This window comes from Artibeus jamaicensis, unplaced genomic scaffold (assembly GCF_021234435.1).
Source record: "Artibeus jamaicensis isolate MK-2021 breed Jamaican fruit bat unplaced genomic scaffold, CSHL_Jam_final contig_2259, whole genome shotgun sequence".
Taxonomy (NCBI): domain Eukaryota; kingdom Metazoa; phylum Chordata; class Mammalia; order Chiroptera; family Phyllostomidae; genus Artibeus; species Artibeus jamaicensis.
In genome coordinates, this window is record NW_026521468.1 from 2,691,008 (window position 1) to 2,971,304 (window position 280,297).

Genomic DNA, 280,297 nt, shown 5'->3' on the forward strand with positions numbered 1-280,297 from the left:
TCAACATTTTTCTGATTCGTTTATACTGCGGAGAGAGCGGAAGCTAAGGGAGGAAAAATGACTGGCCTCAGGCCACTCAGCAGGTGTGGGCGGAGCCAAGGCTGCAGCCTCCACGTTCTGAGCCCCTGACCAGGTTTCTTTTTGTTTCGCCCCTGCGGACCCTCTCGTGGAGTCTGTGGCGTCTTTACAGTGGGATCTGTAAGCCCAGAGGTGACAGGAGCATCCCAGGATTTGGGGGAGAAGTGACGTTGGCCCTGTGCACTGGGGACACCCAGGCTCCCAGCCTGCAGCGGGAGCCCAAGACCAATCAGAAGTGTTTCTCAGGGAGGAGCAGCTGCCTGAGTCGCCAGAAAACTGTTGCTCCCGCTACACTCTAAGCTCCCGGAAGCTGGAGCCCAGGTCTCTGCTGACTTTGTCTGCTCTGCATGTAGTAGGTGCTCAATAATTTACTGGATGAGATAATAGCTATTATTTACCAAACTTTCAGCTTAGGATCAGATCAAGTGAGCACTATACACTGTATCATTTAATTCTCACAACTGAAACAAGGTAAGTAAAAATTCTGACTTGAGGCTCGCAGACCAGGAATAACAAGCCTTGTGACATTCTATTCTGGCCCTACCGTTCCATTTATTTCACCCACCGTGCCCTCGCACACGCTGTTCCCTCTGTCCAGAATGCCTTTCCCTGTCCTGAGATGATGGGTTCATGTTTCTATACCTAGTGCCTTATGCATAGGATCTGATACTTGCTGGCCTCTCTCTCCCTCATCCTGCTCTACCTTTCCAACCACACAGGCCTCTGCTACCCTCCCCCACTCAGAGTCCCACCCCCACGATGCTTTTCTAGCACCATGGCCTTTCTCTCTCTCTCTTTTTAAAGATTTTATTTATTTTTAGAGAGAAGGGAAGGGAAGGAGAAAGGGATAGAAACATCAATGTGTGGTTGCCTCTCACATGCCCCCTCACTGGGGACCTGGCCTAGAACCTAGGCATGTGCCCTGACTGGGAATTGAACCCGCCACCCTCTGATTCACAGGCCCGTGCTCAATTCACTGAGCTATGCCAGCCAGGGCACAGCCTTTCTCTTCATAGCACAAGAACCTGTGGCAACTTTATATCCATTTAATAAATGATCAGTGATTGTGTGATGAATGTTTCTCCCATTAGAATATAAGCTCCACAGCACAGGGGTGGGATCTGGCGGTCAACATGTATTTGTTAAGTGCTAAAAGCACACAATTCTCATAGACATTCGGGGGGGTGTGGTGCACAGGATAGACACAGGTTTAAGAGCCAAGCAGGCCTGGCTTTAAATCTTAGTTCTGCCACTTACTATGTGACCTCAAGAAAGTGGTCAAATTCCACCTCAGGTCAAATTCTATACCCAGAGCCCTGACTGGTGTGGCTCAGTGGGTTGGGCGTCCTCCCACAAACGGAAAGGTCATCGGTTTGATTCCAGTCAGGGCAGATGCCTGGGTTGTGGGCCAGGTGCCCTCTTGGGGGGCAGTGATGGAGAGGAAACCCATCGATGTTTCTCTCCCTCTCTTCCTCCCTTCCCCTTACTCTATAAAAATAAATCAATAAAATCTTTAAAAAATTCCTCATCCATAAACAAAGTGCCATAACTATTTTGTAGACACACACATAATGAATGTGTGGTAATTGGTAGGAGTTCAAGAAACGGTAGCAGTTACCCTAGGTACCAAGGATGCTTGTTGATTGACTAGTAATTTATGTAACTTGTTCTGAAAGGCGCTTATTGATTATTATGACATTTATCTTTTTCATTCAGAAATTATGTTGGATGTGTAGTCTCCTGTTTTGAAAATCTGTTGGGTTATTCCCACTTCACAGATGGGGAACCTTCGAAGAAGTGAAGTGACTGTCCCACGGCTAGAGATAGTGGTGGGACAGTCACTGCTACCTGCTGGGATAGTTAGGGAGCAGGTCCAGGTCCAGGCTCCAGCTGATTAAAAAGGAGAAATCAGAGCTAAGTGATATATCTACCAAATGACATCACGGAGCATTTCGATAGAGAGTCCATTTGTTTCCTTCCATTGCAGATTTGCTGTAATTGAAGGGCAGGTAGATGGGATGGCGAGAGCTGTGGGGAGGTCTGTAGTCTGAAGATTCGGGTTCTGGTCCTGTTCCCCCTCAGTCCCCTCACATGGAGGATAAGAGTAACCACGAGAGCCCTGGCTGGTGTAGCTCAGTGGATTGAGCACGGGCCTGCGAACCAGACAATCGCGGTTCGATTCCCAGTCAGGGCACATGCCTGGGTTGCAGGCAGGTTCCCTGCAGGCCAATTCCCAGCAGGGGATGCACGAAAGGCCACCATACATTGACGTTTCTCTCCCTCTCTCCTTTCCTTCCCCTCTAAAGATAAATAAACAAAATCTTAAAAAAAAAGTCATGAAGAGTAACCACAAGATGTCTTGGTTCCTTATTTCATGTAAAAATGCCAGATAAATGTGAGATCTTCATAGAATCACTCTCAAACACTTGAAGGGCAGGGATGCTACCATTTTTTCTCTGGATTCCCTACAACCTACCACTGTGGTTTGAAATCAGAAAGCCCCATAAAAGTGTGCTGAAGGAATAAAAGGGCAGACTGAGTGAATGAAATGTCTTATTTCTTTTTTTCCAGCTCCAGCTCCCCCTGTACCTTGGGAGTGGCTGGGGAACGATGTCACTCAAGCCCGGCCTTAGGGCAGGAAAACAAGTCTGTTGTGGAAGGAAATTGAAGATGCTGCATTTCCATTGGAGATTTGCTCTCAATTTCCTACTTGGAGTATAGGAGCTAGCTTATTCATTTCTGTTTTCACCCCTCAGCGCTGAGGCTTGGCACCAGCTCTCAAGATGCCTTGGAGGAGGTAAAGCAGGAGAGGAGGTCTGAAGGAGCCGCACCTCGGGCTTGGCCAGGGCCACGTGGAGCGGGAGAGCACAACTTTCCCATCCCCAGATGGCTCCCGAACAAAACAGTCCTGGTTTTGAAGGAAAACTTTTTTCCTAAAGTAACAAAAAGGCAACTTCTCCAGGACAGATAAGGAGCATTGTCACACTGTAAAGAACCTGAAAAATCTGTACTGCGTATTATTCAATCAGGGGGAAAAAAAAAATCAAATCCTGTTAAATCTGGATCCATTGTACGTATCCACTCAGAATTTTCTTTCTTTCTCCCTACTCTTCCCTTACTTTTTTCCCTTACCTTTTTTGTTGTTTTATTTTTAAGTCATTCTTTTTCTAGATTGGTGCACGAAACAGCTCACCAAGCTGGGAGGATCTGGCCCATACTGAGAAGCAAAGGGGTTTTCTAAACTCAATTTTCTTTCTTCTTTTTAAGTGCCCCCCCCTTCCCTTGGGAGAGACAATAGAAATAATTGATCCATCATCCAGTATCAGGCCCCAGAGATTTACATGCAAATCCCCCCTCTCCTCCCCAGACCCCCCACCCCTCATATTTAAAATCCAAGAAGGGAAAAAAAAAAAGAAGAAAGCCCTTTTAAACTAGCAGGAACCCTGCTGGCCACTCACCCCAAACCAGGTGAGAGATAGCAGGGGGTTATAATCCACAACCCCCAGCCTCTTCCCTCGCCACTCACACTACCCCTCTGTGGTGTGGAATCACTTAAGATTTGGGTAAAACGCTCCTCTCTCCCAGGAGACGATATCTGGAAGCTTTTTAGGGGGCGGAGGCAGAGCTGGGGAGAGAAGAGGAAAATTCCCCCAAACGGCCTAAGAAAGTCATCTCTTTACTCAAAACTGCCCGTCATCCTCCACCCCCCACCATTAACCTTCGATTAAGACCTCCTCGTTATGGCAACTAAACTTTACTTTGCATAATTAAGATTTGCCTCGGAAGAAGGGGGAGGGAGAAGCCGTAGCTCCCGGCCATTCTCCTTCACCTCACCTCCTCCCACCCCCCGCCCCAACCCTCTAGCTCTGGGCCTCTAAGTTCCTGAGTTTTCTCACTTTGAGGTGCCACCAAACACAAAGAACCATAATGGGCTCCTTTGTGCTCGCTACGGGGCAATTACGCCCCGGAGTCCAGGCCCCTTTAAGAGCCTCTTAAAGAGACAGGCTCTCACTTTTCAGAGGGTTATTTAGGAGTGTGTGTAGGGGAGGGGCGAAGCAAACTCCTAGAGATCTATATACAGAGTGAAGTGAAACTTTTGTCTGGAGTACATGAGAAAGAGCTAAGATAAAAAGTCTGTTACCACTTAGCTTTTTAAAAATGTCTCTTTCAAAAAAATTTTTTTGACTTGAGATTTTTCACTTGATCTGAAAAAGTGGACTGAAATAGGTGGGGTTCGAGGAGCTGGGGCGGAGGCACGGATTTAAAGAGGCCCTGCCCTGGAGAGCGCCTTGGGCCCCCGGTAGAAAAGGGATCCAGGTCTTAGCAGTGTGGGTCCGCCGCAGTGCTGGGGGATGAGTGCCTACGATTTCGTCTCCAGGACTCGGGAGAAATCCCGAACCGGGCAAACAGCCCTTAATACAATATAAAGCGTGTCCCTTTAAAAAGCAAAAGGAGGGAGGGAAAGTTTTGTTGGCATCTGGTTTCTGATCTCATTATGTTGTGGTCCACCAATCCAGCCCTCGGGGCTGGTCCTCGGGTTTAAATCTGATTGGCCGAGAGCACATTTTGGGATGGTGCTTAGAGCTCGACGGGGCGGTTTCAAGGTTCCCTTTTTTGGGGGGCTGAGGAGAGGGCGGGGCCGCCTGCGGGGGCCCCCTTGAAACCGACTAATTGGGATCGGAGAGGCCGAGGTGAGGGCTGGAGGAAGGCACAAAGGAGTCGCTGGGCGGAGAAGGGAGGGGAGAGGCGAGAGGAGGAGGAAGAAGAGGAGTGGGAGCAAGCAGCGCGCGGTGTCTTCGGCTGCTCAGTCCGATTGAGACGAGCTAGCGGGCAGGCGCGCCGCCCCCTCCCCCGCCCGGCCTCCCCAACTCGGCGGCCGCGAGCAAAGTTTGCAAAGAGGCGCAGGAGGCGGCAGCCGCGGTGAGGCGGCGGCGGGGAAGGCGCGCGGTCTCCGGACTGGGGGCGGGGGCGGGGGGCCGCCCGGGAGCTGAGTGGGGGGCGGCGGCCAGCATGCGGCCCCGCAGCGCCCTGCCCCGCCTGCTGCTGCCGCTGCTGCTGCTGCCCGCCGCGGGGCCGGCCCAGTTCCACGGAGAGAAGGGTATCTCCATTCCGGACCACGGCTTCTGCCAGCCCATCTCCATCCCGCTGTGCACGGACATCGCCTACAATCAGACCATTATGCCCAACCTTCTGGGCCATACGAACCAGGAGGACGCGGGCCTGGAGGTGCACCAGTTCTACCCGTTGGTGAAAGTGCAGTGCTCGCCCGAACTGCGCTTTTTCTTGTGCTCCATGTACGCACCCGTGTGCACGGTGCTGGAGCAGGCCATCCCGCCGTGCCGCTCCATTTGCGAGCGCGCACGTCAGGGCTGCGAGGCGCTCATGAACAAGTTCGGTTTCCAGTGGCCAGAACGTCTGCGCTGCGAGCACTTCCCGCGCCACGGTGCGGAGCAGATCTGCGTGGGCCAGAACCACTCGGAGGACGGCGCACCGGCGCTACTCACCACTGCGCCGCCACCCGGCCTGCAGCCCGGTGCTGGGGGCACCCCCGGCGGCCCGGGCGGCGGAGGCTCGCCCCCGCGCTACGCCACGCTGGAGCACCCGTTTCACTGCCCGCGCGTGCTCAAGGTGCCGTCCTATCTCAGCTACAAGTTCCTGGGCGAGCGCGACTGCGCGGCGCCGTGCGAGCCGGCGCGGCCCGACGGCTCCATGTTCTTCTCACAGGAGGAGACGCGTTTCGCGCGTCTCTGGATCCTCACCTGGTCGGTGCTGTGCTGCGCCTCCACTTTCTTCACCGTCACTACATACCTGGTGGACATGCAGCGCTTCCGCTACCCCGAGCGGCCCATCATCTTTCTGTCCGGCTGCTACACGATGGTGTCCGTGGCTTACATCGCGGGCTTCGTGCTCCAGGAACGCGTGGTGTGCAACGAGCGCTTCTCCGAGGACGGCTACCGCACGGTGGTTCAGGGCACCAAGAAGGAGGGCTGCACCATCCTCTTCATGATGCTCTACTTCTTCAGCATGGCCAGCTCCATCTGGTGGGTCATCCTGTCGCTCACCTGGTTCCTGGCGGCGGGCATGAAGTGGGGCCACGAGGCCATCGAGGCCAACTCGCAGTACTTCCACCTGGCCGCGTGGGCCGTGCCGGCCGTCAAGACGATCACTATCCTGGCCATGGGCCAGATTGACGGCGACCTGCTGAGCGGCGTGTGCTTCGTGGGCCTCAACAGCCTGGACCCGCTGCGGGGCTTCGTGCTGGCGCCGCTCTTCGTGTACCTGTTCATTGGCACGTCGTTCCTTCTGGCCGGTTTCGTGTCGCTGTTCCGCATCCGCACCATCATGAAGCACGACGGCACCAAGACGGAGAAGCTGGAGCGGCTCATGGTGCGCATCGGCGTCTTTTCGGTGCTCTACACGGTGCCCGCCACCATCGTCATCGCCTGCTACTTCTACGAGCAGGCCTTCCGAGAGCACTGGGAGCGCTCGTGGGTGAGCCAGCACTGTAAGAGCCTGGCCATCCCGTGCCCAGCGCACTACACGCCGCGCATGTCCCCCGACTTCACCGTCTACATGATCAAATACCTCATGACGCTCATCGTGGGCATCACGTCGGGCTTCTGGATCTGGTCCGGCAAGACGCTGCACTCGTGGAGGAAGTTCTACACGCGCCTCACCAACAGCCGGCACGGGGAGACCACCGTGTGAGGGGGTGTCTGTCCCCAGACCCCGGACCGCACCGCGCTTTCCCCCGCCCCGGGTGGGGGGGGCTCCTACAGACTCCTTATTTTATTTTTTTAAATAAAGAACAATCGAAACCATTTCTTTTTTTAGGTCGCTTTTTAAAAATAACTCTGCCCAACACCCCCACCAGGTTTGTAATTAAAACTGTAAATAGTCTTTGTAAATTTAATTATATATTTTCTATTTAAAAGAAAAAAAAGGGGGGGGGGAAGCGACGGGCCCCAGGGCTGAGGCCTGGGGGGAGGAGGAGTTGAGGGGGTTCTTGCCTTTTTTCAGCGCCCTTTCAAACACCATGCCCCACTTTGGTTAGGAGTTTTTGGTGATTTGGCAGGGCTGAACCCGGAGGAGGTGTTGGCTGGTTTGTTACATGTAACCTCTAAAGCCAAGTTGGTGAGCCTTTTCTCTGACGCTGGGCCTGAGGAAGCTGGTGGATATTTTTGAACAAGACTTGGATTCTTGTTTTATTTCCCTTCCCCCCTTTCTCTCCGCACTTGTCTTGTCTCCTTCCCTCGACCTTTGTTAGAGCCTTCCCCGCGGAGATGAAGACGGGGAAAAAAACACCAAACCAACGGGTGGGCTGGTGAGGAGCGGGCGGAGAGCGTAGGCCCACGTTGGCCCACTCGGAAGCCAGGAAGACCTTTCTCCTAACTTTTCTTCTATTCAGCTCGCCGCCCCCAAGCGCTAGGAGTGGGCCGAAAGTGCTTTGTGAAGTGTTTTGAAAGTAACCTCCCTCCCCCACACACTACCTTGAATACGGATCCCGACCCCTTACCGCATTTTTAGGGGAGTGTTACTAGCTTGCAAATGTTGGCGTTTGGTGATGCCCTGTATCCTTCCCCCGGTTTCCTCCGAAGCTTGCCTCCCAATCCCACCTCCTCAACCGAGTATCTTCTCTGGCATTCATTCAGGTTAGCAGTTTGTGGGGTGGTTTTGTGTCTTACCTGCGGGTTTTTGTTGTTGTTTAGGGCTTTTTTTTTTCTCGAAAAACAATAAAAAAATGGGTTGGGTTGGAGCGGGGATGGGGTGGGGGGGACAGATGGGTTGGTGGGGATTTTAGTTTTCCTTTGACAAAAGACTGGTTTATTTTCAAACTTGTCCAGAAAAGGGGGGTGGGGTGGGGAAAGGTGGGTTTGTTGCTTTGGAAGAAGGCTCTGGGCCGGCTCTTTGTGACTGTGGGGGCGGGGTTGGGTGTTTACATGACATTCTATATCACAAGATTGATAGGATGTTTATAACAGCTGTTTCTTGTCTTCCTCCTACCCCCCACAAATAAAAGTCAAGACTTTTTCTTAAAGTATCTCTGACACTGGTATGAGAATTGCAGTATCCAATACACATCATCTCCCTCAACTATTTGGGATATTTTAAAATGTTAACCCTAAAGAATTGATTTGAGGACCAGGGGGGTGGGTGGGACAACTATGCCACAGAACTCAGTTTTTCACCATTTCCTGTTTCTTGATAATAGCGCAAATTAAAAGCTAATAATCATAATAATAAAGTACATTTAATTATCTTCTAGAGGTCTAGGCCTTTAATTGTATTTAACAGGGTTGTAACATTTTATTAGTTTAACCAAACCACATCCCCCCCCTTCACTCTCCCCCAGTTGTTCCTGTGGGGATGGGGGAGAGGAGAGGAGACCTTGCTTTTTTTTTTTTTAGCTCAGTGGTGATGGGGAAATCGTGCCTTGCCACCCTTTGTTGGCAGCCTTTGGGACAAAGGAGAAAGTAAGTCAGAACCCCTACTTCCAAGTGTTTGCGTGTGTTAGTTTATGTTGGGGGAGGGGATCTGGAAATGTTTGGTGGTAATTGAAGTCGTATGTGGGGCTTTGTTTGGGATTGTATGAAGTCTGAGGGTTTCGGCAGAGCCCCTTTCCCAAAATATATATAACCTTCCCCCAGACCGTTTGTGCTGGTGGCCAAAATTAGCCGTTAACACTCGCTTTTCCTCAAATGATGATATGTGTGCAGTCCCAACCTAAGATTCCCCTCAACTGTCAAAAGTAGGCGTGTAAAGTGTCACAAGGCTTAGGCTCCATTTGTTGCAGGATTCTGTTAGAAAGGAACCCTGCAAGGGCTGCAGGAGAGAGTTAAATAACAAATTGTGAGTGTCTCCCCTGGAAAGAAAGGGGCAAGCCTGTGAACGGGTGTGTTGGGGGGGGTGTGGGGCACAGATTTTCCAGGGGCTGGATGGAACCCAGTGGGAGGGGGAGTGCTGGTCCCTGTTCAAGATTTGGGGAGGCCCCCCTACCCCTAAGGGCCCAGCACCCCAGCTCTGTGCTTTGAGGGACACTTGTCAGTGGCACCCAAGCTGTCAGCAGGAGGAGATGGTAGAGGAGCAGCAAATGACCTCTTCCTTCCTCGAGTGGTGGTGGGAGGGAGAGAATTTTGGTGAAGATCGTTCTACTCAACCCCCTCCCTTAAAGTCTCTGACCACCAGAGGGAAAGTGGGCCCAAGAAAACTGAGGGGGGGAAGCTTTGTGGTGGCAGAAGGATAGATGATAATTGCCTCTGGGACAGGAGAGGCCTTCTCCATGTCCTCCCCCTCTCAAAGGGTGGCCTAGGGCCGAATGGCCTTATGGAAGACAGTAGGGAGCCCTCTCTGTGGCTGCTTTCACTGCGCTGATGAAACAGCTCTTGGAGGAGGGGGAGGTAGGTGTTAGTTAGCCCATGGCGTGGGGGGATTTAGGGGAGAAAGTGCCTGGAGCTCACCCACCGGAGCTCAGTGCCACCCCTGGAGATGGGTCGCTCCTCTCTTGTATGGGAAACTCAGTTAAACATATGGGCTTGGAGGTCTGCTTCTGCAGATCTCCAGGTTGCCCTAAGGGTAGTTGTAAGTACATTGGTACCTCCCTTTGGAAGAGGGAGGCTTTGGTGGAGGGCCAAGGGCCCAGAAGGAAAACCCTTCATCTGAGGCCTCGGGCCTGGGACAGGTCTCAGACCAAAGCCGCTCTCCACCTGACCTCCCATCCTCACCCCATCCACACAGGGGCAAGGGTACTGGTTCCCAAGATTCAGGACATCTCTCTTCCAGACTCCTCCCTCACTGATCAGACTTTGGCTTTTCCTCCCGCCCTCCTCCGACTCCCCTCCTGAAGAGCCAATCCCAGAAATGGACAGTAAAGTTTTCCAAAACAAAATTCTGACCGTCCCCAAAGAGTGAGGATCAGTTGGGTCGGGAGCTGCTGACGTCTGGATTATTTCAAAAGCCCCTCCAGGAGGGTGCTGGGGAACCCAGATCTGGGCTGGCTTCTGGAAGCGGGGTCGTCCCCAGGGTGCACGAGGCCTGTGTCTGGCTAGGGGAGACCAACCCAAGCCCAGGCCGCCTCCTGGGCATCGCCACTCAGGTAATCTAGCATCTCATTGTAGTAGGGCCCTTTCCTATTCTGGACTCACCTGCCTCTCCTCTAAATGGGTTTTAGACTGGGGACCCCTGACTCCTCTGAAAACCTGAAAGATCTTCGGACCTCCTGGGAGAAAATGGTCAGACGCCAATAAACATATGATTTTGCATTAAACTTTCAGGGGTTTATGGGCCCTCTAGTTGCACCCCCCATTCCATGCCCTGCCCCCCAAGCTAGTTTTCCAATGCCTGGTTTAGAGATAGTTTCCAGTCCTGATTGCTGGGTATCTTCACTTCTCCAAGGGGCAGCTTTCATTTTCTCTGACTCTAGCATCCCCAGTCTTGAATCACCTCTGCCATGGAAACGGTGTGGCCAAGGGAAAACTGCTCAGTCTATAAAACCAGGAACATCCCACACCAGATTCTTCACTCAGTCCTGTTTCTCTTGCAGGGAACAAGTTCTCTAGATGCAGCAGGAGAATGGATGTGTAATACCTTTGCAGTGGAGAGAAAACAGGAGGAGAAAGACAGAAACATACAGACCGGCCATGTGCAGGGCACGGGCTTTGACAGAGCACAGGGCCCAGCTCTGAGCCCCAGCTGTCACCTGTAAAAAAGCCACAGGTACTGTCCTGCCAGGTGGCTGTGAGGATGAGATCAGATGGTGCGTGCACAGAGCCAGCACGTAGTAGGAGCTCAACAAATGGTAGCCCTCTTCCAGTTACTTAGGACACATTCCTAAAAACACAGTAGAATCCTTGGATCAAAGGATGTGCATTTCTTGAGGATTTTTTAACCTATTGTTACTGGCAGTTTTAGCAGAATAGAATGATGTCTTGTGCTCGCAGTTTTCCTCCCTAACGCAGGGTGTCAGCTCACAGCCCTGAGGCTCCTCAGGGTGGTGGTGGACAGTGATTTTTCTCCCTCTCTCCCCTGATTAGGACAGAAATGTCTTACCCGCCTGAGTGAGCAGGGCACGCAGGTGGGCGGGCTCTCTCTCCAGCTGGCTTTGAAGCTGGCTAATTAGGGCTAGGAGTGTCACAGCTGGCTTCCCCGGTGCCTCCCCCTCCCCCTGCTCTGCCCCGGCCTCAGACTCACAGCCGGAGTGCCCCTCCCTGGCTGCCTAGCCTTCCACTGCAGACTCGCTGCTTTTCCAGGACACATGGGAAAGGCTGAGATTTGAGGCCTGGGGAAAGGACAAGATGGGACTTGGGACATGAAACAAGCTCTGAAACCATTGACTGGTTTAGAGACGACCGCCCGTGGCCCTGGGCCCCCTCCTTATTCCTAATGAAGCCTGGAGAGGAGCCGGCCCGGGCCAGGGGCTGAGCCCTGGGTCCTTTGTTTGAAAGCCAAGCTTTCTGAAGGCTCCAGCCTCCCAACCTGGCCCTTGTAATTAGCCCCAATCAGAGTGTTTACGTCGGGGCCTCGTGCGGAACTCAGAGCCCCATGATTTCATTCCAGACCTGGGGGGAGAGGGGAGGGGAAGGGATTTGTGCGGGGACATGAAAAAAGGAGGATGGGGACGAGGAGGAAGACCTCAGTGAAGGGAGGGGTGGGGGTCGGGAGGTGGGGAGGGAAGCAGGACAGCCACTCTCCATTTGTCCATTGCAGGGGTCAGGACCCCTTCCAGGTTAGCTGGTGCCCTGGCATCCTGACCCTGGCCCGGCCTGCATGCCTTCTGGACAGGCTCTGTGGGTGGGTGGGCTTGTGCCAATCGGAAATGGCTTGGATATAATTAACCCAGCTAATCACCAGCCTTCGCCCGGTGCAGGGGAGGGGAGAGCCCCGAGCCAGGGCTCCCCCAGAAAGCTCCAGTGTCTCTATTCTTCTTTCTCTGACTGGGGCCTAGGACGTGCCAGGCTCTGCAGCTGATTAAAATGGTGGAGTCAGAGGGCGGGCAGGGAAGTAAGGGTGCTTCATCTTCAGCTCTGGCATCACCTCCGAGAGGAATTGTGGCAGGAGGGAGTGGGCCCGAAGTGGCCATGCTGGGGTCAAGGGTGGGAGGTGACAACAGGAATTGTGGGAGGGAGGAAGAGGATTCCCAGCCACTGCTCCCAGGTGGCAATGGGTGTGTCCTAGACTCAAAGGGCATTTCCCTCTGGGTCTAGGCTTTCCAGGGAAGTCTGGGGAGGAAGGGGGCTTTGGAGGAATTCTGAATGTTGGGTTTAGTGTCCTGTGGGTAGGGAGGGGGGCAGAGGGTGGGGTCTAAGCTTCTAACACTCTTGCTTAAAATGCTGCAAGGCTTCCAAGGAGTGTTCCTCCTCACTCAGCACTTACAGCTCTCCAAGATCTGGGTCTGGCTTCTAGCTCTCTAGACTCACTTCTCCGGGTCCTTCCCCACACTCCCGTGGGCCAGCCTCCGGAACTAACGTTTCCAAAGCAACCACGCTCCATGACTTGGTGCCACTTCCCCCGCGGCCCTAATGTCCTTTCCTTCCCCTAGCCTGGATACTAGCTACTATCATCGCAGAACTCACCCAAGGCCGGGTGGCCCCTCTGTAGACAGCCATACCCTAGGCCAATCTTGTTCCCACACTGTGTCCTGTCTGGTCACAGCATACCCCACTATTTGTTAGTTAGCCACCTTCTTTCTTAACTGTGAGTCTGTACTTGGTCTTTTATCTCTCTCCCCGAGCCCAGCCATATGCCTGGCACATAGTAGGTACCCAAGATCTCAGGCTCTGGAGCCAGACCACCAGGCTTGAATCCTGTCTCAGCCCCTTGCTAGCTATTGACTTTGGGCAAGTTAATGAACCCGTCTGCATTATCTGTAAATGGGAAAAGTAATTATATTTACCTTGCAAGACTGGTTTAAGGATTAAACAAATTTAAGTAAAATGTTTTAAAGTGGCTGGTGCATAATAAGTGCTTAATAAATGCTAGTTAAGCTTATTCGTTTATATGTTGGATCTGTAGATGTATATTTAGTGCTTACCACAACTCAGGAACTTGCAAAGTTGTGGAGGTGCACAAATTCAACCCCTGCCCACAATCAATCGCATCTAGTTTGTGGAATGAATGAATGGATGAGTGTTAAGTGTGGTGCCTTCTGAGTTTGTTTGGCATGTGTTTTGTTAAACAAGTTTGCTATGTAAGTGTTCGAGAATGTGTCCAGGCTCAAACAGGGAGTCACGATGTATTTATTTGGATAGTGTAAAACAGGGAATGAAATTGGGGATGATCCCTTATAAATTTGAAATGTAATCTGGTGTTTGGAGCATGTGGGGGAAATTGTCCTGGAAGCCACCTGCTCAATCTTCCCTGCTAGTGAGAATGTTAAAGAATTTTTTCTACAAGGCAGAATAATTACCCCCATGCAAATACACAATGAACACATCACACTTTTTCATTTAACTCCTTCATTAATGTAGAAACCAGTAAGAAGTTCAAAGGCACACAAAGAATAGAAACGTAGCTAGGTCATGGAGAACGCTGCAGTAAATGTGCTTAATGTAAAACCAGATAATATCCACTGGGCAGTAATCAACTGCATCTCCACCAGGTGCAATTTATATTTTTATGAGCAAAAATCGTTTCGATTGTCAGTTGTCTGGGTTTTAAAATAACTGATCAATAATGAAACTCAGAGATAACCTGCAAGGGCACACAGTCTTCTTTTTGACCTTTTTAAATTCTTGAAAAGTTTTTCTTGATAAATTCTGAACTCAGATACCTCGAGATGAGAAGCGTCATCCACCCCTTCTGATCTAAGAGCTTGAGCACCAATGGGAAGTTCTGTTCTATCCAGAGAAAGCTGGACACCTTCCAGCCCTCCCCCCACCACCGTAGGCTGGCACCGCCTTGGTCCCTCCATTCTTCCCCATCCTTAACTCTCTGGCTCCTTTCTCCCTTGTCTTCCTCTTTCCTTTCTTTGATTTTTTAAAAAGATTTTTATTTACTTATTTTTAGAGAGGGGAAGAGAGAAAGAAAGAGAGGGAGAGAAACATCGATGTGCTGTTCCCTCTCCCGTGCCCCCAACTGGGGACCCGTCCTGCAACCCAGGCATGTGCCCTGACTGGGAATGGAGCCACAGACCCTTTGGTTTGCAGGCCGGCACTCAATCCACCGAGCTGCACCAGCCAGGGCTGTCTCCCTCTTTTCCATCCCACCACTTACATTCCTTCTAATTGTGCAGCCAGCCCATTCACCCCCTACACAGCAACGATAATTTATCGATACTTTCTACATGCTAGACACTGTGCTAAGCACTGTGCATTCCTACTAGCATTTAACGTTGAGAAGAACGATGAAATGAGTTCTATCTCTACCTCAGGTTACAGCATGTGAAAGTAACTGAAGTTCACGGAGACAGCTGTTCCAAGGGCGTCTAGCTCACTAGGCAGAGAGGAATGAAAGCGACCAGATTCTTAACCACAATACCAGAACTTCATATGGCGTCATTTCTCAGGCCAACTGTAATAAGTGGTAGTGGCTTTCTGGAGAACTGTGTTCAGATGGATTCTGAGGCATCCTCTTGGTTTAGGGAGAGCTAGCGCTAGAATCCCCTAGTGATGTCTGCCATGGTCACAGAATCAAAAAGAATGTGAAGGTTGGCAAGCACACTAGATATTGGTCAGCTGACTTTATTTTATATTGTCTCCTGCACCATTTCCTGGACATTTTTTACATTCTTTTTTTAAAAGATGTTATTTATTTTTAGAGAGAGAGGAAGGAAGGGAGAAAGAGAGAAACATCAATGTGTGGTTGCCTCTCGCGAACCCTTACTGGGGACCTGGCCCACAACCCAGGCCTGTGCCCTGACTGGGAATCAAACTGGTGACCCTTTGCTTCACAGTCTGGCATTTAATCCACTGAGCCACACCAGCAAGGGCTTTTTTTACATTCTTGTTGGCAGCCTCTCCCTTTAAGGTCTGAGCCCGGAGCCCTCAGTGTCTGAATCCTAATGCCAGTTTTAGAGGATTTTGCTACTCACAGTGTGATTCCATCTGCTTCCTGCCCTGCCCCACCCACCCCAACAGTCCCATCACCTTCTGCTCATTAGAAAAGCAGAATCTTGGGTCTGACCCCATACCTACTGAATCAGAAGCTGCATTTTAACAAGATTCCCAGAGGATCTGCCTGTATATTCCAGTGTGAGAAGCACCGGTCCAGGGGGCTTCTTTCTCATCGGTATCCGTCCCTACCCCAGCAGCCAGAATCATCTTCTTCCTGAGAGGGTGCTGGCTTGAGCCCAGGTCTGAATATTCCCAATAGGCCCTAACACTTAACCGGGCAGGACCAGGTGGGTTTACAGAATATTTCAGTTGAGACATGAAGTCTTTAAGACATCCTCCCCAACACTGACATAACCTTGCAGGATTCTCTGACTTTCCCCACTAGGAGTGTGAGCGCCTCTCGGGCTGCTGGCCACGTTGCTATAGCTCAGCACCACGTCTTTTTCTGTTTTCTGAGTCTCTACAGTGTCCCCACCACCACCGGGGCCTTGAGAATCCAGCCCAAACTATCCACCCTAGCCTTTGAGACCCCTGCCCTTCTCACAGGGGCCTGGGGGGGTTGGGGTGGGGTTGGGGTGGAGCTAGACAACAGAGAGATGTGAAGGAGAAACCGTTGATGTCGATTCTGGGAGTAATAGCTTCTCAGTTAATCACTGATTCGCTCTGGTATTGTTGAGAACTGTTCTGTGCCAGGCCCTGGGGATACAGCAATGAATAGGCCATGGTCTCTGCTCTTGAAGAAAGGGGACATGTAAGCAGATAATTGCAATATTGTGTGATACAAGAGGCAGACACTGGGATTGTCGGAGACAAGACAAGGGCATTCTATACAGAGGGAACCCCATGGACAAACCCGTGGAAGAAGGTGGTACGACCAGAGAACAGTGAGGAGAGTGCGCTTGAGATGTGGAATGAGTGTGAAGGAGGGTGGCAGGGCTGATCTAAGTGAGGATTTGGGCTGATCCCCAGCAAAAATTAAATCTCACGCCGGCTTGGCCCTGCAGCACATGTCTGAGCCAGACCTGCCTGCTTTCAACACCAGATCTCATTTCTTCAGTGGCTTGAGCCAATCAGAATCAGGAGACATTTACACACACGCACACACACACACACACACACACACACCCCAAAGGACATGTTAAAGCCAAGCGTTAGTGGGTTTTGGAGCTATGCCCTCTCTCCAATCAACGACTGACTGGATTCCATTCCTACCACCACCTCCTTCCCGTTCACACCAATAGGAGCAGGAATGGTTAGTGAAGTTTAACTTCCTGGGAAATAGTTCTAGGGCAGGACTTTGGGTCTCCCTAACCTGAGACCTGCCTAGGGATGGGGGGAGCTTGGCGACATGTATGCACCAGATCTGACTGTGCCTCTGTGTGTGTGGGATGGACAGACGTGTGCAAGCCCATGCGTTGCTCCGGAGACGTGTGTGAATTGGTTGCCTTGAAGTCTCAGGAGGCAGAACCCCAGTTCCTTGCCAGAGAAAGAGGGATAGACTGTCCCATGAAGCCTCTCTGGGATTCATATGAGAAACCTCCTCGAGGCTCAGACAATGAGGTGGCTTTAATACATTACTTCCAGTTCTTTGACATTTCCTATGGAGAGGTAGGTCTGTGTCATCGCCCCTTGAATCTGGGCCACTCTGACCAGTAGAATATGGCGGGAGTGATGCTCAGTGACTTCCATGTCTGGGTCATGAAAGCTCGTGCACTCCAACCTTGTTCGGTGGAACCCTTGCCCTTCGAGCTGCCTCAGCCGCCATATAGAAGGTCAGACTCCCCTGAGGCCACCATGCTAGAGAGGCTGTGATATGGTAAGGTTCGTGTTGTAGAAAGAGAGCTCTGGAGGCAATATGGAGGTTCGCTGGGGAGAGGGGGCAGAAGCCAGAGAGTTTGGGTGGGATGCTAAATCTGATCCAAGGAAGAATAATAAGGCCTGGACCAAGCATTCGTCTGTCAAATCAGAAAGAAAGTGAAGGGAGAGGGAGTTTGAGGGAGTTTCCAGCTGGGGTGACTGGGTGGATGAGAAGCATTTACCAGTGGAAGAATTATTTTTTTAATGCAGATATTGGAATGAATAATCTATTAGTCAGTATCATGTGGCTTAAGCCACAGTAACAGGTAATCTCAAAATCTCATCGGCTTAACAAAACAATGCTTTGTGTTCTCAATCATATTACAAATCCCATTCGGTCAAGAGGGGTCTCTACTTCATGCCACCACCCAGGGATCCAAGCTTATAGAGGCCGCACCATCTGGGAGCTGTGCCATTTAGAACACATGACTACTTCAGTCCCCTCCTAACTACTAGGGGGTTGGCAAGTGCGAGGTGCCAAGGCCTGCTTAGTGGACAGGATGGTCTCTGCCACAAGGAGGTAATAAACTCAGTCCTGAACACATTTACTTTGAGGAGGAAACATCCGGTGGGCCGTTGGAAACGTTCAGATGAGAGTTGGGAACTTGAGATGTAGGTCAGAACGTGAGCACTCATCTGGTCCTTGCTTTCTGGAGGACTTACCCTCCAGACAGGGAGAGAAACAAACAGCTGTTATCTACAAGACGTCAAGTCATGTGCTATTTGGTTGCGAGCAAAGTGCCATAAAAAGAAAGATGGAGGAGCAGTGAATCCCATGAGCACGGGTGGAAGTCCCATTGGCAAAGAGCAGTGACAGCCACCTCTCAGTGGAGTGGTGCCCCTGTACAGGTGCAGACAACATGGGAGCAGCGAAGGATGCTGGATGTGGGCAGAGGACACAAGGCAAAGGAGGAAAGTCTAGAAGGGCAGGTGGGCCGGGGGCCGATAGTGGGAAATCAGCACAGGCTTCGGGAGGGGACAGGTCGATGTGTAAAGAATGCATGGGCAAATTTTTTCCACTATTTTCCTACCAGATTCCATGCACATATGTGTATACACACACACACGTTCCTGCCCAGATTCCAGTTCTATACCTCAGTCCTAGACTATATGTGATTTACCGCTGTTACCAACTAGGCAATTTACCTAAATTTCCGACCACACATAATTCCTTCCTTTCTTCCTTCCTCCCTTTCTTTCTTTCTTCCTTTTTTCTTTCTCCTTTCTTATTGAGATATACCATAGAGCAAAATGCATGAAGTGTATTTTAAATACAGATTAGTGAATTTTTTACAGGTGTCTACGTTCATGTAAACACTACTTAGATGAAGATGCAGGACCCTGCCTTCCTGCCATCTTCCAGTGCATGCCGCCCTCGAGGTAGTCACTCTTCTGACTTCTGTCACTACCGGTTACATTTGCCTGTTCTAGAACTTCTGGAAATGTGATAGTAGAATACACCATCTTTTGTATCTAATGTCTGGGAGACCTGTCCACATGGGTGAATCCTGGCCACATCCTGACCTGCTCCACTTTTAAACCAACTTATCTTCCTTCTCTTCCTCTCCCTTTCTTTCCTCCACCAGGCACAGGTGCTCGGGAAGCAACGGTGAGCAAGTGGGCCAAACCCCAGCCTTACGGACCACGGAAGACTTCCTGGAGGACACATCTAAGCTGAGCTCTGAAAAATAGTGTTGTGAGAGGTCGCCCATGCAAGAACTGCAAGGCAAGAGAGAAAACGATGCTTTCAAGGAATTGCAAGAAGTTCCAAGTTCCGCTCCGCTGGAGCACAGAGTGCAAAGTGGGAAGAGACGAGGCTGCCGGGCCGGGCAGGGCAGATGGTAAAAGACTTCGCAAACCCCATTAAGGCGCTCGAACTTCATCCTGGGGGCCCTGGGCCATCACGGAGGGGTTTCCGGTAGAAAAGTGACTCAGGGAGGATTTGGTTTACTTTATATATCATTCCATTTGATTTTGAGTCCATTTTAAGAGACGTTTTAGTTTTTAGGAAGGTGCACACGTGGTACGAAGGGGCACATAATGAATCCCAGTCTCCCTGGTCCTCCTGTCCCCACCCACCAGCTCCCTGTGCATGGGGCCTTTAGAATGATGACTCCGGGGCTTGCGTCAGCAGCTTCGAGACTTAAAAAAAAAAAGATGGCAGCAAAGAACGATCACTCAGGCCGCAGCGTGGAAAGCAGCATTATAGTGAAGCAAGAGTGGAAATAGGAGACTGGTTAGAAAGCCAGTGAGCACTGCAGGTGAGAGAGGACTGCAGCCGCCCATGGGGGAGGATCTCAGAGTCATCAAGGAAGCAGAAACAGTAGAACCTGGGCACCGATTAGACCTGGGGTACGAAAGAAAAAGGGGTTAAGGATGATCTCTCAGGGAGGGCAGTGCCCTTCGGTGAGCCAGGGGGGAACCAGAGTGGAGAGAACGTGGCGGATGGTCTGCAGAACTAGCCACCAGCAAAGCCTTCCCTGGCCTTTTCATCTGTTTCTCTCTCTCTTTGAATCTGGGTGGCCTTGTGATTGGCTTTAACGCATAGAACACAACAAAATCGATGTCCTACAGTTCAGGTCTGGGCCTTAAGAGGCCTGGCACAGCGTCCACTTTTGCCCTCTTGGAAGCCAGCCCCCAAGTAGAGAAGCCAGAGAGGCAACATAGAAAGAGAGGACGAGAGACTCTGACCAGAAAGTCAGGGCCGGCCAGCCCCCAGCTCTTCCAGCCGTGCCCTGGGAGGCGCCAGACGTGTTAATAGAGCGTCTTGAATGATCCAGGACCCGTGGAGCTGCCCAAGCTTCAGCCAACACCGCGGGGAGCGGAGGCGAGCTGTCCACACCAAACACTGCCCGAACTGCAGAATCATGAGCCAGTAAAAGACTGTTCTTATTTTAGGCCACTCAGGTTTGGGGTGGATTTTTTCTCAACACACAAGCGAAAGAGATAGGGAGAAGGGGAGCGGAGATGCTGGAAGTTCCGTTCCTTGCCCGTCTCTGCCTTAGAGATCCACACCATGAGCTGCTGCTTTTCGGTTTTTCAATTCTAAAATCCCCACTATCTCTGCTAAACGCATCTCCGTAATCCAGAGCTTCCTCCGTCGGGGAAGTTCAGGTGTCGTCCTTGTCTGTTGTGTTTCCAGTGCCCACATCAAGCTCCAAAATCCAATTGCAAGTCGATTTCTGTTCCTTGAGTTGGCCTAGGCTTGGCTGGTGCCTGTTCTACCTTCTGTCTCAGGAGAGGGATTTTAAAAATTTCTTTCTGACCTCATACCCCTGGGGGAAATGTTATTTCTTTGAATTCCTCAGTTTCTAATTCAGGGCTAAAGATAAAGTAGCTGTTCGCTAAGTGCTAAATGAATAACTAATAAGGTTCACTTGGAGAAAATCCTAAACTGAGCCCAATTCCCAAATTCCTGCTGCAGCCAAACCCTTCAGTTTCTCCATTGATGCCAGAAGGTCTCACTTCACCCTCTCTCTCCAGCTCCTGAACTGATCCCGTAGCTGGGGGTGGAGCATAGGGTGCAGTTGGTGGTAGAGTTAAAGGGCCCACATGCCAGCAGAGAGCCACCCCCCCCCCCCAGCCTCCATGGAGAAATGGCAGGGCCCACGAGGAAGTGAGTGATGTGACGGGCAGGGGCTGGAGGAGGACGAGGACCAGAAAGGTCTGTCTGTATTCTTCCGCAGGGGCCTGAGGGTCGGGGCCCGAGTGTGTCTTTGCTACGTGTGCATGAAGGAACTGGGCTGATGACCCCGTGCTTGCTGTCTCAGTGACCCTCTTCTTCCCTAACACGGGACTGCCGTCGAGGACTCAGCCAGTTGGGAGAATCTGCTGTTCTCTGATTTATGTCTAGTGTTCTCGGCCTCCCCACAAAATGGGGTTCCCTAGGGCAGGGACCACCCCCCTTCCTCAGAATTGTCCTTCCAGCCCTGGCTAGTGTAGCTCAGTGGATTGAGCGCGGGCCTGTGAAGCAAAGGGTCACTGGTTCGATTCCCAGTCAGGACATATGCCTGGGTTGCAGGCCAGGTCCCCAGTGGGGAATATGTGAGAGGCAACCACACACTGATGTTTCTCTTCCACTCTTTCTCCTTCCCTTCCCCTCTCTCTCAAAATAAATAAATGAAATATTAAGAAAAAAGAAAAAAGAATTGTCCTTCCAGAGCCAGGAGACCTAGGGACGCTCCTCACAGTTCCTGTTGACCACCGCTTGTGACCTGCCCAGAGTCCACTTCTCCCCTGTGCCCCCAAAGCAGCTCTACTCACCATGATGGAATCTAAGAAGGGGCTCAGGGGAGACTAGCCCAACTTTCTCACTTCAAGAGAAGGAAACCAAGGCCCAGGTCAGGGAAGTCACTTGTCCAAAGTGCCCAGCTGGTTCATGAAGCCAGAACCCACATTTCTAAACTCCCAAGTAGGTGCCCTCTGCTGCCCGCACAGCCTAGTGCGGGGCTCAGCCTCACCCACCTCCACGTGCTCTTCCCGGTGCCTCTCTAACATGTGGCCATAGTAGGGGCGCTGCCGTGGGGGGGCGGGGACAGGCCACCAGCAGGCAGCCTTTCCTGGTGAGTGTGGGACTTTCAGAATTTCTGAACCCCAGAGGCTGGTGTGTGTGTGTTCACACACATTCACCCACTTCCCAACACCATCAAGAGGTGCCCCTTAACACAACTGACCACGCTGGGGCTCTGAGACACACAGACAGCCACACGACTCCACTAGAGTCACCTACACGCCCCACCAGTCCCCACTCAGAGGGACCCTGGCACACACCCAGGCCCCAGGACTCCTCACCTGGCCTCAGCCTTCGGTGTCCCGCAAAACTAGCCTAACTGGTGGCGCCTGCGCAAACACATCTGAGTGACCCGTGCTGGCCCCTGATCCAGAGTTGGGAAGGAAGACAGGTCGGAGCTGTCAACCCCACAGCGCAGCTTTGTCCACTTAGGGCTCCTGCCACTGGGCCCCCAGGGTCTCTCCCTGAGTGGGTAGTGGGAGGGCGAGGACCCCACTCAACGTTCTTCCTGTTCTGTTGCTACCCCCTCCCCCTTCTTGATGAGAATCTGTGTGAATGGAGCTCCTGCCAGGCTGTAGATTCCCACCGAGACACAGCCGGGTTTCTTAAAACACAAGGGGAGATGTTTATCTTTCCTCCCACTTCTGTCCTGTCACCTCCTCCCAGGCACTGCCAGCCAAGGGCACTGCCTGGTGAGACAGATTAGGTAAGACGGAACCGGGCCCCTGGTTCCTCTCTCTAAGAGTGTGAGCAGTGCTGGTGGAGAGCAGGGCAGCGGGGCAGCGGGGGGGAGCAGGTAGGGCAGGAACTGAGATGTCCCTCCAGAGTTTGATCACCTTTTTCCTTCTACTCTCCTCCCCTCCCCACACTACCCCCAGCCCCAGCCCCAGCCATTCCAATGCCCCCCACCTCTGGAAAAGCCGAATTGGGATTCGATCCCCAGGCAGTTGCCCCGGTTCCAGGAGTTCCGGAGCAGCTGTCCCGGGCTTGGGGGGGAGGGGGTCAGGAATGCTGGGGCTGAGGCCTGGGCCGCCCCAGACAGAGCCGGCTCTGAATTCTGGGAATGTTTGTGCAGCTGGAGCCCATTAGGGGAGGGAGCCGGGGCCGCTTATTAATCCCAGCCTTGTTCCCCGGGAGGGGCCAGGGCCCTGCACAGGAGTGGAGGGGGCCGGGGCTCTGCTACAGGAGGCCAGGCCGCAGCCCTCAGCCCCCTGCTTGGTTGACGCTCAGACAGGAGCTTGGAGATCTTGGGGCCCTGCACCTTACTTGCATGGCGCATGCATGTGTGGAGAGGCGGAGGTGTGGGCACATGTTAGGGGCCCGTAGGGGCATGGTGAGGTTTGACAGAAGTGCTCCTACCTGGGGAGACAGGAGGTGCACAGTGGGTCTGACAGGGGATGCTGGGTACCGCTAGGGGACCCTCACCTGTCTCCGCCCCCACCCCTGCCGGCACCCCTGCTGGCAGGAGAAGAGAAGGAGGGGGTGGGTTCCTGTTGCCTGGAGTGTTTGAATACGGGCACGGAGAGGACCGGAGGAGTGAGTGTGGAGGCCACCGCATTGGTCACATCCTGCGGCAACAACAAGGGACACCATTAGCAGAGACTGTCACGTGAGGAGCATGCTCTGAGCTAGTGCAGTGCATGGCCTGCTCGGCCACACACAGTGCCCCGGGGTGCAGAGAGTTCGGCAGCCTGAGTGGGCTCCCAGCTAGCACTGCTCTAGGCTACGATACCAAGGGCGGTGCACTGAAGCCAAAAAAAAGGCCCCGCATGGTGTTTCCGCTCCACCCACTAGCTGTGGGCCTTGGAACCATTTCTTAACCTTTCTGAGCCTTGCTTCCTTTACCCACAGATCGGATGGGGTCTGTCCCATGCCCCTTACAGGGTTATTGTTGGTACAGATCATGTTCCTTTATCTGTGTGTCCATCCATCTATCCATCCATCCCACAGACTTGAATGGCTACTGTATGCCATCAGCTCTGCTGGGTACTGGGTCCACGAAAGTGAATAAGGACCCTGACCATCGGGATGTGATTCGTAACAGGAGAGGGTGGGGGAGGGCAGGGTGGGGTTAGTCCCGTGCACAGATACAGTATAAGCATGGAAAGTGCTCTCACTCTGTGTCATGGAGAGTGGAGGAGGAAACGCTGCCGGGCGTCCTGTTACACATGTGTTCTTGGGGTGACCTCCGCAGAGGCGTCCAGTATCCTGTGAGGCCCAGAACAGTGTGGGAGGAGGCTGCAGGGGGTCCTCAGGGACAGAGAGGTCCCCTCGTTTTTACTGTGCTCACTCAGACCCTGCCTGCCACATCTCCGGCTGGGGGCTGGGGCTGCTGGATGCTCAGGGTGATAATACCAAAGAGGGTCCAGAATGAACTTCACTAGGACTTTGGGAGCTTGGGAGCTGTGACAAAAATCCCAACGCCATCTCTGGGGGACCAGAAGGCTCTACTAGTCGAATTCCTTAGAGAGGGAGAGAGAGAGCTTTGATGCCTCTACAGAACTACAGTCTCAACCCTTCAGGGAGATGGTGAGGGGGGGTAGAGCAAGGGAGAGAGTGAAGGTCAGTGAGGGGCAGGAGCCTGAGGAACTCTGGACAGGGGTCACCTGCCCCAGCCCTTCCCAGAGGCCTCGGCTAAGGGAGGGCAGAAAGGCCTCTTCTCCCATCCTCATTCCCCATGAGACTCCCTCACTCCACACTTAGGGTCTCCCACCTAGGTGGGGTGAGCTCCCTTCAAAACTTCAGAGAATTCCCTAGGATGACAGGGACTACAGAACAACACCACGGCTGGTGATGAAAAAGTCCGGAATCTCGGGGTGGGCAAGGCACGGGAGCAGCTGTCCGAGGAGTCTCAAGTCCCACAGTGCCACCGGCCATTTTGGGCATAGTCTCCAGACTGAGTGCTCCTTGTCCAGGGGCCTTGCCGCTCTCCGGTCCTTGACCCCCTGGCTCAGGGACTAACACCTGTGCTGTCTCTGTTGAAGAGAATTGTGCAGGTGAGAAGGGGGCCCGTAAAAGTTCTGGAGGCTCAGGTTCTGCTTAAAGGGAACCCCAGTCTGATAAGGGAGATGGCCCCTGCCCCCCAGGGAGCCCCCATTCTTGTGGAAGGGAGACATCATTGGTCCCCTAGAAATGCCTCATCTGATGGTAAAGAGATTGCTTCTGTCACTGGGAGACCCTCCATCTCATGGTAGATGCAGGCCTCCTAAGCCATAAAAAAGCGTTACCACGGAGTGAGCACGGGATGCCCTAGTGATGGAGTATCGAGAGTGGCAGAATGAGCGATGGGGGAAGACGTGGGGAGTTCACTGGAGAAAGCTCCTGGAGGAAGACCCCAGGTAGCCAAGTGGACTCCCGCCGTGAGGTCGGGGGAGAGCACTGTGCTGTGCACAGATGTCCTGACTCTCTACCCCTCTGGGAAAAGGTTGTAAAATGTCCAGACTACACTAGCCGACCACAAAGATCCCTTCCAGCTCTAACGGCCTAGACTTCCTGGCCCCAGCCCTCTCACCCCTGCTTCCTCTCCCTCAGAGCCTCCCCCACCCCTGCCCTTCCTCCGGCCTTCCATTTGGTCTCTCCTGGGGCAGGTGGTCCAGCCAGCTGCTTGGCCTCTGTGGCGAGGAGATCCCACCCACGGTGCGGAATGGTGTTCTGTGGGGATGGGCTGTGACCCGAGGAGCTGACAGCTGGGTTTGGGGCTCAGGCTGGGGGACGTGGAGTGATAACATGGCCTGTGGCAGCTTTCCCCAATACCCTCAGGAAGGAGAGGTTTGTGCGGGAGGAGAGGAGGGTTCAGTGGGTGTCATGGGTTCGAGCTGCGGTGGGTCTGGGTCCCTCATGGAGGTCTGGGAGGGGCCGTCAGGGAAGAACGGGTTGAACTCCACTTCCCCTGCGCTGGGGGATACTGGGGCTAGAGGTAGGCCAGGCTGGACAGTGCCTGCAGCTGCTGGGTGTGCTTGTCGTGAGGGAGCCGTGTGTGTGTGTGTGTGTGGGGGGGGGTGCGGGTGCAGGAGGGGGTGTGTGGATTGGACAGGACAGCTGGGTCTGCCAGGAAGCCTCGCCTGACACCCCTCTGGAGACACTTCCCCTCCTCCACCCCACACACATGGGCTGAGATGGGGGGGGTGATACGGGGGTACGCTCCACCCACCCAGAACGAGAGGCCAGACAGAGACTGGGAAGAGATCAGAGAGAGGGTTGGGCCTCAGGAGCCATGTTATTTTCATCTCTGTGCCCTTTCATGCTTCCGTGGAAGACACTAGGTCACGTGGAACAGCCGGCCATGGGTGATGGCCGTGTGACAGCATAGAGGGCTCAGCTCCTGTCGTCCCTGATTCAGCCTGGAGCACTCCCCACCAACTTTTGCCCTCGGTACTCTGGTTCTGAAACTTTAGCAGGGCCTGAGACTCACCTGGCGGGCTTGTTAAAAGCATATTGCCATGAAGGCCACCGCACTTCAGAGACTGTGATTCAGTAGGTCAAGGGCCAAGGTTGAGAACTTGAATTTCCAAATGCCTAGGTGGTGCAGATGCACCTGGTCCACGGCCACAGTCTAAGTTGCACCCTATCCCTTCTTTCTCCTCTTCTCGCTCAGCTGTCTCATCCCTCTCCCAGGCCCTGCCCAGCCCCCACCCCCCACCCCACAGCACAGGGCACCCCAGCTGTTGGGGCCTGAACACATGGCTGGGTAGCAGAAGGCCAGGGTCAGATTCTCCAGGAGGGAAGGGTGTGAGGCTGGGCTCAGCCTGGCTTTTTGTCTGGCCCAGGCCCTGGCAACCTACTGAGGTGATTTTTCTATCTTCTCTTTTCCCAGCCTCCCCACTGCAATGACCTTCAACCTGTGGGGACCCTGGGAATTCATAAGTGGACTAAACATCATCAGTAGAAATTTCCCACTATCTCCTAGGTCTGCGTGCTGTTGTTCTTCAAATATGTGTACATAGCATCATGGTGAAAAAAAAACCCAACATAAAATTCTTTAAAAGTATTAATAAAGTTATGCTTTCTTTACTTTAAAAATTATAAAATATATCGGCATTTTGTCAAGCTGAATGATCCTTAATGCAGCCTGCGAGAGTGAGAGTGTGTGTGGCTTGGTCCGAGCTACCGCTCCAGCCTCATCTCAGCTCCCTCTCTGTCCTCGCCACAGAGGCCTTATTTCAAATCCACAAATGGACTTCACTCCCTCTGGCCTCAGGGCCTTTGCATGTGCTGTTCTCTCTGCCTGCAACAATCCAGTAACCTGTCTGTATTCACACCCATCCCCTCTAGTCTTTGGCCTGGGAAACTATTATTTTTCCCTCAGACCTAAGCTAATCTCTTTCCTAGCAAATGTTTCCTGCCTCTCTGACCACAATAATTCTGCCATATATATTCTTCTCTCTGCTGCCCTCAATGTTTTTAAAAAATATTTGTTTATTTATTTATTTATTTTTTAGAGAGAGAGGAAGGGAGGGAGAAAGAGAGGGAGAGAAACATTAATGTGTGGTTGCCTCTCATGTGTCCCCTACTGGGGACCTGGCCTCCAATCCAGGCATATGCTCTGATTGGGAATTGAACTGGTGACCCTTTGCTTCACAGGCCTGTGCTCAATCCACTGAGCTACACCAGCCAGGGCCCCTCAATGTTGTTTTAATTGTACATTATATATGTGGCTTTGATCGATTCTGATTCCCCATCAGTCTGAAATTTCAACGAGGCACAGCCCATTTCTTTCTCCCACTTATTGCCCATCTTTTAAAAAAAGATTTTATTTATTTATTTTTAGAGAGAGGGGAAGGGAGGGAGAAAGAGAGAGAGAAACATCAATGTATGATTGCCTCTCATGTGTCCCCACTGTGGAACTGGCCTGCAACCCAGGCATGTGCCCTGACTGGGAATCAAACCAGTGACCCTTTGCTTCACAGGCCGTGCTCAATCCACTGAGCTACACCGGCCAGGACCCCACCTTAAAAAAAAAAAAAAGGTAGTTCATTTGTTATTGTATTTTTTCCATTAACATTCATCCCCCATACCTTCTTCCATCTCCACCCACCCAGCCCTCGGCGATCACCGCATTGTAATTGCCCACCTTTGCCCCTCTAGACCCGGCCTCAGTGCTGCTAACCGCTGCAGTCAGTCAGCCAATGGACACACAGAAGATCCAGGGGTTCGCGGCCAATCTGGCACCGAAAGACGAAAGTGAAGAACCACCCGTGCACAGAGTTAGCTGCTCGCCGGGGTCTCTGCCCTCCTGTTCTCATAGGCAGACCCTGGCTTGGGCTCTTACAGTGCAGGGGAGAGAGAAGCAGGTTCCTTGCAGGCAGCCACCGTCATAGAAGTGGGGAGGAAGAGAGAAAACTGGGGGGAGAAGGGCAGATGAAAGAGAAGGGAGGGGAGAAAGCGAGGAGAAGAGATGGAAAGGAGGAAAAAGGGTCTGAAGACGAGAAAGGGGACAAAGCCCCCTCAGGACAAAGTGAAAGGAAGAGAATTTACAGAGATCGGGATGGGGTCATAGGGCGAGGTCAAAGGGTGTTATTTGACTGCTTGGCTTGTGACCTCCTCCAGCAGCTCAGCCACCTTCTTCTCTCTTCCCCCGGCCCCAGCTCCCGCCCCCTCCGCCCCAGGAACTGGGCTCGTTTATTTTCCTTGGGCAGGCTTCCTGAAAGGGGAGCCTGGTTTTCCTGACACATGAAAAGTGCCTCAGACTGCCGTCTGACCCTTCCTGCGGAGCCCCAGCCCCAGGGAGTTGGTCTGACACGCAGTCACACACGTGGACACATGCACATATCCTGGCACATGGCACACATATGCACCCAGGGGCCTCAGGGGGAGTCTGGGAGCTGTGTGACCACGACTGTGTCTGCCTACGGGCACCCCTTGCATGTAGATAAGATGTAAGGCACGTACACCCAGAGCGTACCCCCACATGAGAACCTGGTACCCGTGCTTGTGTGCTCAACACATAACCTCACTCGTTTATACATGAAACATTATTTCAAGCACTCAGCGGTGCCCCTTTCCACTCTTTGCTGTACCATTGGTGGCAAGAAGAGTTCGATTGATGGACACATGGTGGTGTGAGTGGCTGGCAGTGTGAGTGGCTGGTGTGGCCCAGAGCCAGCCACAGCTTCTTCCTGAGTCAGAAGAGGATCTGGCCAGAGAGACCACCCACTGTGTTGGCGTGGGTCCTCCCCCTGCCTGTGGGTGGGAGGTGGGATGTCTGTGTCCTCACGGCCCCCCATGGGTACTTCCAATTGGAAGGGGGCTCTCTCCTGTACACACTCTTCCTTTGCCTACCCTCATTACCCAGCTTCCAAACTCACCCTGCTGGACCCAGGCTTTCCGCCCTCTCGGACCAGGCTTCCCAGGCAGTGCAAAGCTAGGGAGTGCTCTGCCCCCTCCCCAGTGCAAAGACAGTAAACTTAGCCTCTGCTACAACCGCTTGCCAGGTATTTCCTGCACAATATTTTATTGAACGCTTCCTGCAAACCTTTGCAGAGACTTCCACTCTTCTGTTAGGGACAGGGAAATTGAGGCATTAGGGGGTAAAGAAACTTGCCTCATTCACAGAGCTACTGAGGTCAAGAGCTGAAATTTGGTCTGAGGTCTATCTCCCACCCAAGTCCATGGTCTTAAACACTACACCACACCACCCCAACTTCCCTTGCTGTAGAAATGCCCACCTCAAAAGCTTTCTGGGAAGAAATTGAATTAAATTTTGTAAAATGACCTAGCACAGTGCCTGGAACACAGGGGGCATTTGAAAACTCAGGTTTCTCTTCTCTGGGTTCCTGTGTGGAGAAAAGGGGGGCACACAGCACTCCCCTGACCAGCAGGTGGGGGGCCTCAGCATCAAGGAGTGAGGTGGGAAGGGTGTGAGCAAAGAGGCAAAAGTTGAACATCTCCCCCCGACCCCACCTGGGCCCCAACTGACACCACTTTAACCTCTGGAGCCGGGTCCTAATGGGAAGCCAAAGGGAGAACGATCATCACTCAGACCCCCAACACTCACCCACGCCAACCCACCCATTCTCGGGGTGCTGAGGCTGGGAAGGACGAGGAACCTCCCCACCCACTGCCTGTCCTCCTTCTCTCTGACACCCCCCAGAAAAAGGAGGCATTCCCAGACTCCCAGACAGAAGGAAGAAGGGGAGGGGTGGGGTGGAAGGGGAGGAGGGACCGCCACACACTGAAGCCTTTGTGGGACTCCCAAGCATGGAGGTGGAAACACTTCATATATCAAGTATGTTTGTCCCTCCCTGGGGAAGGTGGGGCAAGAGGGAGGGAGGACAGGGTGGAGGCTGGGCCATCGGCAAGGGCCTGAAATAGGAAACGCCAGCGTGTAACCTGAGTCAGTGGAGAGGGGCTGCCCAGAGCCCTGCCTGGGGAGCTGACCTGTTCTGGGTCTGGGATTCCCACTCACAGGCGTCGACTTCCCTTCTCCGGGCCTCTGTTCACTTTGCAGAAACACACACCCCAGTCACTTCTTGCAGATGGACACCGTGCTCTTCCCACCAGTTCCCTTCCCGGCACCCCTCCCCTGCTCATGCCCTAGCCTGCCCCTTGGTCTTCTTCCCCCCACGCCCAACTCTAAGTCCTGGCCCCTTCCAAACCTGTCCTTTTGAGCCTATGAGACCCCTGGCTGCCATCCCTCCTGGAACTCCCATTCTCTTCAACCTTGGCCTTGCCTCCTTCTCCTAAAATCCTTCAGGGTCCCAGCTCAGCCTTCTCTAAGTCTTAACGGGTACCCTGCATCTGTTCCTGACTCATGGTCTGACCCAGCCAATGCAGTAACAGGGCTGCTGGGGCTGTGCTGAGAACCACTGTCTCAGTAACCTTCTAAAGAATAGGACTGTGACAGTTTTGCAACAGTTACTGGTATTCATTTGCTTATTCAAGAGGCATTTACGAAGGGCTTACTGAGTGCCAAATTCTCTGCTAGATGCTGGCCAACTTCATGGAGCTCATAGTTGGTAAGTATCAGCCTTAGGCTCTAGGCAGGAGGGCCCCCTGTTCTGGGAGCCCCCAGATGCTCCCTGCCCGACACAGCAAAGAGTCCATGGGAAGTTCCTACCCAGAGCCCACACGGTCCCCTCCACCCTCCCTTCCAGCACCACACTCTGGGGTCCTGGCCGAGGCTGGTGTGGGGCCATAGTGGAGTCTGAGCAAAAGAGAAATCAGTAATATGGATCCTGGCCTCCTGACAAATGTTGATATTTTGCTTATTATGAATCTTTTGCATTAATTATTTTACTCTTAAATTATTGCATTAAAATATGTTTATCTATATTTCTAAGTTTTTGGCAACCCTAAAATTTTACACCGGACTTGAGGGTCTCACTGGTCCCCAGGTGCCCTATCTAAAGTGTCCCCACGCCGTGTCCAAGGACTGCAGAGCTCTCCCCCCATCCGTCCTCCCGAGGGCAGGCCAAGTGCAAGCATGCAACCCTCAGGGCTGAGGGGTAGTGGTCAGGGGGTGGCCATTTTTCGCGTAGGCAGGGGCTTACACACGTGGGCTGGGGAGCTGGCCTCACCTGAGCAGAGCAGAAAGGAACGGTTGGTGGCAAGAGAAAGGGGGTAGCTGAGAAGATGGGGCAGCGCCGCCTCACTCCAGGGTGAAACTCCCAAGTCACGATGAAAGTAGATGCGTCAACATAAGAGACTAGGATATATCTTTACTTAACATTTCTTCACTTGATTTATAACTTTTAAATATTTAGACATTTTGTCTGCGGCCTCCTATTTGTATTCTTGCCCCGAGCCCCACAAATGTTCAGGGCAGGCCTGCTCGCAGGGATGGTGAGCGGGAAGGCAGAAGGTACCAGGAGTGAGAAGGCGGGTCTGATCTGCTCACTGCCGTTGAATCCCCACCGGGTGCCTTTGCTCCTGCTCTTCCACCGCCAGTCCCTACCTATCCCTGCGTGCCCTTCTTCTCCCCACATAAAGTCTCCGGGGGTCCCTGCTGCCCTTGGTGGCCTCTCCTTTCCCCCAAAGGCGACGTGACCGCCGGCACCGCTCCCTGGTCCTCACCCACACTGCCTGGCGCCAGCCCTCCAGAAACCGTTTTCTGCTGTTTTCTAACTTGTAGTGTGTGTGTGTCTGTGTGTGCTGCCACGCCCAGGGAACTGCATTATCGGTGTTTTAATAGCACTGATGATGTATTACTTTATTCTTTACGTTTCCTGCAGTGCTAGGCTTAGAAAAGAATGGGTTTGAAACTAGCCAGAGACCTGGGGTTGGCGCGGGCCCTGCCCCTTGTTAGTTATAGGATCTCGAGCACGTTAACCTCTCTGAGTCTCAGATTTCTCATATATAAAACAGGATAATAAGGCCTACTTGGCAGGCTGTTATGAACATGAGAGGTAAACCATATAAAGGGCCGGACAAAGTAAGCAGTCAATAAAACGTTAACTATAATAATTACATTATCACACATACTATATTAATACAGAGTTTACATTTATGATGTGCCTGCTATTATATTGTTAATATAACAGTTATAATTATGTATCATTAAAGGCATTCCATAAATTAAACGACTGAATGGGACAATCAGGAGGCCCGAGGAACCTCAGGGAAGGAAAACGCAGCCTTTCCGACTTGAGGCTTCTCTGCCCGGGAGAGTTGGAGGGGGCCCCACACTGCACTGCTCCGGTAAGCGGACCCTTGGAACCCGTGCTTCCTCCCTCAGCATTTGGCACAGGAGTGAGCAGTCCAGGGCTCAGCATTAATCCTTCCACGTGGCTGAAGCCACTTGACCCTGGGTACTTCATTTAGCCGCACCAGCCGTACCCTTGGCACAACCCTGTCCCTGCCTCACTAGCAGAGGCAGCTGTGCACCAGGCACCCCCTCCATCTGCTGCAGAGCTGGCCAACATTCCCAAGTGGTTCCCCTGACCCGGCATACCCCTGCCGTGCCTGTCTCGGAGAAACCACGGAACCAGAACCGAGCGCTGGGGGGACAGGCAGCACTAGATCCCAGCTCCCAGGACCACCCACCCTGACCTCCTCCCCTATGATTATTAAAAACATATTCCTAGGGATTAGCAACTATGCCAGGGATGTTGATCACCGCCCCTCATCCCAATCAATGGTTTTAATCACTAGCTGCAGCCACATTAACATTACTAACTAATGAGCAGCCTGCTAAGGCAGGGAGGACTTTGGGTGAGGGTTTGGGGTGGAGAGGGAGGCACCGCCCACAGGACCGAGCCAAGGGGCCGCCCTGGGAGAGAGTGACTTAAAACTACAACCCCCTTAATCAGGAGACCAGCTTCTTAGGGCAGTGAAGACCCGGGCCTGAGGAGGGGGAGTTTGCGTCCAGGCATTCTGAATTAGCACACCCTGGGGGAACCCTCAGTTAAGTTCCCTGTGCGAGAGTCTACGGAGCAGGGCGCTCACCTGTGCCTGGCCAAGTTTCTAAACCATAGCCCCCTCTAACAACCTAGCTTCTGGCTCCGCGTGTGCGAGAGAGTGGAGGAGATTCAGACTCAGAGCCTTGCCCACTGTCCCACGGCAGGGAGGACGGCTCACGTCCACTCCTAGTCTTACCTCCGTCTCTCCCAGCTGAGCTCCTGCCTTCAGCAAGCAACTAACGGTAAAGTGCCAGCCCATGAAGGGATGGCCGTTTTTCGGGTAGGCAGGGGCTCACACCTGCCTATGAAGGAGGCTAAACGGTGGCCACCGGGGCCTGCAAGTTCCTTTTGTCTGGGAACTTGAGAGAGCAGGGGAACTCAAGAAGGCAGGAGGGGCATAGCTCAGGAAGATAACAGGAGGAAAAAACAGAGGCAGATGAGTTGGTGGAGGGAGGGGTGAAGGGTTGAGGACCCTTCTGGCTCTTAGGAACCCCTAGGAAAGAAGGAAGTCAGCCCAGAGGGGACTCCGGGCTTTGAAGAGCATTGCTGGCATCTGTTGCATTCAACAGCTGATTACCAAAGGCCTGACTCTATTACCTATGCTTTCTCTTTCTATCTTTTTTAAAAAATGTTATTAATTATTTATTATTGAGGGGAAGGGAAGGAGAGAGGGAGAGAAATGTCAACGTATGGTTGCCTCTCGTGCGTCCCCTGCTGGGAACTGGTCTGCAGCCCAGGCATGTGCCCTGACTGGGAATCGATCCTCTGGTACGCAGGCCTGCGCTCAATCCGCTGAGCCACACCAGCCAGGGCTCTTTCAAACTTTCTTTCACTCTATTCCTCCCTCCCCATTTCTATTTCTCCCTCTATTTCTCCCATTATCTCTATTTCTCTCTATTCCTCTCTCTCTCCCACACCCATCCCTGCGTCTCTTTCCTTCCTTGGTTCTGGCTCTAGCAAACGACTAAGGCCTGAAGTTGTCTTTCTCTTCACCCGGTGCAGATTCCCCCTACACCCAGAGACTCCTGGGAGCTCTGCCCCCACCCAAGCCAACAGCTCTGCATTGTTACTATCTGTCCCCACGAAAGCAGCTTCTCCATCCACCTCGCCTGGACAGGACATTTCTTCTCAACGTGCGCACACCCGTGCTAGGCGCTGGAGAATGCGTCAGAGGAGGAGAAGAACCCACTAGAACTCGCAGGATCAGAAGTAAGAAAAGTACATTTCCAGAGTAAAAACAGCCTGAATGTGAGTGGGAATAGCTGAGTACACATTCAGCCAATCAGATTTCAGAAAGGAAGGAAAGGCTGTCCTGAAGAAGGGGTGTGGGGTGTAGAAGGAGCTGGGGTCCAGCCCAGCAGAGGGGGGCCGAGACTGGGAGCTGAAGAGCGGAGCGCTGTCTGCCTGGACTGAGCCCGTGGGCTCTGAGATGAGGACTGGTGTCGGGGAAGGGAGAGGCGGCGAGAGCTTGACCCCTGAAGCCAAACTGAAGTGCGTGGCATAAATTTGCAGGGAATGGATGCTCCTTTCTGGGGTCCGGGGCAAAGGAAAAGGCGGTCTCCCTTTTTGTGCCCCTGTGTACCAGGTAGAAGCAGGCTTGAGAGAGATGATGTCCTGGGGCAGTTGCCATGGAAACTGTCCTGTCACCTTCCCCCCCAGGCCAATTTGATGTCCCTAAGACCCAAGGGCCTCAGCAGCTCCTCCTGCCTCACCCTGCACAGCCGGTGACAGCAGAACTGTCTCTGAAATAAACACCATATAAGAACAACAACCCCCAGAAACTCCAAAGGGGCTTTGATGTCGGGGCCAAGGGTTTTGACTAAACAAACTGGAAGCGATTTAGGCCAGAGAATGCTGGCGGCGGAGCGCCGAGGCGGCTGCACCGGGGAATTGAGTCGGGAGCTAGTGGAGGACTGTATCCTCCCCACCCCTCAACCAGCCACCCTGGGACTTCAGACACCAGACCAGAGAGGAGCGGGTGTGTGCATCTCCCCGGCTTCCCTCCTTCCTTCTGCCAGAGGGGCTGGGCCATTTGAGGACACCGCATCCACCCAGAGAAGGCTGGGCTGTGAAGCCAACTGGTGGGCAAACCCTGTCTTCCCCTTCTCCCTGCATTTAAGCCTACAGAACACACATCCACTGCCTTCCACTTCTGCCAAGTGCTCCACCCCAGCTGGTCCTTATTTCGAATGTCTTTACAAATAGGCCAGGCTGAATAGCTCAATTGGTTAGAACACTGTCCCAATACACCAAGGCCATGGGTTTGATTCCCGGTCAGGGCTCTTTCATTTAAAAAAGATGTTACTTATTTATTTTTAGAGAGAGGGGAAGGGAAAGAGAAAGAGAGGGAGAGAAACATCAACGTGTGGTTGCCTCTCATGTGTCCCCTACTGGGGACCTGGCCTGCAACCCAGGCATGTGCCCTGACTGGGAATCAAACCAGCAACCCTTTGGTTCACAGGCCCATGCTCAACGCACCGAGCCACACCAGCCAGGGCTGATGTTTTTCTCTCTCCCCCTTTAAATCAACTTTTTAAAGAAAGAAAAACAAACAACTTTGGGAGTGCATCTCCCAGTGTGGAATATTCTCACCGCCCCCCGCCACCTGACTCCAGCACCGAGAGTGAAGGTTTAATCCTTGGAACATCATTAACTGCCCCCCTGGAGGGAGGCTTCCGAGGGGGCAGGGACTGCGTCGTGTTCTTCCACCGCCCAGCACAGTGCCCGATGCAGGAGGGTGTCACTTGGGGGACCCATGGAGGGTTAAAGTCCTTACTTTATCATAAACCTCAGTTTCCTCTGCAGAAAGCTAATACCCACTCGTAAGTGGTGTTATATACGCACATGGACATGCATACGTTGATACACAACGTACGTAAAGTGAGCCTGGAGCCCATGGTGGGCCAGGCTGCAGGTCCGCAAAGGCTGGCTTGAGTGTTGTCATGACTTAGGCTACTTCCCAGCTGGTCTGTATCTTATTTGTAGCAAAAAAAAAAAAAAGATCCTACATTTGGAAACATGCACCAAGGGGCTTAGAAGAAAGGGGCCTGACTCTCCTTCCAGGGAGGCCATTCAGGCAGGAAGGCAGCAGCGGCTCCGTCCCTGCCTGGCCTCAGGAGGGTGGAGAAAGCCGAACCCCTCAGGAAGTGCGTGGCGCCTCTCTCCGCTAGAGAGGTGGGGAGACCCCCTCAAAGAGACCCTTGCCCTATAAGAAGGTCCCCCTTTGCTCTCCTTCTGACTGTGTGCTCTGGCTTTTTCTATCCCTCAAATCCTCTCCGTGAAGGCATCTGCCTTCCTGTCTTTTATTTTTTAAATCTTAATTATTGTTTTACATGTAATCACCAACTCTTGAGTAATAAGATCCTGAAAGAGCTGGTGAGCTCTCCCCGGCTGGATTGCCTCTCACAAAGGAACAAAACAAAAAACAAAACAAGGGAGCCACTCCCGGTGGCCCAGACACGTGCTCACACACTTTCTTACACACACACACACACACACACACATGCACGCACGCACGAGTTCCATACACTAACAGAGAAGTACCAGGAACATGGCGTGCCACACGCACACACTCAGACACGCACACTCAGGACTAACAAAGAAAGCGGGCGCACACAGACCCACAGGAGGCCCGACGACTGCACTTCCAGCTTCACCTCCCAACCCAAGCCCAGAAATCTGTCTCCAATTATCTGGCCCGTGTTGGGAGCAACAGGAAATCCAGAGCTGCCTCTGTCTTCTGGGGGAGATGCCAGGATTTCAGCCATTTCTCCATCATTGGAAAACAAAAGCCTCTGGCCTTGCCTCCTTCTCCCTGCTTCCAAGTCAGCTGGGACTAGCAGGGTGGGGGTGGGGGTGGGCGGCCCGTGTAAACCTGGCCTAAGAACAGCTTGACGGGACTGGGAAAGGGGCCAGGGGGTCTCCGCGCCCAGAGCATGTGCCTTTTCCACTTTCCCCCAAGCACTGAACAGGGCAGTCGCTTAGGCCGAGGACAGAGGCCTACATCGGGGACCTCAGAATCAATATTGACCCTAGACATCAGCCTCATGGGGTGACAGTACAGCATAGTAGGACAACCACCAGACTTATAATCAGAAGACCTGGGCTGGGGTCCCCAGTCTGCAGTGAGCCAGCTGCCAGGGTTCACTTCTCAGTGAGAACCTCACCTAGGCAAGGGGAGCAATACCAACAGCAGGCCTTATGGGACAGTGCTGAGCGGTGAGCTGGTCCATGTACCTATGTCACTGGGAAAGACGACCACACAGGTGTTATTATTGACTGTGGGATAGTGTCCCAAGCTGTGTAAGTGGCTAATGTCCCCACAAAATAGGAACCTCTCCTCTTTCCTCCAGATGCACCTGGCTATTCTCACAGAAGAGAAAATACTACTTTAAGAAACCTAGGCCCACTTCTTCATCCCTCTTCCCTTATTAGATGGAGCAGTTCCACCCTCTTGCAGGCTCCCCACTTGCCTGCACAGCCCACCCACCACCACACCCACTGCCTGTGTTCCTCCTGTTATCTGAAGACCACGGAAGTGGCTTGGGGTAGCAGGCAGACCGCTGGACTCAGCGTTTTTGTGTGTGTGTGTTTTTAAGGATATTCAACCCAGAGGCAGCTTCCCTGAACTAAGCCCAACCATAACTTCCCTAGACAATGGACACCCTCTGCTTGGCTTCGTTTGGAGAGTGCTAGGAATCGTGACCAAATACATGTGACGGCTCCCACAAGGGCTTGAAGGGATGAGCTTCTGAAGGAATCGTGGGCCACAATCCCAGTCAATCTCAAAGTCCTTTGGCACTTTGTAGGCTGTGCAGTTGGGCACGTATTGCCCCGAGAAATAGTCCTTCATTGTTTTAGTGTAAGTCCCTCCCACAGACTGGGAGTTCCCGGAGACCACACTCTGCGGCCCCCACTAGACAGGGAGATCTGGGTCACTCTCTCAACACTCCAGGCAGGCCCTGGCCAACACACCAGGGGAGAGTGGGCTGGGCTGGGCTGGAGCTGCTCGGGGGAAACCGTTCCACAGCCTCTCGGGCCTCCGGATGGAGAAGCCTGTTGGAGATCTGAGCTTCAGTGAGCACTCGAAACAGAGGGAACCCTGGCCAACTGAGTGAGATGGGAAAGGAAGATTCTGCCCCACCCTACTGTCTCCCTTATGTTATGAAAGATCCGATGGAGTAACGCCCTGGATGGGAGATAGAGTGATAGGGAAAAACCAGAGGGAGCAGGAGGAGAGGGGAACGAGAAGAAAGAGGTATGTGAGTGAGTGCCACAGCACCAAGGAACAGCCTTGAATAGGGGAAGAGAATAAAGAGAGGGCCCCTTAGGGGGCCTGCTTGACTGTCACTAACTCCAGAACCGGGCAGCTGGGTCCTGGAGGCTGGTCCGCAGAGCCCAGCTCCCTGGCGGGGTCAGGAGCTGAGCCGGCTCCCTCTTGGAAAGCACAGAGAGGATACCTTTTCTCCTCCCTTCCGGCTCCCAACACCTGACCTTTTAACATGTGGGATTCTCATATGGGGTCAAGGGGCGAGAAACAGTCCAGTTCAGCAGGTAAGAGGTCCCAGCTTGGCTTGCCCGCCCTGGCCCTCGGAGGATTGCTCAGAAGGTCCACCCACAGCCCGAGTGGCCCTCCTTTGAAGGCCGAGCCGAGAGGTTCAGCTTTCCAGACTGCCGCGCAGTGAGTCACGGTCTAACAATGTGATCGGGCCAGCGCTGCAGCTCTGGGCGGGCCTGCCCGCCGCCTCCTGCCGCCTGGGCCCTCCCTGGGCGTTCCGCAGCGCCTCCAAAACGTGGAGATCCAGCCGGTGGCTTTTCTGGGCACTCGCCACCGTCCTCAGATCCTGCCATTACTTTCAGTGTAGCTGATCTAACGGGGACACCCAGCCAAAGAGATGGGTCAGATGCGGAAAATGCTGGAAATGGGGGGCAATGTTTCCAGCACTCGAGTCCAGACTCTCAGGGAGTTAAGAACTGGGGCAGGGGGAAAGAGGGGGGTCTCTGTGGCCAAGAAGGCTGGATGGATATGGTGCTCAGTAATAAAGGTTAAGGGTATATACTAAAAACCATTGAATGGTACAGTTTAAAAGAGTGAACTTTATGGTATGTATTATATATATAGATAATAAAGCTGGCTTTTATTTTTAATGAGTGCCTGAGTGGGAGGTAGGTGAGTCTGCCCCCGGAGGGAGGTAATTAATGTGTCTGCCTCTAGGTTCAAGGGGATCTGAATTTGTCAGCCCTACTATGAGCCTTCGGTTTGCACGCTGGATGCCCTGCAACACCACCACTCCAGGGACCCCTCCTGCCAACTCAGCTTGCCAACCACCTCGAGATCCGCCCACGGCCAACGTAACCTCATTTTGGGCGCACTGTGTTCTCATTTTTCTGTTCTGCTCTTCCTCTCACTTTTAATTTATGCCGTGTTACGTCTTGTATATTCTTTTAAGCCTCTGTAAACCCATTGCACAACAGACGGGATGTAAACAACATTTTAAAAATGCAACTTGCAAAACACTCTGATGTACGTTTTGTTTTTCATTTGGTACTCTGAACAGCCTACATGGGAGGTGGAAACGGTGAAGCTATTTCTATTTTTAGGCTGAGAAAGATTAAGGGACTCAGTCAAGGTCATATGGCTTTTGAATGGTGGAGTAAGAACTAAAACCCGGGTGTTTGAATTCCAAGGTATCATTCTTGCCTCTGCAGAAGGCACCTAAAGAAAGCCCTGAGGAAGGAGCGGGTTGTCTTCCTCCAGCCTTGCCAGTGTGCACGTCACCGCCCAGTAATGCAGACAGGCCTTTCAACAGAGCAGTGTCTGTGCCCATCTGCTGGTGCAGAAAAACCAGGGTTGTGGGGGAAGGAGAGAAAGGGCTTCCCATATCCCCTCCCAAGAAGGCAAAGCAAATAAGCACTCCTCTCGTCAGTCAGTTAGATACACAACCAAGTCACTTTCCCTCAGCAAAGGGGCAAACAGGTCCCTTTTCTCCACAGCCTGAGGCACAGGTTCCCACTGTTCTCTGCAGGGTTTGTATAGGGGTAGAGGGTGCAGTTATCTCCTGACTTTGTAGCGGGGGTGACTCTGAGTTGAGAGAAGACCTCTGAAGAGATGGCTACAGCCATCTTGGTGACAAGGCCCCAACTTTTTCTCATACTCAGAGTGGGAAAGGCGGCAGCAAGGAGAAGCTCCTCAGACTTCAGAGCGCCCCGTAAACAAACATGGACCAACCGGAGGTGACACAAAGATGGGTCTCGCCCAGCTCCGCTTTCAAGAGCGCGGTCTGGGCGGGCGCTGGGCATGAGGATGAGCAGACAGAGCAGACCCGGGCCACAGAGAAGCAAAAGCCGAGTCTGGGGAGCGAGGAAAGGTCATATCCTGCTGGGGGGTCTGACCAGGAGTCTTTGGGAGCTATTGCATTTGAGAAGGACCCAGAAAGACATGTAAACTTTATTTTCTTTCTTCTTTTTATGAATGGATTATCCTAGTTTTTAAACAAAGGGCACAGTGGGAAGAGGGAGAGTAGAAGACATCAGTGAGGGAAGGGCTGAGGGAAGGGGAGCGAAGATGAAGGTGTTCCAGGCCCTGGAAGCCCAGCACCAACAAAGGCGTGGGGTGGCGGGTGGGCGCCCTTGAGAAGCGTTGAGTGATTCAGTTTCGCTGGAGCATGAGGTAGTGGAAGAAAGAACCGAAAAGGTAGACGGGAGCCGTACCACCACAGTGGCCCTTAAATTCCAAGCTAAGGAATCTGCACTTCATTTAGTGGGCCACAGGGAACCTCTGCAGCGACGGTTCGAAGTGCGAGTCAGGAGGAAAACTCAGGCAGCCCTGCATGGGATAGACTGGAGGTCCCATTACAAGTTTCTACGGAGCGATAGAGGTCTTCCCGAGGATGCTGTCTTGGGAACTGTTAGGCAGGAACATGTTCAAAATTCCCATAAGATGATTCCCCCCTCTCTTCTGAGGAGATACACAAGCATGAACAAAGAGGAAAGCCGTGAGCTCTAGATGGGTCTAGATGGGCACAGAGAGAAAGCTGGTGAAGGAGCAGTCAGCCCACCATGATGGGGTCAAGGGCTCTGGGACTGCCAAGGAAGGGGGCTTTGAGGAGTGGCTCAGAGGGTTTCCACATAGGAGAGAACTTAAATGCTAACTCATGTCTTCCCTACTTGAATCGAATTGTACTGCATTTTCCATTTAGCTGGCACCCAATCTGAGGAAGCTTCGGCCAGACAGTCAGGAAGCAAACGGCATCCACTGAACACGAACAAGGTCCCCGGTTCCGCTCTGCATCTGCCTTCCTAACCCCCTCGAGGGGTTAGGACAGGAACACGGAAGCACGACTGACTCACTGGGCCGGGTGCGTCTGAGGAGCCCAACCCTTGGGGGTAACTCTGACCTCAACACATGTACCCCACCTGTCAGCTTTACTTAACTGGGTTACAGGAATTAGTCTGGAGAAACAGAGGAAAGGCAAGAAACCACATTCTCCTCGCTCCTAAGCCTTTAAAGAAGAGGTCAAGCGAGGTCGCCCCTGCTTGACCTGGTGAGGCTGGCCAAACAAGGATAATGGCTTCTTGGGGGAATGATAAGGCTAGGGCGTACAGGGCGGGCAAGAAGTCAGTGAAAGTCAGACCAGGGAGGGATGGAGGAGGATGCCCCAACATGGTGCCTGGCACCTGGGGGACACCCACTAATGAATGGCTTACAGATAGCCGAAGTGAGTCTCAGAGGTCAGGGGCACTCAAATGAAGAGAAATACAGTGAAAACTGCAGGGAAAAATCATCTTTCAGCTACGGGATAGGCAAAGATGAAAAAGCTTGATAAGATCCTGTGTCGGTGAGGACACAGGAAGCAGACCTTAGCACGCCCTGTATGGGCGGCCTCTGTGCCAGGCGACTGAGCAATATCGATCAGCACGACAAATGTGTGTGATTTGCAGGCAGGAGATTTCACTCCTGGAAATTTATTCTGCAGATGCGCACATGTGTGCAGCGGCCTATGTACAGTGTTTTTATTTGCAGATTTGCTTGTAATTGTTCAATGTGAAAAAGAGTAGGGGACTGGTAAATTGATTGTGATTTAACCATTTGATTAAATATTTATGAACGATGATATGGACTGATCAGCAAGCAAGATAAATGACCTGAAAGAACTAGAGGGAGACAAACAATGTGTTTAGTACAGTACCATTTGTGTGAACAATAGAAATGTGTGTGTGTGTGTGTGCTGCCGTTTTTTTTGTGTGTGGGGGGGTGGGAAATAACATGCTTGCTGATATAAGCAGAGAATATCTCTAGAATGAAACACTATAAAGCCTTTTGGGTTTGTCCCTGCGCTGGCAAACTGGGTAGCTGGGGAGCAGGTACATTGTGTACTCATTTGTACCTTTAAAGTTTTATTCCGTATACAAGTAGTATTGACTAACACTTTTTTAATACAAATTAAAGAGAAATGTCAGGAAGGAGAGCCCAGTTCCTGTGTGCTGGTCTGCAGCACCCCCTGCTGTTTGTGAGCCCACACTGCACAAAGTGGGTGCAGACTGACAAAGCGGGAGATTCTTTGAGGGAAACCCTGGGGCCTCTTAAAGAAAGAGAGGAAAGAAGAGCCAACGATGTCGGAGCTGGAGGAGACTTAGAAAGAACAGGATGTGTCCTGTGGCATCTGAGGTGTAACAGAAAGGGCACCGGGAACGAGCAGCCTGGGGTTGGAGTCTTGACTCTGACCTTGCGGACTGTGTGCTCTTGGACACATGATCCTCTTAATAAGTCTCAGTTCTTGCCCTGTAAATTGGGCTAATAATGTCTACCCTTAGGGTTGTTGTGAAGATCAAATAAGGTACGAAATGTGAACAGTGCTTTCGAATTGGAAAAGAGCAGTAAAAATGCTAGGGGATTATTTTTAACTAGCTTCCCTCGTTTTATGAGGTAATAGGTGGAATAGGACAGTGGTTAAGGCAGGGACTCCGCAGCCGGAGCTGCCAGAGGCTGAAGCCCAGCTCCACAACCCCCGGGCTGGAGTAATCCAGGGTAAAGTACTTAATTTGGAAATTTTGGGTTTTCGTCTGTGAGATAGGGTTAATAACATTTTCATTGGGTTCTGGTGACAGTTAAGTGCATAAGTACACGTAAAACCTTTGGCACAGTGACTGGCACACTTTAAATGCTATGTAAACATCTGCTAGTATTGATTTCTTGTAATACAACCGACGCTTATGTACCTTATGTAGATGCTTGATAAATGTTAACAAGCCTTACCACTTTATAGGTGAATAAATTGAGGCTTGGACAGGCGTGTGACTTGCCTGAGCCACCCAACTGAGTAGTGATCATTCCACTTGCTAAGCACCCGAGGCACCTCCTGGACACAAGCACTCTGGCGTAGATGGCACTCCCAGGTGAGGGTGTAGGTCTTTGTTCCTGAGACCGGAATTAAAGCTGGACTGGACGGGGGATGGAGGAAGGGGAGGCCCCGAGGAAGAGAAGCTCCAGTGGAAGGAAGATGTGGAGAAGAACAGGGCTTGTGGGAAGACAAAGGGCATGCTGTGTCAGGGTCTATGAGAATTTAGCAAGGAGATGAGTTCGGCACTAATAGGAAACTGAGTGGGAATTAGGAGTACAGGACACTAGAAAAACTTTAGGGGAGAGAATGGGAGATTTGCAGCCAAGTTTTGGGGAGAGTAGAAATGGAGAAGATGATGATAATGACCATCCTCACTCTGAGCACATATTCTGTTTCCTGAGAAAGGCGATATGGTGCAGTGAAAAGAGCACGAACAAGTACATACTGAGCATTTACTATGTGCCAGGCTGGCAAACAGAGAGTTTTAAAAGACTGCTGTTTGCTAAGTGGGTGCCTTTAGACAGACGGCTGACCCTTCGGAGTCTCTGTTTTTACAACAGGCATAGCAACACTTACCTGGCAGGATTCTCATGAAAATTGAAGTTAGGCCATAATAAGTGTGAAATATGCATACACTCAGGGGTGTCCAACCCGCGGCCCTCGGGTTGCACAGGGCCCAGGATGGCTATGAATGGAGCCCAACACAAAATCATAAATTTACTTAAAACCCTTTTTTTTTGCTCATCAGTTTTGCTGGTGTTTGTGTATTTAACGTGTGGCCCAAGACAACTCTTCTTCTTCCAGTGTGGCCCAGAGACGCCAGAAGGTTGGCCACCCGTGGCCGGCAACTGGTATCCTGTGGGCACTCACGCATCTTAGCCGAGCCAGGTGCCGTGAGAGATACAAGGTGCCTGAGAGGGGAACCCTGTTGCCAAAAGGCTTGGTGTCTGATTAGAGAAACAGGAGAGATGGGTAAAAGGTTTTGAAAACAAAACAATGTGAGAAATGTTGAGAATCAAAGAGGCAAAAGAACTTGCTAATGGTCACACTTAGCAAGTGGAAGAATCAAAATTCAAACCTAGGACTCTGACCACGAAATCCACATGAACGGACTAACGTTAGAAATATCAAGCTAGGGAAATCTGTGTTTTACTCACACGCATTTGTTCATTCAATTAGTATTTATTGAGTGTTTACTATGTACTAGGCATTGTGCCAAGTGCTACCTGGGCTACTGTGAACAAAACAGACATGATCCCTGCCCTAATGGAGTTTTATGGCTTGGAAGGCCACACAATTTTAAAATAAATCACAGCCAAATAAATTCTATGAAGGAAACAAAAAGAGAGGGTGCTATGGCAGAGAATAATGCAGGACCTAAGTAGATGGGGAGGTATCAAAATTCTCTCTGAGAGAGTCACATGCTAAGCCTGGCCTTCCAGTCAAGATGGCGGCACAGGCAGACATGGCTCACCTCTTTGCTCAACCACATCAAAATTACAACTAAAATATAGAACAAGCATCACTCAGAATCGCCAGAAATCAAGTTGAATGGAGTCTGACAAATACGGAATTAAAGAAACCACATCCATCCAGACTGGTCGGAGGGGCGCAGACTCGGAAAAGTCTGGTCTCTCAGCCATGTGTGGTGGCTAAAAATTCTGAAGGGATATCCTGGGAGAGAGGAGTCCTAGCCCCACACCAAGCCCCCCAGCCCAGGGTGCCAGTGCCAGGAAGATAAGTCCCCACAACTTCTGGCTGCAAAAACCAGGGGTGATTGAGTCAGTGAAAGAAACTTCTGGAGCCCCAAGCAGTGCCTCTTAGAGAACCCACACACGACTCACCTACTCAGACTCACTCCCTCTGAGCTCCAGCACAGGTAGCAGCTTGAAGGCACCAGTGTATGCAAGGAGAAATGGAAGTGTCTGGCATCAGGGCGAGCAGAGGCCATTGTCTTTTTTCCAAACTCTCTCCCTCACAGAGCTGGCAGGCTGGTGCCATATCTGAGTCTCCACCAACCTGGCTAACACTGTTTGACCTGCCTTGGAGATACCCAGTGACTCCGCCCCACCCAATTTATAGGCCCACCCAAGCTGCTTTTCCATATAAATGGCTGGTCTTGGCTCATGCTTCACAGCTTCCTAAATCCTCTCAAACTCCCAACAGCTGGCCTCAGTGAGCCCCAGGCCCAGCACTAGAAGCAGCCAGTCTAGGTTCACAGCTTGGCTTCACCTGGGAATCTCCAACCCCAGCACAAATAGCAGCCTTCTCAATTGCTTTATAGCTCAGGCAGGGTAGCCCCAGGCAAAACACAAGTTGGGGGCTGACCTTGGTCTGCACCACCAAGGAAACCCCAGGACCATCACACCTAGTGGACAGCTACAGACCACACTGGAGCAGCACCACCTTGCCCCTGCACAGCAGATCCTCCACAGAGGGCAGAGGTTGGTGGTCAGTGGTCACAGCCAATCCTTGCAGCTGACTGGCCTGGGTAAATCTCTCCCACTGATCTGCCAATAGCAAGCAAGTCTTAACCAGAAGAGGAAGGTGTATTCAGCCTGTATGCAGGGCATACCTAGGGTGATGTAGAGAAGGCTGTGCACCTGGACCATGCAGGACACCTACTACATTAGAGCACGCTACCAAGACATAAAGTCAAAGCAGCTCTACCTAACACATAGAAACAAATACAGGGAGACTGCCAAAACGAGGAGGCAAAGAAACACGGCCCAAGTGAAAGAACAGCTCAAAACTCTAGAAAAAGAGCTAAATGAAATGGAGATAAGCAATCTATTAGATGCAGAGTTCGAAACACTCATTATAAGGATGCTCAAGGAACTTAGTGAGGACCTTAACAGCTTAAAAAAGATCCAGTCAGAAATGAAGGATTCACTAATTGAAATAAAGAACAGTTTGTAAGGAAACAACAGTAAGAGTGGATAAAGCTGAGAATCAAATCAATGATAGGAAACATAAAGAAGCAAAAAAAAATCAGAACAACAACAAAAAAGAATCCCCCCAAAATGAGGGTCATATAATCGGCCTTTACAACAACTTCAAGAAGCCCATATTCGAATCGCAAGGGTATCAGAAGGAGAAGAGAAAGAGCAAGAAATCGGAAATGTATCTGAATAAATAATAAAAGAAGACTTCCCTAATTTGGTAAAGGAAATAGATATGCAAGTCCAGAAAGCACAGAGATTCCCAAACAAGATGGATGCAAAGAGGCCCACTCCAAGACACATCAAAGTTAAAATGCCAAAGTTTAAAGATAAAGAGAGAATCTAAAAGCAGCAAGAGAAAAGTAATTAGTTACCTACAGGGGAGTTCCCATAAGACTGTCAGCTGATTTCTCAAGAGAAACTTTGCAGGCTAGAGGGATTGGCAAGAAATATTCAAAGTCATGAAAGGCAGGGACCTACAGCCAAGATTGCTCTATCCAGCAAAGCTATTATTTAGAATCGAAGGGCAGATAAAGAGCTTCCCAGACATGAAAAAACTAAAAGGAGTTCATCATCACCAAACCAGTATTATATGAAATGTTAAAGGGGCTTATTTAAGAAAATAAAAAAGGAAGATCCAAACCATGAACAATAAAATGGCAAAAATACATATCTATCAACAATTGAATCTAAAAAACAAACCAAGCAAACGAGAAGAACAAAGAATCATGGATATGGAGAGTGTTTTGATGGTTGCCCAGACTGGGGTTGGGGGGAATGGGTGAAGAGGCGAGAGGATTAAGTACAAACAGGTAGTTACAGAATAGTCATAGGGATGTAAAGTACAGTAGAGGAAATGGAGTGGCCAAAAAACTTATACACGTGACCCATGGACATGAACAATGGTGGGGGAATTGCCGGAGGGAGAGGGGATTGCTGGGTGGAGAGGGGGGCAAACGGGGAAAAACCAGGGCAACTGTAATAGCATAATCAATCAAATATAAATAATAAGTAAAATAGTGAATCGTTAATAAATAGGTTTTTTTTTAAAGCTGAAGCTTGAAGAATGAGGAGGATTGGTGTGTGTACAAAGGAGACAGAATCCTGAGCGAGGAGAATATTCCAGGTAAGAGAAATAAAAGCTTTAATGAAGAAACTAAAGATCACGTGAAGGCACCTTATGAAGGTGAAAGGTCCTGAGGTCAGGCTGGAGCAGGCCGCACCACGCAGACCCACATTCACCACCTTAAACACTTCAGATTTGATCCTAAGCTCAACAAGAAACCACTGAAGGGTTTTTAAGAAGGGAAGTGGCCTGATCCCACAGATGCTTGAGAAAGGTCATTCTGGGATGCTGTATGGACCAGGGGAGAGGTGGCAATGGCAGCAAACTGCAGTCATCCCAGAAGGCTGATGACGACTTGGACTGGGGTAGATGGAAGTAAGTACAGCGTGGGGCAAAAGTAGGTTTACAGTTGTGAATACGCAAGACACAGAGTTTATTCTTGTATTGTTATTTATTCATTATTGAGTTACTTTCCCTATGAACAACTGTAAACCTACTTTTGTCCTACCCTGTACTTCTTCAGAGTAGCAGTGTGAGGTCTTGATGCCATAGTGGGATGTAAGGAGGATAAGGAGAGTTCGTTGTCAAGGTTGACTCTGAGGCCAGGAAATGCCATTTCTACGATGAGACAGATTGAAGAAAGAGCAGATTGCGGGCAGCAGGGGGTAGGTCACACATTAATAGCAATGGGAGCAAAGAGAGGCTGTAATGTAAATTTACTTTGAGAATATTCCATTCTATTATAAAAGATAAATAAGATTGTAGTTTGTAAAACATGAGTGAAACTTTTTAAGGTGTACATTAGCCGGCATGGCTCAGTGGACTGAGCATCAGCCTGCAGACCAGGTCGCTGGTTCAATTCTTGGTCAGGGCACATGCCTGGGTTGCAGGCCAGGTCCCCAGTTGGGGACGTGTAGGATGTAACCCATTGATGTTTCCCTCTTTTTCTCTCTCCCTCCTTCCCCTCTCTCTAAAAATAAATAAATAAAATATCTTTTAAAAAAGAAACTTTTAAAGATGTTTGCATTATAGATCAGTAGCTAGTAAGCAAAATGTTTGTTTCACAGGGGCAGAGGTCACAGGATGTGTTAAGTAAGTAGAGCACGTGTGTGTTGAATACAGATAGGAAGAACCCAGAGATGCCTAATTTCACAAGGTACCTGGGGACCATAGTCATGGTGCACTAAATACAAGAAAGATACAAAATATTCATGATATCCTGACCATGCATAAGATACACGAGGCGCTAAATATACCAAAGGCACTGATATTCAGGATAAATTAAATATGTATAAGCACTCAATATTCCTGAGTTTTTACTTTGATTCTTTGGCAATACCTATTCCGGCCCCCTGTATACTCCATCGAAGATGCATAAATATACTCAGGGCTATTCAGCAGGCTAACTAGTGAGTTACAGCAGTGGCCCAGCAAACGTGTTCTTACGCCTGTCTGAAAAAGCAAATGTGTGTCACCTTCCATCTAGGGGTCCCCTTGCTTGAGTGTCACCTCTGGTCCTTGCAATGTCATCAGCAGGAAAGGCTGATGCAGCAGAGACAGACACAGAACATATGAACATCACGTACCCCAAATTCAGGCAGTGGGGCCCTTGACCTGCTTGCACCCTAGCTTAGGCGGGGAAGTAGTCCCATCCCTTTTCCCTTGTTTCCTGCCATATTGAATTGATTGTAATAAACCATGTAATTTGAGCATTTCCCAATTAGCACCACACCCATCTCGGGGTGTGGGTTCCTTATACTTTGACAGTGGTTTTATTAACATCTTATCTTTTGCCTGGTCAGGGGTGTCTTCAGGGCTCACAGAAATAACCATGAGAACACGTTCCTGGTATTTATCCCCATGCCAATCTGAGTCCAAGGATCATTGATGTGGTCAATCCTTCGGGAATAGAATCAGCTTGTGTACCTCCTAGGGTAAGGAGGCAGGGAGGAGGATGGGGAAGAGACAACATTTGGAGATACCCAGGTTCATGGGTTAACTGAAAGGTATTCCGAATGACCAGTTCAAACCCCTTGTTTCTCGGGCCTGAGGCATCCCTCCATTCAAGTAAGGCAACATGAGGCTTCAAAGGGGGCTAATGAGGACTTTGCGGGAGCCAAGTCTTCTCCCATCTACTCCCCACCAATCAGGCATTGAGCTATCTCTGCATTTCCCCAAGAGGAGAAGAAAAACAATGCAAACTGACCTACTTCGCAATGTTTTCAAAGGGTTCTTCAATTCATTCATATTCATTTGTTCTTTTATTGAATCATGAGAGTATAAGAACCTGAGGACAGAGTAGATGTCCCTTTAGAGTGTTTTTAGACTTTTAAAAGCCATAACCCATAGCAAGAAGTGCATTTTACATATGGGTCAGGTCACATACAGTTATGTAAATATGTAAGTGAAACAGTACTAACCCTTCCTCCCAGTCATGCCCTCTGATCTTTTCTGTTCCATTCTGTACTTCTTTTTTTTTTTTAAATGATGATTACATCTCACTAACTGATTTCACAATTACCAACGGGTTACAGCTTGCAGTTTGAAAACTGTTAATGAGCATGGGAAAGGCATAAGGATGAAAAGCTGGGTTGGAGTCCCAGCTCAGCTATTTGCTGCGTGGCCTCAGGCAAATTACATACGTGGTCTCACTGAGCCTCGTTTTTTAAAATATTTTATTTATTTATTTTTTAGAGAGGGGAAAGGAAGGAAAAGAGAGGGAGAGAAACATCAGTGTGTGGTTGCCTCTCGTGCTCCCCTGATTGGGGACCCGTTCTGCAACCCAGGCATATGCCCTGACTGAGAATCGAACCAGCAACCCTTTGGTTTTCAGGACCATGCTCAATACACTGAGCTACACCAGCCAGGGGCACTGGGACTCATTTTAAAAAATTTATCTGGAAAATGAGAAAATTGGACTTACCAATTCCTAAACTTCCTTCCAGGATTAAGATATGTATTTTTAGCCCTGGCTGGTGTGGCTCGGTGGATTGAGCGCAGGCCTGCGAACCAAAGGATCTCGGTTAAATTCCCAGTCAGGGCACATGCCTGGGTTGCAGGCCAGCTCCCAGCAGGGGATGCACGAGAGGCAACCATACATTGATATTTCTCTCCCTCTCTCCTTCCCTTCCCCTCTAAAGATAAATAAATAAAATCTCTTTTAAAAAAGATACGTATTTTTAAGAATTAGAAAAGATCCCCAAGAACGAAGATGTTATAAGAGACAGAGGCTAAGATCATCTACACCCTCATATTCCCAGTTACTATGCATGGATGTAAAAGTTGGACAGTGAAGAAAATGGATAGGAAAAAAATGGATTCACTTGCATAAGTTGCTGGAGTAATTCCCTGCACCACCAGAAAGACAAACAAGTGGGCCGTAGAGCAAAGTAAGACTGAAACATCCTGGAGGCAAAAATGACTAAACAAAAGCTTATCCTCGTTCAGGCACATGTAAGAAGGCAGGTTCTGTAGAAAAGGCAATAATGTTGGGAAAATCAAAGGCAGCAGGAAACAAGGAAGAAAATATGGGATGGATTCACTCCATAAAAGAAGCCACAAACGTGAGTCCCAGGAGCTGAGCAGGGCTGTTGAGGACAGGACACTGTGGACGTCACTCATTCAAAGGGTTGCCAGGAGTCAGTCAGAGCTGACTCAGTAGCAGGTAAGGAAACACAGCCAACGCTGCCATGCGCACCTCCCAGAGTGCTCTCTTACAGAGCACCCAGGGCTGGGTTCCTGTTCCTATTGGCTGAACGACTCTGCCATCTAGGAGGCCGGGCTGTTACAGGGTCATCTAATAAAAATAGTTATTGATGTTAGTTATTTTAATACTCCCTTGAAGGAAAAGTCTTATAGACATTTTACAAAGTGTCAGCCCATTTGACCATATTTTGGTCATTATCATCACTTATTACCTCTTGAAATTCTTTATTATACAGTTAAATGATGATAATGACTTAATAGTTTATGACAAACTCTCACCATGGCATCACAAAAACTTCATAAGCAGGTAGGAAAGATGCTATCATATTCTTAGAAAAAAATTAAAAAAACATTTTTAACAGATGAGGAAGTTTATTTATCTACTTATTTATTTTTTTATTTCAGAGAGAGGGAAATGGAAGAAGAAAGAAAGAGAGGGAAATATTGATCAGTTTTCTCTCACACACCTGGACTGGGAACAGAACCCACAACCTAGGCATGCAACCTAAGCATAGGCCGGTAATGGATCCAGCAACCTTTTGCATTGTGGGATGACGCCCAACCAGATGAGCCACACCAGTCAGGGCAAGACGAGGAAATTTAGTAGGACTAAATGTCTTGTCCAGTCACAAAGGTCGTAAGAGCTGCTAATTGGCATTGCTGCACCACAAACCCATGCCTTCCACTTCTACATCCAGGGCCTCTGTCCTATGAGAACACAGACCCGGGACTAGGCCATCCCAGAGGTCACCTGTTTTTCTGCAGCTGTGAGGGCAAGTTGGGCTGGGTGTGACCAATGGGGTCAGATTTGCTGAAATCCCCCAGCCCCGCCATGCTACACTTAAAAGCTCATCTGGTCTTTGTCCTGCTCTAAAATGTGAATCTCTTCTGAGGAAAAGCCAATCCATGTGATTCTGATTTGCTTACACTTAATTTCCCCAAATAGCGCTCTCTGACATCTTTGAGATTCATAACTTTTCTAGAAAACAGGAAATGTCTTTTACACGCCAATGGGAAGAGGTGGAGCTCCCAGGCACCCACTGGGATCCTCCCCATTAGGAAAATAATGTCTCCCATCTTTACAGCGGAGCCGACGCCCAGCTTCCACTCCATTTACCAGCTCCAGCTCCAGCCAAGGTGACAGTTGTAATACCCAGGCCAGCCATCATGGGACTCCCTCCAGAACATAGGACATAATAAAGCAAAGAATGAACTTGATCCTTAATAGCTTGACCAGGGCATAATGTGAGGTCGCGTGTGAGAGAAGCAATGCTTCTTTGTTGCTTCGTGACTATCCTAAGCATATACCTCAGCATGAGACCTCAGATGTTCCCTCTAAGCAAACATATAATAATGAAAGTAAAAATATGAACTGGAGTTCATATTAAGGGATACCCCTTAACGGAAAGAATATATGAAGAAAATACAGCACAGTGGAACTGCTGTGTAGTCAGGCAAACCTGACTACACAAAGCTTTGGTCTGACATTCAGCCTAGGGACTTTATGCAAGTTACTTAACCTCTGTGAATATCACCAGTAAACCCCAACCCCCCAAAATTATTTCAAGAATTAAGCAAGATAATGTGTATGGCAGGACAATTAATAGGCACTTCATAAATGGCAGCTAGTAGTATTATAGTATCGGAAAGTAACATGCCATATGTTGAATTCCCTCTTTATTCCCATTTAAATTGCGCTCTAGGCACTCCTGACACCCTGCTGTGTTCAATATGGAAGTTTTGGTAACAATCAATCAAAAATAATTTAATGAGAATGTGCCGGTGTAAAGCCAGTGCCAGATGCTATTAAGGGTGGACTGAAGAAAAAAAAAGTAGGTTTACAAGGTTGTTGAAGAGAAATAACACAAGTCACAGATACTTGAGAAAAATCACAAAGCAACTTAGCATCAGATTAACAACAGAATCCAAGTCGAGTCTTGGGCCACTGGGGATACAGAATGGAGCTTGGGGGATATGGAGGAATGCTGGCACATCAATGGCCTTAATCAGGTAAGCCTTCTCTATGATTTTTTTTAAGATTTTATTTATTTATTTTTTAGAGAGGAGGAAGGGAGGGAGAAAGAAGGACAGAAACATCAATGTGTGGTTGCCTCTTGTGCGCCCTCAACTGGGGACCCGGCCTGTAACCCAGGCATGTGCCCTGACAGGGAATTGAACCAGTGACCTTTTGGTTCACAGGCTGGCAATCCTCTGAGCCACAAACAGCAGGGCTATATCTAATTTTGTGAGAAAGAAAAATTATTTTAAAAGTTTTCAGGAAACAATTTTAATTATATATTGTTATTTGAGCCCAGTCTCATCTCATCTACAGCCCCAGTGCTATGTAATAATTCTAAGAGTTCAGAATCTATTCTGAGAGCACGGTAAGAGGCTGAAGCAAAACATTTATGTTATGACTATCATAATTCTACTATTGGGTGTTTTATTCTGTTCTAATTACATAAATATTTGCTAATGCATATATGGTATATAACAACTTCCATTTAACCAACATATGGAATACATTGGAATACTTCATTTCTTGTTCATCCTGATTAAGTGAGAGTTCAATGAATGGCTCTCTCTTCTGAGGAATTCAACAAGTTTTTATTTCTGGCAGTTCATTAACATTACTCAGTCTTTGAGTGATGAGGCTAGAGATTATCGTCTCTAGGTGATAGACGGAGAGGTGGAATCGGAACAGTGCAGACTTGGAAGGAGCTTTAAAGGTTGACTAATCAGACCCTTTATAAATGAGAAATGTAAAACCCAGAGAAGACGAGGGCCAGAAATTTAGAGATTATCTGGACAAGAGCTGGAATAAAACACAAAGCCGCTTGATCCTCAGTTTATTTTCCAATGGAAACCTCCCAACTGATTTCCCTCTTGGTGCCCAATATTTAAGATGAGCAAGATGGACCACATATGAAAAGCTAGGCTTGTTTAGGGTTTACCGGTGTGATACGTGGTTCCTGTCTCTTCCCAACCCCAGCCTAAGGCCTAAATTCAATGCAACTATAGACTCTAATGACAGTGGTCCGGAGGAGAGAGTTCTTAAATGAATAGAGATGCAAGACCGCCCCTCAGCGTTGCCAATGAAGTGCGGTCGAATTGGGGAGCAACTGATCTCAGTGAGGCCAGTTTTAGTCATTAAAATTTGTATCATCACAATGTTCAAGGAGCTTGCCTACAAACTACTCATATTAGAAAGTCAAAGAGCCCTAAGTGTCATCAGTAGAGCAAGGAAGAAAGGGATGAAAAACGTGATGCGTATGGTGTGAGGGTGGGTGTGGGGTGGTTGGGACTGGGAACTGCAGACCGGTGAGATCTCTTTAAAGAATGATATAGGTAGAAGGAGCAGGTTAAGGAAGGAAAGCCAGAAAGAGCACTGTTGCCAAGAACTGTTATCAATTAACATTCTGGAAACCACAGCCATACTTCTCTTCTTTGGGGAACCTATAAAATGAGACCATAAAGATTCATTGAGCCAAGGAGGCTGTGGCCGCATAGTGGTGCGGTGGTCGGGAATAAGGATCACGAGGCTCACAAAGGGATCCAGATGTCTGCTTCGCTGAAGTGGAAAAACCATCATAGTGGTTTTCACAAGATATCTGGCAGGACAAGTTGCTGCAGAAGCCAACTAAACTAGCTGAGAGTAGGCATAAGGTGCACAGAGAGAGAGAGAGAGGAAGAGAGAGTTTTAATTCAAGAGGTGTTGCTGAGTTGTGAAAGAAACGGCCAGCCCTAAATCGTAGGCTCACCTCTGAATCTGATGGAAATGTCAGTCCTGGGTTCTCTTGTTCTTTGAGAATGGAGGCCCTACCTTCAGAGAAGGAAGCTATTAAACATCTCCGTTCCTTTTTTCTGGATCTGTAAGTTTCTTGTGCAGTTGTAGGAAGGCAAGAACATTTTGGTCTGCCTCTTTGTAGCTTAAATAATGCATAGGTCAAATTTTGTAACCCAAAAATTCTACTGATAGAATTGGGGCAAGCAATTGGACCTAAAAGCTAAGCAAAGGTTAAGGACAAAGATCAGGGCAAGTTAAAAGCAGGGTCCTCTCCCAGGGAGTGTGTGGTAGCTGACAGTCTAGAACTTTCTGTGTAAAGGGCCAGATAGTAAATATTCCTGACTTGTAGGCCATGGAGTCCTTGTCACAGACACTACTCTGCCATTGTGGAGCAAAAGCAACCACAGACAATACATAAATGAATGAGTGATCTCAACGTCCCAATAAAAATGTACTTATGGACAATGAAGCTTGAATTTCATGTAATTTTCACATATTACATAATATCATTTTTGTGTATATATGTTTTATTGATTATGCGATTACAGTTGTCCTGATTTTTCCCCCTTTGCCCCCCCACCCAGCAATCCTTACTCCCTCAGGCCCCCCACCATTGTTCATGTCCATGGGTCATATGTATAAATTTTTTGGCCACTCTGTTTCCTCTACTGTACTTTACATCCCCATGGCCATTCTGTAACTACCTGTTTGTACTTCTTAATCCCCTCTCCTTTCACCCATTCCCCCACCACCCCACCTCCCATCTGGCAACCATCAAAACGCTCTCCATATCCATGATTCTGTCTCTGTTCTTCTCGTTCGCTTAGTTTGTCTTTTAGATTCAATTGTTGATAGATATGTATTTTTGCCATTTTATTGTTCATAGTTTTGATCTTCTTTTTCTTAAGTAAGTCCCTTTATTATTTTTTTAAAGGAGGTTTTATATACTAAGGGGGTTGTGTATCAAGTCTGAATTTTTCGGTGGTGGTTCTTTTTTTTTTTTTAGATTTTATTTATTTATCCTTAGAGGGGAAGGGAAGGAGAGAGCGAGAGAAACATCAATGTATGGTTGCCTTTCATGCGTCCCCTGCTGGGAATTGGCCTGCAGGGAACTGGGCTGCAACCCAGGCATGTGCCCTGGCTGGGAATCTATCCGTGATTGTCTGGTTCGCAGGCCCGCGATCAATCCACTGAGCTACACCAGCCAGGACTTAAGTAAATCCCTTTAAAATTTCATATAATAATGGTTTGGTGATGATGAACTCCTTTTAGTTTTTTCATGTATGGGAAGCTTTTTATCTGCCCTTTGATTCTAAACAATAGCTTTGCTTGGCAGAGCAGTCTTGGCTGTAGGTCCCCGCTTTTCATGACTTTGAATATTCCTTGCCAATCCCTTCTAGCCTACAAAGTTTCTTTTGAGAAATCAGCTGTTGAACATCATTCTTTCGTAAAAATTATTTTCAACCATTTAAAAATTTAAACTATTCTGAGTTCATGGGCCATAAAAAAACAGTAGGCCAGATCTGGCCTGCAGACTGTAGCTCGCAGACTCATGGTCTAGAATAATGTTGTCCAACAGAACTATAATGAGAGCCATATATGTGACTTAACATTTTTCTAGTAACCTCTTATAAAAGATAAAAAGAAACAGGTGACATTAATGTTAATGAGATATTTTATTTAACCCAATATATCCAAAATATTATAATTTCAATATGTTTCAATATAAAAATTACTAATGAGACATTTCATCCTATTTTTTTATACTAAGTCTTCGAAATCCAGAGTGTATTTTACCTGGAGAGCACATCTCAATTCATTCTGGCCATATTCCAGGGGCTCAATTGTGACAGATGGCTAGAGGCTACCATGCTGGAGAGTGCGGGTCTAGAACACTTTAGCTTGCATCAGAATCACCTGGAGGGCTGTTAAAACACAGATTATTGGGCTCCACCCCCAGAGCTTCTCACTTAGTAAGTTTGGGCAAGGCCCCAAAATTTGCATTTCCAACAAGTGCCTGGGTGGTATTGGTGCTGTTGGTCTGGGGACTGGGCTCTGAGGAACACTTATCTATAAGGTGGGGTAGAAAGAAAAGTAGAGAAGCAGGAATATGTAAAACCAAGAGTTAGAAGACTGAATACTAGACACTGAGATACCCTTATACACCTAATAGAATGGCCAAAATTAAAAGCACTGACAACACCAAATGCTGGCGAGGATGTGGAGCAAAGGGAACTCTCATTCATCACTGGTGGGAAGTACAAAATGACATTGGCACTTTGAAAGACAGGTTAGCAGATCCTTACAAAACTAAACATACTTTTACCATACAATCCAGTAATCACACTCCTGGGTATTTACCCAATGGAGTTGAAGACATGTTTACACAAAAAGCTGCACATGGGTGTTTATAGCAGCTTTATTTTAGAAGCAACCAAGTTGTCCTTCAGTAGGTGAACAGAAAAATAAACCAGTATATCCAGCCATGAAATATTATTCAGTCCTAAAAAGAAATGAGCTGTGAAACCATGAAAAGACATAGAGAGACCTTAAGTGTATATTACTAAGTGCAAGAAGCCAATATGACAAGACTACAACTACATGACCTGCTGAAAAAGGCAAAATATGGACACAGTCAAAAGACCAGTGATCACCAGGAGTTAGGAGGGAGGGAGGGATAAATAGATGGAGCACAGAGGGTTTTTAGGACAGTGAAACTACTCTGTGTGGGATACATGTCATTACATATTTGTCAAAACCCACGGAATGTACAGCACCAGGAGTTGACCCTTGTGTAAACGATGGGTTTTGGGTGATAAAGATGTGTGAATGCAGGTTCATTGATTGTAACAAATACACCACTCTGGTGCAGGATGCTAATATTGAGGTAGGCTGTGCATTTTGGGGAGCAGGGAATAAGGGGAACTCTGCATTTTAGCACTTTCCAGTTAATTTTGCTGTGAACCTAAAACTGCTCTGAAAAACAGTCTACTAGAAAGAGAGAGAGAGACATAGACAGAGACAGAGAGAGAACCAGGTTATTCAGAAAAACAGTAGGACTCCAGAGGTAAAGACCTTGAAACAGAGGTGGGGCCTTGCAGTTGGGGAAACCTCCCTGGTGCTGCCTTCCAAAGCAAGAGTCAAAGAAATAGCTTCTCTTTTCCTCTTCAAGGAAAGACTCAAGCTTCTCCAGATTTCAATTTTGCAGGTGTCCTGAGGAAAGACGGCTAGAGAACCTTCCCTAAGTAGGGGCCAGCTCAGAACGTGAGCAGTTTTTAAAAGTATTAGCAATGGAACAACTATCTCCTAGCTCTGACACACTCCAGTAAAGATGCCCAAGCCTCTTCTTATTCAACACAATGATCTCCAAAAAAACCCAATTTCCAGGTAAACCCATAAATATGTCTTCTCATAGTACCTTAGACTGCTGATGTAGGAAACGAGACAGATAAAATAATATCAAATTGGGGCTACTCAAAGATTGCAATAATTCTGTGGGCTGTGCATTTTCAGGAATATTCTATAAATCCAGACTCTATTTCCTACCTTAAGGGTATATAATTAACCAATTTGGAGACCACATCTTTCATGAATGTCCTTTGATTGCCCTTTGGAAGAAAGCTTGTTGGAAGAAGCTTTCTTTCTTTGGAAGTAAACATGCAAAGCTTGAATGGATCTTTACAAACAGGTGCCCTCATAAGTTCTTGAACTTTGTGACCTAAAGTAAAACTCTGGATCTTAATTTTTTTAAAGAAATTGTTTTCTGGTCTATTGGTGTCAGAAGATCCTTCATTATATAGTTTGGGGATCTCTCAAATTCAGGAGAAACTTAAAGGTCTAAAGAAAATCTGCCTGGCTGGTGTAGCTCAGTGGATTGAGTGCGGGCCTGTGAACCAGAGTATCGCAGTTCAATTCCCAGTCAGGGCACATGACTGGGTTGCAGGCCAGTTCCCAGGAGGGGACGCATGAGAGGCAACCATACATTGATATTTCTCTCCCTCTCTCTTTCCCTTCCCCTCTAAAGATAAATAAATAAAAAATTTAAAAAAAAGAAAATCTGTAAACACATCTTTTTAAAGGTGTCTTTTTCTGGTGGTACTCTTCTATGAACCTTTTCTAACATCTGGTTCCAATCAAACACTGAGAAATAGAAAACTCAGTTTTAGAGGGCAATGAAACAGAGATATTCAGAACTCTTCACTTTACAAAGCAAACACTAGTTCAATGTCTAATTCATCTATTTAAATATCAAATATAATCCCAGGAAAATCAATTCTAGAAATGTTATACTTAGAAAAATATCAAAATGTGAAAAGATGAGAAAGAACATTAATTCTGACCTTTGCAGAGATAGAAGGGCTTGCCATAGGAAAAGCATAATATTGTCTTTAATAAATGATTAACTCAAGTATGTCCCCCCACCCCACTCCAAGCAGAAACATTTACTCAGCAAAGGTAAGTGCATAAATCTTTCAGGATTTCATCTCAAACTAAGTAGACACCTACAAGTTTCCTAGAGCACAGATGAAGATACAGTGACCTGGAACCCCATCCAACCAGAAAGGGAAAAGCAGAAACAAGTACGAGAAACCAGGCCTGGTAGCCAAGTTAATTTCAGAAAGAATAATGAAAGGAATTTAGTCCCTCAAGTCAGAGAAGCCTGTGAAGAACTGCAAATTTGAATCACAGAGGTGTGCAGCCCATTAAAGTCATCGGACTACTAGTCCTTTAGGAAACTGGAAAAATAATTTGTTTAGTACAGATGTGAGCATGTATATAACAGTCCTGCAACAATTTAATTATATATTGACTTGGAATGATATGATTGCTTTCTGTGGAGAGTTAATTCAGAATTCTCTCTTTGGCACTGAGGATGTGTCCATAATACACCTTAACCCTAAACAACTTTCAAAAGTAAGTGCTTTATTTAAATTTAAGTTTAACTTGGGAGAAAAATGAAATACTATTTATCACTCAAAACTGTAAAAGTGTAAAAAATAATGTAACTTTATGAAGCTACCATATTGTACATTGTCTTCCAGAGCTGGAAAAAAAAAAAAGAATGAGAGAAAGGGAAAAAAGAAAGAAAGAAGATAAAGAATTTAGCCTTTATAAATATACTTTGGAGGAGAAAGTCTGCATTCTGCACTAAGTTTTCAGGATGAAATAGGTTTAAATTGCTCCCATTTCCATCAAAGAAAGTTCTTACATGAATATCACTCTTTAAAAATTCAATCATAAGTTTAGATTTATTTAAATATCCCCAAAATAGCAAGAAAAAAAGAGTTTATTACTTAAGGGCACCATCATTCTGAGTTGAGTTGAGGTTACCGAAATGTGATCAACCTTATATAAAAATCTTTCATGGTCGCTCCTATAGAGGGACATTCAATAAGTAGAAAAATAAGGTCAAGCCCTGGCTAGTGTAGCTCAGTGGACTGAGTGCGGGCCTGCGAACCAGACAATTGCAGTTCGATTCCCAGTCAGGGCACATGCCTGGGTTGCAAGCCAGTTCCCTGTAGGCCAGTTCCCAGCAGGGGATGCACGAAAGGCAACAATACATTGATGTTTCTCTCCCTTTCTCCTTCCCTTCCCCTCTAAAGATAAATAAACTTTTAAAAATATTTAAAAATTAAAAAAAATAAGGTCATTTCCCCAAAAAAACTTTAAAATCAGAAAAACGCAAAGAAGACATAAAAGAATTATTTGAGTATTTAGAGCTCCTTCTCACTTTAATCGGAGGTTTGTATATATCTCTGGATAAGATTGTGAAACCCATCCCACTCATCTTTCAACATACATGTTCGACAAGAGATATATTCCAAAAAAGAAATACAGGAGCTGAAAGAAAAACTATGTATTAAATACTTTCTCCATAATCAAAAATGTTACCTTTATTACTGTATTCACATGAGTTCAATGTTGTGTTAAATTTTCCTATAATCTTCATTTCCAAAACACACCATGCCAATACCAAATGAGACAGTATGATCTCAAAACAATGAATAGAAGACTTGAATAGTTCTCCAACATCATTAGCCATAAGAAAATACAAAACAAAACCACGAGGAGGTACTGCATCACACCTTCTAGAATGGCTGTTTTGTCTTCAAAAAATGAAATAACAAATGTTGGTGAGGATATGGAAAAATTGAAACCCTGAGGCTTTGCTGGTTGTATTGTAAAATGGTGCAATGCTGTGAAAAATAGTTTGGCATTCCTCAAAATGTCAAGCAGAATTACCATATAACCCAACAATTCCATTCCTATATGGAATATGTCCAAGAGAATTGGAAGAAGAAAAAAAAAGAAAAGAAAACCAAACAGATAGTTGTATATAACGTTCATAGCAGTGGTATTCACAATATTGAAAAGGTGAAAACAATCCAAATTTCCGTCAATTGATGAATGGATAACCAAATGTGGTATATACATACAGTGGAATATTATTCAACCATAAAAAGGAATGAAGTTCTCACACATGCAACAGCATGGATGAAACTTGATATTATGTAAATGAAATAAGACAGCCACAAAAGAACAAATATTGTATGATTCCTCTTACATGAGGTGCCTAGAATAGACAAGTTCATAGAGGTTACCAGGGGTTGAGGATAGGGGAAATGGGGAAGTATTGTTCATTGGGTACAGAGTTTCTCTTTGGGATAGTAAAAATTATGGAAATGGATAGTGATGATAGTTGTACAACACTGTGAATCTACTAGATGCCAATGAACTCTACTAGATGCCAATCATTTGAAAATGATTAAAATGGTAAATCTTATGTATATCTTACAATAAAAAATACATAAAGAGATTCATAGTGTTTCAAATTGTTCTGGGTACTATGAGAGAGAGAGAGAGAGAGAGAGAGAGAGGCATAGAAAACAGTAAGTTCTCAATGAAACAAGGGGAAATGAGCTCCATCTCTGCAATTTGAAGGGTGAGATAGAAAAAGCCGTGTCACTAGGTCCACTTTCTAAAATCCAAACTGAGATCTGAAATAACTATCGGGATGATATGGTCCAACACTTGTCCCCCCTACCCTATTTCTAATTTGTGCCTGAGTTAGAACCTCTTCCACCTAAAAGAGTGCTTCTCAAGGTTTTTTTGTTTGTTTGTTTGTTTGTTTACTTTTAGAAAGAGGAGAAGGAGAGAGGGAGCGAGAGAGACACCAATTTGTTGTTTCACTTATTTATGCATTCACTGGTTGGTTCTTACACGTGCCCTGACCAGGGATGGAACCCACAACCTTAACATATGGGGACAATGTTCCAACCAACTGAGCTACCCAGCCAAATATAAACACCCTAAAAGGTGCTTATTATGTTTCTTTTATCATCTTCAATATTTCAACCCACAATTTTTTCAGCATTATCTGGAGACAAAACCTTGCATTTTTCTGAAATACCACATCCCAAAATGGGACTGCCAGTGTAAATGGCTTGTTCTGTGCAAATCAAAGTGAACTTTGTTGAATTAGTTACATTGACACCCAAATGCCTTCACCCCCACTGCCGCCCCGGACCGAGGACGGATGTCCCTCGGAAGGGAGGTTCCCAACAACACCGAACTCTACAAACGGGCATGAGTCTATTATTCTCCAGGAGGTTCCAAAGAATTCCAGGATTTGGGGTCCCCAAGGGGCAAAAATAAAATGATGGCACAAGGTGGGCAGCAGATACGTTTACGATTATAAAGCAGCTGCCGAAGGAGTTTCCAAATCCCTCGACCACTTCGCTCACTTGTCTCACCCAGCTAAAACCGCATTCCGGCCCCCCATGCTCCGCCCCTTTACTGCCCCACTAGCCAATCTTCGGGCCGGTGCTTTCCCGTTCGGGCCAATCCTGAACCCGTTTACTCTGAGCGGGAAAGGCTCAAAAGCTGCGAGAGAACGACGGCGGCTAACCGCCCCCTCCAGGCCTTGTCTCTGGGCGGCGAAGGGTAGCAGGCTCTGGGGGCGGTTGCCCATTGGCTGGGTAGCGGGCCAATGAGGGGGTGTGAGGCGGGGGCGGGTCTCACAGGAGGGGGCCAGTCACGGCCGGCTGGTACCGGGTCGCGAGCCGGGGTCGGCAATGTAACGGCCTCTCCCCCTGACCTCGTTCCTCGCTCTGACCCCTCCACCCACAGACCCGCTCCAGGCAGCGCCGGGGGCGGTGGCGGCGGCAGCGGCGGGTGCGGGCTGAGGGAGCCGGGCCTCGACGCCCCCCTCACCCCCGGGCCCCAGGAGCTGTACCGAGTCCCGGAGGGGCTGGGGGACCCATGGAGGTGAGAGGCGGACACCGCGGGCGGCCCCCTCACCCCCCAGGCCTAAGGGAGGGACTCGAGGTAACCGGTGGGGACGGTCAGACGGGGAGGACGGCGACGGTGAGGAGCGGCTGAGGGGCGGGCGGTCCGCAGGCGCGGTTCTGTGGAGAGGCGGCCCCGGGCCGGGAGGGGCAGGTCTGTGGCGCGGAGCCCCGACGGGCCGGGCGGGGTTCGGGGCGCCGCTGAGGGGACGGGTTGCGGGGGGGACGGGAGGCGGCCGCGGCGGCCCCGGGGCCCCGGGCGGTGCGGACGGGGCGGGCGCGGCGGCCCCCGAGGGCGGGCCCGCGGACGGCGGGGCCGAGGGAATCCCGGGGACGCGAGCGCGGACTCCGCGGCGGCGGCGTCGGTGCCCTGGGCGGGCTTCGCCCTGCGTGATGTCTCTGTCGCCTCTCCTGTCCCTCCGTGCAGCCCAAGGTGGCGTTCCGCGGAGGTGCGAACCGCTGCTTGAACCTGTGCGCCGACGCGGGCGGCAGACTAACGGATGTGTTCAACGGCGTGCTGCTGCCCGGCTCCGCGGCCTTCTACGACTGCTGCAAAGCGCAGGTGCTCCGCGGCGCCCGGGGAGGGGCCGGCGGCCGGCGTCGGGCCGGTCGGGGCGCACGGGGTTCCGGGGAAGCGACGCCCGCGGGAGTGTGGTTGGGGGGCCACGGGGGTCCCGACTTACAGGTTCACGTGGCTCTATGGCGTTTTAATTTGAACGCTTCGCCTAAAGTGCCCGTGGTGCGCTCCAGTGCGATGTGCTTGTGATTGGGTAATAAAAAAAGGGGGGGGGGCAGGGCGTTATTTGTGCCAGACTCTGTATATATATTTTTAACTGGTTCTTGTTTTCATTGTGTCTTCAATGATGTGGGAAATGTAAGAAAATCCGTATTTCCTCAGTGACCTCAAAATATTTTTTCCCTTTAAACGTGTAAGTCGGCACAAACCTACTTTTGAGAGTTTCAAGGTGAAATTATTCTGGCTTTAACGATGCCCTACATTACGTGCTCCCTTGTGCTGCCTTTTGCCTCACCTCAAATATTTCATTTCGTTAGTCATATTAAGGCAATGTAAGTTATTTTCATTTGAAATGATTTAAGCAGGACATCAGTGTGGACATGGTTATATTCTTGATATAATAATATCCTGAAAAAAAGTTATTTAATCCCCATCACAGCCTCATAAAATACGCTCACTGTGCTGAGAGAGTGAGGCCCAGACTGAAATTATGGAACGGAGAGCTGGATTTGGGCCCCAAATGACAAAGCCCACGTGGAACCCAGGTCTTGTCGCTGCCAAGACCAGCATTCCACCACTCTCTCTGATGTTTACGTCACTGCTAAAATTTGAGTTTACTTTCCGTTGTTTTTTTTTAACTTTTTTTTATTGATTATGCCATTACATTTGCTCTATTCCCCCCCTCCATTCCCCTCCACCCTGCATACCCCTCCCCCACCATTTCCCTCTTTAGTTCATGAACACGTGTCTCAAATTCTTACTTTCAGTTGTTTTAAGCATATCAAGGATGTAAGGGTCTGTTTTGCAATTAACCTAGGTCTAATAAATATGCCAACCCCACACATTTGCATATTTAATGTCTGTAAATGTTTTAAGTGAAAAGGATCCAGAAATATAAAGGATAATTATGTTTGAATCCACCACATTGCTTTAATTGCTTATTTTATCCTGGAATACAAAATTTAAATCAATCTTTTAAAAGGACCTAGTTTTCTAATACTCAAAACTTATTTAAAAAGGTGAAATAAAAATGAAAAAATAAAATAAAAAGTAGAAATGTGAAGTATACTTGACAGTATATTCCCAAAATATATTTAGTTTCCAGTACCCTTTACCTTATTTGATACTACATAATCTGAAAATGCTCCTTTTGTTTAAGCAATTGTTTTTAAAAGATGAACAATTATTTACATCACTTTGGACACCTTACCTAGAAGAGAGTTAAAGTAGATCTATAATAAAAACTTCAGAACTAAAAGAATAAAATTATGAAAGATCCTAAAGACAGAAGTCTTTGTAAGAGTTACTAACATCTGGAAAGGTAGTTTTTAGTGGCACTCAGCAAAAATTTTCCTGTGCCTTAGTTTCCTCAGCTTCAGAAGAGTCATGATGTTGTAAATAAGCTATAAACAAGAAGATCGTGCATAGATTTTAAATAACATCACAACCAGAATTCAAACAAATGGTTGTGAAATATTTGAGATTCTTGAGATGGATGATTGAAAGGTATTAATTTTTAGGCCCTGGCTGGTGTAGCTCAGTGGATTGAGCACAGGCCTGCGAACCAAAAGGTCACCTGTTCAATTCCCAGTCAGGGCACATGTCTGTCTCTCTCCTTTGCTTCTCCTGTGTCTAAAAGTAAATAAAATCTTTAAAAAAAGAAAGGTATTAATTTTCAAAACTTTATATTTTTTAAGATTTTATTTACTTATTTTCAGAGAAGGGAAGGGAGGGAAAAAGAGAGGGAGAGAAACTTTAATGTGTGGTTGTCTGTTACATGCTCCCCACCGGGACCTGGCCCACAACCCAGGCATGTGCCCTAACTGGGAATTGAACTTTGGTTCATAGGCGGCACTCAGTCCACTGAGCCACTCCAGCCAGGGCTAATTTTCATATTTTATTGGTATAGCATAAACTCAATATTGTATGTTTAAAATGTTGTTTTACAATGATTTCTGAATAAGATAAAAATTCAGAAATAGTTTGATTTAACTATGTCTTTTAATATAAATTTTGATTAAGAGAATAAAAGTAATTTTAATTTTTTTGTGAAGATTATATTCTCTGTAAGTACAGGGTGGAGCAAAAGTAGCTTTACAGTTTGTATGGAAAATAATACAATAATAAATAATACGACAAAAATAAACTGTGTTTAGTGTACTCACAACTGTAAACCTCCTTTGCTCCATGTTGTATGAGAAAACATTTCTACAGTGTTATATCTAAATCCTTATAGTCACTACATCTCAGGTTTTAGTAGTTCCTTACTTGGATGGAGAATTAAAAATTCTGAACCTACAATTTTAGACTTCTTTAAAGAAGCATTTTCTAGGAAAAAAACCACCAAATGTTTAATCTTTTATTGTTTATTAAATTCATTCTGTTTCAAGTAGTTCAAATTATTTTCACTGCTCTTCAGTCCTTTTTGGAAGGAGACAGGATTTTAAGTAATTAAAATCTTAAAATTCAAACTTTTTACCTTATTTAGTCAAAGTTCATTGTAGAAATGTTCACCAGAAAGAAAAATTAACTGGTATTTTTCTTCTAATTACAGTAATACCTTTTAAAAAATATTTTATTTATTTATTTTTTTAGAGCGAGGAGAAGGAAGGGAGGAGAGGGAAGGAAACACCTATATGAGAGAAACACTGATCTGATCGGGGACTGAACCTGTAATCCAGGCATGTGCCCTGACTGGGAATCAAACCTGGGACCCTTTGGTTCACAGGCCAGCACTCAAACCACTGAGCCACACCAGCCAGGGCAAAGATACTGTTTTAAAAAGCAGTAATAATAACATTATTCTTACTCTAGAATAATAGTAAAAAGGCCTTCAGTTGGGTTTTAGTTCTGTTACCTATGGGCAAAGTAACTTGTAGCCTCAGTTTTCTCATTTTTAAAATAGAATACCCAGAGCTGACCCATGTGGCTCAGCTGGTTAGGCATTGTCCTGCAAAGAAAAGGTTGCAGGTTTGATTCCTGGTTAGGGCACATGCCTGGTTTGTGGGGTTTGGTCCCCAGTTGGGGCATTTAGGAGAGGCAGCTGATTGATGTTTCTCTCTCACATTGATTTTTCTCTCCCTCTCTCCTTCCCTTCTCTCTAAAAATAAATAAATAGAAAAATTTAAAAATAAAATAGAATACCCATGTCACAAGATTAACTAAATACAATAATGTATTGAAATTTGTTAGAAATTCTACATAAATGTACATTCACTTTTTAAAAAAAAACATTCAGGATATTAAGACTAAGTTTTGTAAATGTTTTATGAAAAATAACGTTGCTAGTGTTCACATTATGTTCATCACTTCAAAAAATTAAAACTGCAACAATGGTAGGCGTTTTATACTAGTTATAAGCAATAACTACCAGCAGGGGTTAGGTTAGATCTGCCAAATGCTTATTTTTGTAAAAAAAAAAAATTATTGGGCCCTGGCTGGTGTAGCTCAGTGGATTGAGCGCGGGCCTGCGGACCAGACCATCATGGTTTGATTCCCAGTCAGGGCACATGCCTGGGTTGCAGGCCAGTTCCCCCAGCAGGGGACACATGAGAGGCAACCATACATGGACATTTCTCTCCTGTCCTTCCCTTCCCCTCTAAAGATAAACAAATAAAATCTTTTTAAAATATTTAAATAAAATAAAAAATAAAATCTTTAGAAAAATTGTATATCTTTAAAAATATTGGAATACAGCCACATCCATTTGTTTACATATTGTCTATGGTTTCTATAGGGACCCTAACAGTCAGCAAACCCTAGTATTATTATTTGACCCTTTACAGAAAAAATGTGCTAACCCCTAGTATAAGGTACGCTTCAATGGCTGTCTACATTTGATTTTGTCTCCCAAATGTTATGCGTGTTATTTTCTCCAATTTCTTATGACCCCACTAATATTCTATAATAAATGTAGTTTTGATGTGTCCAGTACATGAGCATTTCTTTAAAATTTCAGAGTGAAGACAATGTTGACCTAAGGCAGACCTATACTCCACTTTCTTCATCAACAGAATATGCAAGTTCTGTAGATTCTTCACTTTTCTATGCACCATGGTCTACTTATGGAGATGATGTTAAGCAGCCTTCTAATTCTCAGATTAATGTAAAGAACAGGTAAATTAATAAACTATATTTCTCACGCTAACCGAAGTGTTGATTACATGGGAACCCAGTTGTATTAGCTCTTTGTTTCTTATATCAACATTTTAATTTAATTCTGTTTTTAATTTTTGTTATGGCATAGTTCTATGTTTACCATGCTTTTAGGAAATCCTAAATTGGGCATATGTATATGCTCAATTATATGTATGTAATTTTTAGCATATTACTATTTTTTATTCATTAGAGATACCTTTAGTGAGTGAATCTTAAATTCCTTTTATGAAAGACATATAAATGAGTTAGAACTTTAGATCTCTTTCTTCATTCAGTTCTAAATTTTCAGTAATTTTTTCCTTCACCGAGTATACAATAAACATGATTTATAAGATACTTGTAATTATTTTTCTGTGCAATTCTACAAATAAGAGACTACTCATACCAGATTCTCTCCTAGTGGAGATATTAGCATTAACATAACAAAGGCAAACGTCATCCCTGCCTTTATACATTTTCCAATACTAATGATGATGACAACCTGCCAGGCACTACAAGTATAGTGAGGTTGAAAAGAGGTAAGATATTATGGAAACCTATTGCAAAGAAAAGCCTAGGGAGTGACATTTATCTTTATTTTAATTATATGTAAGGGAGCATTTGATAGAAGTTGATGCATCTTTAGTTTAAGCAGAAAATAATTATTTTAAAAATCTTATTAAAAAAATCACTAAAATTTGTGGTAAATTTTCTATACAGTGATTTTATTAGAAAGATTATGTAATATATAATCTTAAAAAGCAAATATTTTTTAACTTGTAGCTGTTGGATTGAAAAAATTAAGGTTTTCCAGGCCCTGGCCGGATAGCTCAATTGGTTAGAGCATCATCCCAATATCCTCAGTTGGCTAGAGCATCGTCCCAATACCCCAAGGTTGTGAGTTTTATCCCTTGTCAGGGTACATACCAAAATCAACCAAAGAATCCATAATGAAATAGAAAACAAATCAATGTTTTTCTCGTTCTCTTCTCTCTAAAATCAATAAATTTTTTAAAAAGACTTTATAAAAATATATAAAGAAAAGCAGAAGTCCACCTTAAACCTGCCTCCCCACCTCCCAATAACAACGGACAGTTTAGTATATATAACATGACTATATTTAGATATATACTAATATTATATAGAAACTTTATATTAAATATTTGTTGAAATAATATGATGTAGTGGAAAAAGACCATTTGTTTAGCAAGTAAAATTTTGGTAAATCATATGTCCTTGCAAAATACAAGTTTCTTTTTTCTAAAGATTTATTTATTTTCAGAGAGAGGGAAAGGGAGGGAGAAAGAGAAGAAGAGAAACATCATGCGTGGGAGAAGTATCAATCGGTTGCCTCTCACTTGTTCCCAACTGGGGACCTGGCCCACAACCCAGGCATGTGCTCTGACTAGGAATCAAACGAGCAGCCTTTTGGTTTGTAGGCCAGTGCTCAATCCACCAAACCACACAAGCCAGGCACAAATTTCTTAGTATCTCAAATGATCGGTCATTAAAGAGCTGAATGATTACTAATACTTGCCCATCTCATATTATGAAGATCAGTGAAATGTTTGAGTGTTATGCAAATGTGTAAAATATTTTTTATTTCTAAAATATCCTAACAGTATTAAAAGTTAAAAACAACATATGAGAAAATAAGAAGTTATCATTTAAAACAACGTGTTCTAGGAACAAATTACCCAAAATCCATAGGAGGTAAAAAGGCACAAATTTTCCATCTTCTTATCATTTTTACATTTTGTATTATTTAGACAGTGTTAGTAACCAGGTAGAATATCAGGTACATGGAAATCCAGTCACCTCTTTGGCGAGGATTTAGAGAGCCCCTGGGTTTATTACATTTAAGGGACAACTGCAATATTGCTGGGGTATCTAGGATGATCACATCACATTTTACTTTCTAATTCAACAGTTAGCATAAAGAGACACAAAAGAGCAACATAGTATAAAGAGCAACAGGTTCATATGGTTTTCAAATCACAAATCAAAAATCTGAGCAAGTGTTGATTAAAGGATGTAAAATGGGACTGGACTTCCTTTCAGGAGCAGCCACAGTGCCAAGCATCATAGGTCAGAGATTTATATTTTGGTCACCTATAATGAATGGCATTTGTTTTAGAGAAATAAAAGGTAAGCATACATTGTGAACTAGACAGAGGACTTGAAATGAAGGAAAAATGTTTATATAGCATAGACAGTAAGCTAAAGTGAACATTATTCTTGAGTTCTTGTTCCCGTTTTATTTGAAATTAAGGTTTATATTCAATCCAAATATTTTGTAGAAAATAATGGTAGCGTAAGTCTGGAAACAGAAATCAATATGTTGTATTTCAGTGTGAGTAAAATAATTTACATGTGATATTCATTTATTTTTAGGATTCAGACAGACAGAAATGACTATGGCAGTGAAACAGATTTATATGGACTTGTATCTAATATTTTGGAAGAACAAGATAAATCACAGTCATATTTTGCTGATGGGTTAGTATATCATATAAGCTTCATAGTATATAGTAAGCTTCTGTACATTCACACAGAATGGGGCAAAATAGGTTTATAGTTATGAGTATACAAAGCAGTTTATTCTTGTGTTATCATCTATTATTGTATTGTTTTCCATACAAACAGCTGTAACCCTACCTTTGCCCCACCCTATATACTAAGTTATCCTATTCATTAACTTTTATTTTTACTTAATAGAGGATCATCTGACAGTAGACATCTTAATTCAAATACTTGTTTTTTTAGGAACCTAGATTTTGTTGAGGTCCTTGCATATAGTTGAAAGTTTCACTCTAAGGTTTATTTTTGAAAAAAGATTTTTTAAATTTATTTTTAGAGAGTGAGGAAGGAAGGAAGAAAGAGAGGGAGAGAAACATCAATGTGTGGCTGCCTCTTGCATGCCCCCCACTTGGGCATCAAACCAGTGAACTCCTAGGTTCGCAGGCCTGCACTCAGTCCACTGAGCCACACCAGCCAGGCTCTAGAGTTTAATTTGCTATTAAGAACTTTCAATTGGAAAATTATTCTTTCATAATTTAGAGCTATTTCGCTTGAGTTCATGAGCTAAAATTTGGCTTAAAGAGTATAAATTCCAAGGAGATTTTGTACATATATTCCAAAAAATAAAACTAACTTTTGCTGTGCAGAAATCCATATGGATTTTATTCATTTGGTAAAAACAATTTAAATATACATTAATTGTTTTTTGGGGTGTGAAAGCCATATTACCCAAATGTTCTGTTTCATAAATAGGGAAATATGCAGCACACATGTAACCAAATGAAAAATATTTTAATTTCAGTAGCAGTTTCAGCAAGACATCTTTTTGAAAAAACTGGTCAACAACACTGGTATTATGTAATAACTAATTAAAGGAAAAACTGACTTTGTTTTCTGCTACTTTAGATAAAATATTTATGTAAGACATACAGTCACCAGCCTCAGACCTTATTATTTAATGCCTCTTGGGAAAGTATAGCGAAGACATTAAGATGGAAATACCTATACTCATTAAGATGAGTACCTATTTTCATTAAGATGAAAATACCTATATATAGCAAAATACTATATGCTATATATCTATAGCATATAGCACATTTCAAGCAATAGAAAATTATTTGAATGTAATGGTAGCTCATAAGGCAAAGTTGGAAAGGATTAGAGAATGGTGAGGTGGGGCAAGATAAATGTTTTTGAAAACTTTTCCTACCTTCTCCACTGAGAACATAAAGCCTTAAAACCTAAATTGTAATTAAATATATTTACTTGTTCTAGGACCTGCTCCTCCAATTTAAAGTCAGTTTGGCCAATGAACACAAGATTTGCAGATCACCATGACCTGTTACCAGAAACCAAAAGGCCAGTAGATACAGCCATCTCTCAGCAAGCTTTTTATAGTGGTGAATCTGTGTCAGCAGTGGAAAAGCAATACCTGCATAATAGTAATTTCACGCCACAACAAAAAGTAGATGAACTTTATCATGGATTTACTGGTTTAGACCTTGAAGACCAATGGATGTACTCCTCTAGAAGTGATCATTCTAACTGTTACAATGTTCAGACAAATGATACAGCTAAAACAACATTCCAAGAATATCCATTTATCAAAAACTGTTTTACACCACAAGCTGGCCTGTCTGACATCATGAAAGAATCGGGACTTGATACTTACCCTTATGGAAGAGAGAAAATGTGTGTTAAAAGTCTTGAAGCACCATTACAGCAAAAAAGGGCAGAGATATTTCTTTCCCAGTTTAATAGATACAATGAAAATGCAGATTACTGTAGATACCCAGAATATGCTCATTCTAATAAGGCTAAGCTTAATAAGTGTTCAAATTTTAGTGTTCAGGATAGTAAAAAATTAGCCAGTGGCACACCTGAACCACCAACTGTAGAAACAGACACCTACGCAAAGTTATTTCAGGTTAAACCAGCAAATCAGAAAAAAATGGAAGAGAAAATACCTGACCAGCAGAATTTCACATTTCCAAAAACTACACCACACCTGACAGAAAAACAGTTTGTGAAGGAAGCAGCATTCACTGCTGATTTTGGCTTAAAATCAGAATATGGACTAAAACCTCATACAGTTTGTCCAGCTAATAATGATTTTGCTAATGTCACAGAAAAGCAACAGTTCGCTAAAGCTGACCCGTCAAATTCCGAGTATTTTAAAACAGTGAATTTATTATCAAACTCAGCAACATCTTCAGGAGGTATCAATTTAAATAGGCCAAATTGGATGAATGTCCACACAAAAAATAACACTTCTATTCCTTATCGAAATCAAGGTAACTTGATGAAATTAAGTCATTTAAGTGCAGCTTCAAAAGGTTCTAACCATTCTTCAGATTTCCCCCAACTATCATCCACAAATTTAACTCCAAATGGCAATTTGTTTCAGAAGTACTGCCAAGAGAACCCTTCAGCATTTTCTAGTTTTGATTTCAATTATAATGGTGCAGAAAGAATTCACTCTGTCAATCACATGGAAGGACTGGCAAAGACTGTGGAAGAAAATCTCTTTGAATTTGTTACTGATAAAAAAATAAAGCAGCCAAACGGATTTTGTGATAACTATTCAGCTCAGCAGTATGGGATCATTGAAAATGTAAACAAACATAATTTTCAAGCTAAGCCCCAGAGTGGACATTACGATCCTGAGGAGGTTCCAAAGCATTTAGATGGCTTATCTGCAAATACATATCAAGACCTGTTGGAGGCACAGAGTCATTTTAATAGCCACAGACAGGGAAGTGGAGACAATAATATTAATAGTCGTGCGAATCGCACACAGGCGTCATGCTTTTCTAATTATATGATGGGAGATTTAAGGCATAATCAGAGTTTTCAACAACTTGGTTCAAATGGGTTTCCCCTAAGATCTACCCATCCATTTGGCCATTCAGTTGTTCCACTGTTGGATTCCTATGATTTGTTTTCTTATGATGACTTAAGCCATTTATACCCTTATTTTAATGATATGATGTATGGTGATAATTCCTTTTCTGGTTTTGTACCAACTTTTGGATTTCAAAGACCAATTAAAACTCGTAGTGGACCAGCCAGTGAACTTCATATTCGTCTAGAAGAGTGCTATGAACAATGGAGAGCATTAGAAAAGGAGAGAAAAAAGGTAACACAAAGCTATCCATTTAAGAGTGACTTGGTATATCCCCTCTGCCTATCCTCATTTTGTTTACCTTAGTGTACTTTGAGTACCTGCCTTATTTCAAAGCTAATTCTTAAGTCCATGGCTATAAGGAATTAATTAGGTGACTTCAAGACTGAAAAAGCTTGGGGTTAAAAAAATGTGGTACTTATGTAGTTTATTTTGCCAGTGAAATAGACTTTTTCTTTAACAGGTTAAAAGTTAATTTTTTGACTCTTTAAAGTATTAAACTGTGGAGTGTTCAGGTATTTTATTTGTATTAAATATGACAAAAATAAAATGGTTTGTATTTGCTGCCTTTTGATACCAAAACAGATTATTAAAGGAGTAATTTTCAATTTATTGTTTAGGCCTAAGAAATATTACAATTGAATCATATTTGGAAAAACACAGTTATGTAATTATATTTTTTACAGACTGAATTGGCCCTTGCCAAAAATTACCCAGGGAAAAAAGTATCCAGTACTAATAATACTCCAATTCCAAGGCTGACTTCCAACCCATCTAGAGTTGATCGCTTAATTGTGGATGAACTTCGAGAACAAGCCAGAGTAAGCTGTAAAAACTTTCAATAGTGGACTTCTAAATTGCTCAATAGATTTTTTTTTTCATTGCTTTGAGGGAGGGAGGGAGAGAGAGAAAACATTTGATAACACCCTGACCAGGGATTTGAAGCCTCAGCCTTTCAGTTTACTGAACGAAGTTCCAACCAATTGAGCCACACTGGCCAGTGCTAAATTTTTAAGACATTTCAGCAAGTTAGAATTCTAAAGGATTTTTAAGTTGCATTTATGTGTAACTCTCTGAAGTATATTCTTTTCTGTGTTTGGTCTTAGAGCTATGATTAATATTTAGGAAAGGGAAAATAGCCCCATTCAATTATTTAAAAAATGGGTTTAGTAATTTAAATGGTTCCTGTTCAAACCCAAATTGGCATTGGAGCTAATCCTCAACAGAGTTTTTTTCAAAGCAAAAACCATTTTGAATGGTATTTATAGGGAAAGTCCCATTTCTTAGTCACAGACTTTGTTTTCTAGCTTGATGAGCAAGTTGTGCTTGCATTATACAGGATGGTAAATTAATAGGGAATTACCATTATTTCATTCTTTCTTTTTTTAAAATTTATCTTTAGAAGAGAAGGGAAAGATAGAGGGAAAGAAATATCAATGTATGGTTGCTTCTCATGCATCCTCTGCTGGGAACTGGCCCCTACTGGGAACTGGCCCGCAACCCAGGCATGTGCCCTGACTGGGAATCAAACCGCGATCTTTTGGTTCGCAGGCCCGTGCTCAATCCACTGAGCTACACCAGCCAGGGCCATATTTCATTTTCTTAACACTGCACTGTTGAGTTATTCAACAAAAAGTATATTGATAAACTGAAGTATGTAGGTAAGCATAATTTTATGAAATAGCCTTGTTTGGGGAAAGTAGTATATCGCTCCAAATAAAATGTACAGATCCCTGACTGGTGTGGCTCAGTGGTTGAGTGCTGGCTTGCGAATCCAGGGGTCTCTGATTTGATTCCTATTCTGGGGTGCGTGCTTGGGTTGCAGGCCAGGTCCCCAGTGGGAGGTGACCACACGTTAAAGGAAAAAAATGTGCAGAATACTGATATTAAGTCGTTTTGTAATTTAATAAATGATTACTCCTATTATCTCTTTTGTAATTTCAGGATTTTCTAATCAACTTTAATAGAGTATGGTAATTTTTTTTCTTTTTTGACCTTCCTCTCTTAAAAAGTTAGAGTTTTCCAAGTAAAATTTGATGAGGATTCCTGAGAAAAAGCATGCAGTGGAATAGGTTGCTTCTATGATTGAATAAAAGCCATTTCAGGAATTAGAAAAATCAACATAAGAGTCTATTTTATTGAATATCATCAGTTCCGTTCTTTTACCATGTTGTCTTTAAAAATATATGAATTCTTTCAGAAAAGATTTATTTTACCTAGCTTTCAGCCTTGGTCAGTTGAGATTCTTTTATCAAATTTTTAAATTTATACAGTAGAAGTTATCAATGGTATAGTTAGATACTGACATGGATTACAGCCAGATGTTAATAAAAACTTCAGTTTTTTATTTTGTTTTCTTAAAACTATTCCAAGTTAAAATTCCTTTTTTCTCAGTTATATACTTGTCAGCAATAAATCAAAGGATTGCAAACTGTGGGTATTAAGAAATACATTTTATCAGCTTTGGAATATATCACATTAAATTAGGTTATTTTTATAGCTATTATAATAATTTTATCTATATTTAGCAACATTAGATCAATACACAAAGGGCAGAAATATTTTCACATATGCTCTTTTCTAGTTTGCTAGTTTTATAGAATTCTGAAAAGAACTCTTTTTAAAAGTCTATTAAGCCCTGGCTGGTGTGGCTTAGTGGATTGAGCACTGGTCTGTGAACTGAAATGTTGCCAGTTCAGTCTCCAGTCAGGGCACATGCCTGGGTTGTGGGGCTTGTAAGAGTCAACTGATTGATGTATTTCTCACACATTGATCTTTTTCTCCCTCCCTTCTCCTCTAAAAACAAATAAATAAAATTTTTTTTAAAGTTTATTAAAAATCACCAGTGTATCCCTGGCCACATGGCTGAGTTGGTTGGAGTATCATTCCATACACCAAAAGATTAACAGTTAGATCCTGGTCAGGGCACATACCTAGGTTGCAGGTTCCATCCCCAGTTGGGGCACACATGGGAGGCAACCAATCACAATTTCTCTCTCCCCCAACTGGTTGTCTCTCTCTGAAACCAGTAAGCATATCCTTGGTTGTTTCGCACTCACATCCATGTTTCTCTCTCTCTCTCTCTCTCCTCACTCCCTTAAATAAATAAACGGAATTTATTTAAAAATATGTTTATTCTTACATGCTTAAACTTAAGTCATGTTCAAAGTACTCTCCATTTGATGCAATACACCTATCAACGTTTTTTCCACTGCTCCAACCAGTTTTAGAACTTGTCAATTTTGATGATTTTAGTGCTTCTGCTACTTTTTGTTCCACATTGGCAAAATATTTCCTTTCGAGATTGGGTGAATAGGGAGGGTGGGGTACTGGAGTCATGCCATTTTTTGGTCAAAAACTTAACATTCCGCACGGTTGGGGCAGGTGCAGTGGTAAATCACCCATCATGAAATGAGCAAACACGTTGAAAGAGTCTCCAAAAAAATTCTCTGAAACCAAATGCAGCCTCTTTCAACAATTCCAGTTGGTACTCTGATAAGGATGGGTTCCTAGAACACTAACCTAGCTAGGAAAGCCTGCCCTCCCAGAGGTAACTGTTTTCTTCTTTCTGGGACCCCCCCTTCCACCTGATAGCTCAGTTGGTTAGAGCATCATCCCACTATGCCAAGGTTGCAGATTCAATCTGCCAGGGCACCTACAAGAAGCAACCAGTGAATGCATAAATAAGTGAAAACAACAAAATTGATGTTTATCGCTACTTTAAAAAAAAAAAGGTACAATAGACTGACTTTCTATCTTTGTTGCCTCCAACATGGTGTCAGGACATAATAAGCATTCAGTTATTTGACTATTACTGCTTTCTACTTCATTGAAGATTTGTTTTTACATAAGTTAATGACAGGCACTGTGGTTACCCGCCTTATCAAAATTTAAAATCTTTCCCTCAGGTTGTAACTCTACTAGGCAAAATGGAACGGCTTCGAAGCTCTCCCCTTCATGCCAATATCTCTACTGCTCTTGATAGACACTTGGAATCCATTCACATTGTACAGTCACGCAGAAAGGATGAAATTGTTAATGCTTCAAATCGGCAAAAGCAAGGAGTTCCTAGATGCCAGGATGACAGAGGTACAAATATTAATGTGTATTTTTTTATTTAATTTTTAGAGGGGAAGGGAGGAAGAAAGAGGGATAGAGGATAGAAATCATTGTAAGAGAAACATTGATTGGCTGCCTTCCATACTGGCTGCCTTCCCTCTGTGCCCTATCTGGGGACCAAACCTGCAACCCAAGCATGTGCCCTGACCAGGAATTGAACCGGTGACCCCTCATTTGCAGAATGATATCCAACTGAGCCACACAGGTCAGGTCTGCATATCCTATTCATAAGGCAGTGAGTTCATTTGAATGTTAATAAAATCAGATTCTAAAGTTAAAAGGTTGGATTTCTAAGATTTACACTTTAAAGAATTGGTAAATGATGCCCACATAATCTACTCCAAAAGTACCTTGCTCTGTTTAATTATAATTCTATCACAAAGTCTGTGTTCTACCGAAAGCATAGACATCATACGAGTCAGAAATAAAGCGTCAATACTGTACTTTTAAATGTTAAGAACTTTGATTAGCTTGGTCAATACCTATCCTTCTTTTCTAAAAATGTTTGATTATTTAGCAGCACAGTTCTGGGATTTAAGAGTTAAGGAAAATTTTAGTGGTGTCTAATGTCAACTGGCTCTGATTATTTCCTTTACAGATGTTTTTGCCCTTGCTTCAGCAATTAAAGAGATGTGCGTGGCTACTCGGAAGGCACGCACTACTCTGTGGTGTGCACTGCAGATGACCTTGCCAAAAACAGCCAATACAGCTGGCCAAACAGATGTGGAAAAAGCTTTACAAGATATAGTCAACTATGAAGATAAAGTCCGTGAAAGCATAAATAGTAATGCAATGAATCAGAGAGGTGATGCAAACAAACATTAAGGAAATGCCAGCAGAAAGAAAAAGCTGATAAGTAAATGTATCAAGACATGCTCAACAATTGTAATGAACTTGTCAAACTTGAAAATTCCAATGCATTTTCTTTCAGATTTAGAGTTAATACCTTAATGAAGTCTAACTTCTATTTAAAAATCTATTTAGAATGAATCAGATATAGTTTAAAGTGAACTCAGTTCAAGATGACTACTCTAGGAGTTGAGTGGTCAAAGATAAGTTTAAGTAAATTAAATATTTCCTAACTAAGTAAATTAAATATTTCCTAACATCTAAATATTGCTTAAACCCATTCTGCAGTGCAGGTAAATGCAAATGTGAAATTCTTCTAGAAGATGTTTCATTTAGGTCTGCCTTAGTAAGTATAATTCCAAATAATGAATCTAAATGACTGTAACCCAATTATGGCTACAGTCTAGTAACAGACAAGTTTTGATTGTGATATAAAAGTGTTTTCCTTACAAAACTGGATAATACCTAGGAAACAAAGGAAAATAAGAATGAACCCAATATTCATGTAAAATTTTAATATTTAAAATACTACCATATTTATAATTTGAAATCTTAGTGCCTAAGGAGGGAAATGCATCTGATTCTCCTAAATTAGTGATAAAAGTGCCAGTGTAAAAACCATGCAAGTTACTGAATATAAAACCTGTTCAAATCATTTGTGTATATTCTTAAAATTTAATTATACTATCAATTATTAAATACTTCCAATTTTAAAGTATTTAAATTGAATCGAAACAAAACATTTCCTTTATCTGGATCTTTTAGATTTGATGCACAGTAACTAAAATAATGACTATTGTCTTAATACCCTTAGTTTGTTGCCTTTTATGAGGGTATCACGAAGTTTTAAAATGTATTTTTTAAGGTTAATCTTCAGTTTAGTTTGCAAGTGGTTAGTGTACATTTTGTGTAGTTGTGTTCATGAGTTTGCTTCTGTATTTTTTTAAAGTGCTCTTGAAAGCTTGGCTTTTTCTGTTTCTCATCACTTAATATCTTTGTATGGAACCCAAGTAATTTATTCATTAATATGAAATGTTGATATTATGTGACTCAGATCTTGGGTTTTTACATTTCTAGCATGAGTTAAACTATGATATAATGTACTTATGAAATTTAATTGAACTATCCTTGACTATAAACACTGATGTTTTAAATGTTGGTGTTTTTCCTAGTTTTAGAAATCCTGGTATAAAAAAAGAGTGTAATCACACCAGATAAATTTTTTTTAGATGATGTGCGGAAGAAACTGATTGAGAATTCAGGAGTAACTGTGGGGAGAAACATTTTGATCACTGATATGCCTTAGAACTACCAAATGAATTACATTGAAGGTAGTCAAATAAAATTGATCACCCCACCAGTCACTGCATAGAAAGTGGTTAAGTTTGACATAAGACATGTTGGATGTTATAAAAAAACAAATATTGTACTAATTTAGTCTCTCAAAACAAAATAAATTATTCTGTTGAAAATACCTAGTTTTGTTTTTTGCATTTGTCAGAAAACCAAGCAAATTTCATTTAACTGATAAAAACTGGTGCTAAGTTTTAAATTTCATTTCTATTAACACATAATAATGTTGATAGATAAACCAGTACCATTCTGGTTATCTTTGGATATAAACTTCCTCCTTTAAAAATGAAATTTTGCTCTGCCTTTATGCTAATCCAGGCAAGCTAAGGTCATAATTCTGGGGAAGGTTTTACATGACAGTGGTCAGAAATGAAATATTAGTTTATTAACAAAAACCAAACACAAAAATTCTTTGAAATTTTGTTGTCACCCTATAGATAATTCTCCACTTAGTTGGTTGTCCCTTTTTAGTAGCACCTGATTTAGTAGCACCTGAGTTAAGTGAATAACCTTACTCAAAGCCAAATTAGCTGATTCTTTTTTTCTGTTTAAACATTAATTCCAGTGTACACTTAACTAACATACATAATAGAGTCCCAGAAGAAAAAATTAACCGTTAGAGCAGATTAAAACAAGTAGCCTTAAGGGGTCTATGGTTATACCCCAACATTGCTGCAGAGACTCAAGTCAAGGTAAGAATAAATAAAATATCCAAAATAGGGATTTTACTAAGACTTTCTCATATGCTATCCATAGACAGACTGTTGCTACAGCCACATAAAGCTCTAAGACTCCAATAGTACTTCAAAGCCAATTCACTGAGTTCTCAGAAAACAAAGGTAATCTTTCTAATACCCAACCTCACAGAAAGGAAAACTGAGGCAGACAATTTTTGGATTTCAGGGAGAAGTTCTACTGGTAGAGATATTGGGGCTAAGCAAAACAAAGCATCAAGTAAAATTCAACACTGCTAAGTGACTATCCACACAGAATTCATTTCCATGGGTAGCTGGAAGGAATCACAGTAAATCAGAAGACACTGATTTAAATAAAGTTTATTTTTTAAAAAGTTATATTGTTTAAAATTTTGCCAGTGCCACGGTTATAGGAGTGTACAGAGGTAACACATTTTTTCCTTAACCATGCTGCTTTTTACCTGCTGCACAAAGGTTAAAACTTTTGTTAATCTTCATGGTATAAAACAGAGGTCAGCAAACTTTTTCTTCAGAGGGCCAGGTACTAAATATTTTAGGCTTTACAAGCCACATAAGGTCTCTGTCACGATCTTTAACAACTCATTAAAAATGTAAAACCCACTGTTCACTTGTACCATACAAAAATGGGCGGGGCCAAATTTGTCTCGCAGGCAGTAGTTTGCTGACCCCTGGTATAAAAGAGCTACTTTGTCTTGTCAGAGAAATTGCTCTCTTCGGGCTTCTTGACAGTCTGCTGCCTGAAGAAGAGAAAGGCCTTATTTAAAAATTGAATGTAGCTTGTAACAGGTAGAAATAGAGAGTTCCTGCTCACTTTGGACTCTCCCAAGCAAATTTCCCATTCACTCAATTTGTTGAGCACCTACTATGTACACTCTTAAATATCTTTGTGTTAGCAGAGATTTCCAGTGTTTCGTCCTTAAAAGGTGTTTCCTCTTCTTTCTCTAAACCTATAATTATCAGGTCTTCATACTCTAATGTTTTAGGGCAAACCAGGATTAAAATCTACTAGCAATCAAGAGGAATCTAACAATGATATCCTTGCACACAATACTGATACATCCTCCTTAAAATCACAACCTAGATCAGGAAAAATGTTAACGATCTCTACTTTAAAAAGATACTTCCTTTCCTCCCATAGGCTGAATGCTTTTTAAAAAACAGTTCTCAAATCCAGAATACCCATCAGATAATTCCTTCTCTTTTTCCTAGTTGGTTGCCATGCAACATATCTGGATCTGGGCAGGGCTCATTAGCTTTCTATTTGAGTCCGAAAACAATACATTTAGGGGTGAATAGTATTCCTGAAGCAATTTACACTCCCAAATTTCATCTCAGGGAAGGAGTGGTTGGTCATGTGTCTGTTCCTTCAGAATATTCCAACTGCTTATCCAAGGTGAGGGAAGACTTTTGAAAGCAGCCAAAAGGAGCACAGGACTTGGGCACTAAAATATAAATGTCGCCCCTGTTCCAGATCTTTGGTACAGGTATTAGCTACAACAATCCGATTACCCACACAACAGAGACATGGCACATTTTGTAATTAGAAGTGTTTGTGATTTTCCTTTCAACCACGTAAACAAAAGGGGAAATCCCTGGGGAAACCAATTCGCAATGTTCTCTCATTTCTCTTAAATACACACGTGCACAACCGGTTCTTCCTCTGATCAGTTCACGAGGAGAAAGCGTAGAGTTGATTAGGGTTATCGCTTTCGCTCCCCTCTTTGTGTCCTTTTCTTTTCCTTTTCCTTGCGCTCCTGCTTGGCTAGTTTGTCCCTCTCCCTCTGCAGCTTGTCCTGTTCCTTCTTCCTTTGGGACTCATCCCGAAGCAAGTCCCGCTCCAGTTTTCGGGCATTGAGGACATCTTCCACATTGGTATTTCGGAACAGAACTACAAAGAGTTAAGGAGTTAGGGTCGGGGTAAGTAACACAGGCCCAGCTACTGCTCTCTCTGAATTCTCACTGTCCATTCTCTACATGCTGAGTCTCTATCTATTCCTAATTTAAAAAAAGAAAAGAATCCTTATGTTTACCTTTGGTCTAATGGGAAATCCTAAAACTACCATTACACAATACATAATGGTAGAATAAATCTCAGGATAAAAATCTTGTTCACATTTAACTGAGTTAATGAAAATAAAATTTCACTCTAGAATAAGTACTTACATCGTTCAACAGCAGAATATTGTTGGAGTATCTATCCTAGTTTTAGTGAACAGAGTATTCATATAAGTGGCAAAATTTTTAGGTGCTTGGCACTGCTAAAATGCTTGGAAGAGTAAAGTTGGTTAATCTGACCGTATCAATTTCTTTTCCTAGACCACTAAAAGCTTTAGTGAAACAATGTTCTAGTAACAAACTCTGAATTTATCAAATAGTAAATTTAGCCAGTTAGAAAATACCCAGCCAAAAACTTAACCCCTCATTTCTTACGACTTTAAAAACACAACCTGCTCCTACCAAATAAACTCCTCTCTGCTCTTAAAGTGCAGCTTTCTTCTGCTTCAGTGCTTTCAAATTCTTCCTGAAATAAACCCTCCCCCAGATAATTCACCATATTTCTCACCTTTACAAAGGGGGATTTCTAAATCCACTTTTTCTGGAAGCTTCTCCTAAGTGATTCTGTTGGTGGGGGCTTTCCTCAGCACATGTGTCAATCTGTCCATACAGGGGTGGGCAAATGTAAGTTTACAGTTGTCATACAAATAATACAATAATTAATAAATAATACAAGAATAAACTTTTGTATACTCACAACTGTAAACCTACTTTGGCCCACCCCTGTATTTTTAGCTTCAAAGTACTCTGTGTTCTCTTTCCAACAAATTGTAAGGTCTTTGAGGACAAAGAACAAAACTGCAGTACCACTGCAATTGCTTCCACAGCACGGGTTTTTATTTTCCCTTAGAAACCTTTCCTCTAAGCTAACCCCTTTATAGTACAGGTTAACATGTCCTCTCTGGGGGAAGTTCCGGCTCGGCTGACCACCTGGGGCTGTCCCCGACATGGGGCTTGCAGTGCTGGCCGGACAGGCAGGCGCTCTGGAGGCAGAGGGAGCCCATGGCAATAACAGCAAAATAAAAACTGAGCCTTGAGAGGATTCTGGGAAGAAGCACATGGGGACAGACACAGAGAAGGATACGTTTGTCAGAACCAATGTTCATTGTGGTGGCACCTGAGTCACCCTTCTCCTCTGCTTCAGTAAGTGATGTTAAGGAAAGTCGAATGAACCGAAGTCAGTGCATCCAAACCCAACATCGGAAAACATTCGATAAACGGATGGGTAGGAAAGGCACAGTGCACAGAAGGACGCTGTCGGGGACGTGGCAGTAAACCCAGGAGAGTCATCTTCAAGGGACTCAACTTGGGGAAGGGTGTTCAGAGCTTCTGTGAGATCCTTACCCCTTAGAGGATAAAGGGAACCTGGAGCTGGTCCTGGGGCACTGCCGCGTTACCTGGAAGCCAAGAGGTAGTGAGATGACCTCAGAAACAGTGGTTCGCAAAGTCTGGCCTCCAGAACACTCTGGGAACTTGTCAGACATGCACATTCTCGGGCCTTGTCCTGGACGTACTAAATCAGAAACGCCGGGAGGCAGAGCTCGGCGATCTGTGTTTTAACGAGTCCCCCAGAGAACTACTGCTTAAAACACTCTTTTCTAGCCCAAGAAATGAGATTTCATAATTGCAGCCATAGCTCTGCCAACCCTAGCAAGAAAAGTCATGAGCAAAACTTACAAGAGAAGCTGGTCTGAAAGAGCCTAAGCATTCTTTTTGGAACTCACTAGACAGCTGACATTTCTGCTGTAATGTCCATGCCCTTCGGGGCGGCTCAGTAAACCAAGCATTTCCTAAACAAATGTCAAAGTCACAAGGAGCCAAACCTGCTCCTACCAGCAACATTTGCTTTTCAACCAGGTCCCCCTCAAATTGCAGATTTATCCTGGGTTATTTGGGGTTCAGTCTCACTTTTAATTATGGGGTCAAAAGAATATTTTTTTAAAAGACTCAAACAAAACTGCTCCAAATTTGGGAACACTTCACCCAAACATACCCAGGTTCTAATCCTGGTTTTGCCACTAATTATATGAATGTTTCTAATCACCAATTCATCTCTTGGTGCCTCAATTTCCTTATAAACGGGGAAAGGATATAGAGATGTATTACACGTGACACGACACTGCACAGAAAGGTAAAGAACCACAGCTACATCTTATTTTCCAAAAAGACAACAGGAATGGTGCATTATTAAGGCATTATTTGTTTCACACTGAAGTTTTCAGGAACATTCTTGATTATGTGTTGAGAAATGTAAGTCTAGTATCAACTATTCCAACTGAGTTCCTCACACCCCCGGAAGGCCACGAGCACCGCCATTTCAGAGAGCATTAAGCTATGGGGTGGGGGTGGGGGGGCACCTTCCCTAAGCTCACTGTGAACCAGCCAGTGCTTCTGGCTTGAGCCTCTGGAAATGGAGCTGAGGCTCTGAAAAGGATATTCCTCTTCATCTGTCACATCGGCGTACTGCGCCAGGAGGGCAGCCTTTCTCTGCTTCTCCTCTTCTGACACCATCCTGGGCTTCACCACAATCTGGGCCTGTTTCTCAATGAGGGTAGCAATGGCCTGTACTTCGTCTGGGAGGTGGTGGAAGGGGAGAGAGGGACGACAAGGTTGTATGTGAGAGAAAACAAGCTCACGAAACCACTAGTCCACCCAGGCAGTGTTTGGAGTAAAGGCCCCGGCATCTTAGACTCCTTAGACCCTGGGTTCAAAGGAGGTGCCAAAGGCAGAGAGAGGCCATGCGGGCCAGGCTCTAGGGCTTGTATCCATCTTCGATCAAAGCAGCCCTGCTTTTACTTGTTTTATGCACTGAAGTTCTGCTGCTTTCAAGAGGTTGAAAAGCACTGCGTTAGAACTGCAGAAAATTAAGCCTCCAAACATGCAACTTTCTCCCCTCTCAACACAGAAACCTACGGAGGATGCTGAAATCCACTTACGCTGGTCTTTTCGTGTTGATAATTATGCCAGGTGAAATTCTTAAATTCTTTTTTAAAGATTTTATTTATTTATTTTTAGAGAGAGGAAGGGAGGAAGAGAGAGAGGGAGAGAAACATCAATGTGTGGTTGCCTCTTGCACACCCCCCACCAGGGACCTGGCCTGGGAACGGAACTGGTGACCCTTTAGTTCACAGTCCAGCACTCAATGCACTGAGCCACACCAGCCAGGGCAAAATTCTTAAATTATTTTAAAATAAAACCAACTATTGAGTTCTCCATTCCCAAAGAAAAAGGCAATAGTGTCAAGTAGTGGTTCTCACGCGTGGCTACATATTAGAATCACCTGGGGGAGGTCCCCCCCCCCCCCCCCCCCCCGCCAATTCTCGCCAAGGTAATGTTTATTGACTTTAAAGAGACAAAAGGAGAGAAAGAGAGAGAAAAACATCAATCAGTCGCCTCCTGTATTTGCATCCTGACTGGGGATCAAACCTTTTGCTATAAGGGATGATGCTCCAACCAACAGAGTCACCTGGGCCTCAACCCCAAAGATGTTTATATAACTGGACCATGGTATGACCCCGGGCACTATCATTTTTTAAAGTAAATCAAATGATGTTAAAATAGACTCTATTTTAAGTCTGGCTTTAGTGGGTTGAGTTTTCTGCATCCTAATGGTGAGTATATTCACTTACTTCTCTTTCATTTTAAAGGGTGAAGGGTTTAGCTGATCAAAGCAAAAAACTAATCACACTTTATGTTATGAAATGTACAAAAAAGGCAGAAAGTGAGAAAGTACAGTTCACCCTAAACCTGCAATACAAGTGTACAAAAAGCAGTGGAAAGCAGATGAAAAAGAAAAAAAGCAAAAATCACAATGTAGATAACTGTGGTCAGCTGAACTGAAAAAGTCAAAAGGAAAAGGGAAATCAACATTCAGTTAAAAAGTTAAAGCTGCAAGGTGTTTGCCAGCTTAAACTACTTTAGGGAAAATGAACACCTGACAAAGAAAACCCAAAACTCCCCAACAGCCGCACAGTAAAGTTCACTGGAAAAGGCAACGGAGGTTACACATCAGAACTCCAACTCTACCTTCTCTTTTCACTTTGGTGACAACATTCTGAGTTTCTGACCATCGTTCCACAATCTCCTTGCAGATGTTGAGGAGGGAATCTTCTTCCTGGTTGGAAAAGTAGACCAATTACTTAATTTCCTAGAGAACCCTCAACGTGAACAAAGCCTATGCAGAGGACACAGGCAATGATGAGAAAAAACCACAAGGAGTGTTGGGAGCCACAGGACAGAGCGTATGTTTCTCTTCCGAGGCTCTGGACACAGAAGTAATCCTGTGAGTGAGTCCCGGAATCCACATCTGCTAGGTCAAGGGCACCTACTCCATCCTGTCAAGATCCAAGGGAAAGGATTCCGACCAACTCAGAGCCATTTTCCTCATTCTTCTGGAGCAAAAACCCTTCTCCTCTATGAAGTCTTCTTCGGCCAATACACTCGACACAGTACATTCCCTAAGGTTTATCACTTTCATGCCAAGACACTGTTAACAGTCCAACTCAAATTCATGCCTGTGTTTATCAACAGACATAGGGTTCCAAATGATGACATCATGAAGAAAACAGGTCAAGGGGCTGGCACCAGTGGGGACCTAAGTTACTTCAACTTCTTTTTCAGAGTCTTTAGAAACTTTTTATTTCCAGCTGGAAATAAAAACTAACTTCAATTGCTGGCCTCCTACGCTTTCCCTCTAAATCCTACAGTGTCAGGGTCCAGGGGAAACAACTTGCTCCACTGTTGTTTCCACTGAACTGACGAGCTGCACTGCCAGCTGGGCTAAGGCTTTCCCAAATATAGGTCAGTCTCCGCGGGGACCCTTGCCAGGAGGTCCTGCGACAGCTGCACCAGTGTCATATTTCAACCACGTGCCCAATAGATAAACTACCCTTTCACCAGGTAACTATTAGTGGAAATGAAGGCAGCAAAAAGGATCAGGAAAAGCGGACAATTTGGCGGCTTACTACTCAAACACAGATTAAAGTACACATTTCTGAATTCTTGAAATTGACTCTAGGAGGCTAAGTGCTAAGTTTATCGTTCTTCTTAAAAACTCTGATATCTTATTTCTACTACTTCGACCCCCTACACACACACAACAATGATTACTACATTTCTAAATACTTATAAAGGAAAAAAGCACAATATTTGGTTCAGTTCTGCTCAAGCATGAAAAGACCTCTAAGGTGAGCTTACCTATTTTGGACTTCCACCTCCCAAATAGGAACCGAGAAGCTTTTGTCATGGGACAGTCTGGGCACTGCCTGTTTTGTCAAGGGACAGTCTGGGACACAGATATCCCAGAGCACTCAATTCCCCCCTCTGAACACTGTCAACGGATGGCAATGAAATTGGTCGTTTGACCTTTATGGTAAAATTCTCACTTAAGACATTTCAGCGCCATCCACAGGAATCCGCGAGAGCCTCTTCCCCAAGAATAAGCGAAAGCCATTCCTCTCTATTCAACCTACAAACCTTTCTGGTTCCCTTTCCCCACGGCCCAGAACTCAGAAGAGTATTCTTCTCCCAGGTGATACCACTAATCCTCTGGGACGCTGAGTAGGGGAACAGGGATACAAAGTATTGACAAGGGCTGGCAAGAGGCTGAAGAAATGAGTTCGGGCTTCTCACCAGGAAAGCAGAGAGAATACCCTGCAGAGCGTCCAGCTTCTCTTCTTCCTCCTCCTCCTGCAGAACACCCAGAATGTAGGCACCATAAACAGCTCGGTCCACTCCCAGCGCCTCCAACCGTCCGTCTAGCCACGAGCCAAAGCCGCTGCCCTCGCCATCGCCTTCGCCGGAGGAAGGTGCTTCCACTTCACTGGGCGCCGCCATCTTGGGGTCAGGGTCCTGCCAGCCCCTAGGGTGCCTACCGCGTTGCCTGACGGGCCGCGACGCGGACCCACTGCGCAAGCTCAGAGAGGAAACAGACGCCTCGGAGCGGCGGACGTAGAACTCCGAAAATCTACCGTGGCTTTCTTATAACTGCTTAGTTGAGCGCGCCTAGGCGTGCGCTCGGTCACGTGGCCTCTCAGAATCCTGGCAGACTTTATTTACAGTTGGGAAAGTTCAGAGAGGTTCAGTGACTTGGCCAAAGTCACGCGCCAAATAACTAAACGGGACTGGAACTCAACTTCGATTCTAGCAGTTCCTCCCACCTCATTGAGCTGACTTTCAGTGCACAGCACACACACCTTTCAAGTAGGAACCTGCTGTGTCTGGATTACTCACCTGTCTGAGCTCCTTCTCGAACAGCACTCCAATTTAAGGAAACCTTCCCTGATTCCCTGCCATTTGTGTTAAGACCACTCCGTGTGTTGCGATTGCTTCTCTGCACTTAACATGATGTATTTAACGCATGTCCCCACACACAGAAGTAGGTGCTCAGTAAGTGAACAAACAACCTCGAGTCATTTCTTTCACCCAGTCATTCAACATTACACAGGAATATCTTTGAGGAGCATTCTTTATCCTTTGCCAGACACTGGGCTAAGAGTGCTAAGAATTTATCCTCAGCTAAGAGTTTTTGATGCATTATCTTTTGCAATCTTTCCAACAACTTTGTAAGGAGATGCTTTTATTGTCCACCTACCCACTGAATAAGGAAACAGTCACACAACAGGGAACCTCACCAGAGGCAGGAGCTTGAGGATAGCAGCCAGAGCCTCTGCTAATTGCAAAACACCTGGGTCTGGGCTGAAATGAATTACCCAAGAATCCGGGTTGGCTTTCCCTGAGCTACAGAGGAGGCTGGCAGGTCACTGGCGTGACTCCTTCATTCGCTAAGTATTTATTGATTATTCACAGCAACTCATTGCTCTTAGGTACTGAAAATACAAAAATAAGTACCACAAAATCTCTGCCCCCAAAGGTTCTTCAGCCCAGTGAAAACATTCATGTTTAAACTAATAATGACGATATAGTGAGGTAAACGTCTTAATTGAGCCTTTTCTAGTGGAGGTTGCAGTAGGGTACCTAGAAGCAAATGAGGATAAATTTGCCTCTTGGAGTGGGCTTGGAAGCTGTGAACGTGAGGGATCCAGAAAGGCTTCCCGTTGGAAATGGGAGATGATGCTGACGCTTTTTTGTAGAATAGGGAAGAGTTCTTTAAGCTGAAAGACTGGAAGAGAATGGATGCAGTTCCAGATGCAAGGAGCTGTGTGCAAAGGTTTTTCAGGGGGCCTCCGGAGACTCATAGTATTACTGTAAAAATAGTTTTAACCTCAAGGAACTTTCTGAGAAGGCTGAGCCACACTTAGAGAACGTCGAGCTAAATAATGATACGGTAACAAATGATTCCAAAACCTGAGTAGCTTACAGGTTTATGTTCTGCTCATGCTATAGATCCACTATGAGTTGCCCATGGTTCTGTTCCACGTCATCTTCACTAAGGACCCGAAGTTGACAGGGCAGCCTCCAGCTAGGACATTGCGAATCAGTGCGATGAGGGAAAAGAACTCGGTAAACCACCCTGACTTTTAAAACTTGTGCTTGGAAATGATGTCTTTTTTTTTTTTAATCAGCCAAAGCAAGTCACAAGGCCAAGCTTTAGTTGCAGGGAGAGGCCCCACTGTAAGAAATACCAAGTATCTCCATCAAATAAACAGACAGGGAAAGCGGAGCAGAAAACGAACGGGATTGGGAAGGATTTACAGAGTAATATTGGCCCCCTAGGGCCACCGTAGTACAATCTTGCAGCTACAATTAGGTTGTTTTAGGGGCGGAGCAAGAGGAAATTTAAACCGAAGCCGCGGCGAAGAATGCTTAGAAAGTGATACTCTAGTTGCTGAGCAGCTGCTGGGGCTCTGGATTCCGAAAGAGCTCATGGAGTCCGCGGGTGCAATACGGCGGCCTTGAGGAAGGAGTACGGAGACCAAAAAAGAGCCTAAGTATTTGGGGGAGCAAGAAAAAGGGTACGGATACTGGGAAGGGGAGAAGGGGAAGAAGGAAAGCAGAGTGGGGTCTAAGAGTTGGAGAGAGGATAACGGGGTCGGAAAGTGGACACAGGTATCCGGGAGCGAATAGATGCAGAAGCTGGAGGCGGTAGAGGGGCCAGGAGGAGTCAGAATCGTCGAGTGGACAGAGATCTGAAGGGGATGGAGGGACTAAGAGGACAATTGCCTGGAAGGTGGCGCGGAAGTCGAGATGGGATACGGCTAGGGATGGAGTTGAGTCTTGCTGTACTTGGTAGCCGCGTTGGGGATTGTGCAGAATTTGAGGGGGGGGGGGTAGCGGAACGTCGGAGGCTAGTGAAAGTGATTCAGCTGTTTTGTCCTTTTTCAGGCGACGATTGCCCTGAGCTGGAGAGTTCAATGGCTGAGAGTAGTCTCCGGGCTCCGGACCTTGGTAGGTAGCCGGTCAAAACTAGGGCTGGGAGGTCCAAGTTGCTATTCCTGCCCCACAGCCTCTTGGGATGAAACGCCGGGAAATGTTAGCCCTGTTGGAGTTTTCTAACTATTAGAGGTTTTGTGTGTGAGTGTGGTGCCTGCTGATGGATGTCATGGATCATTTAGGAATTCACGGTAGAGGTCAAACAAGAGCTTTCAGTCTGATATTATGAACTGGATCGGCAGACAGATGGGAAGTCAGGGCTGTGTAACCATATTAACCCTATGCTCATGGTTATTTTTATTATAAATTATGAAGTTTATGGATAGACGCCCCCCGAATTTTCTTAGTATTTTGGCACCTAGTCACTTCCCTCAGCACTCTCCCCCGTTGTCTTCTAGTATCTTCTAGTTTTAGTCTGAAATGCTACAGACACGGTAATTGGTTGTTGCCTTTTAGACAGTAAAACACTTTGCTAAGTTATTCACTCTTCTTGCCCATGTCTTGATGCTTTCTTCTGGAGGTATCGCTCTTTTTTTCTGGAGAACTTTCTCCAAGAGTGCTTTCAAAAGGGAGCTTTATGTGACAAACTTTCTGAGGCTTTATGCCTGAGAGTATCTTTATTTCACTCATGTATTAAGATTCTTGAGTCAAAGTGTTTTTCCCTTACCACATTGAAAAAGAACAGTAGCTCCTCCACGCAAAAAGTAGGTGCTTTTTAAAATTTCGTTTCCTTCACTTTAGCGAAACCGTGAATTTAGTTGTTATAATGAAGATTTTTACATATTTTGTCTTCCCATTGACCTCAGTGATCCAAGGATACGGAACACTGGCCATGAGGCCTGTCCGCATTCAGATGGGCTGTACGTGTGACGTACACACTGACTCTCAGACCGAATGTGAGGGAAAATGGAAGCTGTTTCATTAGTGCTTTTTGTATTGACTATATTTTGAAATAATATTTGTTAATGTATTGGTTTTTAAATATATTTTATTGATTATGCCATTACAGTTCTATTTCCCCCTTCATTCCCCTCCACCCTGCACACCCCCTCCCCCACCATCCTCCCCTTTAGTTTATGACCACTTGTCTCAAGTTCTTTAGATTCTATATTTCCCATACTATTCTTGCCCTCCCCCCATCTATTTTCTATCTACTGCCTAAGCTACTTATTTTCTGTACCTTCTCCCACTCCCCTGTTGCTAACCCTCCATGAGATCTTCATTTCTATGGTTCTGCTCCTGATCTAGCTGTCCTTTTAGTTTGCTTTTGTTTTAGGTGTGGTTCTTAATAACTGTGAGTTTGCTGTCCTTTCACTGTTCATTTTTTTTTATCTTTTTCTTAGGTAAGTCCCTTTAGCATTTCATATAATAAGGGCTTGGTGATGATGAATTCCTTGAATTTGGTCTTATCTGAGAAGCACTTTATCTGTCCTTCCATTCTAAATGAAAGCTTTGCTGGATAGAGCAATCTTGGATGTAGGTCTTTGGATTTCATGACTTGGAATACTTCTTTTCAGCCCCTTCTTGCCTGTAAGGTCTCTTTTGAGAAATCCGCTGACAGTCTAATGGGAACTCCTTTGTAGGTGACTGTCCCCTTATCTCTAGCTGCTTCTAGGATACTCTCCTTCATTTTAATCTTGGCTAATGTAATGATGATGTGCCTTGGTGTGTTCCTTCTTGGGTCCAACTTCTTTGGGACTCTCTGAGCTTCCTGGATTTTCTGGAAGTCTATTGCCTTTGCCAGATTGGGGAAGTTCTCCTTTATTATTTGTTCAGATAAGTTTTCCACTGGTGGCTGTTCCTCTTCCCCTTCTGGTACCGCTATAATTCGAATGTTGGAACGTTTAAAGATGTCCTGGAGGTTCCTAAGCCTCTCCTCATTTTTTAAAATTCTTGTTTCTTCATCCTTTTCTGTTCGGTCATTTTTTTCTTTCTTCTGGTCCACTCCTTTGAGTCTCAGTTTCCTTTCCATTACTATTGGTTTCCTGTGTATTTCCCTTCATTTCAATTAGTTTAGCCTTCATATGTTCCTCTAATTTGTGACTAAAATCAACTAGTTCTGCGAGCATCCTGATCACCAGTGTTTTGAACTGTGCATCTGAAAGTTTGGCTATTTCTTCATCGCTTAGATTTATAGGCTCTGGGGCTCTGAGTTGTTCTTAAGCCATGTTTTGATCTGTTTGCGCCTATTCCGTATGAGGAGCAGAGCCTTAGGTGTTCACCAGGGCGGGGCCACCCAGGTCGCTGCTTTGTGACGCTGTATGTGGGGGTGGGGTCGGAGAGGGACAATGGCGGTCCCCTCTGCTGCTTCCCGCCACTGGGGCCTGCACGGTCTGTCTCACCGCTCGCTCCTTCACCCGTTTATGTGCACCCATGAGAAGCAACCGTACATTGACATTTCTCTCCCTCTCTCCTTTCCTTCCCCTCTAAAGATACATAAATAAAATCTTTAAAAAATATGAGTCACAAATATGAGCCACATCAGTAATTTTAAATTTTCTACTAGTCACGTTAAAAAATAAAAACAAAACCCAAGAAAATAAAAACAGATACAACTTCTAATAATATATTTAATATGTTAAAAAATATCATTTCAAAATATATTATTTCCTATCATTTTTTCTTCCAAATTAGTCATTATTGTTTTATATAGTCAGTGATTATGTGTGTGTGTGTGTATATATATATATATATATATATATATATATAATTGTTCCTACCCCTCATTTATTTATTTTATTTTATTTTTAAAGAGAGGGGAAGAAACACCAATGTGTGGTTGTCTCTCATGTGCCCCCTACTGGGGACCTGGTCTGCAACCCAGGCATGTGCCCTGACTGCGAATCGAACCAGCGATCCTTTGATTCACAGGCTGGCACTCAATCCACTGAACCACAGCAGCCAAGGCTGATTATTTATATGTATGCACACTTTTTACCAATTCGTTTAGCATTTCAGTCCTGCCTCTGGGTTAAGTTTCCTTCTTCCCAATGTATACCTCTTTGAAGTCCTTTAGTAGTAATTGGTTGGTGATAAATTGTCTGGGGTATTATTTGCTTAAAAAATGTATTTGACCCTCAATCTTGAATAATTACTTAGTTGAGTTTAAACTTGTAAGTTGATATTTCTTTTCTTGCATTTTAAATAATTTACTTTAATAGAATTGAAGTATTTACTAATTTCAATATTTGGAGTCTCTATCTGGTCATCTTTTTTTTTTTAAGTTAAATTGTTTTTTTTTAAAGATTTTATTTATTTATTTTTAGAGAGGGGGGAAGGGAGGGAGAAAGAGAGGGAGAGAGATATCAATGTGTGGTTGTCTTTCACGTGGCCCCCACTGGGGACCTGGCCTACAACCCAGGCACGTGCCCTGACCGGGAATCAAACCTTCAACCCTTTGATTCGTAGCCAGTGCTCAATCTTCTGAGCTACACCAGCCAGGGCTGGTCCTTCTTTTTGGAGTTCTCAGAGATCTAATTTTGCTGTCTCTTATTTCCGCCAACTCTCACCCATGATGGTTCATTTCCTCCGTATGTTTTATGGCGTTGGAGTGTGAGCTAATATTTGATGATGCTTTATCTGAGGAAATTCTGGGAACCGTGGTCTGGGCTCTCTGTCTCTAGAGTCGTTTTGCTTCTGATTCTCTGAGGTGTGCCCAGTGTGAGGAGCTGGGATTACTTTTTACATTGATTTCTGTTCTGTGGCAGTGGTAGTGAGTTCTTAGACCACATAAGTACTGTGAATATGAATCCCAGACTCCCGGGAGGCCTGTGGTTCCGAGTTCTCAGGAAGACGGTCCTCAGCCAGAGCCCGGCTGAGATGCACGGTAATGCCTCCTCAGTCGGATGGACTGTTTTCTCGTTTATCTTTTCTCTAGATTCATGCAGGAGTTCTCCATTCTTTTCTTGACTTACTACTCCAGTTTTTAGGTTTCCAGTATCCCTCCTTGCCTTTTTGAGGCTATTTGTTATACTTTAAAATGATTTTTTCTGTCCCATCCCTTACTTATGACAGATAAATAACCTATATGAAAGAAAGCATCTTGCTTTCTTCAATAGCGTCATGTTTCCTTATAGGCTAATGTTCCCTTGAGACTATTAGCTGCTCTGATTGATACTGTATGTGCTCCTGGAAGGAAGACACAAACGCTTAGGCCCTAACTTACGCCCCTCCATTGAGTTTAGGGACTGGGGGTTGCAGAGAAGAGGAAAACCGCCCCAAGGCAGGAATACTGGTCTCACATTCTCGTTTGTGCCACACAGAGGCCCTCGGCAGAGGCGGCTTGACGTGCAGGGCTCTCTCTTCCCGCAGACTTCTCACTGCGTTCCTCCTTGTTGTTTTTCCTAGGGGCTCGACTAAGCGCGTCCAGCTGTCTGGGAAGATGCCGGAAGAGCTCACTAGATGCTGGGAGGCGGCAGCCCTTTTCTGGAAAGTCCTTTTACTTGGATCTGCCTGCTGGCAAGAACCTGCAGTTTTTGACAGGGGCCATCCAGCAGCTGGGCGGGGTGCGTGACCTGCCCTCTCCAGTGACGCCCACCCCGCGCCTTCACGGGGACTGTGCCCGCGTCCTCCAGGTGTCTTCGGTGGCATGGCTGCCTGTTTCCACAGCAATTTCCAGTGTGAACCATATTTTAAACCACAGTTTTTTTTCCTAATTAGAAAAATATCTGTTTATTCTAGAAATTTTAGAGAACATGGAACTGCTGCAGTGACAACCATCATTTTAATGTATTTATTTTTGTTTACACTCTTCTCTTTTTCTTTTTTAAAAAATATTTTACTTATTTTTAGAGAGAGGGGAAAGGAGGGAGAAAGGGAGAGAAGCATCAATGTGTGGTTGCCTCTCATGCCCCATACTGGGGACCTGGCCCACAACCCAGGCATGTGCCCTGACTGGGAATCGAACCGGTGACCCTTAGCTTCCCAGGCCTGTGCTCAATCCACTGAGCTACACCAGCCAGGGCAAAACTTCATTTCTTTTTGTGGCCGAATTGTATTCCATTATACAGCTATACCGTGTTTTGCTTATCTGTTTTTCTGTTGGTGGACACTCGGGTGGCTTCCCCGTTTTGGCTGTGGTGACTGATGCTGCAGTGAGTGTTGGTGCACAGGTGTCTGCTCAAGTCCCTGGTTTTAACTCTTTTGGGGACATATACTTAAGTGCCAGGTTCCTCACCCAGTCACACGTCAGAGACATTCTGCATCCTTATTTCCGGTGGCGTGCTCGAGCTGGCTGGGACTAGCTTACAGGAGCCAATTATTAGCTTCTCTTTCCAAGTCCACGTTCAGTGACTTGCTGGTCACGCTGGTGGCTTGAAATCAGCCGTAATGGGAGTATTTACCCCACAGACGTCAGCAGATGCCACACAGCAGGGATTCCCCCCCAGAGAGTCCGTCATTAAACATTCGCCAGCTCACTACCAGTGAGCTGTTTCCAGTTTGTTTCCAGCTTTTCTTCTTCCCACAAACCTGAGTTAAGTGCCGCTGTGCCTCGGGCACTGTGCTGGGCCCGTGGGACACAGGTGAGCCAGACCCTCTCAGTGCCTGCGTGTGACTTACAGGCAAGTGAGCAGATAGCTCTGCAGCTGAGTCGTCAGCTGCAGAATATCAACCTTTCTGGTTTCATATTTTAGGCGCCTCTTAATAGTGTAGCCAGGGTCACAGATACAGGGTCTGGATGTCTCAGTGTATCTTCACAGAAAAGTCATGGCTTAGCTAAGCTGACCTGTCACCCTCTCTGGTCCCTGCAGTGTGCTCTCGCTCCGGGCAAACTCAGGCTGGTCAAGTAACTCAAAGCCTGTGGCCTTCTGCTGGGTCAGAGCAGCAGTCAGTCCTGGAGACAGAAACCTGCGTTTATATATACAAACCCTATTGTATTTCAGGATGAGGTCTACTTGGGGGCCCAGTGCAGAACTGCATTTGTTCTGTTTAAAGACATCGATTCTGGAACTTGTGGCAGCTGAGATTTCCTTCTCCAGCCTCTTGGTATTGATGATTCTTCATCTGCCTTTTGGTGCTCAGCCACCTCTGTGGTCTGGTTTCAGGTAATTGAGGGTTTTCTGAGCAAAGAAGTAAGTTACATCGTATCCAGCCGCCGGGAGGCCAAGGCAGAAAGCTGTGGGACAAGCCGCAGAGGCTGCTCCAGCCCCGGTGAGGCCCGAGTGGAAGTGCCGTCCAGGGCCAGTCGGCCAGCCAGCCGCGCCAGGCCTGCGCAGAAACCCGCAGACTCGGTACGAATCTCGTGGCCTAGGAAAGGGTGTCTTCTCTGCACAGAGGAAGTGAGCCTCCACAAGCCGGTGGAGCAGCTCTGGTTTTAATTTCATCTGGTTTAATTTCTCACTGGAATTCAGGGGCTGAAAGTCTTTTTTCCTAGCTCTGGGTTTAAACATCTCAGCAGGCTTTCCCCGTGCAGTTTCTTTGATGATGCTTTGTCCCCTTACTCGGGACTGCAGAGTCAGAGGTTCTGAAGCTGTAGTAGGGTCCTCTCTAGACCAGAGAGGGCACGTTGACATTGGCCTAGACGTATCTGCTGGGGAGTGCAGAGACTCACAAAGGGAGGTCCGAGAACATCTGTAACCCTCTGGTGAATGTGGAATGCCCCTCTTCAGCAGGGTCCAGGCCGCAGCCACCTGTGGGTGACCTGAACTTGGGTGTGGCTTTACCTTTACCTCCGAAACGCTCTGCAGGCTCACATTTCAGCCACCCCTGGGCTGTCGTTGCTCCCCGCTTTTGGGACATGACCCCATCCTGGCCCACCCCTCTGCAAACTCCTGTTTGGGCACAGGTGGTCCTCAGGCGTGCCTCACTCACTGCCCCTCCCTTCCTGGCAGGTGCCCATGAGCCGGGGCAAGGAGCTGCTGCAGAAGGCCATCAGAAACCAGGTGAGCTGCGGGTGTTGGGGGTCTTCGGGAGCACAAGCAACTTGAACGTGGGCTTTTCCCATAAATAACCTGTGCTGTTTTTGACTCACGGTTGGGAATCCGTGGGTGTGGAGAGCCGGTTGTATTCATTGGTCTATGCCGTCTTTTTTTTTAGGTTTTTTTATTTATTTTTAGAGAGAGGGAAAATGAGGGAGGATAAGATTGAGGAACATCCATGTGCGAGAGAAACATCCAGCGGCTGCTTCTCGCACATCCCCCACCAGGGACCTGGCCCACAACACGGGCATGTGCCCTGACTGGGAATCAAGCCGGCAACATTTCGGTCTGCAGGCCGGCGCCAGTCCCCGGAGCCACACCAGCCAGGGCTGATCTGTGCCGTCTCATACAGGGCACTCGAGCGTCTGCGGATTCCCGTGTCCGCGGGAGGTCGTCCAGAAGCTCCCTCATAGATACCAAGAAACCGCCAAGTTTTGGGGGAGCCAAAAGTTATATCTGGATTTTTCAACTCTGCAGGGGTCGGCACCCCCAACCCCAGTGTCGTTCAAGGCTCAGCTGTACTAACGTAAAACACAGCTTGTGAGGTGTATTGTCATTTCCTTCTCCCGGATGAGGGAGCGGGCTTCGGAAGTCAGTGTCCAGAGTCACCCAGGGTGTCGGCGACAGGTGAGGATTTGACTCCTTGAGGTTTCCTCCCCAGAGCCCTGGGGAATCTTGGAGGGAGGCCGTGGGACACACCTGCTCTGCCCACAGCCAGACTTAGTGAACCTCTTACAAGTAGCTGTTCATCCCTTTTGTGAGGATCCGGAACCATTCAGGTTCAGTGGCAGGAGGAGGACTGAGGTGATCTCCTGAGAGGAGCTGTTGAAGTGGCATCAGCCCTGGCTGGTGTGCTCAGTGGATTGCATGCGGGCCTGCGAACCCAAGGGTTGCTGGTTCGATTCCCAGTCAGAGCATGTGCCTAGGTTGCGGGCCAGGTCCCCAGATGGGGGCACATGAGAGCAACCACACATTGATGATCTCTCCCTCTTTTTTCCCTCTCCCTTCCCCTCTCTAAAAAATAAATAAACAAAATCTTTAAAAAAAGTGACATCAAGACGGGCGCATTGACTGTGATGAGGGAGGGGGATGTCAGCAGGGTGGAGCATGGCCTCCGGCCAGGTGACGGTGACCGTCCCTAGTGCGCATTACTCACGGCGTGCTGAGAGCCTTCCTCACGGAGGCCCTGCCGGCAAGCAGCTCTGTTACAAGCAGGTGTGCCTTCCTGGTCACAAGGTGGCCAGGACCAAGGGTACCAGCAGTCCGTCCCCTCCAGATGCGGCCAGCCCACGTGGAGCATAGGGTCTCCCCGAGGGTCGGGATAGACCCTCCCCGCGACAGCCCTCCGGGAGTGACGCAGAGCCTCCGAAGCCAGGACAGCCTGTCCGCTGGGTGCTCAGGCCTCGTGGCGTCTCACGCTGCCGCTTCCTTCCAGGGGAGCAGCAGCAGCGTCCTGACCAACGCCCGCTCCTGGGGAGTGAGGATCCTGCGTGTGGACGGTACCGTTTCTGCCCGGGGCCCCCCTGGGAGTGGGGGGAGAGCTGGTGCCTGACCGGGAACGCGCCCTTTTAGAGGGGTCGTAGTTGGGTGAGCTGGCTGGAGGCAGGCCCACGCGGTGTAGACCCCGAAAGGTGGGGGGGTGCGGACCAGCGGTCCGCAGCAGAGCCGGTGCGTGGGAGGCGCTGTCCCGTCGACCCCGCGCAGCCGCGCTCCTCGGGCTCACGTGATGATCTCGCTTTATAAATAGGAAATACCCCTCATATCCATGACCACTTACTGGCATTTACTCTGCTCTGGGAATTACCTCATGTAACTCCCCCTGCAGTCCCTGTTGTGCCACGAGGGGCGTGAGCCTTAGAGGGATTGAGTAAATCGTCCGGTCTCACCAGCAGTAAGGAGCGTGACCCACATTCCAACCTAGTTTGGCCCAACTAAACGTCAGGTCATTTCTTTTCTGTAGGGTCGCCTCACGTGATCACCACCCTTTTGCAGGCTGTGATAAATTTGCACTGGAATAGCTGGCCCGGATAGGCCGGCAGTGAATGGCCCTCATACCCAGCTCCATCTCGAGCTGGGCTTTCTCTGATCCTGGCGGGTGGCAGGTCCAGATCCAGCCTGGGGTCTGCCAGGGGGTAGAGAACTGTGCGTGGGAAGGTCCTCATCACGAGGCGGGGGTTCCATTGTCACCAGAAAGTTGGCTATTTCTGACTCAGTCCAGTTTCCTGCGTCTGAGTAAGTCGGGCGGCTTGGTCTCCCCACAGAAGCAGCTTTTCAGAAGTTACCTGAAAGCCCTTTGGGAGCCAAAGCCACTTTGTGTTCCAGAATCATATTCAGTGCCACAAAAGAGCAGGCAGCCAGCTCGGGTGCTTTTCCAGGGATAGAGGGCCCTGCCGTTTATTCGATTATCAGCAGGTGCAGAGGTGACGCATAGCCAGAAGGTGGCAGGCAAGGTTGGTGTGATCCGCCACGCCGTGCCTGGTGAGACTCGGTGCCCCAGCCCTAGGAGGGGCTTCGCCGAGGAAACTTGGGAGTGGGAGCCTTGAGCCACGCCCTCTGGTTTCTCCGCAGAAATGATGATGCACGTGCAGCAGCTCTCCTCAGATGCTTTGCGTCTGAAGAAACGAGGGCCAGAGAAGCCCGAGGTAGGTGGTCCCGCCAAACTGGAGGGAAATGGGCAGTTTGCAGACTGTGAAGTCTGTGGCAACGTTAGTAAATCTATGAGCCACCCAAGCCCCCTGTTCCCGGCCGTCCTGGAACAAGCAAGAGGAGCGCAGCCTCTCAGCGAGCTCGTCCCTGGCGTGTGTGGCCTGCCCTCCCCTCCCAGTGCCACCTGCCAGTCTCCGTGGTACACTAAGGCACACACTGCCACCCAGGCCGGGGACAGTCCTGGCCTAGATAAAACATAAGTGCCCGTGGCCTGCTGGCCAGGCTGCCTTCCTGGGGACGTCCCTTGGCCCGGGAATGAGCCTGCAGATAGCAAGGGTGGGGCCTGCGGTGGGGGATACGGTTTGAAATAGCTGCTGTATTCCAAAACCTGGTTTGGCGTTGTCTTCTGTTGCTGGAGTTGGAACTGTGTGTGTCCCATCGAGACCGCCCATGCTGATTTAAAGCCAAGGCACTTTCACGGGGCCAGAGTCCGAAGAAGGACTGAACCCTGTGGGTCCACACACGAGTGGGACCTAGAGCGGCAGCAAACCACCTGACCGAGCGCTTGGCCTCAGCACCCTTCACCTTACACCCTCTGGTCTAGGGGTCTTTGGGGTTTTCCTGCTGCTGCCGTTGCTAACTAGGTTTGCATGGTCACAACTACAAAAGGTGCACAGTGAAAGTCCCTCCCCCTCAGCCTCTGTTCCCCACCCACTGAGCTCCCTCCCAGAGATGAGCAGAGCGAACGCTTCCTCAGGCAGCCCTCCAGGACTCCATGCGCTCACAGCAGACAGGTGGGAAATTCCCCCTTTGTGCAAACGTGCAGTATCGTTACTTGACTTTGTTCACTTCATAATCTCTTCTTTAGATACTTGGGAGTCTTTTGGAGTGAGTTCTGGCTACAATGCCCTATGTGCTCAGGGGTGTAGGGGGCATCTTTTGAGGGGTCTGCCCTGGAGCATGGCCTGGGGGAGGATCTGGGAGTCATGGATTCACTGGCTCCTTCATCTTTGCCCCATCCCCCACCTCTGCGGATGTCTTCATTCTTTCCATTTAGTTTTTAACACCAGCTTTGACCTTGGCCTACATGTTGGTTTTGACCAACAGTCAGGGTACATACAGGGAAGCAAAAGGTGCTACCTTCACTCTTGTCCTGCAACCTGACCTGTAATGACCTTGTGCCCTGACAGCCTTGTATTGACAAGCTGCCGTCTGGTGAGCACCCGCCCTGTGTCAGGCCTGTGGGCTGCCCCCACCCATCTGTGCCACATCCGAGCAGGTGGCGCGTGCTCCTCACATCACAGGCGGCACGGTGCCACTTCCCACCCACCTGGGCCCATGGGGCTCCGCAGCTCCGGCCGCTGCTCCCGCCTGCACTCCCTCCACAGAGTCAGCTTGAGACTCGCACACAGCGCTCACCCCTTGCTGCGTCCCTGGGGAGGAGGAGGGAGCCTTCGTGCCCCAGTCAGCTCTAGCTCAGGGCCCAGCCGACAAGGGAAGCAAAGTGGGGCAGACTCTCGGCACAGCGACGCAGCTCACCGGCCCACTTGCTCGACCCCCCCCCACCTCCCTCGAATCCTTAACCTATTTTCCCTTTCCATTTAGGGACCATGTCCAGCCGAGTCAAGAACGCGGAGAGGTCAGTGTGGTACCTGTTCCTCATCTAATTGCCATCCCTCCCTTCCTAAATGCTTCCCCGAGACTCCCTCTGTGGCAGCATCTGCTCGCTTTTCTGCGGCAGGAAGCAAGGCCAGGTTGTATTATCCCGTTGTGTTCCCAGGGCCTGGGCTCTGGGGAGGACAGTGTCAGGAGAGGGGTGACCCCGAGTGAGTCTGGAGCTGCTGGGCCGGGGCTTCTCCTTAGAGCCGAGACCCCAGGTGGTCCCGCTGGCTCCTGCGTCCTCTGGCTGTCCCTGGCCATCAATTGAAGTTCCGCATCCTTTTCCCTCTGATTCAGGAGCAGTTTGGAGTGGGCAGTTGAACAGCTGCCTACCACTTTGGGAAATGCCAGACTCCCCAAAACTGACAAACGGGCAGATTGACAGGCCCCCCCTCCCGGTTCCTCTTGGACAGCAGGAGAGTTCCTCCCCCACCCCCCACCCCGGATGTTTCTCCCAAAGATGCTCTTTAGGTGGCATTTATTCGTGCACAAGCAGGAGCTAAGAAAAGTCGCTTGGCACCTCTCGTGTTCGAAATTCAAGGAAACCTAGGGGGGAATTGATTTTAATAACAGTCTCAGTTAATTAGACAAGGGATCACCCCCGAAAAAGTAATTAATGGGAGCTGCCTTTGTGCGAGGAGAAAGTCTGCTTTTCTCACTTGGGCTCTCGTGGCTTCCTCGCACGGGTCCAGAGGCTGTGGCAGTGCCAGCCTCTTTGGACATGGTGGCTGTCACGTCTGCCCAGGCCTGCAGCCCCTTTGGCAGGACCTCTGGTCACCATGGGAAGGAGGAAATGGTTCTTAAGGCCTAAGAACCATTTTGTACCCTGTGCCAGTAACTGTCTCTAGGGGATGAATCTCTTGATTAATTGACTGCAAATTTGTCCTCTCAGAACCCCTTTGCCCTATTGGGGGGGGGGCAGGGCACCAGATTTCACCTTTGATGTTTTTTTACCACCCTTCTGCTAAGATCTCTAAACATGCTTTCTCTCTCTCCCACTCTGCTCCCCTCACCCCAAAACAAAACAAACCCAGGGTCCTCATGGGAAATTCTGCCTGGGAGTGTCCCCAGGCCTCTCAGCATTCGGAGACACCAGGAGTAAAGGTCTGGGGGGGCGCTGTCGGTGGACAGCCTCCAGGGCCCGGGTGCAGGGGGTCCAGGAGGGTCCGCTGTCCCAGGACCCCAGGCACCTTGTAGCCTCTTCCCCCCAATGGTGGAACCCTCTTTCTCTCAGCTTAGAGGCTGGAAGAAATGGGAGTGGGTGGCTTACCTCTGCCAAGTGTGCACCTGGGGACAGAGTATGTCCCAGCTCTGAGAGGCTCTTAGGCCTTGGCAGGGCCTCGCCATGTTTCTTTTGTGTGCAGCGCAAGCCCTGCGCCGGGCAGACGGAGGGCTAACGGTGCACGCTTCCTTTCCAGTGGCCAGACTGAAAGAACCGTTCCTCAAAATTGAAGACGAGAGCCGGTGAGTGGGGCCTGCTCCCTCTTCTCTCGCCCCCGCCAGGCCCCCACGGCGGGGAGGTCCTAAGCTGACGTGAGGTCATGGAGCCCCTCAGCCCCGCAGCTGTGTCTCCCCAGAAGCCACCCTGTCGTGAAGCCTGGCACAGACGGGGAGGAGGCGCCCCGAGGGCAGCGTGGTCTGGCTCACACGCCCCTCGGCCACGCGTCAGAGGGTGACGGTCCCGGGTGTGAATCACCTCCTGTTAGCACTCTGCTCTGATGAGCTCGTGAAGTCCCGTGCTGGCTGGTTCGCTCTCCACACTCACCCCTCGTGCACTGACACCTGCTGCCGAGTCGCTGCCGGACCCAGAGCGGGGGCCCGCGCAGCAGTCTTGGCCGCAGTGAGAGTGCCGCTGGGCTCCCTGGCGTCCGGGGAAGCCCTTCTGTTGTGCTGGGCAGAACCCTCTTCTGGTGTCTGTCCTCGTGACAGCCCTCGGCGGGAAAGAGGCCACCCTACTCCTCGTGGGGAAACTGAGGTCAGGGAAAATTAGGAACTTGCACCTGCCGTTTTACTAAGGAAGCTTAGCCAAGGCTAGAACCCAGGTGCTGCAACCGTCCTGCCTGGCGCCCTCTCCGCTCTGCCCCGTGCACCGTGAGGGCCCCTTCGATCTGGAGCATGAGGAAGGCCGAGTCGATAATCACCTGGTGAGCACTTAGCCACCTGGGTTATCCCTGACTCTTCAGTGAGTACCAGACCAAAGGGCCACCTGAGTCTATAATGATCTCAAAAGGTTTCTGAAGAGAAAAGGCCCATGCGTACCCATCAGAGAGTCCGGGGACCAGAGTTTTCTGGGCCCCTCACCCTCACACAGGGCAGCTAAAGGCCCCAGCTGCAAGCCTGCCATTCTGCCTGTCCTCCAGGAGGCCCTGAGTTGCCTTCTCGGTCCCTGTATACAGTACAGAGCTAGCTTTGGTGGCCCCAAAATGAGTGTCAAGAGCACAGGGGTGGCGATGAGGTGCTGTCTCCTCCCGTTCTGGTGGGATGGAGCATGTGTCGGTCCATCCAGTTAAATACAAGCAGGCACGACACATGCAGACACGGTGGCTGAGAGAGCCTGCCAGTGTCCCCGGGGCTCTCTGCACGCAGCAGGCACAGGTGACGCCACTGTCACCAGAGCAGGGTACACGTACTTGTGTGTCCCTAGTGTGAGAAGCAACAGCAGAGATTGAGTGGAGCTGGGTTTCCGGTGATCTTTTCACGTGCTGTCCTGAAACACGTGCCTTCAAAGCCTGTCAGCCTTACTACCCTCAACATTCCAGCCTCTCAAACAGAAACAAACACTGCAGAGAAAGAAATGGGGTATCAGGGCACCCCATGTGGAGGGCACCCCCTTCTCTTCAAGGATCTGGGAAATTTGTTAACTCATTCCTGAGGCCACAGGGCTCTCGCTGAGCCACCCAGGAACCCGTGGCCTGCACCTCCCCACCGCCACGCCCCCCCGAGCACAGGCCATGGCACCAAACACCTGGGGGTGGGGGGAGCCCACAGTTACATCACAGGGTGTGCCACATGTCACACCTGGCTCCGAGCCGCATGTGAGTGAGCTGGGACAGACCACCAAAGCCGCTCAGTCCCGTCTGCCTCTGCAGAGCCCTCCTGCGCCGCTCCCCTGTTCGGGATACTCCGCTTCAGAGGGTGCAAAGGGCAGCCCAGGGCAGACGCGTTGCTTTTAACGGAGGGGGAAAATCCCTGCTCTGGTTTAAACACTCGTCCATTCAGATTCCCGAGGCTAGAGTCCTCATAGGTTGTTTCAGGGTCAACAAACAAAATGGAAGTGTGGGAAGAACTAGATCAGGAGTCAGGAGACAGGGCTTCTGGTCTGGTCTTGGCCACATACTGGCCGTGAGCCCTTGGGTGAGTTCCAGAACCTTTGGGGCTTTCTTTACTCCACGTGTCTCACTCAGCGCGGGGTGGCTACGGGGCTCAGGAGAGGCAGTGAGCGCAAACAGCCTTGAACAGACAGGGCGAGCTTAGGGGTGAGCTTCACCTAGTTGGGCACCTGAGGGTTCTGTGCCAGGACCTAGAAGGCGTGCGGAAGAGAGCCCACCATCAGGGTCGGAACTTGAGGGGGTTGGGCTGCCCCCCCCCCAATCCTTTTCCTTCCGCACGATAGTCAAAGTGGAAGTTTTCTGTGTTTCAGGAAGTTTCGTCCTTTCCACCATCAGTTTAAATCCTTTCCAGAAATTTCTTTTCTGGGACCCAAAGACGCAAGTCCCTTTGAGGCCCCGACGACCCCGGGCAGCTCACACCGCACCAGGTGGGTCTTTCTGGTCCCTGAATAACAAGGGCTGGTCACAGGCCGGAGTCCTTCCCTCAGGGGCCTGCTGGTTGGATTGGGAATGGCCATGTGTTACCTCCGTATGCGAGGTCTGTTCTGGGAACTTAGCCCAGAGAGGAGACAAGGAGCGTTCGTCCGTTTTATTTGGTGTTCTCCGTTTGCACTGAAGAATCTGACCTGTGTCCAGAGGACAGTAGTCTTATTTCTGAAACTCAGATCTGTAAACTACGTTCATCAGAGTCCCCTGGGGCCCCATTAAAAATGCAGGTTCCTGGCCCTGGCTGGGGGGCTCGGCTGGAGTCTCATCCACACACCAGAAGGTTGCAGGTTCGGTCCCCTGTTGGGGTGCATACAGGAAGCAACCAATGCAAGTCTCTCTCTCACATTGATGTTTCGCTCCTGTCAGTGTTTCTCTTTCTCCCTTATTCTCTCTTCAAAATCAATAAACATCCTTGGGTGAGGATTTCTTTAACTGCCAGTTCCCGGACCCCCCGTCACACATGCAAGCATCACAGCCTCTGATGATGGAGCCCCTGCAGCCGCATCCTCCCAAGCTCCCTGGGTGACCTGGTGCACATCAGCATTTGAGGCCTTTGGGCTAAATATAAGGAGTAACTAAGGCGCAGGGGACCTTAGCTATTTAGGCATTGAAGTGGCTTGTGGACTCATTGGTGTTCGTCCTCTGCAGACGTGTGAAATGTGGACCTTCACTAACCAAAGCGCAGAAGGAACGTGGCTCAGCTGATGGGCCAGATGCCTTCGCAGGCCCTTTCTAAGCCCTGGACCACATGGTTGGTTCACAGACCGGGGGAACCGGGCAGAGGAGACTCGGCCAGCAAGATTCCCCCAGCAGACGGAGGCGGCAGGATCAGGAAGCAGTGCAAATGGGAGGAAAACCATCAGGGGACAGGGCAAGAGGTGGAGGGGAGGAAGGGGAGAATGAGAGCCAGCCAGGGGCCGCAGACTCGGGCTGCAGGTGGTGCTGCGTGGCCTTGGGTGGCCTTGGAGGGGCCGAGGGGATAAAGGGAGGTGGTGAAGCGGTGAAGCTTTGGTGTCTGCACATGAGAAGAATAGAGAGGACGTTGGCCAGGGTTCCATGTGCATGGAAAATAAGTGGTAGGAAATGTTTAGTTTAAAAAATTATTAATTTGGCTCAAACTTCAAGCATTACAGAGGGTTTAAAGCCTCCCGTGCCCCCTCTTCTCACACAGAGGCGTGAGACCCGCTGGGCTAGGTCCCGCTGTTGCCGCTGACAGTATCTTCGATGCTGTTCCTGTTAGTACCTAAGAGCGACCTTGCTCCCCCCTTGCATGGCTGCAGGGCACCCCACGGCGTGGATTTCGTGTATTCACCCGGTCTCTCATTGTTGGATGTGGAGATTATTTTCAGTCTTGTTATAAAGAAGGCTGCAGCGAATAGTCTTGTTCAAGTATGTTTGCCGAATAAATTCCTAGAAGTGAAAATACTGGGTCAAAGGGTGCCTGCATTTCTAATTTTGCAGCCAAATGGCTTTTCACGGAGGCGTCGCCCACAAACACCGACTCACCCCCCTGGCTCCTGCTGAGAGCGGTGGGACCTGCTGGCCTAGGCCGACCTGCTAGATGAAAAAGCCTCTCTCGGTGTAATTAGAATCTTCATTCTTCTCATCACGAACGAGGTTCCGTGTTCTTGGTCATTTGAGTTTCTCTGCATCTTCTGCACGTCATTGGTCTGTTTCTCCAGTTACCGATCACTTTCTCAGGGGCTTGTAAGGAGGGGTCCTTCACGCAGGAGAGGAATGAACCCTCTGTGTGCGTGTAGTTTTCCTGTCTTGGGAGCGTTTCCTGTCCTACTTAGTCCTCAGAGGAGACTGCGTTGGATGCCTTGAGTTTGTTTGGACAGCCCAGGAGCGAGGGCCTGCAGGCTGTTTGAAGTCCCGGACTAAAATGAGAAGTCTGATTTGAGATAGAGATTTGAAAGTCCTCGGTGACCGGGCAGCTGTGCAGGGGACAAGCAAGCATGAGGGAGGGGACATGTAAGGTGGAGGAGGTCCAGGGCGGCACAGTCCCCTCACTGCTGTTGAGGCCTTTTCCCTCCCGCCATGCAGGTCAGACGAACGTGGGTTTGGGTAGGAGCGCAGGGCTGCACCTGCCCTTCAAAGGAGTCCAGCCGCCACCCACTGCCACGTGTTCTCACCTGTGGTTCGAGGTGTGTGGGTGGAGAAAGGACCGAGCTGGGACAGGGTGCCCATGGGACATCCCGTCTCGTTGTCTCTCCTGCTGCCCTTGGACAAGTGGTGCCGGGTTGGGGGTGGGCCTGCCTGTGGCCATTCGGACCATCCCCTCCCTGGCCCGAGCTCCAGGCCCTGGAGCAGCAGTTCCACACTGAGGGCCCAACAGTGACCGCCTTCTCCCACCTGTTTTCTCTCCAGAGAGCCCAAGGGCCAGGAGGCAGGCCTGAGGCCCGCCGCCCGCGCCGCGCGCAGGAGGAGGAAGGGGTACTGTGAGTGCTGCCGTGAGGCCTTCGAGGAGCTCCACGGGGTGAGCCCCGCCTGCTGGGCGGTCGCTGCAACGGCCGAGAGGGCTTTTCCCTCCCAGGTTCTCCCTGGCGCCCTGTGCTGGCCTTGTCTAACGTCCTGTGTCTCCTCTCTCCCCGGGCAGCACCTCCAGAGTGCCCAGCACCAGGGCTTTGCCCGAGAGGCCCACCCGTACGCAGAAGTCGATCGCATCATCGCCCAGCTCAGCCACAGCTTCGCGGACATCCCCTTCCAGGCCAGCCTGCCCAGGTGAGCGCCAGGGCACAGCCCTGCCCAGGGCGGCGGGCGTGGCCACGCCTCCCTCTTCCCCTGCCGCCCTCTCTAGGTCGGGCAGGAGGGACCCAGGTTGGCCAGCACGAACCAGGCAGTGGCGTTTTTCTCTTTTCTCACCTTTCTTTCCCGTCAGCTTCTATTTCTTTCGCTTTAGACATGCAGGGGTGGGAAAGGCCTCCACTTGAGGCCTCAGCCAATTGGACTGGATCCAGAGGGGGGCGCATCTCCCTCCCTGACACTTGGGCGTGGCCACGGTTGTGGGGGTGGACAGAACCTTCCGCAGTTGTACTGACTCCTTGGTCGCGTGTCTGGTCATTGCTGCCTGTCTGGCCTTCCAGCAGTGTGTAGGCGGGACTCCTGGGTCCCTTCCAGGTGGGTTGGAGAGCCAGGTCATTCTGCACCTCTGGAATTCACCCCCTGAAAGAAGGGTTGTGGGTGCGTCAGTGGAATTCCAGGGCTCTGAGCTTCCATTGAGGCGCTGTGGCTTCACCTCTCAACCAGTCTCCCCTCGGCCTCGCTTCCCAAGCCCGGCTTGGGCCGCCAGGCTCAGCTACTTCCTCCAGCCGCCAAAGGGCACAGCCTCCTCCATGAAGTTATTAAATGGAACAGCCTCTAACCTGTCCCTCTGGCCAGCCCTGACCACAGGCCGCAGAGCCGAGAGACGCAGATGGCACTGGCCCCTGCCGCAGGGTCGGACCCAAAGAGCAGGCGTTTCATGGGGCCCCAGCGGCGGCAGGTCTGCTCATCACCCAACGGACCCACAGGGCAGCACCTCGCGTGCCCCAGGCCCACCCTGCCCTCATCCTGGCCCAGCAGGGTCCCAGCTTCCTGTCTGCTTTGCAGCTGAGCCCTGTGACCCAAAGGGCGTTTCTGTCCCCACAGGCAGCCAGGCTCCCCAACTTCGGATCCTGACCTCCTGTGTCCTGAGACGCTGTCTCCCAGCCAGCCCGCCTGTGGCGGGGCAACACCTCCCAGGATGAGGGAGGAAGAGGACCACCAGACCCTGGGCAGCCTGGGACAGGACGGGGTGGTGGGTGGCATGAAGGCACCAGCTGACTGTGGAGGGGCTGGTGCAGTGCCTGGACTAGCAGCAAGCGGCAGAGACCCGGGGGGGTTGGCTGACGCCATTGTGGACTCCCCAGGAACACTGGTGTCCAGGAGCCCCACTTGCCAGTGCCTTCCGACCAGCTGCAGTTTTGCGGACCTCTCTGGCTCGGACCCAGTGCTTGTTGGCCACAAGCGGAAGGTTCAGTTCCCCGGTGGCAATGCTGAGAAGCGGCCAGGGGTCTCCTGGCCACAGGCCTCATTCTTTGTTCCGAGAGCCCTCAGCCCCTATGGCACCTGGACAGCTGATGGCAGACAGCGCTTCTCCCTTCCCCTTCCAGGCCAGGAGTCCAGCCCTCTGACCTCTGTCCTGCCCTGGTGCCCCCCACAGACCAGCCTCTCCCTCCCAGACCCCTTCCCCTGGCAGCTCGCAGACAGGCCAGCTGAGCTCTGGGCCACACCGGCCCCCTGGCCTGGGGGAGGATACTCCCCAGGTTCTGAGGATTCTGAGTGTGCAGCCCCTAGCCCTGTCTCTCAGCAGACTGACCAGCCTCCCAGCTGCTCTGCAGCTGCAGGCCAGCTGGCAGCCCACCTGTACTCAGCTGCAGGCACGTAGCCCCCAGGAGGGCCTGTGGAGAGCCAGGCTACCTCTCTCCCCAGCCCTCTGCCAACCAGTGGGGGAGCAACCTCTCCTGGCCCCCTGCCTGCCCATCTCCCTGCACCAGCAGCAAAGTGCTCTCGTGTGGCACTCAGGGCACGAAGCTCTTCTTGGGGCCAGACCTTCTGGCTGGAGGGTCAGGTGTGCAGATAAGAGTTACACCTCACTGAGTGCTGCGCACCCAGCCAGGGCAGAACAGAGACAATGCGGAGGCACAGTGCCCCAGGGCCTCTCCAGCAAAGCCAGAAGGCGCCTGGGGCCGGGCCTTTGAAGTCCAAGTGAACAGCTGTGGCCATGGCCAAGCTCTGGGCTGGACAGGTCTGGTCCTCCTGTCCACCCAGGCTTCAGGTGAGACCAAGGGAGTGTGGGCTTAGAGACCGCCCTCTCCTACCCCTGCCTCTAGCCGAGTTCCTGCCTGGGCAGGGATCTGCGATGGGCTTGTCCAGCCATGGCCAGCTGCCTACTTGCCAGGAGGCAGAGGCAAGCTTGGCATAGGAAGGGATTACAGAGAAGCTGGAGCAGCGGGAACCCTGGCCTGGCTTCCTGTCCCTCCGCAGGCACTTGCCTCTTTGCAGAGCCCAGGGTTGGTTAGTGTTCCCCACCCCCACCCCAGTCTCCTTTTGCACAAGCATGTGGCTCTCTCCTGCCTTCTGCAAAGCCTGTGTGTCCCCTCCCCCAGCCCCCCACGCTGTGCACACAGATCCTCGGGAACATATGAAGCAGAGGAGGGGCTCAGCCACTGCACTCACAGAGCTCCCTCCCCCCGCACTTAGTGGGGCCCCAGCACTGACCTTGCCCCTGAGCCCAAGATGTGGCCAGGTCCCTGTCTGGGGACAGACCCCTCTCTGCTCTTTGCTGCCTGGGTCTGGGGCCACCCACCTGGGACTCTGTTCCGGGGTCAGCAGCTCCCCAGCCAACTCCTCCATCACCCTCCTCGTTCCCCCCATCCCTCCCTCCCTGAGGACCTCCCCCTATTTCTCTCAGCCAAGCCATTAATCTGGAGACAGAGATGGGTTTGCTATCGATTCTTTAGCCACTTTTTTTTTTATTACATTTTGTACTGTGGTTCTCACCCTTCTCTGTCTCAGTGTGTTTGTCTCTTTAAATGTTGAAGCTACCAGAAGCCTGGTGCTATTCTGTTCCCATTTTGGAGGCAGAAAGGGGGGCCTAGCTGCGGGTGAGGACCTGAGTTGTTAGTTTGGAAATAGAGCAACTGTGTGCACAGCCCTCATGGCGGTCGTGTTTGGCCTTTTTATGCTATTCCTGTTAAACCTCACAATTAATCTTGCTTCAGGAACTGTAAATAAATTTGTTAATAACAAATAGCAAAGAGATGGGGCTGGAAAGCAGAGGGCCCGGCTGTCCCCTGCCCCCAGTGACCCGAGGCCATGCTGAGGGCCCAGAGGATGTGGGCAGAATGGCCGTCCAGCAGGACAGAAGCCTCCTGCAAGCGAGAACCTGTGTGAGTGCACGCCACCCGGAGGCCTGTCCAGTCTCAGGTCACTCGCCTGGCTGCTGGCAGAGGAGCCGTCCCCTGTGGAGGGCGTGCTCACCACCCACCACCTCGGAGACTCCTTTGCTGAGACCCTGCTGAGGGCCCTGTCCCCTTCCCCAGTGCCCAGACGAGGGCTTCCTTCCGGCCCCTGCTGTGACACATGGGGAGGCCTCGTCCCCCAGGGCCTCTCCCACAACACTGCTGCTCCGGACAAGACGTCCCCCCACCTCTGTCTCAGACCTCATCCCCTGTGCCCTCGCATGCTGCCAGCTCCGACCAGGACTGGGTTCTGACACCCTGGTCGGCGTGTGCCCAGGACCTCACATCCAACTTTGTGGCCTTCCCCTCCCATCTCAACCATTTTGACCTTGGACATCCTATCTCAGCCAGGTCTCAATTCCAGCCTCCAGGATACAAGTTTAGAGGGGGCCCGAGACAGGGGTGCTATTTGACATACTGGGCCCCTCAGTGGCTCCTCGACATGGGGACTGTCCTTTTACTCCCTCACTCTCAGCCAATGACCTCAGCTCAGACTCAGCAAGCACCGCCTCATGCTGCTCTCAGTCCCTCTCCCACGCCTGACGCAAAGGAAGCAGTGTCCTTCCCTCTCCGCCCCCAGTCAGGCTATGCCTGTGCTGGCCGGCCCACCCCGGCCGTGCGGCCGGCCCTCCTGCTCACCCCAGACCTGCCACCCTGCCTGCGCTGCCCGACAGCTGCAGCCTGGAAGACACTCGCATCGATCCCGGAGCTTGAGGAATGCTCCCTCCTGTTCTCAGCCACGTCTTGGTCTGTAGCCACGGCCTCCTCATCTGCGCCTCCTCCCCCACACCCACTGCCATCGTGGAAACTTCCGGGGTTGTCCATCCCAAGGTCCCTGGCTAACCTGCTAACTTCCAAAGTCAGGTTCCTTTTCTCCTTTCCTACCCTTTCGAATCCTGGCTCCTGCTCCCAGTGGCCCCAGATCAGCCTGGTCCCCCTTTTCCTTACCAAGTGTGCTCGCTCATGCAGCAGGGACCTGAGGTGGCCACCCCGGGTAGCTCCGGGGCTCTAATGAGCCCTCTGCCCTCACTGCTTCCCTGGAGGAGGGTCTGGGACCTTTGTTCTCCCCTCACTTCTCCAAGTTTGACGTGGATTGGTGGCTCCACCCACGGCCTCCTTCCGGATCCTCATCTTCTCCTGCACTGACCAGGGAGGCAGGAGACCTGGCCAGCACCCCAACCCACACGGGGACTTCGGGCGAGTCCCTTTACCACTCTGAGCCTCGGTTTCCCTGCCTAAGTGAGGAGCTTGGATGAGATGATTTCAAAGGTTCCTCCTCCCGATAATAAGATGCTGTGACCGCCCACAGAGCCCTCATGCCCTTCCTGTCCCACTGTCACCACCAACCAGCTCCCAAGGCCCCCATTCCTCGTCAGACTGGCTCCTGCTCCAACATGTGTCCTGCATTCTCCCAACTCCCGCCCCCTTGGCCACTCCGACCAGTCCCAGGTCCCCCGATCACGCTCCCTGCTGACTGCCCACCCCTTACACCCACCCAGCTCCCTGGTAGTCTGTGCCGTGACCGCCCCCGCGTCCCTTCCCGCCAGGCTGACCCCCTTGTCTCTGGCCTCCGTGAGTCTTGCTGTCGGTCCCTGACCTGGAATGCCCCTAGACGAGAACGAGAATGCCCCACTCTTCAGGTTTATGTTCCACATTCTCCATGAACCCTGTAGTATAAGCCTTTAGGCTGGAGAGGCCTGAGTTCAAATATGGGCCCTGCCACTCTGTGACCTTAGGCAAATCCCTGAAACTCAGTTTTCTTATCTCGATTCCACACCAACCCAGCCTGGACCCTGTGCAGGACCCTCAGGGGAAGAATTGACTGAAAGGCAGGGAGAACTGCAGGGGCAGCGGGCCCCGGACCTCCTGGCGGCGGGAGCACCTCATGGGGACTGGGGACCAGAGCCTAATGACTCCCTCAGCAGCAGTGGCCCTGAAGGTGACATCGTGACAGAAACGGGCCACCAGCCTCTATTTAGAGTTCTTAGGCCTCCTCTTGGGGGAAACAAGCCATGGGGTGGAGGGGCCAAAGGAGCCCCCCATCACGGTGGGCTTGGGGGGTTTCCCCCAGGGACCCTGGGTTTGGGGAAAGGCTGTCTCCAGAGCCCCCAGTCTCAGGAGGGGAGGTGGGTGAAGGAATCAGGCTTCTGGTTTGGGAGATTTGTGCAGCTTGTAGCAGGGGTGACATGGAAGACAAGATGGGGGCCTGGGGCTGGGGAGTGGGGAGGGGTCAGGGGAGGGCCGAGATGCCCTGCTGGACCTGCTTAGAGCTGGGGAGCCCAGGAAAATAAGCAACTCTTGGGGGCCTAGGGCCATAAGATTGGGCCTCCTCTGGAGCTGGCCCAGAATGCATGCCACCACAGGAAAGTCACTCTGGGGGGGTCCATGAAGGTCTCCCCAACAAGAAGCCTGAGGAACCAGGGCCGAGGAAGTGGTAGGAATGTCTCAGCCTTGGAAGCCCAGACCACAGTGGGCTTGCTGTGTGGTCTTGGGCAGGTGGGAGAAGGAGGCCTAGACGGCCCCAGGCCCAGGGCCCTCCATTGTGAAATGACAAGCCCACCTACCCTTCTGGGCAGCACATGGGGTCAGGGCTCGTGACTTGGCCCTGGAACCAGGCACACCCCCTCACCCTGGCGATGTGTGCGTGGGGAGGGGGTGGGATCGATGGACCAGTCTCCTCTAGGTCCAAGACAGAAGGCAGAGGCGGGGATAGGGCTAGCCAGAGAGGGGTGGGACCCTGGAGTATGGAACTCTCACTGACCAGCTGGCTGTGTGACCTTGGGAAGCTAGAGCAGCCTCTCAGAGCCTCAGTTTCCCCACCTGTACAATGAGAAGCACAATCTCTCCCTCCTGGGTGGTTGTGGATTACCAGGGAATGTCACATAGTAGGTCCTCGTCCCTGAGAGCTCCCTTATCCCTTAGAGGTTTCCAAGAAGTTTCCAGAGTGAAGGGACAGTGGGCTCAGCCTTGCTGGGCATCTGGGCCTGAAGTGGCAGGTGGTCGGAAGGGGGATGTCCCCTTTCCCAGCACTGACGTCGGTGCCTCCCAGGAAAGCGCCTTCTCACTTCTCCTGGACCTAAAATAGAGCAGGAGTGGCTATCCCAGCGAGAGGCAGCTCCCCATTCCTGATGGTGGAGGCCCTGGATCATCAGGGCAGAGGACCCAGGAAGGGGATCCCTTGCTCCACTCCTGTTCCTCAATGACATGTGTCTCCCAGGCTGGATTCAAGGAGTCTCTGGCTTTGGGTACAAGGTCGGGGTGGGGGCCTTACCAGTGGGACCTGCTCTCTGCCACCTCCCCACCCCCTCTCAGGTCTCTGGATCCTGGGATCCCTTGCAGAGGTCAGATCCAAGCCCCCAGTCTGCGGACCCATGCTGCCCAGGGACCGGGGAGCTGGGCTGCGGTGCCGGGACAGCTCTAATGGCAGTTGGGAGGCAGGTGGTTTGCAGGCAGGGCAACCTGTTCTGCCCTCAGAGGGAAAGCTAGGGGGCCCCACAGGTATCCTCTGCTCCTCCAAGATTCGGGCTGACAAGGGAGGGGCAGAAATGGAGCGTGCGGACATTGTGTAACTGATCTGGCTGGTGAACATGGTGTTCAGCGGGGAGGACTGCAATGCCCCGGTGAAGGACCAAGGAGCCCGGACGGAAAGGCCACCCTGTCCTGGTGGTTCGGTGACAGCAAGTGCTGGGTCCCTGCTCTAGAGGCAGCGGCACCTGCAGACAGGTAGGGCCTGCCAGATGGAAAGGGAAGGGGACCGGGGGTACGGGAGGGCCCCGCGGTGCCCATCTCTGCGAGGAGGAGGAGGAGAGGTCCCAAAGGCCCCTGGCGGGATTTCAGCCAAGTGGGCCTCTGCCCTCAGCCCAGCCCCTGACCTTTCTGGCTCCAAAGCCTTCGGTTAACACGGGATTTGGGGGGTCTCCGGGCTATGTCCGGGGGAAGCGGCCTCCTGGGAACATCGCTCCAGGGGTGAACCTGGTCTGGGGCAGCCACGCCCCCGCACCTCGATCCCGCGGGTGCCCGGACTGGCAATCACCGGGCCGGAGCTCGGGGGTCCCTGGGCACCTTGCCACCCTCCCCCTACAACTCTGATGGACCCGGTAGCAAGGGGTGGCCGAGGAGGGGGTCGCGGGATGGGGACCGGGCGCGACCGGCCCGCACCTGCCGCGGAAGGCCGAGGCGGTGGGAGAAGGCCGGCCCCGGGGCGGTGCCTCTTTTGTCCTCCCGTTGCGGCGGCCCGGGCCCAGCCCGGCTGGGGAGGCCCCGGGGGGCGGGGGCGGGCCCTGGGCTCACGTGCTCGCCGCTCCGCTCTTAACCCGGCCCCGCCGGGACGGCCGCGGCCGAGCGCGCTGAGCCCGGCGTCCTCCCCGCCGCCAGCCTCGCCCCGCGCCGGGCCGGCGCCCCCGCCCGCGGCTCCGCAGCCCGCGCCCCCGCCCGCGTCCCGCCTCCGCCCGCGCCGCCGCTCAGCCGCAGCCCCCGGACCCGGAGGATTATGAACGAGCCATGAGGCGGCTGCGGCGCTGGGCGGTCGCGGCGCTGCTGCTGCTGCTGCCGCTGCTCCCCGCGCCCGGTGAGTGACCCCCGCCCGCCCGGCGCCCCTGCCCTGCTCCCGCCCCGGGGTTTTGCGGCGGTTTCTGCTGCAGCCACATTTCCCTGCAGTGCTCGGGGTGACAGCCGGTCTGGGGTGCAGGGGGGTGGGGGCGGGGGAGGAGGGAGGGTGCGGACACCCACCTGTCCCCATCTGGCCCGCCGCACCTCGGCCGTCCCCCTGCCGCTGGCCGCCGGACTCTGCAGGTCTCTGCAGTTTGGGGGGGCAGTCGTGACAGTTGGGCAGGAGTGAAGCAAGCTCCCGGCCCCCTCCCTATCCCATCATACTCTTCCCCTTGCGGGGCACCCTCTTTCCCCTCCAAACCCCCAGGGCCCCGAGAGCCAGGCCAGAGTGGGGGGCGGGAGTGCTCATTCCATTCCCAAGTCTCCAGCCCAATGGTGGGCATCTGCCTACAGCTATGGCCTTGTTTCCCCAGGTCTTGGGACCCAGGGTCCTGCTGGAGCTCTGCGTTGGAGGGTCTCACCCCAGTTGTGGGGCCCGGAGGCCCCTGAGGTCACAGAGCCCAGCCGTCTGGTTGGGGAGAGCTCCGGGGGAGAGGTCCGAAAGCAGCAGCTGGACACCAGGGTCCGCCAGGAGCCTCCCAGGGGCCCGGTGAGTGGAGGTCGGTGGGGAGGCCGGGGGGCTGGAGCAGGCCTTGGAGCCCATGGGAGGCCGGGGGCAGCCACGGTCTGGGTGCCTCCCAGGCAGCTGGCTCCGATGCTTCCCCTTTCGTACCATGGGCTACCAAGTGGGTGCTGGAGCCCACTAGTGGGGGCACCCACCTGCCCTGCCCCAGGGCCCCTCCTTCATGGCGGGGATCCCCTGCCCTCGGCAGACTGAAACAGCCAAGGCTCAGTCCAGTCTCCAACAGCCTTCTGCCAGCCCCCACTCCTCTCCTGCCAAAGCAGTGGCTTTACTCCAGATGGGGCTTGAGCTGGTAGGGCAGTGAGGGTAGGGCAGTTAGGGTAGGGAGATGCAGCTGAGAGCCCAGTCAGGGGCTAGGGTTCCTGGGTCCCTGCCAGATCCACCCATAGCAGGCCTTTGTGGAACAGCTTAGTGCTTGCTCCTGCCTCAGTTTCCCCCTTGCACTGATCGGCTTGTTGTTCTCCTTCCTGTCCTCCCTGAGGATGGGGCCTCAGAAAAAGGTTCTAGGCCCCAAGCCCACCCACAAATGCCACCACCCACTGTCCCTTTCAGTTGCCAGGCCCCTCCTGCCTCCCAGAGGAAGGTTGGGAATGAAGGAGATTAATTGCAATTAATAATTAATTAATATCATGTGAATAATAATCACCCAGATGGAATATTCATTCAGCATGCCTCGGCTATCCAGGAGCTGGAAGTTGAAAGTTAGCCAGGCCAGTGGGGGCGGCGGAGGGCGGGCTGGTGAGGGCCTGGCAAAGGAAGGTGGAAGGTACGGATCGGACTCGGAGGAGGAGGCTTGGAAGTTTGGGCCTCAGAGCAGTGGGAGGCCCTGGGCTGGGCAGAGAGGAAGGAAGGAGGGAAACAGAGGCCAACACTGTGGACATCTGTCAGACTGGCATCTGGCCCTGCCTAATGTACTTGGTTAAAAGCCCTGGAGGGGGGGATTGTGGGGGTGGGGGGACTCGGGGAAATGGGATGGAGCAGGAAGGCAGCATGCATAATAGATGGACCGTCACTCAGGGCAGTGCAGAGGGGGGAGGGGTGGCTAATGGTCCTGAGCAGGCAGGCCTGGGGGTGTGTGGGGAGGGAGAGTTGCGGAGGCTGCCTTCGGCGCCTGCCCAGCCTCCCTGGGAAATGGGAGATGGGCAGTCAGGATGGTCCCAGGGCCAGGCAGGAGGTGTCCCGCCAGGTGGGGCCGCTAGTCTGACTCTCTTCCCTACTGTCCCCCTTCCTGTGAACTGTGCACCCCAAGGCCGTGTTGGCGGGAGTTGACCGTGGGGCCTGACTGTCAGGACCCCTGTCTGGTGTGTTAGCGGGTGTCCAGTAGGATGGCAGAGCCATGCTGCCAATGGGGTCAGAGGGCAGAGGGCAGGGGGTGCTGAGGGCCAGGCAGGGAGGAAGGATGGGCGCCCCTTCAGCGTAGCCCACCTGAAAGGGGGCTGCTCTGGGGTGCGGCGGTGCCTGGGGCAGTACAGTGGGAGCTGCGTGGGTGCAGCTGGACTGGGTGGGCTGAACCCCCACAGAGGAAGGGGAGTCTCTTTTGGTGTCATTCTGCTGGGTGAGTAGGTGGCGTGTGTGCATGTGATGTGTGTGCAAGTGACCGAGTCCAAATGTGCCCAAGGGGGTGTCTGAGGAGGTGGGGGCGGAGGGGCCTGTGGGTCTCTCTGGGACTGAGCCTCCCCAGTTACTCCACTGCAGCCCCCCCAGGGATCTCACTTGTAGGCTGGCCCTATCTGTACCTCAGCTTCCCCTCAGCTGGAATTCTGACAACTCTGTAAGGCAGGTGACTCCATCTGCCTGTTTTGCATATGAGCAACTGTGGCTCAGAGAAGTTAAGGGACTTGCTCAAAGTCAAGTCAGATCTTAAGCAGCGGAATAATCTTTTCCAAGACCAGGTTCTTCCCACTACCTCTGAGGACTCTGGGTTTTGGGGGGGGCAGGTCCCCAGCCTCACCCTGTGCAAGGTGGAAGGACAAGGGAGACAGAAAGACACCTCCAGAATGTTTGTCCCAACCAGAAGGAGACGGTGCAACCCTCGACCTCCCACTTGACCTTTCTCCCTGGAGTGCTTCGGGCCTCAGACCCTCAGGGCTGATGGTGGAGACAGTGCGGAAAATGCCCCAGTTGGCGCTGCTGGGCTTTGTCTGAAGTTATTGCTCTGGTTTAGGACCTCAGGCCAAGCAAGGTTGGGGGTCACCCGCAGGACCCCCCTCTGCTGTGGGCCATGTGGCGAGGCCAGGGCACACGACTGGCAGGGCAGGGTGGCAGGACCCAGGGCTGTCGACCTGCTCTGGCCTTGGGCTGGTCAGGGCGCCCTTCTGAGCCTGTCCTGAAATCAGGAGGATAGTAATCATCTCAGGCCACCCGCTGCCAGGAGGCGGTGACGGGGAAGGGCTGGTGTGTGAGGACTCCTGGCCTTCGTGTGACGGACACCGAGAGGGAAGGTGGCCAGGAAGGAGGAGAAGCTGGAGAAACGACAGGGCACTGGGGGACCCGACTGGGGCAGGCGCTCTTCGGCCCCTCGGTGTATGAATTCATTTCATTCTCATCCCAACCGAGGGGGGTGGGGCTGTTACTGTTCCCATTTCACGGATGGGGAAATGCACAGAGAGGTGAAGCAACTACCCCAGGTCACACAGCCTTGAAGTAGCAGAGTGAAGAGTGATACCCAGAGAAGCATTTTTAACCAGGCCCAGGAGACAGACCCTCCGCTCAGCAGGCTAGGGGAGAAGACCTCGGTCACTGGGCTGAGCTCCTGGGAGAGCCACCCAGACCAGCACTCACTGGAGTCGCTGCCCTGGAAGCTCTCAGTTGAGGATGTGAGTTTGTGTCTTCGTCCTGCAGAGGAGAAGGGTGGGGACAATTGGGCCGGACTCAGTCCCCAACCCTCACAAGACAGCAGTCAGGTGTAGGGAGCCGCAGGGTCTTTGCTGGGAGCCCTAGTACCCCGCTAGGGCCAAGGCCACGCAGCGGTCTCTGCAGCCCAGGTTGACTGGAGACAGGAGAGTGCTGATGGCTGGAAGCCAGGCCTGGGGCTCGTGCTGGGTTAAGCTGTGAGCTGAGCCCTGCCGAGAGGCGGGGCAGAGGGAGGTGCAGGCAGGCGGCTGAAACCCTTCTATGTGAAAGGCTGTTCGTGTGGCCTTGGGGTGGGACAGCCTCGGTGGGTCCCAGCTCCACTGCTTCTGAAGGAGGAGTAGCCTGGGCAAGCCTTTGGTGCCTCTGAACCCCACCTTCCCCATCTGTAAAATGGGGATAATAGCCTTCTCCACTCTGCCTGGCTGTCACAAGGGTCAGAGGAACTGACGTCCATACAGGTGTCCCACCTGGGGCCTGGCAAGAGCAGATGTTCAGCGTGTGAGGCCTGCACCCTCTCCCGACTGTGGGGGCTGGTGTCAGAAACAGGAGCCAGGGCATCTGGGGGTTACCTGTCAGGCTCTGGGTGGAGTTTAGGGGGTCAGGGGGACAGGAGTCTTGCTTCCCCAGCCAGACTCCATCCAGCCTGTGGTCTTGACCTTTGTAAGTACCCCTGCTGGTAGCCTAGAGGGACCCAGCTGCCCAGAGTCTGTCTTCAGAGGGACGAATGACCCGATAAAAAAGGTGACTGCCCTCAAAAATTTAAGTCAAATTCGGTTATCAGAAATTCATCCACAGCCCTGGCCAGGTAGGTCAGCTGGTTAGAGCATCGTCCTGATACATCAGACTTATGGGTTTGGTCCCCAGTCAGGCAGAGCACATACAAGAATCAACAAATGAGTTGCATTAGTCAGTGGAACAACAAATCAGTGTTTCTTTGTCTGTCCGTCTCTCTTCCCCTCTCTCCCTAAAATCAATAAATTTAAAAAAGGTGACAGCAGGAAAAAAAAACAGAAATCCATCCCGTTCTTCCCTCTGGGACCCCCACCGCGGGGCGTCACTGCACCTTGGGGGTGAGGCTGCCGGGTGAGGGGGTTTCTCCCAGGTGGGGCCTGGGCTTCTCTGACCCGCCCATCTGCCCCACCCAGCCCATGTTCCTCAAAGCCCTGTTCAGCCAGACCATTTACAGGATCTTCCTTTCATTTGTTATTATCAGGAATCCTTGGGAGAATAACACATTGGAAAGGCCTTTCATTTAATCCTCAGTGCAACCCTATGTCACAGGTGGGGAAACTGAGGCTCTGGGATCTTAAGCAGCTTACTGAGGCCTTCGGACTCCTCTGCTTTCAACATGAGCGTGGAGCCCTGGCAGCGAAAAAGGGGAGTGCAGCCGGGTCTCCAGGAGACCAACTAATGGCTGCTGCGGGAGAAGCGGAATCAGGGAATCAGGGTGTGAAGAACTGCCTAATGGCCAGGAGTAGGGGGGCTGCAGCCCCTGTGGGTGGGCGGGCGCAGGCTCCACGGAAGATGGTGGGGAGGAGGAGGCCCTGGCAGGAGATGGAGGTTCAGAGGAGGGATTCAGGGTGGCTCTCTGGGGACCGTGCCTGGGTGTTCGAGTTGTCTAGGGCATTGGGGACCCTCAGTGCCTTTGTCTCCCTCTTCCCAGGACTGATTCTGCAGGTCTGGGGTGGGCCCGGCCTCTGTATTTGTTACCTTGGAACTTCAGTGGGATCTCTGACCCCTTCCCTCTGCACCCTGTGTCTGGTCAGGTCTGACACAGGGCGTGAGCAGATGCCTGGGGAGTGGGTGAGCTGGCAACAGGGACACCTTGGGGAGGGCGTGGTCGCTCCAGCCAGGTGGCCACAGCTGCCATGGTAGACACGAACTGCAGCCCAAGAGTGAGGCTTGGCGCTGCACCTCCCCAGCGTGGCCCTGGGCCAGTCACCTCCAAGTGTCTCTCCCTGAGCCTCCGCCAGACACCCCGGGCAGGTCGAGATCAGATGAGCCGGGGCATGTGAAAGCCGGGTGGCCCGGGAACAAGAGAACAAGGAGCAAGAGCAGGGCACGGGGTCAGGGCCCAGCCGGCTAGTTCCAGCTGCACTGAGCTGGGTACGGAGGAGGGCGGGTGGCAGGGGACAAAGAGGGGCTCCCAAGGGAAAGGCTGAGAGGTGATGGGGGAAGTCGGGGGCAGGTCAGGGGTAGGAGCAGTTTGGCTTTGATGAAACCTGGGCCTGCAGCTTGGCTGGGGAGTCTTAGGACCCTGGTGCCCGTAGGAGTCCCCTGCCCAGGTACTGGGTGCGGTACATAGAGGTCCTGGGAACTGAGGTGGGCCCTGCCTGACCTTCCTCGCCCTTCAGACAGGGGACACTCCCCTGTGTCCCCCCACCTCCAACTTGGGCCAGGCCAGGCAAACCTGTCAAGCTATTTGGTCTCCCTCCTCTTCCTCCCACCACCTCTGGTGGGGGCAGGAAGTGTTGGGGCCAGAGAGGACCTGGTGTTTGCTCCCTGTCCGTTTGGCCTTGCTCTGCACCGAGAAGGGAGAGGCCAGATGGGTGAGCTCACCCACTTCTGAGTGGAGAAGATTCCATAAGGGCCAGGGCCAGCTCGGCCAGAATTCTCCGGGCCCAGGACGACCCCCACCACACAAGCCAACCTCACAGCCTGGCATCTGGGCTCAACTTATCATTTTCACCGGGACAATCTGCAGCTCAGAGAGGTTGCCAGGCCACCCCTGAGGCTGCCGGGCCTAAGAGTGAAATCGGGGCAAGGAGCCTGGACAGGCTGCTCCTCTGGATGGCCAGCGTGGGGGGTGGGTTCAAGGTTTGCCACTGGGGGGCAGGAAGAACAAGCAGGATCAGACCTCAGGGCAGGGGAGTGCAGGGGGGGGCTAGGCAAAGAGTTCGGACCCAGGAGTGGAGGAGAGCGGGACAGTCCAGGCCAGGGGGGAGGAGAGGGAAGCGGTGACTTGTCCCTGGCTTTCTGTGTCAAGTCTGATCAGTGCTTTAGGGGCTCAGGAGGGAGCTGGGGACTTCCGTCAGCCTGGGGTGGGGTGAGTCAGTTCCTCGAGGCACAGAGGGCTGCTGACCCAGCCTCCGGGGCCCTTCGCCCCCATGTTACCCCTCTCCTGGGACCTCGCACGGACACGTGACCATTTCCATCTTTCCTCACCTTTGGGGTAGGAAGGCCCTAGAAGCTGATCTGCTAGGTTTGAATCCCAGCTCTTCCACTTCTTAGATATGTGGCCTTGGGCAGGCTGGGTTCTCTGTGCCTCAGTTTCCCATCTGTCAACAAGGGTAACAGCAGCGTCCACCCCAATGGGTTGCTGTGAAGAGCACATGTGATGAACTTGTGGAGCGTTGAGAGCAGTGCCAGGCACATATAACTGCTCAGGAGAAACCCAGGTGGTGTGAGGAAGCCGGCGAGCCCAGGGCTGTGGGGTCTCCTGACCCCGGGAACCCCTTCCATTCTGCAACCTGCTCCCCGGGCTGCTCCGAAAGGAAAGGCACCGATTCTCACACCTGTATGGCCCAGTGGTGGGACCCTCACTTAGGGGCCTGGACTCAGGCTTCTTAAATGGAGCAAAGAACGCTCCAGGCCCTTCCCGATCTTTTGCAGGGCCTGAGGCTTTGGGGTGGGGATGTGGCTGCTGTGAAGGACAACACCCCCTTGACCCAAACTCTCCTGTCCCTTCTTCTCTTGGGGGGCTTTCCCTAGAGGCGCGCTAGCTTCAGGTCTGGAGTCTCTGCCCCTACCACAGCTGGGTGCCCAGGCCCTCAAGGGCGGCCATCTTGCTCAGCCTGGTACGTTGTCATGACAACCCGGAGCCTCCCAGCCCCACTGCAAAGGCCCCTCTGAAAAATTTATCAGGAAAACTTCCGTGTTTAAAAATTAACCATGGGATTGAAATATTAAAGATGAGCTACTTTGGGTGAGGCAGAGGGCAATGGACTTGGGGGCAGAGGAGCCAAGTTCTTTCATCCTCACAGGATGGCATCTGCCCATCACCCGGGCTTCCAGGGCCCCCATCAACTCCAGCCCACCCAGCCCTGTCTGTAGTCCTCCTTCCGGGGTGGCTGGGGCCTCCACCAAAAGGGAGGGGAGCAAGACAGGAGGGAAGGCACCTGCTTCAGCAGGTTCCCGGGGTCATACCACACCCAGCTCCTGTCTACCCCTTTCCCCGTAATACTTCCGAGGGCCACCCTTTAGTCCCCCTGAGGGTGGCCTGGCCCTGCCAACAGTGGGAGGGCCTGGCCTGAGCAGTGGGCAGGCCAAGCTGCCCCTCTCCATCCCGGAGGCTCCCAGAGGCTGCCCCAGAGACGGTGGGCTAGCATCTGCCTCCTGTGTTGTTCACCGTGGCCTCACCCGGAGGGCAGAGTGGGCTGTGCCCTGGCGGGCACACTCCTGCCCCTACTCCCAGGAACAGAATAGGGTCTCGCACACAGCATGTTTCCCCCCAGTCAGTGGTCCTCACAGCTGCTGGCCTGCGCCCTCCGTCCCTCCCGCAGGCCACTCTCTGTTCTGCAGTTTCCCCGATTCCCCAATTCCCACCTTCAGGCTTCCCCGGGTTGACCCTCCCTCTGCCCTCTTCCCACCCCCAGCCCGTCCACCTGGCCCAGGTGAGTTTCGTCATCCCAGCCTTCAACTCCAACTTCACTCTGGACCTGGAGCTGAACCAGTGAGTGTGGCCTTGAGCCTTGGAGGGAAGGGCTGTGGACGGGTAGGCAAGGCAGGGCCTGGGCTTGGCTGCTGGAGGGGGAGACTGGGGGCAGGGGTGGCAGAGGGTCTGCATCTTGGCCATGGGGACCCAAGCTTGACCCAGTCCCATGAGAGACCCGACCTTCTGCTGCCCACTCTGTTTCAGTCACCTCCTCTCCTCGAAGTACGTGGAGCGCCATTTCAGCCGGGAGGGGACAAGGCTGCATAGCACTGTGAGTGCCTTTGGAAGGGGACAGGGAGGTGAGGTGAAGGGACAGCAGGCCATTGGAGGTGGGCTCTGGAGTGTACCTTACACTCGGGGTGGGTGGGCCTGCCCTGCCTGCCACCTTGGAGGTTTTGGGGACCGGAGTTGGAGCAGCAGGTCAGAGGGTTCGTGGTGCCCTGAGCTCCCTTGCCCCTCTCCAGGGGCCTGACCCCAGCCAGCCTCTCTGCTGCGCGTGGAGGCAGCCAAGCGCCGTGACGGCTCGCCGCCCAGACATTCTGGGAGGGGGCAGTTGGGGAGACAACCTCTTAGTTCGAAGACCCGGGGAATTTCTGGCTGCCGGGATAGCAGGGTCCCAGTCCTAGAGGCCCAGAGGCCCAGAGGCCCAGCAAAGATGAATGAGTATCTATAAATAGCCTCCCCCTCCCCCAGGCTGTTCAGTAACTGGAGCACAAGTAATTCTGCAGGAAGCGGAGGGAGGGGTTGCCGGTCCCCTCTGACCCAGGAGCGGGGACCAGGAGGACACACAGCACGTGTCCAGGGGCCGTCCGCAGAGGCGGTGGCATCTGCGAACACACTGCCTGTGACGTTGTGTGTGCATGTTGGGGGTGAGTCCACATCATTCATCTAGTTAAGTGAGATTATCCGTGTTAAGTGCTTAGAACAGTGCACAGTACATAGTAGGTGCTACATGAATGCTAGTTATTCTTCTCAAAGGAGTCTGGGGTCCCTGCATCAGCCCTGACAAATGTCTAAGAACCACTGATGAAGCCCCACTTCCTCGCTTTGTAGGTGAGGTGAAGGAGGCCCACAGAGGCCCAGGAGGTTGCCCGGGGGAGACAGCAGGCTGGGGGCACAGCCCAGCGCAGAGCCAGGCTGTAGAGACCCGGGCACGCCCCCAGCGGCGCTCATCTGTCTTCCTGCCTCCGTGCCAGTGCGGAGGGCATGCCCACTTACATTCTGCTCCTCCAGGGGGCTGGAGACCACTGCTACTACCAGGGGAAGCTCCGAGGGAACCCTGACTCCTTTGCCGCTCTCTCCACCTGCCAGGGGCTGCAGTGAGTATGGGGAGGGGCTGGGCAGCCTGAAAAGCCTCGGACCCTGGGCCTGGGGACGGTGGGGAGCCGCGCCTCTCTCTCTGCAGCGGGGTCTTCTCTGATGGGAACTTCGCCTACATCGTGGAGCCCAGAGAGATGGCTGAGCCTCAGGAAGCCCCCCAGGTGAGCCTTCACTGTTCCCTCTGACAGCACCATCCCATTCGTCCTGATGGCTGTCACTGCCCCTCCTTCTGCCTTGGTAACCTCAGCCTCACTGCCCTCCATGACCCCAGCTCTGGTTCCCTCCCCCTGTGCCCCCAGCTCCAATGTCCCCCAGATAACCTCCCACTGGGCTCCAGTGTCACTGCCCCTGCCTCCCAGGGTGCCCCCAGGTCCTGATCCCGGAATCTGAGCATTTGAGCATCAGATGTGACACGGGAGCTCTGGCCAGTTCTGGGTCACCCTGCGGTGGGGTTGGGGAAGGGCTGGAGCTGTCTCCTCCCACCCCCACACCCCCGCTGGGCTCAGAGCAGACCTGTCAGCCTCACGAGAACTAAGTTTTCCTCATTGCAGGGGCCCCTTCCCCACCTCATTTACCGGACCGCTCTCCTCCCAGCCCCCACCAGATGCAGGGAACCAGGTAAAGGAGGAAAAGTGGGGCTGGGGAGGGGACTGGCTGTGCCTCCCCTCACCTGTCCCTTCCTCCAGACTGCTTGTTCGCTGCCCCTGCCCACTCTGCTCCTCCGAACCGGCCGAGGCTGAGAAGGAAAAGGCAGGTACGGGGCCCGCACAGACCTCGGGCTGCAGGGACCTCAGGCTGTGGTCCAGAGCAGGAGGACACCCCTGTCCCTGGCTGGGGCAAAGGAGAGATCAGACTGATATGGCTGGGGACCAGGGAGCCATCTCTTAGAGGAAGCCCCCCACCCCATTCTCTAATGCCAGTGTCTACAAATGTCCCCAAGGGGGGCTAACAGGGGCTGCCTGCCCTTATACCCAGGATGGGGAGGGGTATCCCCACCAGTGGGGGTCTGGCATTCTCCCAGGCTGGAGTCCGGCCCCCTAAGCCTGTTCATGGCTTGGCCATGATGGCAGGCATGGAGGGGACTGATTCCAAGTGCCCACCCCCTGCCAGGTCCGCCGGGGCCACCCTACGGTGCACAGTGAGACCAAGTATGTGGAGCTGATTGTGATCAACGACCACCAGCTGGTAAGTCCCCAGGCTGGGGCGACTCTGGGAGGCGGGGCTGGAAGCAGCCACGCCCTCCACCCACTCTTCCTGCAGTTTGAACAGATGCGGCAGTCGGTGGTCCTCACCAGCAACTTCGCCAAGTCTGTGGTGAACCTGGCAGACGTGGTGAGCAAACCTCCCCCCTCCTGCTCCCTATCGCCCCACAGTCCCTGCCCGCTGCACACATCCTTGAGGTGACCCCCCACTTCCTGGAGGCACAGACCAGAGCCCATCTCCCACCCCATCCCCCCACACCCACGCCCACCCTCTAGCTTTCTCCCCACCTTCTCCTGTCTGGGCCCAGATGTACAAGGAGCAGCTCAATACCCGGATAGTGCTGGTTGCCATGGAAACATGGGCAGATGGGGACAAGATCCAGGTGCAGGATGACCTCCTGGAGACCCTGGCCCGGCTCATGGTCTATAGGCGGGAGGGCCTGCCTGAGCCCAGCGATGCCACCCACCTCTTCTCGTGAGTCCCCCACCCAATGCATCCTGCTAGCCTCTGCTGGTGGCCACAGTGCTCAGGGTTACGGAACCCCTGCTCTGTGCCAGGTACTCTTGCAGTTTGGGGCTGGTCGGGCTTATCTTGTACCTGCCCCAGCCACTTGCAACAGGCTGGGCATCCTCCCCTGGTCTTAAGCCGATGCCCCTTTTCCCCAGCTCTGGTCACCTATGCCTTCACCTCTGCCCATCACCTCCCCTTTGCTCCCTCGTCCCTTTTCAAACTATCCCAGCACCCCTTCCCAGTAGGACAAAAAGTCCGAAAACAGGCCCTTGCAATTAGAGATGATCTAGTAGGAAGCTCCTGGGTGGTTTGCAGGCAAACAAACCCGAAGAGGGGAAGGGGCTTGCCTGAGATCACACAGGCCAACGTGAAGGGGGGGCTCCTTCCTACTCCCCTCCCCAAGGTGGACTCCAGTAGGGAAGGTTCCTCACCTCCCTCACAGCCCCGGGGAGCCACGGCGGCCAGGGCAGGAGGCTTCCCTGACAGCCCTCTCCTGTACAGGGGCAGGACTTTCCAGAGCACCAGCAGTGGGGCTGCCTACGTGGGAGGCATCTGCTCTCTGTCCAGGGGCGGGGGTGTGAACGAGGTGAGCAGCGAGGGGACACAGCTGGGGGGTGGGTGGGAGGGAGAGGGGCTCCTAAGGGCATGAGCCTTGTGCCTTTTGGAGGGATGTAGACATCTTTGTGCTCCATCTTCCTCACCCCAAGTACGACAACATGGGTGCCATGGCGGTGACCCTGGCCCAGACACTGGGGCAGAACCTGGGCATGATGTGGAATAAACACCGGAGCTCAGCAGGTATCAGCGATGACCCCACGTGGCCCCATAACCAGCTTAGACCCACACCCAGCAGCTCCAGGAGTGAAGAGGGTGTCCATGGTGGGGGGGTTGTCACCTGCCCTCTCACACCTGGCTCACCTCTCAGGGGACTGCAAATGTCCGGACAGCTGGCTGGGCTGCATCATGGAGGACACAGGGTGAGTTTGGGCGGACAAACCAGAGGAAGGTCTTGTGCAAGGAGAGCCCCAGGGTGAGTACTGGTGACAGTTTGGACCTGGTGGCCTCAGGAGGTCCAGCTGTCGGAACCACTCAGGATTCCAAGAAACCCAGTTTTCTGCAGTACACTGCGCAGGGATACCCAGATTCCTTTGCTCAGTACCAAACTGACCAGATTGTAATGCACATTGCTGCCGCTGGGCGCCGCCAAAGCCTCGTTTGAAGGCACCTTCGCTTTCAGTCACTCCAACCTCTCACTCCTGGAGTCCTGAGGTTGCAGAAAAGGGACAGGAGAGACCTCCGCCAGCCACTCAGGCGGGAGGATTGTTGTGCGGTCCCCAACATATAAATCCTCAGCCTCCCCGAGAGGGTGAGCGAGTCTCCAGTGCAGCCTATCCTCAGTCTTTAGAAGGGGCCTAGTAGGTGGGCTGGAGGTGAGGGCGTGGCCGGGACCCAGCAGCAACGCCTCCTTATCCCCTGCCCAGGTTCTACCTGCCCCGCAAGTTCTCGCGCTGCAGCATCGACGAGTACAATCAGTTTCTGCAGGAGGGCGGCGGGAGCTGCCTCTTCAACAAGCCCCTCAAGGTACCAGCCCAAGGGCGGGTAACGTGGGAACGAGGCTGGGGTCGGGACCCGGTCAGACTCTCGACACCCCTTCCCCGTCCAGCTGCTGGACCCCCCTGAGTGCGGAAACGGCTTCGTGGAGGCGGGGGAGGAGTGTGACTGCGGGTCTGTGCAGGTGAGCTACCGGGTGCAAGGCCCGGGATACGAGGGTGGGTGAGAGGGCGGGCCTAGGTGGGAGGGTCCGGGCTCGCCTACCTCCCTCCCCTTCTCGCCGCGTCTCTCAGGAGTGCAGCCGAGCGGGCGGGAACTGCTGCAAGAAATGCACCCTGACTCACGACGCCATGTGCAGCGACGGGCTGTGCTGTCGCCGTTGCAAGGTGAGGGGGACTCACTGTTAGGACGGGGAGGGGCGGGACCAGGAGGGACCCAGCTGCTGACCATTTGATAAAGGGCGGGGTTTAGAAAGGAGGAACAGCTGGAGTCAGAGCAGATTTGAAGGGGCGGGACTTGGCGCGAAGAAAGCACCAATGGGGAAGGAAAGGGCGGGACGTGCGGGGCCTATTGAAGGCGGGGCCAGAAAGAGCGGGGCGGGGCACGTGCCGGGAGGCGGTGGGCGGGGCGGAACCTTGAGCTGGCCTTGGGGGCGCGGCCGAAGGGGCGCGAAAGCGCCGAGTCCAAGGTCCCTGGCTGAGCCCTGAAACGCATCCTTTTCTCAGTACGAACCGCGGGGTGTGTCCTGTCGAGAGGCCGTGAATGAGTGCGACATCGCCGAGACCTGCACCGGCGACTCGAGCCAGGTCCGTCCGGCCTGGCCGTTCTGCGGAACCCCAGGCGGGGCACCCCCCCGTCCCTATCGTTTTGGCTGTGCCGGGTGACCACTGTTCTTTGCGCCCCTCCGCTCTGCTGCCGGCGTCGCCGCCGCTGATTAACGCATTTCCTCACCTGAGAAAGGGGTTGATCATGCCTCCTTGCTCTGCTCCTTCAGTCTTGTTTGTAGTCTCGTCGGTGTTCCCAGCACCTGGCGTGGTCCCGGTGCGTGCTAGGAATCGGACAAGATGATAATATTAATTAACATCTTTTAAGTCCTTCTTACGCGCCAGGCATTTAATTTCCCCAGCCCTGTGAAGTAGGCGCAGGGCACTGGGAGACTGGAGAGGCTTTGGGCCTGGCCGACCTGCGTGGTCTGAGTTCCAAGGCAGGTCTTAGTTCCTGACATGGAAGAGCCCTGAACGTTAGCCCCCACTTTCGGGGGTTAGGCCACCCTTTCTTCCTTCCTTGGGGCCAGCCTCACGTCTCAGGCCTGGGGTCGCTCTGCTCAGCCCACCCCTCTCTCTGCAGTGCCCCCCTAACCTGCATAAGCTGGATGGTTACTACTGTGATCAGGAGCAGGTATGGCGGTGTTGGGGGCTCCTCCCTCTTCTGGCTCAGTAGTTTGTTGTCTCCTCTGTGACCACTGGTGTGTTGGTCCCTTTTGTCTCCCCTTTGTCCCTTAGGGACGCTGCTATGGGGGTCGCTGCAAAACCCGGGACCGGCAGTGCCAAGCCCTTTGGGGCCATGGTGAGTCTGGCTAGGAGTGGGAGAAGGGGCTCTGGAGCACCCAGAATCAGCCATCTGGGGAGGGGGCAGGTTCTGGCTAAATATGCCTTCCACCAAGTGTGTGGCTCTCCAACCTCTTGGGGACCCAGCAGGACTGGGGGTCAGCCAGGATGTTGGAGGTGCAGGCTTAGGGTCCTGGGTGGGTCCTGGGGTGACGCCTCGTATCACCTCTGCAGCGGCTGCTGATCGCTTCTGCTACGAGAAGCTGAACGTGGAGGGGACAGAGCGTGGGAACTGTGGGCGCAAGGGGTCAGGTTGGATCCAGTGCAATAAACAGTGAGTTACCAAGGCTCCTGGTTGAGCCTCTGCAGCCCTGGGGCCTGGATTTTTTGTCTTTTTTTTGGAGATGGAGCAGTAATTTCTTCTAGGATGTGCCTGTGAGTGTTGATGGGGGACTATGTAAAAAAAAAAAACAAAAAAAAACCCAGGGCCTGCAGACCACATGATCGCGGTTCGATTCCCAGTCAGGGCACATGTCTGGGTTGCAGGCCAGCTCCCAGCAGAGGACTCACGAGAGGCAACCATACATTGATATTTCTCTCCTTCTCTCCTTCCCTTCCCCTCTAAAGATTAATTAATAAAATCTTTAAAAAAAATCAGAGTGTGAGGAGAAGGCAAATTCAAGTTCAGTAGTTGGGTCAGACTCAGGGCCCACTGTCTCCATACCGCCCCGACAGGGACGTGCTCTGTGGCTTCCTCCTCTGTGTCAATATCTCTGGAGCGCCTCGGCTGGGGGACCTAGGAGGGGACATCAGCAGTGTCACATTCTACCACCAGGGCAAGGAGCTGGACTGCAGGTGTTGGCTGGGATCATGGCTGGGGAAGGGGAGGTGGCGACCGTGATGGGGTAGGGGCGTGGGCGGAGGCTGGCTATGCCATCTCCCCAGGGGCGGCCACGTGCAGCTGGCCGATGGCTCAGACCTGAGCTACGTGGAGGACGGCACGGCCTGTGGGCCCAACATGCTGTGCCTGGACCATCGCTGCCTGCCAGCCTCTGCCTTCAACTTCAGCACCTGCCCGGGCAGCGGGGAGCGCCGCGTCTGCTCCCACCATGGGGTGGGTGCCTGGAGACCAGGGGTGGCAGGAGGGGCTCACAAGAGGACACAGAGCCCCGCTTACCTTGACTGGCCTCACCCCACCTCTAGGTCTGCAGCAATGAAGGGAAGTGCATCTGTCAGCCAGACTGGACAGGCAAAGACTGCGGCATCCACAACCCCCTGCCCACGTCTCCGCCCACCGGGGAGACGGAGAAGTACAAGGGTGAGGCCGGTGCTGCCCCGGGAGGGGCTCTGTCTTCTCGCCTTGCCATGCCCTTCCCAACCAACCATGCCCTGCCCTCCTCCCCAGGTCCCAGTGGCACCAACATCATCATTGGCTCCATCGCCGGGGCCGTCCTGGTTGCAGCCATCGTCCTGGGCGGCACGGGCTGGGGATTTAAGTAAGAGACACTCCATCCCCTACCCCCACCCCGGTGTCCTGGGGCTGCTCAGAACCCCAGGGTGTTGGAGCTGAGGGACCTTTCTGAGAGGCTGGCTAAATCGGAGCTGGCAGGTCACAGATCAGGCCAGCCACGCCAGCCACACCACAGGCCTCGTTTTAACATCTAAAAAAAGTTAGTTGCTTACACTTTAAAGACCCAGAGATTTTGCATTAACAGCGCTGATTTCCCACTTCTCATAAAGTGAGACAACTGGGCCCTGCTGTGCTTCGTGATCCAGACACAGCGGAACTGGTCTAAAACTCTCGGTGTGCTAAGGAGGGACCTGAGGGTCACCCAGCGAGTTAGTTACAGAGTCCCAGCTATCTGTCCCTGAGCCTGGCATCAGTGTCCAGGACCCAGGGCCCCTGGCCTGTCTCTGGAGCAAGGGGTCTCATGGGAGCTAGCAGCCCCTCCCCAGGAGGAGATCACAGATGGTTTCTTTTTTGTTCTCTCTTTGCCCATCTTCTCCTTGGCTCCTAAAGAAACATCAGGAGAGGAAGGTATGACCCGACCCAGCAGGGGGCAGTGTGATGCCTGCCACCTCATCCCTCCCACTGTCCGTCTCCATCTCATTTGTCACCTCGCCATCTGTGGATGGGACCTAAGGGCTGGTTCCCCTGCACTACTGTTGCTGATGTCGCTACAGGGGTGGGAGAACCCACTCCCGGAGGAAAGTCCTCAGCCACTTCCTCTTGCCCATCCATCCCCTCAGGCCTTGGTCCGTTTGCTCCTGTCCCTCCTATGGCCAGATCAGTGCTGGCCCTCCCGAGACCCCCCCAGCCCCCGACCCCTGGGAAGGGAGCCTCCCCCTGCATCCCATTTGTTTTGTCTCTCATGTCACTGCTGCCTGACTTTCCGCCAGATCCCCTCCCTGGCCAGCCTGTGACTGGCTGTCTCCAGGGGGCAGCACTCACCTGGGGCCCGGCTTGGAGGGGTCTTCCTCTGGGCCCAGCGTCCAATGCTGCCCTGATGCCCCCTCTCCCTTCCAGGTCTGGAGGGGCCTAAGTGCCACACCCCTCCCTCCAAGCCTGGCACCCACGTCTCAGCCCAGAACTGGGAAGCTGCCCCCACCCAGCCATGGAGGGAGGCAGCCTGCGATGTCTTCCAGGCCCAAGCCTTTCAACTCCTGGCCCCACAGGGGTTTGGGGGGTGCTGTGGCCCTGCCCTGCACACCACCAGGGTGGACCAGGCCTGGGGCATTTCCCTCATGGTCCCCCAACCCACCTCATGCGGCTTTGGCCTTGCACACCAACTCTCTTCTGTGTGAATGTAGCTTCCATCATCACAGTGGTGGGGGGAGGGGTAGAGGGGTGCCCCGGGGCATGGCCTCCGATGGCCTTTGGCCGGGGCAGGGTTCTAGCTCTCTGGGACTTAGGGAGAGGAGGCTGAAATCAAACCTTTTTAAACACTGAATCTTAACCTATGAATGTAACTCTGGGGGTGCTGGGCCTGGGCAGCTGTGGGATGTTTTGCCATTTGTGCGAGGGGCTGGAGGAACCGAGGTGTGGCTACCCCCTGGGATGACCACCCCTGGAAGCTTCTCTCCGAACACTGACGCCTGCAGCTGGGCAGGGGCTGGCCCACCCTGCCAGCCCTGCTGAGGTCCAGGAGGAGTTTCAGTGCGGATCCAAACCAAAGCTGCCTGCTCCGTGCCCAAGCCCAGACTTATGGGTGCGGCAGCCACATGTCCCAGACTGTCTTCAATTCAAAGTGACCATCCTGGCGTCCTTGCCAGGATGCATATATTTGGGGGTCTAGAAAATGCAGCCCCTTAAATAAAATGGCACCTTCCCCCTTTCAAGAAGGGTGATTCCAGGGCAGACTCAGGGTTTAGGTGCCCCCCCGGTGACATAGCCTAGAGGTCCCAGGCTGAGCCACCTTTTCCTGGGAGGACTTTCCCAAGTAGGGAAGGCCTGAGCTGGCCCGGCGCCTGGAGAATCAGGAGTTCTGCCTGTGATGTGCATTGAGGAGGTGGGGAAAGGCGGGTCTCATGGATGGTCTTCAGCTTCTAGCAAAGTCCTCAAGGCCCCGTCGAACCCATTCCGATCCTTACCCCCAGCCCAGGGCCAAGTAGTAAGTTTACAGTTGTTTCCCCCTTGTGTCCTCGCGTCCCCACTGCAGTGAAGGCCGGGCAGGCCTCCTCAGTCCTCCGGCAAACGGCCCTGCCCGCACCTTCCCTCCTGACTCCTGCTTGGGACAGAGGGGCTCTGGCTCCTTGACCGCTGAAGACCAGTGGGCAGGGGCAAGATGGGGGTCTAGCTACCTATGGATGAAAGCCACAAACGGAGCCCCCTCCCTGGGGAACTCCACCCAGACTCAGCAGGGATTTCTGAATACCCCAGGGGCTTCTGAGTGGCCTCTATTAGTCCCCCTGCTCCTGGGGCAACTTCGAGGAGGAGGAGTCGTGGAAGAGGAGGCCTCCTGTTTATCTGCTCCACCCCTCAGGGCAAACTGGGGACTGAGACCCACTGACGCCTTCTTGGGTGACTGGAGACGGCTGCAGTGGGGTCCCCGGGACTGAGTTTCAGCGGGCACTGCCCTAGTGAGGGGATGGGTGGAGTACCCCTCTGGCCAGCCCTGTTCCACCAGCACCCCCAAGCTGGGACAGGGGCGGGAGGGCGAGGGTTAGGTTTTGCACTATCGCTGTGATACCTTAAGGTGCCCTCTGATGGTGCACACATGTGCACAGGTGGCGACGCATCTGGCACAAGGATTTGGATCCACACCTCTGCACAAGTGTGAATACCTCTGTACACACGGACATGGCTGTGTGTGCACACGTGGGGTGGGGCAGGTGTGGAGAACTTAAGACTTCATGCGACCAGTCCGCGTGGCTCCCAGCCGTCTGTGCCCTCCTGCCCTGAACCTGGCAGTGCCCGGGGGCGACTGGAGGCTGCACAGGCCTGGACCTGGAACTGGCTCCATATTGCATCCTGTACATATGCCATAGAGGCTCGGGGTGGGGAGGCAGGGACAAGAACATCAATTAAAGGTCATGTCTGGGGGCTCACACCAGCCTGTGTCTCTCCTTTCTGTCAATGACCGCTCTGTGGTGGTCATTCCCTGTCCGCCCTTCCCTGTCCTCCCTGGCCCTGGAAGGAGCATGATGATGGGTGGTGACAGGTGGGGGGAGGTGGGCCCTGAAGGCAGGAAGTGAGCCCCTAGGTTCTGGGAGGCTCGGAGGCGGGGCGTGATTTTCCATTCACAGCCAGGAAACAGACACCGCCTGGGTGGAGGGCCCGGCTCTTGTGCTTCCTTGGCTCTGCCAACAAAGATAACTGCCCTCCGGTTTCAAAGCAGGGGCGGGGGGGGGGGGGGTTGTGCATTGGAAAGCATCTAACCAAAGGCAGGAAACTCAACTTCCCTTTTATGGTTGAGCCAGAGAGGCCTGTGCTCACCTAAAACCCCGAATCTGGTCCTCAGGGCAGAGCGCTCTTGGGCCTGCCGGGAATTTGTTCTAGTCCCTCCTCAGCTGCCCCTGCAAGCCTGAGAGCTCCCACACCCACTGGGCCGTTTGAGCCAGACAGATACGATTCTCTTTCATTTTGATTTTGAGTGGCTTACAAGCTCACTTTCGAGTTTTACACGGCACACACTGGAAATGGCAATGAGAGCTGTGCGGAGGTGCAAGAGAAGCTCCCCCCCACGTCCAGGTCCAGGTCACGGCAGGCCAGGCCAGCTCCCCGGTCACTGAGGCAGGACCCTGCTTGGTGTGACGATGAGCAGCCAGTGTCACTGGTCACTGCTGGCCTTCAGGGCCAGGCTGTGTAGGGGGACAGCACTGGAGCCCTACTGACCTCAGGACCCCTTTCTACCCCCAGCACGGAAGCGCCCTCTAGGGCTGGCTGAGAACTGGGTTCACGGAGGGCTGCCCACAGGAAGTCACTGCCCACTGGCAGCGAGTCAGCCCCACTGGTTCTGAAGCTCAAGGCCACCACAGCATCCCTGTCTCTTGCAGAACCTGGCCCTACCAAGACTGTTGAGTGTGACACCACAGTGACCATCATCAGGACAGGGTCCTTCGAAAAGGAAGTCCGAGTCTGTGCGAGGCCCTCAGGCCCCTCCCACAACGGCAGACCCAGCTCCAGCCATGCACCCCACTGCCCGGTGGGGACAGGCCTGTTGCAGGCGTCCTGGCACCCGCAGGCCTGGGGGCTGCGCCGGCACAGTCCACACTCAGCACGCACTCACAGCGCCCAGCAGAGAAGGCAGGCCCAGTGCTCAGGCCTGGGACCATGCCAGGTATACCCCCACCTCTCAGAGCAGCTTCCAATGGGGCCTCGCCGTCCTCACTCCCTTAGTGGCCTTACTCAGGTGGCAGAAATGCACAGAAAAGTCATATCTGTCACTGTCTGTAAGAAAGTCCCCAGAGGTTGGTCCTGGAGGCTTCCATCTGCACCTGCCCTCAGCTTGGCACCACCCAGAAGCCCGTCCCAGCCGCGCCGCCCAACTGGCACCCTGACTCTCACAACGGGAAAGAGTTCCCTCCCAGAGGCCACGGGTCCAACCTGAGCCCTCTCACGCGGAAGGCAGTGAAGCCTTCTCCGTGTCCTTTCTTTCTCTGCCTCACCCCCAGGTGTCGGCTGGGTGCAAAGAGGCAGACGGCCCCATAGGGGCGCCCTGCCCCCCAGCTTGGCACGCGCCATCTGACCGGGCATGGCCTCTCCCTGGCCAGACAGAGCAGGGTCACAGAGGGGCCGGGGTGGTGGTGCTGCCCAGGAGCAGACAGATATGTGCTGGTCTTATCTTTTCCTCCAGACCACTTTGGGCCTGGGGCAGTGTGGAGCTGGGAGTCCTGCTAGCTCAGGGGAAAGATAAGTGAGAGAGGTGGGGACAGGGAATAAGGGACGGAAGAATGGGGAGGAGATACTAGGAGCAAGAAATAGCCGCAGGCAAGGTGCTGGGGAGAATGAGCAGCTGGAAGTTCCAGGGTCGCGGCCACATCCTCCCCAGCCAGGACCGCATTTCAAGTGCCCACAGCCACACGTGGCCGGTGGCTACCATAGCGGGTAGCTAGGTCGAGGCGGCAACAATGCTAGTAAGTAGCAACACTTAAACCCAAGAAACAGAAATAGGCAGAAGAAAGGAAACAAACTATAGCAAAAAATACTTGGATCAGCTGCAGTGGACAAGACCCATTAAAGGCAGAAGGAATCTGGGTTCCTTTCTAGAAGGTAAGCTAGGAGCTAGGACCGCTTTGGCTGTCACGACGCTAATTGCTAAACGGCGGTTAGCGTCATGACTCAAGCTATTGCTATTGTGTCCTTTAGGGTCCTGAGATGTTATTACAACCTGGAGACCATTCTCGGAAGCAACTCCAGAAACATGCACTGGCAGTCCTCGCGAAGGGTGAGGGTGCTCCAGAGGGCCCACGGTCACCTGAACCTTTGGGAGAGAAGTGTCTCCCGGCATCGTGAGGTCGATGAGCCCACGGAGCCGTGGATAACAACATCCTCCACGCAGAACCCTGGCCAGAGCCTTCCACCCGGTCTCGCTCTGCGTTCCAGGTCAGCCGTTTATAAGGGGACAAGGTGCTTCTCAGACCACCCCCCGCATGCTGGCCTATCGCTGTGCTCTCTGTGCAGAGCTCTTCCTACAGTCCATCTGACCATGCATAGAGACCCACCTGCCGGGTGTAGGGACAAGGACAGCACTGTCCAGTATGCTCACTGGCTCTGTGCTGTCTCGGGAACAGCCCTGGCCGCTGGGCTCCAGGGTGGAGTCCCCACTGCCTTCCTTTTTTTTTTTAATTAACTTGAAAGAGAGAGAGACATCAATTTGTCGTTCCATTCATTTATGCATTCATTGTTCTCTGTATGTGCTCTGACCGGGGGTAGAACCCACAACCTTGAGGTGTTGAAATGACACTCTAATCAACCGAGCTGCCCAGCCAGGGCCCCGCTGACTTCCTGGGCAATGCCTCGGCCGGGCTCTGAAGTCTTAACTGCCCACCCCCCCCCCCCCCCCCGTGCACAGTCTTGGCCTTCAGCCACCTGAACCCCTGCCCACTTGGCAGCCTACGGCCTCCCTGACAAGTGTCTAACCAGCTGCCAATCTCTATTCTCCTCAGGAACCGTCTGCTTCTCCCTGGCAGCTGTAGTGCCCACTTGGCTTTAAAAATAAACTCGCTGTCTGCCTTTCTCCAGCCCAACCCCGTAACTCCCCCTGGGGTTGAGCCCGATCCTGGCTGCCTCTGGAAATAAGATGCCACCGTCACTCCAGAGGCCACCACCAGGGACGTATTCCCGCATCTCCACCGAGGACATGCTGTGGGGAGTTCACCCCAGAAAACTTCGTTTTTGTCACGAGGCATCAGTCACTTCTGTAATCTGAGGGTCACTCCTCAGTGGAGGGTTTAAGCACAGGAGCGGGGTAGTGGGAGGCAGGGCTCATCTTAGGGAGAGAGAGAGACTCCCAGGGTCGCCCAGACTGACGTCATTATAAAATCGTGGTGTCCAACCTTAACCGTTCCTCTCCGGTCCCCCCTCAAGCCTGGAGCTCTGGCTCGCCTGACCCCCACTTGCCCCTCCAGGTCATTCCGGGCCCATCTTCCCCTTTTGGTCCCAATCCTGGGAAAGTCTTTCAGTTCCTTATAGGCTCCTGCCCTTGGGTCTCCCACCCATTTATGAGTTCACCCCCCACTTTATGCAGCTAACGTCCTCGAGGTCTCAATTTCTGTCGTTTTGCTCCAGAGAGCCAGCCTGGAGGCCTCTCCACCCTCGTAGGCCACGGCAGCACCGTGAACGGGGGGCTGAGGCTGCCTTTTTCAGGGTCATATTCCCAGCAAGTCATCCGGTGCCTGCGACCTTCCTGGCGCTTCATACACGTTTGTGGAATGGGAAGCAGCAGTGCCGGCGACTACAGCAGGCTGAATGGCTGCGTGTTGTGCTAGGAGGAATGAAAAGGAAACAAAACTGCACCTGAAAATCCAGACTGGCCCACAACTGTTCCATGTACCTGAGGTTGAAGCATAATCTGAGTGGTATTTTGGGTGTGGAAGCTGAAGCTTCATTTGGGACCTACCCGTCGGCCTGTGCTCACCAGGGAACCTCGGTCCCGCTGCCCAGGAGGAAGCACAGCCTTGGTGCCGAAAGGAAAGAACGGCAACGTCACGCTTCCAGCACCAGGCACCTCGCCTCTGATGCCATAGAACTCATGGCCCTGAGTCATGCCGAGCTTCCTGCGGGCGGGGCACTGGCCAAAACCAGCAGCGCGGGTGATCCTCACACTTGCCAAATGCGCCAGGGCTGTAACTAGTACCTTCACCGGTAAGGAAAGCCAACCTTACAGGACGTGTCTCCTTGAACTATGTTGCTTCCAACACTCATCTGACACTTTTATGTAAAGGTCTTTTCTGCAACTAGGTGCCACCCGGGGTCTGGCTTCCTGCGGGTCTGCATCTTCTGCAGAGCCTTTACTAGAACCTTTGCGTGGGACCACCCAACACACCCTCGTGGGTGAGGACGCTGACGCACCGCCGGTCCTGTGGCCCAGGGAGGCAGCGCAGAGCTCAGAGGCGGAACAGGCCCACTGTTCCCAACACAAGCGCCAACCACCCTTCAAAGGACTTTTATGGGTTCTCCCCTTTTCAGAGAATGTCATAAATGTCAAGTATTTATAGTGTTCGCTTACTAAAATACTTGCCCAGAACCCCCCGGGCACTTAAGAAAGAATAAGAGGTAAAGAGAAAGCCCCAATAATCAGTGTTGCTGAAAGCGGGTGGAGACCAGACTCCTGTGTCCTCGGACGGGACTGCAGATTCAGAGAGAAAGTCCTAAGAAAGTATCAACTTCTCACCTGATTCCTCCTGCAAAGCCCCCAGTCAATGTGGCTTTTGTGGAAATTCCTACGGTGGTGGGAAACACACCACCTCAAAGAGCAACAGATTCATCAGAAAACTTAAAACTATAACCTAGCCCCGCCTCCCGACAAGTCCTGGAACAGGTGTGCGAAGACCACTGCCATTTCTCAGAGCACGTCTTCGCTGCCAGGGCCCTCACAGGCCGCGGCCCCAGGCCTGGGCTCGGCATTCCCCTTGGACGCCCCTAGCCTGCCCACCTTGCTCCTAATTCACGACACCCAGACACCGAGAAAGAACACCCAGGACACTGTGCCCCGCCCGGAGGAGCCCAGCACCTTCCCCAGCGAGGAAACCTTATTTCCATTGGAACAAAACTATGCTTTGACCAGACAGGAATGTGTATTTCATTGGCCTTCCTCTTATCACAATTTGGCCTAAATCTGTAGTTATTAAATCTGAGAACATTCTCTGAAAGCTAGATTTAATGTAGTTTTTGGTTTTTTAGGAAGACCCCAAAACTACATGTCAATCCTTGTTCAGAGCATTTATTACCTGAAAATACTAGATATTACCACCTGGGCGAGACTGCCTAAGACCCACCATTAAGCATCTGCATGGTCTTTTCATTTTGGTAAGTGGGGCAAATTCGCTTCTGTGACCCGAGTTCTCTCGAGAACACGGGGCCATGGTGAGGCCACCATGTTACCGGCAGCCGGAAGCATGAAACTGAACGTGTCCACAGCTGTGCCATTCACTAAAGTGGTCATTACAAAGCAAAAAAGATGGCAGGAAAACCACCCCAAGATGTGGTGAGTGAGAAACAGGATGTAGGAGTGTTTATAGAATAATGAGCTGTGATGGAATCCACAAAAATGGACCGACCGTCATACTTGGGGAAACTATTGAAAAGGGGTATTTACTTTTCATCCATTTAATATATATTGGTAGTTTTAGTTTTTAAGATGTGCATGTGTATTACTGTTTTAAATATCAACAGGACTTATCTAAGTTTGGAAGTTGCAGACCATTTTTATTTCCTACCTACTTTTCTGGGTTTAAAGATGAATAAGTAAGTGCATGTGTGCTTTTAAAAAAGAGACAACGGTAATAATGACTTTCTAGGGACTGGGCAATTATTGATGTATTTTGTTTTTATTTTCTGAGTTATCCAAGTTTTTTATAAGGAGCATATATAATAATACCTTTATAACCAGAAAAAAGTCATTAAAATAAAATAGCCCAACCCCCCCCCCCCCAAGGCAGTGGTAACTGTGTTTACAAAGAGACACCAAAGTCATTGACTTGCATTTTGAAAAAGGGCACATTTGTTGCCTATGAATTATGCCCCATAAAGCTAATTTTAAGAACTTAGAAAAAGCTTTAGGGCTCTTACATTTCATTTTCTGTAGTCTGTGTTCTAACTCATCAGCTACGTTTATGGAAAGTTATTTCATGCACACTAACAGTAGACGTTCCTCTCAAATTTCTGCGTTCCCTTTGGGAAAATTAAGTGAATTCTCTACTTTTGGTGGCTCTAATTTTGGGTTTGGGGTCCTGCAGCCTATTACTAAAGATAACTGTAATTCTGTTCAATAAATGCTTTGCTAAGCAAAAACAGACATATAGGTGCTTGGATGTACATAAATATTCCTGAAAAGAAATGTTAAAGTGATTACCTCTGAGGAATGGAAATAGGAATATGAGAACTTTCACTTTTTACTGTCTTTTAGTATTGACAAAAATTCTTTGTTTCGGTAAGTTTATTCATTTTTAATTGTGTTAAAAAACCCAAACTTACCCTCTTGATGTTTAAGTGTTCGGTTCAGTAGTGTTCTCTTCACATTTATGCTACAGATTTCCAGAGCTTTTCCACCTTGCAAAACGGAAACTCTACATCCATCAACTCGTTTCCCCAGCTCCTGGACATCACCATTGTACTTTCCGCTCCATGATTTTTCACGAATGGTAATACCGCATGGAAGTGGAACCCTACAGTCTTTGTCCTTTTGTGACTGGCCTGTCTCATTTAGTGCAGTGTCAAGACTCACCCATGGGACAGGCCTTTCTTCTTAAGGCTGAATACAGTCCACTGTATGTTTGTAATCTATTTTTTTTACCCACTCACCTGCCCATGGACAGGTGAGTCACTTCTACTTCTTGGCTATGGTGTATTCACTATGCTGTAATAAGCACGGGGGTGTAAACATCTCCTGGAGAGTCTGCTTTTGGTCATTTGGGATATATACCCAGCAGGGGAATGGATCGATTAATAAGTTTTTTATAAAGTAGTTTGGCTTCTCACCTGCATTTGGACTGACAGGGCTATTAAATTGCTACTGATGAAATTATAGAACCAGAGAACCGCCATAGACAGGGAAGACCAAAACGCACTCCTCCTGGCGTGGTTTCTTACTCTTCCTGCCTGCAGCGACTCAGACTCTGCACGTAGTTTCTGCTCATAGTTTTTCTGGTAATTGACTAAAGCCTTTTCCCTCCTCTGTGATGAGGCCTCCGAACACAGGTCCGAGTTGAATCAACTGTTTATAAACTGAGTAGGGTTGCCAATAAAAGTGCAGGATGCTCAGTTAAATTTGAATTTTGGATAAACAACAACTTTCCAAAATATCAGTATGTCCACTGTTGATCTGTGATTCCAGTTTAATCGGGCACCCTGTATTTTGTCTGGTAACCCCAAGTCAAGGGTAATGGGCTCCTGCCCAGGACATCTATTCCAGACCAACCTGTGTGGCCCTATTCACAACTTCCTCCAGCAGTGCCTAGCTAGCTGTACTACCGAATTTCTCATCCCCCCTCACCACATACAAACAGCCTCCAACCCCACCCTGATGCATACAGGTAGCTTGTATCTACCCTTCCTTCTCCCTGCAACTTCCCAGGATCTCAGCCCCCTACTCAGCAGGGCCGGCTCAAATGGCCACTCACTGCCTAAGGGCAATAAGTCCCCACCCCACACTGTCTTTTAAATCAACAAGCCCCAGAAGCAAACCCTGGAACTGAAGGGCACAATCACAAGATGGTCTATAATCATCACTGGCTCCAACGGTGCAGGTCCTTGCTCGATCACTTCCTCTCTGAATGTGAAGCAATCCACTGGCCATCGACACTTACCCTGTTCCCAGGGCTTTTTGCCATTAAGAGCATCTTAAGGAGCCCAATCCCTGTGCAGAGCACTCTGCAGTCACAGCCTGTCACCACTCTCAACAGCACCTGGGTACAGGTTGAGTAGGTCTCTGCCTGCTGGGCAGACAGCGCAGCTGCAGCAGGCTTCAGAAAGGAAAAAGAAAAAAAAAAAAATGGACAGGCCAAAGGAGCTCCCTGTCACTGTTCTTCAGTGTCCTCAGTGGAAAGACACATTTTCATTTCCACAGGACTACACAAACTAAAAATAAAATGAAAAAGAGCTATCCAGTTCTGTATCAGTTTTCCCCATGGTCAGGTCCCATTCAGGTCACTGGTTATGCCCGAGAATCGGTTATGCACAGTTGCGTGGCTCTGCTGTGCCCGGAGTTGAAGGCTGCCAGCCACCCGTGCCCTCTGCGCTGGGCCCGAGAGCGGAGCAGACAGAGTGCTCTCGGGAGGCGCGGCCCAGGGTAAAGGAGAAACCCGGTCAGCTCTTCCTTGGGGCGCCGGCAGTGGGCTTCCTTTTCTTTCACAGCATGTCAAGGGCAGGGCAAGGAAATGCTGTGCCACTTCTTCAGGATTGAGAGGGCAGGAGAGAAAACCAGCTCACAGCAAACATGGTCACCATGTCCTCATCTCTTTTCCCAGTTCTGAGTCACTTCCTAATTCCTCAAACATGAAATTTCTAAGTAATGACACGAACACATTCACACACAAGGTGTGTGGTTCTTTTCGCACGGGCTACATCACAGTCATAAACCAGAAGTCTTGATGACTCCAGGCAGCCATCAGTCACCCTGAGCTGGCAGGGGAGATGACGTCGTGTGCTAAGTCAGTTCTAACCCGCCTTGAAACAAAGGAAACCATTACCTCTCCCCCCTTCACTCTGGCCCACACTTCCTAGGATTCAGGTGTACCTGCACCCTCATCTCAGAAAGAGCAAAGGAGGCTGGACTGGGCCACTGGGCGACGGCTGTGCACACCTGGATTCTGCTGAGGTCCACTCCAACCTCCCTGTTCTTCACACCCCCATGCCGCAGGCTTCCCATCTAACTACGGCAGGCAAACCATGTATTGTCTATCAACATAAGCCATTAAAACGTAGAAATACTGTTTTAAATTCTATGTAGCAAAGAAAACATTTTATCTCTGATGCCAACACCTACTGGAGGCATTAATAATCCGTTCTGATGGCAAATCTGACCAAAAGTGCACTTTTAAAACTAGCAGTGACTTAACTGCTCCCACAGCTTCCAAGCAGCTCAGTTTATTGCCAGGTATGTCCGGCTACCCAGCTTACCATCCGTGCTGTGCTGCCAGGGATGGGCCCTCTGCCTGACCTACAGTCTGTTATGGCCTAGGGAACAGAGGGCATTGTTGCAATAAATGCAACCCTCTCCCACACCCATCTCTGATGGGAAGGTAGATGGAGCACCCCTCCCAGAAGGCACTCCTCTTGAGAGCCAAAGGGAGCCAGACTCGGGAGTGTTACTGGTTTCTGTGCTTAGGCCTCAGCCTCCCCCTCCTCCTGCACAAAGCCACCTGCCCTTCCCAGATCATGATGCATGAATACACCAACCCACTGAGCCATAGCAACCCCAGAGTTCTAACCCAGCAGTGAAAGAAAGGTATCTTGCCCTGGCTGGTGTGGCTCAGTGGATGGAGTGCTGGCCTGTAAACCAAGAGGTCACTGGTTCAATTCCCAGTCAGGGTGCATTTCTGGGTTGCGGGCCAGGTGCCTGGTTGGAGGCATTGGAGAGGGAACGGATCCATGTTTTTCTCCCTCTTTCTCTGTCCCTCCCTTCCCCGCTCTCTAAATATAAATTTTTTTTTAAAAAAGGCATCTCAATCTCACAAACCTCTACTCAGTTTTCCTGCTCATGCATTCCCACCAACATCAACTTACAGGTGAATGAATGTACAGAAACCGGTTTTTGTTTCAGGTTTTCTGTGTAAGCCATCAAGGTCTCGTGTACCATTTTATACAAAGAATGGGGTAAATACCCTCGACATGACGTTCCCTGGCAACTGAGTTTTCAAGCTTGGGAAAAGATGCACAGACCACAGATGAATCTTCTAAGCTGTATTTGGAACTGACAAAACATTTGGAACCGAAAGAAATCCTTCTAGACAAAGCCCTGAGCACAGAGTCTGCCTCCAACCACAAAGTTAACATCAACTGCACAGACAAAATTAGCAACAAGGGATCTTTGGCACTAGAAGGGGTAATCCTTAGCTGCTCATACAATATCCAAACTATACTCCAGATATCAGATTGATTGCTGGTTAATAGTTGAATTTTACATTTAAATTATGTTAAAAGTTGGAAGTTTTAGCTAAGTTTTTCGGTATCAATATCCTAACCACATGTAACACTTAGCACCTGAGGTAGAGACTTCTGTCAGAGAAAACACAGAGAGAGTACAATGAAGATTCCCAATATTGAAAGCATATAGCCAAATATTTTTGATTCAGCAAGCCGACCCTGAAATGCAGAACTCTTACCTCTTTAATTTCTGTAGAGACTTTGCACAAGAGTAGGACTTTCTTCTGTTTAAACTGCTGGATTTTGGAATACTATGGATCACACTAAACCCAAACTGGTCTGACATCATTATTCAAAAACACAACTGCATTAGTGACAACATATAAAATCTTTTAAATTCTCCACGATGTGTGGCCATAATGAGTGACAAACGTGTAATTCCACTTCATGATTCTAATATTTGATGGTAACTGTGAACTATTATAGATTTATGATCTATAGGTGAGTCACAATTTTATTTCCAAACTCTGAACAGTATAGGTACAGGTCTTTATTATTTTCAGGTGTTAAAGCTCTTCGTGAGATTACATGATTTTATTTTTTTTTTAATTTATTTTTAGACAGAGAAGGGAGAAAGAGAGAGGGAGAGAAACATCAATACGTGGTCACCTCTTGTACACCCCACACTGGAGACCTGGCCCGCAACCCCGACATGTGTCCCAACTGGGACTCAAACTGGCGACCCTTTGATTCGCAGGCCGATGCTCAACCCACTGAGTCACACCTGCCAGGGCTACATGATTTTATAAAGACAAAATTAATCTGATACCGGGAACCTTTCTATTAAAATGAACAGCAACAGTAGACCTTCGACTTCAGGTAATTTTCTTCAGTCAGGAAAGACCTTTCCTTTAGAAAAAGGCATTTCTTGAATTAAGTTCAAGTATAACATATTTGCCTTTTACTGAATGCTGGCTGGCCAAAAAGTTATCATAAACTATACGGTATTTTTAGAAGTGTACTGTCTCTTAAATAAGACAAAAAGCACAGAGATGGACATTCATAAGCTTAAGGATAAAGCACAGGTACGACTAATAGGAATAACATTTAATTGCATTCTCAGGATAAACTGCTTAGAGCAAGCAGGCTGTTCTGAACCATCACTGACCCTGTGACCACGAGCACCGGAGGATGCTTCGCTACCATCACAGTTCTTCCAACCTTTTTCTTGAAGCTCCAAGCTCACGACAAATGACCAGCAATAGTTTGTCTCTTAATGCCTTTCACCACAGGCTTGGTTTCACTTCTCCATACCACTTCCTGAGAGGTAAGCAGCTCCCAAGACTTGGAAAAGTAAACTGTCTAACTTCGTAGCAAGAAGAAATGACAGAATTAAGGTGACTAATGATGGTTTTTTTCCCCCTTTAAAGATACAGGTGTCCCTCTAAAAGACACGCAGGAGTCCTAATATTCAGAAACATTTTTGAAGGCAAAGTTCATTTTTATCAAAATAATTCTATAGACAGAAATTATTCATCAAGGAAAATCCCCAGAAAAGCTGACTTCAAATGAAGTAACACACTTGTGGTTTTACATGAAATATCGAAACAGGCAAAACTAAGTCATCAGGCAAACTCCAAGCCACAAAACGCACGTTTAACATTTCTTTAGGGGAAACTGTTATCTAAATCTCCCCGGAAATTTGAACTAAGAAAAAGGTCTGTTCATTTTACAACTCTCCGCAAAGAACAGACTTTGAGGAAGAGAGCAGAAAACACGCCACAGCCCCGCAAACCCACCGCACGCTGAGGCCTACAAACAGCATCGGCACCTGGTTCCAGTATGTGATGCACTCGGCTTGTCTAGGGAGTCAACACCGTATGACAGATCACGTCTCACCTACACAGCAGTTCACAGGAATGTGATTTCAACAGGAAAAATTGCTGGGAGGCTTTTTATGCAAGTATCTTGTCAGTTCCAGAACAAAAGCCAGAATATTTTTATTGATTCAATGTAGACCCAATCAAAGGGTTAAGCTGGACACTGACAAGGCCTTCTTCTTCTTTTTTTTAAATTTTATTTATTTATCTTTAGAGGGGAAGGAGAGAGGGAGAGAAACATCCATGTACGGTTGCCTTTTGTGCACTCCCTGCTGGGAACCGGCCTGCAACCCAGGCATGCGCCCTGACTGGGAATTGAACTGCGATCCTCTGGTTCGCAGGCCTGTGCTCAATCCACTGAGCTACACCAGCCAGGGCCCAAGGCCATCTTCTTAATACAGGTTCACAGATGTCATTAGGGGGAAATCTGGCAGACTCCTATGTTCCAAGGCTGAAGGAAATATACTAAGAAAGCAGGGAGATTTGCGAAATCCATGCCACAAAGAAAACTTTAGTGAGAGAATGAAAAGACTTTTAAACGTGTATACACTTGTGAAGTGGTTTAGGAAATCTTTCCACGTACTTTAAAAAGGTGGACAATTATCTGGACACAAAGGATAACATCCTCATCAGAACAAGCCGAGGTGAACCACCAGGCCACTGTGTGCAGAAACCGAGGGGGTGCCTCCGGCGCTGAACACCTGCCTGGAATTCCTGCCTCTCTCCTTCCTTCCCCACCCCTCTCAAATCCCCACCTTTCCACGGGCAAAGCCACGCTGTACTCCTCCAGGCTCTGAAGACATGGGTGTGAGTGTATGTGAATTTTTGGTCTTTCAATGAAGAAATCTGCTTGAAGCTTTAGTGACATAAGAATTAATGGGCAGTTCTTTAGCTTAGCTAGGCTTACATGTTTAAAATCTTGCCTGTATTCTTAGAATTATTTCTTTATTAAACATCTGGTTTGAAGGAAACAGTGCATGTCTATTAATTATGCAGGATACATACAAATTTTCCAAAATATTCCCTGCAGTCTCATCTGAGCTTATTTTTTTGCTTAAGATGTTTAGAGATGCTGAGGAACTTCTCTAGGTCAAAATTTACAGATTACAAAAAAAAAGCGGCAGTAGCAGCAAAATAAAGGTAAATGCGTGGCTAGAAAAATAAGCTTACATTTTCCTGAGTTGCTCTGGTCTGAAGGTGGGAGTGAGAGAAATGCAATGGAGAGCAACAAAAAAAAAAAAAGAAAAAGAACTCCACAAAGGTGCTAGATGTTCTAGGATTCTCCTAAACAATGGACAACTGGCATTTTTAAATTAAGACATAAGAAAATAATATTTTTGGAATTTCAAAGCCTGAAGAGGCCCAAGAGAGTTCCTGTCGGAAGAGTGCGCCCCAAAGGAAACGCCCCCTGGTGAGGCAGCGCCCCCCCTTCACCCCCCCCCAGACTCCACCAAGCTCTTGCTCAGCAGCCGCTCATAAACTGTCAGACAAATGCTGTGAACGGGGAGGGCGAAGCTCTCCAACAGATGAATACAAGATGAGAAAAGGCAACAAAATATCGCAAGGTGTGAGTGTTATTGAGCATTAATGTTTGTCACCGACAAATAGATATGCCTACTAATATATTTGTGGGGAATAAACACTGAAATTCTCTTTAGGTCTATTTATAGAAAAAATCCCTGATCTGACGGGTCTTCCAGGCAGAAACCTACATTGGCAGAGATATGCAAATTATACAAATGCCACAGTAAATTATAAAAAAGAAGGAATTTGAATTCAGGCCTTCTGCCTTATGCAGCACAAGAAGCTCCTAGCATTCTTGGCTTACAAGGAAATGTTTGTATTTCTAACGTCAACATATAAAGGAAATATCCATCGCCAGTTTCTTAAACTAGAGAGAAACAGGTTTCTTCCGGATGGAGATTTAAGGCAAATCAACAGGTCCACAACTACACATCCTATTAGGGCTCATTTTCCAAGCGTGGCTTTGCTTTGTGATAGAGGAATCTTAATAATAATTCTAAACCAGGTCTCCACATCGCTGTAGCACTTAAATTACATACGCACCATCAAAACATATACTGGAGATGCTTGATATTTAAAGGAGACTTGCAACGAATAATTTGTCTCCTTTGAAAATACAAACAGGTTTTTAAAGACAGATACAACTCTGGGCACATGAATGAGATTCAAAGATTTCTTGAGTAAAGAAGGGAAGATCTCAACCCCCTGCTATGGATTTACTTTCTAAGACTAAAAACTGAATTTCTCCTCCTTACCTATTTGAAATCATCCCTGCAACAAAAGAGGCACTTTTATTAGGTGTAGCATCTGTTAAAACTTGAAACCCAGAGTAGAATTTGTTGAACAAAGTAAGAACGCTGGCCTAATAGGCATTACCTTGGGATTTTTTTCCCCTTTAATATAAAAGTATAACTACAGTGGTCCAATGTACAAGTACAAAAAAAATTCTCATACTAAAAAAAAATAATAATACCGTAATACTGTACATACAAAAACCGTTCAACAAGAATGATTTAAATATATCTGTTCTTTTCCGGATCTGGAAGACACAAAGGTAAAGTTCTGTATTATTGCCGGAACACGTCTGGAACACGTGCCCAGGAGCACTACTCTGCCCTTCTTTTCCCCTGTCCCAGCCCTGCCTTTACAGTCCCCTGAGCTCAGACCACAAGCCAACAGCATCCCTGAAGATAACCAGAGCCAAATGTTTACTCAATGGAAGTCATTATTCAGTGAGCCGTTGCTTACTATAAACTATGAAAAGCACAAGTTTTAAGCCCAGCCAAGATTAAATCCAGACGGAGGTCTTCCCATTCCCTGATTTGCTACTTGCACTGCTTTTGTTGGACCCGGCTTTAGACCCCACTTTGGCTTTTTTCCCCCGGGCAACATGGGGGTTGTTTTGGTGAGTGTAGGCCTGGATCGCTAGGTCCAAGCGTTCCTGAGCCATTCTGATCTCCCGCTGCAGGGTCTCCAGGTCGGCTGGGAGGTGCTCCTCATGGCTGCCGTACTGCTGTTCCTGGGCGATGTTGGCTTTGTTTTGCTTGTAGGCGATCTTAGCATTGGACAGTTCGGTGTACTGGATTTGATCCGGTTTGACAGCAATGTTATAGCCAGGGGGAGCAGATGGTGTATTCCAAGTGAAAGGATAATTATAAACACCCGGGTCTTCCAGTTCCCTCCTTTTACTGTTTAGTGAGTCTCGAATCGTCCCAAATCCTAAATGAAGCATCTCCCAAATGTTAAGCAATAGGCAAAGTCCTGTAACCCCATACATTATCAGAAGGAAGATGGTCTTTTCAGTGGGTCTAGAAATAAAGCAGTCTATCTTATGAGGGCAAGGAATTCTACTGCACACATAAGATGGGTGGACTTGGAAGCCATAGAGAAAATACTGCCCTATCAGAAAGCCCACCTCAAACACGGTCCTTGCCAGCAACTGTAGCACGTAGATTTTCATGAGACCATCCTCCCGAATCCGCCGTCGGCCATCATGCTTGGGTTTCGGTTGGTTTTGCTCTTTATTTTCTTTTTCACTTTCTAATTCCATTTCTGGATACATCATGGGATCCTCTTCATGGTCCTCTTCTGTTTCTTCCAGAGCCCGGTGCTGTTTCCAACGCATCGCGTAGGGTTTGCTCCGGGCTGCCTTCTTGTCTGCTTCGCCGTGCTCCATCTTGGCGATCTTGTGAATGGCGTAGCCCAGGTACATCACCGAGGGGGTTGCCACCAGGATGATCTGGAACACCCAGAAGCGCACGTGGGAGAGAGGCGCGAAGGCATCATAGCAGACATTCTCGCAGCCTGGCTGCTCTGTGTTGCACACAAATTTGCTTTGCTCGTCGTAGTAGATGGACTCTCCCCCCACGGCTGTGAGGACGATCCGGAAGACGATCAGCACGGTGAGCCAGATCTTGCCCACGAACGTGGAGTGGTTGTGGATCTCCTCTAGCAGGCGAGTCAGGAAGCTCCAACTCATGGTGACTGAGCTGGCGGACCCTGATAGAAATGGAAAAATACCAAAGGAAACCTCAACAGATATTAAGATTTTAACAATTAAACTTTTTACTGATTATCTTTAGAAACTATTTTTCTGCATACCTGAAATCTAACTTGAAGGCTCATACTAGAATGATTGTTAAAATAAATAGCATCTCTCTACTACCCTTGGGTAGGACAATTCACCTCAGTCTATCAGCACTTGTTTGGGCCACCAAATTAGAAAGTCAAGTTGGCTTTGATGTCTCCCCTAGTTTAAAAGGTAAAATTGTAGCTATTACTTTAGATATATTTTTCAGACACAGTATCCTGGATTCTTTACGCAAATTATTTCATAATGCCTTCAAAATTTTGTGAGATACAGATTAAAAAAATATATTTGGTCCACCCTGGCTGGTGTGGCTCAGTGGATTGAGTGCCGGCCTGTGAACCTAAGGGTCACCAATTTGATTCCCAGTCAGGGCACATGCCTGGGTTGCAGGCCAGGTCCCCGGTGTGGGGTGCGTGAAAGGCAACCACACTGATACTTCTCTTCCCTCTTTCTCTCTTCCTTCTCCCTGCTCTAAAAATATATAAATAAAATCTTAAAAAAAAAAAAAGGTACTCCAATCATGATAAGACTATCACATAATGGAGACACTTAGGCTAGATTCCACTGTGAAGAAGTACCTTATTAGAAAACTTAAATTTTAGACTTGGTGACAAAGTATTAAAAATAATTTAAAAGGCCCTGATTGGTGTGGCTCAGTGGACTGGGGTGTTGCTCCCACAAACCAAAAGGTTGCCCATTTGATTCCCGGTCAGGGCACAGGCCTGGGTTTCAGGCCAGGTCTTCAATTCAGAGTGTGCGAGAGGCAACCATACATCGATGTTTCTCCCCACCCCCCCAAAATAAATAAAATATTTAAAAATAATAAAAAAGGCCCTGGCCAAGTGGCTCAGTTGGCTGGAGCACTGTCCCATACACCAAAAGGTCATGGGTTCAATCCCCAGACAGGGCATGTACAGAAGGCAATTGATTGATGTTTCCCTCTCACATCAATGATTCTTTCTTTAAAAATCAGTAAAAACACACCCTCAAGTGAGGGGGGCAGGGGGAAGCGCCCTGGTCAGGTACCTCAGTCGGTTAGAGCATTATCCCAATATGCAAAGGTTAAAGGTTTGATCCCTGCTCAGGGCACATACAAGAATTAATCAATAAATACACAAATAAGTGGAACAACAAACTGATGTCTGTCTCTTTCTCCCCCTTTCTCTCTCTAAAAATAATTTAAAAAATAATTTAAAAGATTCTGTATTATGTTTATAGTGAATGTAAAAAAAATATCTGCAAATTGAACCGTGAAGGCACTAAATCCATAGGCAAATCCAGTTAAAATGGCATTTTGAAGGACAGTTTTATTCTGAGATTCTCAAAACTGTGTCCAGAATCCTGGTTAAAAACCATCTAAATAAGGTAATATTTACAAAATCCCTAATGTTACCCATGACATTACGTACACCTAGCTTTTCTCCTTCTCTCCCCCAGTTTGCTTCTGCAGCTTGGAGGCGATTATCAGCACCATCAAAGAAGTTTAAACACACTGTACCTGTTGTCTGGAACTTCCGCTATCCAAAATTTTCTTAGAGAAATGATGTCTTGCTTACAACTTTTCCAGATTCCCTCTGGAAAGGGAAAAGAGAGAGAGAGAGCATAAGCTTCCTCCCACAGAAAACAGTGGATCACTAACACGTCATTTTCAGGAAGAAACGTTCTCTGTCTGCCACAGAAATCAATCAGTATAAGACAGACAGAAACAGGCTTGAGCCTGAATACCAGTTTCTCCCAACACATGTGGTGGGAGGAACTTCACAGCAGAGATCCAGAGCGTCTTAGACATTGTAGTCTAAGACAACACGACAGGAAGATGAGTCACTCGTGAACGTCGAAGCAGATGAACTCATGCATCTATAGGAAAAAGCCAGAGCAGAAAAATCTCGACAAATCTGAACCGGGTCACTAGAGGCCCTGTGAAAACGCTCACCCGTGTGCTCTACTCCCTCTCTGTCCCTGGAGCAGCCCATACTTCTCACCGGGGAGGGAGCAGCCGACAGCTGGTTCTCAGTCACTGGGACACCCATGTCCCACAGGAGGTAGGAGGTGATTTACACATTCAACTGCTCACAGAAAGAAAACAGCTGCATCTGTACTGCAGTTTTAAAAAATAACAACCCAGTCCTGGATACTCTGGCTCAGTGGATTGAGTGCCAGCCTACAAACCAAAGGGTCATTGGTTCAATTCCCAGTCAGGGTGCAGACCTGGGCTGTGGGGCAGGTCTCCAGTAGGGGATGCTCAAGAGGCAACTACACATTGTTTCTCTCCCTCTCTTTTTCTCTCCCTCCCCCTCTCTAAAAATAAATAAATAAAATCTTTTAAAAAATCCAAGACAAATTACTGCTTATCAAATTCTGTCAACTTTGTAAAGCTATGGCCAAGATACATTCATTCAATGCCAACTTTGTTCATTTATTAATTTAATGAATAAAATTTAAACAATTCCTAAGTGCTCACAGTCATGTAAAAACACTCTGAGTGGGGTGAGAGGAAGGAAAAAAACCCTAAATGATGTTCGAAAGGCCGATGAAAGTAGAGGACAAGAAGCGCAGCATCTGCATCACACGAGTCCAGACTCAGAACCTGACCACACAGACGTCTCCCAGGACTCTGACCACGCCCACCACAGCCCGCTGTCCAGCTGAGCTCACTGCTCCCCTCTGACTACACGCACCTTACAAAACCTCAAAACACGAAGAACATAACGCGCAACCACTGAATGGTGGTCACAATCAGGCTCCCACTACAAAACTCCATCACGACTCTCACGCACCTGAGTTTGGACTCGGCTTTGCCCCACACGCCACTCTAAGGCGCTTCCCCTGAGCCTGTGACTCTATTTGCTCCAGAATGCCGCGAAAGTGGGGCTGTCACTTGCTTAGAAAAGTCATCTCTGTACCTCCATTCATATCTTTTAAAATAATTATTGCTATGCAAGAATTTCTCAAAAGTTCAGCATCTCCTACAATAACCTTAACATTTTTGCAGGGAGGAGAAACTGGCAACAAGCCCTTCAAGGCTTATATATGTTATAAAGAGCCTTTTTAAAAATTATTATTTATTATTTATTTATTTATCTTTAGGGGGGAGGGGAAGGGAAGGAGAGAGGGAGAGAAACATCAATGTATGGTTGCCCCTTGTGAGTCCCCTGCCGGGCACTGGCCTGCAACCCAGGCATGTGCCCTGACTGGGAATTGAACCGCAATCGTCTGGTTCGCAGGCCCGCACTCAATCCACTGAGCTATGCCCGCCAGGACTAAAGAGCCATTTAAACACACCCAAAAGCACACACCACATACTGGTTACGCTGTAGGCCTGGAAAATGCTAACCCCTGGAGCCTGATTTCCCACGGCACTCCTGAGTGCCACAGCACTCCGTGTCCATATCTGGAGCACAAATGACATGTTTAGGATCTCAGCACCAGCACAAAACGGGGACAGACAATCGTCTTTCTAAGATAACCATGGACTTCCTAAACTCAGCGGCATGGTCACCACTGCTTCTCTCTCCTGAGCAGTCAGTAGGTTTTTCTTTGACACTCTTCTTTTTCCTCTCCTTGCAAGCATTAAGAGAATGGTTTACAGATCACAGAGCACATTACTTCAACAGGATGGTGGGAGAGAGTGGGGGAGAGTGGAAAGGGGGTGAATTGAGTAGAATGGTGGGTGACAATTTCTAAGCAGAACTTGTCACTGCCAAGTGTGGTCTCATTGTGTTCTTGCTCCACTAACAGACCAAACTTTTTTTTGGCACTCTGCTATCAGAAGCCTATGATTCAGGACATAGTTTTCTCTGGCTTCCAAATAAACTTGGTAATAGAGCAGGGAGAGAAGAGTGTGCGACTAACCTGTAAATGGCTCTCATGAAAAAACAGAAACCAGTTCCATACTGCATCTATGAACAGAAAATGACGGGAACACGTGACAGGTGCTGGCCAGAGATGGGGGAACAAATGCCCAACACCTCACTATTTAGGAAAGCCCCAACTGATTTATGTGTACTTTTATACTTAAAATCTTCTTGAATATATCCTTTAAGCTTTGACTGAATTTATCTACAAATTCTAGGTAAGTGATATTATTAAGTCCAAGAAATGTCAATCTGCATGGTGCTTGCATTGTACTATTATCTGACTTTCTAAGAAGGTCCTAGCAATTGACAATGCCTGGCAACATGTGATTACAACTTCACTTCGAGATCGTCAGCAGTCTGATATACCACTGGTATTTTAAAATTATGTCAATTTGTATGTTTTTAAAAAGAGGTATTTATTTTCTAGGGAGAGGGGAAGGGAGGGAGAGAGAGGGAGAGAAACATCGATGTGCACGAGGAACACACGTCAACTGCCTCTCCCACGCCCCCAGCCAGGCACCTGGCCCACAACACAGGCCTGTGCCCTGACCAGGAACCAGACTGGTTTGTGGGATGACGCCCAACCCACTAAGCTGCACCAGCCGGGGTTCAATTTGATATGTTTTTAACACAAGAGGATACACATTCTCCATATTCTCCCCTGTGGACTAGGTCCTACCCTTTTGCTTATTTATCTGCAAAATATAGTCTTAATATAATACAGACATTAACCATTTGACATTTAATATAAACACCTCATTTTATTGTCTTCCTTCAGATTTTATTATTTTTATATAGTATCAATTTCTTGAATAAGTTTAAAAATGGGGAAAGTTACTCTTCCAAGAATGGCTTTAAAAAATCTTTATCATAAATATATATTTTTAATTAAAAATTTTAATTAGTTTACATTCAATATTATATTAGTTTCAGGCATATAGTTGTTAGACAATTCTATAATTTATAAAGTGATCTCCCCAGTAATTCAAGTAGGATGGCTTTTTAAATAAGAAATACTGCAGTTCATTGTAGCCCGTAATTCAAATGGACCCTGTCTCACACACACATACAGAAAACAAATACCGGAGAAAATCATGTTTCCTTGAATAACATTTATTGGACAGAAATCAAATGCATTACTTTTAGTCTAGTTTCCAAATAACTAAATTTACAAATCTTCCTTGTCTTGCACTAGAAAACAAAATTTAAAGTTAGCTGGCAGTGGGGAGGGAGTTTGGGGGAGGGTAGAGGGATTGAGCAAAAAGGAAACAGCTCATGGACGTGGAGGACGGTGTGCAGACTGCTGAGGGGAAGGAGCAGGAGGGTAGGGAGGGTAAGTGGGGATGGGCGGAGACCTGACTGGGGTGGTGAGATCCAGTGCACAGATGAGGTGTTGCAGAACTGTGTGCCTGAAACCTGTATTATTTTTTTAAGGTTTTATTTATTTTTAGGGAGATGGGAAGGGAGGGAGAAAGAGAGGGAGAGAAACACTGGTGTGTGAGAGAGACGTCAACAGATTGCCTCTCACATGCCCCTAAAGGGACCTGGCCTGCAACTCAGGCACGTGCCCTGACTCGGAATCAAACTGGTGACCCTTTGGTTCAAAGGCTGGCACTCAATTTTCTGAGTCACACCAGCCAGGGCTGAAATCTCTGTAATTTTGTTAGACAGTGTTAAATTCAATAAAAGTGGTGGGGGGCAGGATTAGTTGGCATTGACATGGTAATAAATTATGTAATCCCCTCCCAAATTCTTTATATCTAAAGAATGTTCTATCAGTTTCACCCTAACAGGACCAAGTCAAAGTCACTGCATTTTTCTGTAAAACAGAACTCACTGGATTCTGAAGATTAAGTGTATATTATTTGGATTATCTCAGGAGGCAGATTATATAATTAGATCCATTTTTAAATTAAAGAAACGAGGTCCAGAAAGCTTATAAAATTTGCCTAAGGTTATCCCACTATTAAGTGATTAAGCCAGAATCCGAAATCAGCCAGCCAGGCTCTAGAATCTGGGCTCTTAACCACTAGTAAGAAGCTGCACTACAGACGGAACAGAAGAGGGGCTTTATGCCTTTTCTTGGATGAAACTAAATGATAAAATAAGCTTGCAAAGATCAAAGGGAGAAATTTCAGAGTTTAAGATCTTATCGTGTAAAATTAGAATTGGAAAAAAAAACCCAAAACCAAATATTGTAGAACTCCAAGGCTCCCTGGTAGTCAGGAGGGAAGAATAAAAATAGAAAAATTGTATCTTGAAACAAAAATGACTTACTGAAGAATAACAACTTATTTAGCACTGAGAGCAGGGACTAGAGAACTTTGTGAATGCAGTGATGTCAGCACGTGTTGGCAGAGCGGTGCGGCCGGTGGCCACGCGAGGCGCCCAGAGCTCTGCCTGCCCTCCAGACAGACCCCATGACCCCCGCACTGCCGGTGCTGCCGGTCAGTGCTGCGGCCGCTCCGTCCCCAGACAGACGGAAGCTCTAGGCTGAAAGAAGCCGTCCTCAGCAAGCCAGCACTACAAGAAATGTTGAAGGAAGTATTTCAGACAAAAGAAAAGTGACATCAGATGGAAATTTTAATCTATACGAATGAATAAAAAGCATGTAACTATAAAAGACATCTAATATATTATTTAAAAATTTTTTGAACGATAACTGGCCATTTAAAGAAAAAAAGATGACAATTTGTGGGGTTTAGAGCACATTTTAAAAAATATTTTATTTATTTATTTTTAGAGAGAGGGGAAGGTAAGGAGAAAGAGAGGGAAAGAAACATCAATATGCAGTTGCCTCTCATGTGTCCCCTACTGGGGACCTGGCCCACAACCCAGGTATATGCCCTAACTGGGAATCAAACCAGTGACTCTTTGCTTCACAGGTCCGGGCTCAATCCACTGAGCTACACCAGCCAGGGCTAGAGCACATTTGTAATGTATACTTCAAGGTGGAGGTAAAAGCATGAAACAGTAGTGCTGAGGGTGAGGAAATGGAAAAACACCGCAGTAAGGTCATCATACCACACAAGGAGTGGTTTATACTCTCACACAGACTGGTGAGATGGACACAGTAAGCCCCAAATCAACCACTAAAATAAAACAATGGCACAGCTACTACACTAACAAAGAGGGTAACACGGAATCATAAAAACGTGTGAGGCAACGAGAAAGCAAACAGGAAGATGGTGGACTTAAATCCAACCACATCAACCTCCACATTACATGTAAATGGTCTGAGCACTCCAATTAAGAGGCAGATATTGTCAGATTTGATTGGATAAACAAGATCCAACTATTATATGCTGTCTATCAGAAATACATTTGACTGTAAATATAGAGCCAGAAAGAGATTAAAAGCAAAAATGATAAAGATGTAACATGCTAACAATAATCAAAAGAAAGCTGGAAGAATTGTATATTATTATCAGACTGAACTGATTTCAGAGCAAGTAATATTACCTGAAATAAAGAAGGTACTTTTACTATAACTCTTCAATAGGACATAAAATTCCTAAATGTTTATATACATATTAATAGAGCTTCAAAAGAGATTCAGCAAAAACTGACTGAACTATAAGAGAACAGACAAAGCCACAATTAACCACTGGAGATTTCAACACCCCTCACTCAATAATGCACAGGCCAAGTAGAGAAAAAACAGTAAGCATATAAAAGACAATCTTACCAACTTCTTTAAGTAAACTGACCTTTAGAGTGCACTCCACCCAAGAGCAGAGCTCACAATTTTTCAAGGATACAGAGAACATGAGCTAGACCATATTCTGGGCCAAGTCTTTATATTAAAATGATTCAAATCATACAAAATGTGTGCTTTGGTTACAAAGGAATTGAATTTTAAAAATCATAAAATTTAGCTATCTTCACTTAGGCTTTCTTATCACTGAAAAAAGTCCCCAAATGGATCTCCTTATGGAACACGTCCCCAAGAGAACTCACTTTCTTCTCTTCTTCTTACATCCCACCCCAAAACCTGCCTCCTATTAATGAACATTATCAATGAACAGCACTGGCTTTTTAGAGAAAGCAATCCTTACTTTCCCTATAAACAGACAACAAAAATGAGCACTATACTGGGTGCTCATTTATTTTAATCTCACAAAAGCTTATCTTTTAAATGAGAAACAGCCCTGGCTGGTGTAGCTCAGTGGATTGAGCGCGGGTTGTGAACCAAAGGGTCATTGCCAGTCAGGGCACATGCCTGGGTTGCGGGCCAAGTCCCCAGTGGGGGCCATGTGAGAGGCAACCAAACATTGATGTTTCTCTCCTTCTCTTTCTTCCTTCTCTAAAAATAAAAATATATATATTTTTAAAAATAAATGAGAAACAGGCTCAGAAAAATTAAGTAACCTGGTCCAAGTCAGAGCTACTGGCACAGGTTATTAGTCCAACAGGTTAAACTCCAATGTCTTCTGTCTTTGCTCTGCTACATTCCCTTAACTCAAATACCCACAAGCCATCAATCTATACGCATTACCGCTTCACAAGGCTCTCACACACGTCATGTACACCTGAATCTGGGTACCTGTCATGTCTGAAGAACTGAGAACTACCTAAGTGACTAATCATAGACGAGGAGTGGAGAGCTATGATACATCCTCCTGATGGAGGAGTACACACACCATACCAACACGCCTTCAGACCAAAGCTACCCCGCCACTGGTAACTTCTACACCACCAAACTCAACGGACTGTTCTCCTAGTCAACCTTCTAAACCATATTTAATACAACTAACTACTCCTTCCTCCTTGACACACTTTTTTTCACTCGGCCTCCCTGATACTATACTTTCTATTATTGGCTATTACTGGTCAGTTTCTATTTCAGTCTCATTCATCCTTTCTGAACTCAGAAATAGACACATTGACTTTTATCCTATCTTACCAGCCTATCCTTCTCAGTGTTCTTTGCTGGTTCCTGCACCAGAATGCCAGCTGTAAAAGATATCCTATTTACTCCAACATTTCCCTTGAACTTCAGACCTAAAATTCAACTGCTACTCCTTTCTTCGATGTTTGTTAGGCATCTGAAATCTAGCATACCCCAAAGCAACCCCACTGGATCTTCAGGAGGCCCAATCTCAGTAAGTGGTTCCACCACTTAATGCAGTTTCTCAGAGCAGCCCTTCAAGTCAGACTGACTCCCTAGTCAAACTATCAGCAACTCCTGTTCACTCTATGTTCCAAATATACTCACAGTCTAACCACTTCTTAGCACCTCCTCTGCTATCATTCTGATCCAAGCCACCTTCCCCTCTAACCCAGATTAATGGAAAAACAGTAATCAAACCAGTCCCCTAAGTTGTGTCTCATCCTTCTCAAATTTGTTCTTCTCCAACAAGCAACCAGTGTAAAGCTTTTAGAAAGTTAAGTCGGATCATGTCCCTCTTCTGTTCAAAACTTTCTGGGAACAAAACCTCTTTCTTCCCACAGTCTATCTCCGATGCCCTTTATCATAGAGCTGCCAGTGGCTTTCTGGTCTCATCGCCTTCCATTCTCCCTCTGGCTCCTTCTTGCATCCTCTCTCTCCTTCCGATCATACCACATATGCTATGCTTTTGCCTCAAGACATCTGCACGTGCTATTTTCGCTGCTTTGAATAATTTTTTCCCCTCCATGTACTGGCGGGACTCTCTCCTCCATTCAAGTCTTTGCTCAAAAGTCACTTTCTTACTGAGATTTTTGCCCAGCTCACAAATTAACATGTCATTATCTAGGCCCTCACTCAGCTTAACATTTCTTTATAGCACACTTAACCCTCACAATATATAATTTTTATTTTATAATTTTATTTATAGAACGTTAAGACCTTTGAGGAGACAGTTTTGTTTTTGTATCCCCAGTATCTAAAAGCACAGCCTGGCAAATGATGACAGGTTCTCAACAAGTATTTGTTCAATAAATAAATTCAAAAATTTAGAAAAAATGTTTATGACCTATTAATTAATGTAGGATACAAAACAGAATTATCCTAATTTTCTGAAAATAAAACTTAAGCACTTAAGAACCCTAGCAGAAAAACAAAAAGTTAAAAACAACCCACACCCGTGAAGGCTATAAACCAATACTGACCGTCCTCTCTCCCTTCCTCAGCTTATCTCCTACATCTCCTGCCAACAGAATTCTCCCCCTAAATGACCTGTGTTACTCCTGTGCCTCTAGTGGAGAAAACAAGCCTGCAAGCCACTACCAGGAGGTGAATCCTCAAAGCAGTGGGGCAAGAATAGACTTTTTAATTGTGTTTTTGAGCAACAGGATAACTAGCTGGAAAAAAAGATAAAAGGGGAGCCCTAGCCAGTGTGGCTCAGTTGGTTAAAGCATCATCTCATAAAACAAGGTCACAGGTTCAATTCCTGGTCAGGGCACATGCCTAGATTGTAGGTTTGGTCCCTGTTTGGGGAACACATATGAGAGGCAACCGATCAATGTTTCTATCTCACATCACTGTTTCTCTCCCTCTCTGCAAAATCAATAAACATGTCCTTGGGTGAGGATAAAAAAAGATGAAAGGAGAATTCATATCTTACACTAGATATATAAATAATCTCCATATAGATAAACTATTTAAACACAAAAACTAAAACCATAAAATTATCAGAAAACATAGCTGACATCTGATATAACTCTGGAAATGGGAGGAAAAAATAAATCTGAGTACAAAAAAAATTGTGTCTCTGTGGTTAAAAACAAAACAAAAAATATATCATAAGTAATATTGAAAAATAATGGATTGGAGGAAAAGTTTTTTTTTAACTTTTTTTTTTTTGTCTTTAGAGGGGAAGGGAAGGAGAGAGGGAGAGAAATATCAATGTATGGTTGCCTCTCGTATGTCCCCTGCTGGGACCTGGCCAGCAACCCAGGCATGTGCCCTGAGTGGGAATCGAACCGGGATCCTTTGGTTCAGAGGCCCACGCTCAATCCACTGAACTACGCCAGCCAGGGTTGGAGGAAAAGTTTTTGATAATTATTTTATAAGCAAAGAACTGATCTCCCAAATAGAGAGAGTAAAAACAAAAACAAAAAACCAGCCGTGGCTGGTGTGGCTCAGTAGATTGAGTGCCAGCCTGTGAACTGAAAGGTTGCTGGTTCGATTCCCAGATGGGGCGTGTGCTGGGTTGTGCACCAGGTCCCGGACTGGGGCTGTGCAAGAAGAGGCAACCGACCGATGTATCTCTCACACATCAATGTTTCTCCCCTCCCTACTCCCGTCTTTCTAAAAACAACTAAGTAAAATCTTTAGACAAAAAAAAAAAAGTTCTAGAATTAGACAATGGTGATGATAGTGGCACAACCTTGTGAAATATACTACATACCACTGAATTATACACTTTAAAAGCATAAATGTTGCCTGGCTGGTGTAGCTCAGTGGACTGAGCACGGGCCTGCGAACCAAAGGATCGAGGTTCGATTCCTAGTCACGGCACACGCCTGGATTGCAGGCCAGTTCCCAGCAGGGGACTGATGAAAGGCAACCATACATTGATATTTCTCTCCCTCTCTCCTTCCCTTCCCCTCTAAAGATAAGTAAAATCTTAAAAAAAAAAAAAAAAAGGATAAATTTTAAGACATGTGAATTATATGTCAATAATACAACAAACTACTACAATACAAGGCCCTCCAATCACACTGGGGAGGCTGCGGAACCAGCAGTCACACCATGCGAGTGGCACGAGTTCTGATGGCAATTTGGCAACAGCTCACGAAACTACAAACGCATCTATGCCTTGACCTAGCAGCCTCGCCTCTGGGAATAATCACACAACAGCACTTTCTATGAACAGCGCAAGCGTCCCCGTTAAAGGAACGGTTAGAGGCACCACTGTCTACTTAAACGGAATTTCATGTGGCGGTTAAAAAAAAAAGAGGAGCATTCTAAGATACTCAAAACACTTAACTGGTAAAAACAGGAAGGTATGTAAGTGTATATAGTATATGCCTTTTATATGAGGAGGAAAAAATCTGTAGTTGTGCTCATACTTCTAGAACAAGGATACATTAAAAAATGAATGCAAGTAATGGAGGTGACTAAGGAGGATGGGGAAGGATCAAGACTTGATTATGCATCTTTTTACACTATGGTCATTTTTTAAAACCAAATGAATACATTATCTTTTTTTAAAAAAAGGTTTTATTTATTTATTTTTACAGAGAGGAGAAGAGAAGGAGAAAGAGAGGGAGAGAAATATTGTGTGGTTGCCTCTTGCACGCCCCATGCTGGAGAACTGGCTCACAACCCAGGCCTGTGCCCTGACTGGGAATCGAACTGTAGACCCTTTGCTTCACAGTCCAATGCTCAATCCACTCAGCTACACCAGCCAGGGCCTTGGTGAGAATTTTTCAAAAAATCCTTTTATGAGTTTATTAAAGTTAATATAATTTAAATTTTATTTATAAAAAATTATTTTATTAACAATGTTCACTTGTTTTACTTCAAAATTTTAAATGTGTATTTACATCAATTTACACTATACATTTTCACACGTGCACTGCTGTCTCCCTCCATTCACCCAGTTCCCCTGCACATCCTCATGGTTTGCTCCCTCACTTCATTTACGAGTCTTTTCAGATGTCACCTCCTGTAGTGAGACTTCCCTGCCACCCACCCACAATAACGTCCCTCCATCACTCTGCACCCTTACCCTGCCTTTTGCTTTAAGAGCACTTAACATTACCAAACACATTTCTTACTTGTTAATGTCTTCATTACCTGTCACCCAATAAAATTTAAGCAAGGACTTTGTTCTTGAATCCTCGGCACTTAGAAGAACTATTCACTGAGCGATTTAATAAATCTGAATCTCTGCTCATTGATTTTTTTTCCTACTTTAAATCATGTTTCCACTACTTCCTACCTGGAAAAACTTTCGTCCTTTAAAATCTAGCCCAAAGGTCAGCTCAAGTGTCCTTGACCTCCTCAATTAATCTCCTCCCCAGAAAGTCCACAGTAATTTTTCATTCCACCAATATCAGGCCTTCCCTGACAGAATCAAAGTTAGTGGCACTGGTTTCTCCTGCTGGGATAGGAGTTCCTTGAAAGGAAAGTCCATGTTTTTCAGGATTCTCTGAGCCCCTAGCATTTAGTATGCTGCCCAGGACACAAAAAAAAGCACTCGGGGAATGTGTGCTACATTAAACAGCAGATCTGAATGAATTTGTAGGGAGTAAAAAAAATAACACATGTATGTTCACTAATCATACTTCAGGGCAAAGTACAATGAATGGGATAAAAGTACAAAACGTGAAAATGCTCAGAGAAGGGAAAGAGACGAATTCCTATGAATTCAAACAGCACAAGCTGTCAGTTACACCTCCATAAGGTTGGCGGGGGGAGTATAAGCTTACTGCAGCAGACATGTGGGTCTCTGATGGATGGACATGGCTTCCACAGGCAGAGCAGGGACGGGAAGTTGAAGCAAGACGGATGGAGAAAATGGCACGAGTGAAGAGCTGCAGAGGAAGGCTTAGACTGGAACATGACAGAGGGGGTTGGGGAACTAGGTGAAGAGAAGGCTGAGCAGGGAAGCCAGCGAGCAGTTTGCAGACAGCCTTACTTAGCACACCATGGAACCTGAAATTAAAGCATGTAACACAGGGACAAAACCAAAGGGGAGGAGGGTAGAAGCAAGGGAGGGAGGTGGGGTTGGCGCTGGGGGGGGGGGAAATGCAGACGACTGCAATTGAACAACAATAAAATAATTATAAAAAATAAAGCACGTAGCCCTGGCTGGTGTAGCTCAGTGATTGAGCGCAGGTCTGCAAACCACATGATTGCAGTTCGATTCCCAGTCAGGGCACATGCCTGGGGTGCAGGACAGTTCCCAGCAGGGGACTCGTGAAAGGCAACTGTACATTGATATTTCTCTCCTTCTCTTCCCCTCTAAAGATAAGTAAGTAAAATCTTAAAAATAAATAAATAAATAAAATATTTAAAAATAAATAAATAAAACATGCAAAGTGATAGTGAGTAGACCTTCCCAGATGTGGTCCACAGACTGCTTTCATCAGAATTACCCAGCATGCATGCTGAGTGCCAATTCCCAGGTCCCACTCCCGGGACCACTGAACCAGAATTTAACCCACATGTAATCAGATGCTACAGTTCTTTACAACGATTTGCTAGAATACTTATAACTTTGCACACATCCCTAAATATAGATTTAGGAAAAATTCCTAAAGGATTGCTGGGTCAAGTTATATGAATTGTGAAAAAAATTTTGTATGTGTTAAGAAGAAGCCGACTATTTACCCATCATCTCTCTAAAAATTCTAAACCTGTTGATATGTATTACCAAATTGCCCCTCCAAAAAGCTATGAACTGTTTATATCTCCACCACCAGAGTATGAGTATGCTGATTTCCTCACTTCCGCAGCAATGGCTTCAATATATTTTTTTAAGAAACAAGGCTTGGGATAATCTGAATTTAAACTCCTACCATTTAAACAGAATGGTAAATTCTGTTATGTATATTTTACCATAATATACCATTAGACTATTACTAATCATTAGGAAAATGCCAAAAAACAAAACAAAACCCACATTAATATTTTAAAAAAGAACAAAAGAAAGAAAATAAATGCTGACCAAACTATCAAAAAATTGGAATCATTGTTGTTCACTGCTGGCGGGAATGTAAAATGGTGCAGCCACGGTAGAAAGTGATATGGTTACAATTTCCTCAAAATATTAAATACAGAATCAGCATACGGTCCAGCAGGTCTACTTCTGGATATACACCTGAAAGAAACAAAAGCAGGGCCACCAACATATAGCCACACACTCATGCTCACAGCCACGCTACTCACAACAGCTACAAGACCAAAGCAACTTTTCCATCTTTTGTCCAGTGCCAGATGAACAGATAACTGTGGTATACGAGGTCCCACATTTATCTGCACACGCACGAGGTCTGTGCAGAAACAGTCCAGCCATCGTTAACATAAGTTTGTGTGACATTGATGTAACCTGGCAGCGAAGGAGAGTGGACTGGAAGGCACATGCATGAACCATGACGACTTCACTGTACTAGCTGGTGGGGGGCGGTAGACACTGTTCAATGAGCATGTGTACTGTGTGGCTGTCACATTCAAAATGACCAAGTACGGCAATGAAAATGCATCAAATTTTGTGTTAAGCTTGAACATTCCTCTGCAGAAACTATCTGGATGACTCAGAAGGCTGCAGCTATGGGCAACTGGTGACTGGCAGCTTCATCGAGACATGTCCACTCATGCATCATGTCTCATACGGAGTTTTTTTGGTGAAACATCAAATAACCTGGGTGACTCAGCCCCCACCACAGTCCACATTTGGTGCCCTGCGACTTCTGGCTTTTCCCAAAACTAAAATCACCTTGGAAAGGGAAGAGGTTTCAGACCTTCGATGAGATTCAGGGAAATCCAACAGGGCAGCTGATAGTGATTGGGAGAACTGTGTGATGTCCCGGGGTACCTAATATAAAGTGAACTGAGGTGTCATTGTTCTACGTACAATGTTTCTTCAATAAATGTCTCTGTTTTTCATATTACATGGCTGGATACGTTCTGGACAGACCTCATGCAATGGGTTCAGCCTTATAAGGAAGAAAATTCTGACACATGCTTGAATATGGGGAAATCTTGAAGTAAAGACATTATGCTGACTGAAAGAAGGTAATAAATACGTGATTCCACTTCCACGAAGCTCGAAGGAAGGGGGAGTTGGTGTTTAATGGGAACAGTGTCAGCTGGGAAGAGAAAAAAGCTCTGGAGACGAACGGTGCTAACGGCTGCACAACAATGTAGCGCACCCAGTGCCAGTGAACTGAATACTCAAAAATGGTCAATTCTGTTATGCAGGAACTAGTATAAAGGGCATATGGACAACAACTAAGGGGGGTGGAAATGGGAGGGAGGTGGGAACCACTGGGGTGGGGGGCTAGGATGGGAGTAAAAAACAGAAAACTAACTGTACTTGAACAATAATTAAATAAAAATTTTTTTAAAAGGTAAATTCTGCCCTGGCTGATATAGCTCAGTGGATTGAGTGCGGGCCTGCGAACCAGGGGATCGCGGTTCGATTCCCCGTCAGGGAACATGCCTGGGTTGCAGGCCGGTTCCCAGCGGGGGACCCACGAGAGGCAACCACACATTGACATTTCTCTCCCTCTCTCCTTCCCTTCCCCTCTAAAGATAAATAAAATCTTTAAAAAAAAGGGTAAATTCTGTTATGTACATTTTACCATAATAAAAAAGTAAAAAAAGTTTTAGGCTAAAATTCATTCATGCAATTAGTATTTACCTCCTACTAAGAAGGTTGCAACCTAGTAGTTTATAAGAAATTTTACTTTCTAAAAACAAGTTATATTCCAGAGGTATTCAACGTACAATTATATATGCTATGCAATGGAAGACTGGAGAAAGGTAACTGAAATGGTCTGTTAAACACATTTTATGCTGTAGTGAGTCTACAGGGAAATGCTTTACTTTCCAGTTCATCTGATTCATTTTTTCCGACCAGAAACACTGCCTTCACACATATGTTTGGAAAAGTCTCACAGACTCAATGTAAAAAACAAAATCAAAACAACAAAAACACCTCCCCAACGGTTTCAGATCAACAACCAAAAAACGTGTAACTTGTCCCCTGTCACATTTATAGCTCACTAAACTATAATAATCAGGAAATTAAAAAATTCAAAATAAGTAGTGCTATTCTAAGTGTTCTGCAAATGCAACAATCAAATCCAAATGGGTCAGATCCAAGTTTAAATTTCCTTCTAATTAAAAAAACAACAAACCTAAAACCTACAACAGGTAGACCATATTTTTAAACCATATTTTAAAATCTTGATTTTATTTTAAAAAATCCAGAATGAACTAAAATATTCTAAACAAGTGATCCCTAACCTTGAATTTTGTGAAATAATCAAAGCAAGCACTGAAGTCTGAGCCAACAGATTCCAAACAGGTGTTTCAGGACCAAGTTATGTCCACTTCTCATTTAGGAAATAACTTGCAGGGGTGTCCAACCCACAGCCCGCAGGCCAAATACGGCCCAGGATGGCCATGAATGTGGCCTGACCCAAAACCATAAATTTACTTCAAAATTATGACATCTTTTTGCTTTCGTTAAGTGTTTGTGTATTTAATGTGTGACCCAAGACAATTCTTCTTCCAGTGTGGCCCAGAGATGCCAAAAGGCTGGCTACCCCTGAATTGTATTAGATGATTTCTAAGGTCTCTTCCATTAACATTTGATGAAAATCACTTCTGGGAAGAGTACAATTCATCAACCAACCAACAGATTATGTGCAAATAGGCAACATAACAGAAGTGAAATTAAATAACAGAAAGACGTCAAATTTTCAAGAAGGCCCCAGAAAAGCAGCAGTTGAACTAAAAAGTCTCAATAGTGACTTCCCATGATTCCGAAGTATTAACTCCCTGCGCCTCCCAGATCATGAGCTGAGCAATCCGCTAAGAATGGTGCTAGTGACTCACTCTCCTGAATAAGACTGCTTTATGTGCAGAGACAAGGAATCAATTAAAGGGTTTACAATGAAGTTTTGTTTAACTGGAACATTTTAAGTGGAAGTTAATTCTGCATGAGCGATAATAGATGTTTAATAACTAGCTAGTGACAATTTCTAAGCAAAGCATTATGGCAGCTAACTAGCAAACAGTAATTTGTGTATTACGAACACAAAAACAATCTGTTTTTCCAAAGAGCTCTTGGCTATGGACAATATTTGAGAAACACAAAATATATTTTATTGTGAATCACATATAAAACCTAATGGAAAGAAAGTAGTTTGAAATCTTGGCTCTATTAAACAAAAAGGAAACAGAATACAGTACATTGTGGGTTGAAGTGCCAATTTGTGCTGGCAAAAAGCCATTCTATTTGAACATAAGAACCACCAGAAGGCAGCTGGAGAAGTGCGGGGAACCTGGGATACTATGTGCATTCGCAAGGCAGCATCAGTGGCACTGTCTTCATGAGAAAAGGAACAGGCCGGCACACATGCCCAAAACTAAGCCTAGGCCAAACCAACGGTCTGAACACTCGTCAGTGCAGGAAAGCAAGTTTACTAAGACGATATAAGACAAACGTATAATAATGCCAATATGATGAGATTCACAATACAAAATCTGCATTGAACACTGTCACACAGCGATTGCAAGGCACTGTGGTCATAGTTACCAAGGACCTTAAAATATTTATATGCCTTGATTGGTAATTCCACATCTAGTAATTTATCCCAAATAAATGACCTCCAAAATAGTTGTACATAATTTATTATATAACCTGTATAATTAAGTGTTGTACAATTATAAATCTTGTTTTAGAACAGAGATCACAAAATTCAGGTGACGTCCATAATTATTAATAACGTCCATAATTATGTGGAGACAAAAGGCAGATTAGTGGTTGCCTAGAGATGTTGGGAGGTGGATAGGGAATGACTGTGAATAGGTATTAAATCTTTTTTGGGGGGTAACAAAAATATTCTAAAATTAGATTGTGGTGATGGCTACATAATGCTGTGGATGTACTAAAAACATTGAACTGTGTTCTTTAAATAAATAGGTGACCTGTGCCCTGGCTGGTGTGGCTCAGTGGATTGAGCGCAGGCCTGTGAAGCAAAGGGTCACTGGTTCGATTCTCAGTCAGGGCACATGCCTGGGTGGCAGGCCAGGTCCCCAGTAAAGAACATATGAGAGGCAACCACACATTGATGTTTCTCTCCCCCTCTTTCTCCTTCCCTTCCCCTCTCTCTAAAAATAAATAAAATATTTTTTTAAAAAATAGGTGACCTGTATGGTATGAATTAAATCTCAATAAAAGCTATTTAAGACATTTGTAAAATGTCTGGATACCAGTGAGGTAATGCCAGTAACTGAACAGGAAAACAGGGCCTGGAGAACGTCAGCACCAACTAAAGGGTGGAGGGTGGGGGACGGGCACTGCTTAGTGGCTATAGCTGTGGGAGTTACCGCACTGTCTTACCTTTCAAAAGAAGTCTCCAACCTGGACTTTTATATAAAATGTGACTTTTTGGGGGGGGGGTGTAAAATTTTTTATCAAAGTCTAAAATGTATAACAGAGGCCTGGCCACACAGCTCATTTGGTTAGAACATTGTCCTGATCAAATGCAAAGGTTGCAGGTTTGATCCCAGGGCAGGACACATAAAACAGGCAACTAAAGTGCATAAATATGCAGAACAACCATGTTTCTCTCTATCATATCAATAAATAAAATGAAATTTAAATATTTCATTTCTGATTTAAAATGTTTTATTATTTATTTTATTTTTAGACAAAGGGGAAGGGAAGGAGAAAGAGAGGAAGAGAAACCTCAATGTGTGGTTGCCTGTTGTGCAACCCCCTACTGGGGACCTGGCCTGCAACCCAGGCATGTGCCTTGACTGGGAATCAAACAGTCGACCCTGTGGTTTGCAAGCTGGTGCTCAATCCACTGAGCTACACTAGTCAGGGCTGAATGGCTTTTTAAAATCCTTACCTGGGGACATGCCTGTGGATTTTAGAGGGAGAAAGGGAGGGAGAAAGGGAGGGAGAAATGAAGAAGGGGAGAGGGAGGGGGAGAGAGGAGGGAGAGTGGGAGATGAGAGAAACATGGATCAGTCAGTTGCCTCGCGCACCCACCACAACTGGGGACAGAACCCTCCACCCCTTGGTGTATGGGACGATGACACTCCAATCAACTGAGCCACACCTGACAGGTCTAAAATAAAACTAATAAAATACCAGAAATGTGCACAAATCTAAGTGTACAGTTCGATGAATTTTCACAAGCTGAACATACCCATGTAACCAGCACTGAAATCAAGAACAAAATACCACTAGCCATTCAGAGCCACAATCATGCCCTTTATACCCAGAGACACCACCATCCACACCCCTAACAGCACGGATTGCTTCAGCCCAGGGCCAACTTTGGTACTAGTGACTTTTTTGACAATGCTTTGTTGTGGGCGACTGTCCTATGTACTGTAGGTTGTTCTGCAGCATCCCTGGCCTCTTCCAGCTGTGACCACCAAACATGTATCTCGACACTGCCAAATGCCCCTTGAGGAACAATATTATACTACACTGACACCCACTGATATGACCTGTATTTGAACTTTACATAAACGGAATCATACAGAATAGACTCTCTTAAATTAGAATCATAAAGAATACACCATTTTGTGTTTGACTTCTTTTGTTCGACATGTACTGAGTCACCAACTCTGTTACGTTTAATTCTGGTCTGTTCATTTGCTTCATTGTACTGCCATTCTGTGAATATATCACAACTTATCCATTCACTACTGATCGGTATTTGAGCAGTTTCCAGTTTGGGGCAATTATGAATAATGCCACTACGAACATTCCACATATGCCTTCTGGCGAACATATGCACGCATTTCTGTTGCACACCTAAAAGCAGAATTGCTAGTAGCAGGGTATGCTGTGTCAGCTTTAGCAGATTCGTACTTTTCCAAAGGGGGGAGTATCAACTTATACTTCTACCTTTATTTTTCATGTTGATAACTAAAAGAAAAATACATTTTAATAACACTGAGCTCAAGACCTTACTGGCTGAATAAAACCTGCCAACTTCTAACCCATTTTAAAAGAATAGTGTGTTACATGGAAAAATGCTTATTGTAGTAAAAAGACAAAAACCAGCAAGCAAACAAAAAAAAAGCCAATAAAATTTTGCACCTGAGTAGAAATACACCAGTATTAACAATGGCTTATGGACAATTTCTCTGTTACTTGCTTTTCAGTATAGTCTACAATATAGTCACTCTGTAATAATGGCGTTGGCAAAGCTTTACTGTACAGCAAAAGCCCCGAGAGAAATGTAAAAGTAGGTCAGGGTACAAATTTCATAATGTTTGCATACATTTATAAAGACCTAATTAAGTAATGGATACATCACAGAAAAGTGTTAACTGTCTCACAGAACCTTTGGTACAGTTATTACACCCCGCCCCTGCATGAGGGAGTCTAAGAGACAACTTACATAAAATTTCACTCCAGATTAAAATACAGATGGTGAGTCTAGAGGGTAATTCTTAATTTGTAAGGATACAGCAAAAAGACAGTGCTTTTGACATGATGTTTTATATAGCAACTCAGTGTCATAGTGCTGGTCTTCTCATTTCTTTAGAGACTCACCATAAAATGGTCCAAAAGCAACACAGAAAATTAATACACTCAACATTTCCTTGAAAGAGATCATTGCTCCCATCGCTACCTGCTGGTTAGTAAGTGTTTGATATTCAGTGTTTTGGAAAGAGTTACCTTTATTTTATAAACTGGTTATTAAAACAGCCACCAAAAACTTACCATTCTCTACTACAAGTGAGTTCTAGTAAATGTTTACTGGACACGTGAAAGTGTTACAAAACTCATACTCCTTTCCTAATCACTTCACTTCATTTTTCTCTCCTTCATACCAAGGACTCTTGTGTTGGGATAAGAATATGTGGTTCCTTCAAATTTCTCATTGAACTAGTAACTATAATTAACTTGTAATCAAAATAAATCCATTCAGTAGAATGCTTTGCAAGCTATATATTTTACTTCCAGGACATACTTCAAACCATAAATATACTTTTCCATCTTCTTTTCTAAGCTCAAGTATAATAGGGTACACATTGAACAAAAAAACTGAGTCACCGCCCCCCTCCCCACTCCTCATTGTTTTCCCAAACTCAGAGGAAAGCTTTCCTCTCCAAGTGAACCTGAGAAGGCACAGGCTTGAGCTGCCCCACCTGTAACACAAAGCTTTCACAAGGCATGACATGAACCTGGACTACCGGATTGGAATAAGAGGTCAAAGAAAGCTATTTGATTTAGACACCCAAACAAGCTCCCTTTCAAAAAGCACTACACTGCCGCTCTCACCAAACCATTTCCTACAGAAATCTAAACAGGCTAGTCAATCTGGTCTTTAGAAAATAGAATCCGAGAACTAACATTTCTGACATTATAAGCCTAAAAATTCCTGTATTAAGGGAAAAAAACAAACACCTTTACCATCCAAATCTTCCATAAACAGACTTACAGTTTCAAAGGTTCACACACCATTAGTTGCAAAAGAAACATTAGAGATTGCCTAGGTTAGTAGCCCCCAACTTTCAGAGACTAAGGACATTTATATAAATTGCAAAAGGCTTCTCTGGAGCCCTGTGTAATAACAGTTATATGTTTAGTATCTGTCTTTGGAGAAAACACACAAAGACTACCATAAACTGGTAAAGTTTTAAAATAAATCTACAGTTTATTTATCATAAACTACATATACATTTGAAAAGGTCACACATATTAGTAAGAAATTACAGCTCATAGATAGAACTTGCATGGATTTTAAAGTTATCTTTCAACTATTCTGCTGCAGTGGCTCACTGTTTGACACCACAGTATGAGATTAACATCCCTATTTTACTTAAGAGCATATCAAACACCATGATTATTTGCATTCAACCAACTAGCTGTAGAGCCTAGAATACAACCTCAAGACCTAATGATATTTTTGCTATACTGCGTGTATGCAGGGTTTTATTTTAAGACCATGCAGGAGACGACTGCAGAAGTTGGCAGCAATGGAAATACAACTGAAGAAAAGAAAAATAATATCCCTAGCTGATGTAACTCAGTGGATTGAGCGGGGGGCCTGAGAACCAAAGGATCGTGGTTCAATTCCCAGTCAGGGCACATGCCTGGGTTGCAGGCCAGTTCCCAGCAGGGAACACATGAGAGGCAACCATACATTGGTATTTCTCTCCCTCTCTCCTTCCCTTCCCCTCTAAAGATAAATAAACAAAAATCTTTATAAATAAATAAATAGATAGATAGATAGATAGATAGATAAAGTTGGAGCCCTGACCAGTGTGGCTCAGTGGGTTGAGTGCCAGCCTGCGATTTCCAGTCAGGGTATGTGCCTGGGTCACCAGCCAGGTCCCCACTGGGGGGGCATGCGACAGGCAACCAATCCATCTATCAATCACATATCGATGTTTCTCCCCCTTCCCCTCTAAAATAAATAAATAAAATCTAAAAAGTACCCTAGAATAGGGTACAATGAAGAAGGTCTAGGTTTGGAGCCAAGATCAAAAGCTCAGTCTGGGCAACTCAATTCAAAGCATGGAGTGCGTAAGGTGGAGATGCTGGACAGGCAGCGGGGATCAGAAAAAGGATCTGAACTACTGAGAAAAACTGGGGAGCACTCCAAATACATGTGATAACTGAAGCCACAGCACAGATAAGACTAGAGTGGGAAGGAGAAGACGACTAAGAACCAAGACTTCAGGAAGAACAATTAAAGATCTATCAGAAGAGCAGGGGGCTGGAGAAGCCTGAAGAACACCCAAGAGCGCAAGGAGGGAACTTAGAACCCAAAAGAGCAGAGTATTTCAAGGAGGACATTTTTGAAACTAAATATACACCCACTCTGGATACACAATTAGAAAATGAAGGTCCAAGAATGAATCAAAGAGAATTCCCTAAAAACAGAGTCCAGAACTACTTCACTGTGAACGTTCCCACAAGAACGAACTCAGTTAAGTAACAATATCCAGTCAAAACTGATAAGTCTTATACAGATGTAGACAAAAATAAATCTTTGTAACTACCTGAGATTTGAATACAGTTTACAGACTGTACGATAAGCACAGGAATGTGTGAACTTTATTCCATTTTAGAAAAAAAAAAACATCAACACTCTCAAACCCTACAGTTTTTTAATCTCATAGATGTTAGATTATTTCCAGATTGCTAAACCTTTTTAGCACGTTAAACTATAAACACTTTCAGAGCAAAATCAAATAGTATTCATCTCTGAACCTTCAGCATCTAGTTCAGTGCCTATAAGTACTTGACTGAAAAAGAAAAATAAAGAAAGGTTCGCTGAATGAAACTCCGTGGGCACACTTTTGTCCCAGCTGTGCTGGTGCTGCAGCCACACAGCCTCCAACAGCACCACCCACTCCACAGAACACTTCATTTCTTTAGAAACAGAATGCTGTGTGCAGAGATCTCATCGTGGTCTGCCGAGGGGGGGGGGGTGCAGTTGGGAGGACCTTTGAGCAACACATTCCACAGGTCTGAACGATAAACCCAAGTGCTGTCAGCCAGTGCGGTATCTGCAAAACTCAAGGATGTACTCTAGTGTGCCAGCCAGTACTGAATGTCTGCTCATTCGTTCTTGAGAGTTGTAGAAAATAGCAATGCTGAGACATAACAGACCTGGTCCTTACTTCCACACAAACTAAGCTAATTAAACTCATCAGTTGCGGCAGTTTGTTTGAAACACAACTGTTGGCACTTAGCTGATATTAAGTTCAGAAGTGTTTTCTAACTTTCAGGTTAATGTTACCAACTGAAATCTACCCGTATGTGTTCTCAAGAGTGGTCTACAAAAGCAAAAACAAAAAGTAATCCCATACTTTCTTTGACCAACTCTTTATCAGATATTTTGGGTAGAAGCCACACATTTCTATGCTGCAAGAAAAGCACGAGTTCAGAAATAAGAATCAAACCACCAGCTGCACTGAACTATTCAGATAAATAATAATGATGATGACGATGATGATGATGAAAGGAACACCGCATTTATTTTGAAACGCGAACTTCCAATAAAAAATAGTTGGAACTTGTTACTTTGCACTCAGGCATGCAGCAAACTGAGTATTTATGAAGAAAAGGACACTCTGGATTTTAATGACATATTTTGTATTCTAGGACCCCAATTTGAATTGATTGATAAGCCTAGGGGTGGGGGAGGGGAGGCTAATCAGATGCAGACTCTATCTCTTCCTTTGGCTAATTTATTCAAATATGAATGAAAAATAATTATCTCGAGGTAACAGCATTTATAAAGTAGGATTGTTATGTTCAAGATATGCTAACTTTTTAAACCCTTTGGATTAAAGGCTAAAACTCAATTCTACCTGCATGAACTGAATAGTAGAAAATTACCTTGCTCCTTTTAAAGAAAACTGTGGAAGCTACCTCGCCCAAGTAGAAAAGCAATTCTAAAGTCACACAACCTAAAAAGAAACTAAAGGTATTGACTTTTGGAAAGGATGTTTATAATGGTTTGGAAAAGTGCACAACAGTTTAAGGCAAATAGCAAGTAATATTAAACAGCTACAAATCAGGGCAGAAAATAAAAGAACTTCCATACAACTTGCCTGTCTGCTCTTCAAAACGTCCTCTGCCTACAGCACTGTTCACAAAGATTCAGCGAACACTAAGACACAGATTTGCTTAGCAGAGCTTTTCACCTTTTACCCGGAATAGTTATTTCACATTTTTCCAATTCTGCCATTACACAGCACTTAAGAAATCCAAAACAACTACAACTCTACGCTAAATCCCAAAAATTGCAACCAGAAAACCCCAGCAAACAGGAAAACAATTCAAAATATTTTTAGTCAAGAGCCCTGTAATGAAGGGTTTTTTATTTTTATTTTTTACATTCTTGATCTGAATAGTAATACTAAACCCTCTCTGGGGGTGGGAGATAAAGGATTTGACCCCTAAATTACATTATTAATCCCCTCTCCTACAGATATTAATGTGCTCGAGATATGCTGTTCTCCGTTTATCAAGGAATTAAAATTCATTTGTAGTTTGATTTTTGCAGCGCTTTCCCATGTACTCACTTGAACGTATACACAACACGAAGGTATGACAATGTTAGACTTATCAGGCACACAACATAACACCTAGCCAGAACTTATTCTATTTATCCGACTACACAAAGCATCGTCTTGATGCTAGCAAAGTAAAGCGTGAGCACAAAGAAGTCTGCACCACTGCCCCTTCTCAATGAACAAAAATTCCTGCAAACAATAAGACCAAACTCACCCATTTCTCAAAGAAAAAGAAATCCCCATCTTAGAAACAATCGCGAAAAAAGAAAAGAAGAAAAACCAACTTCTAAACCACACATTCACGTAAATGTTTTCAACTCAAAGCTCCAAACGCTCGGCCAACCACACAACTACCCACAATCACAGCGTTAGCGCCTTCTCTTAAATTTTGAATCTGGAGCCGGAAGGGGAAAAACAAAACCCAGAACAGTCATCCAAACTCTCACGAAACGGGAAGAAATCATCTGAAGTTAAGAAAACGTGTTCATCAAGAGTCAACTGCCCCATTTCCCCGCCCCCGCCCCTTCCAGCCCGTGCACTGAATCTTGTCTGCAACATTGGCGGGAGGCAGGAGTGCTGGCGGCGAGATGCTCCAGGAGAGTCCAACGTACCCCGGCCGCCGGAAGAAATGTCAGGGGCCGGGCGTCGGAGACAAAGACCAGCCCGCCGAGCGCCCGGCGCGGTCCTGCGCCCCTAACCGCCCGGCGGAGTTGGGAGCACAGCCAAAGCGCCTCCGAAGTGCGCGCCCGGGGTCCCCCTGGCCCCCCTCCCGCCACCGCGGCCGGGGCCCACCCCCGAGCCGTTTCCCTCCCAATTTGGAAACCGCGCGCCCGGGACAAAGCGGGAGGGCGCGCCGGACGCGACGGCGGGCCGCGGTGGCGATGCCCCTCCGTGCCCAGCGGTAACCAGTCGGCGGCGCCCCTGTCTCTCCCCCAAGCCCTCCTCTGTCCCGGAGCCCCCGCCCCTGGCGGCCCCTCGCCTGCCTCCCACAAGTTCTCCTGTCCCCACCCGGAGCCCGCCCCTTGCCCGCTTTTCTTCAGCCGGCCCAGCGGTCGCCCCTTACCGGGCGGCGGGATCCCCCGGAGCCGCCTCCTCCGCCGGGCCTCAGCCCGTCCCGCCGGCCGCCGCCTCATGTGCCCCGCGCTGCCATCGCCTTCGCCACCACCCTCGCTTCTCCTCCTCTTCGGCCGCCGCCGCAGCCTTCGCCTCAGTCTCCTGCCGAGGCCGGAGCCAAAGCCGCTCCCGCCGCCGCCCGGACCCGCGGGGAGGCGCCTGCGCACTACGCGCCGCGATGGGGGCGGGGGCGTCCCGCCGCGGCCTGGGAGCGGGGGGCGTGCGGCACGCGGCGCTCGGGTGGGAGGGGGCGTCCCAGAGCGCGCCGGCGGCGGCTCCAGCGCCTAACTTTACGTGGTCGGGGCTGCGCGCGCTCCCGGACAATCCGGGACGCGGCGGAGGCGCGGCGCGTGTAGCCCCACGCGCATGAATTCTGCACGGTGGACGCAGACTGCTCTGAGTCAATACATTCCAACAGCTTGATTCCCAGGACCCGAGTGCCCCGTGGCAGGGCCTCCCTCGGAGCGGGCGGCTAACGGCGCAGTGAGGACACGCCCTTACCTGGATATTCAGGGTGGGTCCAACTAGTCCCGAAGTTGTCCTCTGCGCTCCGCTAGGGCCCTGGTCCAGTGTACCGCAGGATGCTGATGTCCCTTTCTAGGTTCTGCTCTGAAGTTATTCGAGAATCCTACGAGCACTTGGTAGGTTTACCATTCTAGCTCTTTTGGTTAGTGGCTTTTAGAGGCGTTTCTAGATACGTTTGAAGCCCTGGACCTCTCGGATTAACGAGACCCTAATAGGCCATTTCCTCTTAACTCCTTGCATCCCAGCAGTCTCAAGACTTCCAACAGTTTGTATGCATAGGAATCTCCAGTCTTGAACTGCCTGGTAAGAATCTGAAAATTCCTCAGATACTTTAAGTAGCGTGAGTCAGTGCACAACAACAGAAGACGCACCAAGGGACGATGGGGAAGTGCTCTGTCCGGTGTTTGCCAACTCTCACACTCCCGAATCATCTCATTTGACCATCACGCTGCAAGAGGATAAGCCTTTATTTTACCCATTTAACCAGAGAGGAAATTAAGCTCTAACAATTGAGGTTCAACCCCCCCGCCCCACCTGCACCCGGAAAGCTGGGTCTGGCCCCATCAGCTAGTCCAGAGGTTGAAAACTTGAGGGCTAGGCACCCAGCCCACTAACAAAGTTTTGTTTGGCCAGTACGGTGTTTTCCAAAAATATGAATAAATTGCCAAAATTTAAAAACCCTACTTCTGGTTTCTCACTAAAATGTCAAAAATGTGTTCACTTTGAGCCCCTACATTCAAGTGGCAGCTACTTCTGAATAACATCTGTTAATCCAGGGCAGGTGCTGTCCCCACCCAGCTGCTTGGACTCTCTGTTTAAGTTCTCTTCCCGCTGTCCCTGCCTGTTCTTGCCATGCCCCAGTCCAGTCCCCAATTATCACATTTCCTCTACAAATGTATTTAAAAAGACAAGTATGAAGACCGCATTTATGGAAATTTAAATAAAGAACATGTTAGTTAAAGTAACACCGGTGACACATCATTGTGCATGCTGATGGAAATGTTAAACCTCTCCCATATTGCTAAGAGCAAGTATAAATTGGTACGAATCGCTTTGGAAACGTGGCACTATCTACTAACGCTGAATCTGCGGAAGGATACACTATGACTCCATGGGAATTCCACAGAAATGTGTACAAATGTCCACCAAAATACTTGTACTAGAGTATTTTTTCTTTTGGAAGCCCCACTCCCCTTAGAGTAGTAATAGCAGCACTATTTGTAAAAGCCAAAAAGATCTGGAAACTACCACAAAGCCCATCAACCGTAGAAAGGAGAGAGAAATTGCATTATATTCACACAATGGTACATGATGCAGTGGTGAGAACAAACAATGACAACCACACACAGTACGACAGGTGAATCTCACAAAACTTTCCATTTATGTAAGTTCGAAAACAGGCAAAACTAACGTGTGCTGTTAGAAGCAAGGGTAGTAACCCAACGGAAGAGTAGTTACTGGAGAGGAGCGTGAGGGACCTGCTTAGGGGCCAGTCCTGTTCTATTCTTAATCTGGATGCTGAATACACAGGCATGTTCAGCTGCCACATCTGACTACACACTTTTGGGGCATATTAGGACTTCAATGAAAATCTTTAACATGGTGTTAAAATGTTTGATTATATATGTGTATATAGAGCATATATGTATATAAAGAATATAGATAAACAAATGTATCGGGTTTACAGTTGTATGTGAAACAGTTTATTTTTGTGTTATGAATAAATTATTGTTATTTTCATATAAACAGTGGTAAATCTACTTTTGCCCCACCCTGTATTATGCATTATTTATATACATAATTAATAAATGATTCATGTTTATGAAGTATTTTCTCATAAATTCATAGATAAATCTGGGGGGGAAGGCTTCCCATCTTTTGGCACTGGCCACTGGTCATGGAGGTTGAAAACATCACACTTTTTGTATCCGTTACGTACTACTGAAGGGATTCAGAACGAACCTCCCGAAGATGTGCCACTTTGACACGGGAATCCTTTTGAGCTGAAGGCAATTGAGATCCTGGGGGCTCAAGAAACTTCCACCTCTCCCTTGAAGAATTTAAACTGGGGGCCTTGATCATAATGAGAGTTATCACCAGAAATACATTTTTATGACCTCTCTATAAGGCAGCGCAAATTTCTAGTTACCGGATAGCTGCTTTTCTTATCGCCCTATGAATGGCCTTCCCCTGCCTTACCTCTTTCATCGCTCAGAACACCATACGTACCTCATTTCCCTGTCTCCAAAACTCTCCTGCAGGTGGGGTCTCTGACTCACCCATCAGGGGGGTTCCCTCATGTATGTACATAATTAAATCTGGCCACTTGGTTAATCGGCCTCAGGTCTATTTGATTATCAGACCAGCTGAAAGAACCTAGAAGGAGGGAGGAAAGTTTCTGCCACCCCCACACTACCAAGCTTGCAGTTCTGTCTCTCTTCTGGTAGAGCAAACTTTTGAAGATGGAGATAATGAGACCCAAGGCAGTTAAGTTGTTTTACCTGCAGACGGTTTAAAAACCAGAAATATAACCAGAGGCTATTATCTCCTCCTCGAGACTCTTCTTTCTCTCCCGTCACACTGCCAGCTATTGACATCCTTTCATCTAATTACAGGTGGGAAACCAAGGCCAGAGACCTAAGCCAGAGGATTTCCAGACCAGGCAGTCACCAGTGTCCAGCACAAACCCGGGTGTGGCTGCTAGAATGGGAGCTCTGGAAGGGAGGGCCGCAGCACAGAACCCAGCTTCTAGAGCAGAGTCCAGCACATAGTAGCTGCTTCGAAAATATATGCAGAATGAATGAGTGAAGGGAGGCTCACCATTCCTAGCACAAAAAGGCTACCAGGGGGAAGAGAAAGAAAAGCCTCAAGTTTCACACAGGGAAATGGGGCTAGTTTCCAGCCTCTGGCAGGGAGGAGCGGAGCCCAGGGCTGTGAGAACATCACTTTATTCACATGGGGCCCAGGCAGAAAGAGATCAAAACCCAATTTGAGAACTTTGAGAGTCGCCCTGGGGCTCTGTGGTTTGGGAACTGTAAGGTCAACTTGGAGACTGAAGTGTGTCACTGTTTCCATTACACATTTTCCAGGGTCTCCACTTGGCTGGTAAACTCAGAACAGATTCTTCTGTGCTGGGGGATGGGCGCAGAGAGGTGGGATTCCAGAAAGCTCCCTGTTGGCCACTGGAAGCACTGCCTGCCCCCAGCCTGGCCGATAATAAGAATTGTTAAAGAAGCTCTTGATGACCCCACTAACAGCAGGGCGCGGGCATTAGTAACGCAATTCCTCCCTCGTAATCCCCAGCAGTTTCAGCTAACCTGGCAGGACACACTACACTGCTTCTCCCTGCCACAGGGATGTTGCCTGAAGCAGATTTTTTTGTTGTCACTTTTTTTTTAAATAGGTAACACAAGTAGCACAGAAGGAACAGTAATGAGAGGCCCCCACCAGGGTTTCCCAGAGCCTGGTTAGCACTGTCTTGTATATTAACGTTGAATTTTAAACTACAATTAATCCACTTGCGGATGAGGAATAGGTAAAGTCCGTGCAAGAGTTGGCGGTAAGAACAAGATAGGAGAGTGAGAAGCCAGGAAAAATTCCTTGGCAAGTAGAACCGGGAAACCGAGACGGACGGCTGAACAAAGTGGTTGAGCAATGCACAGCCAGGTGCAGACAGGTGCAGATGGTCGCTGGGGCAGAAGGCCTGCAGGGGGCAAAACCGGGGAAACAAGGACCTCGCCCCCAGGTAACCTTGCCTCCCTGGAGACAACATCCAGGCCTCAGCTGTTTTCAGCTCCAGGCCCAGAAAAGCAGCAAAACCAGGTGGGCTACGCCAGAACCAGGTGCCATGACTAATCTGCCTGTCACTGACCAATCAGTGGAGACCAGGACCCTGAAAGGGCCACACCTGGAGAACTGAGGAATGTTCTGCTGGAGCCCTCCCCTGAGACTTCCCTTAAGATTATCACCTGCCAGAGAGGGATAAAAGCCTCGAGACAAAGGACCCAGGGCGCATGCCCTGGGGAGCAGCCTGAGCCACTTCTGGGGAGCAGCCTGAGCCACTTCTTTCCCCACAAACACGAGTCTCCTAAACTCTAAGGCAGTGGGCAGCTGGCAACTCGTCCCAGGCTAATTCCCTGAACCGATTCTCGAAGGCCTTTTTTCTCTGCCTTCCCAGCAAGCTAAGGCAGGCCGGCCTGCGCTCTCCTGTTGCTTCTTCCATGCACAGCCCCTCCTTGTGTCACTGTCCCCAGCTTTTAGTAAATGCATCCTCACAGCCACCTGGACTCATGTTGCGAAGTCTTTCCTACATGAAGTCAGGAACCCACACACTACAGCTGGCCCTAGGCCTGCCGGCTCAGGCCCCCTGTCTGGTAACAGGAAGAAAGATGTAGGAGGGAGGTGAAGAGACCTGCTCTGGTACTCCCACCAGGCAAGGGCATTTGGACAGGCCCAGACACAGTGCACTGGCCCGGGACCCACTCTACCTTGGTGACAGGCCGGGGAGCAAGTGCATGGTCCTGGAACAGCTGGAAGCCCTGGGTTCAGATGTTTGCTCTGCCCAGCTGTTTGCACTTGTCTACCAGAATTTCTAAGATGGTGTGAGAAAGAGATGATGAAATGCACACGAAATCGCATTATTAATAGCTAGGGTTCATTTTCTAGTGTCCCGTGGTAGGTCATGGTCATCATCATTGGTGGGGTAGCTCGGCCATCTACTTGTAATGATCTGGCTGAGCCACTTAAACTCACTGAGCCTTGCCTTCCTCATTCCTAAAATGGGAATGATGATCTCTCCATGTCGAGGATTAAATAAGGTACCTGAAGTGCCTGAACCCCGTAGATGGTCAAGGCAATAGTCCCTTTCCCAGTGCGCTGTAGGGGAAGCTGGGTATTTGGATTCCAAAGCCCCCAACGCAAGGACCTTAGCCAAACATTTCAAAGCTCTGCATCTCGAGTGCATCATCCAAGATAGTGGTTTCTGCTGGTGTCCTTTCGCAGCTCAGAAACATTCCTTCACAAGACAGGGTTCTATACCATCCGAATCTCTGCAGTCTGATTCGGCCTTTTAATTACCACTATCAACACCAGCTTAGAAGTTTTCCAAGTATGTGCCAGTCTTCCCAGAAAGATTATTAGGTCCCAACAGCATTTTTCTGGCCCCAGGCCGGTGGCTCTTGAGGCTGTCCTTGGACAATTGCCGTAAGGTCCTTGGAACTCAGTGCCTGTTTTTAGAAGCAGGGGGTGTTAAACCCTCCCCAACTCAGGCGCCTACTAGGGGCTGCCTCAGCCCAGCCACATTGTCTGGAAACTTCCACTGCCCCGCCCGTTCCTGTTACCACACTCTCTGCCTCTCTGGGCACAAGACACTACTATAGGGCCTAATGTTTTCTTCTCTGTGACACCCCCAGCCCAGCCCCAACTCAGAGGGTCCTCTGTTCCTCACCCAATTCTTTCTCCATCATCCCCTCACTCCAGCTCTCCATAGCTCCAGGCAAAGGCCGCACTCCCTTCCATGTTGGTCCTTCCACTCCCTTGGGCTGCATATGGTACAGCAGGGCCTTAGATTGTGTGGGGCTCCAAGTCCTAGTCCCCCCCCCCTTCTCTTTTCCTCCCCCAACAGGCTAGAGAACCTGAAGCTTCTCAGTAAGATAGGGAAGCCCAGCAAGAGGTGGCAGTGGGGGGGGGGGGGGTGTTCAGAGGGACAGGAAAGGGTGTGCTGCCCTGTGGACCACCCGGAGTCTGTCATCAGGGACTTTCCACTTCTCACCCAGCCCGCTAACCATGCCCTGCCACTTGCTCTTTCTAGAGAAAGAGGAACAGGCAGAGTGTGCTGGGAATTCTCACAATCATCTTATTTAACCCGTAGGATGATCCTGTGGGTCCCTGCTACCTCCAGTTTACAGACGATGTAAACTCAAAGAGGTGGAGCGGCAGAAGAGCAAGTATTTCGAGGGTGGTGGTCAAGCAGCCAACTGACCCACGTCTAACGCCAGCGCACGCTCGGGACCCCCTGCCTGTCAGCATCACTCCGTCAAAGCCCTGGGAACTAGAATTTCTGTTAATGTGATCTGATCTAGGAGAGAGACGTTTACTAAGCAAATTACTCGTGCAGAAATGCTGGAAACAAAATAATTATTGAAGACTTGGCATATTAACAAAAATGTTGTCATAATTTTATCTTACGTGTTTACTAAAGCAAGCCTCTCCAGAAATCTGTTCCTTAAAAGATCTGTGTGTTTTCCAAACGTTTTTGAAAATAAAAAGCAATTTTCTTCTGTTTTAGGACTTCTCCTCCAGGGTGCAGTCCCTCTCCTGTTAGTCCCTGACAGTGTGATCGGATTTCAGGAAAGGTGAGCCGTCTGGGCTTTTTTCTTTGTGTCACTTACTGGGACCTTGGGCAAGACATTTAACCCAAGCCTCAGTGTTTCATCAGTGAAATGGAAAGAACAATAATAACAGTGCTTACTTCATAGCTATTGTAAGGATTATTCAATGAATAAAACAATCTACTGAAGGCAACTAGCACACTTTTGGCTCTACGTGCTCAGCAAATCATAGCAACTATTATTATTTTCTCAGTTCAGTGCTGGGATGCTGCGGAGCATCAGCATGATCTCAACAGGGAGAAGGCGAACTTCACCCTCTGGCAGGGGTGTCCAACCTGTGGCCTGTGGGCCACACGCAGCCCGGGCTGGCCGTGAATGCAGCCCAACACGAAACTGTAAATTCACTTAAACATGACGAGATTTTGTGTGTGCGTGATTACGTGCCGCAATGTATTTAACGTGTGGCCCAAGATAGCTCTTCTTCCAGTGTGACGCAGAGACACCAAAAGTTTGGACATTCCTGCTAGAGCTTAGTTCCTGTTTTCTAAAGGCTTGGAGCTGATCTGGATCCTTGCCCTGTTTCGTCCAGACATTGCTACCCCCTCCCCACCACCTCTGGGCTGGATCATCCATCTCTTGAGAATTCAGGCCACTACTGGGACCAGGAGAGGCAGCGGGGAGGGTGTGTGAATGACTGGGAGGAGAGTTCCCAGGGACACTGGGGATACATGAAGGCCTTGGGGAGTTGCTGTGACCCTGGGTCTCTTTCTGGAGCAGTGAGTCCTAGGGAGAGAAAAGAGAGACATCGGCTGCTGGACAAATTTCCAGTGCTGAAAAGCCCCTTTAGGACTGACGCATGGGGCTGAGAGAAATTTAGGGAAGGAACAAAGGCCTGGGATGGAGTGGGACTCTCCAGGGTGCATTGGAATCTTTCTCCACTTGCTTAGCCAGAAGATACTTTTCCTAATTGAGTGGCATGATCAATCGGCATTCCTAAGCTTCAGTATCAATCTGGAGAGGCTTTCAGCCTGGCCAGCCTCCGGGAAAGCGGATCAGGAGCACAGACTTTGGTGCCAGCCAGACCTGGGTTCAGATCACAGTGCTGCCGTTTACTAGGTGTCCATCCTTGGACAAATCCGGTAGCCTCTTGGAAGCTCAGTTCCCTCGTCTATAAACAAACAGCTGCTTGCCCTGGCTGGTGTGGCTCAGTGGATTGAGTGTCGGCCTGCAACACAAAAGAGTCGGTGGTTCGATTCCCAGTCAGGGCACTGGTCGGAGCAGGTTCCCAGCGAAGGGCACATGAGAGGCAACCACACATTGATGTTTCTCTCCCTCTCTTTCTCCCTCCCTCCTCCTCTCTCTAAAAACAAATAAATAAATTCTTCAAACAAACAGACAGCTGCTTACTACGTAGCACAGCACAGAGATCACAATGCAAATGTCTAGAACAGAATAGGCACTAACGCTGGTCCTTGTCATCTCTGTGACCTGAGCATTACCCGCAGGTGGTATAAAGGGCCCCAGAGAAGTGAGGGAAGTCCTGGTGGTTTCAACTCCTGAACAAATACCCTCGGTCCAGAAAGCATCCTTGAAGGTATCAAGACCAAGACCACAGAGCCTGCCTCCCACAGTTGGAACATTTTATTTCCAGCCCACAATGTTCATAAGAGTATTTGAGGCAGTATAATTTATGGGAGAACCCCGATTCCCACCCATTCTTGCCTCTATATTCCCATCTCCATTCTCCAACTCAAGTCCACCATTGACCCAGCCACTTCTGTCCCCGCAAATTAAAAGATTAAACCTGCTTAAGGCTCCTTTCCATTTGGTCTTTCCTTTCTCTCCAGTGCCTGGAGGCCAGCCTGAAACTCAGCAGAGGGGGGGTTAAGACCGATGCCCTGACCTATCTCCTCCCCTCTCCATTCCCAACTTCAAAGTCTCCATAAAGCCTGCCACTGCTTCTCTGACCCCATAGTGGCAGCTTCATCATCAGCTCCGGGCTGGTTCAACAGATACTGAGCCCTGGCCCGGCCATTCACGGTCCACTTCCTAGCCTTCTCCCGAGGTAAGCACCGGCATGCTGAGCGCCCGTAGGGAAAGGAGGGGCAATCAGGTATAAAAGTTGCCTCAAGCAGGGAGTTTGTTTTATGGTTAGATTTAGCAGGCAGCCCACAGGCAAGAACCCCAGGGCTGGGACTACGCCTGGTTTGCAACCAGAGCAGACATTTACAGGGGTTAGCGAATAGAACAATAAGGGTCACCATCCCAGTGGTGGAGGCAGGGGGTTGCTATATGTAAAGACACTGGCAAGAGATGGACCTGGAAATAGGAACTGCTCGGGGACGAGACGTTCGTTAGCATTCGTGTCTAAACCCTATGCTAAAGCACACACAAACCCACGCCTAATTATTTCGCTCACCAGCTCCAGTGATTGGGTAGCCATCTGAGTCTGGGATGGCCCTGCTCCCTGGGGCCAGATCTTGCTCCGTAGCTCCCTCAGGAGTAACTGTCACAAACTCAAGGCCAGTTGGGGGTGGGGGGTGGATCCCAAGGTTCAAAGCCTTTTCCTCCCACCCTTGTCTGTGAATTTTTCCAGCTGCTTTTTTTTGGCCCAAGGATGACACTCACAGGGATGCAGATTGGGGAGGGGGGAGCAGGGAAAACAGTGAAGTCAGAACAGGCTGGGGAAGAAGAGGCCGATGTTTAGGAGACCGGGAGAGGGGGAGATGGTGGAGAGGTCCAGTGCCTGAGACGGCGCCCTGGGCTGCTGTTTTAGGCAGCGGGCATGGTGAGGGTCTTGGTGGGCAGCTTTCTCTTTCCCACCCCAAACCGAGGAACACTGGAGTTCTGATTGTGGGGCAACTCCTTCCAGGGCTGGGCTGAAGCCTAAGCTACCCAGCTGTTAGCCGCTGAGGGCAGGATCATGTCTGCTGACAAAGGCTGGTGGGTGCCAGCCGAAGGTGAGGACAGCGTGTCTAAGAGGCTCCTGAGGAAGACCAGGGAGTCTCCGCTGGTGCCTGTAGGTGAGTGGGAAAAGAAGGAATGGGGGCGTGGAGGGGGCCTTCTTTTTGAGAACATCCCTCCTAGTCCTCAAAGAAGGAAGCAGAGCACTCAAGTGGTCCTCCCCACCGAACAATCAATAGCCAGGAGTGAACCAACAGCAGAGGTGTCAAGGGGGTGGAGGACACCCCCTTCCAATGCCATGAGGTCTGGATGGGTGGAAGGCAGCCAAGTGGGTGCCTGGGACTCGGGGAAACGTGGGGCACCAACACCAGTGTCAGGAGGGGAAGGGGCAGTTCGGGATCCCCCAGGGCTTTCTTCCTCAAGGCCCTGGGGAAATAGGGAAACAGCTGCACCAGGATGTGGACGCCAAGAGGGGTTGGAGGGCCCAGAGCTAATGGGGGAAGGGGAGTCATGATGATGGGCTATTTCGTGTATGGGAGAGAGGCACCACCACAGGGGGCAAGCCACATTGAAAATGCCACCCAGAGGAACCAAATAACCGCCCCAACCCCCCGCAAAGCTGCACCAAAGCAGCTGTTCACCCAGATGCCCAGTGAGGGGTCTCTCCCAAGAGCGATGTGCTTCGTGGATGAGGCCCAGGTCATGTTCTCCGACTACAGGCCTGGGAGGCTGCCTGGTGGTGGCGGCATACAGGATTTACCGGCTGAAGGCTCGAGGCTCCACCAAGATGTCCATACACCTGATTCACACCCGCGTGGCAGCGCAGGCCTGTGCGGTGGGTGCGATCATGCTGGGTGAGTGGGGCCGCAGGAGACGGAGCCGAGTCCTGACAGTTCAGGGACCGTGATTTCAGTCCCTGCTCCCCATGCAAGGCTCCGTATCAAGTCCTTGGTGACACCCCCATGCTGAGACACTTTCAGGGGTCCCTGTTTAATCTCCTGTCCCAGGCCTGTGGGGACAGTGTGCAGTCTGTTTCATGAGAAGTTTGTCCCAGAGTTGAGAAAAAACATGCAGCAGAACCTCGGCTGAATTTCTCTTCCTCTCTGGATCACCAGAGCCAGAGACTGAACTAATTAGACAGCTGAATGACAGGTGACAAGTCCTTTTCTCCCATCCTTGGTTTTCCCCTGTGTAATATAATAACCACCCCTGGCTTGTCTACCTCCCAGGTTGCAGCGAGGATGCTCAGATAGAAATGCACTTGAAATGCTTTGTGGACTGTCGAGTGGGTGGCTTCCCCAGGCTGTGTGGTCAGAGCTTACAGTAGTCCTGGTGAGAGCCCTAGGGCACAGAGATGAGCGGGCAAGCTGGACTCTCAAAGGGACCAGCCGAAGCCAGACCACTGGGACTCTGCTCTGCCGTTACTCCTCCCACGGACACCTGGGAGAGTCAGAGGGCGGGTGGAACTTTCAACGCCAAGGGGCATTTTTCCTTCTTCCTCACACAGGGGCCGTGTACACGATGTACAGAGACCACATCAAGAGAACAGCACAGGATGCGGGGAACAAGTAGGTTCCCACAGTCCAGGGCCGTCAGACCCTCACGTTGACCCCTGACGTGCTCCTAATAAAGGAATTTTGCAGAAAATCAACAAGTCTCTTGTTCACCTGGGGGAGGGCAGAGTAAGGGATTGGCAGTGGCTGGAAGGGGAAACTCAGAGCAGAGGGTTGGAAATCAAAGAGTTTTGGCCCCCACCTCCAGGGCGACAGAGACTCTCAGGGCAGGAAGGGAGGCGCTGCAGACCTCCGATCCCAGAGACCCAGTACCTCCCAGGCCAGCTCAGATCCCACCTAGGGAAGCATGGCAGAGGGGGCAGGCCGCCAGAAGTGGGAACGGGGCAGTAAATAGGCCTCCAGGCTCCCAGGGACACTGCATCAAGAGGCGGGAGCGCCTCTCGTCACAAAGCTGCTTCCCTGGGGACCCAGGCAGGAAGAAGGCTGCAGCTGGGAGCAGAGGCAATGAAGCCTCCTGGGAGACGACAAAGCTGTGGAGCCCAAGGGCCAGGACTAGACTATGCTGGAGAAAAGGGGGTGGAGGGGCAGGATGAGAGGAACAGAGAAAGGCAGAGGTCAGAATGTTCTGTTTACTTATAAACCATGGCTAAGGTCAAACTCGTAAAAAAAAATTCCATGTAAATTCTGAAAAGAGGGCCTCTTGGGGTTAAACACTGTATGCCCCCTTCTCCTTCCCTGAGCCCAAGCTCTTCTCTGTCCCCTGGGAATGGAGCCAGGCAGAGGCCAGAGAGGGAACCAGGAGGCACCTTCAGCCTCCCCCACTGGGCCCTGGGTTGGAGGCTCTTGGCTGTTCAAGATGGCCACAGCAGCTCCTGACACTCTCTGACAACACAGAGTCCAAGTCGCATGAGGTCCCAGCTTCCAGTCCGGGATGCAGCCCCTCCAGGGAGCAGGAGCTGCTAGGAGCCCGGCACTCACATGGGGTAATTGAGCACGACATCCTGCTTGGCGAGCTCCAGCAACATAGGGTCGTCGAAGAACTTGCTGATGCTCACGTCTTCGCTCAGGCCCTGCAGAGGGTGGGGGCGGACACAAGAATGAGCCCCGTGGTGGGTAAACAAGCTGGGAGGGCCCTGAGTGCTGTGGCTGGGCAGGAGGGTGGTCTGGGCACTGTCACCGGGGAGCAGGTCCTCCTTCCCCAGACAGCCTGTGTCCCCCAGGCCTGCTCAGACTGCACCTCTAGGGTCCACAGTGTGTTGCTCTTAGTCTTTAGGAGAAGGGCCCGAACGGAAGCAGTGAAGACGGGAAAACGCATGCTGAAGGCCCCAAGGGCTGGGGGTGGAGAGGGGTTTGAGGACACACACCTTCCGGCGCCGGGTTTTGATCATGAATTCTCGGGCCAGGTGAGGGGCTGGCTGTGGCTCCAAGGGGCGAATGACAATGCTCTTGTCCAGAGGATCACCAGGAACAATCTGAAAGGCAAAGGGGTTTCAGAGCGCCCGGGCAGGCCTTCAGTGCATTCGGGTGTGGAAGCAGGACTCTTCCCAAGGAGTCTGGAAAGTCTCAGTCTGGACTTGGGAGGGGAACGGACCAGAGGGACCGGTCTCGCACAGGGGGAGGCCAGGTCGGCCAGCCTGCACCCTTTTCCTACCTGCCAGTGGTGAAAGACAGACAAGGAAAAGGCCTGCCCCTGGGTGTGAGTCCGCAGATCAGTCTCGAAACCAAAGGAGTCGATAGCTGGGATGAAAGCTTTGATGGTGTAGAGGGGGGAGCCTGGGATGGGCGCGTCCTGAGTCACGTGTCCCCTGAGACAGAACAACAAAGGCTGAGTCCCTAGTCCTACAGAGGTGAAAGCAGAGAAGCAATCTGCCCCCGAACAAGAATCACCATCGAAGAGTGGAACTGTGAACGCACTGCAGGAGGCACAAAGGGCTGAGCCTCTCGGTCTAATTCCTCATGGAGGTCACAGGGGCAGCAACCTCTGCGCCAGAGTGGGAACGCAGATGGGCAAGGTTTTATAGGCTTTCTTACCACGGACCCCCTGCAGTGCACTCCCCAGGAGCTCTCTCAGGATGGGTGCCCAATAAGGAATCTCAAATTTTAGTCTGCAGATAATCTGGGGATTTCCTCATTCCTGTTCCACCTTCTTCTGAAAACTCAGCTCATTAGGTTTCAGGGGTAGAGAGAGTGGGAGGCTGATCCCTCCAGGGGCACCCGAGCGACCTCCCACTCTGTCCTTCCTCTCAGTGCGCTCCCCAGCGGCCTGGGGCTGCTCACCTGCGCCTGGCCAGGACCGTATACACGGCGGAGACACAGTCTGCAGGGGCCTGGACCTCTACAAAGTAGTAGGGCTCCATCAGGCGAGGAGTGGCCTGAAACACAGCAGCAAGAAAGCGCCCCTCAGCTGGGGAAAGGCTGTGGACCCCGTGCCCTGAAGCAGCACAGCCCTGCCCACTCACCATGAGGAAGGCAGAGTAGACCACTCTCCTGGCCGTGGGGATGATCTGGCCCCCGCCCCGGTGCAGTGGCTCCTGGGCGACCACGGCGTCTAGGATCTTGAACTTGACATTTCGAATCACTGAAAAGGAGATGGGGCGGCTGATTTAAGGAGTGGTTCGGGTGCTACCGAGGGCTCACGCCAGAGCAGCAGGAGCCCCTGGAAGCTCTGCAGCGTCTCGTGGCCACGGAAGGTGAGACACAAAAGCCCTGCAGACGGGCGTCCCGACAGGGTACGCGAGGCCTGCGGCAGAGAGGACAGCAGTTGGGCGCGTGCTCGCTCGTTTCAGGCCATACACGGGCGTATGGAGCCTTCTTAGAGGTTTGTGGGCTTCCCTTACAGACATCTGATTATTGTGGGATGTAGAGTAAGTTCTAGGAATTGAGTGTTCGTTCCAATGAAGTCCAGTTCTGCTCTATAAACTGCTCCAATCCCATCTTGCTCTCGACCCACCTCCTCAAACACATTCCTTCTCAGGAATGAGGAACAAAGATCAATCTAGAAATGACTTCGTTTCTAGGATGTACTAAGTGGTAGCAACAGGATCAGGAGGGACAGAGGGAGGAAGCTGGTCCAGGACGTGGGATGGCCCTGTGTGGCCCAAGCTGCTTCTGCCAGGTCCCAAAGAGGAGGCCACCCACCCAGCCCCCCCACCTGGGTGCAGGGACCCTAGAGGACTAAGGGAGGGGAGGTGGAGAGACTGGCAGACTCACACTCATCACAGAGGGGTCCTTCCCTGGTGCCCCACTGGAAGCCCTGGACGATGCTGTCCTTCACTGAGCCAAGAAGGGCCTTGTCCACCTACACAGAACATAAGGGTCCTTTAGTGGTGACCCTGGCAACAGCCAAAGAGTCTAGAGGAGAAGGTAGGCACACCAGTAAGAGGACATTCTCCTTCACCAGGAAACACAAAATACTTTGGGGGCGGGGGGAGAACACTCTTCAGTTTATCCACTTGAGCTCAGAGACCGCCGCCACACGGCTCCCGTCAGCTCCGCTGTACCTCAGAGGGCAGGGTGTCGTCCACCAGGATGTTGGGCCCGGTGGCGTCAGGGCCGAAAGCCCAGATGGAGCGGGCAGCGAGCAGATCCCAATCGTACTTGGTCTGGAAGAACTCTCCCAGCTTCTTCCTGGGGAAGGAGGGGACAACACAGGGCTCGGCCAGCTCTGTGACTGCTGGCACCCGGGCCCTGGCCTTTCCGGACGCAGTCACCAGGGCCCGCCCGCCGTGCGCCCAGGACAAGAGCAGAGCTACTTTCTGGGGAAGCCTGGCATCGCCCAGTGGGTACGCGGGGCCGCCCCGCCTCGCCGCCCCAGCACCTAAGCTGTGTTCTCGCCTGTTCCACGTGATCTGGACCACCTCGTTCTCGATGTCTTCAGCCAGGCCCTTCTCCAGAGGCTCAGCAATCATGGTGATCTTGTTTCTGGTTAGAAATGAAATGAGTCATGAGGTGGGCGAGTGGGACGAACACAAGGGCCATTCCTAAGAAAAGGGTGATGACAGGAACAGCTAAGGCTGTGACATTAGTGAGAGCCACAGGGGCAGGATCGAGCCAAAAGGGCTTACTTTCTGTCTTCCTTCGCTAGAATCTACCACTGTTTAGACACTAAGATTCGGGGCAGCATTTAAGACGGTCACATTACATAGGAGAGGGACAACTACAAGTCATCCCGAAGGAAAGTCTGGCAGAGGGTTTCACAGGATCGAGTCCGAAGGCGCAAAGGGTCAGAGGCCTGGGCTGAAACTGGAGCCTCCCAAGCCCCTCCCCCCGACCGCGGGTCTGCATTTCCGAGGAGCTGGCGATGCTGGTGGAGTTGGTGGGAGGGAAGCGTGTCTCCTGGCAGTCCAAGGGACACTGTGACTCCACCTTACTTCCTTTAAAAAAACTACTTTTTAAATCCTCACTTGAGGGTATGTTTATTGATTTTAGACAGAAAAAAAGGGACAGAGAGAAAGAGAAATATCGATGTGAGAGGAAAACATCGGTTGCCTATTGTCTGCGCCCCGACCGGGAACTGAACCCGCAACCCTTTGGAGTTCGGGACAACACGCCAACCACGCCGCCCGGCCAGGGCTCCAAGCTTACTTCTTATTGGGCGTTTCCGCAAAGCACTTCAGGGAGGATGTTTCTACCACCGTCTCACAAAAGGTAACAACGGGATCCGCAACCTGGGAAACCAGACGAATTATTAGGTCTTGTTTCGGATGAGAAGGATGGCCTTCTGCCAGAGGGAATTCTGAGGGCCCCTTGACACTACCTCCGTGAGAACCCCTGGTCCTCGTCAGCATCGGTGACAAACGAAACAGCTAAGTCACCCTCACTAAGAAACCTGGAAAATTTAATGTCCTGCACACAGCATTTGTGTTCCGGAGCCGGGAGTATATGAGGGTCAAATTCGGATTTAAACGTAGTTCCCCCGGGTATCTTTCAGCATCTGAGTAGCCGGCCCGCCACCGCTCACTGAGTATCTCCGTGGGCCCGGCAGAGGTGGCACCGGGCCGGGGAGGAGCCATTCCACTCTCAACCCGAGACGTCTGGGTAGCGTAGCTCCTCCCTGAAGCTCCCACGTGGGCTGTGCCTGGGGAGCCGGGCACATTCACAGGAGAGTCTCAGAGGGGTCCCTGAGGGCGCTCATTCCCACCACCGAAGGGCCTTAGAGAAAACGTGTCTCCACCGGGAGGCTGAGGCCATGCGCACGGGCAGGTGAACGGAGGGGCTACGTCAAGGCTTGACAACGAATCCCCGAGAGTCAGTCCCACTTTCTCCTTGAAACCTTCCTCCCTGAGCCCCAGTCACCACAGATGGGTTAACTGTCCAACTTTTTCTTTTTTAAACAAATGACCAAGAATAGCTTTGGCTTGGGAGCCTTGACTTTAAATACACAACACTGAGAAGAACCTTGCAGAAGGGGGCAAACCAGATCTCAAATACCTTCCCATTTAGGGAGGAACAGATTGTGCTTCTCTGTTTGATCTGCGGCAGTGGGGTGCCCCGCTCCCCATGGGTTTTCCAGGGGAATCGAGGTTTTTGTTGCTTCTGAAATCAAGTCTGGAGCTGTGAGCCAGGCCCCTGGCCAGGCAGCCACTCAAGAGAGGGGCTGCAGCTTTACCTTGATGTCTATCTCCGAGTACATCTTCCGCAAATCGTGCATCACGCAGTCCAGGTAGAGCTCCCCGGTCCCCAGAATCACGTGCTCGCCAGACTCCTCCACCTGAAACACAGCAGCCCAGGGGTCACAGCCTGGACTCTCTTGTGCCCACAGCAGCAAGACCCCTAAACAGGATCAAGGCTGGAACCCGGGAGGAGGTGCCCGAGTCCACCATCTGGTTCCGGCCTCTCCAACAAGGATCAGTGGAGAGTGTCCTCGAGACACCCAGGTCCTTCAGCGAAGTGCTGCTGGAGATAAGGTCACCGTTTTTTAAAATAACTTATTTTTAGAGAGGGGAGAAGGAGAAAGAGAGGGACAGAAACATCAGTGTGTGGTTGCCTCCCGCACGCCCTCAACTGGGGACCTGGCCCACTACCCAGGCATTGCCCTGACTGGGAATCAAACTGGTGACCCTTTGGTTTGCAAGCCCGTGCTCAATCCACTGAGCCACAGCAGCCAGGGCTGGACTCACCAAATTTTTAAAAAAAGATTTTATCTAAACATTCGTACGAGAAACACTGATCCGTTGCTAGGCGCTATGACAGGGGCCTGCACCCACAACCCAGGCTGGGCCCTGACTGGCATCACACCAGGGACCTCATGGGAAGAGGCTCAACCAACGAAGCCACATTGGTCAGGGTGCGAGGTCATCGACTTTATTCCCACCTGAGCCATTTAGGGAACGGCTCAACACCCTGCCCTATGTCTGTAGACACATGCCGACCCTTTAGCCCTGGCCAGCTCCTCAGAGGTGTGCTGGTGGGCAGGAGAGCACAGAGTGCCTCACTCCCCCTCCACATTTCCTGGAAAACTAATTAGAAGTACATTCTCAGAGAAACATCTCTTTCCTATCTAGGCACATGTGAAAGACGCACCCACACCTGTGTGTGCCAGCCCCCCGTCCCCATCTCATCCAGACGACGGTGACCGGGGTTAACCCTGGTGCGGGCTGTTGGAAGCAGCAGGTGGCACAGACCCGAGCCGGGGCAAGCGGGGCACGGCAGCGTCGCAGGCCTCGGGCCTACCTTGGTGGTGAGCGACGGATAGCTCTTGTTGACTTTGCGCAGACCGTCCAGCATCTTGGGCAGCTCGGAGGGGTTGACTGGCTCCACAGCAATCTTGATAACAGATGTGGTGTTGAACTTCAAGGGCCGGAAAATCTGAGCCTGAGGTCCAAAAGGCACAGGAGTGAGAAGCCCTAGCCTGCGTAGGCACAGCACGTGCAGAGGTGAGGGAGACGCTAAGGGCCTGCTTAGGAGCCGATTCTTCTCTAACCGGGGCCACAGGGCCGCCTGGAGGCAACCTGAAGGGCCACTCATTCCCACGTATTTTGGCAGAACAAAGAGAGGGGTGAGACTACAAGGCACCCCTCCCAACCCCCAGCACCTGAGCAGAGCACAGGGGGACTCCAGCAGGGTCGGATCTAGAAAGCTGAGCCTGTGCTGAGGTCTAGAACCTGGAAGTGGCAGCGGCTCTGGGAGAGTGCCCTGCCAGTCCAGCTGCTTACTGCTCACGTGTGCCATGGTTCCTGTGACCCTCTAGCTTAAGCCAGTTCCGCTGCCTCTTCAAAAACTCTACCTCCTCATTGCCTCGGGGTTCAGTTATGGTTGCTGTCTTCACGATCGGTTGATCGACACCTTCGATCAGCACCCAGTTGCCAGCAGGAACTCGGTTCACCTCAATGTGGTACCTGGAGCAACAGCCAATAAGCAGCATTGACACGGGGGCAGAGTGTTCATTCCAGAAAATGTACTCAGCACATACTGTGTACCAGGCCCTGAGCCAGAAGCAGGGGTCAGCCAAACAGATACGTTGTAGCAGGGAGGGGACGTGGTAAACAATTAGTCATGTAACCACACACATACATAGTCACAAACTGCTAAGTGTCATGAAAGGAAGTGCAAAGGGTTAGAGGACAAGACAGGAAACCTAACTCCAGTTGGATGTTGGTGGGAAGCAAGCTGCTCTCAAAGGCACAGAACGCATGGTGATGCCAAAAGCACCCAGAACACACCGCGGCTCTCCCAGCTCTTTCATCTTCTGCTGTTTAGTGAACCGGGCGGATTTGGAGGAGGAAAGGGGTCCTTCGGCGAGGCCCAGCAGCCGCATTAGGAACAGGATGGCCCGGTTCTGTTTCCCGGCAGAGATGCTGCACTTAGGAGCTGACAAGCAGCCCTGAGGCCCAAGCCAAGTTTTTTTCTGCAGATGGGATTGCTACAAGGGATCTAGCAGTTTTCTCTGTTGGTCCGAGAATAGTCAGTGGAGACTGGCAAACAATTTCTTTTGGGGCAAAACCGTAACAGTTATGACTTAAGGAACACAGAAGAGGAAGAGGAGGTTAGGGTGAGGAGAAGCAGAAATGCCACTACAGACGTTCACATACACTATCCACGTGCAAAGTGAGGTGCTTGGCCTTATCTCCACAGCAGCTGGCCTGTGGCCCTCACCACGCAGGTTGGTGAGAAGTACAAGTCAACAGCTGTGCTGGGGGAGGGTCACTCTGCCCCAGTGGAGGGAGCCAGGCAGCGGCTGTGTCTCCAGGGAGAACTGCCCCTTCCAGCTGCTTGGGGCAGTTCCAGCACAGAGAATCAGTCAGGCCCTTAGAGGCTCTGGGTAGCAGTACCTGGCCACAGAGACCCAAAGGCGGCCCACGGTGCATATCTGGGAGTCTTCCTCATCCTCCAGGGTGTAGTTCTCCCCCAGCACCTTCACAGGCTGCCCGGCATGGATGGTGCCGCTCAGCACGCGGCCAAAGGCGTGAAACTGAACTCCATCGTCTGTGCTGTACATCTTGGTAGTGTGGCACATCAGGGGGCCCTGGAGGAGGGGACAGAAAGCGGCCTCAACCACAGACACATTCCAGGCAAGCACCCCTGCTCCCATTCCCCAACCTGGAGCAATGACATGTGCTCTGTGAGGAGGTGGCCCCGACCTCAAGGAGGATGGGGTGATCTCCTGGGAAAACTCCAACCACCCTCTCCCTCACTAATAAACAGATGTCTAAGGAACGCATAGCAAAAAAACAAAACCAACAAAAAACCCTATTTTTCGTTATCCCCCCCTCCCCCGGGAGACTAGGGTAACAGGGAAGAAAAGCAGGTTTAAGACAGCAGACTGACATTGTTAATTTGCAAGCTTACAAGACTGACTTGCCCCAAATTTCCTCCAAAGATGTAACACGCAATTCTCATCTGGCTGTGTGCTTGTGTAAGACGACAGACCACCAAAGGAATGGCTGGGAAAGTCTTTTAAAAGCCAGGACTGACCAGACTAGCTATCATTTGCTGAATCTTTACTACCTGGCAGGCACCATAACACTTTCTTAATCTTATTTAATTCCCGTAATGACCACATACATACTATCACCCTCGCTTTATAGACCAAGACCCTGAGGCTCAGAAGGACTGAAGAATGCCCCCAAGATCATACCACTAGTGGCCGTAACATCTGGCTTCGAATTCGGGTCTGCCTGACTGCTCACGGGGAGGGGCATGCACAGAAGGGACGGGACCGTGTTACTCCTGCGACCAGAAAACAGTATTCCTGCCCAGGAGGGAAGAAATCAGAGAGTCGGGGAGCCACATGCCCTTACATCGGGGTCGCAGTCACTCATGGCCTCGCCGAGGTCGGAGTCCACCCCGCCGGTGTAGGTGTGCTCGATCTTGGACTTGGCGCCCACCTTGGGGGAAGGGATGTGCTGCACACACATGTCCACGAAGCCTGGGGAGGATGAGAAGGCCATTACTCTCTGCCCTCGCAGGGGGATGTGGGCGTTAACTTCCTCATCCACTCACCATGGTCGGAGAGCAGAAAGTGAGAGGGCTCACTTCCTGCTCCAAAAGCCGTGACACGGTGATTCTAGGGGGAAGTGATACCCTGTTTCGTGGGAGTATGCTGCTAAAAGGCCGGAGTTGCACTGATGCCAGGAAGGACAAAAAGCTAGTCTCAGTGGCTCCTTGGAACTTGGCCAACATGAACTTTCAAGTATCTCTAGCAACCCATGACCTTTCATAGAATGTAAGCACTTACTGGGCACTCACGTGAAACTAAGTAAGTGCCCCTTGTCCTTTCTAGATCTGCTGAGAACAATCCCAGAAGGGACTCCTCCCTTCCTGAGAGCCATGGGGTGGGCGTGTCTGCCTCAGTGGTGCCTCCCACGTCAGGCTGACGGCCAGCCCGGAACCCAGTGCTGACATTATGCACTTTGGAGACTCAGATGCCTACACCCCACTCGACTCCCAAGTAAGAGACTGCTGATGGGGTCCTTGGCCGACACCTTTTCCTCTCCTTCATTTAGCAGACGAGACATTTGAGTCATTGAAGAACTGGGCGGTTGGCCCAGGGTCAGCCCACGGAAAGGCCAGGACCGGGACTCCGGCCTTTTCTCAACCAGCCCAGGGCCCGCTCTCTGTACCATCTGCCTTCTGTGTAACCAAAACACGGGAGAGACGAGCTCAGGGGAAAGAGACACGTGCGTCTGCAACCTGTCTTCCGAGCCCTGGCCTGCAGCTTTTCCCGCTGATTCACGTCGCCCGCGAGTCCAGCTTCCTGACTGCCCCTGGCCAAATCACAGAGCCTCAGAATCTGCTTTCCCATTCCCTTTACTCACATGCTGCTCCCGGCAGGAAAATTTAATTGCTTTTGTTTCCCAAGATAGGGTTCTTGGGCCATCCACTAAAGAAAGCAGCCAGGAAAAAACTCGGGTGCTCTGTACCCCGACCTGTGGTGTATTCATAGTAAACTTCCGCTAAAGAGCCTCAGATCTCTGGCCACCACTGTGGGTCAGGAAAAAGCCCCTCACGATGGGTGGCAGGGAGTAATGACAGTGATGTGGGGGGCCATGAGCTCTGTACTACCTGTGAATTCGCCAAAGAACTTCTTGCAGACCAGCCTGAGCAGGGGACGGATGTTCAGCTTCAGCTCCTCCTTGGTCAGATGGATGCCAAGCTCATCCAGGGTCCTTGGGAGGCTGGTGTCCACATCGCCCACAACCTGTGACGGTACCAGACATCACATCAGCTGTAGTGACAGCTGGAGGACAAGGCAGGCCAGTGGGCAATCTGAAACTTCGCTGCACTAGGTTTTCATCTATGGGGAGAGCTTTTGGACAAAAAGTTTCAAGGACAATTTAGTTTCAAGGAGATCTTTGGTACCTACCCTGCAGACCAACCCTGGGCGAAGCAGGGTTGGTAAAATGCCCACACCAGACAATAAACCTGGCACTCACAGATGGACTGCTGCCCCCTAGTGTCTAAAAAGCAGTATCTCATCCCACCCAGGCAATCCCTTAGCCTTCCCTATTTAGAGACTTCTCGGATTTAGAGGATCACTGACTGCAACTAGAGGGAACCAAAAAAGGTCACCTCGCAGCCCATCCGCTGTCAGGGCAGGGCCAAGCCAAATCGCCCTCGGCAGACTCCAGGTCTCTGCAGAGACAGATTCTGTACATTTCTTTTATGACTCTGTTCCAGTCTGACCCAAGATACTAAGTGGTTTTTAGCACTAATAAATTTTAAAACACTCCTTTGTCTTGCTGCTATGGTTTCCCATTTTAAAGCTGGACTAGCCACACACATTGTGCGTATATGTGTGTGTTCACGGGGCACAGCACTTAGTCAACACTTGCATATTTTACAATTGTCTTTAGAGAAAAATCTGTATGAAAATTCTTGCACAGCCCTGGCTGACATGGCTCAGGGGATTGAGTGCTGGCCTGTGAACCACAAGGTTGCTGATCTGATTCCCAGTCAGGGCATATGCCTGGGTTGCAGGCCAGGCCCCCAGTATGTGGTGGGGTGCGTGAGAGGCAACTGGACATTGATGTTTCTCTTCCTTGTTCTCCCTCCCTTCCCCGGTCTAAAAATAAATAAAATCTTTAAAAAAAAATCCAGTACATCATCATTCCTCTCAAGTCTGCCTTTTAGGCAACACAAATTCATACAGATACCACATAATACGCTTCTCTTGGGAGCAACCCCTCTGTGTAACCACACCTGTGCCGCCATCTGACGCACCTGTTCAATCTGACATCATCACATGCTGAAGTGCCCAGAATAGTCACCGAAACAAAGGTCGCTCTGCCATTCTTTTAATGGTTACAAAATACTTCATTTTATGGGACGTACCATAATTCCCTCAGTCAGATTCTCACCGATGAATACTTCCTTTCACACACTCCCCTTCTCTAAATTCAACAGCACCGAGAGGACTGCAGTGTTCTAGATCCAGAGGGCTGGTGACCGACCATCTCCATTCTCAGTAACACAAAACCGAGCAGGTTCAAGGGCAGGGGCACGGCCAAGTCCATCTTGTGCTTATTAGAAGGGCAGACTTAAACCAGGTGGCCCAACACCCTTACCTGAGCAAGGATCTTATAAAGGGGCTCCAAGATAAACTCCACGAAGCTCCTTTGGGAGCTGCTGGTTGGGGCCTTTTTGGTGAACTTCCGCCTAAAGAGAAACAGGAGAGTTATGGGTGATCCAAGAGGAGGGAGGCCGAGTTGCCGACCTCCCGGGTGAACTCCTTAAGTCTGTACCTGAGCAAGACCAAGGGGAAGACGCGTGTGCGTGAGAGCCTAACGCCACCTGACTCCTGAGAGGGCACATGATCTGCCTCTCACGGACGCCTGCCCTGAGCTGTGGGAACCTGGGGAGAAGCGACCTCTCACCCCGTCAAGAGTTCATGAAAGCAGCTCACTTAGAGGAGGAGGGATGGTAGCTCATGACTAAGAAAAAGGGTTTAATCTTCAGAACTCTCTTTCTCCTGGTCCTCACTTACTGGGACAAGGGAGCACCCCTTAAGCGTCACTTCCCGTACCCTACTTACGTCTTGGGGTTGAAGTAGATGTCACCCCAGAGTCTTTTAGCAAACTCCTGGTAGTTAATGTCACCTGTAAGAGAAGACATACAGTTATAAGCTACTTGGCAAACTACTCTTCAACGTCCTCTTTCAGGTGCCACGAGTGGTTTGCAGCTGAGGAGCACCCCAGGTCCAGCGAGCTCAGGCTGGGGCCACAGACAAGGAAGCCACTTTTATTGCTCCTTTGCCACGACAGCTGGACCACCTGCACGCTGTCCTCTGCCCGCACCTAAACCCCGTCCTTCCGGAAGGGGAACCTTACGGCTCCCTCACTCTTCCCCGATCTACCGAAGTGCTATGCCGCTGCCAGTGCGGGCGACCTCCACGCTGCAGTGTCGCGCTAAGGCTCTCACTAGCCCTAAGCTTCCAGAAGGCTGACACCTAGCCTTCGGGACAGAAACACCACAGCCAACCTTTGTCTCATCTTTTACTAATTAATGTTTCCAGTTTGACCGCAGCTGCTAATCCTGGTCCAACCGAACCAAGCAATTGTGGCTTTTCAAGTTTAAAACCTTCTGAGTCAAGAACCCCTGTAACATTCAGACGGATCACTGATAACACCAACTATCTCGTGGGTATTTCTGCCCAGAGCACAGACCGGTCTCTCCCGCTCGAGATGACAGAAGGGGATTCGTCACCTTCTCCCTAAAGCCCCACTGCCCTGGAGACTCTTCCGCCTCTTTCAGTGGGGCTGCCGCTGGCACCTCATCCGGGCGCAACATCTTTCTCATCCAGCGTTGTTGGTTTGGAAATTGTTTCCCCCTGCGAACCACCCCGTCTTCTACACACCTGTTGCTGCACTCAGCACAGGCTGTATTACAGTCACTAGACTGAGCTGCTGGAGCCCTCACAAGAACTAGGCCGATGGCCAACAGAAGGAAAAAGGCTTCCTGAAACAATGGGTGACCATCTCTCTAATTCACTTCCTCCTCCCCAGTCTCACAGGTAACATCGATCCAGCATCCACAATCCTGGGCCTGAACCGGTCCTGAGAGTCTGCACAGGTGCCCTTCCTTCACGTCTTCCTGCCTCTGGTTTATCTCCCATCAGGTTTGCACATACTAGCCCACCCCAGTATTTGATAGTTAACAGCTCCGAACTGCTGGCAGGTAAAGTCTAAGTTCCCTCATCAGGCATTCCGAACCCTCCCCAGCGTGGTCCCAACCTAGCCTGCCGGCAGTTTTACTGCAACCCTTCTCCTTGGTGCGACTGCCCACTGTCACGGAGCGGGCTGGGCCACGGGCTAATACCACCTGCCTCCGCGCCTCCTCCCCCAACCCTGTGGGCTTGGACCCCCTGGTTCCCTACTCTCCGCTTGTTTCGGCCCCATGTCCTTCTAGCAGCCTTAGGCCATCGGGGCTGACTCCCCCTTCTGAATCCCTCAGCTCCGCCTGCCTACGGCAGCTTCCTGCAGCTCAGCCCACACTGCCACCCATTGCTCTGGGGATTGCGTACCCATTGGACGAAGGTCCCAGAAGGCAGAGGAACTGCCTTCTTTCCACCATGCTCTGCTGTATTTCTAGTGAGAGGACACGGTATCAATCTTGGCAGTGTGGTATGATAGAAAGAAAAACAGCTGACCGGCGGGACAGAAGCCCCGGAGCCCCAGCGCCCACCAGCTGCGAGGCTCCTCCAGAGCCTGTCTCCTCAGCTCTAGAAACGGGGTGACGACGACCTCTCTAATGAAGCACAGCAGCTGACACACGACATTCAGGACACGGGGTCTTAAGGAGCTGAAAGGAACTGGGGAGGCACAGGGGTGGGGAAGCGCTCGGGAGCCTCCCGAGATGGGAAGCTGGCCCCCGAGTGCTGATGTCCAGGTCCAGGGACCCCAGCGGAGGCCCGTTCGCACTGACTGCGTACCTGACACGGAGCTCTCGGGCAGGCCCTCAAAACTGCCACCTGCCTGCAGAGGGCAGAAGAGACAGCCAGGATGCTAACGAGGGAGACGCCATCCCTGAGGAAGAGACCTGCAGGGGCTGTGTACTTGGTTTTTGACAGAATTTATCTCACTCTAGGTGAGAGCCCAAGTCCCAAAATGAGCTCTTGCTTCACCTTTCTTCCTTGTCGCCTTTACTGCTCTATTTTCCAGAAACCACTCAGCCTGAAGGAAGGATCTAAGGGCCAAAAGGAGCCCCCAGGTGTGAGACTAACAGTTGATAAAACTCTCCTCCCCAACAGGGGACTCTGGCGAGAAGCCGAGTTTCTAAGGCATTCGGCAGAAAAGGCACCGCGGCTCCGGGGAAGCTGGCGAGACAGACCGCCAGCCGGCGCTTACCGAACGTGTCGGCGTAGATCTTGGCAAAGGAGCCCAGCGTGAAGCAGATGCTGTACTGGGAGCTGGAGAAGCAGACGTTGCCCAGGAGTGGGGACAGGATCAGGTTCTCGTCAGTGGAGTACATGCTGAAACGGAGACAGCTGTGAGTGCGCAGCCCGGCTGACGCGCCGCCGAGGGCGAAGGGCAGGGGCTCGGCCCCGCAGCCTCTCTCCAGCCCTTGCCCTCAGCCGGGGCTTACATAACACAGTCGGCTTTGCCAACAGCCTGGTCCAAGAAAGTGACATGATGAAGTTGTTCCCCGACTCCCAGTAACAAGCTGACCTCCCAGAGCTGGGAGCAGCCTACGCGACCTTGGAGAAGTTAATTGCACTGGACAGACGAGGGGCGACTTGGAGGGCACAGACAAAGGTCTTAGAACACTGGAAATGAACCTAACGCGATCGGACCGAAATACATTCTGGAGAAATCGCAATTTTACAAACATGAATAGACATAAAACAGCAGAATAAATGATTAAATAAAGGAGTAAAAGAGCCCTGGCTGGTGTGGCTCAGTGGATTGAGCACCAGCCTGTGAACCAAAGGGTCACCAGTTCAATTCTCAGTCAGGGCACATGGCTGGGTTGCAGGCCAGGTCCCCAGAATGGGGCGTGCAAGAGGAAACCACACATTGATAGTTCTCTTCCTCTCTTTCCCCCTCTCTTCTAATTAATAAATAAAATCTTTAAAAAAAAAAAGAAAGAAAGAAAAAGTAACTTTGCTCCCTAATCCCACCACCCTATTCTTTATTCTGTTTTGTTTGGCTTGTTTTTCAAATTCGTGTTAAAACTTTGTACCTCAAAAGCCATGCGGAGGCATCAGCAACCCAAGTTCACTAGTACATATAAGAAAACCAGTTACACTCAGGGATCAGATCCACAGTCTAAGTCTTACTATATAATGTTTGATGGAATTTCTTAATTAGAAATAAAAGTACTGGCTTATTAAAAAATAGTCCCCTACGTCACTCTACCCCACTCCCAAGTTATGCTCCCCAGAGGCCACTGCTTTCCATTCTCTGAGAGCTGCCTTTAGAGCATTTACCTCCATGTTTCCAAATAATGCTTACGTTGCTATTTACTGTACAGAGGTTGAGAAATGACGTCCTATTTGGTGGACCAGGACTAAGCCCTATCCCACCCCATTTCCTTTTTGAAGAACTGTGTCATTTCATACTTCGGATTCCTGATAGTACACTGGGCTCCGGTCTTCCTCAGCCCTTCCGGAGACAGGGAGGAGCAACCCCTGTTGAGAGTCAGTGCTGCGAAGCAAAGAAACTCCTGGACGTGAACCTGACTCTGGCCACCTAGGTGCTGCCCCGTCCTCGACTGCAGAAGTGTTCTCTCAGTACAACGGTCTCTCCCTGGGCCCTTTGAAGAGCCTCCAGAAGGCGTCTAGTACATTCCTCAGCCTACAGATAAAACTACCTTTAAGACATATTTAATCTGCCCTGGCTGATGTGGCTCAGTAGATTTGAGTGCCGGTCTACAAAGCAAAGGGTAGCTGGTTCGATTTCCAGTCAGGGCACATGCCTTATTTTTAGACAGGGGAAGAAAGGGAGAAAGAGAAGGAGAGAAACATCAGTGTGTGGTTGCCTCTCACATGCCCCCCACTGAGGACCTGGCCCACAACCCAGGCATGTGCCCTGACTGGGAATCAAACCAGCCACCCTTTGCTTTGTAGGCCGGCACTCACTCTACTGAGCCACAGCAGCCAGAGCAAAATAAATAAAATCTTAAAAAAAAACAAACACGTATTTAATCTATTCTTCAAAGCCACCTTAATACTGTATTCTAAAATCTCCCACTCACATTTATTAATGTAAGCCCTTGTAAACCTATCTTATAAAGTAGCTGTATCCAGAAACAACAGCCAAGAAACAGTTCCCTCATTTCCTTAGTGTTAACAACAGCAGCTAGCATTATTCAGTGATCAGTTACTGCTAAGCTCTCTAAGTGTGTTACTGCAGATATCTATTTAATTTGTTGTAACACCTCACTATGCAAATATTATTATCATCCCCTTTTCAGAGGCAGAAACTGAGGCTCTACAAGCTTACGTGATTTGCTCACCTTTACATGGTCGCCGTGAGGTGAATATGAGACTGATTCTAGAGCCCCCAGCATTGACCACAACACTAACTTGAAGACATGTACCCAGCTGGTTAAGGCAGAAAGTGAGTGAGGCCAAGGCTGTGGCGTCAGTCCCGGTAGAGCCGAGGAATGAGCTTCTAGCCCTGCCCAGCAAGCTCATCAATGCATGCCATGAGACTGTTGTTGCCCCCGGAGTTCAAGGTCAAGACTTATAAAAACTAGAGTCCCTAAGGACACCGCCAGGTTCCTTATACCTTATTAATCCATTGACCTCATCCACAATGTGACGCAGTTTGTAATAAGCATCCGTCGGAGGCAGCTTCAGCTCCAGGATCAGCCGGTCAATCTTGTTGATGCACACGGTGACCGCCAGCCTCTCCTGCACCGCGTGCTTGATCAGCCGCTCTGTGTTCAGCATCACCTGAGAGACACAGGTGGTAACAGCAAGGAGGGTGGAAGAGGGCAGAGCAAAGTCAAAGAGGGTACTGCTTCAAGGTCTGAGGAGAGGAGGACCTGGGGAGGTAGACTACTAGGCGGCTGCAGAGGGCATCTTGCCCAAAGGCAGATTCAGGAACTTTACGAGGGCAACTCGCAGGACCAAGAAACGAGTAAGTACAGTGTCGATGCTGGGAGCTGGGTGTCTCCATGACAGAGAGGGGACAGGAGGGGAACTAGGAAGCACCTATGGTGCTAAAATGGAATTGCAGGGGTCAGGACACACTAATGGTTTCTCATGTGTGTGTGTGTGTGTGTGTGTTAACGGTTTTTCAGTGTGTGAGTAAACACAGTTAGAGGTATGTGGGGGTGCACACTATCCACACTCAGTGCGAGGCCCCAGCAGCTATGAACATATCCTGATCTGTTTCTGAATTCCAGGCCCCACTATAAGGAGCAAGAGTTCCTTGGAGAAATGGCTGGTTCCACGATTGGGGCAGGGAAGGTACAAGATGCGTCTAGTACATCTTTTTGTGCCTAAGGGTAAGGAAATAATAAAAAAAAAATTAAGACATGTCAAAAGGACAAGGGAGCCAGCCTGAAGGAGCTTTCACCAGCCAAGTCCGGGATAACTGGAGTATCAAAATATGTAAGGACAGTAACGGATTCAATCCGATGAGTACAACAAAAACCCATGAATCCACACTGACAATGAACAAGCAGACAGAGAAGGAAGAGCTCTCCCTTACAACGAACTCCGACCACTGAACACAGACGGAAAATCAGGGGTGAGAGAACCACTGCTTGCAACTCCTGTCGAAACAAACTAGGAACGACCAGCAGCTGACAAAAACTGTAGGTGAAGCTTGATAAGGAATAGGATGTGTAACAGATTCAAGGTATCACTCCACAAATTATTTATTACAAAGGGGAAAATCGTAACTGCACCCTGAAGAAAACCTGACAGACCTGCTTTAACCAGTGACCAAAGCTGACATCACCAACGGACAGGTGACACCGTGGGCCTCCCGATGTGATGGGCTAATAAGAACCCAGCTCTATGTATGTCGTGATCCTGCCAAAAGTAACCTGAACGTGATCAGGAAGAAACATTACACACCCAGACATTCCACAAAATGAACGGTGAAGACCCTTCATGCTAATGTCGCAAAAGACGGAAGAAAGGTACAAGAACAGTCCCAGTCAATTAAAAGAAACTAAAGAGACATGAAGACTAAACGCCACGCAGCATCCTGGATGAGGAAACAACTCTATAAAGGACATTACTGGGACCATTAGCAGGACTAAGTTCTGTACAAAAAGATCTGCACAATGATACTGTATCAACGGACCCCGCTGCTATGGCTCAGTGGACTGAGTGTCAGCCTGCAAATCAAAGGGTCACTGGTTCGATCCCCAGTCAGGGCACATGCCTGGGCTGTGGGCTAAGGTCCCCAGTTGGAAAAGCATGAGAGACAACCACATGCTGATTGACGTTTCTCTCCCTCTCCATCTCCCTCCCTTGCTCCAAAAATAAATACATAAATAAAATCTTAAAAAATGTATATTGCATCAACGCTAAATTCCCCGTTTGGTAACTATACTATGGTTATGTACACAGATGCCTTTGTTCTTAGGAAATACATACTGAAATATTTTACTTTCAAACGGTTCAAGAAGAGAAGACACACGTGTGTGTACATGTACAGAAAGAATTCAAAGCAGCCTTGGCTGCTGTGGCTCAGTGGACTGAGTACTGGCCTGCGAAACAAAGGGTCGCTGGTTCGATTCCCAGTCAGGACACATGCCTGGGTTACAGGCCAGGTCCCCAGTATGGGGTGTGTGAGAGGCAACCACACATTGATGTTTCTCCCTCTTCCCATGTCTCTACAAAGAAATAAATAAAATCTAAAAAAAATTATTACAAAGCAAGTGAGGATGAGTTCTTTGTACTTACAACTTTTCAGTGAATCTGAAATTATTCCAAAAGTCCATTTTAAAAAGGCAACTCTGGCTCCCTCTGCTGGCTATCTCACAAATGACAACATGATGAGGTTAGCCAATTACCTAATATAAAAGACACCATGGCCTTTTAACTCCAATCTCTCTTGACATTAGAAAAACTCATTAACATTTCAAATCCACTTATATGAATATACTCTCCTCCTTCCCTTTTATTTGCATTTGTCATCTTATCTTTGTGTTCTCTGAATAGAGGGGGTCCTATCATTCACTTTGAGCTTCACTGGGCAGGGAGTAAGGAACTCACGTTCGGAACTAATTCTGAACGTCATTTGCTGCCTTAATTTTTGACCGAATGGGAGTCTGAATCCCACGGATTTTCATGTCCCCTGGCTCCCAGCTTGCTCAGTGCTCTGGGCAATGTGTGGGGCAACCCTAACAAGGAGGGAATCCAGACTCACGCCCTCAGCAGCATCGATGAAAAGGACCACTCCATCTGAGATGCGCAAGCCAGCCGTGACCTCGTCAGAAAAATTCACATGTCCTGCAGAGCAAATATCAACTAAGTCACCAACTAAGTCGCCAACTACGCAAGGCTGGTGAGCCCCAGGTACCCCTTCCCCTTCCCCCCATAGCTCGCTACGGTGTGTAAAATTCCACCCCTGGGGTCACACTCTTGGATTAAACTTTTATTCAGGAGGTCCCCAAACATAAAAAGAAGGAAGTTTCTACCTAGGAGGGCATAACATTCACATTCACATTCACAGACCAGCTTCGTCCAATCAGGAGGAAGCATAGTTCTGGGGGACAGAAGACAATTTGGAGGCAGGAAAAGGCAAAGGTGGCCCTGGGCGCGGGAGATAGTGCCTGGCACGGTGCTGCCAGCGGGGGCAGGGCTGACAGGTACCAGGGCACTGGAAGGCCGATCCATCAAAACCCAAATTTCCTCCTTAAAGCTCTGCCCCCCTCGGTCTTCTCCGAAAGAGAAAGAGCTCGCCACAGGGCCAGGCACGCTGCTCCACGGTACCGAGTGTCCGCCAGCAGCTGGTGTGCGGTCCCCAAAGTCTCCCTGGAAAGACTGGGTGCCTGAGGCAGGGGCCACGTCGGACTCAGCTTTGCGCCCACACGTCTAGCATGGGGCCTGACGCAGGCTCGCGTGAACAGATGAGTAAGACTCCCTACGATTTAAGCTTCCTAGCGCAGAGAGGAGCCAAACGGCAGGCCTGGAGCACGGTGCTTGCCGATGAACTAGTCAGACGCAGGGAGACAGGGGCAAGGAATGTCCTACCCGGAGTGTCCATTATGTTGAAGAGGTAAGATTTTCCTTTGGTGTCCGGCAAAACCACTGTCACGGGAGTGCTTTTGATGCCAACGCCTCTCTAAAAGTCACAAAAACAGAGGTCAAGGCTTCTTCCTATGCGAGGGGGGCTCGTTCTGCTCTCGGAGCTCGCCAGCCGCTAGTAAATCACACTGACGTCTCTCCTCGCAGTGGGTGGGGTCTGCAGCTAGACCTCTACCCAGAACGACCTTGAAGACAAAATATCTTAAACAGCATTTTTTTGGGAGGTGGGAAGGTTGGTTCTAATAAAAAAAGTAAAAATGAACAAGCAAGCAAAGCTGTATCAAACTTTAATGAAGGATCGAGGGTCCCAGTCTCATCCTTCCCACACACTGGAAACATACACACTAACCAAGCAGCATGTGGGCAAAAAGAAACAATCGGGGGCACTGGGGGGTAGAAAAATTATGAAAGCTGTAACAGGGGGTAATTACTAAACTCTAGGCAAATAACTTATTAAGAAGCAACAGAAGCTAATGTTTGTTGGCTGTTTATCACGTGCTGGCACCATTCGCAGTCTCCTTAGTTAACCATATTTGTATTTATTTACTTGAGCTGAGACAAATAAAGAGGGGCCCTGACTGGTGTGGCTCAGTGGGTTGGGCGTTGTCCCGTAAATGAAAGGTCGCCGGTTCGATTCCCAGTCAGAGCACATGCCTGAGCTGCGGGCCACGCCCCCAGCTGGAGGCATGTGAGAGCCAAAGAGAAAGGTTTGAAGGAGCAGAATAAAGACCCTGATGGGAACAAAGGAAGACCCACCAGCTGGAATGGGAAAAACAGAGCCGTGTGCTCACCACTCTACACAGCAAGAGGAGCACAGACAGACAGACCCATCTTACAGACGAGCTACTCCTGGAAAGTAACTCTTATGGATGAAGTCACCTTACAGATTTTAAGCATGATGTCATTTAAAAAATCATGCGGAGCTTCTGCATAACTTACAGTATTTGTAAGGCCACGTTAAATCCAGGCAAGGACGGGGGGTCCTCCCTTTACCCTATGGCTTGCCTCCCCGGCTCTCTCTCAAGTTACAGATCACGGGGTGACTGGTAGAAGCAGGCAGATAAACAGGTGGGAGTGCGAGGGGGATTCGGCCTGGACGAAGTGTTCTCACAAAGGCTCACTACGCTCCCAGCAAAACTACTGCTGCTGGGCCTGGTGCGGGCAACAGCTGGGTTTCCCACGGAGCACTTACCTCTTGTTCTGTGAAGAGGATGTCAGTGTAGCACAGCTACGGGGGGAAAAAAGGACTGTCGTTAGCACCTGAGTTCAGACTTCCCTCCCACACAAACCATCAATCACTCTGCCCCACCGCGGCCCGACTCCAGGGTTTCTGTCTCAGGAGAACAGATTGAAAAGAGCGGGGGTCCCTACAGAAATTCCAGACAATGAGACCGGGGCCTTCCCAGATGGAAAATGCTCCTGGCTGTGTGTTTTTAGAGGGTGGGGGCAGTCACTGAGGACCAGGAATGGCTGGAGCGCTAAACTGTATCAAACACGCCACTCTCCGAGTGGTACAGGGAGACACATCCAGCCTTCATGGAGTCCCCACACGTCAAAACAGTCAACCTGGCAGACTGAACAATTATTGCGCTGAGACCTGCAGCCACTCTTGGCCTCATTGATAGGCATTTAAATTTATCATGAAAACAACAAGGGCCATTGTATTACATTTACAGAGGAAGCTTTTAATACTATGACAGGAAAGAATAGGCTATAAAAGTCAAGACACATCAGAACAGAGGGAGGCTCCCAAGTGCATAAAAAACCACACAAAAATACTGCAGGTTAACATTCTTAATGCCCCTGAGAAAGTTGTCATTATTTTCTTAAAGGCTATTAATAAAGATTACAGTTACAAAGCAGCACTCTGTAGGTGTCATTATTTATAATGAGGGAGAAGGCGGAAGGAAAGGGAGGACGAGAGACACGCCCCCATATATTCTGAATGAATGGTTCATCCTAAACTCTCAACCGAATTTCTACTTACGTCTTGGTCATAGCGCTTTCTGATTTCCGGGTGAGTCTGCTCTATCAAACAGTCTACGAAACATGTCTGAAAGGAAATGGGCGGTTGAGACCTGCTGACCACAGAGGAAAATCTATTCCACCCTCCTCCCAGCTCCCAACCCACCACATCATTTAGGGAGATGGAGAGGGGGGAGAGGATGGGGAGGGTTACGGGTCAGCAAAAAATTAACGCCGAAGCCACAGGATGACTTTCAAATCAAAGACACAGTCTTTCTTAGACAAGCACCCCCAGGGAAATGAAAACGTATAAAATCACAGTAACGCTCCATTTCCCCTCATCTGTCCTGTCCGGCTGCCGACAGGAGGCTCAGGCACGCAGGCGGCTTACTAACAGGCTCCCCCACTGCTGGGGACGAGCCGGAGTTCCCCAGCAAGCCTTCACGATAGGCATGGAGGTCCCCAGAGTCCGAAGGTCTAGCCTTCTGGGCTTGAACCCCAGCCTGTGACGCTGAAGGCTGAAGAAAAGAGCCGGAACTGGGAGAAACCCCGCTCCAAGTACCAACAGTTCTCTCACCTTGCCATGATGCAGATGGCCGCAGAGGGTCACGTTTCTGATGAGCTCCGAGTTATCCATCAGATCTGCCAAAAAACTGAAGAGAAAGGAAACGAGAAAAGGGGTTTTGGCAAAAGTTTTCAAACGGGCAGAGGTGTAAAAGTGTTGCAGGTGTTTTTAGTTTTTCAGGAACAACTTTCAGAACCACACGAGGATGCTCAGAGGCAGACGTGAGCTTCTGCATCCGTACGGTTCTGGGAGTGGGATAGGCTTAGCCACCACGGTGACATAATCTGTGAAATGTCACGAGGATTTCAACAGTAAAATGAGATTTAAAAAGCAAGCAAGAACCCCCCCCAACCCAAATACCAGAACGAACACACATCCATGCATACTGGCCCTCTCAAAATCCTCAGGTTAGATGTCATCTGTCTATTCCACCGATGGTAAGGGGACTTAAAATAACTTTGGGATCTTCTCTTTTGAAACTGTCCTCAGAGCTAGTTAGCAAAAGTGTCATCTCATTAACAATGCTGTCCTGGCTGGTGTAGCTCAATGGATTGAGTACCGGCCTGCGAACCTAAAGGTTGCTGGTTCAATTGCCGGTCAGGGCACATGCCTGGGTTGAGGGCTAGGTCTGCAGCTGAGGGCGTGTGAGAGGCAACCAATGGGTGTGTCTCTCACACACTGATGTTTCTCTCCCTCTCTTTCTCCCTGCCTTCCCCTCTCTCTAAAAATAAACACATAAAATTAAAAAAAAAAAAACAATGCCAAGCAGAGGATTTCCATCTTGATCAAAACCAGCCCTGTCTTTCTTGCTTATCACCCACATTACTTATGACAAGTAGCCTTCAGATGACTTTGGCTCTTCAAACAAAAAATCTAGTCAGCTTTCACATACTGGAGATTTTAAAAAATCACCACTGAGAATAGAAAGGAAATAAAGCAAGTTCTGAAGATAACTGAAAAGTTGTTTCGAAAACGTCTGTCTGGGTAGCTCAGTTGGTTAGAGTGTTGTCCCGATACACCAAGGTTGCGGGTTCGGGTTCGATCCCTGGTTGGGGCACATACAAGAAGCAACCAGTGAATGCATCAATAAGTCCAACAACAAATCGCCACCTCTCTCTCTTCCTGTCTCTCTCTAAAAGTAATAAATAAAACGTATATTTAAAACAAACAAATCTGCCCTGGCTGGTGCAGCTCAGTGGACTAAGTGCAAACCAAACAACCACAGTTCGATTCCCAGTCAGGGCACATGCCTGGGTTGCAGGCCAGTTCCCAGCAGAGGCAACCATAAATTGGTATTTCTCTTTCTCTCTCCTTTCCTTCCCCTCTAAAGATAAATAAATAGAATCTTTTACAAAATAAAAAATGAATAAATAAAACAAACCAAAAATGTCTAAAGGATGGTGACGAGCTCAGCATGAGACAAGGACCCCGCTCGTTTGGGGACACACGACAACAACGTGGCTGAAAAAGTCCCACCATCTCACAGCAAGTCAGAAGCACTTCAGGTCATGAGGCCCCCACACCTGCATTTCATCAGTTTCAGTATTTCCCCAAACAGCTGGAAGGGCCTCAATCATTCTACACACACAGGGGTGGGCAAAAACAAGCTAACGGTTGTTTCTATGGACAACGCAACGAGTAATCAACAATTATACAAGAATAAACTCTGTGTTTCGAGTCCTCACGACTGTGAACCTACTCCTGCCCCACCCTGTACATCTACCCACTCGTGTGCTCCTTTTCAACACAATTGTTATGTTCCCAAACTCCTTAGCAACCTGGGTCAAAATAGGCGCTGGTGGTCTGATACCGACAACTGTAAGACCTGGCGCTCTCCAAAAGGCTGGCTGCCAATACCACGCTGAAGATTCGGAAGAAGAGGAAACAGCTGAGAACTGGACGAGAGCGAAGAGAAAAGTTACCGCTGAAACCAAACGTCCCAGCAACCTTACAAACTGGGGGAAATCTTGGCAAATTGTAGGGAGAGATTGTGCTTATGCAGTTCACTGGCTACTTCAACCACAAACCACCTCCTACACCCCCATAAAAATAATGAACCCACATTATTTATGAAGAGAGGCTGAGAGACATTGTAACTTACTCCATTTCGTACACGGTGACAGGTAATGTCTGCTCCATCAGAGTGAATTTCTTGGTTTTCACTGGCTTAATAATAGGTTCTGGGGGGAAAAGATTATTGATGTGCAGGTAGGCAGAAAACATAAAAACACAGAGCTCTGTTCCATTAGGCTGAGCTTTCAGAATGCATGATACATGACACCAATTTCTGTTGTTCTCAAGGATCACTCAGATGCTGAGAAAGCTCTGGGAGTGCTCCTTCGTGGAAGGCAGTAAAGGATCCTGAATTGTGGACTGAGTTGGACTTTATTTCATGGGAGAAAGGGATGGGGACTGGATATAGGTTGAGGTCAATGTCAGTTTAAAAATTCTCCCTGTATTTATAATAAAATGCAACTACTCAGAAGATAAACATAGTGAGGGCTGGTTAAAGGAACTGTGATTATTTGGATGTACAACACATCAGACCAGGGGAGAGTTTAAAAACAGTCTTCGAGCACCTCAACAGATGTTAGATAAATAAAGAAGTAGCTCTTATTTCCTCAGAAAAAAGCCATGAGTTTCACTGACTATTCAAACAGGGTTAACTGAATCTCAAACCAGAAACAGTACCGACGAACTGATCAACTCATTCACTGAACTCTCAGTTCTGCCGATGGCTACGCAGCGAAGCGTCCGGGTCTCACCGCCTCCTCGCACACCCTGGGCCCCCCCGCTCACCCGTGAGAGGCTGGGTGTCCTCCTCCTGGACGATGGTCTCCACCTCGGGGCCGTACACCTCCTCGGCCGTGGGGTAGTACTTCTTGTCCTCATGCAGCACCACCTCCATCCCTGGGTGGTCCTCGTCGTGATCGCCCACGTCCTCGTCGTCGTCATCGTCGTCCATCTGGAAGCAGGGGCGGGGAGGAGGCCGTAAGGAGCACGCACTCTTCCTGCTCCATAACGGACATTCCCAGGAGCGGACAGCAGTGACTTCACACGTGTGACAGCTTCTGATTTTGAGTGTCGTGCTAGATCAGCGGGTCGGGGCCCACCCTTGCGTGACCCTCCACGAAGAGAAGACTAGCGGCTACAGCCCCAGGTGGCTCTCCTCGGTCAAACGAGCCCCTTCCTACACGTGGGCCACGGGTCACAAGTGAATCGAGACTGGACAAATGGCTTATCACAACACACCCTCTTAAGGGAAAAAATAACTCCTTCCATGAGCAGAAACCAGGAAACGGAGGTAGAAACTGGGAATAAGCCCAGACCCTTAAATTTTCCACTTAGATTCACAGAACTGTTTCCAAAAAATACTTTTCTGGCAAAAATAACAGGTGTTGGTGAGGATGTGGAGAAACTAAAACCCTCACAAGCTGCCAGAGGGAATGTAAAACGGTGCGGCCACTTTGGAAAACAATTTGGTAGCTCCTCAAAAATGTTAAACACCGCCCTGGCTGGTGTGGCTCAGTGGACTGAGTGCTGGCCTGAGAACCGAAGGGCCGCTGGTTCGATTCCCAGTCAGGGCACGTGCCTGGGTTGTGGGCTAGGTCCCCATTGATGTTTCCCTGTCTTTCTCCTTCCCTTCCTCTCTCTAAAAATAAATAAATAAATAAAATCTTTAAATGTTAAACACCGAGTCACCATGTGACCCAACAATTCCATTCCTTAGATACGCAGACAAATGAAAACTTGTATTCATGCAAAAACTTATTGTTCGTGTAAGCAAATGCTCACAGCGGCACTGTCCATGATGGCCAGGGCCAACAGTGCAGACAACCCAGGCGTCAGTCAGCCGGTGACCAGATCAATAAAATGAGGTGCATCCGCAGGACGGAACATTGTTTGCAGTAAAAAGAAACACCTGTAGGTGCTGCAACGCTGATAAACCCTGAAGACGTTTTACTGAGTGAAAGGGACCAGGCAAGGGCGTCGCGGCCGAGAAACGGCCTCCGTTGGCTCTGGGCGGAGGAGTAATGCGATCAGACTTGTTTTAAAAAGATTCACTCTGGTTCCTGTACTGAGAATATACTGGAAGGAAGGAGGTTAACTAGCCATTGAGCCAGTTTCCTCCTGCCCCATACTGCTGAATTTTGAATCTAAGTGTAGGATTTTATGCAATAATTTCCAACTACCCGAGTGTCCTAATGGTAGCTCAAGCCCTACGAGTATAAGATAAAACTAAACAGGCTTTTTTATCCCGCCCCCCCGTCTGTCACAACCAGTGTGCATCTGGTGACCCAGCCCCCCTCATCCAAACAGTGGGCCCAACCTACACCTCCGCACTCTTTCACTGTGATGGATTTCTGTAGGCCTCCGGACCCGCCCTGCGCTAAAAGAAGGGTCCCAGCAGCTTACTTGGATCATGTCACGCCTTACTCCCAGTTCTCCATTCAAGGCCTTCCATGGTCTGCCCCCTGCACCCTGCTTCACACCCACAGCCATCCTGCAGCAACTGTGCGTCGGCCACCGGAAGCAGAAATCACCTTCTCTTAGCAGCCCTCCTCTGGGCCCCTGCTCACTGCACTCCTTCCTACTCTCCAATAAAATCCTATGTATCTCTCTTCTGTTACATACCTTCTTCAATAAAGAATGTTTTAAAAAAATCTACGCGTCCCACGTGGACTGGGAGGCCACAGGAACCCTTATCCTGCTAGCAGGAGTATGAACTAGCGCAGCCATGCTGAGGAGTAATCCAACAGGACGTAGTCCAGGCAGATTAACAAAGTATATACACGTGAAGTATTTATACATACATATTCATGTGTATATGAATGTATGTATGTGTACATTTACAGATTGTATTTATTTTTAGATTAATATTTAAAGATTAACATTTAAAGGTTGTATTTATTTTTAGAGAGAGGAAGGAAAGAGAAAGACAGGGAAAGATCAGTGTGTGGTTGCCTCTCATGTGCCCCCCACTGGGGACCTGGCCCATAACCCAGGCATGTGCCCTGACTGGGAATTGAATCATATGTATGTATACGTGTGTGTGTATATGATCCTATGATCAGCAACTCTGCTTTTGGGATTATAACCCAAAGAAATTGTCACACGGTGCATAAAAGCGAGAACATCCACTGCGGTGTTATTTGTGTTGAGGGAAGGCTGGCCGCAGGTTACCTAGGTGCCCATCACTAAGTAACACACACCAGAAAGATCAGATGCCTCGGATTAAGACATCCACACAGCAACAGAGACGGATCCTGAAATGCATCACTTGTCCCACGCTGAGTGGGCAAAAGTAAGAAACAGAATGATGCAGATAATATGATTCCATTTACCTTAATACACACACACAATGCAACTATACATTTTGCAACTATACAAACAAAAAACATACATACGTTAGATCAATTACTATGGCAACGGGTATGAGAATGAGATAAAAAGGAACTGGTTCATCGAACAAGAGCAGAGCCTCGCACAAGCAATAACGTGGTGTGTGAACTCGAGTGTGATGAACTTGACCTTCTGCACCGAGGTGGAAGCGTCCATACACAGCCTAACCATCTGTTCCATTGTTATCAACGGCTTTAGTGAGATGCAATTCACTTTCCATGCAATTTACCAATTTTATGTGCACAATTCAATGGTTTTTAGTATATTCAGAGTTGTGCAACCATCACCACAATCAATTTTAGATCATTTTTATCACCTGAAAACTCTGTACCCTTCAGCCACCATTGGCCAATTCCACGCCCCAACCCAGACAATCACTAATGATTCTGCCTTCTGTCTCCACAGGAGCCTCCCATCCTTCAAGTTCACTGCGCATGTGGCTTCCTCAGCTCCCTTTCTTGGTTTTCCCAGCCAGGACTAATCCCTCCTTAGGTCCTGTTACCATGGATATCAGTCAATATGCCTTAAATGGCATTCGCCCCTTGCTGGCCCATGTCACAGGCACTTCCGTGTGCACTTCACCTCCCCCGCAGGCACCGGGTTCCTGGGGGCAGGGACGGTACCCTGCCTCTCTCTGCATCGGGATTCCTTGCAAATAGTAAGAGCTCTCTATACACTTAGTGAACAAATTCTTGGGCTTTATTTAGCCTGGAATTCAAGTTTGTTGCAATCATTTTGAATTTAGACTCTGTTCCCCAATATATTAGCTTATGTGAAGAGCAAATTTTATAAACTTCTCTATCTTCACTTGTCATTGACAAAGAGGTTGAAAAGGACGGGACTGAGCACAGATGCCTGGGGCACGTCACAAGAGCTCTGGCAGTGACCCACTAATCAAAACCCTTCCGGTACCATTGTTCAGTGGTTGAACTGATATTCATTGGTATTTTTTCCATATTGGGACCCAGCCCACATCCTTCCCACAGGAATATCAGGAGATAGAGTGGCTACCTCACGAAGGGGAGTGAGATGGAATAAGACCCAAGGAATACGACCCATCTGTTTGGTGTGAAAGAGAATGTGTGCACGAATCACTTGTATAACGAAAATTATCTCTTTAAAATAATATTTTTACAAAGGAAATAATTGGTTTATAAGAAAAAAATACGAGATCAAATGCCTTGCCCAAATCAAGATATATGGTATCTACAGCATACCCTTCACTTGTACCTCAATCTTTTCATTGTAACAAGGAAAAAAAAACACACATACAAGCTTCCTACGTGTTCACCGTCATGTTTTAAAAATCCCTTCTTTTTTGCCGCAGATGCGTATCACACTAGCCTGTAGCTTCTGAAATGCAGTGCCTCGTCTCCATCTTTGAAAAGTAGGATGAGTTGCCTGATTGCCTTTCTAGCGCCACAACCAGGGTCCGGTTTCTTAAAGATGATCGCGGTGGCTCTCAGGTAACCTCTGCAAGGTGTCCCCACCGGCCCACCCAGGACCTGACGCACCTGCGCCTGGGAGCCTTGAATGCATCTAAGGCTGCAAGATGCTCTCTTTCCTCTTCCCCTACGTGGCTTCAATGCTCTTTCTCCAGCGTCTATTCTACTTTTTCTAGTTTGAAGGACATTTTCCCCGATGGAGAAGACAGATGGCAGCCGGGACATTTGCTCCGCTCCCTGATGTTCTCTTACTGTCACACCCCCACTGATGAGCAGTGGGCCTGCTGACTTCTTGCTCTGAACGCTGCTAAAACATTAAAGTCGCCTTTGGTGTCTTTGCAAGCCTCTGACCATTCTGGACGTCACCCTCCATAACCCTCCCCAAGGGGACTTGTAGTCATCGGCACCTTCGCTTTCTATTGCTTTTATTCATCTTTCAAAATCTGAGCTTATCGGAAACATGACTGTCTTTTATTTCCCTTTGGAACTTCAGTAGCTAAGTTCCTAGGTCAGGCGCAGTATAAGACCCCGGTAAGTCACATTATATTTTATTTACTTATCCCCTCCCGAGGGCATTTTTTTTCACTGCTTCTAGAGAGAAAGGAAGGGTAGGGGAAAGGGAGAGAGGGAAGGAGGGAAGAGGAGAGAGAGGAAGAGAGGGGGGGGGGAGAAGGGGGGGAGAGAGAGAAAGAAACATCGACTTGGTTGCCTTCTCATATATACCCCAACTGGGGATCAATCCCGTAACCTGGGTATGTGACCTGACCAGGAATTGAACCTGTGACCCTTCAGTCTACAGGATGACGCTCCAACCAACTGAGCCGCACCGGTCAGGGCAATAAGTCATCTTATAAACAGGGCAAAGTTAGAGATGCACACAGGTTTTATGGGAGCATGGAGGAATCAGTACTTTATTGTTTTAAAAAATAAAAAGAAGAGAAAAGCAACAATTTGTCTTACCTCATCAAGATCTTTGGTCTCTCTGCCCAATTCATCATCATCTTCATCAGAATCTAGCTCGGGTCCAATATAATTCCCAAACTCATCATACAAGTCGGTATCCATGATGCTAAAATTCAAGGAGAGGAGTCAGGTTCCGGCACGGTCACAGGGCCTCCGTGATGCGGCCCCGCCTGTCTAGGCTCGCAGTCGGCCAGACCCCTTCACACATCGCCTCTGCAGTCACCCCGACCTACTGGCCGCTCCCCAGAGCCCCGTACTCTCCCCTCCACTCTCTTCTATACTCACTGTCTCTGTTTACGTACTTCTTTCTGTAAAACCACAGAAATTTAAAATACCTTAATACCGGAAGAGCCCCATCAGCACCCAAGACGTCGGTGCAGGGGCTGCAGCGCCGTGGCCTGACTGCACACGGCCCTCCAGCTAAGAAAGCCTTTCACACTTTCAAAGAGTAGAAAATTCTAAAGGACACTATTTGATGAGCTACAAAAATTACATGAAACTCAAACTTCAATGTCTATAAAGACAGCCACCTGGGAACGCAGCCCCGCCCATTCATTCACATTGTCTGTGGCTGATCTCGCCCGGCATCTGCGGAGCTGCAACTGGGCCCACACGGCCTAGAAGGCCTAAAATATTTACTACAGGAAAGGTCTGCCAACTGGTGCGTTAGCATGTGTGGTTCTGACAAATAACATCCCCCTACGTAATCGTAACACAACCACCAAAATCAGAGAACCAGACACATGACTACCACCTAGTCCACAGATCCCGAGTTGCACAAACTGTCCTGATGGTGACAGGCACAGGCAAGGACCCAGCCCAGGACTGCATGTTGGCATTCAGCTGTCGTGTCTTTAGTCTCTTTCACTCTGGAACTGTTCCTCGGTCTTTCCTTGACTTTTATGACTTGATACCTTTGAAGATTACAGGCCAGTGCGTTGTGGAATGTCCCTTAACTTGGGTGTGTCTAATGTTTCCTCATGATTAGGTTAAGGTTATGCATTCCTGGCAGGAATATCACAGAAGTGATGCTAGGTGTTTTTTTTTAAGATTTTATTTATTTATCTTTAGAGGGGAAGGGTTAGGGAGAGAAACATCAATGTATGGTTGCCTCTTGTGCATCCCCTGCTGGGACCTGGCCTGCAACCCAGGCATGTGCCCAGATTGGGAATCGAATTGTGATCCTTTGGTTCACAGGCCCGCACTCAATCCATTGCGCTACACCAGCCAGGGCGTGATGCTATGTTCTTTCTAGTGCATCTCCTATCAGGTGGTACATAATTTTATTTTTTTAGAGAGAGAAAGGGAGAAAGAGAAACACTGATGGAAGAGAGAAACGCCAATAGGTTGCCTTCCGTACGCTCGTATGCACCCGGATCGGGAATTGAACCTGCAACCCTTTGGTTACGGGATGATGCTCCAACGGAGCCACACTGGTGAGGGTAGTACGTGATTTTAATTTGTCCCCTCAGTGGAGATGTTACCTTAATCACTTGATTACGCTGGTGTCTGCCAGGCTTTTGTACAGTAAAGTTACTTGTGTTCTTTGTAATTCGTATGTATTTTGTGGGGTTTCTCTACTTCAATTACTGGAATTCTATTTGAAGTACAGTTCAAATGCCACCTCTTTCAAGCTTTCCTACGCCCTCAGTTTCCCACTCCCCCATGCTGCTACAGCCTTCTGCACCTTTATCAGCATGCTATTGTTTGGCACGACAGTTAACTGTACTAATCACCACCAACAGCTCTACAGCTTACAAGCAATAAACAACCCAGCAGAGCGTGGGTTAAGGGCCTGGGCTCTGGAGCTGGAAGACCTGGATGTGAAGCCTAACTTCGTCAGTTCATAACTGTGCAACTTCAGGTAAGTTGCTTCTCCTCTCTAAACCTGTTTCCTCAACTGGAAAATGGAGCGAGCAATTTGCACTGCATGAAAAAAGATTATGAGCATTAAATAAGATAGTCTGTGTAAAAAATTTATCAGAGTCCTAGGTTCAGTAAATGTTAACTACCATTATTTTTTGGCCACTCTTGACCCCCAGGACCCTGTGTGCCTCGAGCATCAGTAGGCACTGTTAAATATTAAGTGAATGGGATGTCTAATTTTGAGATAGTTATTTCTTGCCCTAGATTAATCTTTCTGCCTTCCTCGATGCAATCTGTTGAGTGCTGATTGTAGGTAAAAGACAGAATTATGAGCTCCACGGACTAGTAACTAATGAGAGACAGACACACCGATTGGGTGCAATTGGTTACATCTCGTACACACCCCAAACTGGGAGCAAACCTGCAACCTGGGTATGTGCCCTGACTGGGACTCAAACCTATGACCCTCTTCAGTCTACAAGACAACACTCCAGCCAACTGAGCCACACCAGCCAGGGTGGTGTAACTTTTGACACCCGTAGAGATTCTTTTCATTTCCAAAGAGCCATTACATCTATGCTCATTTCGCTCTCCCAAGATCTATGAAGTGATTGCAGGCTGTTCATAGGACAAACCAAGGTAATTTCTGCTTCAGGGCCATTGTACTCGCTATTCTCCTCTAAAATGCTCTGCTTTTGGATTACTTATACCTTGTTCTTTCATTTCACCCAGGTCTCTAAATGTCACGTTTTCTGAGAAACCTTCACTTGTCACTCTAAAAAAGCGCCCCCCACACTCTCCAACCCCACGTTCACTGTTTCACTGTCACTAACATTTACCACTAGTTGAAATACATCGATCAATGTGTTTACTGTCATCTCCCCAACTGCAATTTAAACAAGGATTTTATTTTCCCCCACTTAGAACAGTGCCTGGCACAATACGGGGCCTCAATAAGTATTTGTTGAATGAATGAATGACTCCAACGAGGCACGGAGAAGACAGCTGATTCGCCCACTGTCGTACAGAGCTAGTACATTTCGGTACCGCACCTCACTGCAACTTCCCGCTATAACGCGGGTTCTAAAAGGAATGCAGAATAAGGATTGAGGAAGCTTAGCAGAACAGTGAAAGAATAACCTCAGCCCAAGGAAAGGATTTTACTTATGGACAACAATGAAGGAATCCCGGAATCCTGGAATGTGTGTTGGGGGTGGGGGGCGGGTCTTTCGTTCCCTTTCCCGCTACACATCTCAATTTACCCACGTGTAAAGTGAAAAAGGCAGACGGTATATATAAAGCCTCTCCCAGATCTGACGTTACTTAATCGCCCATCCCTCCGGAGCAACTTTCCCATGCCGTCGACCCGCGTCAGCTCAGCTCACCTCGCTTTTGCTCTGCCGAAAGCTCCAGGTAGGCCAACGGAGACCGCCTTCCGCCCCACGCAGCCGCACCGCCTGCGCCCGGTGTCCGGAAGGACCCCGGAGACGCCGCAGTCGCGTTTTGCCGCGGAGGACAGCCCTCTGCCGGAGGATCAGCTCGGAGCAATGGCGACCGCAGACACAAGTACAAGCGAGGTGGAGTTGTGGGCCCCCAACGGAGGCGCAGGCTGCTCCCAAGAGAGTGAGGCTAAAAGAGGATAGAGTCTAATCAGGCGCCTCCGGACCACACTGCAAGGGGGCCTTCGGGCCGATCACGTGGTCAGCGTGTTGGAGTAGTTGCTAAGCAACCAAAGCCGCTGGCCGTGGTCTATGAGGAGCGGTTGTGTACCAAAGTTATCTGGCAATCTCGGAAGAAAGCAAGGGAACCAAGGGCAGGGCTGTTGCGGTGACGGTCGGGGGGGCAAGAGGGTTAGTTATGTTTACTAAGAACAGGATAGAAACCAGAACACCTGAGTTCAATTCCTGGTCGGTCCAGCCCCTTTCTCGGTGTTCAGCTTACCCACGTCGGGGTGGCGGAGGAGGACTATAGGATTGCTCGCAGACACCCTGCTGACCTGCAGTAGGGCTGTTAGTGATGACTCCGCCGCAACATCTAGCTCACTGCGCAGCAATCTGGGGTTCCAAGGGGGTCTCACAGCGAGTAAAAGTCAGAGAGCCAAGACTGGAGACCATATAGATGATCTCCCTGTAGAACAGGTTCCTTAGCGTCAGATAAACGGAGGCTGCAGAGCTAAAGAGGTTGCCCAAACACAGCTCACTATATGGAAAAGTGACGGGACTGAATCCTGACATTCAAATGCTTCCTCATCTAAAGCACTGATGTTAAAATATTCCTAGAGACAGAGAAAAAAAATGAAGACATGGCTTCATACTGAAAGTCAGGACTCTTTTATTTTCAGTGACAAAATCTTAAGCAAATCCTCACTGTGTAAGATTTTTGTAAATCGCCCCCCTACCCACCCAAGATGAGTGACAAGTTATCCAGAGTGTTTTGGGTCATTTTGTGGGCTAGCAAAGAATCCAGGCCCACTCTCCTTCCTTTGTTATTGACCTTCCACTTATGTTTATTCCCTTTGCCTTTCCAGGCACAGGCCATGGAGAGGAATGACATCATTGACTTCAAGGCTTTGGAGAAAGAGCTGCAGGCTGCACTTGCCGCCGATGAGAAGTACCAGCGGGAGAACGCTGCCAAGTTACGGGCAGTGGAGCAGAGGGTGGCTTCCTATGAGGAGTTCAGGTTGGCTTCATGTCATTTTTCTCAGGCCTTCCTATTAAGGTGGAATGTAGTGGATAAGAGCCCATGCTTTAGAGTCAGACAATTCTGTGCTCAGTCCTGGTCCTGCCCTCCATGACCTGTATGATCTAGTGCAAGTCACTGAATCTCTCTGAGCCTCTGTTCCTCATCTGTAAGAGAGAGTAGCCATTACTATGATTGAATGAGTTATTACATGGAAGCCTTCTGAGCACAATGTCTGGGGCATGGGGCGTGCTTAAAAGCTGTCAGCTATTGTTGCTGCTGTTATTATTTTTATTATTGTCACACTGACCTGCCAACGGGTCCAGCCTGCATCATGCAAAGTCCAGCAACCCCATGGCTGCAGACAGCATTAGGTCCATTCCTTAATTCCTGTCCTTTGCCCACAGGGGTATTGTCCTGGCCTCCCATCTGAAGCCACTAGAGCGGAAAGACAAGATAGGAGGAGAGAGGACCATGCCCTGGAACTGTCACGCTACTCAGGGAACATCCTTCCAGGACAAAACCACAGCTATCACCCGGGTAGGTGAGGCCCAGCAGGACACCACCCTAAACTGCCAGTCCTGTTTTCTTATGACACATACCATTTCCTTATTTCTCACATTAAGCCAACAGAGGCAGGTTTCTGCCTCCGTCCCTGAAAGAAAAGCAACATCAGATGGTGAGGGCGAGTTCAGTAGCACAGAACAAACAGGAAACTGTGCGAGGCAGGTCCCTGGCTGCCAGCCCTTTGACTTGCATTCACAGATAGAGCTGGGTTGCTCCGGGTTCTCTGGTATGTAGTACGATGGCCCTGTGCCAGTGCCTGGAGGAAGACCCAGCCTGTCGGATCCTTAACACTCACCTTGAGTTCTTTCTCTCTTCCCGAGATTTTCAGTCACCCCTTCTGCCCTGCTTAGAGTAAACCCTGACTTCCTCTCACATTCATCAGTAGGAAAATCCTGGTACAACTGAAAATCTCAAATCATGGCCTGGGGCCATGGACCTTAGGGCCTTAGGACCCCCTCTCACCTGGAAATGAGACCCGCATGGACCAGAGCCTTCCCAGTGCTCAGAGAGCAGTAACAGCTGAGCCAAGGTGAAATCCCACAGGCTCCCCTCACTCTCGAGGTCACAGAGCAGCTGGAAGAGCTCTGGATTCCTCTTTCCTCTTTTGTGATCTAGGAGAAAACACCGCTGCAGCTGGAGACCTCAGCAGAGTTCTACCGGGACTGGCGGCGATACTTGCGGAGTGGGCCGGAGCGCTATCAGGCCCTGCTGCAGCTTGGAGGTCCCAAGCTAGGCCAGCTCTTCCAGACGGATGTGGGGTTTGGACTTCTAGGGGAGCTGCTGGTGGCACTGGCTGATCACGTGAGGCCAGCTGACCGGCTGGTGGTGCTGGGGATCCTGCGCAGCCTAGCCAGCACCGGGCGCTTCGCCCTGAACCTGAGCCTGATGAGCCACGCAGAGAGATCAAGCTGCAAAGGCTTGTTTCAGAAGCTGCAGGCCATGGGCACCCCCATACCTGTGAAGGAGGGTCTCGGCCAGGGGGAGCAGGGTCTGGAGGGGCAGCCTGATGGGCTCCAGGAGGAGGAGAGGCTCTTACAAGAGCTGCTAGAGTTGTACCAAGTGGATTTTTAGGACCAGTTATCTTTAGAGTTCCCCAGTGGTCACTGGAGGCTTGTGTTGGTGGTCCTGGGGGCTCGGCAGGACTGCAGTGAGAAACCCACACCCACTTCCCTTCCCAACTTAGAATCTTCAGAGCAAAAGCTGGAACCGAATCTTCCCCTCTTCTCCACCCCCTCAGTGGCTCGATATTCTGAACTGTGTAGATCCACAGGAAGTCAAAAGAGCTGTGCTTCCCACCCTTGAGGTCTGCCAAGCCGGTGGCTCATCATCACCCTCAGAGATGGGCACGTGCCCAACCAAATGCCGGCTACTCTGGTGACAGTCTCCACCCAAAAAAGGGAAAAAACAATATCATTCTGCCTCCATGGTAAACAAATACTGATCTGCATAGCTTTTAACAAGAATATTTACAACATAAAACCAATGAATGGACATTTAAAAGGGTCAAATATTACCTTATTCGAGGGGCAATATTTCCCCTGGGGACTGAGTTACTGGGCGGGCTGGGTCTGGGAGAGCCCAAGCCACCAGGGTAGGTCTGGGCAGACTGCCAGGCTTCTTCCAACGGCCAGATGGGGAAGGCGGTGGGCTTCCTTCAACCCCGGGGCTAACCAGAAGGAAGACCTCTCCACAGGCAGGCAGGGCAAGGCCAGGAGCCTGGAGGCGGGGCTTCCCTGTCCAGCCCCTAGGCCCTTGCTTCTGATTCCAATTTCTCCTGATCCATTCTTGGGTGAGTGCCAGTGTTCTAGAAAGGGGAGAGAGGGCCAGGTTCTAGAATGGCTTTTCCTGGAGATCACATCTGTCACCTTAGAAGGGCATCTTGTATGTCCGCTGGGAATAAGTTGCCTCGCCTTTGGCTATTGTCCCTGCAGATCGTGGCTTCTTTTCTTGGCTGCTTCATCCTTTCCTCATAAAGATCCTTCTCCCGGCGGTGATTTCTAGAAGTTCCATAGGCTTTAGTATCTTGGTTTTGCCTTGGCCCTTCTGGCCCTTCGGGCCCTCCCCTGCTTCTGGCATGAACCTGGCCCGTGCCACTGTGCTCCTGTGGGCGTGGGGGAGCCTCCAGGCCTTTGAAATTGTGGAGAAGGAGGACATTTTCCAGAGGACCCCCTGTCCTGCTTTCTTGATGTTCGACAATGCGGCCTACCTGGCCGACATGAGCTTCGAGCTGCCCTGCCACTGTAAGCCCGAGGAGGTGCCTGCAGTGGTCTGGTACTATCAGAAGCACCTGGGCAGCAGCCACACCACCGTCCTGACGGACTTCGACGGGCGCGTGCTGACGGAGGCAGCCCACGTGCGGGTGGGCAGTGACCTGCTGGTCCGCTTCAGCATCCGCATGTTCAGCCTTTTGGTTTTCCGGGCCCAGCCCGAGGACTCAGGCTTGTATTTTTGTGGCACGCGCAAGGGGGACTACTTCTATGCCTACGATGTGGACATCCAGAGCGGCGAGAGAATGGTGGCCACCTTCAAGGACCTGGGCCAGGAGCCCTTTGCGGACGAGTACCATGGGAGCCTCCATGTCTTCACCACCTTCTGGGAGTGGACCCCCTGTGACCGCTGCGGGGTGCGTGGGGAGCAGTGGCGCATTGGCCTCTGCTACCTGCAGAGCCCGGACCTCTCCCCACGCTTCCGTAAGACTCTGCCAGACGTGGTATCCTGCGGTTCACGGGCTGTGCCCAGGAAGCTTCAGGCCCAGGCCAAGGACCACACGCCCGAGCTGCTGGTTCAGAGCTGCATGGCGCCCTGCCAGAATGTGACGACAGTCCGCAGGGGTGTGATGGCCATTTTCAACTACGTGTCCAAAGTGGGCAGCCGGCCCTGGGTGCCCCCGGTGCCCATTCAGTACCACCAGCAAAGGCTGGGTCACGGACTCATCATCTCGTGCCCGGGAGCCCGGCCAGAGCATGCGGTGGCCTGGGACAAGGACCACCAGGGCTTCTATCGCACCCAGTACTTGAAGGGTGTCAACAGGTCCATGAGGGTGTTCATCGACCACGGCAATCACCTCCACATCCGCTTCACCCAGCTGGACGACAGGGGCACTTACTACTGCTGGCGGCAGGGTGTGCGGATCGCCGGGTTCCGACTGGGCGTGACCTCGCGAGGGCACTACAAGGTCTCATTCTCAGACCCTGAGTTCCGCTCTGCCCTGGAGCTCACCCTAATAGGGTACCTGCTCCTCACGGCAGTCTTCGTCACCATTCACCTTTGTCGCTGCTGCTGCTACTTGTTTCGCTGTTATCCCAGCTTCTCCCCCTAGGCTCTCTCCCCACCACCTCTGAAGAACCGTGTGCTCAAGTGTGTTTGTTAAATGACTCCAGGTGCCTCTGGGTAGGCACCCTGGGCTGGGACATGGGGCAAATGGGTAGGGACACATTTGTTAGTTACAACCTGCTCCCCATTTTCTTGGGCACATCTGGGACTTGACCTGGGAAGTGGGGAAGCCTGAGGTGGGTGGGAGATGGGGACCGAGGCTGGTATGGAAGTAGCCAAGGTGCACGCCTTCCGACTTCAGCAGATCACAGAAGGAAGAAGGGAGCCTAATATGTATCAGATGGCCTATTGGGTATTAAACCATGTTTGAGGTGCTTTATTCTCTCATCTGCGAGGATTGCCAAGTAGGTGCTGGTTGAATTGGGGGTGGCAGGGGGGGGAGGAAGAAAAAGAGCGCGGGGTGCTCATATATGTTCTCTCTGCCTTCCTCCCAGGCTTGCCCTTGGACTGGCTGGTAGAAATGGCAGGTTTGGGAGGAAAGGTAGACTAGACAAGGGGAAATGGAGGTCAAACTCAGGGATTTCCTGAGGAACTGTAGGCATTCTGGGCACGGGGGTGAGAAGGGCTCGGAGCAAAGGGGCCCTCAGAGTAGAATGGGGGCCCCAGGACTGTTACGGTGGAGCAAGGTTGGATTTTGGAGGTGGGATTTGTCATGTGGCTGCTGCTGTGGCGGGGGTGGGGGTGCGTGGGTTGAGCTCTGGAGAGGATCAGCAACAGGAGACGAGTTGGGTCTCGTCCAAGGCAACTTGCTGCCCCCGTCCCCCAGCTTCCCCTGAACAGATTGGAGTCCACCCCGGGGAGACACAGCAGGTGGTTTTATTTACCTCAGTAACTACAGGCAGCAGTGGTGCCCCGAGGGTTAGCGTCAGTGGGTGGCAGGGGGGTGTCAGAGAAAGGGCACCAAGCCTTGGAAAGAGGGAGGGGTTCCCACTTCTCCCTCCCTTCGGCCTTAGAGGAAAGAGGGGGACCCTGGAGTGAGGCCTCTCAGTCCCATTTCTGGGCACAGATAATCCCATGCCCCCCACAGTCCTCCCGTGGGGAGCAGAGCAGGCGCTCTGGGTGAAGGTGTCTCCCACCCCCTCACCCCCCACCAGGCTGTAGGAACACAAACTTGGGGCTTCACTCTGCTCATGCCTCAGTCTCCAGAATCATAGACTAGAGTGCTACCTAAAATGCTGGGGTACACTTTGTATTTGAGTAAGAGGGGACACAGGGTCCTCGGCTTAGGGAAAAGCATTAGGCCGCTGTGGGGTGCACAGAGGCAGAGCTATGAGGCTGGCTTCCCCCCAGCAGGCTTTGCTGGGGGTGGGAGGCGGCAGCAGCAGGGGCTCAGAGGCTGGGGTGGACGGGGATTGTGCAGCAAGGAAGGGGCCCTCAGAACTGGGGCGAAGTGTGCCCTACCCCTGCGGACAGCAGCCCCTTTCTCTCCTGTTTCAGTATCTTCAAGAGGATGAGTCACCTCCTGGATTCCCGTGACCCAGAGGCCAAGTGTGACTGGTCACCCACAACCCCAGCTCTGATGTCTGGCATCATCCCACTGCCGCCCCCACCATCTCTACCTGCTGTCCCGCCCCCCACCCAGAAGTCCTCCTGGGTTTGACCTCTCTGTGCTGACACCAAGGGGCCAGGCAGCACCCCCTGCTCCCTCCCAGCACCTCTGCCCTCTTCACTTCTACTGAGATCCCCTGAGTGCTGAGAATCAAGCACAATCCCATATGGCAGCTCAGTGGGGCTGACACTCTGAGTCATCACTTAGGAGGCCCCTCCGGAATATGGGAAGGCCAGGAATTCTGTCTGCTGAGGACTCCGGGGGGCAGGGTACCCCAGCCTACTCTCACTCTAGGGTCCCTCTGGATTAAGATGAGCCTCTGGCCAGGGCTGCCTTGCCTACGGGGACTTCCCCTTCCTGTCTCAGAGTGGTTTTCTTCCAGCGGCCTGAGGAAACTCGAAGACCCACTTCCCAGATAGCCCAGAGACCTCCAGCACTGGCAACAGTTGCCATGGCAACTGGGATTAGGATACGGAGGGTGATTTATTAGGTCTCCAGGCCCTCCCCAACTTCTCTCTTCCCTCCTAATTCTAGCGCAAGCTCTGGCTGTGCCCCTCCCTCCAGGCTGCCCCTGTGGGGTGAGTGCCCCGTTAGGAGGAGTTGCTGGGAGTGGGCTGGGTGCCGCCTGTCAGGCCTGGTGCTGATGGATCCCAGGGCAAAAGCTGGCAGAGCTGCAGAGGGGAGGGGAGCAGCTGTGGTGAGGGGGCGGGACCCAGGTTTGGGGAAGTTAGTTATCAGAGGAGGGGCAAGTATCCTATCTCCTACTGAAGGCTCTTCCCACTTTGGGGCAGGGGCCAAGTGGTTCCCGCCTCACATCACATCCTTGTGCTCCTGCTTGGACTCCTTAATGACCTGCAAGGGGCAGAGAAGTTGCACAGTGCCACGGTTAGGAGCTCACACAGACCCTGGGTCCGCCGCGGCCAGGCCATGTGGCCTTGGGCAAGTCCCCAGCCTCCCTGGGTCTCTGTTTTCAAAGAAAGTAACCAGAACTCTCTCCTGCAGCAGTCAGAGGGGGAAAGAGACCACCCCTGTAGATCATCTAGCACCATGCCTGGCACACGGTGAGCTGCCAAGGGAAAATTAGCCAGAACTGTTGCTGGTGTGATGGGGAACGGGTTATGCCGAATCCGCTTTTCCCATTCCTCTGGCAGGTTCCCGGAGCCAAGCTGGGAGTGAAAGCCTCTAAATTTACATTCCCCCTATTCCCTCCCACCCCCAGGCCTGGCACTGGGGTTACCTAAGTCAAGATAGAAAGGGAGAAAGCCCGAGTCAGGACCCCATCCCGTGGCCTGGGCATCCAGGCTCCCCTTAGACTGTCAGTGGAGGGGTTGAGGAACTGACTTCCATGCAGGTTCCTTCCCCTCTTCCAGAGCCTCCCCGGGGAGCTATCGAGAACCTTCTCTGTGCCAGTTCAGGCTTTATTCCAGAGCCTGGCCTCAAGAATTCCTGGGGGCAGCCAGAGCCCGACAGAGCCAGAATCTCAGGTCTCCTCTCCTCACCTCTCCATCCCGCATCTCCACAGTCTTCACCACGATGTTCCTTTTGAGGTGGCCCTCGGACGTGGACTTGGTGTCCAGGCTGGTTTCTGCGGGTGGGAGGAGAGGAGGCCGTCTGTGGGCTCTGGGGGCGCTAGGCGTCCTCTGCCACCCTCGGCTCCCAGTCACACCCCGATGGTGGTAGGAACGCCCACTCGACCAGGCAGGGATGGCCTTGGCTCCTTCAAAGGGGCCAACAACCCCCAAGTCTCCCACTGTGTTGGGCAGGCCCTGGTATTCTGTCTGCCGCCCTGCTGCTCTCCTGGCCTGGCTGCATTTCGGTCCCTCTCCAAGCCCTTGCCTGGTGCCCAGCTTTCTGACAACGTAGCACTAGGCCGAGGAAGGAGCCCCTGAGCTTTGAAATCAGCCAGGGCAGAATTCAAGTCCCAGCTCAGCCACTCGTCAGCCTCACGACCGCGGGCAAGTCACTTTACCTCTCTCAGCCTCAGTTTCCTCATCTGCAAAGTGGGGATGCTGGAACCTACTTCTCTAGGTGGGAGTGAGGAGTCAGTTAACCGAAATAATGTATGTGAAGTGATTGGCTCAATACATGTGGGCCCCTTTCCTGTTCACCTTCCCCTTTCCTACTTCTCCCTGCCACTTCTCTGGGCCTCAGTGACCCTTTACTGTCTGGGACTTGGCAGCATTACCTCTAGCCAGCCCCTCTGGTTAACCCGTCTGACGCTGAACTAAGCCCCGAGACCCACACATCTAGTATTCCTGAATTTCTAGGTCAGAAGAAGAATTTTCCCCCCAGAGCTGATAATCATCTGAGGGCCACATACAAGTAAGAAGTAATTTAGTTTATCCCCTGCTCAGAGAGAAAAATATAACATGTCAACCTCACTAATATTTAAAATTAAGAGCAGGGAACGAAAAGTTTATTCACTGTGAAAGCAGCAGTCCAGGGGGAAATAATCCTCTGGGCTGAATCAGCATCAAGCGGAGCCGCGGAGCCTCGGGGACAGACAGAGCAAGCAGAGAGCCTGGCCACTGGGCACAGCAGGACCTTAGGGGTCTTCTCAGGGATGGGGAAGAGGTGAGGCAGAGGCTGGCAGGGGGCCCAGAGCCTCGCGTCGGAGGACATAACACCCCGAACGCCGGCCAGCTCTGCTCCTTGAACCCACACCCACCCTGTGCCGGCTCCCGGGCTGGGCCCTGAGGTTGCCAGGGAGAAGACACAGGCTGGCCTGTCAGGGGAACACGGAGGACAGAGCCTGAGAGGATGGGGAACGTAGAATTGGGGGGGGGGGCTCCCTCCCTGCCAAGTGGAGGAAAGCACCATGTCTGAGAGGCAGGCAGCTAACCGAGAGCCGGTGGGGCTCCGTTTACAATCTGGTGAGCCTGAATTGGTATGACGTGTACTGTGAGGCTTTTGAGATGTCTTGTGACCTTGTGACCTTCCCCTTCTTTGGTGCTTGTGCCCCCTGTAGTGACAAGCAGTTAAAAAACAAAACAAAACATAAAACACTCAGATGAGCAGAGCTAGCTCAGAGATCTGTGGACAGGTCGAGATCCGCATCCAATTCTGTGGCGGAATGGGGTACAGGGATAGAAGAGGGTCACAGAGCAGGGCAGGGCAGGGCAGGGCAGGAATGGCTGCAAGCCCTGCCTGAAATGCCCTGGGATGGTGTAGTCTGGTCAGAAGCTCTGCTGCAAATCAGGAAAGCCCTCAAGGAGAGCCCCAGACCCTTTTGGTCCAGGTTCTCAGCCCCTGGCCAGAGCAGCAGCCCCCAGGCCTGGGGGAGGGGCAGTAACCCAGTACCCAGTACCCTGTGCCCAGGCACACGGCCCAGCTCTACTGACCTCGGATCTGCAGGTTGGAGAAGGTCTGCACAGGAATAGTGATGCTGAAAAACAGCGGAGGAAAGGGGTGACCAGGCTGCCCAAGGACATCCCAGGCCAGGTCCTGGCACGGAATTATCGTAAGGAGCACGTTTCCTAACTTTCCTCAGCAGCCAAGAAGCCGGAGCTCCAAGAGCATGCAAGGGGCTTGGGCATTACCGGCGAACATGTCCATCTGATGGGAAGTCTGGGCTTGGGAGATGGCCGAGGGGAGAGTGGCAACGAAAGTTCTAAGGAGGTGGAAAAGAGAGGTCTGGGGAAAAGAAGTCCAATTTTGTTGGGATGGTCGGGGATGAGGCTTTCAGGTTAGGGGAGGCGACCCAAGTCCTTGCCCTGGGACCTAATCAGCATTGATTGAATTGAATCCATTCATTCATTCATCAAACATTTGTCGAATACCTTCCTGTGTGTTAGGCGAGCACTGTGCTGGGCCCTGGGAGAGCTGGGGGCTGGACACAGGCTGCGTAAGTCCCTTAAGGGAACAAAGCGACGCTAGGGAGGCGCAGTAGGGCAGATTCCCTAGAGCTGCAGTCGGGGCTCTCACCGGTTCTCCTCGCCCTCCAGCAGCTTCCTATAGGTGGCGATCTCGATGTCCAGCGCCAGCTTAATGTTGAGCAGGTCCTGGTACTCTTGCAGGTGATGGGCCATCTGGTCCTTGAGGGTCTGTCCCTCCTCCTCCAGCCGGGCCAGGGCCTCCTGATAACTCGCTGCCTCCCGTGCATGGCGCTCCTCCTGCTCTCGCATCTGCCTCTCCAGGGACTCGTTCTGTAGGGCGCGGAGCGAGTCTGTCCCTGGAGGCACCTTCATGCCCTGGGACCGGACCTACTCCAGGGTGCTTTGAGGCCCCGCCCCCAGTCCTGGGGTCGCCCTGACCACTGCTCCTACAGCATTGCCTGTGATGACGGCCTGTCCCCTTCTCCCGCTGGCCGTCCCCAGCTCGCCACCCCGTCTACCCATCTCAGGCTCTGCTCACGCTCACCGTGCCGCGCAAGGACTCCAGGTCGCAGGTCAAAGCCTGCAGCTGGCGGCGATAGTCATTGGCCTCGTGCTTGGCCTGGCGGAGCAGCTCCGCATTGCGGGCAGCAGCGTCTGTCAGGTCCGCAAACTATTAATAAATGGGGAGAGGGCCCTATGCTTAGGGGCGGGTGCAGCGGCCCGTGGGGAGCTGTGTAGGAAGGGGTGGCCTCTGGGAAGTCAGGGGGGTAGGCAGGACACCAGGTTGGGGTCCAGGTCACCTGGGACAGTGGCCCTGGGTGGGATTATTCCCAGCAACGGTGGATAGGGGACACAGAAGCCACAGCTGCGTCTTCAGATACCATATCTGGGTGCCCATCACATCTTCCTGGTGATGACATGTCTCTGTCGCCTGGGCAGTGCCTGGCATGCAATAGATTCCCAATAACCCAGAACATGGATGGGGGAGGCAGCAAGAAGCAGGCTGCCCAGTGAGATGGCTAGGGTTGGAAATCTAGCTCGACTGCTGAGAAGCTGTGTGACTTTGAGCAAATTAGTTAACCTCTCTGGACTTCAGTTCTCTTATCTATCAAAGAACAGTTCCTACTTCAAAGTAAGGAAATCTATGCAGAGCACAAGGCCTGGCACATGACAGTGCTATCTAGTAATAGTAGTAGTAGTAGTAATAATAATAGCAATAAGTTCTTATTGGAAGTGATATTGTCTGTGTTTCCCTGGGCAATATTACTATTGGGCAAGCCACCTCACTTCGCTCGTGGGTGTCAGCCACCCAGAGAGGATCCTCTCCCAGCTTCCTTCCCACTCCTTTCCCTATTCTCTTGTCCCACCCCAGGAGGGCTGCCTGGAGGAGGCAGGCTGGCCCACAGGGCTACCTTGGACCGGTACCACTCCTCTGCCTCATGCATGTTGCTGGATGCCACAGCCTCATACTGGGTGCGGATCTCTCGCAGGGCCGCCGTGAGGTCCGGCTTGGCCACATCCAGCTCCACGTGGACCTGCTGCCGGGCCAGCTGCTCCTGGAGCTCCTGCACTTCCTGACCAGGGTGCGAAAAGGGATAGCAGGGCTCAGAGCCACGGCTGCAGTTGGGGGTCGCCCATAACATCATGCCCTCTTCTGCCTGGCTGTTGGGCATGGACACTGGCTAAGGGAACTGAGACCGTCCTAGCTGGTGGAAGTGCATGGCCCAGGCTGGGGGAGGCAGCGAGGAGTTCGGGGGCCTCGTGGCGTCCTCCCCGGCTTGGATGTGCAGGACACAGAAAGTGTGCCTGTGTCCTTGTGAGGGAATGTCTGAGTCCCTGTGTGGGGGTGTGCCCACGGGTTCCCAGGTTCTGTGGGTTCATATATGCTGAATCCATGATCTGAGGTCAGAGCTCATGGGATCTTTGTTATGAATGGTTCTCAGTTAAACGGAGACAGATGGCAGAACGAATGGGGTCAGAGAGACTGTGTGACTTTGGCAAGTTCTTTAACCTCTCCGGGCTTCAGCAGCCTCTGTGAAAGGCGGTGATACTGAAAGGTTTCCCATCTCACAGGACCGTCATGAGGGAAAAGGAGACACCGAGGTTTGGTGGCTCTGGTTAAGTGAAGCCTCTCTACCTCTGCCCCACTCAGTGTCCCTCTTGGTTTTCCATCTCTCCCTCTCTGTTCCAGTCTCTGTGTGGCCCGTCCACCTTCTGTCCTTCCCGGCTTTACCTCCTCATGGATCTTCCTCAAGAACCGGATTTCCTCCTCCAGAGACTCGATCTTCCTCTCCAGATCCAGCCGGGCCAGGGTGGCGTCATCTGCCTCCTAGAGCAGGGAGGCAAGGGTTCATTCTGACACCAGACTCTTCCTCTCTCTAGCTATTTCTGGTCCCCCCTTCTAGGGCTTGGGGAGCAGCACATCTCTTGGGAGGGCTGGTCTTGGGGGCTGTGTTGGGTGGGCTGCCCTCAACCCTTTCCCCCCTCCTACACCCCATCCCTCCATCCCCCTGACCTGTCGATAGGCGGCTAGGTTGTTCTCGGCCTCCAGCCTCAGGTTGGTTTCCTCCTGGAGCCTGGGGAAGGAGGATACATTCCTGTGCCTGCGCTCTTCTCAGGACTCTTGGGGCCCTGTCCCAGTGTCCCTGGAGGTGGCTGCGGGAGAGACTCCTTTCACCTGGACCCTGGGACTAACTAACAGAGGGGCGGGAGGAGAGACTTGGCCAGCAGGGCGAGGCGGGCCTTTGTTTTGACTCATTACTAAGCTGCCTTATCAGGGTCGCTGTAGCCTCCTGCTCACACAGGTGCTCCTGCCAGCGTGCATTCACTGCTACACGCGCGTGCACACACCCTCCTGCACCTGAGGGCGCATGCCCAGCTGGCTCAGCGAAGCACCATGCCCCTGGGGTTTCCTCTGGCCTTTGGAAATGGGTTTTATTAAGATCTCTGCTTCGCAGCTGTGCAAGCTGACGTGCCTTGACTGGGAGCACAAGCTGGTGATCGACAGAGCCACCTGTGCTCTGAAACCAGGATGTCCTGCTCTCCCCCCCACTCCCCAGTCCTCCCAGCGTACACCGAACTCCCCTTCCAATTCCTCCGATACACAGACCTAGGCTCAGAGTAGGTGAGCTCCCTGCCCGCGGTCACAGGGCCCCACAGTGAATAAAACACACAGACCCTCTCTGCTGGGGTCCCTGGCTGCTCTGGCCCAGACTTTCCCAGTGGGGAGGTGCAGACAGTACCCTTTCTTCCTGGCAGGAGGTCTTTGGAACACAGATCCCTGAGACTCTGGGCCTTCTCCCAGCCCCTCCGGACATTTGGGGGGCAGGGACAGCCCTCCCTTCCCAGAGGGGTGGAAACCAGTGAGCAGGGAGGCAGGGTCCTGCCACCGGATTCCCTGAGGGCCTGCGGGCACTTCCTCTTGGGGCTCAGTCCTCCCTGCTCACGAGGCCCCTCTCCCAGGCCCTTACTTCTGCCTCAGGGTGCCCAGGTCCTGTGCCAGATTGTCCCTCTCGACCTCGAGCCTCGCATTGCTGGCGGTGAGGTGATCAAGGCGCAGCCGCAGCTCGCGTAGCTCAGCCTGGTACACGTCAGCCAGCTTGGTGGGCTCCTTGGCCCGCAGCTGGTTCAGCTCAGCGGCCAGAGCCTTGTTCTGCTGCTCCAGGAAGCGCACCTTCTCGATGTAGCTGGCGAAGCGGTCGTTGAGCTCCATCATCTCCGCCCGCTCACTGGCCCGCGTCTCCTTGAAGCCAGCATTGAGTGCCCCAGCGAGGGAGAAGTCCACCCTGGCAGGGAGTGGGGGTGGCATTCGAGCCAGGGAGAGGCGGAAGCTGGGACCCAGGCCCAGGCGGCGGCCGGGAGTCAGGCCCCCTGCCACCGTCTCGAAGGAAGAAACATAGGAGCGGTGGGCAGCTGAGGTGACCCTTTTCCTCTCCATCCTGGCTGGGCTCTGCTCGCTCCGGGATGTGAGGGCTTTATGGAGGAGTGGGCTGGCCGGGCACTGCCCGGAGTGTCCCTGGAAACACCCCCTGGCATAGCCTGAGGGGGTGGGACTGGGCTGCAGCCCAGCCACGGGGAGAGCGCCTCTCACCCCACTGAGCTCATTGTGCCCCAGAGGCAGGGCCTCCTCGGGCGCCAGCGCCAGTCTGGCCACAGACAGAGGCTCTGGTGGACAGTGCCCCAGGCCGGATGCTGGGGCTGAGGCCCAGGAGATTCTCTCTCTAGGAAGGTGGGTCCAGAAAGGGCTGGAGCCCTGACTGGTGTGGCTCAGTTGGTTGGGAATTGTCGGGCAAAGTCAAAGTTTGCTGGTTCAACTCCCAGTCAGGGCACATGCCTGGGTTGCAGGTTCAGTCTCTAGTCAGGGAGCATGCAAGAGGCAACCGATGATGTTTCTCCCTCACACTGACATTTCCCTCTTTCTGTCCCTTCCTCCCCTCCCTCTCTTCTCTCTAAAAAAATATAAATAAGTATTTTTTTAAACAAGAAAGAAAGAGTGGGGTGGGCTGGGGTGGGAGAAAAAGAAAACTGTACTTGACCAACAATTAAAATTAAATTAAATTAAATTAAATTAAGAAAGAAAGAAAGAAAGAAAGAAAGAAAGAAAGAAAGAAAGAAAGAAAGAAAGAAAGAAAGAAAGGAAGAAAGGAAGAAAGAAAGAACGAGCTGGACAGGAATGACCTGTGACCTGCCTTCTAACTGTTAGGTCCCATAACCCAGGCCTCCCATCAGTCAGCCCTTGTCCTGACAGGGCATTTGACAAAGAACAAAACTGTTCCAGAGCCTTAAGGAACAGCCTGGGTTGTAGTTCCCTGCACAGGCCAGTTCCCAGTAGATTGCTGGAGTCCTTCTCTCTGAGCACAGCATCCCTCATTCCTGCCTTCTCCTCGTCCCCAGTGTTCTGGGGCTGCAGGCTGGAATGGACTCTAGCCCTTTGCCTGCGGGTGGATCGAGGCCTTTAGCAGTGAGGAGATGACTGAAGGAACTCGGTAGGGCGAGAGCGGGCAGGCCCCGCACTCTTTGGCCCTGTCCCCGGGCCGCTCTCAGGCCCCTGCCTCAGTCGCACTGGGCTCGCCCCTCCGTGCCCAGCCTCCCTGCACCCCTCCCAGAGCCCGGAGCTTGACAGTTCCACAAAGCGGTTATGAATGAGCTGGCTGTCCCTTCTCCCAATTTTGTTTCTGCAAAACCCTGTTTCCCTGGCCACCCCTCACCTCATTCTCACACTGAAGATTTATCTCCTTTGAGTTCCCACAAATTAGGTTGAGAAGACGGGAAAGCCCTCCCATGGGTTTGGGAACCCACGGACCTTGCTTCCAAAGTGGAAACTTGGGGGCTGCACCCTGTTGCTCCTTGAGACTTCAAAGCCATCCACTCCTTTCACTCTGGCCCTGAAGGGTCAGTGCCCCCACCAGGACCCCCAGCCTGTTGTTGAGTAAACAAACCCCAGCCATCTGTGTCTATGGACTGCTGGGAAGGGGACAGCCTTCCTCTCCTCACCCCTACTCTGCCCCCTGCCCATGCCTGGGCCTCTGATCCCTTTTCCCGGGCACTCGCTGAATGGAGCCTTGTTCTCCACTGCCGGTGAGGGCGCCACACAGTGAGGGCGGCCCCCAGGGGGCTGTGCTGTTTTTATTCCAGGATGTCAGGCTATTAGGAGGGGTACAGCCCAAGCCCCCCTGCTCAAAGAGCTTCTCAGAAAGCATCTGATGGGGGCTGGAGTGCAGCGGGGAGCAGGCTCGGTGCCCAACCCCGGCCATTGTATCTGTGCCAAGGTGAGTCATTCAGTGGGCACGAGGGGAAGGCCCTGGGGGGTGGCCAGCCCAGCATTTCCCAGTCTCCAGCCTGCAGACAAGGCCTGGCTGCTCCCTTCTCTAGCTCTCCCAGGCAGCTCCAGGCCCTTACCCTGTGCAGAAGAAGGTGCTCTTCATCTGGGCACATTATGGGGTTTCCCCTGTAAGTCCCAGCACAGAGAGAGGAGGTAAGAGTCTCTAAGTCTTTGCCACTTTGGACCCCAGAGCCTAAGCCACTTCATGGGGAGGGAATCCTGAAGACGGGGTGCTCAGTGGCTTTTGGTCCTGTCGTGGGTGGGGTAGCTGGGGAAGGACAAAGCTCATTAAAAGAAGAGCAAGACTGAGGACAAAACCTTGTCCCCGCTCTCCTCTCCATGGCCAGCAGTGACTGCCTTTCCAGCTTCCGGGCAAGTCACCATGCGTGGTCTCTGATTCCTGTTCAAATCAAGTTTGGTTGAGGCACCAAGCAGCCCTGGGGGCAACAGACCTAACAAGAGCAGAAAGTGCTTGTCAGTCAGTGATGCCCAGTGGTGTGTGTGTGTGAGACAGCAGCCGCAGGTGGAGGCTCCACCTTCACTCACTCCAGTTGCCTCCCTGGGCCCCTGTCACAGACCTCAGCCTCTTGCTCCGTCTTCAACCCCCCTGTGGCTCTCAGACCCATCCCCACACTCAGGCCTTCCCTAAGGACACAGAGAACTAGCACAGAAGACTGGTTTGGTCGTGGTTGTGTGCCCAACTTATGGCGTTTGTATTGTACATTCCTTGTAGAAAAAGCAGGAAACACATACACACATACGAAATTGAATTAGCCCTAATTTGGCTGCCTGGAGATTTCCCCCCACACATATAAATTCATGTTTTCACAAGTGAGCTCATGCTGCACAAATTATTTTGTAATTTGCTTTTTTTTACTCAACAATATGTTGTGAACATCTTTCTATATCAATAAATATTTGTTTATATCATCATTTTAACAGCTACATGGTTTTCCCCTATATGCATTGATTTTACTAAGCCCTACTGTTAACAATTATGTTTTTCTGTGTGTGTGTGTGTGTTCTAGGTTACACTATGATGCACGTCTGCCCCAGGCAGACAGAGTTCTCAGCCACCACTGCTGCCTGCATCCCCCGGCCTGGCTCAGGCCCCATCCACATGGTGTTTCCCTTCCTGCTACCCTGGCCAGCGGGCCTCGATGTCTGGAGCCTCCAGCCAACCCCGAGGTCCACTTCTTCACTAGATAGCAGGAAGCTGTGGGCCGGGCAGAGGATGCCTGGGTGACCCTCCACAGTGCCTACCGCCAAGCCGTGGCCCACTTCAAGTTGAGAGAGAGATAAGATGACCCCCTACCCCATGCGCCCCCTCTCCTGCGCCAGAATCTTCCAGGATGCCAATCTGCTTATAGGTGCAAGCGCCTCTCAGGATAGACCAATGCCACACTTGGCCTCGGCCCACCCATGAGGTGCCTAGCATTTGCCAAGTTTGCCAGCCTCTAATTCAAGGGGCTGGTTTGCCATTAGACTGCTGCCCCCTGGCTCTGCCTGAGCCCCCATCCCTCTTCCCAGGCCTGGCACAGCCTGGTGGCCAGCAGGCATGGGTGGGATGAAGAGAACAAGGCTCTCCCTGGTAGATTCATTCTGTGCCCCTCAGTCTGTCCATTCAGACTGGTCCCTGAGGAAGGGAGCCGGGCTGCTGTGGCCACTAGATGGCAGTGCTCAACTGCCCGGGCTCTGTCCAGGGTGAAGGGGCCACAGCCATTTAGGGGCAGGAAGCACATCAGCCTCAGGTGTAGGCAGGCTTGCCCAAACCCAAATTGGTATCACCCTGAGGCATCACCCCTTTATTTTCTGAGGTTGCCTCTGACCACCACAGCAATGCCCTCTGGGGGAAAGAGCGAGGCTGTGGCCACTCAATAACTGTATGATCTTGGCCAACTTCAAGAACCTTCTCTTGAGTCTCCATTTCCACATTTATAAAATGGGGACTAGAAATACTTACAAGGTAGCTATGAGGATAAAATCAGTGGAAGCCGGATGCAGCAGGCTCTCGACAAATCGTAGCTCCCATTTAATGGGAGCACCCCCCTTACTGGTGCTTTCCCTGTCTCCGAGTTAGCACATACATTGGTGATGGGGTGGGCCCTGAGTGGGTGCTGGGCCCCCTGGGGGTGGGGGTGTAGGCCGCGTGTCCTGCAGGCAGTTACCTGGCATTGTGGACCGGACCCAGGGGGCAGCAGCCAGGGAGGAGAGGGTGGGAGACCGCACCATTGGCCCCTAGACCAATGGTTGTTTGTGGCTCAGGCCTTGCGAGCGGACACAGGTAAGTCATCTCCCACTGCCCCGGAGGAACTCAGGGTAGAGGCTGTTTCCAGCCTGCTTTCTCGCCTCCCTGGGGGAGTCACCAGGGGGTGACTCCCCCACCCCTGCCCTCCCCCAGCCCCAGACTAGAGGCCCCAACTCCCTCTGGGTGTATCATCTCCCTCAGCCATGGGTCCGGTTCTCCGATACCTCCTCAGATGCTTGCTAAGGAGGGGCTGTGTCTCCTTCTGTGGGTGGGGCTTCCCAGTGCTGGGACCTATGTTTCATCAGACTTGGGATCACCCTAAGGATAGGGTCTGTTTGCCCCTTCAGACCAAGGCACCCACAGGACAGGGGCCACCGCTTCTGCTCAGACGGAACTCCCTGACAAGAGAGCCCATGGGTCACTGTCAGCAGGATGCTCCTTGGGGACAGGGGTTGTCCCCTTCCAGCTGGAGGACAGCTGCCACAGGCCAGGGAGGCTCCTTCTGCCCCAGCCTGTGCCAGGCCAGCCAGCCTTTGCTGGTTAGAAGCGCCCAACTTCTATGGATGCAAAAGGGTTCCTGGCTGAGCCCCCAGTTTCCACCCCCTTCCTCTTCCCGGTCCCACCTCAGCACGTAGTCACCTTCACAGACCCGTGTGCCAGGCAGCTTCGCTGGGGTTGATAAGCCCGGGCTCTTTCTTTCCCCTCTTCTTCCCCCACCAGCCTGGGCCCCGCTCCAGCCTCCCCCCACCTCTCAGCCTCTCGCCCTGAGACCCGCTTTTTAATTGCTTTCCCAGATCTGCTGTGCTCCCTGCTCCCCTCCACCTCCCTGCCTGACTGCCTCCCTCTGGAAGGGTGAGAGGCGGGGACCAGATGTGTCCCTGGCGGGAGGACGGGGCTGGCGGGCAGCCTGTTGTTTTCAGTTCAGTGGTCCTCCAAATGCACAGGCTGAACCAGGACACGGTGGGGGGGGAGGGCTGTGGGTGAGCTGGAACACAGCTGATCTCCGGCCCTGCCCCCCTGGGGTGACTTTGGCCTTTGTAGCCCCAAAACCTCCATCCCAAACCTTCCTGGGGCTCTGTCCGCAAAAAAACCATGGAGGAGGGGAAGACAGCCACGAACTAGATTTTGTCTGGGAACCAGGATCCCCCCCAAACTTAGCCAAGAGCCAAAGAGACATTCCTGGGGACAAATGGGCAGAGGTCCAGGAGGCAAGACTCCCGAGTTAGCAGCTGCTAAGGAGGGTCCCCGTGTGGTGACAAGGTCCCCTGTGGGGACCAAGCTGATGACTGAGGGTGAGGAGGCCCGGAGGGGCAAGCCCAGTCCTCTCCCCTGGACAGGTCCTAACACTGATGGGGGGCTGGCCTACACTCAGGTGACGGGGGCAGGCGCTATTCTGACATGCTGCACAAAGGGACTGTGTCATGTTCTCTGGGTCTGAAACCCCTGGCCCTGAGCCTAGTCCTGTGAGTTTGGACCCTAGACCTGAGCTGCGGGCCTGAGAAGACAGTACTTCTAAACACCCAGAAGCAGAATCAGGGGCTCAGCACAGATCACCAGGCGGAAGAGGCGGGGTGAAGTGGGGAGAGGGAGCGCAGAGCGGGCTGGGCCTGCAGTGGACAGGGGAGCCATCGGTTGCCATGTCTCACAGATGGTTCTCTCTCTGTAGGAACAATCCCATCTTAGACTCCCGTCCCCGCCCACAGAGGTCGGCTGAGAGCTGTCAGCTCACGCCCACCTCAGCCCCTGCCAGCTCCCAGGGAACAGGGACCAGCCAGGCTGCCTTCTGGCCAGTGGGCACTGTCAGCCCCACCTTCCATGATCGAGGGCAGGAGCCACACATGCTTAACTCCATTGGCAGAGTCTTCATGCATTTAGTGGGTCACCTGAGAGCACATTTTGCACCACGGACCCGCAAATGTTTGCCGAGCCAATGACCATCTGCAGAACATCCTTGTCTGGACTGACATCTTCCACTTGCACGAGCTGCCCCCGCCCCCGGCCCAGGCGAATTCTGCCTCATGCAGTGGACGATCTTGCGCGGAGCTTGCCCTGCTGGCCCCAGCTGCTGGCTGCCTCGCCCTGTGCCTGCTGCCTCTGCACTCACACGGGCGATGGTGATGACCAAATGAGGTAATACACGTGAGGGCCCCGGGAAAGGGAAGGTTGTTCAGTTTGAATCCAGCCAGCACACAGTAAGGCCTCCTAAGGTCACCGTACCATGCCAGGCTGCTGGAGGCTACAGATGTGAAGCTGTGACTGCTTCCGTGGGAATCACGGCACACAGGGGGAAAAAAAAAACTCATTAAGACTAATTGGAGAGGAGGAAACCCCAGGCATGCAGGGAGAAAGGATGTCTGTTCACTCCTTAAGGGAAGCAGCTTGGTGCCATGCAGGAGACTAGATCTCAGTTCGAATCCCGACACTGCCACTTGCTGTCTAACCCTGGGCATGTCTGGTTTGACTTCTTGAGTCTGCTTCCTCATTAGACCTCACAAGATCGAGAACTTCTGTGAAGATGCCTGCAGCTGGTAAGAGCTCAGGGCTCTGCTTGGCGTCCTCTCCACGCCTCCAAAGAGCATCAAAACTGAGGGGGAGAGGCGCACCAGGTCGAAGGGGAAGCTGCTCCTGCAGAACAGCGAGGCCCCGTTTGACGTTAGCGGCACTATTTACACACCTCTCCTGGTGTGTTAAGTGCCTTTGGCGTGTTTGCTTTCAGAAGCGAGTTACCGCAGACTTCCGTCATTGGTTCACACCCTTCACTCCATCTTCCTGGACGGAGGCAAACTCGTACTGCACGGCCACCACCCGAGTGAGCGGAGAGGAAAGACCCCAACAAAGGTGGGAAGTGGGGCCTTGTGGGGGCAGGTGGGAGGAAGGTCACCCTCGGTTCAGACCTGTCGGGGCCCAGCCTGGAGCCTCACCTGAGACCTGGGGACCACTAGCCCTAACCCCGACTGACCGCAGGACTCCGTAACCCACGCCCGCACTGTGGGAAGACAGACCTGAGGCTGCAGGAGAGGCAGAGGGGAATGTTCTGACCTCAGAAGTGTCTGGAGGTCGTAAAGAGTTCGAAGGTGAGAAAGGGGAGGCGCACTGCCGTCCTGCCTGGGTGCACAGGGAGACGCTCACACCACAAAGAGATGGCTTACCAATCACTGTAATAAAATACACATCCACATCTACATGCATTATATATGCAGAAATAAAGGATCAGGGGATATAAACCCACGTATTCACAGCTTTGCTATCTAGGTGGTAGTATTAAGGCTGACTTTCCCTTTCTTCTTTACACTTCTTTTAACACTGAGTATGTGGCCTGTTTACAATAGAGTACAAACAAGGAAGCCATTGCCATTTGGAAATCCAGGCGCCACCAACATCTGCATCATCAGCAGGACTGCGGATACTGCTCCAGGCTGGGGGGGTGGAGCTGAAGACGTCCCTGTCTCAGAAACCAGGGAGGACTGAGCTGGGGCCCCCCACCAGGCCCTCTCCTCATCCTCACCCTCCTCCACTGTGATCCCTGTGCAGCGCCCTCTGTTAGACTGGGGGTCGGGAACAGAGCCCCCAGCTACCTGCCTGCAGGGAGGGTGTTACAAGCTAGCGGGGAACGATGGACAGCAGCACTCTTTAAAACAGCAACACATTAACACTCTCCACTGTATATATACACACTGAGGAGCTGAGTGTAACAAGAGGTTAACACAGAGGGTGAGTAGCGGAATGAGTGCCCGGCAGGCAGACAAGTGTTAACGAAGGAAGAGGGTGTTGGCAGTAATTGCTCCACGCTGAGGAGGGCAGGTCGGGTTCCCGATGCAGGCTGCTCCAGGAGCCAAGAGGGGACAGCAGTCAGGACACCTTGGCGACGCAGTTCCCGGCTGACAGCACTCCCCTGACCCTCATCAACTCCCTCTGGCCCCTCATGTTGCCAGAGCAGTGGGCGCTGAAGGGCAGCTCTGCAGGCCGGTTGGTTGGAGGGGTGGGGTGGGGGCGGGGAGGGAGAAGAAGGGTGAGGCTCTGTCCCACGGTCCTCCCCCGTCCTGTCCCCATCTCTCTCATCAGGCTTCCTGAATTGCCTGGAAACACCCCCAGGCCCTCGGGCCTCAGCGCACCTTGTCCCTTACTCATTCCTTTTCCACCTGTCATGGTGGCCCAGACCACCCCTGTTCCCAATGCCAGTCACCTGGGGTTGCATGGGACTCGGCTGGCCTCTTCAAGGTGCTGCTGGGGAGGCGGGCTATGCGGCTGTGCCGGGAGACTGAGGAGCTGAGGAGAGGAAGAAGGAAGGTAGCAAGGTCACAGCCGTGTCCCTGGGCTACAGGCAGGAGTGGGTGGGTGGGCCTAGACCCCCGGCCTTCAGCACCAACCAGTGCTTCCAAGGCCAGACCTGAAGGTGGGAGGGGTGGGGGCAGGGAGTTTAGTGGGGTTTGGGAGGGAAGTGGGGGTGAGGGGGTGGGTAGTTCTTTCCCTGGATTAACCAGTGAACACTGAATGTCTCCCTCGTGAAGAGGGTCTTTAACCAAAGAAGGGAGACACCCTTCACCTCTAGCGTAGTTCTCTACTGGCAAAGACCAGGGGGACCTCAGTCAGACCACCGATGCTGGCCTTGCTCACGGGGCTCGAGCTCCGAGGGGTCAGAGATATTCGGGGCCTGCAGTGGGCCGGGGCGTCCACCTTCCCCTACAGCTCCCCAGCCTCACCTCACGACGTGCCTCTTCTTGCAGGCTGAGGTCTTAGGGAAGGAAGATGCTGGCTTGGGGCCCTTCACGGTGAACGGGGGCACAGGTCCACTGGGGGAGGAAGAAAGACGACAGGTCAAGAGCGAACCAGAAAAGGGGGCCGGCGCATCCCTGCTCCAGCTCAGGTGCTGGGAGGTTAGACTAGATGGCCTCTGGGGTCTCCTCCTGCTAAGAGGCGATTCTTCTCCTGCCTCGTTTGGCCTGAGCTGGCAGCTGAGTGACAGGCCTATTCTGGGAGAACGTCCAGGTGTCCGTTTCTGGTGTGTCCGGGGAACCAGAGTTCAAACAGTCTCACCCTTCCATCTGCCCACCTGGTGCTGGTTACCGAGAGGTGGTTGGGGCTACGGGAGAAGTGGGGGTGTGGTGGGCAGCCTGCGTCCGTGGCCTCACAAGTCCAGGTCAGTCTGCCACTTGTTCTTGGCCTTGGACTTCCCTGAGATGGTTGCTGTTCCCCTGACCTGACATGTGGGTGGAAGGTGGGGGTAAGAACTTCATCTTCTCACTGAAAAATGCCGAATAGAGTTTTCTGAGGATTCCCCATCCCCGTTCCGGATGCTAGGCTAGAGGGTGACATCTGGGGGCAGCAGTGGTGGACAGAGCACTTTCTTGGTGGGACACAGAACCTTAATCGGAGCAAAGGACCCGAGCGATGCAGAGGAACAGGGAGGGCTGGACTGCTCCCTGCTGACCACCCCCAAGTGAGGGTCCCACTTGTAGCTCCTCACGGCCATGCCACAAACCAGCCCAGCGCTGGGGGCTTGGAGGTGGAGAGACAAGGCAGGGCCCCCGAGAGCAGCAAGGCCTGCATGGAACTGCATGCCCGGCCCCTGGGGCCTGGGGAGCGACCTGATCAGACCGAAGGGAAACAGACAGCTCATGTCTAGGCTCCAAGAGCTGCGTTGTCTTCTACTCCTGCAGGCGGTAGTCACTGTCCCTCCCTGAGCCCTGTCACCCTGCTTGGAGGGCTGGGAGGCAGGCAGGAAGGGGGCTCACCTGGGGACGAAGGGCTGGTCCAGCCTGCTCTGGGGGACGTTTTCCCAGCCAGTGCACTCATGGAAACCCAGCTTTGAGACAGGCTCCTCTGAGAGATCGGAGAGGTCGAAGGTGGTGTTGAGGTCCCGAGCAGGCAGGGCCAGAGGGGTGGAGCAGTTCTGCAGAGCAGAGGAGCCCAGAGGCACCCGCCTTTTGATGACTGTGGCTGGGCAGAAGCGAGGGGAGGGGCCGGGAGAGGAGGCCCTCCCCCCTTTGGGGGGGGTGGGTTCGAAGGAAGGCTGAGCCTCAGGCAGGGACCCCCTTCTCAAGCAGGGCAGGAAGGACTGGCGCTGGCGCTTGGTCCCAGGCTTTGGGGCTGGGCAACTGTCTTGCTCTGAGGGGCTCGGCCTTTTCCTTCTCTTCTGCTTGGGCTGCAGAGACGCCTGGGCTGAGGTGCAGTCAGGCCCTGGGGAGACCCCCAGGCTGCGCAGGAGCCCACTCTGTTGCCTTGCCATGGTCCGGGTCACAGGGCCAGAGTATCCTGGAGACCCTGGGTGTGGAGAAGGAGGGTGTTGAGAGGTCAGGGACTGAGCAGAAGAAGGGAATGTTGCTAGAATGTGGGGAGAGAGACACGGGAGACGTGCAGGAATCCCTAGCTCCTCAGTTCTGTGTGACTCCTGGGGTCCCTCAGCGTGCCCCACAATCCCAGGGGTCCTGTTCCAGCATCAAGGACCCAGCGAACCCTCGGCACCAGCTGGGCTTTGGAATCCACACCAATAGGCAGAGGCAGGCCAGGGGCGGGACTCACTTGACTCCGAACACAGCTCCTGAGCCAGAGGTGCCCCCCTGGCTGGGCCTGGAGCCCCTGAGGCCTCTGTTCCAGGCCCCGTTTTCTCCTCGTGCACCAGCTGCTGCAGGGTCTGAAACTCGGCGATCACGTCGGGGGTCAGGAGGTTGGCTGCTTGGAGCAGAGAGTACTGCCGCTGGGCCAGGCGCAGCACCTTCAGCGCCAGCCTGAAACAGAGGGAAGGCGTTCCCTGTCCCACTCGGACCCAGCTGGCTGGAGTCCTCTCTGCCATACCTGGGGCCCCACTGCCCCAGGTGTGGCAAGAAGCACACGTGGGCTGGCCTGCCCACCTTCCCAGCCACAGCTCCCGCTCTGCGGCGCCCTCGATGAAGACCAGGGCCATGGGGGGAGGGGGGATTTTCCCCAGTACACGTGCCTCCCAACCAAGACAGTGACCAGGCAAGTGGGGACAGGGCACCAAGTGGCCTCGGGCTCAGAAGTCCCAGTGTCCTCTCAGCGCCGCCATCTGTCAGTGCTGTGATCTTGGCAATGACAGGCGGCAGTGCAGAGCCAAGCTCGTCTGACTGCCAGCCCACCAGCCCGAATGCCCGTTCCGACACTTCCTGGCTGTTGAGCTTGGATCGCTGCCTACCCTCAGTCTCCACATCCTTTAAATGGGGTGACAAGTGCACCCACCTCACCCAGCGGTTGGGGAGATGGCATGAGTTATTTTATAGAGAGAGTGTTTAAGGAGTACCTGGCACACCGTGAGCACTATCAGGTCAGCTAACTATTGTTTTCTCTAAAACAGAAATAATGCCATCCACCTGGTGAGGGTAAGAGGAGATTGAATAAAATGGGGTGCATGACCTCGGTTCTGAGAGGACCCTCAAAAACGCCTCCAGTCCGAGCCTTCTAGTGAGTGGCTGGGATACTGAAAGAGCAGGTGTGAATCAGCGCACCCTTCACAGGCGGGGAGGCGCTATTTAAGGGAAATTATGAGGATAATGCGATTATTGATGTTGTAAATTTAGATTCTAATAAAGCAAATTTCCTCCCTGTCAGGAACACCCACGATAAAGGGAAAAACACAATTATCTCAGTGGGGATTATTCATGGCCCCTAATTCGTCCCCAGGTAGCATCATCTCCTACCTGCCCCCCCACACACACCTCGGAGCCCCCTCCTCTGCCCCCATCGTGTGTGCACGGAACCCAAGCTCATTTCCTAAAGCGGCCTCCAGGCCTTTTCAAAAGAAGACAGGATGTAAATAAAAAAGGACACAGCAGAAACTCATTCTCTATCGGTGGAGCCACACACACAGAAAGATTAGACCACTAATCTAATGGGAGAGTGCGTGTTAAAGATAAACATACTGGCCTGGAGGTCAGAGGACAGGTGTGGCCCTGTCTCTCTCCTGTGGTTGTGTGGCCCTGGGCCAGTGAGTGCCCTAGGACCCATCTGGCGAATGGACACATGGTCCAGACCAGGGATTTCCCAAGTGGGTTTGGAGAAGCCCATCCAAGGACGTTTTAAATACAGCAGTTCTGCTTTATCTGTTCTCCACGTTAGACTTCCGCCTAAGTTCGTTTGAAGAAAGGACTTTGCAGCAAAAAAAATAAATAAATAAATTCTAAAAACCACTGAACTGGAAAATCTAAGATTGCCTCGGTACCCTGGTGGTCTCAGATTTTGAGAAAGATTTTAGAGAAAGCCAAAGAGAAATTATTTCCCATTATCTGGTTGTTAGGGTGTTTCCAAGTATGGAGATGATCTAGAATGTTCTGCATGCCCTCATACTTAGGGTTTTCTGTCGCATTTTATTAGTGCTTCAAAGAAGCAGGGAGAATAAATAGGGTTGTGATCCCTCAGATCCTAGCCAAGACGAAAGCAGCTTGTCAGAGGGCACTAAACGAGAGGCACAGCAGAAACGAGAACCCTGGTGTCCCCTCTCCTCGCAACAGAGGACACTGGGCAGGGAGCCCCCGAGTCATGAGCGGGAGCCCGTGGTTGTTCCCTGGGCTCCAAGGGGACATCCCACCCTTGCATCCCTGCCACAGCTGGGCCCCAGGGAGTCGGCAGCAGGAGACAGATAATAGGCTGCTGATTATTCAGGCTGCAGCGTTGTCGCTGAGTTGGGACCAGACGCTCCCCAACAAGAAATAAAATTAAACAGGCCCTTCTGTCCAGAAGCTTTAAATACACTGCCTAGTGTGAAGCACGCTGGGGAGGGTGGAGTGGGGTCGGCAGCCACAGAGCTAAGTGGCAGGGGATTGATGTTCTGCGGACCACGGGAAAAAATACCAGCAGCACCTCTCCAAAAAGCACAGAATGGTCCAAAAATCTATTTCTCTCTGGCCGAGGGTGGTGGTTTGTGTTTACTGCTGAAGAGAAACAGCCACGGTCGATCTGTTGTTGAAGACGCAGTAAACACCTGACTCGGGAGGTCTGTCCCTTCCTCGGCCTGACACCTGGCTTCTCTGGCTGCTCCCCGCTGCTGAGGGTGATTGGCTTGGCCTCAGACTGGAAAGTAAAGCGCCGGCCCTCATGGCCCTGCCCTCATGGCCCTGCCCTCACTAGGCAGGCACTTGCCGGCTACCTCGACAGAACTTAGTGTTTTGCTCCCCTTCTGTTGGGCTGCCGGCTACGTGGAGGAATAAATAGATGATAAATAAATAGAGTAGGTGATAATATCAAGCTGTTAAAAGCAGATAATGGTGGCTCAGTTGGTTGGAGCCTCGTCCCATACACCAAAATGTTGCAGGTTCGATCCCTAGTCAGGGCATGTACAGAAGGCAACTGATCAATGTTTCTCACAAGGATGTTTCCTCCTCTCTCTCTCCCTTCCTCTCTCTCTCAAATCAACTAAAAAAAAATATCCTCAGGTAAGGATTGAAAAAAAAGCAGATAATGGACAATGGTGAGAAACACTTGATTGTTAACTAGAACAGAACCAGAACTTTTGCAACTCGGTACCAACTCCCACCCCAGGAAGCTGGAACCCATCACCTCCCTCCTCGGACCCTGGACAAGAGTAAGACACCTACTGCTTAGAATGGTCCCCCTCCAGGTTCTGTGGTGACAGGTGGCCCCCCACTTGCTTGGCCTCCAGGATCGGGCCAGGGGACGCTGGCAGTGACTGTCGGAGGCTCTGCTCTGGCACCTGGACTGGAACCTAAAAAGGAAGGACGTCACAGATAGAGGGCCCAGGATGACCTGCCTCCCTGTGTAAGCGGCTCCTAGTCTTTCCCTCCTCCAAGAGTGGGGGTGACGGCTCCTGGAATGGCCAGGCCCCCGTGGTAACACTCCCCCCTCACTCCCAGAAACTCGGGGCCCAACAGAGTAGCTCTCCTTCTTGCACAGGATCTGAAAGCCTCCTAACAGCTAGGATGTGACACCCCGGTAGAGAACCTGGGACTGCACGGACTCCATGAGTTGGAAAGGGCACTTCTTCTAATATTCCACCAGCTCTAAGTCCTACCTCCACAGCTGGGCCTTTGTCCTCCTCCTCTGGGGGTGGCTCCTGGTCCGAAGATTTCTCTTCCTCAACCCTCCCCACCTGGGCCTCTGTCCCAAGGCTCTCCTCTGGAAGGACTGCAGGCTCTGGGCGGAGCTCTGGGGTGCAGGGCTGGCTGGGGAGGAGGGATGGTGGGGAGGAGCTGGAAAGGCTAAGGGGGGAAATGTGGGGTTTTAGGGGTGGGAAGTAGGGGCAGGTGGGGAAAGCAGGGAGGGGGCAGGCGTGACAGAGCCCACAAAGATGGACACTTGGGTAACAAGTAGGCAGTAGCTGGGGGTAGGGGCAGGGAGGAGGAGCCAGAAATGTTCTGGCTTAGGAAACAATGACACCCATCTCTTAACCATACCTTCTTTTGAATAGTAGATGATGCTTACATGTGCTAGAGTGTCCTTTGCTCATTGACACAGGGTATTCTAAGTACCAATCAGTGTGCTGGGCACTGGGTGGGAACCCCTAGCCCTAGGTGTCAGAACAGAAGCAAGGAGTCCTGCCTGGCTCTCCAGAAGCTGGAAAAGGGGGCTTTCCTGGCTGAGCTGAAGGGTGGGATAGATGTGGGCCACAGAACTCACAGTTGTTGCGGAGGGCCCGACTCGGGGGGCTGCGGGAGGTCCTGGGCCCCCGCCTCATACACTCGAAGCTTCTCCCTCAGGGTGGCCACCTGGAACCGACACAGCCGGTCCTTCAGAGCCCCAGGTGAGCACAGCAGGTGGGAGCTGCCCCACCCCCAGGCACAGAACCCTGGCCACACCCCGATGCTCCTGCCCCCTCACCCCACCAAGCCAGGGTGCCCTGCCTCCCAGCCACACTCCGCAGGTGGGCTCCTCACCTCAGCCTGGAGCTGTTGGCAGATGGTGGCGTACTGGCTGATGTGACAATCCAGGCTGACCACATTGCTCTTCAGCTGCGATGGGGACACGGGGGAGAGATGTCTCTTCGCTCAGAGTAGCTTTAAGCACTCACGTCCAAAGGCCGGGCACTGTGCCAGGCACCTCACTCACATTCTCGTGAGTCAGGCTCATGACCGGGGACAGGCCTGGGAGGGTCAGTGCCTTGCCTGAGGCCACAGCAGAGGCAGAGGTCGCCTTTGAACCCAAGGACCCTGACTGTGCCTGATCCACTCTCGCCAGGCCAGGGGCTGCCCAGCAGCAGCTGCTCCCTGGGGGAGGCTGGGGGAGGCAGAGCAGCTCTGCTCTCCGTGTGGCATGCCGGTGTTTCCATTGGTTTGCAGCTAAAACCAAGTCTGAAAGTGATCGCTGGAAAAGATCACTGGGCCACCCCCTTCTGCCTCGGTGGGCCAGTGCTGCATTTTACTCTTTTTCCGAGTCTCGGAGACCACCACGCCTCTCCCCCAGCTGCAGTCTTCCCAGGCACAGGCACCATGCCGCTTCCACCACAACTTCCCCGAAGACACAGGCTAGGGAAGGCCTTCCCTCCCCCCGTGGGAATACGTGCTCCAGGCACCGGGGCACGTGGTGGGTCCTGCCCCTCCCTCTCCTGGACTGGGGCCCCCCACACCAGGCAGACACACACCGAAAGCTTGATCTCCTTGGCCCGGTTGGCATACTTGAGGGTGTTGTAAGTGTCCTCATACGTCAGGCCGGAGGGGCTGACGGCTGCGATCATCACTGTGCGGCAGTTGCCCCCAATAGAGTCCTTGAGCAGACGGGTCAGTTTGCTGTCCCGGTAAGGCACGTGAGACTTGCGGCCCTGGGAGGCGGGGGGCAGCAAGCAAGCCTGGGGTGAGGTGGCTGGACCAGACAGACCTGTGCTGGAACCTGGCAGCCTCTGGTCCCCAGGCTGAAAGGAAGGACCCTCAGTTTCAGGCGCTCAGTGGCCGGGTGCTGTGGGCACCCTGATCTGTGCAGCTTTACCTTGGCGTCAGCCAGGGCATTGAGGACGTTGATGAGGGCCAGCAGGGAGCGGTTGATGTTGGCACCCTCCCGCAGCCGCTCCCCCTTGGCGTGGGTGCTGGATGCCCGCTCCGAGCCAGCCAGGTCAATCAGGCTCATCTTGGCCACCCGAAGGGCCTGGGTCAGACCTGGAACCCGGTCCTGCTGCTTCACGAAGATCTGCCGGCAGAGGGCAGGAGTGAGCCGGCACCAGGCATCAGAAGCCCCCTCTGCAGGCTCCGAGCCCCCACCCCCTCACCTGGAAGATGGCATGGGAGCGGGAGGACGTGGCGTTGGCGTCAGTGGGGTGCTGCGTGCGGTTCCTGTTCCCCCTGGTCAGCATCTCCAGCAGCTGCTCGGCCGAGGTTGGCTACAGAGGAGAAGACGGGGAAGGGAGCTGTGGCTTCCCCTGCCAGGACTCCCCACAACAGCAGGGCTGCTCTGCAGAACCCACGTCACCGGCGGGCGCTGCCGTGGGACTCGGGCATCCCGAACTGCTTGGTGAGGGACCCTGGAGGACCAATGGGGCGGCTCGTGCTACCAACCCCAGCCTCGCACCTGGTGGAACGAAAGTCCTTGCACTACCACCCCCTTGTCGGGGTCCTCCCGGATGGCGAGGGGTCCCTTGGGCTCCAGGAGGTCGTGGATCTGCTCATTGTACACCTGAGGAGGAAGGAAGCAAGGGAGAGGCCTGAGGGACTGGGCCTGCCAGGAGACCTCCCAGCTAGGGGCTGGGAGGGCTGAGCTGCTGGGCAGGGGAAACTGACCAGACACCACCACAGGAGTGGCACTTTGCAGGATGCTGTTAGTGACCAGAGCAGGTTTAGTTCGCCCGCAGTGTGTCTCTGAGCTGTTTCTGCCCTCTGGGTGCTGGCTGGGCCCCGTCTGCCCCCTTCCTACCACCCTCACCCACTACTCGCTCCATGCCCCTCCCATCGGAGGGGCTTGTGAGAATGAGGGGTGGGGCCGCCCAGTCCCAGGAGGGAACAGGGGAACAGCCCTACCTCCTGGTAGCTGATGAGCACCTCGAATTGCTTCTCCTCCTGGCAGGCCTCCAGCCGCCTGTACAGTTCCATAGTGGTCAGGTACATGATGCCAGGGTCCCCCTCTCTTCCCAGCATGGTGTGTGTCTTCCCTGCCCCAGTGGCCCCATAGGCGAACACTGCAGGGGACAGAGCGGGAGTAGGGGGGTGGCAGGGCCAGACCCGCCTTGTCTGCTTGACTCCCCCTGTGCACTTCCGCCCAGCCCACCCTTCTCTCCCCAAGCCCCTTCCTGTGCCTTCCATCGGCACAGTCCGGCTGCTCCGAGCCACTCACATCCCCCACATTTGCCCTGCAGCTTGAGTTCTCCACGTCTGGGTCCTGGCCTGCCTGCGAATTCGAATTCGCAGGCAAGAGGGTCTCCATGGAGACTGAAGCACCTCCCTTCCTCCGGGATGCCTTCTCCCGTCTGGGGAGCTTCCTCTGTTGAGGGCCCACGGCTCTCCCCCCGCATCCCTCACCCTATAAGCACACACTGTGGGTGTGATGTCAACTGCTGTCTCCCCCTTTGTAGACGGGAAGCATCAAGAGGACAGAAACTATGTCTGTCTGATCTGCCACTGTACCCCAGGGCCCAGGAGAGTGCCTGCCACACAGGAGGAGAATGAATGGGGGACCCACAGAGAATGCAAGGGCCAGAGGCCTCTTCAACAAGTGCCTGGGACAGCGGGCACCTGTCAGGGGACACATAAAAGCATGAGAAGAAGCAGGGCGGCGAGGCAGCCACCAGCCGGGGCTCTTCCTCCTCGTCGCCCAGAGTCTCACCTGAGCAGTTGTAGCCCCGGAGGAAGCTGTCCAGAACGCTGTGGGTGGTGTGCTGAAACACGTCCTGTTGGGTGGCCGTCTCACCAAAGACCCGGTCGAAGACAAACGTCAGGTCTTTGCCCTTCTTCTTGGGGCCGTCGTGGATGCTGCCCCATTTCAGGCCGAGGAAGGCCCCTTCGGGCCCCTCAGGGTCAAACACCAGCATCCGCTCGTCCACCACCTGAATCACAGGCCGCCGCTGGCTCTCCAGCTCCCGTGGGGTGGGGGGCCTCACCCGAACTACAACCTGCACCTTGCTGTCCTCCACCGCCATCACCATGGCAACACCTGGGCAGAGACACAGTGGATATGAGGATCCGACCCTAGGACTGAGCAGGAGCCCCCTCAGCCGAGCATTCAAGGCCTCCTCCCACCCCCCCCCGAACTGATCTCTGTTTTACACCTTAAGAAAATGAGAATATTGGTGCCAGCACCAATTATTAATAAATATCTCTTTCTCGCTGGAAATACCACGTTTGTCATGTCCAAATGACTGTTTTCTTTCCAGAGGCCTATTACTGGGCTTTCTGTTACGTTCCACTCATCCGTCTACTCTTGGGCTCACGCCACGCTCTTTCCACTCCATCCTTTACCGGTGCTTTCCATCCAGTAAGGCAAGACCCCCCACCCCCGCAACTAGTCTTCTTTTTTCCTGATTTTCTTGGTTATTCTCAGACATTTATTGTACTATTTGACTCTAAGAAAATATTTTTAAAAATATTTTACTTATTTTTAGAGGGAGGGAGAGAAACATCAATGTGTGGTTGGCTCTCATGCGCCCCCTACTGGGGACCTCTCCCACAACCCGGGCATGTGTCCTGACTGGGAATTGAACCAGTGACCCTTTGGTTCGAAGGTCAGTGCTTGATCCACTGAGCCACACCAGCCAGGGCAGACTCTAAGAAAATTTTTATCAATTCCATTCCCAATTCGAAACATCCCTATCTCCCACAAAAGCTTTATTGGAATTATAATTGGAATTGTATTACATTTACATATTTATTCTATATTAAACCTTTTCATGCAAAAACATGGCTATTGCCTTTTTATTTGTTCAGATTTTTTTATGATCCTCAATAAGATTTTTATAGTTTTCTTTCTCTTCAGATAGGTTCTGCACCTGCCCTTTTAATATAATTCCCACTCTTTATAGATTTAATCACTCTTATGAATGCAACAACTTCCCCCATCTCCATTTCCAGGTGGCAATTGCTAGCAGAGAAACGCTACTGCCCTCAAACTCTCTTATTAATTCCATTTTTTAATTTAACTTATTTTTTAAATATTTGTTTATTTCTAGAGAGAGGGAGAGAAATATCAATGTGTGGTTGCCTCCCATGTGGCCCCCCCCGGGGACCTCACCCACAGGACCTGGCCCACAACCCAGGTATGTGTCCTAGACTGGGAATCAAACTGGTGACCCTTTGGTTCTCAGCCTGCACTCAATCCATTGAGCTACACCAGCCAGGACCCAATTGTTTTTTAAATTAGGGCTTATTGGGTTTTGTGAGTATGCAATTATATATCAGAAAAAAAAATAATTTTTTACCTTTTTTCTCTATTTTATACCAAATATTTTATTTGTCTATTGCAATCTTTAAGTAAGTTTGAATAATAATGATGACAATGGGCATTCCTGTCTTGTTCTTGATTTGAAAGGAAATGGTTTCATGCTTCACTGTTGAGGAACCAGTTTGGCATATATAGTCATTACCACACTATCGATTTCTTCTATTCTTGTTTTACTTGGAGTTATTGCCAGGAAGGTCTAAAATGTTACCTAATGCTCTTTCAGCATCTCCTGACATGTGTCTCTTCCCCTTTATTTTGTTGATGTGGTTAATGATTTGATATTATTCCTGGTATTAAACCAACCATGCATTCTTAGAAAAAATCCTACCCTGACCATATTGAAATTTGTAATTTTTAAATGGTCAAATGTGTCGGGCTTTCTTATGGTTTTTATGTAATATATGAGAAGACATTCCTTCCCCACAGTAATAAACACTTTCATATATTTGCCCGTTACTCGTTCTTTTTAAAATTTAGGTCTTTATACAGATAGAATTTATTTTATTGTGAATGATGTGAAGTTTTTAAATTTCTGAATGGTAAGCAGTCATCTCAAGATCATTTATTAAATGGTGCATCCTTTCTCCACCAATTTCAATGCCACATTTAATATAGCTCCTAGGTCCTGACTGGTGTGGCTCAGTGGGTTGGGTGTCATCCCACAAACCTAAAGGTCACCGGTTCGATTCCCAGTCATGGTACATGCCTGGGTTGCCACACTGGGGGCCAGGTTCCCAGCTGGAGGCGTGTGAGAGGCAACCAGTCAATTTTTGTTTCTCCTGCATCGATGTTTTTCTCTCTCTCGCTCCCTCTCTTCTCCTCTCTCTAAAATAAACAAATAAAATCTTTAAATTCTCCTATCAACATGAATTTGTTTTTAGATTCTCCATTCTGTTCTGCTGACGTGCCTGTTCCTTTTGCAGTCACTCACTGTTGGAATTACTGCGACTCTGTAATATCTCACCTCATTTTTCTTTTTCATGGCTATTCTTGGGCATCTTGCCTGGCGTAAGATTTTAGAATCAGTTTACAGAATTCTGTGAAAAATCCTGCAAAGACGTTAATTGGGAGTACTTTGAATTATAGATTGACACCAGGAGAATTGGCATCTTTGTGACATCAAGACTTCCCATCTCGCGTCTCTTCATTATTCACAACTTTATAATCCTCAATAAAACTTTATAGCTTTCTTCACTTGAGTTTTGTATATTTCTTGATAGGCTTATTACTAGTTATTGTATAGTCTTTATTATATTGTGAATAGGCTCTTATTTATTTATTTATTCAAGATTTCATTTTTTTATTTTTAGAGAGAAGGGAAGGGAGGGAGAAAGAGAGGGAGAGAAACATTGATGTGCGAGAGACACATACATTGGTTGCCTCTTGCATGTCCCCAAAGGGGGACCTGGCCCACAACCCAGGCGTGTGCCCTGACTGGGAATCGAACCGGCAACCTTTTGGTCCACAGGCCAGCATTCAATCCACTGAGACACACCAGTCAGGGCAAACAGGCTCTTTTAAAAATCGTGTTGTCTAATTCATTTTTGCCAGCATGCAGGAAAGCTACCGATTTCTGCATGCAGACCTTGTATCTGGCTACATTACTGAACTCCCTTATTAGTTCCAATAGACTGTCATTGATTCTCTTAGGTTTTTCAATTAAATGATGGTATAGTTTGCAAATAATGACAGTTACTTTCTATTTTTAGCTCTTCCATATTTAGTCCCTTATCCTTCCCTATCCATCAGGAATGGGCGTTAAATTTTATCAGATGCTTTTTGGCACTGGCTGAGATGATCACACAGTGCTTCTCCTTGGGTGTGTTAGTATAGAGGGTAAGCTGGGCAGATTTCCTAATGTCGACCTGGCGATGACTGCAAACACTTATTTGCTTATTCCCGCTTGCAGTCCCCTCAGACCTCCCTCCTTGTTTTTTTGTTTGTTTGTTTTTTCCATTTCTCCTTCAAGCCAGCCTCCCGAGGCTAGAGATGGAATTTTTGGAATGCAGGAGTCACAGACCTCCTAGAAAAGTTCACTCCGACCCTAGGGATATATTAACAGAGGCAAGGGACAGAGGCTGCTCCTGGGGGATGGGAACAGACAAGTGCTTTCTCAGGCAAGACCAAGTCCCACTGACAGGACCAAGGTCATTCAGCAAAAAAAAAAAAGTAGAATTTCTATCTAATACTTCAGCAAACAACTCGTGTTCTTTTGGGAATGCGGTAGAATTGAGCTGATTTGAAACCCCTGCCTCCAAGGTCCAAACTGAATTCCTCCCTACACAAAACAAGGTATCAACCAACGATAATCTTTTTACACATGTATAATTTTTGTCTTGTTCCAGCGACTGGTCTGCAACTGCGTGCCTGCCGTATGAGGGGCTGTTTTAAGCACCTTCCAACCATGATCTCCTTTCATTTCCGTCACAATCCAGCAAGACAGATACTATGATCATGCTCATTTTTCAGTGAGAAAATGGAGACACAGAAGGTTATGCAACGTGCCCAGGATCCCAGTGCCGGCGACCAGGCCTGGTTCCAGGCAGCCCGACCACAGAGCCGGCGCACTGCCTTACAGAGAGTGATACTGTACATGACGCTTTCCTGCTCACATTGTTGTAATCGTCCCTTATGTTTTCTAATAATTATAATCTCTTTTATGTAACTGGCATAATGTAGTCTGCAAACACTTTGGGATATATGGACTGTACCTCATTTGCAGCACAGAGAAGTCTCCTGTCTTCCACCCGCGCATTCCCCCCTATCCCAGGGAACCAGACTCTTGCAGAGCCCGGCACCCTCTGGGTGAAGGCGGAGGGTGCTGGGCCCCACAGTCTGGGTCTACACTGGCTGACTTTGATGGCAGTCCCAGCTCCCCACAGGGAAGGTTTCAGCTGAGGAGGAGCGACAGAGCCGCCTACCATTCTGAGCAGGAAATTAAAAAGGGCACTGGCAGCGGCGTCTGTGTAACCTTTACAGTCCTCTCCTCTCCACTTCCTGAGGGCCAGTGAGGCAGACTCTTTGCCTAATGAGATGTTTTCCTTCTTCCTGAAACAGCACAGGACAGGGGAGGGTGGGGGGCGTGGGGGTAGTGGTGACACGTGGCATGACTGCAGCTGGGATGCCTGGGTCCCGGTCTCTGCTCCCTATCTGACTGGCAGGAACTCTTCCCACCAGCCACATCACATGGATGCACCAACTTCCCTGCTTGGAGAGCCAGAGAGAACAGCTACAGATCTGCTCCCACCCCAGGGGGACGGGGAGATTAATGAGAGAACGTTTGTCAAGTTTGCTTTGATCCTCAGTTGGAAAGAGCATTTTAGCCCAAAGTACGAGGGAGATGATTCTTTAATAAGATCTTCAGGGTTCTGAGCCAGCCACAGCCACATTCTGTTTCTAACCCAGGGCAGCTCATTAAAACCCAGAGGCTAGTTCGCTGCCGAGCTGGGGCTGGGAAGCCAAGATGCAGTTGTTTTCAAGCCAGCTTCCTCTGCCCATCCTCAGAGGACGGGTGGCACGAGACTAAGCTCTTCAGAAGCTCCTGGAGCAGAATTTCTGAGGACTCCAGGACATCTGCCTATATAGCCATGGGGCGCTGGGAAGGCAGGCGGGGCCTGGACCCTGGAGGTTCTGTTTTTATAGGGATCGCTGTAGTCCCCTTCGTCACTCCTTCACAGCTCTCACACACTCGTGTCTCTGGTCTTTAAGCTCCAAGACAGCAGGGCCCTCTTGTGATCTAGTCTGTGTACCCCGGCTGCCCAGACACCAGACCCAGGACGCAGTAAAGGCTGTATAGTATTTGTCCTACAGATGAATAATGGCCAGAGAAGAGCGGAGTCTGAATCCAAAAGCCTAAAAGTAATTACTGTTATAGCTAACATTTATCGTGTGCTTACTATGTATCAGGCCCTAGGCTAAGAGCCTTACAAATGGTGTCATTTAAATTTCACATGAGATTTACAATCTCATTCTGTAGTTATATCCCAACTCTACAAAGAAAACTGCTCAGGAAGGAACTTGTTATTTGGAGGGTAAGTAACAAGGCCAGAACTTGACCTTGTCCAGACTGCAAGCAGACGCATTTCTGTTTGTAGTAGGCCATTCTGCCCTGTTGTAGAGGTTTTGTGGCTCCTACCTCTCCTTACCTGGTACCTACAGGGCAACGCCCAAATACCACTTCCATCTACGGTCGCTCGGAGAAGAGAGTTGTGGGGTTTTTTTTGTTTTTTAAATAGACAATCATAAGGCTGTAACTGATGACAGTTTTGCTTACTACTAATTTTATCTTTTTTAGATCTCTTGTCTTAGCCTGCAACCCAGGCATGTGCCCTGACTGGGAATTGAACCAGGGACCCTTTGATTCGCAGGCCAGTGCTCAATCCACTGAGCCACACCAGCCAAGGCTGATTATTCACATTTTATTTAAGACTTTTACAACTACATTTATAGAAGAGATTAGATGGGCTTATAATTTTCTTTGTCTCATTTTTGGTATCACACAACAGGACTTTTTTTTAGGGAAGATTTGTACAAGATTGGAATAATTTCTTCCAATTGCTTATAAATTTCTGGTGTTCAGTGGGGGTTTTTGGTGGGCGTGATAGTACATTTTAAACTAATTCAATTTCCTCAATGGTCTAAGCTAAGTCTGTTAAAAACTTCCAGAACTTCTTAAATCAGTTTTGGTAAGTTGTTTTTTCCTAGAAAAGTGTCCAAAAGCATTGTTAAAAATTGTGTCCCACTGAAGTCTTTCTCCCTCTCTTTTACTTTCTCAGTGACTAAAGTTATGTCTCTATTTTCATGTTTGAAGGCATTTTCTACGTTTTTTTTTTTTATTGCTAGGGGTTTGGCTTTTTTATTAGTCTTTTTAAAGTTACAGATTTTGGCTGAGTTAATCCTCTATTATGTAGTAAAATCCTACTTCATTAATTTCTGCTCTTAATGCCTTTTTATTGTCTACACGTTTATTCTGTTGTTCTATGTTATTAAAGTAGTATATTTGCCTCACTAACTTTCAGCTTTTTTTTAAAAAAAGTTAAAATGTAAGCACTTAAAACTATAAATTACCCTCAAAATATTGCTTTGCTTGCATCCTACAAGTTTCATAAATGGTATTATCACTGTTCCATACTAATTATCTTTTAATTACAATTATGATATCCTATTTAACTGAGTTAAGCAGGTTTTTAAAAAAGATCTATGCCAGTCAAAGAAAGACAAATACCATGTGATCTCACTTGTCTGCGAATAGAAACAGAGGCATAATGGACACAGTGAACAGACTGACAGCTGTCAGAAGGGAGGGTCATCAAGGGGCTAGATGAAAGAAAGTAAAGGGATTAAGAATAAACATTAAAAAATATATATGTATAAAAGCCACATAGACACACACACTAGTTAGGGTGATAGCCAGAGGGAAAGGGAGGTGAGGGGTAGGTGGAGTTGGACAAAGGAGCGGGGAACTGGGACAGAAACAGACTTTGCTTGGGAAAATGTGCACATAATACAGTGTACAAATGTTTTGTTGAGTTGTACACTTGAAATCTGTATGATTTTGTAAACCAATGTCACCCCAAAAAATTCAATTTAAAAAAAAGATCTAGCCCTGGCTGGTGGGGCTCAGTGAACTGAGTGCAGGCCTGTGCACCTCAGGGTTGCCAGTTCAATTCCCAGTCAGGGCACATGCCTGGGTTGTGGGCCAGGTCCCCAGTAGAGGGTGCTCAAGAGGCAAACACACACTGATGTTCCTTTCCCTCGCTTGCTCCTTTCCCCTCTCTAAAAATAAATAAATAAATAAATAAATAAATAAATAAATAAATAAATAAAATCTTTTTAAAAAAATCTAAAATATGAGTGTTTTAATTTCTTTTTCTTTTCTATTTTTCACTTAATTGCTTGTGGAAAGAGAATCTAGTTTGATATCTGATAACTGGTTTGATTTGCTTTGTGGTCAGATAGAGAAAATGTTTATAAATACTTCTAGAAATATGCTACTTGTATGCTTTTTAAAAAATCCTCACCCAAGGATATGCTTATTGATTTTAGAGAGAGTGGAAGGGAGAGAGAGAGTGAAACATCCATGTGAGACAGAAACATGGACCAGGAATCAAACCCACAACCTTTTGGTGTACAGGCTAATGATCCAACAAACTGAGCCACCTGGTCAGGGCTATTTGTACACTTTTAAAAAAAGGCATAAATATGCCCTGGCTGGTGTAGCCCAGTGCATTGAGTGCAGACTGCAAATCAAAGGGTCGCTAGTTCAATTCCCAGTGAGGGCACATGCCTGGGTTGCAGACCAGGTCCCCAGTGGGGGCCATGTGAGAGGCAACCACACATTGATATTTCTCTCTCTCTCTTTATCCCTCCCTTCCCCTCTCTAAAAATAAATACATAAAAATATTTTTAAAAAAGGTATAAATAGAAGTGGGTTGGATAATATAAAGAGCAATAAATTGAGACACATTAAACTATCTGAGATGGGAGTAATTTAATAATGAAGCAGGCAGAGAAGGACTGGCTGTGTTGGCAGTTGAAGCATGGGATGTGGTGAGGGAGAGGAAATAGAATAGGAACAAGATTGAAGAAAGCAGTGTAACACTGAGAAGTTCATTCAGAAAAATTCTGTAGACTTTCTCCTTTTAGCTAGTGATTCGCAATCTGTAAAATGTAAATATTAGTATCTATCCCATAGGATTGTTGTGGGGATTAAATAAGTTCACTCAAACATGGTAGGTGCTCAAAAATGTTAGCCATTATTACAGGATTAATATGACAAACAACATTTTCCCATGATGCCAGATAACTTTTTGTTGTATTTTGCCATGCATAATGCACACTTTCTGCCCAAATTTTTGAGGGAAAAATAAGGATGTGAATTGTACATTGGTAGTAAATAAGGGTGCGCATTATACATGGGAGCGCGTTACACATGGCAAACTAGGCAATGTCTTCAGTAAAATCCCCTAAGTTTCCCATGTCAGAGACCGGGCGTTATCTTTTCCAAGTTATTCGCTACCTTTAAGGGTCAAGGTTAAGAGGAGGCATCCTAGGAGCTGTAGCAGAAAACATGTTTTTCTGCCATACAGGTATTCTTTCATTCCTTCCTTCATTCAATCAAATATTGACTGAGTGCCCAGTAACTAACTAAGTTCATTCTGACACAGCTCTACAATCAATTCTTCTGCATAGATGTAGAGAGGGTCTTAGCTACTCCGCACCAATGCGCAGGGGGTCCCAGGTCTCTAGGAAGACCCAATTCTTCCTTACACCCAAGCGGGAGTGTCTTTCACAGACCGGATGTGCAGACGGCCCGGCCCAGTGCAGATGTGCGGACGCACTCCAGATCCGGTACAGACCAGCAGAGGGGTCGCGATCTCCCGCGCAGATGTGTAAGGAAGCGCCCTGATTCCCACACCTTCCCTGCCTGTTCCAAGGAGACCACGCAGGACCTGGGTGGTCTCCACGTTGCACTTTAGTGTCTCGAACTAAAGGGGTTGGGCTGGCGCTGCCACCTTCAGCGTCTGGGACCCAGCGTCCTAGACCTGGGCGTAGGAGCCCGCGGGAGCGCTTACCCTTCGTTGATTTCCAGCCGCTGGTGTCGCCGCTCGCAGCTGGGTCCCCTCGCCACAGACAGGAGCCCGGGGCTACAGGAGAGAGTGCCCCACACCCTCCCTTCAACCACGCCAACCTCCTCCCGCCCCACGCTTTCAAATTTGCGGGATTGACTTATCCGCGCTTCCCATTGGTCAGCGGCTGGATCGCTGATTGGCTGTTTTCTAAGTAACAAAAGCACAGCCCTGAGGCTGTGGGCGCTGGCAACAGGGCGCTTGCGCATTTCCTTTAACTGTTAGGTGGAGGTTTTGAAGCTGCCTCCGAGGCCGGGCGAACCAGACTGATCCGCAGAAACAAGTACGGGATTGGGGTCCGGGAGTGTCCCGGCCTGTCTTTATCGTCCCTGGGATTGGATTCATCACCAATTGCAGCAACCAGACATCAAACCCGTTTTCAAATCTGCTTTTTCTGTGGGCATCCGCTTATCTAAGAAGGGATTTTTAGCCACTGCCCAGGGTCTCTTCTCTCCATGCGACCATCCCAAGAATGAATTTCGAGAGTAGCCTTGATGTGGAAAGGGCAGCAGAGGCAGAGAATGACAATTCCACCGTTTGGCTTTGAGCGCATCTGGAATATCAGGGACGGACTGTTGAATATGAGGGTCGGCCCCTTAGGGCATGGCTAGGCAGCCCTGTGTCCATCCTCACAGCCGCTGGCCTCTTGGATTCTGGTGGGCTAACCTCATGCTGATTTCCAGCACCAAGGTTGTGGGTGTCAAAGAGAATCACGGGGCCTGCTTCCACTAACTAGTGGCCGAGTCACTATTAGTGTTGAGATTGTGGAAGTCACTTCTGCTCTCTGAGTGTCCAGTTTACTCGTCTATAAAATAGGGCAAATATCCTGCCCTTCCTACTCACCCAGAAGAGCGTGGACCAGAAAGTTCTCCAAACCCCCTGCATATGTAAAGGGACAGCTTTCTGTGAATCGAATTGGGATGACATTGGTGAGGTGCTCACCACTTTCATGAAATTGACCTGTCCCCACACAGGAGCAGGTCTGAGGCATGCAAGAAAGCAGGAGGCAAAATTCCCTCAGAGCACCTGCCATCAAGAGAGTAGAGTCACTACTTAATACCTGGTTGATTTGGCCCAAACTCTTCACTCGCCTACCTGGGCCTCAGTTGCCCTCTCTGTATAATGGGATAACACTGCAGGTTGGGTGAAAACAAAATGAGAAAACTACGCAAAGAGCTATTATTGCAAAGCTACAAGGAAACCAAGGTGTTCTCCCCATCTCCATCACTCAAGGGAAATGAAACTATTAAAGAATGGCTTCCAGAAGTTTGGGAGTGTGGTGGAGGGCTTGGGGTCCCCAGGAACCTCCAGAGGAACAGGTGCCTCTGGTGTCCTCCTGCAAGCCAGGCCTTGCCCTGGTCCAGCTCAGGTTCAGACAGTTAGTTGGAGGAGGTAGGTGAGTCAGGGTGAGGCAATGGGCAGAGATTGACTCTGCTCTCAGGGGGAAGTGACAGGCAAGTTGAGGTCTGAAGGAGGAGTGGAGCTACTCTGGCAAAGGGAGCTGTTTCTTGGCTCTCAGAAGTCAAGGTGAAAGAATTTTGCAGGTGAGTCAACTGAGCCCACGATGCTGAGAGCCTCAGGAAGACCTGGCTGGGCCCACTTTAAACTGATAAGAACAGATACTATACTTGATCTTAGCCAAAAGGACGGGAAGCGATTGGGCCCATTTTAGTAGACACGAAGGGAAAACCCTTGTGCTCTACACTTCAGATGTTGATAAGAGGAGATTGATCTAGCACTGGCCCAACAAGAATGTCAAGGTTTAAAACCCAGACATGAGGGCCAGGTGCAGAATTTTTGCCTAGTTTGGTGGCAAAAGATGTTTCTAGGCCGATATGAGTGGGAGTGTGAAAGACAACAGTCTCTATGCTCTTGTGAGCTGTGTGGTCATCTCACTGTTTGTAACGGAGAAGCCCGCCAACCCCAGGTGCTCGAGGGAGGCAGAGGGGGGGCACATTCTTTCACCTGCACCCTCCTCACTGTACACACTTTGCACGAGGGGTGTTGGCATTAGCTGTTTCAGACGTAGGCTAATTTTAAAAGGACCTTGAACCAAATCCAAGACGTCATTCTTGTCATCATTAAATGTGAGCCAGACTTGAAGATCTGGCCTAGCACAAGCCAAGCACTATGAAGATGGAAAAGTTTCCACTCAGTTTATCAACAAGGAGGTCACAGGTGGCCCTGGCAGGAGCAGTTTCAGAGGAGTGGCAACAGCCAGAGTGAAAGCAGCCAGGGCAAAAAAAGAATAGGAGAGGTTTACATGATGATGGGAAGGAGCTGACACAGAGTGAGCAGTTGAAGATTAACAGAGGGGTGTGATTACCAATTAAATGAAGTCCCCAAAGAAGGTGAGAGGTGAGTGGTCAACCATCTCACTTTGCCCAGCTGGGGACTAATGGGTTGAACAGAATGTGGGACTTTCCATTTTAAAACCTGGACAGTCCTAGCTCTGGTTGGTGTGGCTCCATGGACTGAGTGCTGGCCTTCGAACTGAAGTAGTTTGATTCCCAGCCAAGGCAGATGCCTGGGTTGTGGGCCAGGTCCCCAGTTGGGGGCATGTAAGAGGCAAATAATAGACATATCTCTTGCACATCGATGTTTCTCTTCCTCATTCTCCCCTCTTTCCTCTCTCTCTAAAAATAAACAGTCCCGGGCAAACAAGGACAGATTGGTCATTCTGATGAGGGAGCATGGATGAACATACAGTATCAGTCTAGGCTCTGGAAGGGGACCCAGCTCCTCCAAGGAGGCAAAGAAAGAGGAAAGGAGGGGCACAGCAGGGAAGTCTGTGGATTTTACAGTGGAAGTTGGTGAAATCTCCTTTTTGTAGCCTTTAATTTCTCTGAGAGATAGGACATAGAATCACCCATTGAAGAGTTAGCTTCACGCTCCATCCGCTGCCTCTGCTGCTGGGCCAAAATATAATAGGTACTCAATAAAATCAGCTGAAGGAATCAGTACATGAATGGGATGAGGGATAGATGTTGCAGGGGTTGGGTAATCGTTGGAGCAGACTCTGAGATGGAGGTAAATGTGCAGGAAGTTTACTGGAGAATGCTCTTAGAATTAACACCTGTGGAAGAGAAGAAAAGGAAGCGCGATTGGGCATAGCTGGGAGCTCTGAAGCGGGAAGGTTTTTCAGAGTTATCTTGAGGTTAAGCCCCATGTTGATCAGTCATTGGAAACAGGCTGCCTGAGAAAGGGGCAGGACGTCTGGCTGGGCAGCTCACGTCGCAGAGGCAATCCCCGGAGGGGGCTGGTAGCAGAGAGCCACCTGCTGGCAGCACTCCCAGCAGCTGGGAGAATAGTTCCTCAGTCCTGGAGGAAACCTGGCCAGTGCATCGCAGCATCCATCACAGGACGTGGAAGTTTATGGAGAGTGTGATAAGTCTGAAATAGCTGCTATTATTGTAGTAGAATGGTTATCGTATGGCAGGCACATAAGTTACTGAGTAAGCCATTGTCCTACTTGGAAGAAGCACTCAGTATGGCCTTGGAGACAGCAAGTCGATGACTGTTGGGGGAATTCGGGAAGGCTTCATGGAAGAGCAGGCAATGAACCTGAGCTTTTAATAATGAGCAGGTGCTCTGCAGGCAGCTGAAGTGGTCTAGGGCCCAGCAGACCCACCCCTGGCTCTGGGCAGGTGGGGAGAGGTCTGTAACTCTCCTGGCCTAGGCAGCTGTCCTAGTCTAGGCTGGGGTTTCTCACTTAGGAACAAAGGGACCTGCACCCCAGGGGCCTGGAGAGGAACCCTTGAATTTGCTCTTCACCATCTGGCAAGAGGCAGGAGCCCCAACCTTGCACAAGCTACCCAGGGAGCAGACTTTGTAGGAAGGGGTGTGTCTGGAGACTTAGGAAGGGAGGAAATACTGATTTGGCTGGGAGGGAGTGAGATTTGACAACTTCTTCTACTCTAGGGAATGGCCAGTCAGAAGGGCTCTTCCCAGTAAGGGTAAGTCATGCGATCTTGGGTAAGTTAATTCACCTCTCTGTATCTCAGTTTTTCTCATCCACAAAATGGGCATGACAGTAACAACTACCTTGTGGGATCATTTAAATGGAATAGTACATGGTACATAAGCTACTGTTATAACTTAGCTGTTAATACAAAGATGAGAGTACTTGGTGTTCCTCCATCTCCACTGTTCGCTAAGCCCTTGGACAAGAAAAGGGAAAGCCCTTGGCTGCCAGGGTGTTGTAAAACCTTTCCAAACATTATAGAAGTAAAAATAGAGACTTCCGCCAAGATGGAGGCGTAGGTGGAAACACCTTGCGTCCTCGCACAACCAAATATAAAAACAACAAAGTTTTAACAACAATAAACGCAACCAAACCACACAGAAAATCGACAGTACAGAGTCCGAAAACAACGAAATGCTCAGCTAAATGGGTAAGAGGGGCAAAGCCAGCAGCGGAGCAGGTAGGCCAAAAAGATCCCCGACTGGGGTAGTACGCAGGCAGCTGAAGACGCAGATCCCAGGTGCGGGCTAGCTGCGGGCAGACACAGGGAAGAGGCGCAGCTGGCTGTCTGTGGTCTGTCGAGCATTTGCGTGCAGATAAACCAGTGAAGAGGCGAGCATTGAGACCGCACGGCGCAGGGCAGCAGGCTCGCACATTTCCCCTCAGATAAACAGGCGGGGGGGTGAGTGGTGGGACGGACTGGGCCAGCGGAGAGGACTGCCATTGCCCCTTCTCTGACCCCGCCCCCACCTACAGCGTCACAAACCAGCGACCTGGGTGGCCCCGCCCTGGTAAACAAGTAAGGCTCCACTCCTCATACTTAACTGGCACAAACAGACCAAAAATGGCTCAAGAACATCTCAGAGCCCCAGAGCCGATAAATCTAAGTGATGAAGAAATAGCCAAACTGTCAGATGCACAGTTCAAAACACTGGTGATCCGGATCCTCACAGAACTGGGTGATTTTAGTCACAAATTAGAGAAACATATGAAAGCTAAACTAATTGAAATGAATGGTAATGCACAGGAAATCAATAGTAATGGAAAGGAGACTGGGACTCAAATCAAGGCAGTAGACCAGAAGGAAGGAAAAAATGACCAAACAGAAAAATATGAAGAAACAAGAATTCAAAAAAATGAGGAGAGGCTTAGGAACCTCCAGGACATCTTTAAACGTTCCAACATTCGAATTATAGGGGTACCAGAAGGGGAAGAAGAACAGTCACTAGTGGAAACCTTATTTGAACAAATAATAAAAGAGAACTTCCCATTCTGGCAAAGGAAATAGACTTCCAGGAAATCCAGGAAGCTCAGAGAGTCCCGAAGAAGTTAGACCCAAGAAGGAACATACCAAGGCACATCATCATTACATTAGCCAAGATTAAAATGAAGGAGAGAATCCTAGAAGCAGCAAGAGCTAAGGGGACAGTCACCTACAAAGGAGTTCCCATCAGACTGTCAGCGGATTTCTCAAAAGAGACCTTACAGGCAAGAAGGGGCTGGAAAGAGGTATTCCAAGTCATGAAATCCAAAGACCTACAACCAAGATTGCTCTATTCAGCAAAGTTTTCATTTAGAATGGAAGGACAGATAAAGTGCTTCTCGGATAAGACCAAATTCAAGGAGTTCATCATCACCAAGCCCTTATTATATGAAATGTTAAAGGGACTTACCTAAGAAAAAGAAGATAAAAAATTTGAACAGTGGAAGGACAGCAAACTCACAGTTATCAACAACCACACCTAAAACAAAAGCAAATTAAGAGGACAGCTAGATCAGGAGTGAAACATAGAAATAAGATCGCGTGGAGGATTAGCAACAGGGGAGTGGGAGAAGGAGTAGGGGGGAGAAGGTACAGAAAATAAGTAGCATAGATGGTAGGTAGAAAATAGATAGGGGGGAGGGCAAGAATAGTATGGGAAATATAGAATCTAAAGAACTTGAGACGGGTGTTCATGAACTAAAGGGGGGGATGGTGGGGGAGGGTGTGCAGGGTGGAGGGGAATGGAGGGGGGAACTAGAACAAATGTAATGGCATAATCAATAAAAAATGTTTAAAAAAGAAGAAGTAAAAATATAGAAGTAAGTGTCCACTTAGTCCAGCTCCCTCAGAAATAACCCCTCTTAGCAGTTTGGGAAGCCTTCCTTCCCAGCTGACATGGACACCAGCCCGCAGTGCCTGCAGCGTTATGGATGAGACGTGAGACAAATTCACATGGACTACTGAGTCCTGTGGGGGAAAAGGGATGGCACGGCTACTCCCTCAAGGGGGGAGCACCCCGGAATGGCCTGACTACTCTCTCAAAGAGAGAGCGCGCCAACCCTTGCCTTGACAGGTTTTTATTGGGTTTCAACTTGCACAGGAATACAGGTAAAGTTCATTAATCATTGTCAGGCAGTAAGGATCAAACAATAGATAACATACAAAGAACAAGGAGGGCCTATTCTGAGTCAGGGTCTGTTAGCTAAAGGGCTACAAAACTTTGGGAAACAAACTCACTTCCTGCTCGGACCCTTATTATTTAATTGAGAGCATTCTTAGCAAAGCAGGTTTCAGAGGATTTTATGCATTCTTTCTTAGGCCTGATCACTCAGGGATCCCACCCTTTCCAGCACAGGGCTGCACCGCCCTCTGTCATTGTTTCAGGCTTAAGTCAGGCAGGGGAAGTAAGGCAGCCAAGAGATTAGGAGACTTCTCGAAGACAGAAGGAGGACTCAGGCTATGTCAAAGCTGAGGGGTGAGGGTCCATCACCCCCTTTCTCCATAGGCCCCCCAAGTCCTTCCCTGAGGACCTCCATGTGATCGTGCCTGTATTAGGTAGATCCTCCCTTGAGGAATCTTAACCTTCATTGGCTAATTGATCAAGCACTGGGGGCCAGTTATGGATGAAGTAAAAGGAGCAGAAGCAGAGCTTCTGCCAGGGAGATAAGCTTTTTCTCCTTAGTTACTTCTGGTCCAAAGGTTGCTCACTCAGCCTTAGCCATGGGGGGGTTACAGCTCCTGAAACCAGGTAGTGCGGTTCCCAACCCCCTACCCCTCTGATAGGACCACGTCCTAAATGTAGCTGTATGATCCCTGTGGGTATCCGGAAGCTCTGGGTGGTTTCTCACCATCTCTGGATCCTCCAGGCCAAGCTAGAGCCTGGTGTGTTAAAGGTGTTTATTAGCACTGAAGTGAAGCAGAGAGAACAGAGACAGGACCAGATGGGTGGGCCCGGGTCTCGGAGGTACCCTGTGCTCTGACTCCGGACTGGAGGCCACAGAACAGAATGGTGGGGGAATCCACACTGGAGACTGGACTCAGGGTGCTCCATTCTTAATACTTAGCTCCAACCCCTCTGTTAGTGACCCACATTCTCTTTGGGGTTACCAGGGTGGGAGAACAGCCAGGTGTTTTCACCTTCTATGATGATCATTATCACCATCTCAGTCACTGGAAGTGCAGCCAAAGAATTTTAAAGATTTTATTTATTTACTTTTAGAAACAGGGGAAGGGAGGGAGAAAGAGGAGAGAAACATCAATGTGTGGGAGATACACTGATTGGTTGCCTCCTGCACTCCCACAACTGGGGACCTGGCCTGCAACCCAGGCACGTGCCCTGACTGGGAATCAAACAGGCGACCTTCGGTTCGCGCAGTCCACTGAGCCACACCAGCCAAGGCGCCAAAAGAATTTTAAATCATGGGACTCAGGAGACTTGGGTTGTAATAATAAAAATGCATTTGCTTTATAGTTTACAAACAGGTCCTCACCCACTGCCTCACAACGGCCTTCAAGTAAATATATTTTTATTATCTGGCTCCATCTTATAGATGGAGAAACAGGGGCTCAGAGAGGTGTCTTTTCCTGAAACACTGAGCGTGGCCAGGATCTGAGTGCTTCTGTGTCAGTGTCACGTGTCTAGTGGGTCCTGCTGTCTCTGGTTCTAGCTATCCTGACCCCTCTCTGCACTTCCGTCCTTCCAGCTGTGTAACGGGAGTTACGTCTTGTGGCTTTGGTGGATGGGGCAAATGGGTAGCGTGTGGAGAGTATGGGGGGCAGGTAGTCCTCTGGCCCTTCCTCGTCCAGCCCCCAGCTTCCCCCTCTCTAATCCTGCCACCTCTCCCGGTTCCAAACATGTGTGGACGGTTCACTTTCACTCCATTTGTCACCTCATTTGTAGTATTTTAAGGCTTCTTACCTGGAAGGGAGTGAGGAGCTCACGCTTCCAGTTCCGATTTTCAAATATACCGTCATCGCTTGTGAAAATCACCTTATTAACAGCATCTAGCCTGCTACCGCCTATGGGAGCACCCAGATAAATAAATTCGGAAGGAACCAGGGCAGGAGAAACAGTGCTGCGGGCTGCAGTGATGCAGCCTCTGGACCCCTGCGAATTTCTCCCAGCCCTGGGCGATCTTGGAACTGTTGTCAGGGTCGGTAGAACTCGAATGAGGCCCGGGGTATCCGTGAGCAATTGGCCGCCTTCTCTGGGGGCTCGCTTCCTGCCTCTCCTGCTGGTGCTCCGAGATCCTCCCAGAAGCAGCTCCCCTGTCTCCTGGATGCTTGTCCGGGATTGATTCTCTGGGCAGCTCCCCCTCCGAGCAGTAAATGAAATATTGGTTACCAGGAGTGAGGCAGGAGGCAATTAACCCCTAGACCTTACCATGGTAGACGTGTTTGTAGCAACCTGAAGTGGTGAGAGCCCAGCGCACCTGTCTGGCTTTCCTGCAAAGTCATCCAATTAGGGCGGTCCCCAGCGGTGGGCTCTTCTACCCCTCTGGTCCCCATGACCCCAGAAACCAGGGCAGCATCAACGCCTAGTGGCCTGCCATTCTTTGTGTAGGTGAGCTCCAGAGGCTCCTCCAACCTTACACCCCCCGGGCAGGGACATTGTTCATTAATTAATCACATGTCTTCCTAAAACGGAGGCGGCCTGGGGAGGTTTCTTCCTTCCTTCCTCCAGAGGAGGATCACCATTCTACCTGTGCAATCTCCTTTCTACTACCCAGCCAGCTCTGTGCTCTGGAATGTTCCTGTGCCAGAAAGGCCCCTGAGGAGGAGGAGGGGGACACATTCCCTACTTTCAGGCAACTTCCAGTCTGAGAGAAACACAGTTCCTGTGCTCAGAGAGCCCCAAGGTGGATTAGGGCACACAGTCTATTCTTTGGGGAACCCCCACTTCCAGGGTCTGGTCTCAGAAAGCCCTAGTTTCATAGAAAAAGTACAATATCTACCCTCAGAACCACTGAGAAAAAAGCCACAATCTCTGCTTCCAGGAACCCCCCCCCCACACACACACACACAATCCGCATTCTCTGGAGATACTCACATTACCCTCAACTCACTAAAAAAACCCACTGTTTGGAGGACCCCCAGTCTGACGGAGGAGCCAGAGACCTTGCCTTCAAGAAGCTTTCCATTCTGATGGTGAAAACACAGTCCTTGACCTTGGGTGTCCCAAGTCTGAGGGGGGGAGAAAAGCAGACTTTGCCCTTGGGGAGCCCCTGTCTGATGGAGAAGACATGTCCCCAACAGGTCTTGCAGCCAGAATGTTGCTCAAGTGACAAGCAGCTGACAATTGGCACTGCTGGACACTTCTGGTGTCCTGCAAAGAAAGAGACAGTTTTTGGCTTCAGTCCAGTCCCAGCTGTGCCACGAACTTGCTGCATGACCATGGGCAAGTCACGAATTTTCTTCAGACTGTGATTTCCTCAATCTGCAAAACGAAGACTTCAGGCTCATCTCTCAAAATGACATAAGGATTGTCCAGTCACCAGAAAGACAAGAAAGCCAGCCAGCCAGGCACTCCCTACAGAAATTATTAACATGCTCTTTACTGTAGCAGAGGTCCTAGACCAGTGTCTGTGGTCCCTGGGGAGGACCGGGGTGCCCCCAGGTGTGGTGGCCGGGTAATTCTGGACTAATGTGGCCATTAGAAATTCACAGGGGGGCTGTGGGCAGCACCAGGCGGCTGGGGGCAGGGGAGTGCTGTCTAATCTAATCACTCTTCCCAAGAAAATTCTCATTCCAGCCCGATCTGCCAGGGGTTTTATTGGGTTTGTGGGGACCTGCAGATTTCAATCTTCAGACCCCACAGGGAAGGAACAAGTATTAAGCTAATTTTATTAAATGGCCACAGCTGGCAGTAGGGGAAGCAGGGGAGAGAAGGGAGGATAAAGAAAGTCATTCAAGTCTACCGGCCATGACAAGGGCCCATACATGGAGCTGGACTGGAAGGGAGGCCACCCCCTCTTTCCTGTCTGTCCAGCTGAGCCGGCCGGTGGGGGGTGGGGGAGGCCAGATGGAACCTTCCCCTCAGTGTAGAGCCTTGGGATTCTCCGAAAGGCTTACCCCATGGCTGCCTCCCAGGGCAAATGCTTGTAAATACACCAAGCTTCTGCAGGGCAGGGGTGGGAGCCAAGGGCTGAATGTGAGGGGGAGGGCACCCGAGCTGCTTCGCTGCCGTCCTTCCTCAGTTTTGCCTGGGAGATCCCAGATCCTTATGAAATACAGTGTACCCGGCAAGACATGGTCCAATACCGGCACTTGCCTCTTCCTAGATCTGAGACCTTGGCAAATGATTTAACCTCTCCAAGCCTTAGATAAAGTAACAGTTTCCATTAAGGGCATGAGAGCATGTCCTCACAATCCCCCCCCCACACACACACACCCATGAGGCATTTATATGATTCCTGTATGGTGTCGGATACAGAGTGGGTGCTCTCTAGATATCAGCAAGTGTTGTTTGGAAATGCCCTAACTGTGTGACTGTCACAGCCCCAGTTACAGGGAGCAAGGGAGACAGTGACGGCGAAGGGGCTTAGTGTGTCATCTCCAGGGAGCAGGGCTTCTTGGATCCAAGTGCAACCCCAGGACTCAGGGACTGTCTCAGTGAGTGAGGATTTAACTGCTGGAAGAAGCATGCAATCTGCTCATCCAGAATCCCAGGGCTCTGGGGAGACTCGAGGTGACATACCTGAAAGCATTTTTGCAAACTTTAAAGTGTTGTATAAATAATAAAAGCTATTTCTATTGGGCACACGAGTTTGTATCTCTTTAATCCTCAGTCAAGTGAGGTGGGTCACCTGCATTTTATAGATGAGAAAACCGAGGCCCAGAGGTGAAGCACTGGGGCCGAAGTCCACCAGCTTTTAGGGAGTCTGTCACCACCCCAGAACTGAGTCGGAGAGGAGCGACCTGCCCAGGATCACAGCGGGCGGCACACTGGCTGAGAACCCACGCCTCTCAGTCTAAACTTTGCTGTGCCTTTGGAATGCTGGCGCCACTTTCAAGGATGAGAAAATGAAACTTATCGACCACGGAAGAGGAGGATGTAACTGGACGGCCTCCCGTTCCAGCCGCCCAGGCTCTTCTAGGCTGTGGTGGGCATCGGGGCCCTGGGACCCCGGAGCAGCTCTGGCTGTGGCTCCCCCGGCTTCCCTCAGATCCTCGGGTAGCTCCCGGCAGACGCCTTCCCGCAGCGTGGAGAGGGCGGGGTCGTGTTCCCCTCCTGCAACTCCTTCTCGGCGCACGGACCGAAATCCAGCGGGGTGGAAGTGTTTTTATTATAGCTTTGGTCAGACAGGGCGCCACTGGGGACCGGCTTTGGGGGCTGCCGGGGAGCTGTCCAGCTCCCGTCCCACCCCTTCCCCAGGGAGCGCCACCCCAGAGCCGGAGCGGGAGGGCCGCGCATCTGAGCCCGGGAAGCCTTGCTCGGGCCGTCCGCAGGCTTGGACGGGCTGGCGGGAAGGGTGGGCAGTGAACAGTCCTATTGTACAAATATACAGCGCAGGCCGGGGAGGGGCGGTCAGCGCCCCCTGCGTCCTCGGGACCAGGATGGAGCGCATGGGGCCGGGCTCTGCGGCCCAGGCGGTAGTGAGGACGGGCCCGGGCATCTCATCCAGGGAGGCAGCGAAGAGGCGGGCGGGGGTGGGTGATCCTCTGCCCGGCAGGATGGACGGGGAGCCCCGGGGGCGATCGGGACGCGGGGAGCTCAATCGGAGTAGATGATGAAGCCGGAGAACGTGCTGTATTTGTTGCTGTTGCCGCCGTGCGCTTTTCCTCCGTCGAGCTTGATGAAGACCTCGTCGCCCGCGTCCAGGTGCAGGATCACGCTGTTGCTGGCGTAGTCATAGTTCTGGTCTGCGTCCTGCGCAATGGCGCTTGCCCGCACCTGAGGGGGTGGGAGTAGGGAAGTAGGGATGTGAGCCAGGGGTCGGGGAGGAGGGAGGGAAGTGGGGTCACAGAGGGAGGGGAGCCGTCAGGGGTAAGGCAAGGACAGGGGAAGACCTGAAGGCCCTAAAGCCCCACCTCCAGCCCCATCAGCGCTCTCAGCCTGCTTCTCTCCCATCATTCCTGCTCCCTTTTCCAATCACAACGTGTGTTTCAGGTGACTACAGAGCAGCCCTGGATTTCTAGGGCTGCTGTAATCTGAACTGGGAGTCAAGGTGGAGCCTGCTTCCTTGACTTCCTTGGGTCTCACCATCCGGCCTGCTGAGAACCTCAGCCATGCCTCCAGGATGGCTCAACCTGGACCCTCTCCTTGCAGAGAGGAATTCTCTGGATCCCCAAGGAGGAAGGGCCCTTCTTGCTCATCATTCCTTTCTCTCTGCATTAATTGTAAGAACACCTTGCTTTTCGGCCACATTCACCTGCTCTCATGTCAGAGGACATACACAGGGCACACCTAGGCCCCATTCGTCAGGGCACTGGATGGACCATTGCCAGGCTACTACTGGTCAGCAACCACCTTACTACCATGGCCCAGATTTGGGACTCCTTGTCTGAAGTTCATTCTGGAGTCTGTCACAACAGAGCAGCGGGATGGGAGGCCTGGTTATTATCCCCCCTCTGATGGCTCAGACTGGACCCCACGCTCACCTCCAAGGAGCTGCAGGTCTACCTGTGATAACTACCTCACTCCGAGAGCAGTTCTGACTCCTGTCTCAGCCAGCGGTGGCGGAGAGAACGTGGGTGGGAAGAAGAGAACCCTTACACCCCTCTGTGGTCCTCAGTCTGGTCTGATATCCTTGCTGGTCCTTGTTTTGATGGAGGAGGGGAGGGTTATGTTTACAATGGGGCAAGGGGGCAGCAGCATTTGGGCTTGAAGCTTGCCACCCTCACTTTTGTAGGCTCCGACTGTAATCAAAAGATACTGGAAGTGGGCAGTAGTTGACAAATTCCCTCCAGACATTCCTCTTCCATGGCTGAGGCAATGGCAAGGCTTCACTCAGCCACAGGACCTGGGGCATCTCCAGCATATCCTGGGTGGTCCACAGGAAGAGCGGAGCCATTTCCAAGGTTCTGGCTTGTGTTGCGGGGAGGATGTATTGAGTGGGGTTCACTCAGCCAGGCTCCTCAACAGCCCCACTCCCTCTCGCCCAGTTCCTAAAACAGCTACCCCAGGGGCTGACAGTCTGAGCTGTACCAATCCAAATTAGGGGAGGGGCCAACCTCCTGGGCTGGAGGGAGGACGGCAGGTCAGCTGTGCCCAAGCTGCTGACTCGGCGGCAGTGCTGTAACAGGAGTCCCCCACATATTCGCATGCAGACTGCCAGGTAAAGCCCCGATCCTCCCAGCCGTCTTCTCTCCCCTCAGCCTCTTCCTCCCCAACCTGGGAAGGCGCTCGCTGTTTGGGGGCACTTAGCTGGGAAAACTCAGGGTCCACCTAAAGGAGGGGAGATAGCAAATGAGGGGGAGACCTCGTTTGTCAAGACGTTCAGTTTCTCTGTTTAGAAAATGGGTGGAGAAGATTCTGCCTCACCACTGCCACCTTTAAAAAGCCTTTTGATGGTGAAGAGAATTTTTAATCTTGCTGGAGCCTTGAGCTACTAGGGAAGAGCTCAAAGTGAGCAGCCAACTTCTGCATTGTTCCCTGGGCCCTAATCGTGGTAGTATTTATTATTACGCATGCATTTCATTATCTTTGCTAATAAATTACTACTAATAACAATTATTTTTATTACTCAGATTAATTTAGCCTTAACTCATTAAAACAGTGCTTGTTAATAGCAAAACCCATTAGAATAGAGTCATCTGTCACCAGGAATCTCCTGGTGATGTGACAGGCGTCAGAACTGTTATGGTTATGTTTATTATTTATTCATCACCATGATCGTTGCTGTGATTATCCTAATTATCCATGGAGGCAGGGAGAATTTATGCCCTCCCGTGCTTAGATGGGGAGGGATCTAGGAATGGAACCCAGGGGTTCTGCTTCTCTGCCCAAGACTGGAAACAGCTGAGGCACCAGTGTCTCCTGAGGACCAAGGGAGAGTTTGGGGAATTGAGGTTGTTGTGGAAGCTGGAAAGCAAGTCTGGGACTTGTCAGGAGGGGGCGCTGTAGAACCACCTCTCCAAGGGCTACCAGGAAGGGAAACTGAGGCAGTCCTCTGACCAGGGGCCTGGAAGGGGTGGGGGAGAACCCAGGAAGTGTGCCCTTGCCCCCAGGTCATCGCTGGGGTCTTAGAAGTTCAGGTGTGCCTCCTAAAAGGCAGCTAGCCTCGTCTGCGGGGGACACATACTCACTGGGTCCCCACTGTGCCCTGTGCCATCTGAAAGGCATCAGAGGCCCAAGAAGAGAGCTGGTGGCCCCTCTTCCACGATCGGGCAAGAAGCTGATCTCCAGTTAGGTCTTTATACCATGGCCCTCAACTTATAAACCCCACCACTTCTCACCTCACTCAGACATATCTAAGCCCCTGCCTGTTCGCTATACTCACCTTCCCTTAGGGCCCAGCCTGTCCCCACACAGCCCCCCTCCCCCAGCCCAATTTATCCATTTCCTGTTCTCCTTGACCCATCTGGGTATCTAAGAGGCAGCTGCAGGGGACTCAGGTCACCCAGCATACCAGCCCCAACAAAGAGCCACTTCCCCTGCCTCCTCAGGTCCCCACATCCTAATAACTAGGGCTTGGTGCCATCAGGCTGTATGGTGGTGACTCAAAACTACCCCTGGGGAGAGGGGCCTGTGGGACTCAGACAAGGACACATAGGGGCCTTAGAACCAGGAAGGAAGGTGGTGACTTCCCTCCTCTCCATCTTGTCCAAGGAAGAGCCAGAGCACAGAAGCACGTCTGCCTTCCCGAAGAAATTCTGGAGGCCTCTCTGCAGGAAGGAAGCCAGGAAGAAAAGCACAGAGCCCATGGCTGCCCCTGGTCTTGAAGGCATGGAAGGTGCAAGCTCCTCTCTTCTGTTCCCATCCATTGCCCAGCTCTGTCGTCTTTTCCTCTGCTCATCTGAATGTCCTCTTCTGCCTCTGAGCCAGTCATTCCCTATGCTTGACCTTTTCTTCTCTCTAGCC

The 280,297-nt window shown here is 49.9% G+C and overlaps 13 protein-coding genes and 1 pseudogene across 22 annotated transcripts in view; 7 read left to right on the top strand and 7 right to left on the bottom strand.

Annotated features, from left to right (window-relative positions):
* The first annotated feature begins 4,755 nt into the window (after positions 1 to 4,755).
* On the top strand, positions 4,756 to 7,784 carry FZD2 (frizzled class receptor 2). The gene has a single exon (XM_037162207.2). It carries the CDS (start codon positions 5,089 to 5,091, stop codon positions 6,784 to 6,786), a length of 1,698 nt encoding a protein of 565 aa, XP_037018102.1. The 5' UTR covers positions 4,756 to 5,088; the 3' UTR covers positions 6,787 to 7,784.
* Positions 7,785 to 62,930: 55,146 nt separating this feature from the next.
* Positions 62,931 to 78,198, top strand: MEIOC (meiosis specific with coiled-coil domain). The gene is made up of 8 exons (XM_037162121.2): positions 62,931 to 62,996; positions 63,384 to 63,518; positions 67,651 to 67,808; positions 70,224 to 70,328; positions 71,625 to 73,488; positions 73,941 to 74,075; positions 77,163 to 77,343; positions 77,972 to 78,198. The coding sequence occupies exons 1-8, from the start codon at positions 62,931 to 62,933 to the stop codon at positions 78,196 to 78,198; spliced, it is 2,871 nt and encodes a 956-aa protein (XP_037018016.2).
* Positions 78,199 to 80,614: 2,416 nt separating this feature from the next.
* On the bottom strand, positions 80,615 to 88,250 carry CCDC43 (coiled-coil domain containing 43). The gene is made up of 5 exons (XM_037162179.2): positions 87,978 to 88,250; positions 86,373 to 86,460; positions 84,784 to 84,919; positions 83,431 to 83,489; positions 80,615 to 82,179 (listed from the first exon to the last, which is right to left on the bottom strand). Exons 1-5 carry the CDS (start codon positions 88,179 to 88,181, stop codon positions 81,992 to 81,994), a joined length of 675 nt encoding a protein of 224 aa, XP_037018074.2. The 5' UTR covers positions 88,182 to 88,250; the 3' UTR covers positions 80,615 to 81,991.
* Positions 88,251 to 89,708: 1,458 nt separating this feature from the next.
* Positions 89,709 to 111,226, top strand: DBF4B (DBF4 zinc finger B). The gene is given in 14 exon segments (XM_053661293.1): positions 89,709 to 89,807; positions 90,130 to 90,259; positions 90,630 to 90,692; positions 95,025 to 95,182; positions 96,722 to 96,907; positions 97,508 to 97,558; positions 98,970 to 99,093; positions 100,163 to 100,236; positions 101,846 to 101,879; positions 103,318 to 103,363; positions 105,540 to 105,656; positions 108,088 to 108,196; positions 108,317 to 108,441; positions 109,348 to 111,226. Coding segments are annotated over 14 exon segments (2,289 nt in total). The 3' UTR covers positions 110,321 to 111,226.
* A 4,909-nt stretch (positions 111,227 to 116,135) lies between these two features.
* On the top strand, positions 116,136 to 133,188 carry ADAM11 (ADAM metallopeptidase domain 11). 4 transcript variants are annotated; one of them, XM_053660869.1, is made up of 27 exons: positions 116,136 to 116,268; positions 116,723 to 116,898; positions 124,380 to 124,456; positions 124,643 to 124,709; positions 125,672 to 125,757; positions 125,844 to 125,919; positions 126,310 to 126,376; positions 126,445 to 126,512; positions 126,869 to 126,943; positions 127,019 to 127,090; positions 127,269 to 127,435; positions 127,973 to 128,057; positions 128,179 to 128,269; positions 128,397 to 128,448; positions 128,953 to 129,052; positions 129,135 to 129,206; positions 129,316 to 129,408; positions 129,748 to 129,828; positions 130,370 to 130,420; positions 130,525 to 130,588; positions 130,804 to 130,903; positions 131,305 to 131,424; positions 131,515 to 131,683; positions 131,773 to 131,887; positions 131,975 to 132,065; positions 132,590 to 132,607; positions 133,097 to 133,185. In XM_053660869.1, the coding sequence occupies exons 1-27, from the start codon at positions 116,202 to 116,204 to the stop codon at positions 133,110 to 133,112; spliced, it is 2,316 nt and encodes a 771-aa protein (XP_053516844.1). In that variant the 5' UTR covers positions 116,136 to 116,201; the 3' UTR covers positions 133,113 to 133,185. The 4 variants fall into 4 exon arrangements, with proteins under 4 accessions (XP_053516844.1, XP_053516841.1, XP_053516846.1 ...); XM_053660866.1 differs by having other exon boundaries at positions 132,590 to 133,188; XM_053660871.1 differs by lacking the exon at positions 132,590 to 132,607.
* A 16,399-nt stretch (positions 133,189 to 149,587) lies between these two features.
* On the bottom strand, positions 149,588 to 178,740 carry GJC1 (gap junction protein gamma 1). 3 transcript variants are annotated; one of them, XM_037162196.2, is made up of 3 exons: positions 178,457 to 178,740; positions 152,808 to 152,883; positions 149,588 to 151,218 (listed from the first exon to the last, which is right to left on the bottom strand). In XM_037162196.2, exon 3 carries the CDS (start codon positions 151,196 to 151,198, stop codon positions 150,008 to 150,010), a length of 1,191 nt encoding a protein of 396 aa, XP_037018091.1. In that variant the 5' UTR covers positions 151,199 to 151,218; positions 152,808 to 152,883; positions 178,457 to 178,740; the 3' UTR covers positions 149,588 to 150,007. The 3 variants fall into 3 exon arrangements, with proteins under 3 accessions (XP_037018091.1, XP_037018090.1, XP_053516870.1); XM_037162195.2 differs by lacking the exon at positions 178,457 to 178,740 and adding an exon at positions 177,906 to 178,108; XM_053660895.1 differs by lacking the exon at positions 178,457 to 178,740 and adding an exon at positions 177,057 to 177,077.
* A 7,986-nt stretch (positions 178,741 to 186,726) lies between these two features.
* Positions 186,727 to 189,355, top strand: HIGD1B (HIG1 hypoxia inducible domain family member 1B). Of its 3 annotated transcripts, none has more exons than XM_053661032.1 (4): positions 186,727 to 186,874; positions 187,682 to 187,832; positions 188,433 to 188,567; positions 189,221 to 189,355. In XM_053661032.1, the coding sequence occupies exons 2-4, from the start codon at positions 187,733 to 187,735 to the stop codon at positions 189,283 to 189,285; spliced, it is 300 nt and encodes a 99-aa protein (XP_053517007.1). In that variant the 5' UTR covers positions 186,727 to 186,874; positions 187,682 to 187,732; the 3' UTR covers positions 189,286 to 189,355. The 3 variants fall into 3 exon arrangements, with proteins under 3 accessions (XP_053517007.1, XP_053517012.1, XP_037018033.1); XM_053661037.1 differs by lacking the exon at positions 186,727 to 186,874 and adding an exon at positions 187,445 to 187,597; XM_037162138.2 differs by lacking the exon at positions 186,727 to 186,874 and having other exon boundaries at positions 187,446 to 187,832.
* Positions 189,356 to 189,842: 487 nt separating this feature from the next.
* On the bottom strand, positions 189,843 to 223,664 carry EFTUD2 (elongation factor Tu GTP binding domain containing 2). The gene is made up of 28 exons (XM_037162139.2): positions 223,473 to 223,664; positions 220,219 to 220,327; positions 215,210 to 215,375; positions 214,512 to 214,590; positions 212,423 to 212,498; positions 211,868 to 211,933; positions 211,073 to 211,108; positions 209,827 to 209,917; positions 209,000 to 209,082; positions 206,396 to 206,562; positions 204,011 to 204,135; positions 201,700 to 201,763; positions 201,233 to 201,323; positions 199,731 to 199,866; positions 198,467 to 198,594; positions 197,498 to 197,691; positions 196,453 to 196,564; positions 195,900 to 196,040; positions 194,836 to 194,937; positions 193,812 to 193,894; positions 193,062 to 193,148; positions 192,728 to 192,854; positions 192,438 to 192,525; positions 191,687 to 191,805; positions 191,505 to 191,599; positions 190,879 to 191,032; positions 190,592 to 190,699; positions 189,843 to 190,297 (listed from the first exon to the last, which is right to left on the bottom strand). The coding sequence occupies exons 2-28, from the start codon at positions 220,321 to 220,323 to the stop codon at positions 190,202 to 190,204; spliced, it is 2,919 nt and encodes a 972-aa protein (XP_037018034.2). The 5' UTR covers positions 220,324 to 220,327; positions 223,473 to 223,664; the 3' UTR covers positions 189,843 to 190,201.
* On the top strand, positions 223,585 to 226,420 carry CCDC103 (coiled-coil domain containing 103). 2 transcript variants are annotated; one of them, XM_037162134.2, is made up of 4 exons: positions 223,585 to 223,664; positions 224,615 to 224,766; positions 225,174 to 225,306; positions 225,949 to 226,420. In XM_037162134.2, the coding sequence occupies exons 1-4, from the start codon at positions 223,635 to 223,637 to the stop codon at positions 226,402 to 226,404; spliced, it is 771 nt and encodes a 256-aa protein (XP_037018029.2). In that variant the 5' UTR covers positions 223,585 to 223,634; the 3' UTR covers positions 226,405 to 226,420. The 2 variants fall into 2 exon arrangements, with proteins under 2 accessions (XP_037018029.2, XP_037018030.2); XM_037162135.2 differs by lacking the exon at positions 223,585 to 223,664 and adding an exon at positions 223,841 to 223,937.
* A 987-nt stretch (positions 226,421 to 227,407) lies between these two features.
* On the top strand, positions 227,408 to 228,841 carry FAM187A (family with sequence similarity 187 member A). The gene has a single exon (XM_037162133.2). The coding sequence runs from the start codon at positions 227,408 to 227,410 to the stop codon at positions 228,650 to 228,652; it is 1,245 nt and encodes a 414-aa protein (XP_037018028.2). The 3' UTR covers positions 228,653 to 228,841.
* A 625-nt stretch (positions 228,842 to 229,466) lies between these two features.
* Positions 229,467 to 238,043, bottom strand: GFAP (glial fibrillary acidic protein). 2 transcript variants are annotated; one of them, XM_037162205.2, is made up of 10 exons: positions 237,501 to 238,043; positions 236,546 to 236,606; positions 236,264 to 236,359; positions 235,443 to 235,604; positions 234,575 to 234,700; positions 234,140 to 234,360; positions 233,557 to 233,600; positions 233,058 to 233,177; positions 231,715 to 231,800; positions 229,467 to 231,067 (listed from the first exon to the last, which is right to left on the bottom strand). In XM_037162205.2, exons 1-10 carry the CDS (start codon positions 237,965 to 237,967, stop codon positions 231,026 to 231,028), a joined length of 1,425 nt encoding a protein of 474 aa, XP_037018100.2. In that variant the 5' UTR covers positions 237,968 to 238,043; the 3' UTR covers positions 229,467 to 231,025. The 2 variants fall into 2 exon arrangements, with proteins under 2 accessions (XP_037018100.2, XP_037018101.2); XM_037162206.2 differs by lacking the exon at positions 233,058 to 233,177 and having other exon boundaries at positions 237,501 to 238,025.
* Positions 238,044 to 244,923: 6,880 nt separating this feature from the next.
* On the bottom strand, positions 244,924 to 265,108 carry KIF18B (kinesin family member 18B). The gene is made up of 16 exons (XM_037162203.2): positions 264,995 to 265,108; positions 255,810 to 256,136; positions 255,008 to 255,165; positions 254,562 to 254,666; positions 254,263 to 254,373; positions 253,986 to 254,183; positions 253,645 to 253,821; positions 252,941 to 253,015; positions 252,684 to 252,772; positions 252,079 to 252,265; positions 251,645 to 251,772; positions 248,619 to 248,824; positions 247,832 to 248,360; positions 246,800 to 246,889; positions 246,283 to 246,365; positions 244,924 to 246,055 (listed from the first exon to the last, which is right to left on the bottom strand). The coding sequence occupies exons 2-16, from the start codon at positions 256,126 to 256,128 to the stop codon at positions 245,949 to 245,951; spliced, it is 2,562 nt and encodes an 853-aa protein (XP_037018098.2). The 5' UTR covers positions 256,129 to 256,136; positions 264,995 to 265,108; the 3' UTR covers positions 244,924 to 245,948.
* A 1,470-nt stretch (positions 265,109 to 266,578) lies between these two features.
* LOC119061601 (uncharacterized) lies at positions 266,579 to 266,706 on the bottom strand (annotated as a pseudogene).
* Positions 266,707 to 276,553: 9,847 nt separating this feature from the next.
* Positions 276,554 to 280,297, bottom strand: part of C1QL1 (complement C1q like 1) — a 6,939-nt gene continuing 3,195 nt past the window's right edge. The window contains exon 2 of the mRNA XM_037162165.2: positions 276,554 to 277,168. Coding sequence (XP_037018060.1) covers positions 276,989 to 277,168 — 180 coding nt within the window. The 3' untranslated portion in view covers positions 276,554 to 276,988. The remainder of the gene's footprint in view (positions 277,169 to 280,297) is intronic.

Coding starts and splice junctions, on each gene's coding strand:
- FZD2 (XM_037162207.2), top strand. CDS start 5,089: ATGCGGCCCCGCAGCGCCCTGCCCCGCCTGCTGCTGCCGCTGCTGCTG.
- MEIOC (XM_037162121.2), top strand. CDS start 62,931: ATGGAGGTGAGAGGCGGACACCGCGGGCGGCCCCCTCACCCCCCAGGC. Junction 73,489..73,940: donor TAGAAAAGGAGAGAAAAAAG/GTAACACAAAGC, acceptor TATTTTTTACAG/ACTGAATTGGCCCTTGCCAA. Junction 74,076..77,162: donor AACTTCGAGAACAAGCCAGA/GTAAGCTGTAAA, acceptor TCTTTCCCTCAG/GTTGTAACTCTACTAGGCAA.
- CCDC43 (XM_037162179.2), bottom strand. CDS start 88,181: ATGGCGGCGCCCAGTGAAGTGGAAGCACCTTCCTCCGGCGAAGGCGAT. Junction 84,920..86,372: donor CACCAAAGTGAAAAGAGAAG/GTAGAGTTGGAG, acceptor ACCACCTCCCAG/ACGAAGTACAGGCCATTGCT. Junction 82,180..83,430: donor GAACATTGGTTCTGACAAAC/GTATCCTTCTCT, acceptor AACTCTTTGTAG/TTCTGTTCCGAAATACCAAT.
- ADAM11 (XM_053660866.1), top strand. CDS start 116,202: ATGAGGCGGCTGCGGCGCTGGGCGGTCGCGGCGCTGCTGCTGCTGCTG. Junction 125,758..125,843: donor TCCACCTGCCAGGGGCTGCA/GTGAGTATGGGG, acceptor CTCTCTCTGCAG/CGGGGTCTTCTCTGATGGGA. Junction 126,944..127,018: donor TGATCAACGACCACCAGCTG/GTAAGTCCCCAG, acceptor CTCTTCCTGCAG/TTTGAACAGATGCGGCAGTC.
- GJC1 (XM_037162196.2), bottom strand. CDS start 151,198: ATGAGTTGGAGCTTCCTGACTCGCCTGCTAGAGGAGATCCACAACCAC.
- HIGD1B (XM_053661032.1), top strand. CDS start 187,733: ATGTCTGCTGACAAAGGCTGGTGGGTGCCAGCCGAAGGTGAGGACAGC. Junction 187,833..188,432: donor GTCTCCGCTGGTGCCTGTAG/GTGAGTGGGAAA, acceptor CTCCGACTACAG/GCCTGGGAGGCTGCCTGGTG. Junction 188,568..189,220: donor GGTGGGTGCGATCATGCTGG/GTGAGTGGGGCC, acceptor TTCCTCACACAG/GGGCCGTGTACACGATGTAC.
- EFTUD2 (XM_037162139.2), bottom strand. CDS start 220,323: ATGGATACCGACTTGTATGATGAGTTTGGGAATTATATTGGACCCGAG. Junction 214,591..215,209: donor GGACACCCAGCCTCTCACGG/GTGAGCGGGGGG, acceptor TTTTCCCCCCAG/AACCTATTATTAAGCCAGTG. Junction 197,692..198,466: donor TGAGTGACTGCGACCCCGAT/GTAAGGGCATGT, acceptor CCCCTCCTCCAG/GGCCCCCTGATGTGCCACAC.
- CCDC103 (XM_037162134.2), top strand. CDS start 223,635: ATGGCGACCGCAGACACAAGTACAAGCGAG. Junction 223,665..224,614: donor CAGACACAAGTACAAGCGAG/GTGGAGTTGTGG, acceptor TTGCCTTTCCAG/GCACAGGCCATGGAGAGGAA. Junction 224,767..225,173: donor GCTTCCTATGAGGAGTTCAG/GTTGGCTTCATG, acceptor CTTTGCCCACAG/GGGTATTGTCCTGGCCTCCC.
- FAM187A (XM_037162133.2), top strand. CDS start 227,408: ATGAACCTGGCCCGTGCCACTGTGCTCCTGTGGGCGTGGGGGAGCCTC.
- GFAP (XM_037162205.2), bottom strand. CDS start 237,967: ATGGAGAGGAAAAGGGTCACCTCAGCTGCCCACCGCTCCTATGTTTCT. Junction 236,360..236,545: donor ACCTAGCCGCCTATCGACAG/GTCAGGGGGATG, acceptor TCCCTGCTCTAG/GAGGCAGATGACGCCACCCT. Junction 233,178..233,556: donor CTCCAACCTGCAGATCCGAG/GTCAGTAGAGCT, acceptor TTGTCACTACAG/GGGGCACAAGCACCAAAGAA.
- KIF18B (XM_037162203.2), bottom strand. CDS start 256,128: ATGGTGATGGCGGTGGAGGACAGCAAGGTGCAGGTTGTAGTTCGGGTG. Junction 252,773..252,940: donor GCCAACAGCTCCAGGCTGAG/GTGAGGAGCCCA, acceptor TGTCGGTTCCAG/GTGGCCACCCTGAGGGAGAA. Junction 248,825..251,644: donor GAGGGGGACCATTCTAAGCA/GTAGGTGTCTTA, acceptor CCTCTGTTTCAG/GCTGGCGCTGAAGGTGCTGC.